This window comes from Bos indicus, chromosome 23 (genome assembly GCF_029378745.1).
Source record: "Bos indicus isolate NIAB-ARS_2022 breed Sahiwal x Tharparkar chromosome 23, NIAB-ARS_B.indTharparkar_mat_pri_1.0, whole genome shotgun sequence".
NCBI lineage: Eukaryota > Metazoa > Chordata > Mammalia > Artiodactyla > Bovidae > Bos > Bos indicus.
The window spans coordinates 8,069,350-8,357,707 of record NC_091782.1 but is presented as its reverse complement, the minus strand read 5'-3'; the positions used below and the strand labels follow the sequence as shown (position 1 = coordinate 8,357,707).

Below are 288,358 nucleotides of genomic sequence, written 5' to 3'. Positions count from 1 at the left end.
TAATTGGATCACTTTGCTGTACATCGGAAACTAACATAAGAAAACAAAAGAATCGATGCATAGTATTTCCTCTCTTAGACTACACAATGTGCTCTTCCCCCCAAAGCATCATGCATTAGGAACCTTCTTCTATGGCTGGAATGAGAGAAGTTTAGTCACAGAAAAGGACTGTATAGTCCACATTGTCTTAGAAGAAGTGTTTTAATAAAATCAAGAAGAGTTTAGAGCATTCTAGAAGTAGAAGGACAAGGAAACCTGAGTGGGGGAGAGGTAAGGGGGGCAATTCTGATATTAGACCAGTTTCCTTGAGTTCATTGGCACCAGCTTTATGCAAATACCCGAGGCTTACAGAACCCATTAAATGTATGCTGGAGACCCATAAGAGCCCCGAATTGAGAAAAGGCTGCAAGAGCTGTCTGCGCTTGTCTTCAGAAGGGAAGAAGCAAGATCTAAGGAGGGGGCTGAGTGCAAGACCTGTGAGCCTGGAAGCGGGTGGACGGAGCACATGCTGCCCCGTGAGCACAGAGAGAGGGGCACTGGGAAGCTCCTTGTTTCCTGGACAGCCGGGGTGGGAGATGAGAGCTATGGTTTCCAAAGGGTAATCCTTCATCGTGTAGAGACAACACTCTGGGAAAGCTTTTCTTTTTCCCTCCCAGGCTGCCTGAAGCCTCTTTCCCCAGCTCCTGAGCATCCAGGAGGGCCACGTGCCTACTTCTAGCCGAAGTGACATAGATGCAATTGACATAAACCACTTCCATCCCTAGCCCACCAAACATTCACCCTGCTCAGTGTGCCCCCTGATCTTGTTGAGGAGCAAAGATATCCCCAAGATGGAAAGGCTTTCCGAATGTGCAGCCTCTGATGATAACCTAAACGTGAACGCAAAGCAAAGATGGTCAGAAAGGCGGGGGTAAGTTCTCTATTCGTATCACTGGACTCTTCCCTCCTCTGGGTCCGTGTTGCTGGCCGGTATGGGGAGGCAGTGGGAGAAATGTTTGTTACTATGATCAGAGCCATGCTTCTTCCTTTTTGGCACATCATCCCTTCTGGGCTAAATGAATAATGGTAATTAACAAGGGTCTTCTTTTTGAAGACTGCGATCACTTCTGAATATCAAGGCAAAGTCCAGATGGAAGATCAGTTATGAGTCAGCCTGACTTACTTTATAAGGCTTTGCTCTGAAAGGGATAAGGAAAGAAATTGCATAGGATCTTTAGGCTAATCTGAGGGTACTGTTTCTGTCCAAAGGTTCAGGAAAAGTGCTTTCTCCTCTGTACCACTCCCTAAAGAGCAGATTTGGTCTGAAACTGGGTAGAAGGTTGGTGCCGGCATGAGGAATAATGCACGTTCCACCCAGGTTCATAAGCCGGCAAAAGGGCTGGGCAGGGTGTTCCCAGGGGCCACTGGTTGGATCCCTCTCTCCCTAAAGGCCCGTTTGTGAAATGGACCTCCTACTGCTCTTCTCTGTACCGCTTTGAAGGGAGGAAAGCAGAGGGGAAGGTCTGAGTATCTTTTCCCCCCTAGTCTTTCTACTTCGTTTGCCAAGCACACTGTGTGCTAAATGGTTATTTCTTTGACACACAAAGGCGTAATTTCATGAAATAACTTCCTGTGTATTATGATTTGGATAGATGGTATATGAACGTCAGGGGAGAGGAGGGCTAACCTGCAGAGAAACTTGGAGCTCTGGGGGCTCAAAGAAAACGCGAGGAAACTCTGGGGCCCTTGGCTGGGATGCTCACGATTGGGAATGCCACCTGTTTCTGTTTGGGGCCCAATCCCTGGTGGCTAGCTGGTAAAAAAAAAAAAAATCCACCTGCAATGTGGGAGACGAAGGTTCCATCCCTGGGTTGGGAAGATGCCCTGGAAGAGGGTATGACAACCCACTCCAGTATCCTTGTCTGGGAAATTCCATGGACAGAGGAGCCTGGCGGGTTACAGTCCATGGGCTGCAAGAGTAGGACATGACTTAGCGACAAAACCACCACCACTAACTAGTCTCTGTACCTGGTCATGAGACTTGGGGAAGCTTAAGAAAAAGTTATTTCTGCCATTTAGAATTTTCTAGAAATGACTAAGATGGCCTCAACTGAGTTTCAATATTTTACTACTAGGACATCCCCAGTGGTCCACTGGTTAAGTGCCTTCCAATGTAGGGGGTATGGATTCCATACTTGGTTGGGGAGCTGAGATCCCAAGGCCGGAGCCAAAAACCAAAACAAAAAACAGAAGCAATATTGTAAAAAAGAAAATCAAGAAGGACTTAAAAAAATGGTCCACGAGTAAAAGAAAAAAACCTTTACTGCTAACTCAGATCAAAGGTTGAACACCTCGTGTTGGTTACACGTCATTTGCTCGTTTGGATGGTGAGGTGGAAGGGACAGGCTGTGAGGCTGGTCTGACAGCAACATGATTTCATTTCCTAAGCGGTGGTTTCCTTGCAAATGATGATGAATCCGAGTCTGTTCCGGGCTGGCTGTGGTCAGGGCGGAACCAAGATGAGAAACCACACTTCATCTATGACTTATGCACGGTCAGGACTGACAGACAGACCTGGGCTCCTGTCTGAGTTACAAAGCAAGTCATTAGCAATGCTTTATCCCTTTTTGTTTTTCACTAGTCTTCAGGTTATTGGAACAGCTTTTTAAATGATTTGTGGCTTCCTTTTTTGTTGTGTTTCGTTGAGGTGAGTCATCATGAAAACAAAATAAAGAAGAAGAAGAAGTAAAAAAGAAACCAACACCCAACTATCACAGAAAGAACACTTCAAAGCTGCCCACATCTGATCACTGACAAAGTGCTTGTTGAATACAGCTTTATTGATAGTGAGGAGATTATAAACAGGATATACCTTTTAGTTTGTTGTTCCTTATACAGTACAAGAATGTTTTAAGCAAACAAAGAAATTTTGGGCCAAAATTTGATGAATAAACACAAAGATTTTTAAGGAGTATTCAAGACAAGTATTTTATTTCTGGTTCCCTGAGAGGGGCATTTAAATGATCTTTACTTTCTCAATGTGGTGAAGGGTAAAATTGTTAGTTTTAGAATCTTCTCATAATTATGATGGAGGAGTGTTTAGGAAACCAGTCTGCAGTTTTTAAAAAGCATGTATTGAAAAATAATTCCTTTGAATTATTTTTGTGCTGGAGAATATACTCATCAGTGGCTGGGCTGGGAATTCTAGTTTATTCAGAGAAGACTCATTCAGAGTAGATGGCATAAACTCATTTCTTTGTAACTCTGGAAGAAAAATAAGTGAAGTGATATTAGTTTCTTTTATCTAATAACTTGGATGAATTTGGAAGATATTTGGCCAGGGTAACCAGCAAAAGATGGACCTCTTAACACTTACATATTTCCAGGCAAACTTTAACTACACGCACATTTGTAAAATACACTTATTATAATGCTGCTCTGCCTTAAGTCATAGAGCCAGTCAGTACGTTCTCACATGCTTCTTACCTCAATTATACCTCCTCATTCATAACACTCCACTACCATCTAAGCCTGGTTTAGAATTATATTCATCTGCACCATCACTGACCTCCTATTCATAACCATTCGTACAACATAGGAAGCAAAAATAAAACCCATCCAACGCCGCTGAAAGCAACTGGTACATCAGGGATAACAATCTGGTACCAAAAGTCTAACTAAAAATGGACAGACTACAGTCTGGTATCCTGGAAACCTTCACATCAGATCTCTGGCCCATTCCAAAAAAGAGAGCTTGAATTTTATTATTTCAGCTGCTGGGTGGCCTGCTATTTCTCTGATACATTGAACTAATGCTTTTATTTCATCAGAGGACTCTGGTATTACAAAAATAATAAGTCCTTTGCTTTCAGAAAAATAAAAACAGGAACAGGGTTGGATCCTAAAGGCCTGAAAGTGTGATTGATTCTAAGTTTAAAACATAATGAAAATTAAGTAATTTTCCAGTTGGAAAACATGGAGAAATTGTCAAGTTTTCTAGGAACACCTGCTTCAGTAGTTGGCTTAAAGAGTGTGTTTCCCTTACACATGGAAGGTTACAGACATCATTTTGATGCTATACACTTTCATGGCTTTTGATTGTCCACGCAGGATGTTCTAAGATGTAAAACTTTCATTAACTCTTATGTTCCTTGCTCCCTACTAATTTGATATGTAAGAAATTCTGGAATTTCAAATTTCTATTAGTTTTTTGTTTATTGACCTAACTGTTGGAGCAGACGAAACAACAGCAATATACCCAGGAATCTGGTTAGCGCAGATATTTGTATTCTGAGTCTTCAAGCAACCAGTGTAGAAAATACATTAAACGGTCATCTCAAACAATCTGTCCATTCTAACCCAGGCTCTCTTCTAGAAAGTCACTACCGAATTTTTGCACATCATATTTTATCAAGCTCTGATGGATGAAAAATCTTCTAGTTTCAGCATCTTTTCTCATTCTTTCATGATAAAATACTTTAATTGATTGGTTGTATTCCATTCACATCTTAGGCCCCCCACTTCACGATGTTTCTAGGATCTCGGTGGGAGACACATCCAAGAAATTATGTCTGTTTGCCCACTTATGGCCGGTAACCCACAATACATCACTTTTCTCTCTCAAAATTAACGATGCGCTGTAGGTTTCTCAATTGTATGCGAATATATCACAGCAAACGAAACAATATTACAGTCACCCTCACATTGGCTTTGTAAGTTGTGGCCAAAATAATTTATTACAAATCAAAGTTAACTTTACCAGTAGTGCTGCAAGGACAAAAGTCTATCTATGCGTTGCACATTGGGACTTAAGAGCTCAGTGATGTAACCGCTCCATGCACTGGCTTCTCACACGCTTTATTTTTCAGACTGGGACAGTAAAGAATCAAGGAGCAGGTCTGCTCTGTACTGCCCTGCATGGGGAGAGGAAACAGCCCAGTGTTTTTATATTAATAATGTCTTATTCTCAACCTATGGTGTTTTAGCCTTTACCCAAGTATTACCATTAAACACTCAGAGACTGAACTTCCTCTCAGGGGCAATGATATAAAATTGTTCCACAAAATGTACTATATGAACCACTTTTCACAGTTCGAATAAAATATTTTAAATATAAATATTGTAACTCTAGCCATAACCTATCTACACAAGGTGGAAGAGGAGGGGGTTCATGGAAACCCAGTTATACCATCATAGATATTCATGTTTCACCATTTAGATACTTTATCTTATTTTTTCAAAATCCATTTGCACGTAACCCATAATTGATAAGCCCTTCCCCTCCAAAACGAACTATCAAAGAACAAAAGGATAAATTATAAGAAAGGAAAATATGTATCATTTACTACCATCATTCCTTTGCTCCCAAACTTGGCAAACATAATAAAAAAGTGATATGCAGTGGATATAGTTTCATTTGTAAAGCTAATTTGCAACAGATGAAATTTTAAACATATGTGATCAAATGGGCATATATTAACATTTCAATGGGAAATGAATGTGTTAGATTTTTAATTAAGAAATCAGGATTGATATGAAATGGTAAGCAATAGGATTTACCAACAGGAAAATCCATTCATCCCACTTGTGCCAAATCCAGGAATTCTAAACATTTCCTTCATTCTCACTCATCTAAGAGTGGAAGAAATCAAATTATTGTTACTGGCTCCATAACCTTTGGGCTGTGTATGCTTTAAGTTAATGATCCTTAAGGACAGACTTTTATTTGCTGTTCTTCTGGGGTCCTACATGAAGGTCAAGGTTGCCTTTAACCATCTTGGGGTGGTTTTTAGATTAGCAATTATATTAATAATATCAATATTTGCAATCCCTTTAACAGGGAAGCAAAGTAAAGTGCTAATACTTCCAGGAGAAACAGAAAAATGATCTAAATTTACGCTAGAAATGAAATGACTGATGTCAGTTTCTTCTCTGAGAGTAGGATTTTATGATAGGAAATACTCTGGAGGGCCTGAGGCATGGAGGAGGGAATCACTCTTAAGCCAAAGGCATCAACCTGGCAGCCCCTGGATGGAGTCCCTGTTACTTTCCAGTCGCGCTCTCATCTTAAGCTTTGTGATTTTTCTCCTGGGATGCCTTTAAAAATCTTTTACTCAGGCACGCATAGGAAAAGAAATTGCATTGACACATAGAATTAAATCTTGAGTTCTTATGGACGCAGACGGATTTCCATTTTAAAATAAAGTCTATAAAGAATATTTTTAATTTCCTAAAGAAAAAAAAAAAGAGGACAATCAACTTTTGTACGAGAGATCTTTTACTCACATAAGCTTCCTGTGTTACTAAAATGCGGAAGCACCATCTCCAAGGTGGGTGTAACCGCTCTAGTTTAAAAAGGATGCGGCGATGAAGTGCGCACCGCGAGTGCTGCCTGCCACCCAGTGGCCGCTGAAATCAACAGCTTCTTGTCTCTGTTGGCTCCGGCCCTGACTTTTGCTTAAGGAAAAAAAAAAAAAAAAAATCGACAGAGAGGTAGATGATGCCCCACCAGCAACTGCAAACCCCCGAGACGGGTACCTCGATGGATCTGAAAAGACTGCCCCGTAGTAAATGTTAGATATTTTCCTTTCCTCTCCCCCAGCTCACGCTTCGCCGCGCCGGCCGCTCTCTCTTCCCGCGGCGCCCCGGGCTCAGATGCTGACCGGCACCGAGGACACGGAGCTGGCGCGCGACTCCCGGGTCACGGGGTTGGGCATGGCCAGGGCGCAGCACGAGACGCCCACGGTGGCCTCGGGCAGCTCGTCGTCCTCCGTCCACTCGTTGAGCTCGGGGTTGAAGCACTGGATGCACTTCTTGTACTTCCTCTCGCCCTCGTTCCAGCCGCCCAGCAGGTAGGCGCGGCCGTGCAGCACCGAGGCGCCCGCCGTGCTCACGCCCACCGGCAGCGGCGCCGCGTAGCTCCACTGGCCAGAGGCCGGGCAGAAGCTCTCCACGGTCAGCACGTCCACGCGCTCGCCGCGCGGCCCCAGCTGGCTGCCGCCCATCACGAACACGCGCTCGCCCAGCGCCACCGCGCAGTGCCAGCCGCGCGGCGTGCCCAGCGCCGGCCGCTCCTGCCACGCGTCGCGCGCCGGGTCGTAGGCGCACACGGAGCGCGAGTAGGCGCCGCCGATGTAGCCGCCGGTCACCAGCACGCGGCCCTCGGCCACCGCACTGGCGTGGCAGCAGCGCGCCACCTCCAGGGGCGCTTTGGGCAGCCACTGGTTGGCCGAGGGCACGTAGCACTCGAGCGAGGCCAGGCTGCCCTCGGCGTTGCGGCCGCCCACTGCGTACAGGAGCCCGTTGAACACGCTCAGGCTGAAGTGCGTGCGCCTCTGGGTCATGTTGGCCAGGTGGATCCACGTGTTGAAGCGGGGGTCGTATCTGGAAGTGGCAGAGCAAGCGTGACAGCCTGGCGGGAAGTACCCGGGGCGGGGGCGGGGCTGGGGGTGGGTGAGGGGTAGACACCAGCCCGTCCGTGCGAGGAGCCGGGGGACCCAGAGCAACTCCTTGCCGGGATGGAGGCTGCTGATCCTCTCTGATCCAGTAACAAAGTGTGGCCCTTAGGAAAGGCAGGGCCGGCGAGGGTGACTCCCGCCCCTCCCGCGTGTAAAACCAGCCACAACCGCCCCGCTGAGATGACCTCCGGCCCCCTTTCCTCCGTATTCAAATATGGAGGGGGGGAGGTGAAGCCGGAATGTGTGGAATGAGAGAAGGGGAAAGGAAACGCGGCCGCATGAAAGCCAATTCCACGTATCCTCAGACACCAGCCCCTCCAGCTCATCCTCACAGCTTAATCAAGGTAGGGGTTGACTAACTGGGTTTGTTTCTTCTTTTCTCACAAATCCCTTCTTGTTCACACACCTCTCCTGGCCACTGGCACCGTAAAGCTAGTCACTGAGTCTTCTATCCTCTGTTTAGCATGAGAACAGTAGAACTCATGTCTCAGCGCATCAACAAAGCTAAACTGTGGATGCTTTTCTAATTTCTAGCACTCATTATTAATAATAGGTCCGATTTTTTTAGCGTAGGTATACACTTTTTTCAGTGTTCAACGTTACAATTACTATACCATCAGCATTGAAGTCAATACCGCAAAAGGTGGAGTACCAACAGTTATCAGCTGGAGGAAAAGAAGCACCCATAGGAAACTAATACTTTCCTATTTCCGTAGTTCCAAGCATTGTAAACACAGAACTGACTTTGTTTGATGTTCATTCATGTTTGTCTCATTTCACCTCCAAGTCAAGACTTAACCATGGCTATCAAGGCTAAAAATCATTAAGTGTTTAATTTAAATGACACGTGCATATAATAAAATAGTAAAGAATATTTTTTATGATTACTAGATGAAGTTTCAACTCTTGTTCATTAGGTATGTTTGGCTTTGAACCACTACCCCAATAGAAGCACTGCTTTCTGAACATTTCATGTGTATGTAGGTTTCATTTTTTATTATAAATATACAAAAATAACATGCATGTAAATTTCACTTTCTGCAGGATTCGTTATGCTTTTGCTCTCTACATGCATCAAAGATATTGATGGTATTTAGTCTTTAAAGAAATGTTTTAAATTAATTTAAATTAATTAGCTGTCACATTTTTAATAATCTCAACCTAGTTGCCAGTTATGAATCTGACAGTCATCAGTAACAAGCCAGTTATGAATCTGACAGTCATCGGTAACAATCCACTTAAAAGAAATTTTACATCCTTTTAATCTTCTTACTTTGCACCCAGTTCCTTTCAAAAAGGCACGGTATCATGAAGAGCACCCTGACCAGAAATGAGAACATGTGAATTCCACTTACTAGCAGCATCACTTCTCTGGGTGTCAGATTTCTCACATGTAAAATCAGAATCATCAGACTCTTCCTGGCTTGCTTCACTGGCATATTCAGAAATTTCTAGTGCAGAATCTATGTGAGTGCACTCTATAAAATGTGAAGTTTTATATATGTGTATTGTGGCGTTATTATTATTGATTTACTGAGCCAGTAACCTAAGCTAATAGACATGATTAGCTTCCTTTTATGTCAGGGCAATTCCCTCATGATATTGAACCATTTCTATTTCTAATAAAAGAGTCTGTACCTGCAGAAATTGCTGACTGCATGCTTGGCTTGATTTCTTGCATCGTTCTGGTCTTCCCCACCAGCCACATAAAGAAATCCATCCATCACAGCCACACACTGATTAAAACTCTTGGCTGGCATCTCTGTAAGTTTGCTCCATCCGATTTCAGGGTCTCTATACAAGACATCTCTACTAAGGGACTTCTCTGTAAGGCCTGGACGGCCGCCCACAGTGACAAGCACACGACAGCCCCCTCGGATTCTCGTGCGTCTAGACTGTAACGTGTTCTGATGATAGGGAAGGAGGTGGTAGTTCATAGCATCTACAAGAAGCTTGTGACAGTCAGCATCTTGCATCATTCTCGGTACTGACTGAACATAATTGACCAGGTCTTGTGCAGAGATGGTACCAAAGCGAATATTGCTCAAAAGATCGGCAGCGTATTTCACTCTCTTTTGGTCAAATTCTAACCATTTCATTGCAATCTGGAATGCTACTATTTCAGAAGGCAACTGTAAATCATCATCTATAAGAAGTTCATTAATTTGCTCAAAGGTAAGTTTCATAAAATGATCTGTCTCTGCAAATTCAAGGAAGTTATCCCGGATAAATTTCTGGGCGGCTGCCTTTGCGTTTCTCAGGGAGTATGTTTCGGCGATGTTAGCAATGTACATGCAATTCTCAACGCTCATCTCTTGTATCAGAAAATCACTGCACATCTTGACAAGGGTGTGGATCTGAAGATAAACAGCAGCAGAAATAATGCTTCCTATGGTATACAGGGAGAGAGTGAGCTTTCCGGTGTAGGCGTATGCAATGACTGTGGCCAGGCCCAGCGGTGCGATGTCATTGAGATCTACCCTTTGGGTTGAGGGGTCTTTTTTTAGGATGTTGTAAAAGTACTCACTGCACGAAGCCATCACTGACTTGTGAACATCAAAGGATTTGGTTTTTGTGCTGATGACTAAGTCACAAAGGAAGCCCTCCTGCCTCATTTTACTCAAACCTTCCAAGAGGTTGGGGCCATAAGAAGCATCTGTCAGTTCAGAAGAAATGCAGCTAAGGCCGTTGCCTCCTTCCAGGAGCCCATTCAGAGCGTTGAGCTTGTTGAGGGGACTGTCTTCCACAATGATGGTCATCTCATTGACGTCAGCTTTGTTCTTCCTGACCGTCTTCTTTTTGGGGGCCATGTTGGCAAACACACTGTCACAGGCAAGAACTTGCTAGGAAAAAAAAAAGACTTGGTTTTCATTGTGCTCTGGACTTCAAAATACTACCCAGAGAAACTTCTCTTTTCCTTTGTAAGATAGTAGTTTTTTAACGGCACAATGTACATTGTCTCAAAAAAAGATTTAAAGACATTGAACTAGATCCACATCTTATTGACAGTTGACTTAAGCATCAATCATTGCAGACAATGCTAGAAAGATTTATGTTATCAAATGAGACCTCTCAGTAGCTATATGGACAAATTTTATACAGCAGAAATGGCCAAATATTCTCTGATCTAGCTGCCCAATAATTATGGAATAAGCTAAACATCATTTCAAGGACTGAGCTTGCACTCAGGAAGAAGTAAATTAGAACTGTGCTCAGTTGCTCAGTCGTGTCTGACTCTGCGATCCCAGGACTGTAGCGTGCCGGGCTCCTCTGTCCGTGGCGATTCTCCAGGCAAGAATCCTGGAGTGGGTTGCCATGGCCTCCTCCAGGGGATCTTCCCAACCCAGGGGGCCACCAGGGAAGCCCAAATTATAACTACTCTGAAGTTTTTCTCAATGAAATACTATAATACTAAAACTCAGGAATTCATGTTAAATGTAGATGTCTGAATATATATTAGAATACACATGGCTAATAATCAGTGGATAAGAACTTGTAATGATGTTCAAGTACTTCCTACTCTGCATAGTCACTAAAATAATTTCCAGTTGAATTAAATATCTAAAGGATGCATATACACACACAAACTTACAAAAACAAGAACAAAATAGTTAAAAAAAAAAAAAACCTTAGCATCAGAAAGATACTTAAGCATAACATAAAATCCAGAAGCATACAGGGAAAGACTGAACTCTGAATATTAAAAAAAGTGAAAACTTATATCTATAAAACAACATCAGCTATTTAAAAGACAAGCAACAGACTGTGAAGACAAATGTTTGTAACATTTTTGACAGATAAAAGGTTGCTGCTGCTGCTAAGTCGCTTCAGTCATGTCCGACTCTGTGCAACCCCATAGATGGCAGCCCACCAGGCTCCCCTGTCCCTGGGATTCTCCAGGAAAGAACACTGGAGTGGGTTGCCATTGCCTTCTCCAGTGCAGGAAAGTGAAAAGTAAAGTGAAGTAGCTCAGTCGTGTCTGACTCTTAGAGACCCCATGGACTGCAGCCCACCAGGCTCGTCCATCCATAGGATTTTCCAGGCAAGAGTACTGGAGTGGGGTGCCAAAGTAAAGTTAATACGGTGTCTATTTTTATTTATTTTTATTTTTTGGCCACACCTCACAGCTTGTAGGATCTTAGTTCCCTAATCAGAGATCAAACCTAGGCCCCAGCAGTGAAAGCTCTGGGCTATCAGGGAATCCCCTAACATGGTAGTTAAAGAGCTCCTACAATTAATAGGTAAAAGGTTAACAAAGGAATCTTTGTAATAGAAAGTGGTTGCTAAGGAACATCAATAAAAATGTTATATAAACGACAACAAAAAAAGAAGTAAAAGGTAACCCAACTAGAAAATGGATGAAGACTATGACTGGGTAACTAGTTGTTCACAAAAAATAAAATACAGAGTTAATATTTTTTAAAAAAGCTAAACTAACAATAATCAGGGAACTGTCAACTGAAATACAGAGAGCATTTTTATTTTTTGTGGTCAAATTTTGCTTATCAAATGGTTAAAATATCTTAAAATACGAAGAATATCAGATGGTGTTGATGGGAGGATAATTGATACAGACTTTTGAATAATAATTAGCAGACTATCAAAAAAAAATTTATGCTTTGACACTAAAGTTCCAAATCTACCAATATGCATCTTAGAAATATATTTACATGGATGCTGATGTATGAAGGACAGTAACCATTTCATATTATCAATATCATAAATATTTGAACCAACTTCTAAACCTATAGGGAGTGTGGGTTTAGCTGTATATTTAGAGCTATGAACAGCTCTAGTATTAAATGTAGACCAAACTCCTAACTTATCCCTTCCCCACCCCATCCTGTTTCTCCTTTTGGTAACGGTAGTTTGTTTTCTGTCTGTGGGTCTATTTCTGTTTTATAAATTAGTTCATTTGCATTTTTTTAGATTCCACATATAAGCGATATCATATGATATTAGCTTTTTTCTTACTTAGTATCATACTCTGTAGGTCCATCCATTTGTTTTTCATTTTTAAAATGTCAAAATCATGTGAAGGGACCTAGAGAGTATTATACAGAGTGATGTAAGTCAGAAAGAGAAAAACGTTGTATATTAATGGATGTATGTGGAATCTAGAAAAATGGTATCGATGATCTTATTTGCAAAGCAGAGATAGAGACATAGATGTAGAGGATAAATACATGGACACCAAGGGGAAAAGGAGTGGTTGGGAGGGATTGGGAGATTGGAATTGACACACATATGCCATTGATACTACGTATAAGATAGATAACCAATGAGAACACAGTGTATAGCACAGGGAACTCTACTTAAAGCCCTGTGGTGGCTGGATGGGAAGGAAGTCTCAAAGGGATATATGCATGTGTGACTCACTTTGCTGTATGGTACACAACATTGTAAAGCAACTATACTCCGATAAAATTAATTTTAAAAGAAAAAAATCATGTTTCTCACCAAAAATAATAAAATCAGTATGTGTAATTCAACAGTTAGCAGTTTGCTGTATATCATTCCAGAACGTATATGCTCATGCATATAGATATCCATAGATCTTTCAGGGCTTCCCTGTGGCTCCGTGGTAAAGAATCCACGTGCCAATGCAGGAAATGCAGGAGATGTGGGCTCGATCTCTGGGTCAGAAAGATCCACTGGAGTAGGAAATGGCAACCCACTCCAGTGTTCTTGCACGGGAAATTTCAGGGACAGAGGAGCCTGGCAGGCTACAGTCCATGGGGTTGCAAACAGTCGGATACGACTGAGCAACTAAACGATTCCCTTGATATAAATACACTTGTGGTTGGTTTTAAGCTGTCAACAACCAGTTTGCTAAATTCCTGAAAATATACATTGGTTCTTATAAGCTCCAGCATACCACTGTGAGACAAGTTATCTCAACTCTGTGCAACTCTGTGGACTGTGGCCCGCCAGGCTCCTCTGTCCATGGGATTCTCCAGGCTAGAATCCTGGAGTGGGCGGCCATGCCCTCATTAGGGGATCTCCCTGACCCAGGAATCAAACCCGAGGCTCTTATGTCTCCTGCATTGGCAGGCGGGTTCTTTACCACCAGTACCACCCGGGGAAGCCCAAAACAAGTTTGTGCTCTATTATTCGGCAATTTGCTTTCTTCACTGGGATGTACTCATGTACTTCTTTCCGTAACAGCACATACATAAATTTATCTTATTCTCCCTAATAGCTGCAAAGACTCCCACAGCAAGGATATATAAAATTTGTTGAGTTATTCTTGTGTTGATGGGCATTTAGGTGTTTAGGTATTCTATCACTTTTGAAGGATGGTGTGTGTGTATTTTAAGTCTCACTGAGGGGTGACACTTAGCTTTGAGTCCCCCTTGAATGTTTTCAATTTAATTACTACTGGAATAGATGTTTGAAGAACTCTATAACCTTTCTATTGTGTTTGTTCTTGTTCTTTTCCATGTGGAAGGAGAGAAGCAAGTAGGGAAGAAACAGGGTGTCTGTCTCTTTGCCGGGCCTTTTGTCTTCCTCATTAAGCTCTGATTGTCATGTTCACATTTGTATTTGTTTACAAGACTGGAGCACGTGTGTCCTTCTTCATTCTTCCTTGTGAGCAAAGCCACATGCTTCCTTACCTGTGAAATAGATTTTCAACCCCCCATCATTTTAGTCTTCACATGCATTTGACTTATGTGGCGAGTGACCCGTTATTGGATTTTTCTGGGGAAAATTTAAAAAATTTTGTTCAGCAAGCAGTTATCAGGGTGTGGGCGGCACTGTGCTGGGAGTGAGGGAGCGATACAATGTGCAATTCATGTTAAACAGACAGACAAGGGCAAGTATGGGATGCCAGCAAGAGAGTAGGGAAGCGCAGCAGAGTACCTGCGGAATAACAAAAGCAGTTTCCACCACCGGGAGCACACATGTGTCTTCGCAAGAAGCCCTGTCTGTTTCTCCTGGAGGAATCCCTACGGGCAGTTTTTCACTCGTGTAGATGTAGGGCTTATAACTACTCATCAGTCTTTGTTTTGGAGGACATCAGGGAACTCAAATAATACGCTTCTAAATAATCCATGAGTCAAAGAAGAAATCACAAGGGAGATTGGATCGTATTTCAAACTGAATGATAATGACAATATGATGTAAATACCAGCTTGCCTACTTATCTGACGTGTGACTTTTCATAGATTACTGACCTCTCAGAGTCTGCACGGACTTACCTCTAAAGGAAAGATAACAATGGTGCTTGCCTGTAGCGTGGCCCATGAAAGCTTAGTGAGGAAGCATCTATACAGCATTTAATAGGGTATCTTGCAAAAAGTCAATGTTGAAAAAATTTCAATTGTTGTCATTAAAACAAACAGCCCCTGTTATTTGTGTTTAGAGGAATAAAGGAAGTGACCTGTTTAAGCTTTGAGGTGAAGCCCATCAGAGAGAGCAGCTGCACTATGGAGAGGTAATCAGGGGATTAGGAGAAGATTTCTGGAACAGTAGACATTTCTAAGGGATCTTTGAAAATGCCAGGGAGAGAACTGGAATTCATGCAATGATATAGGCTGAAGAACAGGTTATCTTTACGTTGCTATGAATAAGGGTAACCCTGGAAGTTTAGAAAACTAGGGACACAGATTATGTAAACAAAAGAACTAATATATGGGTGACTTCCCTGGAGGTCCCCTGGTTAAGACTACCCACTTCTGTGGCAGGGGGCACCACTTCCATCCCTGGTTGGGGAACTAAGATCTCATATGCCGCATGGTGTGGCAAAAAAAAAAAAAAAAAAAAGCAAAACAAAACAAAAAACCCCAAAACAAACAAACAAAAACACGGATTATATGGAACAGGTTGGATCTATGAGCCTGGACCTTAGAATTCAGATGAAAGGAATTGTTTTGTTGTGGTACAGTTAGGATGGGAAAGTTTATAGATAACAAGAATCTTGCTGGTTCTAGTACTGAAAGCTTTTTAAGAGGAGTAGGTATGCGGGTGGGTGGAGGGGAACAAGGGCTTTAAAGCAGAGGAAATGCCCCTGTGGAAGCAGAGAGGGTTGTGCAGACCGAGACGGCTGGAGTGATGGAGACAGGAGGGCAGGTAACACCAGACCAACACAGAAAGGATGCTGGGTGCCAGGAAGGGTTTGAACCTGAGAAGCTGGTACACGACTGGGAAGGACAAAGAAACCTCCAGGAAGGAGAGAACACACTGAGGCCCTAGTGCACTCCGTCACGTTTCCGCCGTGGCTTCCTGCTCTTGCTTCCTGTTACCACCTTCTCTTTCCTCCATAGTCTGGCCTTCCCGCTTCCTGTTGCCCTTGGCGTTCCCTTGGAGACCTCTCAACCCTCCATCTGAATCCTCTTGCCTTTGTCCCATTTTCCCAGGACCCTACTGGGTGAGACATCAGCTGGTCTGATAGATGATCCAGGATATGCATGGTTTCTCCCAGATATGCGTGGTTTTTGTTTTGTTTTTATCAGTGTCCTCCTATGACTCACATACAAATTTCTAACAGAGTTGCCACCGTGGGACATATATTTTTTAATGTATTATTATGATATATTAATATTCAAATAATATTTTAACACCATTAATTTATTTAATCTTAATGTTCTTAATTTGGCAATAAGGAGTTCATGATCTGAGCCACAGTCAGCTCCTGGTCTTGTTTTTGTTGACTGTATAGAGCTTCTCCATCTTTGGCTGCAAAGAATATAATCAATCTGATTTTGGTGTTGACCATCTGGTGATGTCCATGTGTAGAGTCTTCTCTTGTGTTGTTGGAAGAGGGTGTTTGCTATGACCAGTGCATTTTCTTCGCAAAACTCTATTAGTCTTTGCCCTGCTTCATTCCGTATTCCAAGGCCAAATTTGCCTGTTACTCCAGGTGTTTCTTGACTTCCTACTTTTGCATTCCAGTCCCCTATAATGAAAAGGATATCTTTTTTGGGTGTTAGTTCTAAAAGGTCTTTTAGAACAACAGACTGGTTCCAAATAGGAAAAGGAGTACGTCAAGGCTGTATATTGTCACCCTGCTTATTTAATTTCTATGCAGAGTACATCATGAGAAATGCTGGGCTGGAAGAAGCACAAGCTGGAATCAAGATTGCCGGGAGAAATATCAGTAACCTCAGATATGCAGATGACACCACCCTTATGGCAGAAAGTGAAGAGGAACTAAAAAGCCTCTTGATGAAGGTGAAAGAGGAGAGTGAAAAAGTTGGCTTAAAACTCAACATTTAGAAAACAAAGATCATGGCATCCAGTCCCATCACTTCATGGGAAATAGATGGAGAAACAGTGGAAACAGTGACAGACTTTATTTTTGGGGGGCTCCAAAATCACTGCAGATGGTGATTGCAGCCATGAAATTAAAAGACGCTTACTCCTTGGAAGAAAAGTTATGACCAACCTAGACAGCATATTGAAAAGCAGAGACATTACTTTGCCAACAAAGGTCCGTCTAGTCAAGGCTATGGTTTTTCCAGTGGTCATGTATGGATGTGAAAGTTGGACTGTGAAGAAAGCTGAGCACTGAAGAATTGATGCTTTTGAACTGTGGTGTTGGAGAAGGCTCTTGAGAGTCCCTTGGACTGCAAGGAGATCCAACCAGTCCATTCTGAAGGAGATCAGCCCTGGGATTTCTTTGGAAGGACTGATGCTAAAGCTGAAACTCCAGTACTTTGGCCACCTGATGCGAAGAGTTGACTCACTGGAAAAGACTCTGATGCTGGGAGGGATTGGGGGCAGGAGGAGAAGGGGACGACAGAGGATGAGATGGCTGGATGGCATCACTGACTTGATGGACGTGAGTCTGAGTGAACTCCAGGAGTTGGTGATGGACAGGGAGGCCTGGCGTGCTGTGATTCATGGGGTCGCAAAGAGTCGGACATGACTGAGCGACTGAACTGAACTGAATGTTCTTAATAAATATATTTTAAATACATATATATATCTTAAATAAGAGAGGCTTTTTAGAGTCCTCAAAAGCACTTTGTAAAGGCTTCTTTAGCAGGGGACCATCTAACAATTTTGAAATCAGAGCCTGCAGACCCCTTCCTGGTGGCTGTATTTCCCCAGATATGCTCATACATCCAGTCTTTCTTTACGAGAGCTGCCGTTGCATTCTGTTCCAAGGTCTGCACCTCAGAGATAAAGCTGTCCGGGCACCTGCCCAGGTGTACTTGGTTGGGGCTGAGTTCCTTCAGCAACACTGCAGATGCCTCCGAGGAGCCTGGGGTCCAGGCTCACTCCTTGGAAGCTGGGCTAGGTCCTGATGATGTCCTCTCGGCTGCGAAGATGGTCACCGCCTCCCACATCCTAGGCAATGCTTTTCCTCTGGTGTCTCCCAGGGAGACAGGGCCCTGCCACAGCCGTTCTCAGTTTAGGGTAAGAACAGTAGGGCGGCTGCAGGGTGCTCCGGTCCCTGCTGCAGGTTCGACCAGCTCCCTCCTGATGGGGAGGCAAGACTCAGAGGCTCTGTTCTCCGCAGGCGCCCTGGGAAGCCTTCAATGACCCTCCAGGCCCCTCACACCGAGGCCTCTCTGACATGGCACGCTAGGGACAAACACACACACACTCTCACCACGCCACGTGACTAACACACCCAGCATTGTTCTACAATCACACTTAAATGAAAAGCAAAGGCAGCCTTAAAGGAAAGAAGTTATAAGCAGGCAGCCTGGGTCATGAATGGAAGGAAAGGGGAACAGTTTAATTCACTGCTATTCACTCATCTGGTCGTGGTGCTGGGTTGCTGGGCTGATGGTGTGGGCTTATGGAGGGAGATTAGAAAAACACAGAATGTCCATAGACATGTACTACTCAGTCCCAAGGTTATATGTGAACATGTAGTCAAAACAATGCACCGGAACCCTCGGTGGATCTTTCAGTTATGTGTGAAAGTCTTAGTTGCTCAGTAGTGTCTACTCTTTGTGATCCCACGGACCAGAGCTTGCCAGGCCCCTCTGTCCATGGGATTCTCCAGTCAAGAGTACTGGAGTGGGTAGCCATTTCCTTTTCCAGAAGATCTTCCCAATCCAGGGATCAAACCCACGTCTACTGCATTGGCAGGCAGATTCTTTACCATCTGAGCCGCCAGGGAAGCTAATATGTGTGTGTATCTGTGTGTGTGTGTGTGTGTATGAGTTTTTACAATCATACAAATGTTCATTATGCACCCATAATGACCCAATATGGGTCATATTGTAAATGATCACAAATGATGGCCACAGATGATACCAAAATGTGGCTGCAAGGGAGACACAGAGGTTACGCCAGTGAGTTAGTTGCCTGTATACATCCTTATATGATCCAGACTATAACCCAGGCATTGAGTTACAGTTTGGAAAGCCTTCCATTCTTATTATATCAACTCAAAGTTGGATGAGCATTCTACTTGTTGTTTTCAAGGCGTTTTTCTTTTTTTGACGAGTGAGTGCTTTGTGGCTGGTGGTCAGGGAACCCCCCAGCTTGGTAGCTGTTGCCATGGGTCCCGGCGGGGGTGGGGGCTCTGATGGGGGTCACAGTCAGTCTGCATGGGGTCTGCATGGTCAGCCTAGCTGAGCAGCCTGCAGCTGGGACACTTTCAAGACTATTTCTCTGTTTTTCTCTGAAGCACAAAGGGCTGGGTTCTCCCTCCCCACTGTGGGGTTCTAATGAGTCATCCCCTTGGGATGGAAGCACTTTCCCAGCACCCTGGGACCGGGAGTGGCCCTGCCGTAGCAGGACACACTAGACGGAGCAGGTCCAGCCCTGGCAGCAAGCTTGTGTAACGGGATGAGCAGCTGTTAGGAGGCACTGCCGGTCCCCTTCTGTCCCTTCCCTTTTTGAGTAAAAGAGGTGCAGGGTGCGGAAGGCTGCAGAAGGCTCGCAACCGAGCCATGCTTTCATTCTGTGGAGGGAACCCGGAGAATTCTCCTCTGGTCTTGAAGCCCACAGCCTCCTTCCCCCTCTGCTACATCCACTGTCTCCCAGAGCAACCTCCCAGGTGCCCTAGAAGAGCTGCCCGTTAGAAAGTGGGCAAAAGGCAACATAAGGCCACGCTCTCCTCCCACTGCCCGCCACTGCTCTCAGCACTTCTATCATTTCTGACAATAGGATCACGTATTCAGCGTGTGATCAATGAGTGGGCAGTTACATGAGCTGTCAAATTTGCTATGCTCTTTTGTCTTTGAAAATTTTAAGTATGTGAATAATTAACTCCTAAATATAAATCATCAAGCATGAATCTAGACTCTGTATTCAATGGAAACCATTACCTTTATTTCTACCTAAAATATTGATAATATTTATAGAGCTAGCAAACGTTGAGGACCACTGTGTTCTGTGCCCAGGTAAATACATGATTCTATTTTTATAAATTTAAGCATCATGCAAATTCCAAAAAGGCAGGTGATATTATGTTCACTTTACAAATGAGGAAATTAATATTCTGAGAGAATTTAAAAGACATATCCAAGTTCACACACTGGGTACATAATTCGTAGTGGAGCAAAGATCCAAATCCAGATTGAACCCTGACCCCCTTATATTACCCTTACCTCCAGGGCAGCTTGTAATCTTTCATAGGTTAAAAGGTTAGCTCCTTCCAGCATGAGCAGATAGAGACTGAATGAGGTGGAACTCAAGTTTATAATTTCAAAGGGTAGATATGGAGATCATGAAATGGTTCTTTCTGGCTCCAGACTGAAGCCCTGAAGCTGCCCTTCTCAATGGGAGACAGATTTGTTTAGAGACGGTCAGAGCCTGTGAGTTTCTTTATCTTATTAGGGGCAGTGAAGCTATGAGATTCTAGTAGTTTGGGTGAGCCAAAAGCAAAAGTAGGTTCAAGGAGATCTTGCGTGGATTTGTTGACCAGAGAATCAAACACTTCCTTTTAAGTGTTAGGTTGAATAGAAAGTTATCAACTTTTGCTTAAAGACAAATATTGCCAATCTCTTATGGATCAACTTAGCTAGAGACCTGTCTATCTATAAAGTGTACAGACTCTATACCTAAAGCTACCTTCGGTTAAATCTGCATACACAATGTAAGGACTCTGTGCTAAGATTTTTGGCCTTGATTTTGTTGAAAATTTTAGTAAAATAGCTCTTTATTGTTTCTAGTCTTTGGTGTGTGTATGTTAAGGTTGTGAGAAGTGAGGTTGGAAATCTGGTTTGTAAGAATAATGATCTGGTCATCATAGAACTGAGAATTGGGTTTTGGTGTTAATGTTGCTGTAGCCATCTGAATGATCTGTGGCAAAACACTCAATTTTTTAAGATTTCAGTTTAATCATCTGTCAAATGAGGAGCTATATACCTTTCAGTTCTAAAATTTTACAGAGTTAAGAATAAACAGCTGGTCTTTGCTGTTAGAATTGTCAAAGTCTGATCTGTATCACTTCTTCTCCCTGACCCCCCTTCAGTATGGCCTTTTAGACTGGTAGTATCAACTCATGATTAACTATGGATAAACCAACAGAGATAAGGGATTCTTCACCCCGGGATCATGCATTTGGGTCTGAGTTGCCAACTTTAGCAAATAAAAATAGAAGATTTCTAGATAAATTTGAATTTCAGAGAAACCACTAATCATCTTTTAGAATTTAAGTATATCCCAGGCTATACTTGGGACAAACTTATACTAAAAACTGGTTTGTATCTGAAATTACCTGGCTGTACTGAATTATATCAGGCAACCCTTTATTGGGTTGGGTTTCAGGAGTCCAGGAATTGCATGAAAATTTCTGGAATATTATGAAAACATATTCTGCATATGTGTTCATGTGTATTTTTCTCTAAGTGGGCCCAGAGCTTTCATAGGTTCAGAAAAAGGTCCATAACCCCAAATATTGGGTTGACCAAAAAGTTCGTTCAGGTTTTTCCATAACATCTTTTTGGCCAATCTAATAGATCTGCAACCACTGGACTGAAGTAAGGCTGCCAAGAAATGCTAACGTAATTCTACCCTCTTTTACGAGGGGCAAGCCCACGTGGCAGGATCACACTCGTCCCTCATGGCCTGAAACAGATTTCAGATGAAAACTCCTAGAAACGATTGCAGAGTGGGACCGTCACTTCATAAGTAAGAACGTGTTCTTTCCTTCCGCCCTCCACCCCGCCTCCTGGGAGGCCTCTGCCCGGTGCGGCCTGGGCAGCCTTGTGTGTCCAAGTGTCCCTGTCACTCTCCTGCCAGACCGAGCTGGGATCCCAGAGGGCCTTCTTGCCAAGGGGGTGGCAGCTGCGCCTGCCCCGGCCCCAGCACATTCCAGCCACCGCGTGTGTCCGCCCGGCAGCTTGACTCCGGGAATAGAAACAGCAGCCCTCTGCCTCTTGCCATTTTAAGCGAAGTCCAGCTTTAGGGGAGGTTTCCATTTTACTGTTCCACTTCCAAAATGATTTCTAGCATAAAACACAGGTCAGTATTGCCACAGGTGCACATCCGGAACAAAAACTTGTTTTAAAGTTAAATTAAACGCTGTTCTTTTTTTGCAGAAGACATTTTGTCAATAGGCTCTGTTTCTGGGAATTCAAAGAGCTGTCTGATTTGTTGGTACTGATTTCAACACAACAGATTATATTTTATCTAAACTTATCAGATACTAAATGCTCCTGATGTTCCTGATAAAAATGAAGATGAACTTCTAAACTTTAAGAACAAAACCTCAGAGGTTTATTTCCCCTCCCTCCTCTCTAACACAGAAAAAGAAAAACCTACATTAGCATTAGAGACTTAAAATGAGTGTTAGTAATTGTCACTTTACTTTCACGCCTTTCTATAACTATACTTCCTCCTCACATTCCTTAGATTTCAAGAAAATGTTTTCTAGCTCACGGCTTCAGGACTGGAGGATATGACGGAGAGGAGATCGTTGTCTATAAAATCACTACCACCGCGAACACACAGACACCCCCCTCCCACCCTCTGTCATTCACCCCCCGGATTTGGAGACTGGGGCCCCAGCGCCTTACCCTCCTGTGTGAGGGGCGTCCCCGAGACTTGCGATGCTGAAGTTTCAGCTGCAAACTCCTTTTGAGAAGCAATCTGTGGCGAGAGGGCGGAGGAAGACCCGGTGCGGAGCCCCCAGCAGCCACCTGACGCGTCCAGCAGCAGCAGTGCTTAGAGTGACCCTTCACCGCCCCGCGGCTGCGGCGACGAGCCTGTGCTCTGCCCTCCGCTCCCTCTCTGGCTTCAATTTCAGGCCACCTCGGGGCAGAGGGCGGAGCCTCTGGCTGGTGGAGAGGGTTTGGGTTTCTTGATCTCCCCACTTATTGAAAAACAAAAAATAGTCAAGCCCCCATAACCTGAGAGTGAGGAGAGAAAATTAATTAGGTAGATATTTAATTGTCAGAAGCAGATTAGAGTGTGTGTGGACTTGGTCAGAGAAAGGGAATGTCGTGGATAAAATGAGCTTCTGGAAAGGTAAATAGCCTGGTCAGCTCAGGTCCTTTGAGAAGACTGGGCTTATAAATAGACTGTTCTTTAGAAGAGGAGCTTCTGGTAGCTCGCACATGGCACCATCATCATTGGAGTCACAGTTCCACGGGGTGAGATTCACAGTCCCGACTCTCCGGTGGTCCCCAGGGAAGCCTGAGATGAACACGCACCCCAGCACACCCAGAGCTTGGGGAAATACTTTGGCAGTGCTTCCTGTGGGGGGAGAAACAGAGAGGGTCATAACTGACCACAAGCTTTAAATAGGCTCTGGGAGTGTGAAATAGCTGCTAAAAAAGTTACCCTGATAGTAGGCTGCAATAATAGAAAAATAGATCATGGAAAATAAATGTTCTAATTATTCTTGATTAGTCAGATCGTGAGTTCAGCATTGCTTTGCTGCTGTGGCTCGCTGAGAAGTTCTGTATCCTGAAGGAGGGGGCTGGAAGGAAGCTGGGCGTGTTGGGACCATCTGCAGAAAAGAAGAACCAAGAGAGGACTCAGGAGGAGTGGGAATCCTGGGTGCAAGTGTCCTGGGCGCTGTTGGGCAGCAAGGGGCCTTAATTAAAAATTTTGTGGTTTTAAGATATCAAAAGTTAATATCAAATATCAAATATCAAAAGTTCTACCAGTGGGTAGAACTTCCAACAAAAGACCAAAGTACTCAACTCTATTCCTGCTGTGATAAAAAAAATGAGCCTTATATCAGTATTTATGATAATGATGTTATAATGGCAAGAGCCTCTATCATGGCATCTGGTCCCATCACTTCATGGGAAATAGATGGGGAAACAGTGTCAGACTTTATTTTTTGGGGCTCCAAAATCACTGCAGATGGTGACTGCAGCCATGAAATTAAAAGATGCTTACTCCTTGGAAGGAAAGTTATGACCAACCTAGATAGCATGTTGAAAAGCAGAGACATTACTTTGCCAACAAAGGTCCGTCTAGTCAAGGCTATGGTTTTTCCAGTGGTCATGTATGGATGTGAGAGTTGGACTGTGAAGAAAGCTGAGCACCGAAGAATTGATGCTTTTGAACTGTGGTGTTGGAGAAGGCTCTTGAGAGTCCCTTGGACTGCAAGGAGATCCAACCAGTCCATTCTAAAGGAGATCAGCCCTGGGATTTCTTTGGAAGGAATGATGCTAAAGCTGAAACTCCAGTACTTTGGCCACCTGATGCGAAGAGTTGACTCATTGGAAAAGACTCTGATGCTGGGAGGGATTGGGGGCAGGAGGAGAAGGGGACGACAGAGGATAAGATGGCTTGATGGCATCACTGACTTGATGGACGTGAGTCTGAGTGAACTCCGGGAGATGGTGATGGACAGGGAGGCCTGGTGTGCTGCGATTCATGGGGTCACAAAGAGTCAGACACGACTGAGCGACTGAACTGAACTGAACTGAATGGCAAGAGCCTCTAAGAGGTAGGTGTTGGAGCCAACACTGTTTTCGAGGGTTCAATACTGTTCATTTCAGTTCTACTGGAACAACACTGAGGTCATCCTTTCAATAGACTATTATTTTACATAGCGGTATGAACCCAAGTGGAAGAAATCAATGGCAGAAATGGGAAATCTAAGACACTTTGATTTAAAAACATTTACAGAGTAACTACATGTGCCAGGAATCAACTTCTGCTGTGGTTTGTATGCTAGAAATGCGGGGCATAGAATGTGGGTGAAAAAGGAGCCTGTATGTGGATGAAAAAGGAGTCCTTGTGTATATTAGGACATTTAATCTTTATTTTTAAAGCAATGGGAGCTTATGTATTGAAGTCTATTATGACAAAAAGATGTTCATGATGAGATTCGCATGGGAAAGAATGCTCTGGCATTTGGGGACTTTAACCTTTATAGACTTTAGAGGTTTAGAAAGAGATAGAAAATATTAGGTGAGTTATCAGCAAAGACTGGGGTAGAGTAGATGGTGCTGGTGATGGAACGTGGGTTGGGATTGCCTGGCAGGATAGAAGGCCCCACTGAGGTCAGTGGCGGTGACTGTGGGTCTGAGACCTGTCAGTCTGCATGTATGCTTTTCTTAACCCAACTTCAACTGCAGAAAAATCAGTGAGCTGGACTTAACCGGAGAAGGGGTATTGCAAGGTGGGTAGTTTACTTGTTTCCATTGCTGGTGCCCATCTCTCCTTCACCAACCTCTCCTCTGGACCCTGTACCACAGGCCGTCTCAAATGTGAGCACCAGGAGACCAAGGGTCTTCTTCTGATGAGTCCCAAGTGCCTGTAACAGTGCTTGGCACATATTGGCTGATGAGTAATTGTTTATTAATTGACTAGGTGAATAAATGAATGGATAATTAGACACTGAATGAGTGCAAAGAAGTTAGGGGACGAGAGTGGAGGGTGTATGCCAAGGAGTATTATAATGGCAGGCCACAAAACTGAGCTGAGTGAGGATGGATATGAAATCCTAAGGGCAGGGAATTTTTCTTGTTAATTACTGCCATCCCAGAACCAAGACGCTGCATATAGTAGATACTCAATAAACTAGAGTTTATTAAAAAAAAACAAAACCAAACACTGGACGTACATGGTGGCCCAGTAGTTAAGACTCTGCACTTCGACTGCAGCTGGCGCAGGTTCAATCTCTGGTCAGGAAGCTAAGATCTCTCAAAAAAAAAAAAATCCACTGTTATAAATAAATAAATGATTACCTTAAAAAATAGTACTGACAACACAGCAAAATACAAAGCTGGAAAGTGTTGTGATACTTTGCTTTTTCCTTATCCTATTTGTCTCTTTTAGAAATTCATAGGGATTCTGTAGCTAAAACAAGTGTGTCTTTTAAAAAAACTTGTATAGCTGAAAGAACCATTGGACAAAAAGGCATGGTCCTTAAAGTATATGTGTCTGCTGTAGATTACAGCTCTGACCCTTTAGTCAGTTCTCAACTCTTAGATTTAATAGGAAGTCATTTAGAATGCTGTTTCTCAAATTTTAGCGGATACGGGACTCCTGAGAACATTTTTAAACACTCATTCTGGTTAAGGGATGTCTGAAGTGAGGCCCAAGATTCTGCCTCTCTAACTAGCTCACAGGTAACGCTGATGCTGCTGGTCTCAGGGCCACGCTTTGAATAGCATGGATTTGGAATGCTTGGTTACTCAGCATCTGAAAGGAAAGGGTTTGTTAAAAGACAATAGAAGCCATTTCATCAGAACTCAGTATTTCAGTATCATATCTTCAGATCCTCTGGAAAAAGTTCCTGATGTTTCTTCATTAAGTTGTAACAGCCCGGACTTCCCTGAAGGCTTAGTAGTAAAGAATCTGCCTGCCAACGCAGGAGACACAGGTTTGATTTCTGATCCAGGAAGATACCACATGCCTCGAGGCAGTGAAGCCTGTGTCCCACAACTACTGTGCCCCCAAACTACTGAAGCCCACCCACCCTAGACCCTGTGCTCCGCAACAAGAGAAACCACCACAGTGAGAAGCCTGAACACCACAACTAGAGAGGAGCAAGTAGAGAAAACAAGCACAGCGATGGAGACCCAGCGCAGCCAAGAATAAATAAGCAAATGACGTGGAGCAGCCCTCCTCCTAAACCCAGCTTTGGACCACTGCCGCAACCACCTGTTTGGGAACCCCACCCTCCGTATCTGCAGCTAATTTCTACCACCATTGAATGGTACAGACGCTTTCTCTATTAAAAAACAACAACGGCAAACAAAACTTTCCATTTAGTCTGTTTTTCCCTGCAGTTAAAGCCACATTTCCTTCCACGTCCTCACAGGCACATTTCTCAGGCGCGCTGCCTGTCTCCTGTTGCTTTCCATTTCCCCTTAACTGTATCCAACCAAGCCTCCCTGTTTGCCCTCTACCAAGTGACTTGCCAAGGTTGTAAATAACCCTGGGTCACTGGGTTTTTTTTGGACATTTGCCAGTGTTTGACCTTTCAGAATGATTCCACACAGCTGACCAATTGCTCCTACTAAAAACGCCCTTTTCCCATTGGTTTTGGTTTTCCTCAAATTGCTCTGGCTGTTTCTTCTTATCCTCTTTTCCTCACGGAAGGTCTTCTGCTCAGCTCTTGAAGATTACAGTCCTTCTGGTCTGTCCTGGACTCTCTTTTCAGCCTCAAAACTGGAAGACAAGCTCATGCATTCTTAGATATCCACAGATATCTAAGAATATCTTTCCAAGACTGGAGTCATCCTTTCCCTCCAAATAGGTTCCTCTTACAATATTCTCTTTGGTAGTGAATAAGCCACCCCTCGTCCACTTCCTTAAATGGTAAATCTGGGCTCATACATGACCTCTTCCTCACCACCCCGTGCCCGCATCTCCACATCTGATTGATTGCCATGTCCTTGTGCTACGTATCTATAATTTCTTCTCACTGCTGCCATTCTGGTCCAAGCCATCAGCACCTCTCACCTGGACCATCGTGAAATCCCCCCAAAATGACTTTACTGTATCCACTCTTGCTTCCCTCCAATCCATCCTCTGCACAGTACAGTCAAAGTGATCTCTTCACATCTGATCATGTGACTGCCCTACAGAAAATCTCACAGCTTTCCATTTTCTTAGGAGAAAGTCTCAACTCCTTCTTGGTTTGTAGTGGTTTGCAAACCACTTTGCAAACCTTGGTTTGCCTCTCAGCCACCTGGTCCCACAGTGTCCACCTCTGTGATCCCTTCATTCAAAACCCTCTTCAAGGGCCCCCAATATTCCATACTCATCTTCTGCCTTGGCTTTCCATACTTGCTGTTCCAACTGCCCGAGTGATCTCTTCCTCACCTTTGCCTAACAATTCCTAACTCATCCTTTGCCTTGTGGCTTAAATATCACTTCCTCAAAAAATCCTCTCTTGAACCTTCAGCTCAACTTCTGTGTTCCCGCAGCAGCTTCAGTTTCCCTTCCAGAGCACGTGGCTGGTGATGGGTGGAGCCATGATGTGAACCACATGGTCAGGCTCCAGGGGCCATGCTGCTGACCTTGACTTCGATGGAGGTAGGTCTGTCTAATGTGTCCACAGCTCTAATACTAGTCACAACACGGTATTTAGCACATACATTATTTGGTTAATTAATTGATTACTTAATTCAGAAACTTACTAAATGAATAGATTGTTTATGTGCTGGGACTGTTACAAGTGTATTCTTAAGTGGTATAGTGTCTGTTTGGTCTCAAAGGCATCTTCTCATTTTGTAGATTGTCTAGGTGTGGGATGGGCCGTATACTAATTGACTGAAAGTTAGAGATGCATTTCAGTGTATAGAGCAGCATATATACACATTATGTGAGTTACATATGTAGCTTTAAATTTTCTGGAAGTTGCTTTAAAAAGCAAAATATTAAAATATTTTTTTATTAAAAAAGGATCCCGTGCAGCTCAGGAATCGTTTCAGTTGGACGACCAGAGAAACAGACCAGGGAAAGGAAAGGAGAAAACGGGTCTTCTGCAGATAGAACCACAGCCCAGACAAGCTCCAGACACCATAGCAGCCCGCACAGGGCCACGGAAGCCATAACTGAAACTGGCAGCTTGGATATTTCTCTCTCTTTTTTTAAGATTCTTTTTTATGTGGACCATTTTTAAAGTATTTACTGAATTTGTTACAATATTGCTTTCATTAAAGCAATCACTGCAGACGGTGACTGCAGCCGTAAAGTCAGAAGATGACTGCTTTGGCAGGAGATTGATGACAAACCTAGGCAGTGTGTTGAAAAGCAGAGACATCACTCTGCCGACAAAGGTCTGTATAGTCAAGGCTATGGTCTTCCCCGTTGTCTATGGTTGTGAGAGCTGGACTGTAAAGAAGGCAGAGCACCAAAGAATCAATGCCTTCCAACTGTGGTGATGGAGAAGACTCCTGAAAGCCCCTTGGACAGCAAGGAGACAGAACCAGTCAATCTGAAGGGAGATGAACCCTGAATTTTCATTGGAAGGACTGATGCTGAAGCTGCAGCTCCAGTATTTTGGTCATCTGATGCAAACAGCCGACTCATTGGAAAAGTCAATGATGCTGGGCAAGACTGAGGGCAGAAGCAGAAGAGGGTGGGTAAGGTTGGGTACAAGGATGAGACGGCATCACCAATGCAATGAACATGAACTTGGGCAAACTCTGGGAGATGAGGAGGGACAGGGAGGCCTGGCATGCTGCAGTCCATGGAGTCGCAAAGAGCTGGACACAACTGGGTGCCTGAACAACAGTGTAGTTGATTTACAATATTGTGTTAGTTTCAGGTGTCCCGCATGGTGATTCAGTTACATATTCATATGTATGTGTGTACATATATATGTCACATACATGTATGTGTAGGTATATGCACACATATATGTTAATATATATACACATATTCTTTTTCAGATTCTTTCCCCTTACAGATTATTGCATGATATTGAGCACAGTTCCCTGTGCTATACACTAGGTCCTTGTTGGTCATCTATTTTTTTTATAGCAACTATTAATCCCAAACTCCTATCCCTCCCGTCCTCGCTTCCAGTAGACCCCTTTTCTCCTTAGTTACACAGTTATCTAGCTCAGGAGCTCATGAAATGAGGGGCACTGAGGAGCTGGGAGCAGACCACCTTGGAGGCAGGAAGGCTGGGGCTGAGGCACACGACTTGAGCTGGAGTCTGTGGGGAAAAGGGGCCCGGGAGGACTTCCTGAGGCCCAGCGGCCGCAGGACCCACGTCAGCAAAGGTGCCTGACCATCTGTGTTCAGTGGCTTGCGTTCTGTGGAGTGAGGACCCTCCACGGCGCCGGGGTGTCAGGAAAGCCTGCTCTCCGTAAACGCTGGGTGGGTGTTTCGAGTGGAGATCACTGAAGAGAGCACTCGGTGGGCAGAGCTGATAGGAGAGCTAAGCAGAAGGACGTGATGGGGAGTGAGACGCGGGCCTGAGGCCCTGGGCCCGCCCCTGCAACGCATATGAGGGCAGGGAACTCCCCAAAGGCTGTGACTTTGAGAGGTCAAGCCAGTTCTATTTAAATACTAAAAAGGCTCAGAGACCTCAGTTGACATCCGGGTCACACCAGAGTTAATCCACTTGTCTTCGCTGAGGAGGACACGCGGTGACAGGTCATGGGGAACGACAAGGCTGTTTCCATCGTCGCTGCGGGAGGTGGAAACTGCCTGCAAGAGGAGCTGTCAGTGACTGCAAACAAATGCCACGCGCAGAGCCAGCAGAGGCCACGTGCCAAGAATTCCAGATAACAGACTCGAAACCTTGCCTTTTCAGGGGGACACAAAGTGGGATGCTTTATTATTCAGACAGGTAGGTCGGAAGCAGGAAGCCATAAGTTCAGCACAGATGTGTTGACTTCCCATCAAGCTCTAACTTCTGGAAAATAAACAGGAGGTTCATCAATGTAGTCAAAACGTTCATGGAGACTGCTGCTAACTCAGTGAATTCCCACTGCCTGTTCCAACAGCCTCGAGAAATGCCAGCTGTGCTGAGCTGCACTGAATATAGCTAAGAGCTTCTTGATGTAAGTGGACACTTGCGGTTCACATGCTCTGTTGTGACATTTTAAAGGTAGCAGCACTGTTTGGGATAAGACACACTCGGAAAGGAGAAAGCATATGCGTTGCAAGCACTTCTGAAAGTATGATGCAGTTTGCAAAACCCAGAGCAAGGTTTCTCTGACTGTAAGCGGGCAGCCACCGTGGGCTGCTTTTCAGTGTCAAATAATGAAAACAGTGTACATATGAGAGCTGAGCGCCAGCCCGCCTTTGCGGTGGCACTGTTGAAGAGTCTTTCTTCTAGAATGTAGATGCCTCTTAATCAGGCTACTTGCTGTCCTGGCAGCCTTTGGCTTAATCAAAAGTAGGTTGATTCCTGTGACATCACTTCACTGACAAAGGTCCATCTAGTCAAAGCTATGGTTTTTCCAGTAATCACGTACGGATGTGAGAGTTCGACCATAAAACAGGCTAAGCGTCAAAGGATTGACATTTTTGAATTTTGGTGCTGGAGAAGACTCTTGAGAGTCCCTTGGACTGCATGGAGATCAAACAAGTCAATTCTAAAGGAAATCAACCCTGAATACTCATTGGAAGGACTGCTGCTGAATTTGAAGCTCCAATACTTTGGCCCCCTGATGCAGAGCTGACCACTGGAAAAGACCCTGATGTTGGGAAAGATTGAAGGCAGGAGGAGAAGGGGACAGCAGAAGATGAGATGGTTAGATGGCATCACCAACTCAATGGACATGAGATTGGGTAAACTCCAGGAGTTGGTGATGGACAGGGAGGCCTGGTGTTCTGTGGTCCATGGGGTCGCAAAGAGTAGGACATGACTGAGCGACTGAACTGAACTCCGCTTCATATGAACAAGCTGCATGCAAAGAATGAGTTCGAAAAGACAATTTGTTCATAAGTCTGAAGAAGTTAGCCTAGGTACTAACACAATTGGCTGTATACTGCTGGACTATAATAGGCTTATAATACTTTTCACACAAATAATACATAGAAAACAAATACAAAAAAATAAAACATTTTTAATCTTGCAGTATAGTACCTTGAAAAGTATAGGAGTATAGTACAACAGCTGGCACACAGGGGCTGGCATCGAGTGAACAGTCAGGAGTTACTGACTGGAGATGGTAGCGCTGAAGGATCGTCAGCAATAGGAGATAAATGGCAAGCCGCAATGTCACTCACGCCTGACATTGATGACCCAGCTTGTAGTTCCTTGCTGGAACCAGATGCATGTTCTCGTCTTTGAAAGTTTGCAACTTGAAGGTTCGTATGTAGGGGGCTTACTGTATAGTTCTCTTGAAATATGTATTTTTCTGGGGTTGGTCTGCTGTGGGGCCTGAGATTCTGCATGGCTAACAAGCTGTCGGAGGCAAGGGATGCTATTGGTCTGCAGACCATGCTTTGAGATACCTCAGTTCTAATGCTGACATCCTGACTTCTTGCTCTGAGGTAGAACTCAGACATTACCATTTTCTAAAGCTTTCCAGGGCTCTTTTGTAAACAGGGTGGAAGTGATGAGTAGCTTGGGGCCCCTAGCGAGGGTAGGAACACTGAGAAGAGGACTGCATTAGACATGCTTAGTTCTGAATACTTCAGCTAAGAAAGTGTTCTAAAAGATGAGCGTAATATGACTTGAAATTATGAAAGTTTATAAAATAAGAGAATCCTTCATTCTTCACACAGTATAAAGAAAATAAAAAAAAAATTAAGCTATCTCTGCATATGCAACAGTTTTCTTTTTCTTTTTAAAATCTTTTCAGGCATGTGGGACCTTAGTTCCTGACCAGGGATCGAACCCGTGCCCCCTGCAGTGGAATTGCACAGTCATAACCACTGGACTACCAGGGAAGTTCTTACAACAGTGTTCTAACTCAGTGATGAGTCACGAGCCTCTTCCACCATCAGTACTCGGAAACGTACCGCGTCCTTACTGACACGGTGCTGTATTCCACAGCTTGGTTAAGCCATAATTCATCTCACCAACTCCTTATAGGGGGACATCCTGTTGACTCTGATTTTTCTGTTTTGCAGATGATGCTCTGTGCGCATATCCATGGGCACATGTACACGATGTTCCATAGGGACAGATTTCTAGATGTGGAAGTGCTGGGTTATTTAAATAATGCTCCTCAAATTGTCCTCCAAATCACATCTTCTTCAAACAGCTCACCAAATTACATTCCTACCATCTTATATAAAAATGCTTTTTTCCCAATCACTTTGCAACCACTGGGCCTTGGCCGTCTTTCGAGATTAACCAATATGCCATGTGAAAAGTGGCTCCATGGTGTTGTAGTTTGCCTGTCATGATGAAGGTGTGAGGCTGAATTAGATTTAAGTACCTCTTCTTGGGATGGCCTGTCTATAGCTTTTGTCCCTTTAGCTATTTGATTGTGTTTTTACAGTAATCTTTTGTCTACTATGCATTATAAGTATTTTCAGCCTGTTTGACAGTGGTACACAGACAAGTTCCCTTTCTATACAGTGAGATCTATTCATTTTCATGACTTCTGAGTTTTACTTCTTGTTTAAGAAAGACGTCCTTATCCCAAGATTATAAAATATATTCCTGGTTTCTCTATCTGCTACTTGCATAGATTTGTCATTTATTAATCTGTCTGATCATTAATCCTTGTGCAAAATGTACACTTCACTTACGACTTGAAGTTGAGCTATTACTTCGTTTCTTTTATTTTCAAATTTCATTCTCAGCACCAGACAGGTCTTCATTATTCCTGGATTTGAATCATCTCCTTTATCATATAGTCAACTCCACAGGTACATTCTGGTCCTTCCTTTTATCTCTTCCTCTTTTTACGTGACTATCCGAGCTGTCAAAACTTCTGCAGTTTTATAGAACTTCTAGAAAGTTTAGTTTTTGTTTTTCTTCTTCTCCCCTTCCTCTGCCTCTTTCTTCTTTTAACAAATTTCTTCTTGACTTTTTTCTAGATGGATTAGGAATTCCCATGTCAGGTTCTAAAGCAGTCTCATTGGAATTTTTACTGCAATTCCATTTTAATCCACGAATGTAAGAATAGACTTTTTTACAGTATTGAGTGTTCCAGACAGAAACAAGGTCTCTCCACTTATACGTGTATATTATTCATATATATTTAAAATATTTTTTACAAATATAGATCTTACACATTTCTTATTAAGCTTATTCCTGATATTGACAGATAGACTGATCTATTAATCATCATTTTAATTGATTACTAACAGTATACGACAGCTATTGATTTCAATATCTGCTGTTGCTGTTAAGTAGCTAAGTCATGTCCTACTCTTTGCAACCCCATGGACTGTTGCCCACCAGACTCCTCTATCCATGGGATTTTCCAAGCAAGAATACTGGAGTGGGTTGCCATTTCCTTCTCCAGGAGATTTAAATATATTTATCTCCTAATCATCAATCTCACTAGGCTCTTAAGGCCTCATGGTTTAATTCATTGTCTTTGGAGTTATTAAGCTTTGATTTTACAAAACCCATTTATTAGTTTCCTTTTTCAACTATGAAGCTAATAAATATGCAATTGGGAAAATTAGAAATATAGCAGAGAAACTACCCCAACAACCAAGAACAACTATTATTATTTTATTATTTTACTTGCATCGGTTTTCATTCCTTTTTTTAACATTTTTTTTAACATTGAAATGTTGTAGGCTTACAGGGCTTCCCTGGTGACCCAGTGGTAAAGAATCCACCTGCCACTGCAGGAGACACAGGAGATGCAAGTTTGATCCCTGGAAAATTCCATGTACAGAAGAGCCTGGCGGGCTGCAGTCCATGGGGTTGCAAAGAGTTGAGCATGCACACGCAATTGAGCATGCACATGTGCACAGTTGTAGAGTATAATATTAATTTCAGGTGTACCATACAGTGATTCAATATTCTTATATAGTACAAAGTACAGTTACCCTCTGTCATCATACAAAGCTATGACAAAAGGAACTACAGTCAATATCTTATAGGTTATTGTAATAATTTATAATGAAAAATAATATATATGTGTTACTGAATCATTTAGCTATACCCCTGAAACATTGTAAATCAGTTGTACTTCAATAAAAAATTTTTTTTTAATTTTAAAGGAGGAGGACAAGATATATTTGCATGGCTTCTTCCACAGAATTGTAATAACATGGCATACTTAACTGGGTGCCTTTCTTAAATGAATAATTGCCTTCTATTTGCCAAACCCTTTTGCTGGAGGCATATTTGTCTAATAAGGAGCCGTGTGCTTCTCACTTAGGGGCAGAAGCACTCATGTGACTTGTGCACTGAGTTGCTGAGTTAGGTCAGCCCCTCTGCTGCCAGCGTGGCCTGCTGGCATCTGAACCACCCGCTCCGGTTCAGCATAACCAGGCCTTCCGGCCCTCGCTCCATACATAGCTGCTAACCTCTCTACATACCTAGCTGCCCCTTTCCAGGCCTCTGAGCAATCACTTTCAGGGTTCAAGTGATGTGGAGGTGGCAGAGGCCTTATAATTCTACTTAAAAGGCTGACCAGGGACTTCCCTGGTGGTCCAGTGGCTAAGACTCCATGTTCCCAATGCAGGCGGGCAGGTTCAGCCACTGGTCAGGGAACTAAAGGCCCAGCACCGCCCTCCCCCCACAAAACAATTCCAAAAAGAAAAGACTGACTAGACTGTGACATGATAGAGATTTCCCAAGAACACTTTTAGAAACCATTTCCCACATGGCTCTTCCGTGGGGGTTGGGTAGCAGAGTTTCTGGTTCTTGAATGGGTGCTTCTCCATCAACTGACCCTGTGGGAGGTGGCTGACTCCCCTGCTGTGTGTGATGGTGTTTCTCCCCCTTCTCTGGGCCCTAGCAAAATTCCCTGCAACAGGAGAAACCCGTTTACCTGATACCCTATTACTCTGCTAGCCTAGCATCCTCTTCGGAGTATTGGAGGGTGACACCCGAGGTATTTGGGAGCCACTTGAGCCAAGACAAGGAGATGATCTTTCGCTGTAGCTGCATCGCCCACATGACCAACGTGAGGACTGAATTAGAGCGGTGGGCGTGGGCTTTGACCCCTGCTCACATGGAAATGAGCAGAAATGTCGGCACATGGCAGCTGAAGATATTCCACGTCTAGACGAGCCTTTTGTCGTTTGGAAGGGAGCCAAGCTCAATGAGTGACTGCACCTGTTCATCCAAAGAATCTTAAAAAGATCATCTCAAGGGAGCAGAAATAGTCCTACACTTGACTAAGTCCAGGTTTCTGGACTGAAGAAAACAATCACTTTTTTTTTTTTAAGGTTTTGAGCCAGTATTGGTCAGGTACTGGTGAAGATTTCATATTTTTTCCCCTACTTGTCAATTAACTGGTTTCATTTTTCTTTTGCTCTCAGGGATGAAGGTCTCACTTAAATCATTAGCATAACTCCACAGATTGGAGCTTTACTGAGTGGTGATCTCAGAGGTAGCTTTGAATATTTAAAAACCATGTGTAGAGCAGACCCAAACCGGTACCCACAAAAACAGTGATGAGGGTAGTCGGCTCAAAGGAGCTGATGGAGCACAGCCCCAGCTCACAGACACCACGGCAGATCTAACAAGCAGCCTTTCTCTTCAGCAAATGATACCTGTGATGCAGAGAGCTGAGACACGCCGCAGTACAGAGCTTGACAAGGGCAGGCGATCCCCAAGCCTTACCCTGGCTATCTCCTCTGAATTTCTAGATTATTACAGACTGAGAACTCAAACTACTTGCTCACAGCTGGCATGAAGCTGAGGCATCTTCATTTGTTGCAAACAGACTGCTGATGCTAAAAAAGGAACTCACTTCATCCGGGGTTAGGTTGCTGCTTAAGCCGGCTCCGACCAGAGCTGTTTAAAACAACTGCGCTGAAATTAACCAAATAGCCACATTACTTTAAGAGAAACACATTGTAGGCGTGAATAAATCTGTGCTGAAGAGAAGCGTGAAGCTGTCTGAACTGATGTTTACAGGTGAGCGGGGAGAAGTAAGGATGGCATTGGAAGGGCTGTTGGATTTCATGCATGTGATTGGAGGGTGTGCGTTACGACACCAGCACCCATTCCAGTCCTCAGTCCCCAAACCCAAGGGTGGTTCTGGATTCCTGCTCCCACCTCCCCCTTCGCAGTCTCTCAGCAAGTCCTGCCAGGTCCAAAATGCAACCAGACTCACCTGCTTTCTCCATCACTACTGCCCCTGTGCAGTCCAGGAGTCTGCCCTGGCTTCCTCTGCATCCCACTTACAGCCACACTAAGGGCCCACAACACTTCTCTACTTACCACCCCACAGGGCACCCCTTCTTAGAGCCCACAGCATCCTTCAGGATCTGAGCCCTGCTTCCCGCTCTTTCCCTCATCTTCTCACACCTTCTACCCTAAGCAAGTGCAGCACACTGCAGCCCAGGCAGATACACTAACGGCTTTAGGTTCTCTGATGGGACTTCCCTGGTGGCTCAGACAGTAAAGAAACTGCCTGCAACGCAGGAGATCCAGGTTTAATCCCTGCATCAGGAAGATCCCCTGGAGAAGGAAATGGCGACCCAGGGGACGACAGAGGATGAGATAGTTGGATGGCATCACCGACTCAATGGATGTGAGTTTGAGCAAACTCTGGGAGTTGGTGATGGACAGGGAAGCCTGGCGTGCTGCAGGCCATGGGGTTGCAAATAGTCAGACATGACTGAGTGACTGAACAACAACCACCAATATTCTTGCCTGGAGAATCCCATGAACAGAGGAGCCTGGTGGACTACATACAGTCCATGGGGTCACAAAGAGTCGGACATGACTGAGTGATTCACACTTTCACTGTTTTCAATGTACCTCGTGGTCTTTGCATTGCTATTCTCTCTGCACAGACTGTTCCTCGCATGGCTCACAGCCCAAATGTCATCTTCTTAGAGATGCCCCCCACCCCATGGCCTCAGTCACTGCTCAGTCCCTCTATGGAGCAACCAGGCTTTATCCTCTTTATAGCTTGATTACAACCTGACCTCTGCTTGTTTGCTAACCAACTCCTTAATAGAAGCAGTGACTGTATCTGTCTTATTCACTGCCGTGTGCCCAGCGCCTACTCATTCTCAGTTAATAATGGTTGAGTCAGTGAAGAGGATGCCACGTTTCCCGCCCATTTGCTTCGATTTGGACTGTGCCCCCTCTTCCCCCCAAATCACAGAAGAATAATGCGTTAACAGTTGACAGGAAACTGAGGCGAACAACTTCCCTTCTCCCCTGCTGGGCTGGGGAGCTGGAGGCTGCGGTTCCGAGGTGGTTTGCCCAGTAGCACACAGCTCACCAGGGGCAGAGTCCGGAATGAAGCCGGGTCTCAGGACTCTGTCTGGCACCCTCCCTACAAAACCTGTGGATGGGCTGGGCTCCAAAAGAACTGGATTTTGTGGCTGAGCAAACAGTAATAAGGAATATGCGATGAAAGGAGGAAGGCGAGCCTGGGAAGAGAATACCATAAGACCCCTTAAAACAGCAGGGATAGGGAACAAGGTCCTGAAATAAAAAATAAAGGGAAGTCTTGCCATCCATCTGCCAATGCAGGATACTCAGGTTTGATCCCTGGTCCAGGAAGAGCCCAGAGTCCTCGGGACGACTGAGCCTGAGAGCCGCAACTACTGAGCCCATGAGCTACAGCTACTGAAGCCCATGTGCCCTAGAGACCGTGCTCGGCAACAAGAGAAGCCTCTGCGATGATAAGCTGAGCACGGCAGATACAGGGCAGCCCCTGTTGGCCACAACTACAGAAAGCCTGCATGCAGCAATGAAGAACTGGCGTAGCCAAGATAAAAGTAAGGGGAAGTACACGTGCGGGAGGAGCAGTCATTGGCACGGGCCGTGGAGGTCGAGGTACAGTCTCCTGCTTTGTAGAAGGGCTTCCAGGGCAGCAATGTGTGAGAAGGCGTGGAGGCTGCCCCGTGAGACAGTGATGAGGACCCAAGCAGGTAGGAGGCAGACTCTCGAGCCCCGGCAGACACTCACAGGCACTACTCAAATGCTCTTGTGGACAAATGTAAACTTTTTATGTGGCTGGATGCAGCCCCGGGGAAGTCAGTTTGAATCCTTTGACACAAAACCTCTGAATCTGGTTGGGTCTTCTTGTTGTTCAGTCGCTCAGTCGTGTCCAACTCTTTGTGACCCCGTGGACTGCAGCACGCCAGGCTTCCCTGTCCTTTACCATCTCCTGGCACTTACTCAAACTCTTGTCTATTGAGTCAGTGATGCCATCCAACCATCTCATCCTCTGTCGTCCCCTTCTCCTGCCTTCAATCTTTCCCAGCGTCAGGGTCTTTTCCAAGGAGTCAGTTCTTCACATCAGATGGCTTCAGCTTCAGAATTAGTCTTTCCAATGAATATTCAGGACTGATTTTCTTTAGGATGGACTGGTTCGATCTCCTTGCTGTCCAAGGTACTCCAAAGAGTCTTCTCCAACACCACGGTTTGAAGGCATCCATTCTTCAACACTGTCTTTTTGATTGTCCAGCTCTCACATCCATACACGACTACTGGAAAAACCATAGCTTTGACTAGACGGACCTTTGTTGGCAAAGTAATGTCTCTGCTTTTTAATACGCTGTCTAGGTTGTTCACAGCTTTTCTTCCAAGGAGGAAGCGTCTTTTAATTTCATGGCTGCAGTCACCATCTGCAGTGATCTTGGAGCCCAAGAAAATAAAGTCTGTCACTGTTTCCATTGTTTCCCCAATTATCTGCCATGAAGTGATGGGACAGGATACCACGACCTTAGTTTTTTGAATGTTGAGTTTTAAGCCAGCTTTTTCACTCTCCTCTTTCACCTTCATCAAGAGGCTCCTTAATTCCTCTTCACTTTCTGCCGTAAGGGTGGTGTCATCTGCATATCTGAGGTTATTGATATTTCTCCCAGCAATCTTGATTCCAGCTTGCACTTCTTCCACCCCAGCATTTTGCATGATGTACTCTGCATATACGTTAAATAAGCAGGGTGACAATATGCAGCCTTGACGTACTCCTTTCTCAACTATGAACCGGTCTCTTGGGTCTTGTGTTGTTCCAAATATACAGTGAACTTGAATTGTGGTCAGTGCTGAGCAGAAGATTACCTCTGATGGGAGAAGTGGCAGAAAAAGCTATGGGGTTGCTTCTGAATCTTTGTCATCTTCTCTTCCTCCCAAATTCCTGCCCACGGTTTGACGGCTCAAGCAGGGAGTGACACAGGAGAAGATGGAGCTGGCCTGTGGCTGGCAGTGGGCATCTGTCCACATGCTTGTCCACACACATGTCCTTCTTCTTCTTTACATGGACTCCAGGCTATGACGGATTGTGTCTTGGAATTAAAGACAGTCATATACTCTGGTCCCTTGGTGGGATCCCAGAATTTGCTATTGAGTTAGGAAGGAAACCCAGGATTGGGTTAGAAAGCAAGGGTGATGGGAAAAGTCAGGGCATTAATATTAACGATGGATGTAGTCAGAGGAATTGGAAGGGGGGCAAGGAATTAAAGGGAGAACTCTTTAAATGAAAGGGGGGAAGCCCACTCAAGGTGGTATCAATCAGTCTATTTTGGTGACTATTCTTTAACTTATCCTTCATACATAATAGGCTGTGTGTGTGGTGGTGGGGAGTGTTCCAGATAAAAATAAATACCAACCACCAAAAAAAAACCTTTTCAAGGAACCTACCGAAGTAATACCCAATTTTTTTGCGGGTCCCTGACTCCAAAGAAACTTTCTGAAGAAACATCATACGAGATCCTAAGTCTTGGTTTATTTTGCGGGAAATTGTTCCAAATACAATAGTAGTTCCTCTAACGCACTGCACTGGCTGACAGTGATCACTGCTATTCATTACATTTCAGTTCACGGGAGATGAAAGTCTTCAATAACCTGAGCAGAAAGGAAGGAGGAGTAACAATAGCTTTAAGACAGGAGGGCTGCTCCCAAGAATTCTTCCTCTTCTTCCCCAGCCCCTTCAATAATGCGCTTGCTGGCTTGGTGGTCTTTCTTCCTGACTTTCGAGGCATGTTTGGCCGCATGGATGAGACTGCAGGCTCCGGAACCCGGTGAGGAGTGTGTCCACCTGAGGGGCCGCCTGTGCGGGTCAGGAGGTCTGTCCACACGGGGGCAGCGAGGTCTGGGGGTCAGGGCCCACGTGGAGGGAAGAGGGGATGTGATGTAGAAGAGCGTGTCTCGGGTATGAGCATCTAAGCAGAGCGAGGGCGGTGATGCAGGGCAGGATGTCAGGGCTCAGGTAGAGTGGGGGGGGCTCCGGGGGGCTCCCACCCTCCAGCAGGCCTGACCCTGAGGGAAACAGGATGGGGGGAAGGGCACACCTGTCTGGGAAGGGGGTGGCCGCAGCAATATGGACCTGATTATAAGGAGGGAATTGATTCGATAAGTGAACATATCAAGAATGATGGGTGCCAAGTCTCTCACCGTCAGCAAGAGAAACTATTAAAATGCAAAGGGGGAAAGCAGGAGGAACCCTGTGGGATGTGGTTAGAACTGGCATCGATGCTGTATATTGTGTGTGTGAGTGTGTTCTCTTTGCCGATAACCTGGGAGCAGGTTCCACTCTAAATTCTAAATACTGTTTCCTACTAGAAGGAACCGGAGATCGTTGCAGAATTTGGCTGATTTCAGAGCGAGGGCAAGGCAAACATACCCCAAAATGGCTGTGCTTTTGCATTCACATCGTTGGAGATCTTCCGCCACTGGAGTATTTTTATTCTACAACAGTCTGTGTTTTATGTGTTCTCTGCACCTCCAGCCTAGCACACAGTAGGTTCTCAGCATAAATCTTTTTGCTGAACGCATTTCACTTTCATCTTTTGAACACTTACTTTGAAAACACAGAAAGCTTCAGAAAAATTTTACCTTAAATTGTAAATGAACGCTCCTATTCTAAATGTTTTATTTATGTGCTTATTTATTGAAGTTCAGTTGATTTACAATGCTGTGTTAGCTTCTGGTGTACAGTAAAGTGATTCTTTGATGTATACACACACACATACACATGTGTATTCTTTTTCAGATTCTTTCCTCTTATAGGTTATCATGACATATTGCAGATATTTCCATGTGCTGCACAGTACAACCTTGTTGTTTAGTTTATATATACTAGTGTGTATCTGCTAATCCAAAACTCCTAATTTATCCCTTATCCCTTCCTTCTTTTCCCCTTTGGTAACCATATGTTTGTTTTCTATGTCTGTGAATCTATTTTTGTTTTCTAAATAAGTTCATTTGTATCATTTTTTTTAGATTCCACATATAAGTGATATCATGTGATATCTGTCTGATTTATTTCATTTAGTATGATCATCTCTAGGTCCATTCACTTTGCTGCAAATGGCATTATTTCATTCATTATTTCATATGGCCGAGTAATATTCCACTGTATGTTTATATACTACATCTTTTTGTCCATTGATCTGTTGATGGATATGTAGGTTGCTTCCATGTCTTGAGTATTGTAAATAGTAATGCTACATGGTTTAACAAGAATTTTATTTTCAACCAATTCATAACCTAGAGTATGACCCAGACATCGGATTAGAACACTTATTGAATATTTAGAGGGAAGGGGAAAATTACAGAAGTCAAGATTTTTGTTTCTTTATAAAAGTGATAAAATTCTCCAAATTTTAAATTTTAGCAGAAAGTTAAAGAAGCGTTTAATATGTCTTTTGCTCAATTATCAGTCTGGGCCAAGAGACTTCCATGGAATTTTTCACATGCTCAAGTCTTGCCTGCTAGAGGGGAAACTTGCTTTTGAAGGCAACTGTCACCGCAAGTCTACCGGGAGGACAGGTGAGTGGACAAGGCAGGATGGCGAAGGACTTTCAGGTGGAGACATGCCTGCTCTTTCCCACGGTCCCTTCCGGGGCTAATGGCGCCCCCGTATCTATCCCCCAGGACATAAACCTGTGGATTGAGATTGGTACCGCAGACTCCTTTATGCCTCCCACAAAGACACCCAATGAACCCATCATCAAATGGTTCTTAACCTCCCAAACATCTCCCCTCTCATTCTGGGCCAGCTTCGCAACCGTGCCGTGGCGCGAGGCCGGCTCTCAGCGGTGTCTTCTGGGGTTTAAGGCTCTGAGGCTGCTGTTTAACGCATCTTAACCAGGTTGGTTCTGGGGTTTTGCGAGGAAGTCGAAGGGGAGGAGGGAGCAGGCTCCAGGGGCTTCGGAGCACGCGTTGTCGGAGGTGCAGCCCTCCGGCCGGGAGCTTCTCCCCACCCGCACCCCGGCTCTGCAGCCCTTCCCCCGCTGCCCAGGTCTCGGGTCGCAGGGTCAGATCTGTGGGCCCTGGGCCATCGTGGCGGGGCAGGGGGTGGCTCTCAGGCCGCCAACCCCTGCGAGGCTGGGGGCCGTGGGGGCTGCGAGCTCCCACGCCTCCCGCAGGGACAGCGCCTCCGGCCGGCGCTGGACAGGGAGGCGCCGGCTCGGCGGGGGCGGCAGCGCCCCGAGACTCCGCGCAGCCCCACCGTCACCCCCACCCGCACTAGAGAGGACCCCTGCTCCTCCCTCCGACCTTCCCCCAGGCGCCCCCCAGGATGAGCCGCAAAATTCAAAAGGCTCGAAAACTCTGATATTTGTATTTAACACTGGCCTTGCACAATATAAGGATAAGGGGTAACATTCAATGCAGGAATGTAGAGTTAAATTTTTCTTTACTGGGAAAAGCACTAAATGGCAAGTAAAAAATATCCCAAGTTGAGAGGGATTTGGGCGGGGGCGGGGTGCCGTGGAAGGAGACACTTGTCCCTTTCAGGGTCTTTCCCCTTGGCACTGAGCCCTGCGGCCCCGGCCCTCTGCCCCCAGCTCAGCCTCTCCGTCTCCAGCCTCGAGTTAAGGCTAGGTTCTGGGCCTAACTCTCCTCAGGCACCATTTCAACAGCTTCTTCCGGCCTCTCAGAGTCCGGTCTGACGCCAGTCCACCCCAATACCTCCTCCAGTTTGCAAGAGCAACCTTTAAAACCCTCCAGAGTCTCAGCTCCGGTGACCTTGCCAATAATGCCTTCTGAGTTTGCTCCAAAGTTACACACTTGCCCCTTCTCTTTTCTGAACTGAACTTTGTATATTTCTATTGTAGCACGTTTAATACATCATATTATAAAAACTGTTTTGCATTTCTTCCTGAGTCAACAGCAGCTTGAAAGCGAGTTCTATTTATTTCTTAATATTCTTTATTTTCCAGTGGTCGTGTATGGATGCAAGAGTTGGACTGTGAAGAAAGCTGAGCACCGAAGAATTGATGCTTTTGAACTGTGGTGTTGGAGAAGACTCTTGAGAGTCCCATGGACTGCAGGGAGATCCAACCAGTCCATTCTGAAGGAGATCAGCCCTGGGATTTCTTTGAAGGGAATGATGCTGAAGCTGAAACTCCAGTACTTTGGCCACCTCATGAGAACAGTTGACTCACTGGAAAAGACTCTGAGGCTGGGAGGGATTGGGGGCAGGAGGAGAAGGGGACGACAGAGGATGAGATGGCTGGATGGCATCACTGACTCGATGGATGTGAGTTTGAGTGAACTCCAGGAGTTGGTGATGGACAGGGAGGCCTGGCGTGCTGTGATTCATGGGGTCGCAAAGAGTCGGACATGACTGAACAACTGAACCAAACTGATTCTTTATTTGGGGGCTTCCCTGGTGGCTCAGACGGTCGTGTATCTAGCATGTCCTAGGCACTCTTAAGCTAAGAATTCAATGGTTAACAACAAAAAATGCCTGCATTCAAGGAGTTGCTGTTTAGTCATTGAGATAGAGAATCGCATAGCAGATTACATTTCAACAGAGAAGGGGTGCTTTCAGGGGAGCTTTAGGGGATCTGATGTAGTTAAGGAAGCAGAGGTGTCATTCCTGAGAGCAGATTAAGCTGAAGCGTGGGTAGGAGTCCCCCAGGCAGAGCTGGGGAGAGAGGTTTCAGGAAGATGAAGCAGGGCCTGCAGAGACTGTACAGTGTAGCCTATGCCACTGGAGGTCAGGGCATGAGGGCCTAGAAGGTGAAATGAGCCCAGAGGGGTAGGTGGGGCAGAGTTTTGTGCAACACAAACCCAAGAAGTGAAGAAAACTAGATTAAGCAAAATCTGGACATACTTTGCAGTGGTAAAGTTCAAAAGCATCTATGTAATACCAGCCTCACGGAGAAGGCAATGGCACCCCACTCCAGTACTCTTGCCTGGAAAATCCCATGGATGGAGGACCCTGGTAGGCTGCAGTCCATGGGGTCACTAAGAGTCGGACACGACTGAGCGATTTCACTTTAACTTTTCACTTTCATGCATTGGGGAAGGAAATGGCAACCCACTCCAGTGTTGTTGCCTGGAGAATCCCAGGGACGGGGGAGCCTGGTGGGCTGCCGTCTATGGGGTCACACAGAGTTGGACACGACTGAAGCGACTTAGCAGCAGCAGTAGCAATACCAACCTCTGGTTTTGCCAGTAGGCATGTACAGATGTGAGAGATATAAAGAAGTCTGAGTGCCAGAGAATTGATGCTTTTAAATCATGGTGCTGTTAAATCATGATGACTATTGAGAGTCTCTTGACTGCAAGGAGCTCGAACTAGTCAATCGTAAAGGAAATCAGTCCTAAATATTCATTGGAAGGACTGATGCTGAAGCTGAAGCTCCGATACTTTGGCCACCTGATTCAAAGAGCCAACTCATTGGAAAAGACCCTGATGCTGGGAAAGATTGAAGGCAAAAGGAGGAGGGGTTGGCAGAGGATGAGATGCTTAGATAGCATCACTGACTTAATGGACATGAATTTGAGCAAACTCCAGGAGATAGTGGAGGACAGAGGAGCCTGGTGTGCTCCTGTCTATGGGATCAGAGAGTTGGACATGACTTAGTGACTGAACAGCACCAACAACAAATACCATCCTGGTTGAGAGTGTGGGAAACCATGGCCCTTGTATTAGGCTGGGGACAACTTTTTGGATCCCAATTTGGTCAAGTGTATTATAAGCCCCTTAATATCCTTTGACACAATAGTTCTACTTTCAGGAACTTACCATAAATAATTAAATGAGGGTATTAAGATAGTGTTAATTATTTAGACTTTGTAGAAAAGAGGATTTCACACTTGGGAGATTGTTACTTCTTTTGATATTCATGAAGGAATTCATGAAGTTTTCTTTTTGAGTATGCAAGTCTATTTATTTATCTGAATAGATGGGGTTTTTTTTCCTGCTTATGTCCCTAACAAAGTAAAAACTAAACATTATTAGTTTAGCCATTATCTTAGTTGATTCCACATATGATAAAGCCATTTGTTAAGAATGAAGAGATATTTTCTCTTTTAAAAACAATTCGAACCAAGTGTCTTCATGGTGGATCTTGCTATTTAAGGCGCTGTTTGGGAGTCACAAATCACTGCCTGTCCATGGCAACTGTTGTAAGTAATGTGATTTTGCAACATGGCAGCTTGGACACTGGGCTGCTGACTCCTGCAAGTGACATGGATCGGTTTTCTTGCCTCATATAGTACGGTGCTCCTGGCAGGTGGATTATACGCCTTCAGGTCTACAAACATGATTTTTTAGAGTGATTTAAATGTGGTTGCACATGTTTTAGAATGTCATCAAGAACTAGACCTACCAGTGATCACCCTAGAATTGATAGGACAATGTTAAGATTCAGCATCTTGGGTCTCATCAGGGCTTTAATAAACTGTGAATAAGCCCGAAATCAACTCTGGTATCAAAGAGCATGGATTATGCCGCTTCTAACTGCTACCTTGCCAGGAAACAAGAGATAAAGGAACTTCTCTGAACCACCCTCCTTGTCTACGATTAGAGCTAACAACAGTAGTATCACCCCATCAGGTGATGCAGGGGATTAAATGAGCTAATACAGATAAAGAACTAAGAGCCACACCTGGCTCAGGGTAGACCCCAAACAACGTCAACCATCTCGATCCACAATAGAGAGATGCTGTGAGAGATGCCATTTTCCAAGTTAAAAGAAGTTATGAATCCACTGGGAGAAAACTGCTGTTATGGGAAAAAAAAGGGAGACACGTCTTAGCATAGCCTTAAAATTCTTGCTTCAAGAAACCCAGTCTCTTCTTTGTTGCCAGCCAAAAAGTGACAGACATGGAACTGCTAGTCTCCAGGTGTCAGAGGTAAGGCAGATGTGGAAGCCCTGGGGAGGAGGAGAGATTAGGACTGCCCTGGTGGGGGAATGCGGTGAGCTGTAGGTAAATTTGTAGAGAGCCACCTTTGACCGGACATAGAGAATGAATGGTTACCTTGGAAGAAATCATCTCTAGATAGTCATGGGCTACATGACTTTGCAGTAAACATAAATCTCCAGAATCCCAAAAAGTCTTCTTTTCTATTCAAAGGTATGTGTCTTTTCCTTATGGTTACTTGACATCTTTCAAAGGGACAGTTTGTAGAGGTTCAGTGTACAGACCCTTAAGTCGGAAAAGACTGAATTTGTATCTTTTTTCTGCCACTTTCTTAGCTGTGTGACCATTGGCATGTTAATCACCCTCTCTGGGAGGGATTGGGGGCAGGAGGAGAAGGGGACGACAGAGGATGAGATGGCTGGATGGCATCACTGACTTGATGGATGTGAGCTTGAGTGAACTCTGGGAGATGGTGATGGACAGGGAGGCCTGGCGTGCTGCGATTTATGGGGTCGAAAAGAGTTGGACACGACTGAGCGACTGAACTGAACTGAACTGGGCTATGTGTGATATTAATTGCATCTACTACAGTGAGTTGCTGTGAAAACCACAATAATCTCTATACAGTGTTTCAGTACTCACTAGCACTTGCATGCGCCCTCAGTCGCTCAGTTGTGTCCGACTCTTTGCAACGCCATGGACAGCAGCCCTCTAGGCTCCTCTGTCCGTGGAATTTTCCAGGGAAGAATACTGGAGTGGGTTGCTATTTCCTACTCCAGGGGATCTTCTCGACCTACAGATTGAATCCGCATCTCTGGCATCTCCTGCATTGGCAGGTGGATTTTTTTTTTTTTTCCCACCACTGCGCCACCTGGGACTAGCACTTACCAAAATACTATTATTGTGTGTATTGTCATTTCTTTTTTCATCTTCTAGTCCCTGAAGTTCTGATTGTTTTTATAGACACTCAGCCCCTTTCTGGGTTCTCTTTTTTCCTTAGGAAACCTGGGCCTGAGCCCATTTTACAGGAACATCTCCACCACTTTGCATTCTCTGCCTTCTGGACACACAGTGGGTTGCTAAATGGAGTGGGTGCCAGGAGAGCTCAGCTGCAAGTCCAGGTTGTCAGTGGGGCATCGACATTAATACAGGATGTCGAGGCTGCTACTGATTGAGAACAGCAGCTTTGAAGTCAGATGACAGGTTCCAGGCCTGACTCTGATCTCTGACCATCTACAAGGCTTTAAACAACAGAAGCCCTAGTCTATGCCTCAGTCTGCTCACCTGCAGCCAGGCTGTAGCCTGGGCTGTGATGGCTCTCCGCTGGTGCCCCACCAGGTAGTGCTCTTCCCCACCTCTGCTCTGTGCCCCTGGGGGATCCCAAGCCCCCTTGGGAAGCATCCAGAGGTCGGTTGGCACATCCGTCTCCCAGGAGGGCACATGTCAGGTCAGACTTGTGCAAATTCGGCTCTCAGGAAGCTGCTGGGACTCTTGGGGCATGGAGTGAGTGTGCGATTGTTGCCTGTAATTCTTCCTGACCTGGCAAGAATCTCACTTTTACCTCCTCTTCTTCCTGTCAAAATCCCCTCAAGCTGAGCTGATGAGTGCAGATTACTCGCGCCCCCCACCCCCCGCCCCGTTTCCCAAGCATGTCCACGCAATTCCCTACCTTTGTGCCCCTGCCAGTCTCTGCCAGGGCCTGACTGTGCAGGACTCAATCCCTGTTCTGGCTCAAATGCCTTCAAGACACACCGTGCCTCACCCCCGCCAAACACAGGAACTGGTCTCCTTCAGGAGCGTCCACATTCCTGTGTGTGTATCTTTGGACACTTCCTCACTTCCCACCTGTATTATAACTGCGCGTTCTATTTCCCATGTTGTTTGGGAAGTTCCATGGGGAAATGTCCAGTGTTGGACTCATCCGATGCCCCCACAATTACCTGCCCACGGAGGCGGTTCAACAAAGACTTCATGAATGAGGCATGGTGTGTTGATAGACGGTTGATGTCCACGCGCTGGTTGAAAGGATGATACCAGTTTACGGATTTGCTTGTAACCAGCTCTTCTGGAGGTGTTTAGCCATCTGAGTAAGGATTGGGCCTTTTGTAAAGTGCTGCTCAGCTCGGGGGAGGGATGAGGAGTAAATTCACCTCTAATCTTGCTTTTGGACCACTGCTACTTATAGTTCATGATGACACCCTGTCAAAAAAGTTCCCTGGAGTGACCCTGTGTGGATGGTGGGTGCTAGGGTTAGGTGGGGTGTTAAGAAGGGAGATGGTGAAATTCTCACTCTCTGCCTGCCTGCCAGGAAAAAGAGGAAGCATCTTCCACCCTGGCGTCTTTGATTCCCCTCTCACATTAGGACACACAGGAGGAATTATGTTTATGACTTAGTGATAAACGCAGTGAACCTGCATTGGGTGCCCCGGCACTGCCCCATGCTTTGGGGGACCCCAAGGACTGGAGGCAGGGTCTCTGCCCGGAATATATTGTTCAAATTTCCATGGGAAACAAGATCAAAGCTATACCATCCACAGCAAGGAGGCACACAGGTTGGTTCATGATCTGACAACTTTCTGCCCCAAAACCATTCATGAGTTGAAAGTAGTTTGATGTAATTTGAGATCACATTACATGAGCCAGATTCGCCGGCCTGAGTTCCTCTCCGGGAAGAAGTAAGGTTCCTTTAAGGCAGCCCAGGAGTAAAAATAGCTTACTGTGGACTTTGAGTTACCCTCTTAGGAAGCAGACTTGGATGGCTCCCTGCCCTTTAGGACCCCAGGCCTGCCCTGTACTTGTCTGCCTCATCTCAGAAGCTTGAACAGGACCCTGCTGGTGGTGGCCACTGGAGGGAGGTGTGAGACTGCCCTTGGGTCCCGGGGAGTGGGCTGGGCTGCTGGCAGAGTGGCGAGCGGTTTGGGTGACCCCACACCCAGCAGGTGGGGCTGGGCCCTCCTTTCCCCTGAGTGTCCATTTAACCCGTGCTGTTTCAGATTTGTTTACAAAGCCTGTGACTCAGAAATGAAAGGAAAGGCAATTTCACATTTTTAACGTCCCTTAACCCACTGGTTATGGCTTGATTCTTGCCCTACTTGTCTGTTTTCCCAGCAGCTTGCTGCTTTAGGAGGTTGGGAAGATGAGCTCAAGTCATTTAGAGAACTCAGCACTTCTTCTTTGACCGTTTATCCCAGATTCCCAAGGATTAACAGAATCCTTAGGCAAGTTATTAGCACATCAGTGCCTTGGTTTCCTCATCCGTAAAATGAGAGGATTGTGTGAGATAATACCCATAAAATACTTAGAGTAGTGCCTGACGCATGGCAAGCACTCAGTGAATGTTGGGCTTCCCTGGTGACTCAGCTGGTAAAGAATCCGCCTGCATTGTGGGAGACCTGAGTTCGATGCCTGGGTTGGGACGATTCCCTGGAGAACGGAAAGGCTACCCACCCCAGTATTCTGGCCTGGAGAATTCCAGGGACTGTATAGTCCATGGGGTCACAGAGAGTCAGACACACGACTGAGCGACTTTCAATAAATGTTAGCTGTTACCAGCTGTCCTTCTTTGGCCTTCTGTAACACTTAGATTCTTTCACGGGGCAGTTATTACCTTATGCCATATCTGTTTGATTTCTCTCTATATCTTCTGGTGTATTGGTAGCATAAGCATACCTTGTGACCAATATCAGGCCTTATATGTAATATGCTTTACGTAAATACCGATTGAATAAAAATAAAGTACTTGGGTGAAAGTACTTTAATAATAAATAATAATAATAAATTATAAATAAAAATAAATAATATATTTATTTATTTAAATTATAAATAAAAGTAAATAAATAATAATAAAGTCCCGCAGGGTGAAAGTGCAGAGCATCATGCAAAAATATTGTGTTTTGTGGAAGATTCATCATTTAGTACTGTCTCAGCCTAGTGATGCCTTGAGAGCAGAAACCGCATTCTAATTTTTTCTGATTACAACCTAGCATGTGGCTTAAATGCATTCCTCACTTTGATTAAACCGTTAATACTATATGATGATGGATCCTAAGAAAGCAAGTTGTGATAGTAAGTGTTACAAATGAACCCTCTTCCTGATGTTACACCTGCGTGTTTACTGCGAGTGTCCCTCGATGTCACACCAACTGGTTTGGAAGAGAGGACCCTGCCCAGAGCTGTATTCAGAGTGGCTTGGGGACAGTCTTGGTGTTCTTGAACTTGTATAAGTTTTTTTGGTCACAGATGAACGGACATCAACTCTTGGAGCTGCTCCAGTGGCTCTGTCCAAAGGAAAGCCACTCTCAAAATAGAATCAATGGGAACAAATGGCCTGCCTGATAGACTATTTTGAGGAGGAGGTTGGAGAATCCAAGTTTGAAATACTGTTATTAAGGAGGATGAAAAGGATGTAGAATTTGGAGAAGTTTGGGGGTGTGACTTTTTAAAAAAAAATGTTCAGTTGGCCAAGTCCATGGATATGTGCCACCCTAAAAGACCAAACATATAGAGTTTCAATATTGGATACAACCCAATGTTTAAAGTTTTACATGTTTCCTACAAAAAGCAAAGTCCTCTGTATCTTAGGGACACAATTTCAAGTTTTCAGAGTAAAACTCTGGCCTTTAAAATGGTGTTGGGGCTGCAGACATCCATGTTAGAGAACATTTAACTCCCTCACTACTGGGACTCCTGGTAGCACAAAAGACAGACCCAGCTTCAGCCGGATTGCTGCTCTGGACTCTATCCACGAGCTCACAGCCCAAAGCCCGGCTCAGGCTTCCCCCTCCCCATGGGATCCTAAATTTTCCTTCCCTCTCAGTAAGTTGGGGATGATCCAAATGAGGGGTCAGCAAATCAAACAGCAGCACCAGATCCAGTTGTGTGGACTCATGTCCTATGTGGGCACCCAGAGTACTGTGCCCAGAACCATTGCTAAATTTCTCGTGCGTGTTCTTACGTGCTTTTAGTAATAATAAATAATTATAGATGTAATCATAATGTTTATACAGTTATGCCCTTTGCCCTTTCACATATAGGTATTTTCACCCATAATACGTTCATTAACTCTTTTTAAGAATAATTTTGTCTATTTATTTGCTTATGGCTGTCTGGGGTCCTCTGCGCTGCACAGGCTTCCTCTAGTTGCGGTGAGCGGGGGCCACTTTTCGTTCTGGTGCCGGCCTCTCACTGCAGTGGCTTCTCTTGTTGCGGAGCACGGGCTCTAGGTGCCTGGGCGTCAGGAGTTCAGCACACGGGCTCAGTACTCAAAGCTCGAATGTGGGGCTGAGACGCTGATGCTGAGTGACCCAAATGTTTGTACAGATAAGACCCTGGCAAAATAGATTTGTCCTTCCCCTGCTCCTGCCACCCCAGGGACAGTCCTGGAAAAACAAGGGAGAGGTTGGACAAAGGAGGGTGCCAAGTTGCCAAAGGGCCTGAGAGAGATCAAGAGACTTAGCTGGGGAAGATTTGAGAGAAAGTCCATTAACAATAATACGTAGTTAGTAATAGCTAGTACTCTCACAGGGTTGTTATCATGGCCTGGAGTCTAAGACCCCTACAAATACTAACTTGTTCTGTCCTCACAACAACCCTACGAGGTGGGGGCTATGAGTATCCCAATTCATAAGAGAGAGAGAAAAAAAAGAAAGAGAGAGAAAGGTTGGAGAATGGAGAGAGGGAAGAGAGAAAAGCGAAGGGAAGGGAAGGGAAAGTAGAGTGTATCTGTTAACCTCAAACTCTAATTTATCCCTGCCTTGCCCTTTCTGCTTTGGTAACAATAAGTTTTTTTTTTTCCCCCTTGTCTATGAGTCTGTTTCTGTTTTGTAAATAAGTTCCTTTTAGATTCCACATGTAAGTGATATCATATGATATTTGTCTTTCTCTTTCTGATTTACTTCATTTAGTATGATAATCTCTAGATCCATCCAAGTTTCTGCAAATGGCATCATTTCATTCTTTCTAGTAGAAAGAATGGCTGAGTAGTCTTCCATTGTATTTATGTACCACGTTTTCTTTATCCATTCATCTGTCGATGGACATTTAGGTTGTTTATGCCCTGGGTATTGTGAATAGTGCTGCTATGAACACATCTTTTGAATTATGGTTTTGTTTTATATATATATACATATATGCCCAGAACTGGGGTTGCAGGATTATATGTTATCCCTGTTTTTAGTTTTTTTTTTTTCCTTCCTTTTTATTGCTGAGTTGCATTCCATGGTACGAATATACCAGTTTGTTTAACTATTCACCTGTTGAAAGAAATCTGGTTTTTTTCCAATTTTGAGCTATTTCAAAGAAAGCTGCTGTAAACCTTCATTTACAGTTTTTTGTGTAAATGTAAGTTTTCATTTTTTTTTTTTTTTCTGTAACAGTTGCCCAGCAATTCAAGTGCTGGATCATTTAGTAGTTGATGTTGACTGTTCAAAAAAAAAAAAAAAAAAAGTCAAATATTTTCAGAGTGGCATAACCATTTTTTCCTTCCCATCAACCATTCACAGTAATCTAGTTTATCTCTCTCCTTACCAGCATTTGGTGTTGTCTTCATTTTTCATTTTAGGCATTTTGATGTGTGTTTAGTGATGTTTTGTGGTTTTGTTTTTTAATTGAAGGATAATTGCTTTACAGAGTTTTGTGGTCTTCTGTCATACATCACCAAGAACCAGCCATGGGTACCCCCATGTCCCCTCCCTCCTTAACCTCCCCCCCATCTCCCTCCCCACTCCACCCTTCTAGATTGTCACAGGACCCCTGTTTGAGTTCCCTGAGTCATAGAGCAGATTCCCACTGGCCGTGTATTTTACATATGCATTGTAAGTTTCCGTGTTACTTTCTCTATACACCTCACCCTCTCCCTCCTCCCATGTTTTTAGTTTTCTTAAGGAACTTCCATACTGTTCTCCCTAGTGGCTGTACCAGCTTACATTTGGAGTGGGCTTCGTCTTGATTCCAGTGGTGGTGTTGGAGCCTGGAGGCTTTACTGAAACCTTCTAGCACTTTCTGCTATTACATCAACTGATCCATGGAAGTGTTTCATTGGATTCTACTCTTAAGCTTCTGCTTGATTCAGTGAAAAATCCAGGATAAAGTGTCTTGTGTGAAGTTTCTTGATTTTGTGGGTAATGTGATGCTGTAATATATGTGTGATATATGAGATTATATTTGAAATGTTTCAAAGGTCTTGCCTTTCTCAGGGAAGGAGTGTGGGCCTTTTGTGCCAGGGATTTCTTGCCCATTTTTATCCCCTTGTTTTTCAGTTCTCCTTATCATCTTGGCTTTGGCTCTGTGGTTATTTTAAGGCCACTGTTGTGACTGAGCTTCTCAGTGAACTTGACCCAGCACCTTCCAGTCCCAGAGACCTCCCAAGGGACAGGGGAGTGAGAAAAGGGCTGGACGAGCTGGAAAGAGGGAATGAGAAGGCCAAGTGTTGGAAATGCCACCCCACTAAAACCATCCACTCGGTGGTAAATTCCAGCAAACAACTTTCCAGGTGTTGCTGAATTTCCAAGATATTAATGCAATCCCTAAGGGCAAAAATCTTAAAAAGAAACCAGAAACCAATATGGGAAAAGGGCAGACCTGGGAACCTACACAGAGAGGCTCTGCTGTGTGCACTTCTTACACACAAGTCATCACAGACCATGCCTATAAGCAGAGAAATGTCAGTAATTGGAAATGTGGAAGTCTCTTTGGCTCAGACAAGGCTTCTGCCCCTAGGATGTGAATGATTTGTGCCACAAATAACAGCAGCTTCCTCTGACACAGCGGTAGAGGAATTCCATGGAGAAGGGAAATGCATTCATTGCCACGTCTCACCTGGTTTGGTCATTTGTCCTGTCTCAGAAGGCCTAACTGCAAGTCCACCATATGAAACAAAGTACAAAGACAAAGAGCCAGAGCATCACCTCTGGCCCCACCTTATTTTGCACACACCCTCCCCTGCATCTGCACGAGCAGCCTGTGAAAACCCGGGGTCCTTGTTCTACACCCCTTCCTCATCCTCCTCCGTCAGGCTCCTTTCATCTTTTCTATGTAAGATGTAATACTCTATGTAATACTCTATTGACTGTAGTATTTATTTGTTTGGTATGTCATGTCATTCCAACTGTTGATATTTTTATGAGAAATAGTAATTTGTTCCCAGATTAGAGTTGCATTGATTGAGTTGCTGGCCACTTTTTGTCACTCCATAAACCATGTTGTTTTTAATGTACGATATCACAGAATGTGAGGTGTTTATTTTGGGGGTTACATCATGAATGGATGTAAGAGGTTGGGCCAGAAGGAAGGCTGAACACTGAAGAATCAATGCTTTTGAACTGTGATGTGGGGAAAGACTCCTGAGAGTCTCGAACAGCAAGGAGATCAAATCAGTCAAAAAGGAAATCAACCCTGAATATTCATTGGAAAGACTGATGCTGAAGCTGAAGCTCCAACACTTTGGCCACCTGATGCGAAGAGCAGACTGGTTGGAAAAGACCCTGATGCTGGGAAAGATTGAAGGCAGAAGGAGAAGGGGACGACAGAGGATGAGATGGTTGGATGGCATCACCAACTCGATGGACATGAGTTTGAGCAAGCTCCGGGAACTAGTAAAGGACAGGGAAGCCTGGCGTGCTGCAGTCCATGGGGTCGCAAAGAGTCTCACACGACTTACGGACTGAACAACAAAGAATTGGTGAATACCCTGGGCGGACAGCTCGGAAATACCCAGCTCCCTCTGGCGGGCTCTGGCGCCTGGCGCTTCGCCGCTTCTCTGCCCCGCCCTCTAGTGCCGCAGGGGTGTCGGCGCTGGGCTGCTCCGCTCTGCACCAGGCTGCCAGGGACGCATTTTCTACTGTTTCTCAACTTTTCCCTTCCAGTCCTGAGAGTTCTTGCTCAAGTTCTTGTTTCTTGCCAGAAGAGAGTCAGCTTTAATGGACAACATTGGTCTTGGGCCCTACTTGGAATAAAAGTGCTTAAAAAACGTAGAACATCCGGCTGGAAAGAACATGCCCATTTGCAGTAACCAGGATGGGATCCAGGCCCCTCGACGAGAGCCTCCGATTCAGCACCGTGGGGGCCGATGGCGGGCTGTCGGGGAGCCGTAGCCGGGCCGGGGTGCCCCTCTTCACCACCCGGATGTCATTCCCAGCTGTCAGGAGGGAGGTAGCGTTTCTGTTCTATTCAGGTTCTCAACAGGTTGCGAGGCTGGGCCCATCCGCGTGCAGAGGATGGTATGCATTACTCCGCCCACCGACTCCAATACTTCTCTCTCCCGGAAACACCCTCGCAGACACCCGGAGACGCCCTCACAGACACCCGGGAACACACAGACACCCGGGAACGCCCTCACGGACACCCAAAAGTAATGTTTAACCAGCTTATATGAGGAAACAGTAACCCACTCCAGTGTTCTTGCCTAGAGAATCCCAAGGACAGAGAAGCCTGGCGGGCTACAGTCCACGGGGTCGCGAGAGTCGGACACGACTGAGTTACTAAACCATGAACATCTCGGCGCGCAGTCAAGCTGCTAAGTTAATTAACCATCACAGGGAAAATTTTTTTCCGTGAAGAAGTAACAGGACAAAAGCAAGTACTGTGTTAGCGTGATAAAGAGAGGAAGTGAATGGTGGCTAAAGGAAAACTTCTCAGTCTTGAACATGGTCTACGATGAATTCTCAGTTGCTAACGATTACTACTGGTACTTTGTAAACCCAGTAGGGCGGCCAACCAAAGACCCCAAGAAGCCAAGAAGGCGCTTCGGAGATGCCGCGTCTCAGTCTGTGGCTCAGAGGTGAGACCCCAGGAAAGGGCAGGGAGGGGCTCAGAACAACCTGAAGGAGGCGCCAAAGAGGGGCCAAAGGGAGCAGTTGGCAGATGCCCATCTGAGGGGGATTCTGGAAATTAAAAGGTGACTCGTAAGAACGACAAAGTAAGTATTTTGTCACACTTTCTACCCTCCGTGTATTAGTTTTTATGTTTACACTACTTTCTATGTGAAAACAGATTTTACCTACAAACCATTTCAGGTGTTGAAGGTGCAAGTAAAGGTTATGTAGAAGCTTTAGTGCATCCCTGGTGCTTAGAGGAGCAAGGGGGATGGCCCGTGTCCTGAATTGGAATTTTGTGTTTTCCCTACGAAATCTCACCTGCGCATATAACTCGAGACCGCACTGACTTCACATTAGAATCACCTGGAGACTCTTCAGAAGGTTAAGTTGGAGTGGGGGAGGGGCAGCGGGTTTTTCAGACCCTCCCCAGGTGAGCTGAGGGTACTGGTGGCCGCGATAGGAACACTGTGTGGGCACTTAGCGCTGCTGCACCTGCGGGGGAAGCGTGGGGATGAGGTGGATATTTCGGAGACGTGGAGACATGTTCCCACATGGCTCCTCTGAGGAAACTTCCCCAGGTACCAGCCAGAAGCCCTGTCATCCCCTGGGGACGGCACACAGTCTAGAGATGATATTCAAGTGCCTTATCTCAGGCCAGTGGGATTATACTGTTGTTTTCTTCCTAGATTGTTTCCAAGCCCAAACCTGAAATCTAGAAAAGTTTATGGTCAAAAAAAAAAAACAAAAACAAAACAAAAAACCCGACGGGTTCGGTTTTGTTTTGTTTGTGCTCACTATTGGCTTTTTCTCATTGATATTTTGCACTTTGGTTTTGGTTTTCTGTCATGTATTGTTACACTGAAAGCATGTTGTCAAAGAGCCATCTCTGTTCCTGCCTGGGTTTTCTCCTTCACCGGGTGATTTCTGATCTGGTCTCTGAGTCTCAGCACACTGAGGCCTTGGGGACACACTGCCTGCTCGCCCCCACCCCTCATCTGACTTACACCCCTCTAGCCCCAGCTCACGTTGCCTTTAGGACGTTGCCTGATGAACTCATCTGTTGGCCTCGCTGCGGAGACCATAATACACCTGTGGCAGGAAGTGGCCAAGAGATGCTGGTCTGCGCAGTCTGCACATGCATGCAAAGGGCTGAAATATTTTAATGAATGAAATTTGTCAAAGGCAAGAACCTTATCTTCGTTATGCAATATTGAATTTCAAAGCGTTCAGCTAGTGCTTGCCCCGGCCGCCGCGCTGCCCCCCGCCTTTAGCGGTGACTCTCATAGTGCGGCGTTATTTAAGGGATGAAGAGTGAGTTCTGTGTATAAGGTCTGCCGGACGCTCAGCCCTTGGTCTCCGCTTGGGATTCCAAGAGGATGCTTAACACGAAGTGGTCTGCGTTGCCCTCTTGTGGTCGCTGCGTCGCAGGACACCTCCAAAGAATACCTTCATGAATTCTTACTCTGTAGTAGGAGAGGACGGAGAAGGCAATGGCACCCCACTCCAGTACTCTTGCCTGGAAAATCCCATGCGCGGAGGAGCCTGGTAGGCTGCAGTCCATGGGGTCGCTAAGAGTCGGAACGACTCAGCGACTTCACTTTCACTTTTCACTTTCATGCATTGGAGAAGGAAATGGCAACCCACTCCAGTGTTGTTGCCTGGAGAATCCCAGGGACGGGGAAGCCTGGTGGGCTGCCGTCTATGGGGTCGCACAGAGTGGGACACGACTGAAGCGATTTAGCAGCAGCAGCAGTAGTAGAGGATGGAGAAGGCAATGGCACCCCACTCCAGTACTCTTGCCTGGAAAATCCCATGGGTGGAGGAGCCTGGTAGGCTGCAGTCCATGGGGTCGCTAAGAGTCGGACAGGACTTGGCGGCTGAACAACAACAGAAGTCGTAGTAACGGTCATGATAGTAATGAGATGGTTAGATAACATCTCCATCTCAGTGGACATGAATTTGAGCAAACTCTGGGAGATAGTGGAGAACAGAGGAGCCTGGCCTGCTGCAGTCCATGGAGTTGCCGAGAGTCAGACACAACTTAGCGATGCTGATTGAACAAGCAGTTAGAGTCGTTATCATCACCACCATCATCTCTCCATGATGGTAGTGGAATGCCAGCCTGTGCAGCAGCCTGGTATGACATCCGATGGTTCTCCCTGCCTTCTTTTGCTGTTTTCTATGAGAGATGAGGGATCCTTGGTCAACAGTCTGTAGGCATACTCCGCCGGAGATTTCGTGTTTAAGAACACTCCTCCCCTCAACACTCTGCAGGTCCAAGCAGCATCCCACAGGCCACTTTAAATGTTTTCTGTCTTTCGAATCCCAGATATTTTCCCATACAGTTTAGGAGTGACTGCAGATTGGGTTTGGCAAGACTCCTTTAGGCTAAATATTCAAATGAAATTCTATCATAAAAATTCAACATAGCCCAATAGAGCTGAACCACTATGAACAATTTCATCGGGCTTCAGTAAGTTAAAGAAAATTATTTTTCAGACTTCGCTGGTGGTCCAGTGGTTATGAATCCACCTGCCAATGCAGAAGACACAGGTTCGATCCTTGGTCCAGGAAGATTCCAGGTGCCTCAGGGCAACTAAGCCTGAGCACCACAACAACTTAAGCCTGTGTGTCCTAGAATCCATCCTCTACAACAAATGAAGATACTGTAGAAAGAAGTCTGTGCACCACAGCTAGAGTGTAGCTCCCACTCGTGGCAACTAGAGAAAGCCCACGTGCTGCAATGAAGACCCAGTACAGCCAAAAATAAAATAAATAAAAGGACCACAATGTTACAATAAGAAAGAAAGCTACTTTTTATTAAATTATAGTTGATTTACAGTATTGTGTGTGTTAGTTTTGGGTGTACAAGGTGATTTGGTCATACATATGTATATATTGTTTTTCCTGATTCTTTCTCGTTACACTTTACTACAAGAAATTGAATGTAGTTCTCTGTTCTATACAGTAAAACTTTGTTGTTTATCTCGGAAAGTTACTTTAGTTTCTGAGTTGTGGTGGTGGTGGTGGTGGTGTGAGGACTTTTTGTTTGTTAAGTTTTTGTGTTTAATTGTGACAACAGAAAGTGGTTGTGAGGATTTGGGGAAGAAATACAGAATATTCCTGAGGCCAGTTGCTTTATAAAACCGACCACACAAAATCTGTTGATGAAGAAAAAAAGACATTCTGATTCCTATCTGACCGTTTTTAGATTGGGGCATGGGGACGATTAGGGACAGTGCAGGAAATAACACGGTGTCCACAGAGGAGTGTCCCCTGCCTGTGACCTACAGATTGCTGCAAACACTCTCTGCAAGTTGCAGGCACAGTTTTGAGTCCCCACAGTGTGGTTCATGATGCAATTTGTAGTCTCAGTTTCTTTTACAAAATTATGATGTTTAAAGCATCGTGTAATTAGGTCAGAGGAAAACAGTGTTTATTCTATGAGCTGAGCAGAGGCTGCACTTCTGAGTTCTCATTAACCCAGTGGTTGATTTGCTACTGCCAAGAGTCTGCTGACAATGAAGGCATGAGAGCAGGCCGACAGGTAATGATTGCAAAGGAGTTCTTCTTTTTATGTTTCACTCTTTTAATTTTAGTGTTGATTACTTAGAACTTTTACAGACTGTTCGAAGAAACCCAGTATTCCTGCATAGAATGGATAGATCACCTTATTTTTGTTGTTGTTAATATTTAATATTTTATTTATTTTTTGTTTTGGGGTTTTAAATTTTTAAGATTTTTTTTGATTGGAGGGAAATTGCTTTATAATGTTGTGTTGGTTTCTGCCATACAACAATGCAAATCAGCCATAATTATACATATATCACCTCCCTCTTGAACCTCTTCCCCCTCACCCCCATCCCACTCCTCTAGGTCATCCTAGAGCGCCAAGTGGGGCTCCCTGTGTTATATAGCAACTTCTGACCAGCTATCTGTTTTATGCATAATAGTGTACATATGTTGATGCTGCTTTCTCCCTTCGTCCCACTCTTTCCTTCCCCCACTGTGTCCACAATTCTGTTCTCTAGATGAATGGATAAAGAAGATGTGATACATAAATACAATGGAATATTACTCAGCCATTAAAAAAGAATAATTTGAGTCAGTTCTAGTGAGTTGGATGAACCTAGAATCTGTTATACAGAGTAAAGTAAGTCAGAGAGAGAAAAACAAATATTGTACATTAATGCATATATATGGAATCTAGAAAAACAGTACTGATGAACCTATTTGCAGAGAAGGAATGGAGATGCAGATGTAGAGAAGGGGCTTCCTTATAGCCGCAGCTCACGGGCAGATGCTGACGGCTTCAGACCCTGATCCTGTCTGAGAACGTGCGTAAGAATGAACTGGATTCACACCTCAAACCCCCTTGCAAGAAAATAGAGATTTTCTTCCGCCCAAATATGTACAATGTGGCACCTGGAAAAATGCAGGTATTCACAGATGGAAGTATTAAACCATGCATTTTGGACAAGACAGCGAGGCTTAAGAGAGACTGCTCTGATTTCAGTGCTAGATGACTACTGACCTCAGCACCCCAGGGAACCAGAGTCAGTGGTGTCTTGGGAAGCCTTTGATCACCTTCTGCTTTCTTTTTGTAGAATTGATCAAAATGCCAACTGTGAAGAAAATCTCCTTGGGAAGCTGTAGGGCTCAACTCAGTCCTAGGCCCAGGGAGATTAAAATGTTATGACTGTTACGAAGTTCCTTTCTGGCAAGGCTCTAGAATCCTGTGAAAAGTATCAGAGGAGAGTAATTAATGCAAAAAGAGGACTTCACCTTGTACCTCAAAGTCAAAGGATATGTTGTTGTTCAGTCACTCAGTCATGTTCGACTCTTTGTGACCCCATGGACTGCAGCACGCCAGGCCTCCCTGTCCTTCACTAGCTCCCGGAGTTTGCTCAAACTCATGTCCATGAGTCAGTGATGCCATCCAACCATCTCATCTTCTGTCGTCCCCTTCTCCTTCTGCCCTCAGTCTTTCCCAGCATCAGGGTCTTTTCCAATGAGTCAGGCTCTTCACATCAGGTGTCCAAAGTATTGGAGCTTCAGGTTCACCATCAGTCCTTCCAATGAATATTCAAGGTTGATTTCCTTTAGGACTGACTGATTTGATCTCCTTGCAGTCCCCCCTTAATATTAGCGGGGGGAACTAATATTAGTCCCCCAAGGGACTCTCAAGAGTCTTCTCCAGCACTACAGTAGAAGATGGAGTAGAACATTAACTGTAGTCACTCCAGTGTGACAGAAATGCTACATACTCCTGCCGCCTCAAGTCCCCAGTCTGTTCTTGCTAACACACACACACACCCTAACGTCCTTTAGTCTTTCTAGCAGAGTGTTTCCTTGCTGATGGTGCTCTATGTGGGAGGCAGATTAAAGAGAGGAAACCTTGTCTAAGTGGAGGCTGTTTTTCAGAACTTGAATCTTTCACCCCAGGAATACGTACCTGGGTAGAGCAGAGCATGACCCCCACCTTAATGGTAAATCAGTTTAGCTGTGAACCCAAACAAAAGCTCTCATCCTCAGCACCTCCGCCTCTTCCTGTCTGCAGGTTTCCCCTCTCCCCCTGCAACACCCTGACTCCTTCCTTCCCTTTGAGACAGGCTGGGACCTCAAGCACCCTTTTCTGCAGTGCTTGTACCTGGACACACCTGTCCTCGAGCAACAAAAAACAAAGAAACTGTATGGGACTGAAAATACTAGCATGCACATTTGGGGCAAATTCTAGATCCAAAAGATACAAAGAAACCAAAAACACCAACTACCACTTTTTTCCAACTACCACTTTTGAGGACAGGGGGTACGGAGCAAAAGCAGGGTACTGCGCATGCCCCCTGCATATTCCACCGCCTAAGGGGTGGGCAAACCACCTAAGCGAGCCCTCTGGCGAGACCCCTGGACACACCCCTACCCTCGGCCCATGTAAGGAACAAGCTTGTCCCCCCTCAGGAAGCCAGCACGGGAACATGTTGCTTGTTCTCCACCCCTGCTGCTGCAGTACCCCAGTAAAAGCCTTGCCTGACTTTCCTGTCTGCCCTCTAGTCAATTTCTATTGATGAATGAGGCTGAGAACCCTGGTCAGTAACACCTTGACTGCCAGTCCTGACCATCCTTCTGGTGAAGGGTGCTGACTTCGGGGGCATGTTCCTCCTCTGTCTCCTTCCTTATTGCTTGACTGATAAGAAACGGCCTGAGAAAACCCCACGTGGATAACAGAGCCATGAGACTCCTAATGCAGCTGTCTGCTGCCCTTCAGAGCGTCTCAAAAGACCCCTCCCTTTCTGCCCAGACTTTAATCTTGTTGTGAGACTGGAAGGCCAGGTGTGATGTTTTCCAGGTGGAGCTGTGGGTATCGAGGTTGAAGATCCGCACTGAGGCTGCCCCAGGTAGGACTGTGGAACAAGTACTTGGTGTCTTCCATCACCTTTTAGTTTCTTATCTGCTTTCCTCCCTTCCCTCCCTTCCTTTCTTTCCTGGTATATTTGGTGCAGAAACTTCCAGGAGCAAATTTGCTGCTGGCTCCCAGCCCTCCCACCTGCCCTTGCTTCAGATGATCACCAGTAGGCATGGAGGTGCACTGCATTTAACAAGGGGTCTCCATTCATGGTGCATATAGTCAAAGACCCGTATAGTCAAAGGTACGGTTTTTCCAGTGGTCATGTATGGATGTGAGAGTTGGATCAGAAAGAAGGCTAAGCACTGGAAAATTAATAATTTTGAACCGTGGTGTTGGAAAAGACTCGAGAAACCCTTGAACTGCAAGGAGATCAAAGCAGTCAATCCTAAATGAAATCAACCCTGAGTTTTCATCAGAAGGACTGATGCTAAAGCTGAAGCTCCAATACTTTGGCCACCTGATGCAAAGAGCCAGCTCATTGGAAAAGATCCTGATGCTGAGAAAGATAGAAGGCAGGAGGAGGAGGGGATGACAGAGGATGAGACGGTTGGATGGCATCACTGACTCGATGGACATGAGTTTGAGTAAACTCCAGGAGATACTCAAGGTCATGGAAGCCTGGTGTGCTGCAGTCCAAGGGCTCACAAAGAGTTGGACATGACTTAGCAACTGAACAATAACTTCATTCCTGGTGGTAACAAGTTGGTGGGCAGGGATGCTCTCTATTCCCTGGGATCATGTGTCTGTGGAGGCTGCCCTGGGTGGATACAGTCAAGTTCTTCCTGGAAGAGTCAAGTTGCTCTGAAAGCCTGTTCTAGAACTCTGCTCCATCACCAGCATCACCTGAAAAGTTACCAACAGAAGATGGACGATAGTCACCCACTTGAATTTCTCTGGTCAAATTTGATTTTTTATCTCAGAGGGATTTCTTCTTGCTTTAACACAGCAGCTACTGTATTCATGGGATACAACGTCTTTCAGATGTGACATTTTTTTCAAATCAAGCCTGAGCCTGCAAAGATCTCAGTTTTCATCCTTGGCGGCTGTGCGGCCTCAAGTAAGCTGCATTCATTCATTCTATGAACATGAATCCCAGGGCCTGCAGGCACCTGGGATGCAGTGGTGAGCACACAGAACACGGCCCCCAGTATAGGCCACGGCAATTTGCTCTACAGTTTCAGTACAGGACCAAGGGCAGACAGGAAGCAGCTCCTGGGTCTGCTGGAGGAGGAGCCCTTTCACAAGACACGTGGCCATCAGCTCTAGTGCTGTGACACACCTTGTTAGCTGCACCTGACCACAAGCTTCTTGAGAGCACCTGTTTGAAAACTGTACATTTCTCCTGATGGCGATAGTTACAGTCTGATCACTCATAGGTGACTTTCAAAGTCTGAAGTTAACAAATATCTCTGCCTCCCCCGATAGATTTTAGAACACTCTCAGCCAGCAGTCTTGTTGGAACTCCATCATATTTTTATAAGTACAAATCAATCATCGTAATTATGTCGGTTTATACAATCAAGACCTATTTAGAATTTTCTAAGTATTTAGTAACTTTGCTTACTACACCTTTATGCATCTTACTTCTTCCTTCTGAGTTCAAATTTTTTCTTCCTGAGGTAGTAGGGCCTGTTAGGAGTACATTATCATCATCATCATCATTATCATTATTTTAATGGTAGTTTAGTTGGGCACAGGGTTTCAGGTTGGTGGCTATATTATCTCAGCCCGTTGAAGATGGGAGTACACTGTCTTCTGACCTACAGTGTTGCTGTTGAGAATTATTACATGAATCTTTCTATTGTGCTCTTGTGTCATCTGACTTCCCTCTGCTTGGTACGGTCTTGGTCTTCACTATTCTGCTGCTCAGTACAGGCTGTTTTTGATTTACTTTTATTTGTCCTGATCAAGGCTTCTTTTTTGTTGTTGACGTATAGTTTATTTACCATGCTGTGCTAGCTTCAGGTGTACAGCAAAGTGATTCTAAGTTGTGTGTATATATAGCAAGAAAATCGGACAGCTGGAGGGGACCTTGGTGAGAAATGTATTCATTTGTTTGTCCAGCCAGCCAGCCAGTTACCTGATGTATGTTTACTAAAATGACACAGAAACTGCTGAGGATACAGTTGCTCCTCTTATAAAGCTTATCTTCAGATAGGAAGCGGCACACAATGAACAGAAAACAAGTGATTAAGGAAAATAGTTGCAGATGGTGATAAAGGCTGCAGAGAAATAGAGCTGGAGAGGCATCTTCTATAAAGAAGCGACAGCGAGGGACTTCCCTGGCCGTCCAATGAGCAAGACTCTGCCTTTCTAGTGCAGGGAACTCAGGTGCCATCCCATCTGGGAACTAAGATCCCAGCAGCTGCGTGCAGCCAAAACGGGGGGAGGGGAGGGGAGAAGCAGCAATGTGCTGACCCTAAACCGTGAAAAGCCACCAGTTATAAGAGCCAGGGCAGGAAGACAGTCTGCAGTCCAACCGGCGGAGGGAACCCTAGTGAGAAACCACAGCAGATGGATTCCAGAACCCAGATCCCAGCTGTGCCGGAGCTGATCCTACCGAGGCTCTGATCCTACAGCTTCTATTCTCCAATTCCCAGCCTCTCACATGCGGCTAATCCCCACGCCAGCTGTCCTGCTCAGCCCCGTCTTTAGACAAGCTGTCACCTGCCACGTCAAATAACGCTGAGCGCCCACACGAGCCACACCTGCAGCATCCCTCCTCCAGCTGTCTCGGGGGCTGGGGCCCCTGGCTCCAGATCCTCAGAGCTGCTGCCGTCAGTGCCTCTGTGAGCTCTTGCACCTGTTATTTGTATGTTTCAGTGTGTGTTCATTTGGATAACCACTAATTATGTCCTGGTGTAATAAATATAAAATTTGCTATTGTGGTTTTCGCAACAAAGAAAGTGCTTGATATGTTAATAGAAAAATCTCTAGCTTTCCTTGTAAAACTCCCAGCCACTTTTGTTACATACAGAGCTCTACAGCTCTGCTTCAAGTTAGCAACAAGAATATATACACATACAGAGGTATATGTGCATTTATATGACAGTCCTAAAAGAAGGAAAAGGACTGTTTGGAATTTTACTGTCTTCTCTTTCATATGCTATTACTGATTGATAACTACATATTCCTTATACTTTGAAGCTATTGTTTACTTGATTTCACCTTATTTTCATAATAATCACATAAGGTAAATAGTTTATTTCTCTTTTACAATAATTTGAAAACTTAGTCCAAAATGGGAACAGATATGTCGATGATGGTACAATACAAAATATTACTGAGAATAAAGTTAAAATATTTGATCGCTCTCTGTACTAAGTGAAGAGCATTCACAGTTATACCTTCATTTGCATTAATTAAATATCTTAAATAACTGTAATCTCCAACCATTAGTAGGAAGACTGAGGTGCATAAGAATGCTTTTAAAATAAACATTCATTGACCAAGATTCACTCATTATTGAATACAATATCAAAATGAAAATTTCAGTTTTTATATGTAATATGTGATTATATGTTCTTTACCTTGTTTTTTTGAAGGCCTTTTGATAGGAAGTCATGGTCTTCTATGAATTGTGGAATGAGATATATTTCTGAGACATTAATCAAGTTACATGGAGTTACGTTCATTAACCCTTTGTAGAGCAACTGAGAAGAGATGGTGGAAACATTCAGCTTAGACATAGAAACACCCCATGGGAGGAACATCCCAGCACGGGCCCGGGTCCCCAGTCTTAATTTCGTCTTAGCTTCGGTGCTGCAAACAGAACGTTAGGATTTGTTCGATCAGCACTTGTCACGTGACTTTTCTCAGCGACGATGTTGCCTCCGTGTCCCCCTCCTGCCCATCCAGTCCATCCAGTGATGCCCTTTGGGACGAGTTAGAACACAAACCAGGAATTGAACCGCTTTCTGACACTGCTGTGTTGCATCTCATGTTTTGTTTTACTTGGTCTGGTTAAGTGTCTTCACTTGGCAGCAAGGCTGTTCCTTCAGGCCTATAAAATGGATCAGGCAGGAAAATAATTGTGCAAATCACATGCATATGATTTCTAACCATGCCTTCAAAAGTTAAGCTTTGGGAGGGAAAAAAAGAGACTTATCTAGGGCCTTACTTGTGGATACTAGAGAAGTCTGTATAGTACTCTACAAGTTAATCTTCACTAAAGGATACAAATAGAATGAGCAGACAAAAATTAGTAAACGTGAGGATTTAAACAACATGATTAACAAATTTGACATAATTGATGTATACATATTAGAAAGTGAACTCAACTGCAGACTGCACATTTTTTTCAAGTGTGTGTAAAACATTATCAAAAATTAGACCATATACTTGGCGATAAAGGAAGTCTTAGCAAACATCAAAAGCAAATAGTGCAGAGATGGTTCTCAGGCCATAATGCAGTGAAGCTAGTAATAAATATACCAATACAAAAATATACCAACGTGAAAATCCCACAATTTTAGAAATTAGTACTATATTGCTAAATAATCCAGTGGATCAAATGAAAAATCACTGTAGGAATTTGAATATATTTTTAATTGAACATATTGAAAATTCGAGATACCAAAATTTGTAGGCTGCATTCAAAGTTATGCTTCAAGGGAAATTTATAGGTTTAAATGCATTTACTAGAGAAGTAGAAAAACTGAATGATCCAAGTATCCATTTCAAGAAGTAGAAATACCACAGAAAACTCAAAGGAAGTAGAAAAGGTAAATAATAAACCACAAAGTACAAAACAGACAACAAACTTACAATGAGGATTATTTGGTCTAAAAATTCTATCCAAAAAAAAAGGACAAATTGACAAACACTTGGCCAATCTGATCCTGGTAAAGAATCCATCCGCAATGCAGGAGACCTAGGTTCGATCCCTGGGTTGGGAAGATTCCCTGGAGAAGGAAAAAGCTACCCATTCCAGTATTCTGGCCTGGAGAATTCCGTGGACTGTATAGTCCATGGAATCGAAAAGAGTCGGACACAACTAGTGACTTTCGCTTCACTTGGCCAGTCTGATTAAGAAAAGAGGTGGAGGAAATGTGTACATAATGTCAGGGATGAACAGAGTTGTTGAAAAGGTCATAGGATGTCCATGTGAATAATTTTATGCCAATAATTTTGAAAATTTAGATACGGATAAAACCCTAGTGTACCTAAATGGACACAGTAAAAAATAGGATTAAAATCTAGATCTGGGGACTTCCCTGCTGGTCCAGTGGTTAAGAATCCTCCTCACAGTGCAGGGGACAACATCTGGCCGGGAAACTAAGATCCCACATGCCAAGGAGAAACTAAGCTTGAGAGCCTCAAATCCTGAGTCCACTCACCGCAGAGGCCGCCTGCCTCAATGGAAAGTTCCCGTGCCAAAAAGAAAGATCCCGTATGAGGCAACTAAGTTCTGTGTGCTGCAACTAAGACTCCACACGGCCAAAGAAATAGGTAAATAAAAATTAAAAAATCTGGATCAAAGGAATTGAGCCTCTGTCATCAAACTCTTTCCTACCCTAGATGCTTCTCTAGTGAGTTCTATCAAATATTTAAAAAGTAATAGCATCAGTCTTACACAAACTTTTCCAGAGAATAGCAAAAGAAGGACTTTTTATGAGACCCACATAAGCTTGATACCCAAACCTGACAAAGAGATAGAAAGAAAGAAGTTACAGGGTGCTCTTGTTACCAGAAGAGTGTCTAGGGTTCGGCTGCTTGCCGCTTAAAAGCCAATAGACCGGCCAGGTTGGTGGAAAGTTTGCTTTATTTCAGATGCTGGCAACTGAGGGCGGAGGGTGCAGGGGGCCGGTTGACGGACATCTGTCCAAAGGCCAACTGCTCTCCCCCGACAAGCAGTGGGTGAGAGCTTTTACAGACAGAGTGTGTGTGGGGGTGGGGGGCTACATGCAGACACAGTACAGTCGTCTCTAACAGTCATCTTCAACTTAGTCATCAGTGGTCTGACCACCATCATCTTGGTTGATTTAGGTAGAGTTAATCTGCAGTTCCAGAGTCCATTTTTTCCCCACTTCTTTGCAGTCAATTCTCGGAATTTTGGCAGCTCAAGTCCTGGGTACAGTCTGGCCATCATGTAGTTAACTTCTCCACCTGGTGTTTTGGTATCTATAAGACAGCTCACAGATATGGCTCAGAATATTATCTACAGCCCTTGAGAAAGAACTAAAGGTCCTTGACTATGCTTAGTGACTATATTATTATTATTTAGTTTCCTTTGACTGTTTTCCTTTGTTTCAGCATTTCTCACTTCTCTGATTAAACTTATTTTTTTGACTCAAGTTTTTCGCAGATAAAAGGCAGAGGGCATGGTGTGGGATGGGGGGTGGAGGGCAAGGACCTGCTCCTTCTCACTCTCTCTTGTCAAAGTAGTGAAAGTGAAAGTCACTCAGTCGTGTCTGACTCTTTGTGACCTTATAGATGGTGGCCCGCCAGGCTCCTCTGTCCATGGGATTCTACAGTCAGGAATACTGGAGTGGGTAGCCATTCCCTTCTCCAGGGGATCTTCCTGACCCAAGAATTGAACCTAGGTCTCTTGCATGGTGGGCAGTTTCTTTACTACTGAGCCACCAGGGAAGCCCTTTAGGATTAGAAAAAGAGAAATAAATCTGTAATTATTTATATTTAATATAATTTCATGTGCAGAAAAAGCAAAGATATCTGCAGATACACTATTAGAATTAATAGGAGAATTGAACAAGTTCACTGCGTAGATGGTCAATAAACAAAATCATGTAGTTTATTTCTGTGCATAACTAATACTATTGATATTTATCAACATAAACACAAAAAGCGTATGTCTAAGAACCAAACCAAAAATACTCTGCAAGATCTTGACACAGAAAATTACAAAACATGGTGGGGAGAAATGGAAGAACCTCTGATAAAGGAGCAACTGAGGATGTTCATGAAGTAAATTCATATTATAAAGTCGCTTTGTTACCACTCCAAAAAGTAATGGCTGAAATCGGCAACAATCAGTCGTTGCTGATGACTCCATAGATGGCCAGATTCAGTGGACAGCTCTGCTGGTCTCCTTGGGGTCCCTCCTGCGGCTGCAGTTGGATGGGGTTTGGGACAGCTTCATTCACTGACACCTTGAGGGACAGCTGGGCCACTGGGCTTCACACTTTCTTACTTGTGATCCAGGGCTTTTCCCTCCCCACCTGGCTTTTCCATGTGATCGCCCCAGTGGAGCATCTGAAATTCTTACACAGCAGCTCAGGGATCCCCAAAGTACAGAGAGGAGGCTGCTTGGCCTTGTTAAGGCTTGTGTGCAGAACTGCCATGATGTTACCTCTCCAGTGTTCTAATAGTGAAAACAAGTCACCAGATTTAGTGTAGGAGGACACTGGCCCCTGGGGGCCTGAAATCCAGGAGGTCAGGCTGACCGGGGTGTGTTTAGACACCAGTTATGAGTGCACTCTCAAGGGGAGCCCTCTCACGGGTTTCAAGGACTCACACCCCTCACAAGCAAAATGCATGTACACCCACTCCTCTCTTCACTTCCAGAGTCTCATCCCATGACACAGTTCTTAAAAAATCGTGTGGGTTCTGATGTATCAAACGACACACTTACTCCCTTGGGTTCCATTTGTATAAGCTACTAGTTAGCGGGGAAAGGGGCTTCCCTGGTGGCTCAGACGGTAAAGAATCTACCTGCAATGCAGGAGACCTGGGTTCGCTCCCTGGGTCGGGAAGTTCCCCTAAAGAAGGGAATGGCTACCCTCTCCTGTGTTCTGGACTGGAGAATCCCATGAACAGAGGAACCTGGTGAACTACAGTCCATGGGGTCGCAAAGAGTCAGACCTGACTGAGCGACTAACACTTTCACTTCACTTCACTGGGGGGAGAGAAACTGATGACATCCTATTTCTTGGCCCGGTGGCCCCCTCCTCCTGTATCTCCACCTCAGACCCTCTGAGTACCACCTGTGTCTTCATCTTATTAGCACCAGAAAAATCACAGGATGATCAGATCGGGATGTCAGATACAGAATTCTTAGTGAAAACGGCTCCACTGAAGTGTATTAGTGGTGATGACTGAATGATTGCCCCAAACCCAGAATACCAGGTAAGGAACATATACAAAAAAGTCTCCCTGAGCCCTGATTTGCTACAAGTAGCACTTCCTGTTTCGAATCAAGTCACAACCAGCTATTCTTAGGCTTTTCCTCATCCAAACCAGTTCTACCTGTTAGAATGCTTTACCTCCTAGAACTTGTTAAGGAAATATTTTTCCCACAATGGCCAACTGAGAAAATCTCCCTTGTTCAAGTCACACAAATGGCAACCTAATAGATTTCAAGTGTTAATTTGAAATTAATGTTACTGATATTATTTCACAGGTATCAATGCTATTAGGAAAGATTTTAAAGTTTGATAATGCAACTGTGGGCTTCCCCGATGGCTCAGTGGGTAAAGAATCTGCCTGCAATGCAGGAGACAGAGGAGACGTGGGTTCAATCCCTGGGTCAGGAAGATACCCTGGAGGAGGAAATGGCAACCCACTCCAGTATTCTTGCTTGGGAAATCCCATGGATGGAGGAGCCTGGCACTGTCCAAAGAATCACAGAGTCAGGCAGGACTGAGTGATGAAGCACACACAGTGCAGCTGTGGGGAAAAGGAGACCCTCATACATTGCATGTAATGTTGACCGTACTAGAGTGTAAATACCTAAAGAGCTAAAGATGCACCTATTCATCGCTCAGAAATACCTTTTCTGGGTGGAATGTGTGTGTGTGTGTGTGTACACTCAGTCGTGTACAACTCTGTGTGACCCCATGAACTATAGCCCACCAGGCTCCTCTGTTCATGGAATTTGCCAGGCAAGAACACTGGAGTGGGTTGCCTTTCCTCCTCCAGGGGATCTTTCTAACCCGGAGATCAAACCCACGTCTCCTGGATCTCCTGCATTGGCAGGTGGGTTTTTGTTTTTTTTTTTTCCACTGTGCCACCTGGGAAGCCCTCTGGATGGAAACTGCAGAAATTCTGAACTGCTATCGTGAGAATCCAGTGTTTCCCTTTTGAATTTCCAACCTATTGAGGATCAACATATTTATAAGGATAAAGCAAAAAAATTCATAAAATGTAGGAGAAGGCAAGGGTGGGATGCTTTGAGACAATAGCATTGAAACATGTATATTATCATATGTGAAATAGATCACCAGTCCAGGTTCGATGCATGAGACAGGGTGCTCAGGGCTGGTGCACTGGGATGACCCAGAGGGATGGGAAGGGGAGGGGGGTGGGAGGGGGGGTTCAGGATGGGGAACACATGTACACCCGTGGCATTCATATCAATGTGTGGCAAAAACCACTACAATATTGTAAAGTAATTAGCCTCCAATTAAAACAAATAAATTTTAAAATAAATAAAACTCATAAAACAAATGAAATATAACAATAGACCTACAAAATATAAGCCTGAATAATTTTTTATTATTAGATTCCATAGATGTAAAAGTCTCAGTTGAATAACTTTTGAAGTTTCTAAGTGCTTATTCTGCACTTCTGCAGTTCCTGGCCATGAAATGCTAACAGTCTGCAGTTCTCAGTTTGAGGAACTGTGCCATTAGTAACTGAACCCCACGGGCATGAGGAGATGCATTTAAAGAAGAAAATAAACATTAGGGGAAATGTTCATAGGGAAAAATAAACATTATAGTCATACAATGAAATACAATATAGCAGTTAAAATAAATGTTTCTATCCACATATTAACATGGATAAATCTTGAAATCAAAACATGCAGATAAAAAAACTGTCAACTGAATCTTTCTTGTATATTATCACTTATAGGCAGACCTCATTTTAATGCATTTTATTGTGCTTTACAGATACTGCATTTTTTACAGATTGAAGGTTTGTGGTAACCTGCCTTACACAAGTCAGTCGGAGCCAGTTTTGCTCAGTTCGTATTTCTGTCACATTTCAGTAATTTTCACAATATTCCAAACTTTCTTTGTTTTCTTTGTGTGTTAAAGTGATCTGTGATCAGTGGTCTTTTGTGTTGTTACTGTGATTGTTTTGGAGTTCTGTGAACCGTGCCCATGTAAGAAGGCAAACTTAAACAGTGAATGTCGTGTGTGTTCTGCCTGTTCCACCGACTAGCTGCTCCCCCTGCTCTCTCCTAGGGCCTCCTGTTCCCCGAGACACAACAGTATTGAAATTACATCAGTTAATAACTCTACAATGGCCTCCAAGTGTTTGAATAAAAGGAAGAGTTGCATGTCTCTCACTTTAAATCAAAAGCTAGGAATAATTAAGCTTAGTGAGGAAGGCATGTTGAAAGCCAAGTTAGGCTAAAAGCGAGGCCTCTTGCGCCAAACTGTTAGCTAAGTCATGAATGCAAAGGAAAAGTTCTTGAAGGAAATTAAAAATGCTGCTCCAGTGAACACATGAATGATAAGAAAGTGAGATAACCTTATTGCTGATATGGAGAAAATGTTAATCTCTGGGTAGAAAGTCAATCCAGGCACAATATGCCCTTAAGGCCTAACTCCCTTCAATTCTATGAAGGTTAAGAGAGGTGAGGCAGCTGCAGAAGAAAAATCTGAAGCTGGCAGAGTTTGGGTCATGACTTTTAGGGAAAGAAACCACCTCCCTAACAGAAGTGCAAGGGGAAGCAGCAAGTGTTAACGTAGAAGCTGCACCAGTTAATCCAGAAGATTTAGCTAAGATAACTCATGAAGATGGCCACACTAAACAGATTTTCCATATGGACAACACAGCCTTTTACTGGAAGAAGATGCCATGTGGAACTTTCACAGATGGAGAGGAGAAGTCAATGTCCGGCTTCAAAACTTCGAAGGGCAGGCTGATTCTCTTGTTAGGGGCTAAGGCAGCTAGCGACTTGAAGTTGAAGCCAGTGCTCGCTCACCATTCCCCAAATCCTAGAACCTTTATCCTAAATCAGGGCTTCCCTGGTGGCCCAGAGGTAAAGAATCCGCCTGCCAATCCAGGAGACATGGGTTTGGTTTCTGGTCTTGGAGGATCCCACACGCCTCGGAGCAACTAAGCCCAGGCACCGCAACTGTGGGGCCTGTGTTCCAGAGCAAGGGGGCAGCAACCACGGATGCCCTCACCCCGGAGGCCCTGCTCCGCAGCAAGAGAAGACACTGCGATGAGAAGCCTGCGCACCCAGCTAGAGAAAAGCCTGTGCAGCGATGAAGACCCAGCACTGCCGAAAATAAAACACATGGTTTTGAAAAATTGAAAGAATTATGTGACATCTACCCTGCCTGTGCTCTATAAATGGAACAACAAAACCTGGGTGATATTGCATCTTGTTTACAACGCGGTTTCAGAAAATAAAAAAAAAAGCTTTTTATTCAAAATGTTACTGCTCACTGAGAATGCACCTGGTCATCCGAGAGCTCTGATGGAGCTGTGCAAGGAGGCTCATGTTGTTTTCATGCTTGTTAACAGGACATCCACTCGGCAGCCCACGGATCAAAGGGTAATTTCAACTTTCCAGTCTTATAATTTAAGAAATATACTTCATAAGGCTATAGATGCTATACAAAGTGCTTCCTCTGATGGATCTGAGCAAGGTCAATTGCCCGGAAAGGATTCACCACCTCGGAGGCCATGAAGAACATTTGTGATTCATGGCAAGAGGTCAAAATATCAAGGTTACCAGGAGTTTGGAAGAAGCTGATTCCTCAGAAATGGAGCAGGACGCTGTGGTCGTTGCTCCCTCACCATATCCTCTGCATGCCTTTTGTCTGTGCAAAACTATAAAGAATAAGTTTTATCACAGAAGTGAGAAATGCTGAAACAAAGGAAAACAGCCAAAGGAGACTAAATAATAATAATGTAGTCATTAAGCATAGTCCATTCTGAAGGAGATCAGCCCTGGGTGTTCTTTGGAAGGAATGATGCTAAAGCTGAAACTCTAGTACTTTGGCCACCTGATGCGAAGAGTTGACTCATTGGAAAAGACTCTGATGCTGGGAGGGATTGGGGGCAGGAGGAGAAGGAAATGACAGAGGATGAGATGGCTGGATGGAATCACTGACTCGATGGACGTGAGTCTGAGTGAACTCTGGGAGTTGGTGATGGACAGGGAGGCCTGGCGTGCTGCGATTCATGGGGTCGCAAAGAGTCAGACACGACTGAGCGACTGAACTGAACTGACTGAAGCATAGTCAAGGACCTTTAGATCTTTCTCAAGGGCTGTGGATAGTATTCTGAGCCATATCCTGTGAGCTGTCTTGTAGATACTAAAACACTAGGTGGAGAAGTTAACTGCATGATGGCCAGACTGTACTTCAGCTGCCACAGTTCCGAGAATTGGCCGCAAAGAGATGGGAACAAGTGCACCCCGGAACTGAAGATTAACTGAACCTAAAACAACCAAGGTGATGCTGGTCAGACCACTGATGACCAATGTGAAGATGACTGTTAGAGATGACTGTGCTATTTCTGCATGTAACCCCCCGTCCCTGCCAATACTCTGTCTATAAAAGCTCCCACTGTCAGGGGCAGGGGCGAAGTTGGACTTTGGACAGGTGTCCGCCACCCTCCACCCCCAGTTGCCAACGTCTGAAATAAAGCAAACTTTCCTTTCCACCAACCTGGCCTCTTTGTTGGCTTTTGAGTGGTGAGCAGCCGGACCCCACACTCCCCTTTCGGTAGCACTCATGAATGACTGACGGTTCAAGACCTCAGTGGAGGAAGCAACTGAAAATGTGATGGAGAAAGTAGGGGAGCTAGAATTAGAAGTGGAGCCTGAAGATGGGACTGAATTGCTGCGGTCTCAGGATAAAACTGGAACAGATGAAAAGTTGTTTCTTATGAATCAGCACATAGAGTGAGTTTTTGACATAGGACCTACTGTTGGTAAAGACGCTGTGAAGATTGCTGAAATGACAATGTAGGATTTAGAATATTATACAAATATTCTAAATAATTATATATCACCCAAAGTTTACAGGTCACTCTTGGTTTTGTAGTTTGATGGGCTTGGGCAAATATATTCATCACGTAGTTTTCAAAGTTATATCTTAAAACTAGAATACTCCAGAAACTTAGTAGGGATGATAGGGAAAAAAAAGAAACAACTGATGCCTTTTGAAAACAAAATCTGTGTCCCAGCCCTTCCTTACCCATAGGAAGCAAAAAAAAAAAAAAAAAAGGCTTTGATGTCAGGCAGATCTTGGTGTGAGTTCAAGCCCTGTTCTGTGTGTTAGCTGTATGACCTTGGTCCCAGGGTGACTCTTCTTTAAGTACAGGTCACATATAGCCTCTCTGATGAATGTACGCAATGGGTGTCTAATGTGATTTGTGCTCACTCTTCTGCAGCCTCTGCACAGTTATTTTTAACTCCATGCCTGCTTAGAGCTGATGAGACAGACAAGTTAACAGATGATTGCAAGTCAGACAAGGGCCAACTGGACACATCAGAAGTACTCTGAGGTAGCTGCAGAAGCAGTAACGATTATACTAGACTGTGTTGCCATGTAACTATCTGCGTTTCAGTGTATTCCCTTATAAAGTAATTCTCTGCTTATTGTTCTCCTGATTCAGAAGTGAGAGCCTAAAGGAATGAAAGTCTTGGTCTGTCATACAACAGAACCACCAGTAGGAGGTGCGCTGGGCAGAAAAATGGCCTGTCAAAGATGTCCATGTCCCTGTGTTACCTAGTAAGGTGGGATGAAGGTTGCTAACCAACTGCTCTTATTTATTTTTTTGGAACATAATTATTTATTATTTGACTGCATCGGGTCTTAGTTGCGGCATGTGGGATCTTTCGGTGCGGCGTGTTGGAGCTACTTCCGTGATGAAGGATCGAACCCAAGCCCCCTGCATTAGGAGCTCAGAGTCTTAGTCACTGGATCACCAGGGAAGCCCCAGCTGTCCTTAAAATATGGAGCTTATCTTGGACTCTCTAGCTGGTTCAATATAATCACAAGGGAAAAGGGAAGCAGAAGTTCAGAGTCAGAGAAGGTTTTGAAGGTGCTGCTCTGCTGGCTTTGGAGACAGAGGAAGCACACCCCCTGGAAAACGGATGGCCTCCAGAAGCTGCAAAGGTGAGGAAACAGTCTCTCCTGGAGATTCCAGAAGGAATGCAGCCCTGACAGCAGCTCCGTGTTAGCTCATTAGCCCATTTTAGACTTCTCACCTCCAGTGTAAAATGTATAAATGTGTAAAATGTATAAATGTAAAATGATAAATGTGTGCTTTCTAAGGCTTTTAAAAAGTATTTATGTATGTACTTATTTGGGGCTGCACTGGGTCTTGGTTGCTGAGCGTGGGCTTTCTCCAGTTCGGTGGGCGGGCTTCTCACTGCAGTGGCTTCTCTTGTGGTACACAGGCTCAGTTGCCCTGTGGCATGTGGCATCTTCCTGGACCAGGGATCAAATCCTTGTCTCCTGCATTGGCAGGCGACTTCTTAACCACTGGACCACCAGGAAAGTCAGATGTGTGCTGATTTAAAGCAGATTTAAGTTTGTAGTAATTTGGTGACAGTGGTGTTGGGGCCCAAGGCAATCTGGCCCCAAATATGCCAAAGTGGCATATTGATTAGTTTGAATGAAAGTTACATAAGAAACAGCTGATACAAGGACACTCTGACCCTCCCCTCCATCTCCCTGAAAACAGGAAATAGGTCTCCCATGTGAAAGTTGCCAGGAAGGCTCTAGAAACAACCTTGTTTCTTCTTTACTAATTTATCACCCAAGCCCAATTCTGTTTAGATTCTTCACTAATAATCACCTAAGTCTCAGTTTCTTCATCCTCTCCATTCCTCACAAATGTGTTGTTTCTTTATCTAAAGAATCTAAAAGCTGACTGCCTTGGTTACTTCTTAGGTCTGTTCTATAAGAATTGTATGTTTTTGTTTTTTTCTCCTATTATTCTGTCTTGGGTCAATTTAGTGATTAGATTATACAACAGAATTCAAGAAGGATGGGAGGAAATTGTCCCTCTCAAAACATTAAAGAATCCCACTCTCTTTCATGCAAAGACAGGCACAATAAAGGACAGAAATGGTATGGACCTGACAGAAGCAGAAGATAAGAAGAAGTGGCAAGAATACACAGAAGAACTATACAAAAAAGATCATAATGACCCAGATAACCATGATGGTGTGATCACTCACCTAGAGCCAGACATCCTGGAATGTGAAGTCAAGTGGGCCTTAGGAAGTGTCACTATGAACAAAGCTAGTGGAGGTGATGGAATTCCAGTTGAGCTATTTCAAATCCTAAAAGATGATGCTGTGAAAGTGCTGCACTCAATATGCCAGCAAATCTGGAAAACTCAGCAGTGGCCACAGGACTGGAAAAGGTCAGTCTTCATTCCAATCCCAAAGAAAGGCAATGCCAAAGAATGTTCAAACTACCACACAATTGCATTCATTTCACATGCTGCTGCTAAGTCGCTTCAGTCGTGTTCAACTCTGTGCGACACCAGAGACGGCAGCCCACCATGCTCCCCCGTCCCTGAGATTCACATGCTAGAAAAGTAATACTCAAAATTCTCCAAGCTAGGCTTCAACAGTACATGAACTGAGAACTTCCAGATGTTCAAGCTAGATTTAGAAATGGCAGAGGAACCAGAGATCAAATTGCCAACATCCGTTGGATCATAGAAAAAACAAGAGAGTTCCAGAAAAACATCTACTTCTACTTCATTGACTATGCTAGCTATGTAGATCATAACAAACTGGAAACTTCTTCAAGAGATGGGAATACCAGACTACCTTACCTGCCTCCTGAGAAATCTGTATGCAGGTCACGGAGCAACAGTTAGAACCAGGTATGGGACAACAGACTGGTTCCAAATTGGGAAATGAATACATCAAGGTTGTAGATTGTCACCCTGCTTATTTAACTATATACAGAGTTCATCATGAGAAACACTGGGCTGGAAGAAGCACAAGCTGGAATCAAGATTGCCCGGAGAAATATCAATAACCTCAGATATGCAGATGATACTACCCTTATGGCAGAAAGTGAAGAACTAAAGAGCCTCTTGATGAAAATGAAAAAGAATGAAAAAGTTAGCTTAAAACTCAACATTCAAAAAAGCTAATGGCACCTGGTCCCATCACTTCGTGGCAACAATGGCAGACTTTATTTTCTTGGGCTCCAAAATCACTGCATATGGTGACTACAGCCATGAAATTAAATGACACTTGCTCCTTGGAAGAAAAGTTATGACAAACCTAGACAGCATATTAGAAAGCAGAGACATTAATTTGCCAACAAAGGTCCTTATAGTCAAAGCTATGGTTTTTCCAGTGGTCATGTATGGATGTGAGAGTTGGACCATAAAGAAGGCTGAGCACTGAAGAATTGATACTTTTTTTTTTTAATTGATACTTCTGAACTGTGGTGTTGGAGAAGACTCTTGAGAGTCCCTTAGACTGCAAGGAGATCAAACCAGTCAATCATAAAGGACCTCTGTCCTGAATATTCACTGGAAGGACTGATGCTGAAGCTGAAGGTCCAATACTTTGGCCACCTGATGCGAAGAACTGACTCATTAGAAAAGACCCTGATGCTGGGAAAGACTGACGGCAGGAGGAGAAGGGGACGACAGAGGATGAGATGGTTGGATGGCATCACTGACTCAATGGACATGAGTTTGAGTAAGCTCCAGGAGATATAGAAGGACAGGGAAGGCTGGTGTGCTGCAGTCCATGGGGCCGCAAAGAGCTGGACACGACTGAGTGACTGAACAACAACAGCAACAGTGGAAATAGGAAACTAATCCAATCCTTGAAGCATAAAGGATGGATTCTTTTGGAAAGCAGCACAGAACGTGAGTCTTACTTTTCCTCTTTTAAGAGTCACTGTCCATCAAACCGGAGACACTGGGTTCAAATGGCCCCTCGTGGTTGATCTGGGCTGAGATGCAGCCGTAGGAGGCCTTTCATTAAACCTCTTCTAGCTCGATGTAGCTCTGGCAGCCACAAGGCTGTGCTCATCTCTATGCGCTAGTGGCCCTGGTCTATTCCATGACAGATGCTGATCACGGGTCCCCCAGAACGTGCCTGACTTCTCCCCTCAGGACTCTTCTTGGAGGCCAGATACTGTGCATGAATGTTGCTTGATGTTTCTTGATCTTTGTTTTAGATGTTTAGGTTTACCTGGTAAACTTGAGCTCATCTCTCAGGATGTAGAGCCAAGGTCTTATGGTAAATTGAGTTTGGAGCCCCAGTTTCTTTACTCCCCTGTAGAGCATCCACACAGACACTGTGGAAAAGTGGAGTGTACTGCCCAGTCCCTTGACTTTGGACGTGGCCACCTTGCTCGCTTTGGCCACCGGAATTTTAGTGACCGCAGTGAGAGGCGAGACTTACTGTTTTTGCACTGTTGAGCTCTCTTGCTCTTTAGAGACCCACTCTGAGAACAAATTCAGATCTAAGGAAGAGAAGAGCCGTGTGGAGTGAATGCAAACGCAATCAGCAGCGTAGAGCCGGAACCCAGAGCTTGCAGTCAAGTTCAGCCCAGTGGGTTGGCCGTTGTCCCGTAGACTGTGAGCCTGAGGACTATTGTTTTAACTCACTGTGTCTTTGAGCCGTGAGCTGCAACACTACTGTGGCCATAGCTGGTTGCTACTCCTCCCACAGGAAAGCTTTGCCAACTCCTCTCCCTCGATGGAACTGACCACTCTGCTTGGTGCCCACCATACAGTCTTACTGTGGCAGATATTCACATCTGTCTCCCCAGCTGGACTTAAATTTCCCTGATGGCAGGTCCCAGGTATTGACTTTGCATCTGTGACCTCCGAGCTGCTCAGAATATACTCAGCCCCAATACATTTTTTTTTTTTTTTAACGAAAAGAAACGATTAACCAAATGAATGGATACAAGGAACACAATGGATTCCAAGTCTATGATCTTCAAGTAGCGACAGCGAGGAGAGGAAGAAGTCATAGGGGCCACTGCAAACATCATCTCGTTCCTCAGGGGCCCAGCATTGTTGGTCAACCGAAGAATTCATATTCTTTAATGAAATTTTCCAATAACATAAATGCTAATATAATCCATGAGGCAAAGATATTTGTTTCAAAGTCATGGCAAAGGTGCAGCTGCTAGCGATCATGTAGGCCTTTCTTCGAATGATGTACTCAAAAAGAACAACGCAACTCATAGAAGGAATGAAAAGTTTTGACAGGAAAAAGAGGCCCTCCTATTCCAAGATATTGGGAACTGTTGTTCTAAATGATTCCTTTTTAAGACGCCATCAAGAATTCAGCTCTTGCTTGTTGACTTGTGGTTCATGGAGCGGGGACTTTATGTGACTGTCTGACTTATTCTCCTCTGAATCTCTGGGTCACTGCCTGTTTACATGACCAGGGCAGGGCTACTGTGAGACTTCAAGATGCCTCAAAGGAAATTGTAAGCTTTCATTCTCTCTCCACCCTTCCTGTCACAAAAGCTGTCACATCGCGGCATCTTCTAGCTCAGTCTTGGGTTTGCAATTACAGTTGTTGCCATAAGAATGCTTCCAAAAGAGAGGCTTATTCAATAGGAAGAAACTCACATACACAAAAGAAAGACTGCCAGTACGGGAGTAATGATTGAACACGATCGTTTAAAACAATGATCGAACACGATCATTTAAACCAAGAGAACTATATACGCTGAATGTGGCTGGGAGTGCCTTAAGCCATGTTGCCTTCTTGTCTGAAAGATTCTTAGCAGCAGAGAGGTTTCTGTGCCACATTTCCCTTCTGTGTTAAAGCCCTTTCTTTCTCTTGAAATTTGTTTATTTTCTTTCACTCTATTCTTTTAAAGGTTGACATGTCTAATCTATGGGTGAAACATAAGACAGAAATACTGAGGGACTTCTCTTGTGGTCCAATGGTTAAGACTGTGCTTCCGCTGCAGGAGGCGTGTACTCCATCCCCGGACACGGAACTAAGATCACGCACGCCTCACAGTGCAGCCAAGAAAAGTACTGAAGGATCCAAAGGCATGTTCTGGGGCCTGAGAGTGGAGGTTGGGGAGGGGGAAGCAATAAACCAACGGTGACTTCACCTGGAATCTTTATCTGCTCACTGATGACTTTCAGCGTCTTAAGCCATGACACAACCATAGCTCTCTGGAGCTGGTGGAACTAATAGGAGACATGGGAAAGAATGTTAGATAAATATTTGTTGATGAACATGTGAATGACAGCCTCTGCCTAACCCCTCACTCCGGTGTTTCCTAATCATCCTCCTTGTAATCCTGCAGCAATGACCCGCTTGCTATTCTAAAAAGCATCACATGCTTCCTCTTGCTGTAATTTCTGGCTTCCTTATCATCCTAGGCAGCCCACCATTGCCCAGGCAGTCCCTCTCAACTTCCAAGTTATAACTCAGGCTCCGTGCTGGGGCAGTACTTCCTGTGTGTATCATGACACAGGACTCAGCTTGTTGCAGTTTTCCCAGCTCAAGTGCAGGAACCGTATATTTTAGATACTAATTTATTTGGCTGTGCTGGGTCTTAGTTGCAGCACACAGGGTCTTTAGTTGTGGCATGTGGGACCCAGTTCCCTGACCAGGGGTCGAACCTGGGCCCCCTGCACTGGGAGTGTGGAGTCTTAGCCACTGGACCAGCAGAGAAGTCCCAGGAACCATGTATTGTAATCATTGTCACTTAGCAACTGACTTGGTGCCAGACACATCACAGGTATTCAGTAAGTGATCACAAAACAACCTTTATGTTATTTGAGTCTTCCAGTGCCTTCCAAGCCAGACTATAAATTACCTCCATGTAGGATGATCTCCTCTACAACTCTCTTCTTATGCGTCTTCTATTCCTGGCTTGTGGCAGTCCCTCACTCTGTCCCAACAGTGATCAAGCTGGGAAAGGAGGAAGACACGGTTCTGGGTGCTGGGTTAGGAGTAAGAAGGTAAGACCATTGGGAAGCTTTTAGTTGGAGATGACGTCATCAGATTACCTGTGGGAAAGAAACCTTAGAGTTTAGAGAGAGCACCATTTAGAAGTAGACAAGAGAGTCATGGGGACAATCCAGAAAATGTGACTGCAGATTATTTCAGATTTTAACTAGGATCACAGCTCTGGGAATAGAGTTGGGGATCTATATTTTGTATTTCAGAGATGGCATTTGGATTTGGCAGATGATTAATAAATGGTGCAAAAGATGGAGGGAATCTAGGATGACTCCAGGGTTGTTTGCTTGGGCAGATAGTGTATCCTTCTATACAGTGGGGAATATAGTGGGAAGAGGTCCACCAGCAGAAGGGAGAAGGGCCCTGAATTCACTATTGCTTTGATTGCAAATGTGGGTCCTGTGGACCGACCGGAAGATAGGTACCCACTAGCAGACGGGGGTTTTGGAGCTCAGCAGTGTGATCTGGATTGAAGATGCAGAGTTCAGAGTCATTAGCAAGCAAGCAGAAGTTGAAGATGAGATAACTACTGACTGACTTTGCCCAAGAATATTGTATAGAGCAGAGGTTCTGGGGGTCTGAGTTTACACAGGAATTTCCCCACCTGAAAATGTTTAGTTTTAGGTGACCTACAGAATATGCCTTTGGGTACTTCCCTGGAGCTACAGTGGCTAAGAATCCACCTCCCAATGCAGGGGACATGGGTTCGGTCCCTGGTCCAGGAAGATCCCACATGCCATGGGGCTACTTAGCCTTTGGGCCACAACTGCTGAGCCTGAGCACCTAGAGCCCATGATCCACAACAACAGAAGCCGCGGCAATGAGAAGCCCTAAAACAGCAGCTAGAGAGTAGCCCCTGCTCGCCGCAACTGGAGAAAGCTCACACACAGCAGCTAAGACCCAGCACAGTCAAACGCCCCACAAAACAAACAACCCCCAAGACTCCACACCTTTCATTGCTAGGTACAGGCGGGAGCAGTTTTGAGGGAGTGAGACTTACTGAGAGCATAGAATCCCAGCCCCCCTGGAGGTGGCTGTGTGTGATCTGAAAAGCTCCCCGTGTGTGTCTGATATCACCTCCCATCTCGTGAGCCTCTGTGGAATCTGCTTCTAGGACCCTGGTTACATCCATTTATAGATTTGACTTTCCTGTAGATTCTGGAGAGCCGGAACTTTGTCTTGTTCAAAGTATATCCCTAGGACTCAGCACAGGGTCTGACACATAGGTGTTCAAGTGTTTTATGAGTCAAATGATCTCATTTACTGTTGACTTCATGAGACGTTGTTTGTCACTGACATTTTAGATGTGAGAAAAAGAAGTCCCACAAGATGAAGTATCTTGGTCACGTCACACAGTTATTAATAATAAGTGACTCCACAAATACTCTGCCGCAGCGTCAGTCCAGGCTCTTCCCCTGTGGACACGGCCCCTGCTCATTCCTGACCAGCCTTCAGCATCAAAAGGAAGGATGGGAGATTGGCGGCAAGATGGATGGACTAGAGGCGATCCTACTAAGTAAAGTCAGAAACGGAAAGACAAATGCATGATATATGTGTGGAATCTAAAACATTACACAAATGAACCTGTCTATGAAGCGGACTCACAGAAAAAGACCAGACTTGTGGCTGCCAAGAGAGGGGACGTGGGGGAGGGACAGAGTGGGGGTTTGGGATAAGCAGATACAAGCTACTACCCACAAGAGGGATAAACAACAGGGGCCTACTGTACGGCACAGGGAACCATATTCAACAGCCTGTGATAAATCAGAGTGAAAAGAAATGGAAAAGAATATATATATATATGTGGGGCTTCCTGGATGGCTCAGTGGTAAAGAATGTGCCTGCCGATGCAGGAGATGCAGGTTCGATCCCTGGGCCAGGAAGCTCCCCTGGAGAAGGAAATGGCAACACACTCTAGTAATCTTGCCTGGAAAATCTCATGGATAGAGGAGCCTGGTGGACTACAGTTCATGGTGTTGCAAAAGAGTCCGACATGACTTAGTGACTAGACAACAACAATGTGTGTGTGTGTTTGTGTATGTGTGTGTGTGTTTGTGTATGTGTGTGCTCGCGCATGCTCCGTTCTGTCCGACTCTTTGCGGCCCCATGGACTGCAGCCTGCCAGGCTCCTCTACCCATGGGATTGTTCCAGCAAGAACACTGGAGTGGGTTGCCATTTCCTCCTCCAGGGGATCTTCCTGACCTAGGGATCAAATCCATGTCTCTTGCATCTCCTGCTTTGGCAGGCAGACTCTTTCCCACTGTGCTGTTTGGGCAGCCAAATATATAAAATGGAGTCACTTTGGTGTACAGCAGAAATGGATACAACATGGTAAATCAGCTATACTTTAAAAAAAGTATTTATTTACTTGCTGTGGTGGGTCTTCTTTGTTGCGCGAGGGCTGTCTCTAATCGCGGTGCTCGGGCTTCTCCCTGTGGTGGCTTCTCTTGTCATGGAGCACAGGCTCTCCGGGGTGCGGGCTTCAGCAGCTATGGGCCTCAGGCTCTAGAGCAGAGGCTCAGTAGCTGTGGCTCATGAGTCCAGCTGCTCCTCAGCAGGTGGAACCTTCCCAGACCAGAGATTGAACCCAAGTCCCAGGTACTGGCAGGGGATTCTTAACCACTGGACCACCAGAGAAGTTCAACTATACTTTAATAAAATAATTTTTTTAAGAAGGTGGGATAGGTACTTCTCTGGCGGTCCAGTGGTTAGCACTCTGCGCTTTCACTGCAGAGGGCGTAGGTTTGATCCCTGGAGAAGTCAGTGGCACCCCACTCCAGTACTCTTGCCTGGAAAATCCCAGGGATGGAGGAGCCTGGTAGGCTGCAGTCCATGGGGTTGCTAGGAGTCGGGTACGACTGAGTGACTTCACTTTCACTTTTCACTTCCATGCATTGGAGAAGGAAATGGCAACCCACTCCAGTGTTCTTGCCTGGAAAATCCCAGGGACGGGGGAGCCTGGTGGACTGCCATCTATGGGGTCGCACAGAGTCGGACATGACTGAAGTGACTTAGCAGCAGCAGCAGCAGCAGGGAACTAAGATCCTGCAAACCATGCCTAAAACAAACAAAAACAAAAATTAAAAAAAATTAAAAAGTCTAAATAGGAGGCTAGTTTAGCAACTGACTGCAGCTCTCCTGGAAGATTTTGCTAAGGGAAATACAAGTTGCTCTCTAAGATTCATGCAATTTAGCTGTTCTCTATTAATAGATTTCTTAAAATATCAATGAAAAAATAGGAAGATGGGGTTATTTCATTTTGGACTCAGGGTTGGATGCAAAAATAGGAGAAATGAGTAACTGAAGAAGTACGTGTCATCATTCTTGATAAGCCTCACCCTTTTCATCTGATCAAATAGGGAGTTTGTTTTCACATGTTTCTTGTATGAATAATACGATTTTTCAAACAGGAAAGTAAAACTTGTGCTGTTCTTTAGGACTCTATTCAATATCTTGTAATAACCTATATTAGAAAAGACTCTGAAAAAGAATATATACACACACACATACCTGAATCATTGTATAAATAAATAAATATATATATTATATATAGGTGTACATCAAAGTGATGTACACCTGAATCATGGTAAATCAACTCTTCTTTCAGTTAAAAAAAAAATAAACTAAACTCTATTGAACAAAAAAAGAAAAAAAGAAAGTTGACAGATATACGGTTGTTTAAAAAAGGACTCTCATTAACCGAAACACTGATAGGTGAATGCTGGATCTGGGCAACCCGCTCCAGTGTTCTTGCCTGGAGAATCCCAGGGATGGGGGCCTGGCGGGCTGCACTCCATGGGGTCGCACAGAGTCGGACACGACTGAGCGACTTCACTTTCACTTTTCACTTTCATGCATTGGAGAAGGAAATGGCAACCCACTCCAGTGTTCTTGCCTGGAGAATCCCAGGGACAGGGGAGCCTGGTAGGCTACAGTCCATGGGGTCGTACAGAGTCGGACATGACTGAAGCAACTTAGCAGCAGCAGTAACTCCGCATGTAAAGGATCTGCTTGCAACGCAGGAGACAAAGCAGACTTGGGTTTGATCCCTGGGTTTCGAGGATCCCCTGGAGGAGAAAATGGCAACGCACTGCAGTATTCTTGCCTGAAACATCCCATGGGCTGAAGAGCATGGCAGGACGTCCAAAATGTTGCAGAGAGCTGGACAGTCCTGAGCATGAACCTGATGGAATGTTGGGTTTAGTACAGAAAATAGAGACAAAGGAAAAAGAGAAAAGCATTGAGAAGGGCGGTGGGGGCTAGAGAGGAATTTTGTGATTGAAAAATAGAGGGGGCTGTATTGTCACTTGGCTCCTCTGAGTGGAAACTCCTAGTACCTGCCAGAGACGGGGGGCAAAGTTGTTCTGAGGCTCAGACCTTCACTGAGTTATGCGTTTGAGATTCTTGGTGGTCCTTCATGAGTGAATAAGCATAAAATTTTACCATGTCAGAGCTTTCTCTTCTCTTTTATACTCAGTTGCTGTTAATTTGAATTCCTTCCTCCCTGAACAACTTGTTGTTTGGAATTTTCCAAGGACACATTTTATTAATTTTTTTTTCTCATTATAAAAGCAACACTTGTTCACTGTAGAAAACTCAGTAAATACAGAAAAGGAGAAAGAAGAAAATAAATTAATCATCCTTCTACTCATGGGGGCCACTTGTGCACCTTCCTTGAGCCCTGTGACACCTTCTGAAGCTCGCTGGCTGGACTGACGACCTCGGGCCTGGCCTCCACCTCCATCCTGTGTCCTTCCTGCCTCCTCCCCTCCCCCATCTCCTTTACTCCTGCCACTCACCCCTAAATCACAAACAGCTCCCCAAAATTAAAAGTGTAAATGTCATTATGAATATTGTACTAACTCGGAAAATTTAGGATGGGACAGACCCACAGGTAAGGGCATAAACTTGCCCGTTAGCTTTGATAGGACAGGAGGCTATGAGCACAACTCATCTGAAGAAGGAGCTGGGTAAGAACCAGGAAAGAGTTTGTTCTGGGGTTATGAAAAAGCTCACTTTCTCCACCTTTTCAGAGTTGGCAGTCCAGACCTTTCTAGAGCAAAGGCTATCTTATTTACTGTGTTCTGTGGCTCAGACAGAACCACAAGGAAATGGCAGCCCACTCCACTGTTCTTGCCTGGAGAATCCCAGGGATGGGGAGCCTGGTGGGCTGCCATCTGTGGGGTCACACAGAGTCAGACTTACCAGCAGCAGCAGTGGCTCAGACGGTAAAGCGTCTGTCTACAATGTGGGAGACCTGAGTTCGATCCCTGGGTCGGGAAGTTCCCTGGAGAAGGAAAAGGCAACCCACTCCAGTACTCTTGCCTAGAAAATCCCATGGACGGAGGAGCTTGGTGTCCATGGGGTTGCAAAGAGTCGGACATGACTGAGCGACTTCATTCAGTCACAGCACACAGCACTTGAAAGAATTGACAGTGAAAGTTGTTTACAGTCCGTGGAATCCTCCAGGCCAGAATACTAGAGTGGGTAGCTGTTCCCTTCTCCAGGGGATCTTGCCAGCCCAGGGGTTGGACTCAGGTCTCCCGCATTGCAGGCAGATTCTTTACCAGCTGAGCCACCAGCGAAACCCAAGAATACCGGAGTGGGTAGCCTGTCCCTTCTCCAGCAGATCTTCCCGACCCAGGACTTACTATGCACCAAACCCTGTTAGAAGTGCTGTATGTATACTGGGACTTCCCTGGCGGTCCAGTGGTTAGAACTCAGCATTTTCACTACCAGGGCTGTGGTTCAGTCCCTGGTAGAGGAACTAAGATCCTGCGAGCCAAGTGGTGCGGCTGGGGGAAAAAAAGCATCTTGTATACATTAAATTCATGGTGCTGTCAGCCCATTTTACAGATGAGCATGCTGAGACACAGAAAGACTAAGTGACCTGCTCAATGTTGAGCGTCACATCTGGGGTCTGGACCTTGGCAGTCTGTTCCTAGAACCCCTAGTTTCAAACCGCTATGCCACGCTGCCTCTAAAGTGCTTTCATAGGCTTTAAGTTGTGATTTCCGCAGTGTGGGGGGTGAGACAGTTTTAGGTGGTTTTTGGAGACAGTTTTAAAAATACCATGTCTTTCATGTGTGGTAGGGGAAAAAAAATCTCTTACAAGTGTAATGTTACAAATATTTTCATGTAAGATGAGCAAGATTTAAAAGTCAGCTCCAAGTCAGCTACTGTTAATAACAGTACAAATAGTATGAGAAGTTGCAGAAATAATAAAAGTGACACGCTTGTGAAACACTGTCGATGAAAAAATCAAAACAAAAAATCCCACTTCCAACTCGATGAGGCACCTGGGAGAGATTTCCCACCAGCAGAGATTGGTTCAAAGGTGGTGGACTGAGGCCCACTGTACAGCACAGGGAACTGTACTCAGCATTGTGGAGCAACCCACATGGGAAAGGGTCTGAAAGAGAGTGTGTGTGCGTGCTCAGCCACAGCCAACTCTTTGCGACTCCATGAACTGTAGGACTCCAGGCTCCTCTGTCCGTGGAATTTTCCAGGCAAGAATACTGGACTGGGTTGCCATTTCCTCCATATATATATATATATATATATATATATATATATATATATATATGACTGAATCACTTTGCTGTATGCCTGAAATTAATCAGATCAGATCAGCTCAGTCACTCAGTCGTGTCCGACTCTGCGACCCCATGAATCGCAGCACACCAGGCCTCCCTGTCCATTACCAACTCCCGGAGTCCACCCAAACTCATGTGCATCGAGTCACTGATGCCATCCAGCCATCTCATCCTCTGTCGTCCCCTTCTCCTCCTGCCCCCAATCCCTCCCAGCATCAGAGTCTTTTCCAATGAGTCAACTCTTCGCATGAGGTGGCCAAAGTACTGGAGTTTCAGCTTTAGCATCATTCCTTCCAAAGAAATCCCAGGGCTGATCTCCTTCACAATGGACTGGTTGGATCTCCTTGCAGTCCAAGGGACTCTCAAGAGTCTTCTCCAACACCACAGTTCAAAAGCATCAATTCTTCGGCGCTCAGCCTTCTTCACAGTCCACTTCTCACATCCATACATGACCACAGGGAAAAACCATAGCCTTGACTAGATGGACCTTTGTTGGCAAAGTAATGTCTCTGCTTTTGAATATGCTATCTAGGTTGGTCATAACTTTCCTTCCAAGGAGCAAGCGTCTTTTAATTTCATGGCTGCAATCACCATCTGTAGTGATTTTGGAGCCCAGAAAAATAAAGTCTGACACGGTTTCCACTGTTTCCCCATCTATTTCCCATGAAGTGGTGGGACCGGATGCCATGATCTTCGTTTTCTGAATGTTGAGCTTTAAGCCAACTTTTTCACTCTCCACTTTCACTTATTAATACAACATTCTAAATCAACTATACTTCATTAGAAAAAGTAATAAATTAATGATAGTGAGTGAGTGAGTGAGTGAAGTCGCTCAGTCGTGTCCGACTCTTTTCGACCCCATGAACTGTAGCCTACCAGGCTCCTCCGTCCATGGGATTTTTCCAGGCAAGAATACTGGAGTGGGTTGCCAATTCCTTCTCCAGGAGATCTTCCCGACCCAGGGATTGAACCCAGGTCTCCCACATTGTAGGTAGACGCCTTACCGTCTGAGCCACCAGGGAAGTCCAAATTAATGATAAACCACCCCCCCAAAGGTGGCAGGCTCAAATTCTTGCCCAGAATGGATTCTGTTGGTGCTTTGAGTGAGGCCTCTCTGGGTGAAATTTTTCTTAAAAAATTATAATCCTAGAAAAAGTTGGCCTAAAACTCAACATTCAGAAACTAAGATCATGGCATCTGGTCCCATCACTTCATGGCAAATAGATGGGGAAACAGTGCAAACAGTGACAGACATTATTTTCTTGGGCTCCAAAATCACTGCAGATGGTGACAGCATATTCAAAAGTAGAGACATTACTTTGCCAACAAAGGTCCCTATAGTCAAAGCTATGATTTTTCCAGTAGTCATGTATGGATGTGAGAGCTGGACTATAAAGAAAGCTGAGTGCCAAAGAACTGATGCTTTTGAACTGTGGTGTTGGAGAAGACTCTTGAGAGTCCTTGGACTGCAAGGAGATCAAACCAGTCAATCATAAAAGACCTCTGTCCTGAATATTCACTGGAAGGACTGATGCTGAAGCTGAAGGTCCAGTACTTTGGCCACCTGATGAGAAGAACTGACTCACTGGAAAAGACCTGATGCTGGGAAAGATTGAAGGCAGGAGGAGAAGGGGACGACAGAGGATGAGATGGTTGGATGGCATCACCAACTCAATGGACATGAGTTTGAGTAAACTCCAGGAGGTGGTGATGGACAGGGAAGCCTGGCGTGCTGCAGTTCATGGCGTCTCAAAGAGTTGGACACAACTGAGCGACTGATCTGAATTGATACTCCTAATAATTTTTAAGATATTATCTGCCTTGAAAAGTTGTCAGCCTGGGTATCACAGGCTGAAGTTCTACCTAAGGAGCGGGCAGAGAATGGATAGTTATTCCATTTCTAATCTTCACTATATTTTTATTGACTCGCTGAGAAATACGTTAGAAATATTACAAGATTGTGTACAGTTTTTATAACCAGTGCCTTGGCTGAGGGCTGGTTATGTAGAGGCATAGACCCTTGGTCACTGAGCTGTACCAGAATCTGGCCACAGAGGGGTCAAGGTCGGGACAGAGTCTTGGCAGCTCCAGTAATCATTTGCAGTGAATAAAATACACATGTATTTTTTAACAATGTGTTTTGTCTGCCCATCCTTGAAACTTGTGCTTCGATGACTTGAATGATGCTGTAATTCTACAAAACTCTGGATTGTACAGACGTTGAAAGAATTTTTTCAAGTTTTTACAAGGTCTTCTTTTTGACAATGCTGGAGGCATTTTCCCCTCTGGTCTCAGTTCCAGACATTTTCATTTAAGCAGACTGTGAATATACCACTTGTTTTCATACAATAAAAGGTAGAGCTGAGTGAGTAGCCACTGTCTCAGTGGCTCTCAAGTCTCAGATACCATGAACGTACAGCTTTTGACTTATATCTCATCGTTTTCCCACCTATTTTTCATTTGGCTTATGTCCTTCATTCTTTTATTCAAAATTGTGTTTTCTTCCATGGCCTGTATATCTGTATAATCCATTTTACATTTTGCATGGAATAAAACAGAATGTAAATAAGGAAAATTATTATGCCCCAAATACTAAGCGTAAAATAGATTATGACTCAAATTGCCAAAGGCAGGGAAACCATAGAAAGTGTTTTTGTAACTGCCAGTCACCATTAAATTGGCTTTGTGAGCCAGAGCTAATGCGTGCATCTTTTCCAGTTCCACACCCAGGCATGCATATTCATGGTGCCTTTGACGTCCTGCTTCTCCCCTGGTGCTTTATGGCTCAATAACAGAACTAGTTGTCTGGGTGTGGAGCCCATGAAAGCAAGATTTTTTTTTTTTAATTTCTTTTTTCCTAAAAAGATTTCCTGATCTATTTTAGACAGGGCCTGGGTATTTGTGGTAATAGGCATGATTCTCTTGTTCTGTTATAGTTCAAGGTCATTTTGATCATAGATCTATTTAAAGCTTTTTTAAAAAAGTTTAAGAAATTCACAACACCAGGAAAGAAGTAGGGAAACCAAAGTGCTAGTCAAAACACTTCTCCGAGACTCCTGTGTAAAGGCCTAAATAGACATCTTTGCTGTGTCCTTGTCAAACTATTTTTGGTTTAGCCTTTTAATTAAACTGCCACCAGGACCCTTTTAGAATCCCACTCTACTCTCCGATCCATTCTGAAAACGAGGTGAAGTTTCATACGCACTTTAAGATCTCAGTGACTGCTTTAGACTCAAGTTTTATCTACCAGGGATGCAGGGAGTTCAAGTGTGTGGGATTCTGGAGGTCTATAAACTGTTGTAAGCAGAGTTTTTAAAAAAAAATTATTTTATTGAAGTACAGTTGATTTACAATGTTGTGCTAATTTCTTCTGTAACAGCAAAGGGACTCAGATATATATTATATAGATATATGTATTCTTTTCCATTAAGGTTTATCACAGGATACTGAATATAGTTTCCTGTGCAATACAGTAGGAAAGTGAAGTTTTCTCAGTCATGTCCGACTCCTTGCGACTCCATGGACTATACAGTCCGTGGAATTCTCCAGGCCAGAATACTGGAGTGGGTAGCCTTTCCCTTCTCCAGGACATCTTCCCAACCCAGGGATCAAATCCAGGTCTGCCGCATTGTGGGCGGATTCTTTACCCGCTGAGCCACCAGGGAAGCCCAAGAATCCTGGAGTGGGTAGCCGATCCCTCCTCCAGCAGATCTTCCTGACCCAGGAGTCAAACCGGGATCTGCATTGCAGGTGGATTCTTTACCAACTGAGCTACCAGGGAAGCCCTTGTTTATGCACTCAGAGTTCGTATCTGCTAATCCCAAGCTCCCAGCCCATCCCTGCCCCTCACCTTGGCAACCACAGCAAGTCTGTTCTCCATGTTTGTGACTCTGTTTCTGTTTTATATGTGTTTACTTGTTTCATACATTAGATTCCACACATAAGTGGTGTCATATGAGGTTGATATGTCTTTCTCTTTCTGACTGACTTCACTTATCACAGTCATCTTTAGGTCCGTCCATGTTGCTGCAAGTGGCGAAATTTCATTCTTTTTTATGGCTGAATAATATTCCATTGTATATAAGTACCGTATCTTATTTATTCATTTATCTGTTGATCAGCCATCAGTTTGTTTTTGGCTGTGCTGGGTCTTCATCTGCAGTGTGCAGGCTTTCTCTAGTTGCAGGGATTTACAAAGCAGGTAACCAGGAGCCTGTCATTTGCTGTCCTAGGAATGCACCGCTCAGTACAACAGGGCCCCTGCTTTGCTCACTCTTTCAATCACCTGCAAATCTTTAACGTCTGCTCCTGCTTGGCCCCGCCCCCAGACAAACTGATTTAATTGGTCAGGGACAATGGGGATCGACAAGCTCCCCAGGAATTTCTGGGGACCATAGCTTAGGAAAGCTTAGGAAATTCAGCAAAGCTTAGGAACCACTGATCTGATAGCTACCATCATTGCCTCTGCATCTTGTAACTTCTGAAAGTGATTAGTGAAGTCAGAATAAAACCTTGGTCTGCCTGAGCCCTGAGCCTACCAGTAGGGAACTGCTGATCTTTCAACTCAAGCACTTTATACCTATTTTCTGTGAGTTTCTTAGAAATGTTTACTACGACCTTACTGTTATATTTTCATACAATAATAAAAGACAATCTTGAGAGTCAGACAAAGCCAGGAGAAATTAGTCATGTAGGGTGACATCAAGTCTATTTTGGTAAGCATTTAATATAATCCTAAATGGTGCAAAGAACAGTTCAAAGTAGTATTAACAACTGCTTTGTAAACAGATACTGAAAGTTCCCTGTTAAGGTAAGTAAGATCGTAATAGTGGGTTCTGGACCAAGTTTTTCAGCATGGGGCAAAAGTTACCCCTGCCCCCCACTAACAGGTAATTCTCTGGACACCAGCTGAGTGTCCTACAATTCAACACAATTCTGACCTAGTTACCTGGAGATGGTGTCCCTCCCCACTTCAGATGCCAATCAAACATCCAGCCTTTTGCCTGGCCCACTGGAGATCAAAGGTTCCAATGACCTCAGCTTGTGGGTTCTATTAATTTGCTCAGAGAACTCAGAGAAACACTTTACGGCCACCCGTTTATTACAAAAGACTGTAACTCAGGAACAGACAGAGGAAGGCAATGCAGAGGGTAAGGTATGTGGGAAAGGGTGTGGGACACCCATGCTCCCTGAGAAGTTTACCCTCCCCACATTGCCACATGTTTACCAACCAGAAGCTCCCTGGACCCGGTCCTTTGGGGTTTTCACGGAGGCTTCGTGGCACCGGCACAACTGATCAAATCATTGGTCACTGGTGACTGACTCAACCTCCAGCCCCTCTCCTCTTCCTGGAACCGAAAGGTCCAACCCTCTAACCGTGTGATTTGTTTTCTTGGCAACCGTATGTGTTTCTGGATAAATGGCTAGAAATAGAACATCACAGTGATCTAGCCAGACCAGACTGGCAGACTCCTGTTGGGGTTCCAGCTTTCCCTTTATAAACTTGTGACTTGGGAGCAAGATTCAGGGTACATGGAAGGTGGGCACCATCAGCCTCAGCAGGATGAAGGCTGCTCCGGGCTCATCGCAGCTGCGGCCTCGGGTCACCCGGGCCAGAACTGCTCACGTTCTAGCGCGTGAATCACTGAGGGATGTTTTCTGAATGCAGATTCCAACTCAGCAGGTTTGTTGGAGATTTGGCCTGAGGTTCTGCATTTCCAACAAATTCCTGGTGATGCCGCAGCCGGTGTACAGACCACACTCGGGATGGAGATAACTTAGCATGAGAGCTACTTCGTCCCCTGTTTCGGTGCTTGACTGACATCCTGGTTCTTTCTGTGTCTCTGTGTTTCTCCATGTACCTGTAGCTTCTGTCCCTCCTCCAGTTGTTTGTATCTTAAGTACAACTAATTACAAATTTCCACAAGAGAGAAGATTGAATTGATTGATCTCAGAATAGTGGAGATATGGGTTTCCTGGAGGCTCAGATGGTAAACAATTTGCCTGCAATGCGGGAGACCTGGGTTCGATATCTGGGTTGGGAAGATCCCTTGGAGGAGGGCATGGCAACCCACTTCAGTATTCTTACCTGGAGAATCCTCATGGACAGAGGACCCTGGCGGACTACAGTCCATGGTGTTGCAAAGAGTCAGACATGACTGAGCGACTAAGCACAGCACAGTGGAGATACAGGCACTTTAAAAACTATGCTTTCATCCTTTCTCAAAGTTATTTCATACCTTCTAAATATTCTTTCACACACTAGCATAACTTGTTTTACCAGAAAAAAATTTATCTCCTGCTATTGGAATGAACCACATTATCACTCTGCTGTCTTGCATGCCATGCTGACCAGATTTAAACCCTTCAGAATCCCACAGAGCTGGAGAGGAAAGTACAAACTCAAGAGGCAGGAAGTAGAACCCGTGGCACTAAAGAACACATCCTAAGGACACAGCCAGCATCTTTGGAAGGAACCGCAGAATTCCAGAGGGTCCGGCAAATGGCATCCAAACTTTACGAGCCCTGCTTTCCTGAAAATTTCTAATGTTCTGTGTGTCAGGGAGTCTGGCATCGCAGCTCCGTGGGCTCATTCTGGAAGAGGGCAGGAGAGCTTTGTCAGTGTGTGATGGTTTCCGTCTTTAGACAAGCTTGCAGCAATTTCATGTCAGCCATGCACGGTCCCTTGGCACGTGAATACAGTTAAAATGCAAGAGAGTCTTATCTGAGCGTGTCCACAGAAGCTCAAGTCGGCCTGTGGATAACTGAAAGGCTTAAGAAGATTTCTCTGCAGATTTGTGCTAATTGTTGGCTCAGAACTTCACTGGCTCAAGATGGTATGTTTTACCAGCTTTTTGTATTTTGCACTCAGTAACTCTGGCTCAGACGGTAAAGAATCTGCCTGCAATGCAGAAGACCTGGGTTTGATACCTGGGTCTGGAAGATCCCCTGGAGAAGGGCATGGCAACCCATTCCAGTATTCTTGCCTGGAGAGTCCCATGGACAGAGGAGCCTGCTGGGTTACAGAAGAGTGGGACATGACTGAGCAAATAACACACACACACACACAGTCAGAGAAACAAGTACCTAACATAACACAGGGGTGGGAGTGGCGGGGCAGGAATCAAAGCTCTTCCCTTCTGGGAAAGCTCTAGGATTTGACTGAAAACTGCTTCATAAAATGGTTTAAAGACTCCGATGCTTCTCAGCAGTTTCGAGCCGAAGGGTGGGCCTGCTCTGGTTGGCTTCTGCCCCTGTTTCTGTTAAAGAAAGGGCTTTCCTGAGCCTGCACTTGCCCTCCCCACTGGTCACTAGCCTTTAACCACAGCTGCATGAGAGCATTATTTTCTGGACTCAGAGGGGCAGGATATCAGCTGATCCTGCCTCCTGCAGACTCCCATCGCCCACCCACCAGATGGCGTCATGGAAAATTGTACATCGACCCTCAGGTTTTCTGCTCGTGGAAAGGACCACCCCGCAGGCTGCCCTTTGAAAGGTTCTGCCAGCCCCGCCGCAGTTTTCTTGCTGGGGGTACTCAGAGCACACGGAGCTGATAGTTGCATCTTATGAGCTGCTGAAGGTCTGAGACGGGCAATGACGAGCACCATACCATCTTCCCCAGTTAAGTGCAGGAACCATATACATGGCACACACGTTATCTCATGACGTAACTTGAGCCTGCTGATGTGTACAGATATTTTTAAATGAACCATAGACATTGTTTTCCATGTTGGTTTGTTTTGCAGACGTTCCCACTTCAATCTCCCAACCCGTCAAACACTGGTTGTTCCTCCTTGAAGTCATAAAGACTTTCTGGGGTGGCCTGGCTGTTTGCTTCCTTTTTCTGTGCTTTGTCACAGTGGTTTGGTGGAGCAAATTATGACAGGGAGGAAAGTCAGAGTGCTTCTAGAAAGACAGAGAAGACAATGCCCACACTAGTGGCAGAGCTGGAGAGTGCCTTCAGGAGGACAGAAAGGTCTAACGGGTAACTCTCGGAAAGTTCGCTGATGGTGTGGGACTCAAACCCCCTCTGCTGCTTCTTGCACAGAATCTTCATAAAGGATGTGGTTCTGACCAGTGGCTTTGTGTGAACAGAAGACACAAGAGTGTGTGGAGATTTGCTGTGTGTGAAGATTTCCAGGTTCTGGTGGGTGTGAAGAGAACACAGCTCCCAGGTGCAGGGGCTGGAAGATGGGGGCCCTGGGTGTGTTTGCCCAGGTCGCGCACTGCCTGGGAAAGCACTCCTCATGCTGGAGGTGAATGTCACCCCTTAAAACTGTTTCAACCTGCACAGCCATCTGTGGGGCCCCAAATCAAAGGTCAGCTCTGCAGTGGGTTTGCTTTTTCAACATCGGCACATTTACAGAGCACCTCCTGTGTATATGGGCTTCCTTGGTGGCTCAGCTCATAAAGAATCCACCTGGAAAGTGGGAAACCTGGGTTTGATCCCTGGGTTGGGGAGATCCCCTGGAGAAGGGTAAGACTACCCACTCCAGTATTCTGGCCTGGAGAATTCCATGGACTGTATAGTCCATGGGGTCGCAAACGGAAAGTTATGACCAACCTAGATAGCATATTCAAAAGCAGAGACATTACTTTGCCAACAAAGGTTCGTCTAGTCAAGGCTATGGTTTTTCCTGTGGTCATGTATGGATGTGAGAGTTGGACTGTGAAGAAAGCTGAGCGCAGAAGAATTGATGCTTTTGAACTGTGGTTTTGGAGAAGACTCTTGAGAGTCCCTTGGACTGCAAGGAGATCCAACCAGTTCATTGTGAAGGAGATCAGCCCTGGGATTTCTTTGGAAGGAATGATGCTAAAGCTGAAACTCCAGTACTTTGGCCACCTGATGCGAAGAGTTGACTCATTGGAAAAGACTCTGATGCTGGGAGGGATTGGGGGCAGGAGGAGAAGGGGACGACAGAGGATGAGACAGCTGAATGGCATCACTGACTTGATGGACGTGAGTCTGAGTGAACTCTGGGAGTTGGTGATGGACAGGGATGCCTGGCCTGCTGTGATTCATGGGGTTGAAAAGAGTCGGACATGACTGAGCGACTGATCTGATCTGATCTGATCTGAGTGACTTTCACTTTCCTGGGTATATGGCTAGAATTTTATTCTTGCCTTGGAATTTCCCATATGTTGTAGGGAAGGTGAAGTGAAACGCAGAGATAAAAATATAACATAGCATATGCTGAGTGTCACATGAGCTGTATAGAAACTCTTCTCAGAAATTCCAGTTCCGTCAGATATTCTGTGAAGTGTCGCAGAGTGGATTCAGTTGGGAAAACACTCGTGGAGCCCTTGTGTGAGTGTTTCCTTGGAGACTCCCCATGCAGGTGAAGACTCTCCTTAGCATATGAAGGCTGGGGGTCTTGCAGCAGTGTAATCTGCAGACCTTTTGTTAACACTGAATTCCCTATTTGTTTGAACCTGGAACCCATTTTTGTATAACACCCATGAAACATTCCAAGAAAATGGTGAGATGCTGTTGTAGGGGACACGCACTGAGGATTTAAGGGTGGAAGAAGTCACGGTGGGCTGGAATCCCTGTACTAGGGGAACATTTCAGGGAAGCAAAGGAAAAGCAGCTCAGCCTCCCGAGATCCACAACAGTCAGGTGAGCAGAGCCAGGCAGGGAAGAGAATGCTCGCGAAGCAGGAGAGCAAGGAACACACACACACACACACAATTCATGTAGACATAGTCACACATGCATGCACATACATACACGTAAATGCAGGCACACACATTCATATACAGACACACAGGAACACAACATACACACACACACAGACACATGCACACACACACACACACACACACACACACACACGCACACACCGCTGTACCACAAGGGGTTTCAGTGTCCCGCCTGCAGTAAAGGGATGTGTTGAGGTTGCTCAGAAGATCCCATCAGTCTCTGCCATTGTGTCATCTTAGGTCCTGGAATAATTACCTTAGAGGGAACCTTTGAAATAACTAGCCTTAATGGTGGTAGAACTGCTGTAAACTTAGGCTTCTAAAATGTCTTACTCTTAAACACAAATCAACAGGCGAATCATATGACGTAATGGCACGAGTTCTTTATTTTTTACACATTTCTTCGGGTAATTTTAAAGTTACCCACAGTGATGAACTGGCAGTGCTTAGTGTATTATACAGAATAAAAGCATTCCCCTCCCTATCCCCCCTTTAATTGGTTTAACTCATTAGGAACCACTTTTGATAACTCTTTAGAAGAATAAGCAAGATTAAGAACTTTATTTCTATCATACCTTTAGGGAAGGCAGAGATTTTGTGAGGCTTTTAAAGGTAAGACTAAAACAATGAAATGTACGTTACCAGAGGGTGTGGAGCAAAGAAAGCCTCTCTGCGCTGGTGGTGGGAACGTAAATTAGCGCAGCCACAGAGGAAAACAGAATGGAAGTTGCTAACAAAGATAAAAATAGAGTTGCCGTATGATCCAGCAATCCCATTCCTGGACATATATCAAGACAAGACTGTAAGTCGAAAAGATACATGCACCCTGATGTCCATAGCTGCACCGTTCATAATAACCAAGCATGGAGACAACCTAAATGTCCATGGACAGATGCGTGGATACACAGGGTGCGGTATCTTTTTGAGAAATATATATACGATGGAATACTACTCAACCATGGGACAGAATGAAACAATGCCACCTGCAGCAGCACAGACGGACCTAGAGACGATCACACTAAGCGAAGTAAGCCAGAAAGGGAAAGACAAGTACCATATGGTATCTCTTATATGTGGAGTCTAAAATATGACATGAGTGAATGTGAAACAGAAAACAGAAACAGACACAGAGAGAACAGACTTGTGGCTGCCAAGGGGCATGTGAGTCGGGGAGGGACGGAGGGGACTTTGGGATTAGCAGATGCAAACTACTCTATAGAGAACGGATAAGCAACAAGGCCCTAGTGTAGAGTGCAGGGAACTCTTCAATATCCTGCAATAAGCTATACTGGAAAAGAAAGAAATAAAATGTCACACACAGATGGCCAATGAACACAGACAAGGGTGCTCAACGCTGCTCATTGTTAGAGAAATGCAAGTCAAAACTACAACGAGTACACAAGTCAGAATGGCCATCATCAAACATCTACAAACAACAAATGCTGGAGAGGGTGTGGAGAAAAGGGAATTCTCTTGTATTGTTGGTGGGAGTGTAAATTGACTCAGCCACTATGGAGAACAGTATGGAGATGCCTTTTGAAAAAAAAAAAAAAAAGGAATAAAACTACTATATGACCCAACAATCCCACTACTGGGCATATACCCTGAGAAAACCATAATTCAAAAAGACGCATGTACCCTAAAGCTCACTGCAGCACTACTTACAATAGCCAGGACATGGGAACAACCTAGATGTCCATCGAGGGATGAATGGATTAAGAGGTTGTGGTACATATACACAAAGGAATATTACTCAGGCATACAAAGGAATGAATCTGAGTCAGTTCTAGTGGGGTGGATGAACCAAGAAGCCTGTCATACACAGTGAAGTAAGTCAGAAAGAGAAAAACAAATGCTGTTTATTAATGCATATATATGGTATCTAGAAAATGGTCCTGATAAACCTACTCGCAGGGCAGGAATAGAGACGCAGACGCAGCAGGGGAAGGAGAAGGTGGGACGAATTGAGAGAGCAGCATTGACACGTGTACATTTCCGTATGTGAAATAGACGGCTAGTGGGGAGTTGTGTATGACACAGGGAGCTCGGCCCAGCGCTCTGTGACAACCTAGAGGGGTGGGTGGCGGGGTGAGGGGAGGTTCAAGAGGCAGGGGATGTATATATATACTTATGGCTGATTCATGTTGCATGGCAGAAACCAACACATTGTAAAGCAATTATCCTCCAATTAAAAATAAATTAAAAAATAAAATGTCAAAAAAGAAACATATGCTATCAAACTGAAACACAGCCATATTAATACTCAATCATTTAGAACAATGATTCTCAACTGGAGACAGTTTTGTCCCCCAGGGGACATCTGGACATAACTGGAGACATTTTTGAACATCACTGCTTGGGAGCCGGGTGTCTTGGTATCTAGCGGGTGGGGTCAAGGATGCTGGTGAACAGCTTATAATGCACAGGACACCCTCTACTACAAAGAGTTGTCCAACTTAAAGTGGTAATGGTGCTAAGTTGGAAAAACTTGGATTTCAGGATACAGACAGGGTGGTTCAAACCTGTCTTCGAGTTTCTAAAGTGAAATGTTTCACGAGCGTATGAACTGAGTTCTTGTTAAAAGAGGGCAAAAAAATGAAAGTCACTGCACGAAATTTCTCTACATTCTGTAGGGACAGAGTTGGTGGCATTAAGCGAATGGTAATGTAATCACTGCTTCTGACTTTAGTTTGGAGCACACAGCTTAATTATACATGACAGCTCCCACGGTGAGAAAAGAAATTGTCGTGATGGAACAAGAAGAAATAACCGCCCCCAAAAGTCCTGGGAAAGTTTTAACAACAAAAGTGGTAGCCAGTGGAAATCGAAGCAATTGACTGTCACCTTGTTCCTAAAACAGCTGAACCCTCCTGGCGGCGGCTGCCAACAGCATGCTGGGTCAAAAGGACCTTGTCAGGGAAAGGCTTGTAATTGCCAACAGCTTCCCTGGGCAAGAGAGGGAGAGAAAGAGCTGAAAATTTCCATCGCTCTGTGAATTGCTAAAACACAGAGCACAAAGAAGTGGTCATAACAGCTTTTAAGCAAACAGCGGCTGTAGACCCCGCAGATGTTTAATGAGCCTGTGACAGGACACTTTGCTCTGTCCCAGTAGCCATAGCTAATTTTCACTAAATTTCACTGACTCGGTGCGCAAAGGTTTCTGAGTGAGACGTCCTATCATTTTTCTTGGTTACCTATAAATAAATTGTGGAAGGTACAGCTCTGGAGAATTCTAGTCAGTTAGAAGGGCTTCCCTGGAGAAGGTAATGGCACCCCACTCCAGTACTCTTGCCTGGAGAATCCCATGGACGGAGGAGCCTGGTGGGCTGCAGTTCATGGGGTTGCTAAGGGTCGGACACGACTGAGCAACTTCCCTTTCACCTTTCCCTTTCATGCATTGGAGAAGGAAATGGCAACCCACTCCAGTGTTCTTGCCTGGAGATTCCCAGGGACCGGGGAGCCTGGTGGGCTGCTGTCTATGGGGTCGCACAGAGTTGGACACGACTGAAGCAACTTACCAGCAGCAGCAGCAGCAGAAGGGCTTCCCAGGTAGCTCAGTGGTAAAGAAACTGCCTGTCAGAGCAGGAGATGCAGGAGACTCAGGTTCGATCCTTGGGTTAGGACAACTCCCCTGGAGGAGGAAGTGGCAAACCACTACAGTATTCTTACCTGGAAAATCTCATGGACAGAGGAGCCTGGTGGGCTACAGTTCCTGGGGTCGCAAAGAGTTGGACACGACTGGGCCATTGAGCACACACTGTCTGTTAGAAATAGAAGGAGGCACAGATGTGAACTGTGGGTACTGTTTACTCTTGCACAGGACAGAAGCAAGAAGATTCGGAACCGTGGAGACGGCATCTGGGATCTCTGGGTCACTGAATGGCAGGTACCTTCCCTTTCTTCCGCCACTCTAAAAACACCCCCAATTCAGTGTGGCTCCAGTGCTCTTCTGATAGATGATGACAGGTGTTAGGTAAGCTGAGAAAGGAAGAAACGTGTCTGCTGGGACAGAGTTGTGGGGAGAAGCACACAGCTGGGGGACACCCTGGAATGGTTTCCAGAGGCTGATTTCCAAGTTTTGAAGGTGAGTGGCCAGGGATCAGGGTACATAAGTCCCAGCCACCAGCCCAAGTGCAGCTTGGTCTAAATTATAAAAGAAGACCCTTCTGCAAGATGATTTTCTGCTGTCCTCCAGAAAACTGTCATAACAGTTATACAATCTACAGTGACTACTTCATCAGACCTCACCCCTCAAGTTGTGCGAAGCACAATCTATAAAATCATAACAAAGCAGGTCTGGTAAAAATAATAGTGGTCACTGAAGGCTGACATTTTAAAATTTCAGTGGTCTTAGTTCATCCCCAGTTAACAAGAGAAAGCTCTTTCTTCTTAGAGCCAAGCCAGCTAACAGATCTAGCAGAAAGTCTAGAACCAGAAAAAGCATCATTTTTGCAGCTCCCGTTTAAATAACCGATGCAGGCAAAGATCATCAGTGAATGCTAAAACCACTCGGGGAAAGGCCCCCGCGGAACAGCACTTCCATGGTGCCAAAGTATCACCCTATGGATTATTTGTTTTTCAAAAAGAACCAAACACGTCTTTTTCTTTTTTCCATTTAACTCTCCCACTATAACTTTACTTATTTATACACCGTATTCAGTTCCTTCTGTACGAATGTATTTCTAAAACACACACACACACACACACACAATACATCTAAAAGAGTGAGTTATAAATAGAAAAAAGTATGAGGCAGGATCAGGATGGCAGAGTAGGAAGCCCTGAACTCCCCTCCTCCTGTGGACACACTGAGGCTACATTCCACAGGGAGCAACTCTCTGAGAACGCACGACCTGAAGCCAAACAGCTCTTCCATAACTAAGGTTATAAGGGAAAAAAAGCACATAAAGATGGGTGGCAGGGCAGACACGCAGTCTAGTCAGGACCCACACCCCCAGCGAGGGAACCCACAAGCAGGAGGGGAAATCCCAGAGGCAAGGTTTTCCCTCAGGAGCTAGGGGTTCAAGCCCCATATTGAGCCCCTCTACCCTGGGGACCTGAGCCTGCATGATGCCTGGCTTTGAAAGTTGGGGTGTGTACATCTGGGAGAGCAGGGGAGCTGGGAATGGGGAACTCCTCTGTTTTCTTTAGAAATCTTTTTTAAAAATAATTGAAGTATAGTTGATTTATAATGTGTTAATTTCTGCTCTACAGCAAAGGGACTCAGTTATACATTTATTCTTTTTTATATCTTTTCCATTATGATTTATCCCAAGACACTGAATCCTGTGCTATGCACTACGATTTCATTGTTTTTCAATTCTGTATATAATAGTTTGCACCTACTAACCCCACACTCCCCCCACCCCTCCACATCCCCCTCCCCCTGGCAGCCACAAGTCTGTGCCCTGTGTTTGTGGAGACTCCACTCCGCAGGGCTCACACGCATACTCATCGGCTCCAGGTCCCAGTGCAGAGGCAGCGGTGTGAAAAGTACCTGTCCATGTGTGGAAAGGATCCATTGGCCGCTTCTGTTTTTATTAATTTTTATTGGAGTATAGTTGCTTTACAATGTTGTGTTCGTTTCTGCTGTACAGGAAAGTGAATCAGCTATGTGTATGCATACATCCCCTCTTTTTAGATTTCCTTCCCATTTAAATGATCACAGAGCACTGAGGAGAGTTCCTTGTGCTCTACAGTAGATTTTCATTAGTTTTCTATTTTATACATATCAGTAAATATGCCAGTCCCGATCTTCCAACTCACGGCCGCCCCCTTCCCCTCTTGGTATGCATAAATTTGTTCCCTACATTTGTGTCTCTATTTCTGCTTCACAAATAAATTCATCTGTATCACTTTTTCTAGATTCTAGGTATAATCACTGACTGCTTTCAGGGTGAGTGCCAAAGAGGCAAGAATCTTGTGGAACTGTCTCTAGGGAATGGATCACTGATGGTTCCCCTCTACCTAGCTACCTTGCTGTTTCTGACTCTAGCCAGCTGCCTTGCCAGCACTGGCTGCTCCAGCATCCCCTGTGGACTCCCCCTGGCTGCACCCCTCCACAGCGGCTCCCCCGCACCCCGCACACTCAGAAGGCAGCCTTGGAAGGGACCAGTGTCCTGACCACCCTTGTTCAGGCAGCAGGACCCCTTCCTTGGGGTCTTTCCAGCCCCTTTCCCTCCTTTAAAGTCTCCTGTTATCATTTTCAAAATATATTCATACTTTACGTATGTAGATTTCTTTGCATATTACACATTGATTGCCTCTCTTGCCTTATTGGAATGTAGGCACAGCCTTCCTACCCTCAATGAAGCATGATGGTGCTCAATAGGTTTGCGTAGCATTTACTGAATGAAAGAGCCCATTGTGCATTCATGGAAGGGCCCTGGGCCTGACTGCTGGCACAATAGAAAAATGGATAAAAGGCAGCCTCTGCTCCTTGCAGACAGAGTCCACCTGCCTCCCTGCTCTGCTCCCAGCGCTGTTCACATCATCATTATCTCGCAGATGTAGACCTTTTGTTTTTATTCCCCTTTCCCATTTCTCATATTCTTTTTTTTTTTCCTTCTTGTCTTTAACTCTCACCCAATTGTTCTAGGGAAATATCTTGTTCTCCCTTAAAAGAAATCACTGTGACTAATGAGCAGAGAAGGTAGTACTGGTAATTACATATTTATTAAGAGAAAGTCAAATTTGAAGAGAAAACAATAATAATAGTATTATCAGTTGGGAACATCTAGTAAGTGTTTGCCATATGCCTGATTCACTGCCAGGCAATTTCTATGCATGGCCTCGTTGAATCAGCACAGATAAGGACACCATGTCAGCAAGAAGTAACCTGTCCTGATCTCAGAGCCAGTGACTGGTCTGAACCAGTGTTGGCCTGATTCCAGAGCCTGAGCCGTCCCAGGGGCAGCAGAGGCTGAGCTGTTCGTGCCCGCTGTAACCCTCACGGGGGCTTCCCGCGACCCCGCCCTGCCACCGCCGTTCACGTTCCTGCAGCGATCAACCCACCCTGACTTCAGCTCTTATCACCTGAAAGGTGAGGCGTGCCTCTGGAAGATTTGCACTCACTCCCCGTGTCATTCAGTGCAATTAGCGTTGTAATGGAAGCAGGACCTCCATGTTTGCGCGTCTACTCACAGATCAGACTTCAAAAACAGAGTTCCAAGCCAGCGTCTGCTACCTGCTACTGCGATCGAGGTGGGCAAGTTATTTAACCCTTCTTTTTTAAAGTATTAAAAGAAAGTTTCATTGGAGTATAGTTGCTTTACGACGTTGTGTTAGTTCCACTGTATAGTAAGGCGAATCAGCTATATATACATATATAGCTTATATATATACATCTTCCCTCATTTTTCGATTTCCTTTCCCTATATGTCACCACAGAGCATTAAGTAGAGTTCCCTGTGCTATATTTTGTATGAAGTCGCTCAGTTGTGTCTGACTCTTTGCAACCCCACGGACAGTAGCCTGCACCAGGCTCCTCCATCCATGGGATTTTCTAGGCAAGAGTGCTGGAGTGGGTTGCCATTTCCTTCTCCAGGGAATCTTCCTGACCCAGTGATCGAACCCGGGTCTCCTGCATTGTAGACAGACGCTTTACCATCTGAGCCACCAGGGAAGTCTATGTAGTAGGTTTTTATTAGTCATCTATTGTATACCTGGTATCAATAGTATATATACATCAATCCCAATCTCCCGATTCATCCCCCTCCCCGTTTTTTAAAACAGTTCAGGAATTTTCAGTTTATTTTCTTTTCAATCCTCGTCTAGTGATTTTCAAACTTTTTTAGCTTGATCTTGATTTTTTCAAATCTAATATTACTTCATATATTTTGTTGTTTAGTTGCTAAGTCATGTCCCACTCTTTTGCAACCCCATGGACTGTAGCTTGCCAGGCTCCTCTGTTCATATGATTTTCCAGGCAAGAAAACTGGAGTGGGTTGCCATTTCGTTCTCCACTCTTCCATGTTTTTCAAAGTATTTATTGGAGAGGGTTTATTTTTTCATTTAAAATAGATTATATCAATTGTCAAAGGAAATAAACTTGCTGGATAATTTCTTAGCCTGTTTCAATCCTCCTTTGCATACAAAGCCATATGCTAAAAAACTTCCCCAAACATGTGAAGTTACCACCAATCTTTGATTAACAGAAGTAATGGAATTTGGAAAAGACTCTTTACTGAATGAGCCTAGAATAATTTGTAATCCGTATGAAAATATACTTCAACGCTATTTCACCTCACACACAGAAGCCAATTCTAAGTACATTAAGAGCTTAAGTAAAGAAGGAAAGGAAAGTGAAGTCACTCTGTCGTGTCTGACTCTTTTCGACCCCTGCTGGACTGTAGCCCACCAGGCTCCTATGTCCATGGGATTTCCCAGACAAGAGTACTGGACTGGGTTGCCGTTTCCTCCTCCAGGGGATCTTCCTGCAGGGATCAAACCCAGGTCTCCCACATTGCAGGCAGACACTTTACCCTCTAAGCCACCAGGGAGGCCCAAGTAAAGAAGGCAAAATTCAAATTATTCAATCCTTCTGAACCTTAGGTTATGCATGTGTGATATGGGCAGAATGACGCCAGGGCTCCAGAGTGTCGTGAATAACCTCAGGTGTGTCTGTAGGGACAACACGGCTGCTCCATGCGCTGGGTCACCGTTCACGTCTCTCCTGCCTCGACTCTGACTCTTCCACTCCACCTTGTATAGGATTTCAGCTATGCCACGTGTTACCTATTATGCTTTGAATTAGTCATCTGTTACTGTACAACAAATGACTCCAGATTTTGCAGCCTAAGGCAATACACATCTACTGTCTCAAAGTTTCTGCGGGTCAGGGATCTGGGCACAGCTTCCTGGGGGCATTCTGGCTCAGCCCCGTTGCGAGGCTACAGTGAAGATGTCAGCTGACCTGCAATCAACTCAAGGGGAAGACTCTGCCCCTGAGCTCACTCACGTGGCTGCTGCTGCACTTCAACAGGCCAGCTTCCAGGCTTATTTAAATGGGTGTCTCTGCAGGGCCGTCTCAGGCCGTAGCGGCTGGCTCCCCCCCAGAGCAAGTCACCCTAAGACAGAAGGAGACAGGACACCCAAGATGGGAGTCATGGCTTTTTACAACTGAATCACGTCTCATGAATTTTGCTGCCTTTTGATTCATTGGAAGCAACTCAATCAATCCAGCCAACTCTTGAGAGGAGGGAATAACGCCAGAACCTCCGCTGTGTACTGAGATGGGGAGATGGCTGGGGCCCTGTGAGAGTCTGCCTACCACGTGGTTTAGTCCTACAGACCTAGCCCAGGGATTGTGACGTGTCCAGTTGTATTTCATCACTTTCATAAGAAAGTTAGTCCTGTCTTTCTGTAAGAGACTTGCACACTATGAAGACAAAAACACAGCTAAGCAGTGTGACCGGCTGTACCAGAAGAGCTTCAACACACCCCACGAAGAAAACAATAATTACGACTTCTTTTGTGTAATCTTGGAACTTATCACACCATCTGTACCTTTCAATTCCCACTCGTCTAATTGTACTTTTCCTTTGAGCTGGTTTGTTTCTTAAAAACCATTTCCCCTTTGGCTGTCTCCTTGGTACATTTTCCACTTCCTCTTCTTTGGTTTACACACACACACACACACACACACACTCCAGCTTCCTTCCTCAGGGAGCCCCGAAGATCAGGTAGGTAGTCATGGTGACATGGAAACATCACTCCCAGCCCACACAGGGAAGGCAGCTTGTTTATTATTCCCAACTAAGGCACCGTGAGCTGCAGCCAGCTCCCCAGGGTGGAGTGTTCTGCCCCTGGATGATCTTGGCTCTTCTCCCCTCGTTGTCCTGCTGGCTTCCCCTTGGCTATGGCATTGCCTAGTTGCATGAGCCTCCCAAGAGGTATGACATAGATCACATCTGATAGCTGCATCCTTTCAGGTTTTAAAGATAGATTATACTATATAAATACTAAACTATGTATGATGTAACTAGATAAACATATCATAAATACTAAATCAGAATTATAAATATTAACAATTTACTGTATAAGTAGGAAAACGTACCTTTTATAAAAACACAACCTGCTTGGAGATTAAGAAGGTCAATACAACAGTCTGACATTTTGTGTTTTTCCATCTCTATGAATTACAGAGTCTATTGTATTAGGGACAGCATTTAATTCCTGGGTTGTTGGTGACAGTCAATCACTCTATTAAACTTAACAATTTCTGTTTTTGAAGTATGCTTTCTCAGTAAGGTAGAGAAAAATGAGGAGTCAGATGAACATAGAAGGGACTGTAAGGGGCTATGAACAGGTGATTATTCTGAGGCAAACAGATTTGATGATGACAGTTATACTGGGAAGAAGAAAAGTAATCATGGAAAACAGGAGATGCCCTGACTGTGACTCATGAAAGAGAAATGCTTGCAAACATGAAAACCTGCTAGCATGTTTCCTTATGATGGAGTTTGTGCCGTTAACTTTTGCTAAAAGGTATACTGAGTACAGGACTGGAAAAGGTCAGTTTTCATTCCAATCCTAAAGAAAGGCAATGCCAAAGAATGTTCACACTACCACACAATTGCACTTATCTCACACGCTAGCAAAGTAATGCTCAAAATTCTCCAAGCCAGGCTTCAACAGTATGTGAATCAAGAACTTCCAGATGTTCAAGCTGGACTTAGAAAAGGCAGAGGAACCAGAGAGCAAATTGCCAACATCTGTTGGGTCATTGAAAAAGCAACAGGGTTCCCAAAAAATGTCTATTTTTGCTTTATCGACTATGTCAAAACCTATGTGTGGATCACAACAAACTGTGGAAAATTCTTCAAGAGATGGGAATGCCAGACCACCTGACCTGCCTCCTGAGAAATCTGTATGCAGGTCAGGAAGCAACAGTTAGAACTGGACATGGAACAACAGACTGGTTCCAAATAGGAAAAGGAGTATGTCAAGGCTGTATATTGTCACCCTGCCTATTTAACTTATATGCAGAGTACATCATGAGAAACTCTGGGCTGGATGAAGCACAAGCTGGAATCAAGATTGCTGGGAGAAATATTAATAACCTCAGATATGCAGATGACATCACCCTTATGGCAGAAAGCAAAGAGGAACTAAAGAGCCTCTTGATGAAAGTGAAAGTGGAGAGTGAAAAAGCTGGCTTAAAACTCAGCATTCAAGAAACAAAGATCATGACATCCGGTCCCACCACTTCATGGCAAATAGATGGGGAGACAATAGAAACAGTGACAGACTATTTTCTTGGGCTCCAAAATCACTGCAGATGGTGACTGCCACCATGAAATTAAAAGAAACTTTCTCCTTGGAAGAAAAGCTATGACCAACCTAGACAGCATGTTAAATAGCAGAGACATTACTTTGCTGACAAAGGTCTGTCTAGTCAAAACTATGGTTTTTCCATTAGTCTTGTATGGATGTGAGAGTTGGACCATAAGGAAAGCTGAGCACTGATGCTTTTGAACTGTGGTGTTGGAAAAGACTTTTGAGAGTCCCTTGGACTCTCAAGAAGATCAAACCAGTTAATCCTAAAGGAATTCAATCCTTAATATTCATTGGAAAGACTGATGCTGAAGCTGAAACTCCAATACTCTGGCCACCTGACGTGAAGAACTGACTCACTGGAAAAGACCCTGATGCTGGGAAAGATTGAAGGCAGGAAGAGAAGGGACAACAGAGGATGAGATGGTTAGATGGCATCACTGACTCAATGGACATGAGTTTGAGCAAGGTCTGGGAGTTGGCGATGGACAGGGAGGCCTGGTGTGCTGCAGTCCATTTGGTCGCAAACAGTTGGACATGATGAGTGACTGAACTGAACTGATATCGAGCAGAACATTTTACAGAATAAAAAGAATCATTGTCCTTTTAATAGAAGTTGTCAGAGACCTTACACGCTTTGTCACCCCATCTGCTCTGGGTAGAGATGAGAGAATGAGACCCAGGAGAGGAGAATCTTCTGATGTCTAATGCTATTTTGTTGAAAAGCCAGGACCGACAGTCACTGAATTCCTGATTCAGTGGCTTTTGTTAATAATTTTATTTTATAGTCTAGAAGAGAATTGGTTTAAGTTTTTCTTATAAATGTAAGTTAGTTATTTTCTATATCACTTAAGATGTTAAAAATATGAAATAAGCCCATTATATAGCACAGGGAACCATATCCTTGATAAACCATAATGGAAAAGAATATGAAAAAGAATGTATATATAACAGAATCACCCTGTTGTATAGCAGAAATTAATACAACATTGTAAGTCCATTAGACTTCAGTAAAATAAATTTTAAAAATATGAAACAAACTTATCAAGTGAACTTTCCTTATATGTGTATGTGGATTTTAGCAAGTTGTGCTTTCAATGTGAATTTTCCTCAATTCTTGTTATACAGCAGGCCTAAGAGAGATTCAAACTCTCTGGTGCGGGTTATGTTCTGATGGGCTCAGGACTTGCACAGAGTAATGTCTTCACTGTTAAGCACAGGTGTTGAACAATATCGTATTCAAGACTAATGCATTAGATGTCTAGCTACAAAATTGTATGAAACAATTTTGGGGTAAGTAAAGTTCAATTTCAGTACATTAAAATAATGATCCATTTAAACCTTGCAGTAAATTGTTTTGGCAAAGCAATAGATTGAGAGAAGGCGTCTCCTCAAATTTGCTATAAGATTAGGTATTCTCATGCTTGATTTTCTTAGAGATAGTGTTGTCTTCTACAAATTGATTCAGGTTATACCAAGGGATAGATTTATAATAATATCAGTTACTGATATTTCTATCCAAATACTTAAATTTTTATCTCTTTTAAGGTGCTAGTAGAATGAATAAAAATAAACATACTTGCATACAAATTGTTCAACATATTAAGAAAATAAAATTCTTACAAGATAATGCTCTTTAAAAATATTTCCCCCTCATGTTTTGTGGGGGAAATGGAAAAAAAAGAATTTTTAGTTGATCCAGTAATGTAAAATACTAAGAATAAATTCCAGTCCATTCTGAAGGAGATCAGCCCTGGGATTTCTTTGGAAGGAGTGATGCTAAAGCTGAAACTCCAGTACTTTGGCCACCTCATGCGAAGAGTTGACTCATTGGAAAAGACTCTGATGCTGGGAGGGATTGGGGGCAGGAGAATGGAACGACAGAGGATGAGATGGCTGGATGGTATCACCGACTCGATGGACGTGAGTCTGAGTGAACTCCGGGAGTTGGTGATGGACAGGGAGGCCTGGCGTGCTGCGATTCATGGGGTCGCGAAGAGTCGGACACGACTGAGCGACTGAACTGAACTGAACTGAAGAATAAATTAGAATTGAGGAGACCTCTGAATGATTTATTAAGTAAAGAAATATGATTGAATAAAATCTAAGTGTTATACTTTTAAATATATAAATATTTATAACTTTATACATATATATGACTTATCTTTATTATTTGGTTAGTAATGTAACTGGAAGATGAAAAATAAGCTATCTGTTACTCTTAAACAGTTAATTTGTTTTTGTAGATAGCCTGGAAGTCCACAGTTATCTTTCTTTTCTTTAAGGAAGCTTCATTAGAGATGTCCACTCTCATCACTTTTATTCAACGTAGCTTTGGAAGTCCTACCTACAGCAATCAGAGAAGAAAAGGAAGTAAAGGGAATCCAAATTGGAAAAGAAGAAGTTAAACTGTCACTGTCTGCGGATGATGATACTGTACATGAGTGAGTGAGTGAATTCACTCAGTTGTGTCCGACTCTTTGCGACCCCATGGACTGTAGCCTACCAGGCTCCTCTATCCATGGGATTTTCCAGGCAAGAAAACTGGAGTGGGTTGCCATTTCCTCCTCCAGAAGATCTTCTCAACCCAGGGATCAAACCCAGGTCTCTCGCATTGTAGGCAGACGCTTTGCCGTCTGAGCCACCAGGGAAGCCCTGTACATAGAAGATCCTAAAGATGCTACCAGAAAACTACCAGCACTCATCAGTGGATCTGATGAGTGGATCAGTGGATCAGCTGATCAGTGGATCAGCACTCATCAGTGGATCTGGTAAGGGTGCAGGCTACAAAACCAATGCACAGAAGTCTGTTGCACTTCTACACACTAACAATGAAAGATTAGAAAGAGACATTGAAGAAACAATTTCATTTACCATCATATCAAAAAGAATAAAGTACCTAGGAACTAACCTACCTAAGGAGACAAAAGACCTTATTCTGAAAACGACAAGATGCTAATGAAAGAAATCAAAGAAGACATAAACAGATGAAAAGATGTATCATGTTTATGGATTAGAAGAATCAATATTGTCAAAATGACTGTACTACCCAAGGCAATCTACAGATTCAGTGCAATTCCTATCAAATTACCAGTGACATTTTTCACAGAACTGAAACAAACAAAAATCTCAAAATTTGTATGGAGACAAAAAAGAGCTCAAATAGCAAAAGAAATCTTGAGAAAGAAAAACTGAGCTGGAGGAATCAGGCTCCCTGACTTCAGATTATACTACGAAGCTACAGTCATCAAAACAATATAATACTGGTACAAAAATAGAAATATAGATCAATGGAAAAGGATAGCAAACCCAGAAATAAGCCCGTGCATCTATGGGCAATTAATCTATGACAAAGGAGGCAAGTCTAATGTTGGAAAGACAGTCTCTTCAACAAATGGTGCTGGGAAAACTGGACAGCCATGTGTAAAAAAATGAAATTAGATCATTCTCCAACTCCATACACAAAAATAAGCTCAAAATGGATTAAAGACCTAAATGTGAGACCAGACACTATAAAACTACAGGAAAACATAGGCAGAACACTCTCTGACATAACACAGCAATATCTTTTTTGATACATCTCCCAGAATAATGGAAATAAAAAAATTAAACAAATAGGACCTACTTAAACTCAAAGGTTTTTTGCATAGCAGAGAAAACAATAAACAAAAAGGCAACTCACAGATTGGGAGAAAATATTTGCAAATGATGTGACTGATAAGGGATTAGTCTCTAAAATTTACAAACAGCTCATGATGCTTAACAGCATCAAAACAAACAAGCCATTCAAAAGATAACCAGGAGACCTAAATGAACATTTCTGCAACAAAGATATACAGGTGGCCAACAGGCACATGAAAAGATGTTCAACATTACTAATTATTAGAGAAATGCAAATCAAAACTACAATAAGATCCATCTCACACAAGCCAGAATGGCTGTCATCAAAAAAATCCACAAACAGTAAATTCTGAAGAGGGTGTGAAGAGAAGGAAACACTCTTCCACTGTTTGTGGGGATGTAAATTGGCATAGCCACTATGGAGAACAATATGTGTGTGTGCTCACTTGCTAAACTGGGTCCAACTCTTTGAGACCTCTTGGACTGTAGCCCACCAGGTTCCTCTGTCCATGGAATTTTCTAGGCAAGAATACTTGCATGGGTTTCCATTTCTTTCTCCAGGTCAGGGATCAAACCCACATCTCTTGTGTCTCCTGCTTTGGCAGGCGAATTCTTTATCAATGTGCCACCTCCTTAAAAAACTAAAAATAGAGTTACTGTATGACCCTGGGTATGCCAGGGTATATATGCCCACTCCTATATATCCAGAGAAAAAGATGATCCAAAAAGATGCAGGCACCGCGATGTTCATTGCAGCACTATTTACAGTAGCCAAGACATGGAAGCAACTTTAATGTCCATCGACAGAGGAATGGATAAAGAAGATGTGGTACACATATACAATGGAATATTACTCAGCCAATTAAAAAGAAAGAAATAATGCCATCTGCAGCAACATAGACAGACCTAGAGCGTGTTATACAGAGTGAAGTAAGTCAGACAGAGAAGGAGAAATATTTTATGACATCCCTTGTATGTGGAATATAAAAAGAAATGATACAAAGAAACTTACAAGACTCATAGACTTCGAAAACAAGCTTATAGTTGCCAGGGGAAAGGATGGGAGAAGGGGTGGTTAAGGGAGTTTGGATGGGCATGTATACACTGCAATATTTAAAAGGGTAAACAGAAAGGACCTATTGTATAGCACAAGGAACTCTGTTGAATGTTTTGTGGCAGCCTGGATGGGAGGGGAGAATGGATACACACATATATATGCCTGAATCCCTTCACTGTTCACCTGAAACCCTCACAACATTGTTATTTGGCTACACTCCTATGCAAAATAAAAAGTTAAAAAAGGTTCATTAGCGTCCCAGTCTTAGATGGCAGCATAGGAATCACCTGAACTTACCTCTTTCCCTGGATGCACTAAATCTATTCCTCTACAAGAAATCCAGAAACCAGCTGCGTAAGGTCTCTACATTGGGCAGATGAGAAAATACCCATATTGAAATGGGCCTTGGCACACCCTCAGTTCCTGGGAGCCACTAAGAACAAAGAAGGCAGTTTGAATGAGCACAAAGACTTGAGAGGAACACACAGCTCAGGCCAGGCTGAGTGATAAGGATAATCTCTCACACAAGGCCACTCTGTCCAGACTGAAAAGTGACTATTTTACCTAAGGCACAGAATTCAGCACAGAGAGTCAAAGAAAAAGAAGAATATATTTCAAAAGAAGATAGGATAAAACTCCAGCAACAGACCTTAATGAAATATAGATAAGTGATATACCTTATAAGGAATTCAAAATAGCAGTCAGAAATATGCTTACTGAAGTCAAGAAAGCAATGCATGAACAAAGTGAAAATTTCAACAAAGAATACAATGAAGTACACAAAAGAAAGAATGGAGCTGAAGAGAACAACAATTGAACTGAAACATTCAATAGAAGTGTTTAACAGCAGATAAGATAGAGAAAGAAAAAAATCAGAGAAATCAAAGAACGGGCAGTGAAACTCATCCAATCAGAAGAGCAAAAAGAGAAGAAAAGAGTGAAAAGAAAAGATAGCTTAAGGGATTTATGGGGAAACACCAAGTGGACCAATGTTCACATGATAGGGGTGCAGGAGGAGAAGAGAGAGAGAAACGAGCAGAAAGCTTACTTGAAAAAGCAATGGCTGAAAGCTTCCCTAACGTGGGGATGGAAATAAACATCCATATTAACAAAATGAGGTATAAAAAAATCATGAAATCATTTTGACAGATACAGAAAAAGAATGTGACAAAATTCAACATTCATTTATAATAAAATGAACTCAATGAACTGGGTGCAGAGGGCACACAGTTCAGCATAATAAACTCTATATATGAGTCGCTCAGTTGTGTTCAACTCTTTGTGACCCCATGAACTGTAGCCCACCAGGCTCCTCTATCCGTGGAATTCTCCAGGTAAGAGTACTGGAGTGGGCTGCCATTCCCTCCTCCAGGCAGATTCTTTACCATCTGAGCACCAGGGAAGCCCCCTATATGTGATAAGCCCACAGTTAACATAGTATTCAATGGTGAAAAGCTGAAAGATTTCCTCTAAGATCTGGAACAAGACCAAATGCCCACTGTTACCACTTTTATTCAATACAGCATTAGGAGATCTGGCCAGAGCAAGTAGGTAAGAATAAAAAGGCCTCCAAATCAGAAAGAAAGGTGTAAAACTATCTCTATTTGCAGATGACATGATATTATATAGGTATAAAAACTCCACCAAAAACTGTTAGAACTAATAAAAAAAATCAGTAAATTTTCAGGATACAAAGTTAATAGACTACAATCAGTTGTATTTCTATTCATTAACAATAGACTATCAGAAAGAGGGCTTCCCTTGTGGTTCAGCTGGTGGAGAATCCGCCTGCAATGTGGGAGACCTGGGTTCAATCCCTGGGTTGGGAATATACCCTGGAGAAGGGAAAGGCTGCCCACTCCAGTATTTGGCCTGGAGAATTCCATGAACTATATAATCGATGGGGTCGCAAAGAGGCAGACACGACTGAGTGACTTTCACTTTCACATCAGAAAGAGTAATTAAGAAAACAATTCCATTTACAGTTGCATCAGAAAGAATGAAATACCTAGGAATAAATTTAACGAAGGTAGCGAAAGCTGTACACCAAAAAACATTGATTAAAAAAACTGAATGAGACACAAGTAAATGGAAAGATATTTCAAGTTCATGGATTGGAAAAATTATATTGTTAAAATGTCCATACTACCCAAAGCAATCTAGAAAGTCAATGCAATTCATATCAAAATTCCAATGAAAATTTTTCACAGAAATAGAACAAGCAATCCTAAAATTTGTATGCAACCACCAAAAACTCTGAAAAGTCAAAGCAACTTTGAGAAAGAAGAATGATGCTGAAGGTATCATGTGTCCTTGTTTCCAACTATATCACAAAGCTATAGTTATCAACACAGTATAGTACTGGTATAAAAACAGATACATCGATCAATATAAAAGAATAGAGAGCCCAGAAATAAATCCATAAATATCTGGTCAATTGATTTACAATGGAGCCTAGAATGTACAATGGGGAGAGGATAGTCTTTTCAGTAAATGGTGCTGGGAAAACTGAACAGCTATATCCCTTTCTTATATTGTATACAAAAATCAAACAGAGAAAGGCAAATACTGCATGGTATCATTTATGTGCTGAATCTTTTTTAAAAAATTCAAGCTCATAGAAACAGAAGAGAAAGGTGGTGGTTTGCCAGGAAGAACAGAGTGAGGTTGGTAAAAGGGCACATAATTTCAGTTATAAGATGAATAATGTTTTAGTATCTAATGTAAAATATGATGTCTATAGTTAATAACACTGTATTGTATAAACAGAATTTGCTAAGAAATTAGAACAGAAATCTTCTCATCAAAAAAAGGAGAAAAAGAAGAAAAAGACAAGTATGCTAATTAACTAGATGAAGGAATACTTTTGCATGTGTAATCAAATCACCATTACATACACATTAAGTATTTTATAATTTTATATGTTCATTATACCTCAATTAAACTAAATTTTTTAATAAAAAGCTTTATCAGTAACCTCACAAAGTTTTACTCTGTCAGGGCATAAAATATTATTTCTCCAATTAAGCTTACATGAATTATATGGATGGTGCAAACTTCACTGGAGAAACATGACCTTTTCTAGATTTATTTTAGTGAACTGATCAACATACTTTTATTAGCAGTGGTATTTGAATTGCTTGAATCATTAGAAGGGGCACAGTTCTGCTCATTGATATCTTTTTCTTTTTTTTATGCAGTGAGTCTTGGCTTTCAGTGAAGACTTAGTATCCATGCTACTTTAATTTATACAGTAGGCATTATAGCTATAGGAGTAATATAAGAAAAGGAGGATTTGTAGGACCTTCTTAAGTCCTTTCTGGATCAAGTTGGAAAATAAATGAAGCAAGAAATGAAGCCTCTGTGTTTATCTAAATGACTAAAAATTACATTTCAATCCAGTGAGATGATGTATGTTATGGTTCTTTAAACTAAAATGCATTGAGACGTCCCTGGCAGTCCAGTGGTTAAGACTGTGCTTCCGTTGCAGGGAACACAGGTTTAAAGGAAACTAAAAAGCCTTATACAAATGGACATCATTGCCCCAACCTGAGGAAGGGTGCTTGGGAGCCTCCTCTAGGCTTTGCCTGACATGTTCTGCTTTTTTGGAAGAAGGAGGTTGTGACACAGAGACAGAAAAAATAAAATGCACAGAGTGGTGGGTGCTATAGTTTTTACTGGGCTCCTCTGGTATATTCTCTTTCATGTCGAAAAATGTTGCTGTCTAACTTCTTCCAATCCAATGATTTACATACTGTTTACCCAAACAGAGTACACACTCCCCAGGCTTTATTTTGGCTGGTGACTGAGAAAAGAATACGGACAGTGACTAATGCCTAATGTGTCATTTTCTGTGGCACAGAAAGCTCTTTCCACTACATTAATCCGCAGTTTTCTTGACAGCTTTTTGAGGGTGGCATTTTTCATCTCTTTTGAAGATATAAAGAAAATGAACGCTGGAGTTAGTATGATTCACCCAAGATCTCGTCCCTAGTTAGCAGCAGATGCAAAAATTCAAGGCAAAATTATGAGTTCTTTACACCAGCCTACATGACAGACAGTGCTTGGCTCATCTCCACCAAGGCAAAATGTTGTTCAATATTTGTCTCATCATGAGCACATTTACAACACTGACAAAAACAGAAGAGCAGAGAAGCTGAACTGCTCATTTGTAACTTCTCCGAATGGAGGAGCAGATTAAAGTCTTCATCATGTGAAACTGTAGACTGCTTACATATATTACAACCTATAAAGCTGGGTAAACAAATGTTTATGATTAATAAAAAACAGAAAATAGTGACTGAGTGGTTACCATCGGACCGACCTTCGCACAGACAGCAATGATAATGTTGGACGAAACATTAAGAAAAAGCTATCTGGGGTTTCACTGGTGGTCCAGTGATGACGACTTTGAGCTCCCACTGTGAGGGGGCATGGGTTCAATCCCCATTCAGAGAACTAAGATCCCACGTGAATAAATAAATAAACATAAACTATAGGGGAAAAAAGCACAAGAAAAGACTATCTGAAGGTGCTGGAGGGTGACCAAAACCAAGCGGAAACTGAAGGGGAGTCTACACCAGGAAGGGGAAATAACACTCGGTGAGGTTCTGTTTCATGGTTTGACAAGTGTAGTCATTATTCTCTACTGCACAGAACAGATAATATTTCTTCTCTCTATTAAAACAGCCAAAGTTTAGAGCAGTTTGGTCAGGCTTGGGGTGACCAAAGCAGTTGGGAAGTGAGAGGAGGAGTCTCAGAAGGGATTGAGTGAAGGTCCATCCATCCATCCATTCATCCATCTGTCACCTGCTCAGTTGCATCTGACTCTTTGGGACCCTATGGACTGTAGCCTGCCAGGCTCCTCTGTCCATGGGATTGTCCAGGCAAGAACACTGGAGTGGGTTGCCATTTCCTCCTGCAGGGGACCTTCCTGACCCAGGGATTGAGCCTGCATCACCTGTGTCTCCTGTATTTCGGGTGGATTCTTCACTGTTTGAGCGGTAAAGGCAGCCCCTGAGTGAGAGTGGGTGCTCTCAATTCTGCATCAACTCCTTCCCTATCTTTGGCTGACCTTTCATTATGCATGTGGAGTTCAGTTTCCAAGAATCACAGTTAAGAATAAAATAACTCAAAATTTCAGCTACATCCAGCAGAGAAGATAAGATGCTATAGATAAGTAGGTATTCCCCTAAATTTATATCTTGAAATGTAATTCCCAATATGACAGTATATGGAAGTAGAGCAATTGGATGGTCATGAGGGTGGCACTCTCACGAATAGGATTAGGGCCCTTATAAAAGAGACCCCAGAGAGCTCCCCAGGTCTCCTTATACTGTATGAGAACACAGTGAAAAGATGATCATTTGTGAACCAGGAAGCAGGTCCTTACCTGACATCGTATCTACTAGTACCTTGATCTTGGACTTCCCCACCTCAAGAACTGTGAGAAATACATTTTTGTTGTTTATGAATCACTAAGTATATGGTAGTTTTTTTTATCCTGAATGGACTAAAACACAAGTTTGGAGTTTGATTTCATCCAAGCTGATGTATAATCTCTAGAAAAGATTCTTAAATTCAAGCTTGGGGGAGCTGAGGTATAGGTCTCCCAGAGGGCTGTGTGATTCTTATGCAAATTTCTTCCAGCATTGCATTGCCTGTAAGATTTAATTTCCCTGTTTGATATGCCTTTGCCATCAGTCTTTCTGTCCATATCTCTACTCCAATCTCTGACTGCAGGTAACCAGTGACCTAGGTTGTACTGCAATATATTAGTTTGTGTTGTCTAGAATTTATATGTTGGAGAAGGCAATGGCACCCCACTCCAGTACTCTTGCCTGGAAAATCCCATGGATGGAGGAGCCTGGTGGGCTGCAGTCCATGGGGTCACTGAGGGTCGGACACGACTGAACGACTTCCCTTTAACTTTTCACTTTCCTGCATTGGAGAAGGAAATGGCAACCCACTCCAGTGTTCTTGCCTGGAGAATCCCAGGGACGGGGGAGCCTGGTGGGCTGCCATCTGTGGGGTCACACAGTCGGACACCACTGAAGTGACTTAGCAGTAGCAGAATTTATATGTATATAAAAGGAATCAAACAGTATATAGCCTTTTGTGTATGGCTTTGCTTTTGCTAAACATGCTGTTTCTGAAATTCATCCACATTGTTGCAAGTATCAGTAACATTAGGAAAGTAGTAGAAAAGGAACAAAATTCCTTTTTATTGTTGTTTTTCTATTGTTTCAATGTAGTACACTTTGTGCATTCATTTATCTATTGATGACTCTTTGGATAGTTTCTAGTTTGGGCTATTTTTAACAAAATTGGTACCAACACTTGTAAACAAGGCTTTGTATGGAAATAAGCTTTCATTTTTTTCATTTCATTCTACCTGGTGGTAGAATGGCTGGATCATCAAGACAGGTATATGCTGATAAAAAACTTAAACATTGTTTTCCAAAAGTGGTTTTTATTATTTTATACCCCTACCAGCAAAGCCTGAGTTCCAGTTGCTCCTTACCTTCAGTAACACTTGAGACTGTCCATCTTTTACTTTTTAGTCGTTCTAGTGAACGGGTGGTGTCTCCCTTTAAAATTCACATGCTCAAAACTCTGAATTCTCATTTGACCCCATCTTATCAGCTATTGTTTTGGACTTTCACTGTCAATGACAACCATCATCGCCAAAGAAATAATAACAGGGCAACAATACCACCATTAATGGAGCATTTATTGTTCTTAACAAGGTCTGTCTGGAGTACCATCTGGGGAGCATAAGTAAATTTATAAGTTATCTGTCGCTGTGTAACAAATTACCCCAAATATTAGCAGCTGAAAATAAGAAACGTTTGTTTTATACGGTTTCTGAGAGGAGTCCAGGGGCCGCTTAAAGTGGTCCTGGGTCCAGGTCTGTCCTGCTGTTGCGGTTAGGGGATTGGCTGGTTCTGTCATCATTTGTAGGCGTGACTGAGACAGGAGGGTTGGCTTCCAAGTCTACTGACTCACTTAGCTATGGGCAAGATAGTCGTGTGGGTCTCTCTATGGGGCTGCACAACATAGCTGCTGGTTTCTCCAAAGTGAGTGATCCAAAACAGATGCTGATTACACAGACCAACTAGTACATAGTGAATATTTATTGCCTGAATAGACGTGTACCTGACACTCTGCTAAGCATTTTACTTACATCATCTTATTTAATCCTGATAACAACTTGTGGACCATTGTCCTCATTTGCACTGATAAAACTGAGGCTTATAAAAGTGAAACCTATCTAACTCAACAAAGCTGAAAGTTGGACTTCTCTAGCCCCAAAGGATGTGAAAAGTGGTCACACTGAAAATTAATTGCATTATTCCAAACAAAATTAGATTTCTATGGTTATTTACATTTTAACTTGAGTCAAAACGTTTACACAGAAGGAAAGAAATTAGAATTTTTGTCAGTAGGGAAACCCTCAAACTCTTCAGGAAGATACAGAATTGATTTTCTAATTCTCCACTTCACCAAGTGTTTTCATATTTTCTCTATTACCACACTAACGTTTCAGATTCTTGGCAGATCTTTGAAAATGAGGAAATTCAAGAATTCTACCACTGGCTTTCCAAAGATTCAAGGCAATTTGATCATTCAATGTGCCTATAGGGCTATGGTAGTTGTTGGGGTCTACAGAGCAAGTGAAATAGTACCTGTGGTCTAAGAAGTCACAATCTTTTGGAGATTAAGTAAAGATAATCTAATATATGGAAGTGTAAGTGCCATAGAGAGACACATGGAGAATGCTTCTTGAGGTTTTGGAGTCTTAAAAAGATCAGCCTCATTTTAAAAACATTTGGTGTTTATGATAATAATCTAGTGTGATAATTCTGGAAATCAACAGAAGATGAAGATGAGGGGGCCAGATCTCCTTTATTTTTATTATTATTTTTAAGCATTTGGAAAACTTACAAGGCCAGTGACTTGCTTACTTTTTTAGACCTAGGCTCTCAGGCAGGAACCAGTCTCCCCACCAAAGGTGTCACAAAGTGGGTTTCTGGAATTTGAGAATGAAGGAAGGGGGACTAAGGTTCAAAGTCCAGGTAACCTCCCTTGAGAATGCAGAAATCAAGCCAGGACAAACGAAAGTCAAGGTGGACAGGGTAGGGCAGTGGAGTTAAGGGACGGATTGGAATTAGAGTTACGGTGGTAATGCGGGGGTAGAAACAGACAAGGCCGTGGAACTTGGACCAGTCCTCACTGACTGGGAAGTGAAAAGCTCTCCTAGCAGAGTTGAAATGATGAACTGTTCTCCCCACTCACCCCACAAAGACTGTCCCATGCACAGCTGGAACCGAGACCACTTATACCTTGCAAAAACTAGTTTCAGATCCAAATTTGCTTTGACTACAGAGCACGCTCAGCGCTCAGTCTTCTGCAGAAATGTGGATTCCTTGACTTCAGACTCCTTGACTAGCTTCGCAGTTTGGGGGCGGGGTGGTAGAGCCTGGGGGGGAGAGCTTGAGTACTAGAGGTCATAGGTCAAGTTCACTTGAAGGGGGAAGGCGTGAGGACGAAGGGGCGCCCAGATGGGGAGTCAGAGTCGACCCCGAGAAAACAACCCATCAATGTGACTGGTTTTGACCTGGTCAGCAACCTTTTGCCAAGGAGCTGGTGTGGTTATTCGGAGACAGGAAGAGGGGAAGTTCAGGGTGCTGGCCCTAGTCCTCTGATACGAATCAGCGGCAAGGTCATGGTCACCCAGTAGTGAGCCTCCTGGGTCCTCCCAGCTACTCCTTCTGGGGCTGCAATCTACCCTTTGCAAGAGACTAGGTGTTGGTGGAGAAACGCAGGAGCCAGACGGAGGATGCTACCCGGCGGCCCCCTGCCCTCCTCCCCCGCTGTTCCCTCCAGTCCAGGCTGGTCTCCAGGGGCCAACGTCCAGCCGGGCTGCAATGGGCTCAGAAACCCGTATTTGCCTGCTCGTTTGTGTCTGTGGGCTGCCCACCGGGTGCCATCCCCTCTATGAGGGTCTCGCAGACTCCCTGACGCCTATGTCCTTGGCGGTGTGGTAAAAGGGGTCTCCTTTCACTGCGTAGAGAGACGAAGGATACCGAGGACGCTACGGCGGCCTGCAGGCGGTGCCCGCGGGCCGCAGGGCAGCCCGCTCACCTGTGGGGCCGCCGGAGCATCGCGGGCGGGGAGGGGGGGCGGCAGAAAAGTCGCGCGGCCGCGACACCTCAAACGCGCCCGGAACCCGGAGCTCAGGGGCGCCCAGGGCGCGCAAGGTACGCTCCAGGGCGGCGCCTCCCGACCCCGGAAGGGAAAGCGGTTTCGGGGCGAGGGGAGCCGGAGAGCGAGGTACGCGCAGCTACTTCAGAAGTTGTCCCACCGCCCGCCGCGCCCCCTCCCCGCTGCATCCCCTCAAAGGTGCTCCCCGGACACGCCCCGGGGCCCAGCCCGAGCGCGCACCGCCAGCGTCCGGCTGCCGCGGGGCCGACCCTCGGGTTCCGGGCCACCGGGAAAGCCCCGAGAGGAGTGGCCCCCAGACCCGAGCAGCCCCGCGCGCGCCCCCCACGCCGGCGCGCAGGCGCAGTGGCGAGGCGGCGGCGTGTCGGAAGCGGGGCCCGCGGTGGGCGGGGCCCGGGTGGGCGGTGCGTCGGAAGCGGCGGTGGCGCTGGGTGGGCGGGGCTCCCGCCGAGGTGCCTGCGCGCGGCTGCGAGTCCGGAGCCCGGCGCGAGGCGCCAGCGAGCGAGCCCTGGGGCCGACGGGCGCGCGGGTGCGCGGCGGGCGGAGCGCGGCCGCCGGGCGGGCGCGGAGCCCGGGTCTCGGCGGCGCGGGCCCCGGCGGCGGGCGGCGATGTTCCACTGCATCCCGCTGTGGCGGTGCAACCGTCATGTGGAGACCATCGACAGGCGCCACTGCTCGCTGCTCTACGTGCCCGACGAGGTCTACCGCTACGCCCGCAGCCTGGAGGAGCTGCTGCTGGACGCCAACCAGCTCCGCGAGCTGCCGGAGGTGAGTGCGGCCTCACCTACGCGCCCTGCCGCCCTGTCCCCTACTTTCCGCTCCCCCTTCCGTCTCCTTGGCCATCTGGGGGCCTGGCCGCCAGGTCCCGCGGGCACGAAGTCTACCTGCGCTCACCTGCTGCTTCCTCCTCAAAGTTCCTTTTCTTTCTCTACGGAGCGACCTGCTGTGGTCGCCGGAGCGTGTGCGCTTTGTGGAGACGTCCTGTGCAGACACGCCGTCTGGATACACATCTAGAGACCAGAGTCCGGCACCTGTGAGCGGGCGAGTGCGGGGCCAGGCGGCCCAGGACTGTGCCCGGCTGGGAGAGCCCGGCCCGGCGTCCGGCTCCCGGGGCCGGTCCCCTCGGCCCCGCCGTGCCGCGATCGCCGGCCGGGGCGCGGTTCCCCTCCGGCCCGGGCAGGGCCGGGAGGAGGAGGCGGGCAGCGCGCGGGCTGGCCGTGCTATCTCGGCATCTCCCGAGGAATGTGCTCCCGGCCTCGTCGGGGGCAAGAGCCGTGGCTGGCCGGCCCGCCCGCCCGGGCTCCAGGACCGGCCGCCCGGGGCGGGGCGGGGTTGGCGGGGGCTGCCCCGGCGGAGCTGTGGGCAGGTGCCCGGCTCTGCGTGGACCTGTTGCGTGAAAGGAACCGCGGCGAATGCCAGCAGAGCCTCCGCCGGGCGGGCTAGCCTTGCCGCCGGGCTCCCGGAGCGGCGGCGTTCAGCCTGCTGATTGCTGCCTTTGCAGGGGTTGCATTTACCTCTTCTGAGTTGTTTGTTGTGCATTAATCTTCCTATCCGGCCAGACCTGTCGAAGCGACACATGCTGATTGTGCTTTAATGGAGGGTCGCTCGGGGACTGCGAAACTTTTACGCTTCGAGCCTGCCTGGGGAAATTAGCTTGAGAGAGCCCGAAGGAGGAAGGTAGCCCAGCATCCAGGGCTCTGCAGGAAGTCGGGGCGCTTGATCCGAAGGTGTGCAGGAAGTGCGGAGGCTGCTGGCAGCGGGGCCAGACCTGAAGGCCCGAGCGTCCTCCTCCTGGACCCTTTGTTAACACAAAGCCGAGACGTGGTCACAAAAACACTCAACAGTCAAATGTTTTGGCCTGTTAGAATGACCCGATTCGTCCTCTGGCCCGGCAGAGGGTTTTAAACAGAACTGTGTTTTTCCTCAATATTTCAAGTGTTGTTATTATTCCTGGATTAACTTTCCTTGTTCCCTGGTTAGAAGTGATTGGATGGTTTGCTCTGTGCAGTTGAGGGGGGATTATCCTCACTAGGATCTTTGCAAAGCTCCCCCCACCCCCCAAGCTTTATTTAGCTTAGAAGCAGAAAAGCCATCCAGTTCCCTCCGGCATTTATTATTTTGCAGGCATTTTCAAACACATGGTTTTATCTGGCCTTTAGCTGCCTTAAATTTGACTTAAAAGTCATGAGCTCACTTACTGCCTTAACTTGTAATAAATTTTAGGCATTTCTACTGTCAGGAATATCAAATATGTAATTTAATACTTTTCAAGGGCTTCAGAATGAACTTATTAAAGCTTGAGGGAAAAGCTGTTCGACTAGAAATGTTTCAGGGCTCTTTGTGGTGTTTTTGTTTGTTTGTTTTCCTTTGTAGCACTGGAAGATTTCCTGTGACTGGATTGGCTTTTTACTGCCTTCCACAACGTTTGTGGGTTTTCTGTAATGTTTGGGGATCCAGCTTGGTATGGGAAATTATGGGGTTTGGATGTGCCAGGTATTCCTACTGATTCTAAATGGAAACTTCTCAGAAGCTCAAAATACAGTTGGATCGCCCTCAGTAAATATGGTAAAAAAAGGCTTTTCAAAGGTTATAAGAGGTCTTGCTTATGGATAATTGCTCTTACAGCTCTTAAAATAGTTTTATAGTTTTCAAGTTGTGTAAAATGTTTCTCCCTGCCTTCTTGTGTCCTGGGTGTGCGCAAGCCAGACTCCAGCAACAGCCGTGAAAACACCAGAGTTTTATTCACAGTCTTTGAGACCCGAGTGGCTCATTGGTGCTGCTCGCCGCTGGCCTGACCTCCCCCAGCCCGTCCCCTTACCCGCCACATCACCAGGGGGCCCCTTTTGCTGACACTCCTCCAGGGCCCTTGGGGTGGTGGCCATACCTGTGGTACCTTCTCGCCTCTGCAGTTTGTTTGCAGCCTTGGTCCCCCAGCCCCAACAGCGAAGGTGCGCACGCAGCTTAGCCTTCAGCATCATGAAAAGCATCTCCTCTCCCTGAAGGTCTGCAACCTCTGGTTTGCTCCAGTCCCCTCGTTTTCCAAAGCGAGACTCAGGACTGAAGTGACCTTCAGGGCTATTCAGCCAGTGAGATCTGATCGCTGTGGCCACCCCTGCCTGCCTCCCCCGCCATGCGTCTGCCAACTGAACAGGAAGCTGGCCTCGCCCGCTTCTCACCCCTATCAGACCCTCAGTTATTCAGCCCCTCTGGTTTATCCTTGTCATGAAAGCTTGGTCTCAGTCGAGCCTTTATTGACCCTCCAGGATTTTGCTAGTTGTGGGGGATACAGAGATTAAAGAAAATGTGAGTCCTATGAGCAGTTTGTGGGGAGACAGTGACTTTAGTACAAGTGTGGTGGGTGTGGGTGGAGCGGGCACCCCCGTCATCAGAGTCAGCAGTGGTTACTGACCTAATTGCCGACCTCTTGCTGAACCTGCATCGGTGCCCTCGGCAGGGGCCACACCCACAGATAGCCTCTCATGGCTGCAGGGGACTCAGTCCTCACCTTCAGCCTCCTCACCCTGTCCCCTCCTTTCGCTGGTCCCCTCGCCCAGCCCCATCCCTTCTGGATGTATGTTAACGAGACACCTTGAGGTGCGCCCTTGGGAGCATGAGTTATGTGTCCGGTGGGTCCTGCTCAGTAAACCCCTGTTCTTCTGTTGAATGAAGGTTGCCGAGTCTGATGCAGATCCTCCTCTGCTTCTTGTCCCTTGAAGCTCATCACTGCTGTGGCCTCTGGCCTTCTCTAATGTAGTCAGAGAACAGTCAGGTCTTCAGAAGCGAAGGTCGCCCACGTGGTGCAGTGGTTTTGTCTGCCTCTCCTGCCTTCCTCTCTGCGTTCCTGACACCATCGGTCTTCCCCTCGGTGTGCACGATTATCAGATGCCTTCAAACGTGTGTTTGCTGTGGTCTCTTTGGAGCATAGCAGGGCCTGGTCTACCAGGCATCAGACACTTGGAGCGAGCGCTCTCAAGCCTTTCTAGGTTAAAGACTTGAGTTTCATCTTGTCCCCTCTTCTTAGAGCTCAGTTAATGGTTCCACGGTTGCCAGATGCCATCTGCCCCCACCCTTCCTTCTCTCTGGCATCCTGCTTTATTCTTTTCCTAGCCCTTAGAGCACTTGTCACCCCCTGACTCCAGACTGGGTCCTCACTTACTCATTCTTTGTCTCCTCAACCAGAGCTTAAGCTCCACGTGGGCAGGGGAGTTTTAGTTTGTGGCTGAACTGAGGACAGTGTCTGGGACACCGTGGGCACGCCTGTTGCCTGGATGTGTCCTTACACGCCGTCGCAGGGACACTGTGCTGTTTCTTCACCATTGTGATCGCCCTTCCCACGCCTAGCTTCTCCCGTGCACTGGTCTGTTGGGATTGGAAAAGACGTTCAGAGTCCAGTGTCCTATCCTGCCTGCTTTTGTTCTCTGTCTCTTCTTGTGCCGGACAGTTTTTTTTTGTTTTTTTTTGTTTTTTCCGGGAGGCTTGCAGGATCTTATCCCTCCCCCTCTCCCCCCGGCCCCGCCCCAGGCATTGAACCTGAGCCCCCAACAGTGAAAACGCTGAGTCCTAACCACTGGACCGCCAGGGAGTTCCCCCATGCTGGACATTTTGACTACCTTGTCTTTCTGAAGTCATCTTCATGCATCATAAACATAATTTCTATGAATGTGACTGCAGGCTCTTCAGCTGTGATCTGTTGAGAATAAGTCCGCCTTGTCTTCAGCCCACTGTGTTTGAATGTGCAGTGGCTCCTCTCGCCAGCAGTTCCCGGCTGGAGGCCGGGCCCATGATTTTTTCGGGCTCACAGGTTCAGGGACTCAGCCTGCCTCCATCCCTCCTGTCCCTGGGTCCCACCGTTGCCAGGCGGGTCTGGAAGCAGCAGGGGCGGGGCTGCTGGCGTCAGTTCGGGGCTGCTCTTGCATCACCTGCATTCTCTCCTCAAGCCTTGGCTTCCTCCTGTGTCACAGTGACTTCTGCCTTATAGGGTGGTTTCTGGGATGAAAGAGAGGATGCATGCAGAGCACTTACAGTTAGCTCTGCGATGTTTAAGATTTCTGGATATTATGGTAAGGCACTTTTATTAGGAAACTTTTTTTTTCCATATAACAAATTTGTAATATCTATACAACTGTTCTCTTCTTTCACCAAAATATAATATTCTCTTAATTTTTGAGGAAACGATGTCTTTTAAACTGGAGTTTAAGGCAATTTCCTGGGAATTTGAAAAAAAATTAAAATTTTAATATCCTTTTAAGTAATAATTAAAGGAATCATAGATTCTGTAAAATGTAGGTGACCTCACAAGTGTGTTGTGCCATAAGGATTTCCTGCTGATGTCCAGTGTGCCCTCTTTCAGTTGTAGCCAAGGGGGAAAGGACAGATGTGGACTTAGTGCAGAAGTCATCTCTTGGGATCAAATGAGGGCTGGGAGTTGATGGATGGGGTTTCAGGGCAGTCCACTAGAGGAGAGCGACAGATGGACGGCTGAGGGGTCCCAGCCCCGTGGTGCGCGGCCGTGCAGGGCCCCTGGGAGCCCGCTCCGAGGCGGTGGTGTAGTTCATACATGTGCAGCCGTGCGTCGTACATAGTCGCATCGTACATGCTGAGTTCTCTTTTTGTTGCTTTTTTAAAAAATCTGATTTTTACATTGTCTCACCTTATAGTTTTATAAGGGCTAAAGCATATAAAACGTTATATTTGGACACACTTTAAGTAACATTATCCTGGAGGAGGGCATGGCAACCCACTCCAGTATTCTTTCCTGGAGAATCCCCATGAACAGAGGATCCTGGTGGGCTGCAGTCCATGGGGTCGCAAAGAGTTGGACAGGACTGAATGACTAAGCACAGCACAGCAAGTAACATTACAATGAAAATAATTTAAGGCAAGCCCAGGAGGAAGGGCGTCCAAGAGAGCGCTTGCCCCTTAGAGCTTGACTCGTTTCTCCTTAGCGAGCCGGTTCTCCTTCTGCAGAGAGCCTGTCCTGTTACCCAGCTGAGCACTTAGCTGTTTCCTGACTCTGTTCTGTGTTAGCCCAGCCCCCCACCTTTCCTCCCTACACCCCCCTCCCACCCCCCCGCTTTACAGGTGAGGAAACTGAGGCCTGGTGGCTGCTGCTGCTGCTAAGTTGCTTCAGTCGTGTCTGACTCTGCTCGACCCCATAGACAGCAGCCCACCAGGCTCCCCCATCCCTGGGATTCTCTAGGCAAGAACACTGGAGTGGGTTGCCATTTCCTTCTCCAATGCATGAAAGTGAAAAGTGAAAGTGAAGTCGCTCAGTTGTGTCCGACTCCTAGGGACCCCATGGTCTGCAGCCTACCAGGCTCCATGGGATTTTCCAGGCAAGAGTACTGGAGTCGGGTGCCATTGCCTTCTCCAGAGGCCTGGTGGGGGGGTTGTAATTTGCCCTAGGTTGGTGGACACTGGAGGGTCTTGATTAGAAACTACTTATTAATAATAATTACTGATATTTGAATGAGTGCCAAACACTGCATTAAGTGCTCTCTAGAAATTATTTGCCTTAGATGGAATCACCACTCACTTTAGCCCTTATAATTCCAGTTTTGCCCGTGCGGGCACCGAGACGATACGTATTTAAGGAGTGGTCTTGAGGCTCGTGCAGGGAACTTGGCCACGGTCAGCCGTGGAGCCAGGCCCCGCCTCCAGGCCCCTGTCACTTGCACCGGGGGCGGGGCCTGGCCCTGTTACAGTTAGGAGGCGGCTCCTTCTCTGGGGGGCAGAGGGGAGGCTTCAGGGGGTGATGCTCACCTTAGAAGGAAGGAGAAGACCCGTAGCGGTCCCCAGAGCCTGTCCTTCCCGGGTAGCCAGAGAGAGGGGTGCCTGGGTGGTCGAGCAGGACTGGAGCGAGGCCGGGCCGGGTCTGAGCAGGTGGACCTCAGTTCTGGAGAGGTGGTTCCGGAGCGGGGCAGAGGAGGCAGTGAGGCTCCGCGCGGAGGTCTGGCGCCCCGGGGTGGGCCGCGCCCTCAGGGACATTCGGGCGTCTGATCCAGTGCGCTTCCTCCCGCTCCCCTTGCCGTGTTGTGCTGACCGCCCAAGCCCCTCGTCAGTGCTGGGGGTCACAGCGCACAGGACATCCGCCTGCTTGTCGTGGATGTGTTTTCCTCCATCGTGGGGCATGTTGGCACTGAATTTGTCAAGTGCTCGCTAAACAGCATACTGGACATTAACTCAGGAGAAAGGTGGAAGGCCCGAGGTGCTGGCTTTCTTTTGGGTTTCAGTGAATGTGGTTATCAAGTTGATAATACTGTAGCCACAGTGACGCTGGAGACCCCGTGGGTTCTTTTTTCCCCAGTGACATGAGCTTTGCCATGCCTGTACCTCCCCAGGGAATTCAGTCTCGGCCTCCTCTGCTGATGCTTTGCAGCACTGATGCTTGCAGCATTTCGACTTCCAGAGTCACTTGAACTCTTGCTGAAATCTCTTTGTTTAAAAGCAGCTCAGTTCTTTGAGAAAAAGTAAAGCTGTTCCCTGAACAAACCTGTCCCAGCACTGACAGAGTTGAGTCATGCTGCTAACATGGCAAAATAAGCCAGTTCCACAGCCCCCCTTCCTTCTTCCCAGGGGCTTTTGGGGAGAAGGGGTCACCCTGGTCCCTCCTCATATCTTCCAGAGTGTTATCACCTCTGCAAGAAATTGCGGCTGCTGAAACTGTGTTACTTGGGTACTTGGTGGTATTCAGTCGGTCACTGATGTCCCACTCTTTGCAACCCTATGGACTGTAGCCCACCAGGCTTCTCTGTCCGTGGAATTCCCAGGCAAGAATATTGGAGTGGGTTGCCATTTTTTTTCTCCAGGGGATCTTCCCAACCCAAGGTACTTGAGATTTCCTCAAACATGAGCCTTTACACAGGCTTGAATTTTGGGGAGGTGTAAAGGGTAGCTTTTTTCGATAATCCAGCGGATGTTGGCAAATTGATCTCTGGTTCCTCTGCCTTTTCTAAAACCAGCTTGAACATCTGGAAGTTCATGGTTCATGAATTGCTGAAGCCTGGCTTGGAGAATTTTGAGCATTACTTTATTAGCGTGTGACATGAGTGCAATTGTGTGGTAGTTTGAGCATTCTTTGGCATTGCCTTTCTTTGGGATTGGAATGAAAACTGACCTTTTCCAGTCCTGTGGCCACTGCTAAGTTTTCCAAATTTGCTGGCATATTGAGTGCAGCACTTTCATAGCATCATCTTTCAGGATTTGAAATAGCTGCACTGGAATTCCATCACCTCCGCTAGCTTTGTTCATAGTGATGCTTTCTAAGGCCCACTTGACTTCACATTCCAGGATGTCTGGCTCTAGGTGAGTGATCACACCATTGTGATTATCTTGGTTGTGAAGATCTTTTTTGTACAGTTCTTCTGTGTATTCTTGCCATCTCTTCTTAATATCTTCTGCTTCTGTTAGGTCCATACCATTTCTGTCCTGTATCGAGCCCGTCTTTGCGTGAAATGTTCCCTTGGTATCTCTAATTTTCTTGAAGAGATCTCTAGTCTTTCCCATTCTGTTGTTTTCCTCTATTTTTTTGCATTGATTGCTGAAGAAGGCTTTCTTATCTCTTCTTGCTATTCTTTGGAACTCTGCATTCAGATGCTTGTATCTTTCCTTTTCTCCTTTGCTTTTAGCTTCTCTTCATAGCTATTTGTAAGGCCTCCCCAGACAGCCATTTTGCTTTTTTGCATTTCTTTTCCATGGGGATGCTCTTGATCCCTGTCTCCTGTACAATGTCATGAACCTCTGTCCGTAGTTCATCAGGCACTCTATCAGATCTAGCCCCTTAAATCTATTTCTCACTTCCACTATATAATCATAAGGGATTTGATTTAGGTCCTACCTGAATGGTCTAGTGGTTTTCCCTACTTTCTTCAATTTAAGTCTGAATTTGCCAATAAGGAGTTCATGATCTGAGCCACAGTCAGCTCCTGGTCTTGTTTTTGCTGACTGTATAGAGCTTCTCCATCTTTGGCTTCATGGGAAATAGATGGGGAAACAGTGTCAGACTTTACTTTTTTGGGCTCCAAAATCACTGCAGATGGTGACTGCAGCCATGAAATTAAAAGACGCTTACTCCTTGGAAGGAAAGTTATGACCAACCTAGATACCATATTAAAAAGCAGAGACATTACTTTGCCAAAAAAGGTCCATCTAGTCAAGGCTATAGTTTTTCCTGTGGTCATGTATGGATGTGAGAGTTGGACTGTGAAGAAAGCTGAGCACTGGAGAATTGATGCTTTTGAACTGTGGTGTTGGAGAAGATTCCTGAGAGTCCCATGGACTGCAAGGAGATCCAACCAGTCCATTCTGAAGGAGATCAGCCCTGGGTGTTCTTTGGAAGGAATGATGCTAAAGCTGAAACTCCAGTACTTTGGCCACCTGATGAGAAGAGTTGACTCATTGGAAAAGACTCTGATGCTGCGAGGGATTGGGGGCAGGAGGAGAAGGGGACGACAGAGGATGAGATGGTTGGATGGCATCACTGACTCGATGGAGTCTGAGTGAACTCCGGAAGTTGGTGATGGACAGGGAGGCCTGGTGTGCTGCGATTCATGGGGTTGCAAAGAGTTGGACATGACTGAGCGACTGAACTGAACTGAAAGGGTAGCTGATATTTACACAAGAGGGTCAGAAATAACAGTGTCAACAGTTCTCAGCAGTGATGACAAAAATCCTAACCATGGTCCCGCTGAGCCATGGCCAGAGACATTGGGCTTATGAGGGTGTGGATCCAGTGAGGCTGAGGGCTTCTCTGCTCACAGAAGTCTGAAGGAATTTTGCCCATTTCATGGTTTCTCCAGGAACACGGGGCTAGTCGTTTGTCTTTCACTTCGTGTGATAGTGATGGGGGCAGTGAGCTCGTGGGCCAGATCTCAGTTAACACGAGGAGACACTGCTGGATGTCCATTTACTTTCTCGGGTGTGATTTAGAGGACAGGGGTGGTAATTTACTGTTGCATGTGGTATTTCAGCAGATCTGATCGTGTGTGTGTGTTTGTGTGTGTGTGTGTTTGTATGTGTCTTAGTGTAAAATATTCTGAATTTCTAGAAGTCAGATGGGATATGAATTTTTTTCTTGCTTATCACAGTTTAGAAGAATTTCCTTATCTAGGCTGTAACTTCTGGATCCCAAAGAATTTGACTCAGTTGGGAGAGATTTGGTATTTCTGTTTCCAAGAACCACAGGGCATGGATTTGTCCTGTAGCAGGCGGAAGGTGTTACGCCTAGTTGCAGTACATTCCAGACTGATTCCTGCAAGTGTGGCTTCTACAGCCTGATGGCTCTCATCACCTGTCTTTCCACAATCTATACACATTTCTGGGAGACAGATAGTTGGAGGGGCTGTCAGCCAACTTGGGGTGGACGTGGGGAGCTTGAGTCAGACGAGCAACAGTGAAGGCTGGAAAGGAGCTGCTGAAACTCTGAGGATGTGACCTGGGCTCTTGACTGCCTGACCTGAAATGGAAGATAGGGAGGCCTCTGAGGCTCGTGCCTTTAGTGCAACCTGCCTGACTTTGACCACGACACGGCCTTGTTTTGTCTGTCTGTTATGTGTTGAATATGTAGAAGAACTCAAAGAATAAACAATGTGACTTTTCCTTAATTCCTTCCAGGTAATACCAGACATGAACAATTTTATTTATTTATTTTTTTAGCGTATTTATTTATTTAGCCACATCCATGCAATGAGTGAGATCTTAGTTCCCACACCAGGGGTTGAACCTGTGCCCCCTGAAGTGCAAGCTCAGAGTCCTAACCGCTGGACCCCCGGGGAAGCCCCCACATGAACAATTTTAGGTTGTTCTTACAATTTTAGGTTGTTCTTACTGACTTTTTCTCTTCCCATACCAGCATCTGTTTATCATTCTTGAAAAGAGGGCTCCTACATAAATTACTTCTATGTAAATTGCTGTATAAATTGCTTCACCCATTGCTTTTTCTGCAGTTAACACCCTGCCCTGGATGTCTGCTGTGTCAATATGTGTAGATGTATTTTAGCATCGGTACTGGTGCCCTGGGTTCCCTTGTACTCGATACACCGTGATTTATTTATTTCACCATTCTCCTTTCGCTGGACATTTCGATTGTTCCAGTGTTTTGAAGCACTGATTTGTGTTAGATTGAGTATCCTTGTCCATATTACTTTGTACACCTGTGTAGACATTTCTTTAAGATAAAGTTCAAGGTGCATAATTGTTAGATGAAAGGATGTATACTTTACGGAGTTCAATAGGTGTTGCTAGGTTGTCAGAGATTATTACTTTAAATTTTTATTTATTTTTAGTTGTGTTGGGTCTTCATTGCTGCTCGGCCTTCTTCTCTAGTCGTCACGAGTGGGCTCTAGGCGTGGGCTTTAGTACGGGTGGCGCACAGGCTTAGTTGCCTCTCAGCACCTGGAATCTTCCCCAACCACGGATTGATCACTTGTGCCCTGCACTGGCAGGTGGATTCTTATCCTGTGCACCACAAGGGAAGTCCAGGGATTGTTATTTTTGAATACAGGTTGGATAGGAGAAATCTACCCACTTTACAGCTAAAGAAATGCAAGACGAGAGAGGCGAATTGATGGGTCGTAGCAGAGTTAACGTGGGCTGTCTTCTCCCACTCCCGACTCCAGGTCTGGTGGTCCTTCTGGGCTGGAAAAATACACAGGGAGATGGATTCTGTCATCTCTGCCCCCTCTCTTCTTGGCTGGGCTCTTTCCCAGAGACTTGGGAGGACCCTTGGCTTTCCATCAGACAGTCAGATGTTTGCTCTGGGTCTTCGAAAGACTGAGGTCTGATGCTTGCTTTCAAGAGCCTACCTATTAGTTGGGCAGAGAGGTTGGCGTCATGGAATTCCAAATGTGAGCTGACTTGGTTTCTGGAGCAGGAGGGCAGGTGGTGAGCAGGGTGTGGGGCCCGGCAAGCCCACATGGGTCCGCACCTCCCTTCGACCCTCCTGTTGGTGTGTTCGTGCCGGCTTGGATCTTTTGCTTGATGGAAAAGTGTGTAGGGTGGTTAGGAGATACACCTCTTAGCTGTGACGCCTGGGACAAGTTCTTCAGCCTTACTGGACCTCAGTTTGCTCATCTGTACAAAGGGACTAACAGTCCCCACCTCATGTGTGTGAAGATGTAGTGGGTTACTGTGTATAAAGTGCTGGGAACAGTGTCTGTTCCATAGATGGCACCCAGGCAAACCTGCTGGGTGTTGTCATCATTCGTGGCTATTTTATGGGAGAGGCCCAAACAACCTCTGCCCCGTCTTTCTGCGAATCCTGTCTCAGTTCCTGGTGGGAGAGATCTGGTGTGATGGGTCGCTCGGTTCCTGGTGGGAGAGATCTGATGTAAGGGGTGGCTCCCCGCTGCAGTGGCTGCTCTCTAGCAGAGCGCAGCCTGGCTCTGTCTTCCACCTGATCTCCCGTCTCTTCCCAGCCTGAGCTGTGCATTTCGGCAGCCCTTCACTGCCCTGGGTTACCTGTCATTTCATGGCTTCATTTTTGTGCTCTGTCTCCTGGGAGTTCCTCTTTCTCAGCTTCTTTGTCTGCCTCCCGATCTTCCTCCCATGGGATGCAGTTCAGGAGCTCCTGTTCCCCTGGGCAGCCTTCCCTTCTCTCCTGCCTGGTTTCCAGGGACAGCTGTGTCATTACTTTGACCCCCTTGTAATGACCTCTGTCCGCCACCAAAGCTACACACCTTGTCTTCTTTACATTCCTGCTGCCCCACAAAGCAGGCTTTTAAGACATATCCGAGCAGGATTCTTGCGGATGTTTTCAGCCCTTTTGGGGAGTGGCTTTGGAAATAGGTTCGTAAATCGAACTTACCGATGGTTACTTCATGAAGAGCTGGGCGTTCTCACAGCCTTGCCTGTATGGGTGGTGTCTGGGTGGTGGCCCTGATCTCACAATTACACAGCCCTGGACTCGGGTGATCGCTCTCACGGACCCTAGCACTGACCTCGGGCAGTGTCATAATCTCAGTTTCCCTGTCTGAGTCATGAAGGGGTGCTGTCAGTGACGTTCAAGGTCTCTCTGTGCTCTGACCTCCCTGGATGCTAGTTTTACAGCATTTTATGACTCCATGCCTCAGCCTTAACCTGAGGGGAGTGGGCCCCGGTTGTGCACGTGACCTGTGAGGTTGCTCAATGAGGTTTAGTAGAACCACAAGTTGAGGCTTAATCATTATAATCAAGGATTCGATAATAAGGAGAAGCTGTTCCAAACGCTTACCCTCCTGTGGTCAGTTGTTGATTCCCAGAACCAATTAAGGGAAAAAGATCAGCAGATTTTCTTTGGTTAAAACACATACACACACACCCCCTCCAGCAACCTTTGAACACCGAATTTTTTCCCCCATGTCAGTTGCATTCTCCAGCTTTTAGAAGTGACGAAAGATAGGCCAGTTAGCTGAGGCAGTTTGTCTCCTTTTGAAATGAACTCGAGCGGTTCAGAGGAGGTTGCTTGAAACTTCACTCCGGGTTGGTTTGAGCATCCACCCGAGAGTGTACTTTGGGAAACTCACGTTGGGGACTGTTAAGGAATGTCTGTGGGTTGATATCAGACTGAGGTGGCTTTTCGAGGAGTATTTTAGGATCAGAAGCTGCAGCCTTCTGCTTTTCCGCTGTCGGTTGCTCTCCTGACTGGATGCTGGTGTCAGGCTTCCCAGGCAGTGTGGTTCAGGAGTGGGCTTTGGGGGCAGCTTATCTGCTGGGCCCCGGCAGACCCTTCCTCCCACTCCGCTACGCACTCGGCATCTTTATTCAGTGCTGCCTGCGTTCCAGGCTTCGTTCTGCCTGGCAAGGTGGGTGCCTTGCTTTGTCCTAACGGAGCTTCCATTCCAGGTAAGGGAGTCCGCCAGTAAATGGAAGAGCAGATAAGAATTTCAGATAGTGATCAGTGCTATAAAGCAAACCAAACAGGGAAATGGCATCAAGCGTGGTGGTGAGGTTTCTGTTTATTCCGAGAAGGCCTTTCCCAGGAGCTGACCTTTGCCCTGGAGTGTGAGGCAGCTGTGTGCGCAGTGAGGAGGTCTTTGCAAAGGTTCTGGTTGAGTTCGGGGTGTTTGTGGGTGGAAGGAAGGCCAGAGTAGCTTGTGTGTGGGTGGGAGAAATAAAGGTGAAGTTGCTGGTGGAGTTAATGTGTGTTGGGTCTCAGACACCCTGGTGATTTCGGACTTTTTTTTTTCCCCACACACTGAAAGTATGGCAGATGTAAGCCCATAGAGATCTGGTTTGTGTTTTACAAAGTTTACTCTGCCGGCTGGTGAGAGTTTAATCTCGAGGGAGGAAGGTTCACAGAAGCAGAGACCTGGAGAACCAGTGGGGGCTTGGAGCAGGGTGGTAGCAGTGAGTGACGAGATTTATATTGGGGGTAAAGTCAACAGGACCGCTGATGTGTGAATGCAGGTTTTTGGTTTTATCAGTTAGGGATCCGGCAGGGCCTTCCCTGGTTTGGGAGGACCAGAAAGGGCATATAGTGGCATCAGATCAGATGAGATCAGTCGCTCAGTCGTGTCCGACTCTTTGCGACCCCATGAATCGCAGCACGCCAGGCCTCCCTGTCCATCACCAACTCCCGGAGTTCACTCAGACTCACGTCCATCGAGTCAGTGATGCCATCCAGCCATCTCATCCTCTGTCGTCCCCTTCTCCTCCTGCCCCCAATCCCTCGCAGCATCAGAGTCTTTTCCAATGAGTCAACTCTTCGCATGAGGTGGCCAAAGTACTGGAGTTTCAGCTTTAGCATCATTCCTTCCAAAGAAATCCCAGGGCTGATCTCCTTCACAATGGACTGGTTGGATCTCCTTGCAGTCCAAGGGACTCTCAAGAATCTTCTCCAACACCACACTTCAAAAGCATAGTGGCATAGGAACTGGTAAATCCTTGAGTTAGGGTGTGGCAAAGTGTTTACGAGACCCGGGACTTAGGCGCGGAAGCCTGGACACCAATAATTATAATAAAGACAGCAGACATTTTTTGAGCAATGGGCCCTGGACTGCACTTTGCCTAAACAGTTCCCATGAGGAACTTGTTCAGTCCTCACAGAGACCTAACTTCCTTTTACATAAATGCACGCGTGCTCAGTCATGTCCGACTCTTTGGGACCCCATGAACTGCAGCCCACCAGGCTCCTCTGTCCATCGGATTATCGAGGCAAGAATACTGGAGTGGGTTGCCATTTCCTCTTCCAGGGGATCTTCCCAACCCAGGATTGAACACGTGTGTCCGCGTCTCCTACATTGGCAGGGAGATTCTTTGCCACTGGCCCCGTCTGGGAAGCTCTTTTATGTAAATAGCTTTATTATACTCCCGAGGACACCCGGGGCACAGACTTACCTTGCTCAAGGCACACAGCTAGTAGACAGCAGAGCTCGGGGGTCAGACCAAGACGGTCTAGCCGGTATCCCTAACCCCCGGACCAACCTTCCTCAGGGTCACACAGGCAGAGACCACTTCATGGGTGCCAAAAGCCCCCTGATGGGCCTCGAGTTATGTCTGCTCTGGGTTCTTTTTGCAGTTGTTTAGAAAAAGAGCGCTGAGCTGAAATACCGTTTTAAGAATTAGGTCACCAAATATTAATGTGCTTATTCACGCATAATCTTTCAGAGAAGATTAGTGGTGCCCATTTTGCGGGCCTGCGTTTTTTACCTTCAGGAGAGAAAGTGAATGCTGGTTTTATGCTAGGAGTGTGCCTGTTATAATTCTGCTCCCGATTACTCAGTTATTGTACTATTGATTTCTGTTCTGAAAGCGTGATGTCAAGTGATTAGCTTATGAGGCAGTTACGAGTCTTGACCGAAAGGTCAGAATCATGGAGAGGTTCTGATGAACTATACACATTCCAGTACTGCTGCCCATGGATGCCAGTACTATCAGGTCGATAGAAACTGTGCGTCTGATGGGAGATGTGCCTTACCCAGTACCTGTACGCGTGACTCACCTACCTTGATTTTTGACATCTTCATTCTAAAATGGCAAGAGATAGGAAAGTGTCACGTCATCTCTGTTAACAGTGATTCATGCAAGTTACACGGAGGGCCAGAGAAAGCGCCCCACCCCCCAGTCTTCAGCCCCACCCCCAGTCTTCAGCCCCACCCCTGCCCACCCCTCTTTACAGCTGACCTTCAAGATGCCTTTGTCAGGCAGATGGAGCAGAGGGTAATTGCTCGTGAGGCTTAGATCACGTGGTCTTTACAAAATTTCTGTATTCTAGAATGTCTGATTTTGATTTTTGGGCTTAGGTCTAATGCAAGTCTGGCCCAGGAGGTATGTCGGGTCACATCTGTGGTTTCAGCTCGCTGGTCGTTGCCTCGCATAGGGGCTTTCAGCCCCCCAGAAACAGGAGCGCCTTTGGAATACTCTCAGCTGCAAGGAACAAGCATCTCAGCCTAAGATGCCTTGAATGACAGGGGCCCTTAGGCCTCGTGTGTCAGGAGGCCGGGAGGAAGGTGGTGGCAGGGTGGGTCCAGCAGGTCAGCTCCTTGGCGGGTGGGGCCCGGGAACGGGCTGCTCCCAGTCACGGGCGGGCCCTGAGCTGGCCCGGGAACGGGCTCACAGTCACGGGCGGGCCCTGGGCTGGCCCGGGAACGGGCTGCTCACAGTCACGGGTGGGCCCTGAGCTGGCCTGGGAACGGTGCTCACAGTCACGGGCGGGCCCTGGGCTCTAAGGGCGGGGGGCAGGCGAGGAGCCGAGCGCTGGGCGCGGTGGGCGTGGGTGCTGTGCTCCGCCAGGTGGAGGGCAGAGACGGCGCCCGCCTGTTGGCGCTGGCAGGTGTGATCCTCTGGTGACCTCTCTCTGGTCTAACCCTCTTTTTTTTTTTAATATTTATTTATTTGCTGCTGCGGGTCTTAGTTGAGGCATGTAGGATCTCGTTCCCCGACCAGGGGTCGAACCCTGCATTGGGAGCTTGGAGTCTTAGCCGGTGGGGCACTGGGGAGGCCGCTAATCAATGCCTTCTGCCAGAAGCACAGAGACTGTCTGCTCAGAAAACGTCTCTGGCGGGAATGATTTCTGTTTAAAAAAAACGGAAAGCTTGGACATGTCAGTGTCTTCCCTAGGTTTTTTTCACACTGTGTGTGAGAGATTTGGGAGAGAGGAAAAAGACAAGTCAGTAGGATATTATAAAGATTTAATTGCCAAGTAGACCTATTTTCTAAGTTGTTAAATTCAAATGTGCTGGATACTTTCTAGTAGTTTCTGACTGTGGTCTTTCATTGCTAACTTTCTCTGACTTAGTGGTCTCACGTCTTCCAGACCTCCATGCGTCTGTAGGTGCTGTGCACTTGGCTTAGAAACCTCTTCTCCAGGACATATGCTGCCTCCTCCGAGAAGCCCTCCCAGCTCTGCAGCCACACCCATATCTCCATGCGGCCTCTGCCCCCCAGCCTCCTCCACCCCAGCACTGCTCCGCCCACCTCACTCCTGCTGTTCCTCAGGGTTAGACTTGGCCCTGCATCTGTTTGTTTCCCTTTGTTTGCCGTCAGGGACTTGTTCTCTGTCTCAGGCGCTGGGGAACTCAGTGTCTTATTCACAGGAAATGTTAGAAAACATCTGTTGCGTTGAAAAAAAAATTATTTTATTGGGGTAGCTGAGATATATAAATCCTTGGACGCTTCCTTTGATGCCCCAGTGTGTGAGTTGCTCCAGGGGACCAGCGGTGCTCCATCCGCCTCAGCCAAGTTCAGCCTGTGCCCGGTGTCTCTGGAGGGAGTGCAGGCTGCCGGCAGGCCGGGCATGCTGCCCCCGGACAGGAGGCTGGGGCTGAGTCAGCGCACCGTGGTGGTCCGGAGAGGACCCAGCGTGGGCCTGCTCAGGCCTGTCTCTTTGCAGAGGTGTGGATGAGGAGAGAGGTGACCAGGGTTGAGGGGGGAGGTCTGCCCACACACTGGACCGCCTGCCCTCACCTTGGAAGGAGGGAAGGAAGCCTCAGCGGCAGTTTTGAAAATGCTCAGAGCAGCCCTGTGCTGACCGCCTTTGCTGATCGCATGTTTCAGATGCACAGCTAGGCACGTACCTGGGATGTGCTTGGTCCTCAGGTCAGCCTTAGGTGGGAGGGCTTTTAAAAGCCCCATTTTACAGATGGGAACAGGAGGCTGAGCCCTTGGCTGAGGCCGCCTGCAGGGCAAACAACCTGGTGGGAAGTGCAGGCGCTTCAGAGGCCCTGCTTTTCTGCCTGCGCTCTCGTGTCGGAGCAGGCCGGGGGGCCTGGAGATCAACACGAGGCTCCGGGGCGTTGAAAACCCACCGTGTTGATGAATCAGGCACCAGGCAAGCAGAAGTGAGTGGCAGCAGCATCCGACGCCTGAGCCCATGGTGCCTTGGAGGCTGCGTAACTGGTGGCACAGGCTTCCTGGGGGCGGAGTGCAGAGGGCACAGCCCAGCCACAGGTTTCAGGAGAGGGGTCAGGACGCAGGAGCCCCATTGTGGGCGGCGGAGGGAGCCAGCTTTGGGAGGTTGGGCTTTATCTCGTCAGTGGAGGCTTGTCATGGGTGGAGTTGAAATAAACCTGGGCGGAGGGGGGCACGGGGTGGGGGCTGATCAGACTCGTGTGGAGACAGCTCATCCTGGGGGCAGCTTGTGCACGGACTTTCCGGGGAGCGGGACAGGTGACGGGGGGCATATATCAGAGGCAGATAGAGTCAGACTTTGGTGACTGACTGGCCTGGAGGGTCTCGGGGGACAGGGGTCAAGGATCACCGCTGAGTTTTCAGTTTGAGTCACTGGGTCTGGCCTTCAGAATTTGAAGAATGAGGGGGAGGGTGCATGAGGTTAATAAGAGATCAGGCCTGGGGGCTTCAGTTCTCTCATTCTATGGGGGGGGGGTGTGGGTTCCTGGGGTGGTGCTGGCCTTTCTGCTTCATTTTGTTGGAAGGCTCAGTTCTGTGGACTTGGGATAATGCAGGGTGCCTAGTCCACCTGCAGGGGGAGGCTGTAGGATGAGAAGGAGGGGCGAGGGGCCTGATGGGTTCAATCCCTGGGTCGGGAAGATCCCCTGGAGGAGGGCACAGCAACCCACTGCAGGATTCTTGCCTGAGAAATCCCGTGGACAGAGAACTGTAGCATTCACACCACTCAAAATTTTGGGCTTCCCAGGTGGTGCTAGTGGTAAGGACCTGGTCTGCCAGTGCAGGTAGATGAATTAGACAGGGTTCGATCCCTGGGTGGGGAAGATCCTCTAAAGAGGGCATGGCAGCCCACTGCAGCGTTCTTGCCTGGAGAATCCCATGGACGGAGAAGCCTGGTGGGCTGCCGTCCACGGGGTCGCAAGAGTCGGACACGACTGAAGTGACTTGGTACGCATTAGCTTGAGGCCCCTGAGGTTTCCCACGCCCGAGGTTTGCGTTGCTGTTTCCGCAGACAGAGGAGAGGGTTTCCGCCCGGGGAGGGGGAGAAAGTCCTGGAGAAGTGGTGGGTGGAGACCATGGGAGAGGTTGTGGCAGGTCTGGAACATCGGAGTCAGGGGAGTGACAGGAAGTAGCTCTGAGCAGGGTCAGCGGCCCAGGGTGTGACCAGGAGGTGACAGGGACGCCCAGGGCATGGCGATCACCGACCTTCTGTCCCCGCAGGATGGAGGGGGTCCAGCCAGAGACAGGCGTGGGGGCAGGAGGGGTGTGCCCCTGCGCCCCGGGGGAAGGAGCCTCCTGCTACTGCCTCACTGAGTGCTGTTTTTTTTTTTTTTTATTATTCTTTTGCTGGAAAACAAGAGTTCCCATGTGAAGTCTCTGATTTTTGAGTGCTGACATCTAACTCAACCATTTTGAAGCCACACTGTGGGTCAGGGGCGCAGGGTGGGTTTGGCTGGGCTCCTGTGGGCTCTGACGTTCCTAGGACTCTGCAGAGGGACTGACCGGGAGCTGGATCCCACTGTCTGGGTGGCGTCTCGCCTTGCTGGGCGTCTCCTTTGGTTTGGAGGATGGAGGCTCTAAAGATAAAGACTTAACTAGCTAATTAGTTTCTCAGGAGGAGCTACCAGGGGCGATAGTAATCTGAAGCCTTGGCCCGGGTGAACCGGGATCCTGATAACAGAGTGCCGCAGCTCCGCTCCTTTGCTCTGGGCAGAGCGGCCCTCTTCGCCAGCCCTCTCTCTCTTTTCTTGTTCCCAGGTCTTTTCTTGACTTGCCTTCGTCTTTGCTTCTTCACAGCCTTTCTTTCCTAACTGCTTTCCCCCATCTCTCTCTCTTTTTTTTTTTTTTCTGTATTTCCCTTCTTCCCAGTTCATTTTTCTCAGAGTTTGCCTCAAGGTAATTCGTTCAGGCTGAGTGTAGACCAATGTTTTTGCGTGTTGCTTCAGTAAACTTTTATATTCCCTCCTCCGAGTTTTCAGACTCCGGGAATGAGCTGTAACGTAGGCACATGTACAATCACAGGCAGCGTTTCCCCTTCAGATTGGTGGGGAGCCTGAACCCTGGGGGTTTTGCTCAAATTTCAGAAACGCTGTCTGCCCTCAGCCACCCTCTCATAGCTTTGACCACCCTTGAGCTGACAGGTCCTTGTCCCTTTGGAGGGACAGTTGACATTTGGGGCAGGCTGGGAAGCAAGTCTGCAGTGTAAGGCGTGGGTCTGTGTGGGAAAGCCCTGCAGCGCTGACCCAGGTCCTCTGCATTGCTGACGTGGGGTGTTCCCGAGGCGGTCCCCAGGCAGCCCCCGGGGGAGGCACCTAGACATCGGACCCTCGCTGCCTGCCTGGGGTCTGTGCCACTTCCGGCCTGCATTTTCAGTCTGGCTGTGAAGGCTTGGAGTCCAAACACACTGTATTTGTGAAGTAACTAACCGTTAAGTTTTTTCACTTCCAGAGACATTTTACTTAGACCTTGAGTTAGTCTTCTGGAGAGAAAGGTCCGATTTCTCTTGGCCCTTATGGTACTGCGGTACAGGGACTCTGAGCCTGTCTTCACGGGCCTTTCGGGCTCTGGAGGCGCTAGGTTGGGAGCCCCCCGGGGCCTGGGCTCCCTGGGGGCCTGTAAGGAATGCCGTGCACGAGGCCAGCACGGTGGGTTGCTGACCAGCACACGCATACAAAGCAGGCCCTCGGCTGCACCCCTCAGGGACCTGCTGGGGGCCGGGCTGCCTCCTCTGGCCCGTCCTGGGCAGACTCTGCCTGGTACGGACCTGCTTCTTTACCAGAAGCACCCACAGTTCTCTGAACACCGTGGATTCTGAAGCTGTGTTTCTCGGGATACTGACATGTGGCGTGGAGCAGGGGGCAGTGGGCGCCCAGGTGAGCGGTGCTGGGGTCTGGTGGCCCTGCCCTGAGGACCGCGGGCGCTGTGGGCTCCGGGGCAGGAGGGACGGGTTCCTGCCCCGTCTCCTCTCCCGGTCCCATGGTCTTACCGAGTGACCTCATGTCTCCCAGCCTCGCCTCTCTGGTCCTTTAAAGGGAGGCTGGCGCCGCCGTCGGGAGGGCGTGGTGAGGAGCACAGTCCCGTCCGCAGGGCGCCTGGCTCAGTCTGGCATGTGCTTCGGTGCTTATCACCTGGGCTTGCAAACCCAGGATCTCCATCCGTACTCTGAACTTCTTGTCAGAGAGAGCGGATGGCTGACCCCTGGGGCTCTCCTCTGTCCTGGAGCCCTTCCTCTGTGGGGACCCTGGATGTGGGACCCTCATCCTGTTGACCCTGGCGTTTGGGGCTCAGCCTGTAGGTCTGCATCTGCGTTGCCTTTCTCTCACTTCCTGCTTTGCTCTCCTGTAGGGCCTTTCTTCCTGCATCCTTACACGTATGTACACATGTGTATACACATGCACACGCGTGTATGCACATGTACATGCACGTACACACATGTGTGCACTGCTGAGCTGGTACCGAGGAGCTGTATCTGAAGCCTGGCTTAAGCCCAGCCGGCTTCTCCCAGGTCACTGGCACGAGGTGACAGTTGTCCGAGGCCCTGGCCTGCCGGGGGGCTCTGCAGCCTGCGAGGGCTGACCTCTGCCTGCTGGGCCTGCAGGAGCTCAGGGACAAACCCAGGCTCTGTTCTTCCTCTGCACCCACAGACACACGAAGCAGGCTTCACGTATCGGTCTCCACGAAACTTCATCTCAGCCACTGTGAGCTTGACTCTTCCTGGAGGACAGGCAAGCTGCCTTTTACAAAATGTTTTGTTTTTATTGGTTTTTAATGCTAGCCCTGAAAAAGAATGCCTTGGTTTTGGCCCAGGGTGCTGTCAAAACAAAAGCCTTCCCGTATCCAGGATAGAAGCAGGTTTCCGGAGGGCCCACGCGCGTTGCCACGGTTGAGTCTCCATCTACCCTTTGTGACTTTTCAGTAACTCTGTATCCTCCTCGCGCTGATCATTTAAAATTATAATTGAAAGTGTGGCTTTCATAACGTGAGCTCTTTTGGCAAACGCGTGAAGGTGTGTCTGATGTAATTCCAGTCTCAGAAGCAGTTTTTAAGTAAAAGAGGCTTTAATCTTCAATGCCTTTGATGCTGGGTTGTTCATTAGATATTTTGAGAATGTAAATTATGGTGAACACAGTACCAAAGGGCACTTTTTTTTTTTTCTTCCGTTTGGTGTATTTCCTCATTCTTGGGTTGGTAATTATATTTGGGATAATTTAGGCTTGGACTAGAAGGCAATGGCACCCCACTCCAGTACTCTTGCCTGGAAAATCCCATGGACGGAGGAGCCTGGTGGGCTGCAGTCCATGGGGTCGCAAAGAGTCGGACACGACTGAGCGACTTCCCTTTCACTTTTCACTTTCATGCATTGGAGAAGGCAATGGCAACCCATTCCAGTGTTCTTGCCTGGAGAATCCCAGGGACAGTGAAGCTTGGTGGGCTGCCGTCTATGGGGTCGCACAGAGTTGGACACGACTGAAGTGACTTAGGAGTAGCAGGAGCAGGAGGCTTGGACTGCAAAATCGATTTTGGGTCTGCGTTCTCTATTTGTTATGTAGTGGTGCTTCTTTGTTCACTACCTGACACGGTGTCTAGATGTGTTTTGGGACTGGAACCGCTACTTGTCTCTCTCAACAGGCTCTTGAATCTTAAGCAAAAGAAACACGTGGGGAGAGAGAACTCCCAGAGATGGAAACTCTAAGTGCCCAGCGCCTATAGAAATCAATCAAAAACCTTTTTGTGTTCATTTTGAATTACCAAAAATGAGTTCAGTTCAGTTCAGTCGCTCAGTTGTGTCTGACTATTTGTGACCCTGTGAATCACAGCACGCCAGGCCTCCCTGTCCATCACCAACTCCCAGAGTTCACCCAAACTCATGTGCATCGAGTCGGTGATGCCATCCAGCCATCTCATCCTCTGTTGTCCGCTTCTCCTCCTGCTCCCAATCCTTCCCAGCATCAGAGTCTTTTCCAATGAGTCAACTCTTTGCATGAGGTGGCCAAAGTATTGGAGTTTCAGCCTCAGCATCAGTCCTTCCAATGAACACCCAGGACTGATCTCCCTTTGGAATGACTGGTTGGATCTCCTTGCAGTCCAAGGGACTCGTGAGAGTCTTCTCCAACACCACAGTTCAAAAGCATCAATTCTTTGGCGCTCAGCTTTCTTCACAGTCCAACTTTCACATCCATACATGACCACTGGAAAAACCATAGCCTTGACTAGATGACCTTTGTTGGCAAAGTAATATCTCTGCTTTTGAATATGCTATCTAGATTGGTCATAACTTTCCTTCCAAGGAGTAAGCGTCTTTTAATTTCATGGCTGCAGTCACCATCTGCAGTGATTTTGGAGCCCCCAAAATAAAGTCTGACGCTGTTTCCACTGTTTCCCCATCTATTTCCCATGAAGTGATGGGACCGGATGCCATGATCTTAGTTTTCTGAATGTTGAGTTTTAAGTCAACGTTTTCACTCTCCTCTTTCACTTTCATCAGGAGGCTTTTTAGTTCCTCTTCACTTTCTGCCATAATGTTGGTATCATCTGCCTATCTGGGGTTATTGATATTTCTCCCGGCAGTCTTGATTCCAGCTTGTGCTTAAATCAAAGTAGAGCTAAATTTACAGTTAGTGCTTTTTGAATATGGCTTTATTTCAATAGAATATTTAAATAATATGTTAAAGTTCCTTATTCAAGTTTTTAATAATTTTCTGGGATTCTTTGTAAACTATATCTTTGAAAGTCAGGGGAGGCTTATGGACACGTACCCGCCCTTCCTTCCTGTTCTTTCTGATCCATACATCTTGGGAATGCTTTCCTAGGTGTCAGACCATCTGAAACAGTGTGTGAGCTCCCTAAAAACCCAGCTCTCTTCCCCTCTACAAACATTTTATCACATTAGTGTCATGGTAATAGATTAAGACAGAGAAGATAGCCAGAGTTTTAATTAGTGCTTCCAATTTTAAGCCAAAAAAATCCAGTTAGGATGATATTTTTGATTCTGGACGTTGATTTTGGGGGGTAGTATTTTTTTTTATTTTCTTCCTCTGATTACAAATATGACACTGATGCCCTTTTCGGGAACCTTGATAAATTCAAAATGTTTAACAAGGCAGAAGAAAGTCCCCTGTAATCACATGTAAGGTTCAAAAGATTCGAGTCCCTGACTCCAATAAGAGGTAGTGATTGTGCAGAATTCCACCTCAGGAACTCTGGGGTCATCGTCACCCTCCAGCATCTGGTTTCGCGTGCCCCCTGCCCTGCATTGTGAATGCCTGCCTTTCTCCTGGACTCAGAGCTCCTGGAGGGGAGGGGCTGCCCTCAGTTTTTGTATCACAAGGATCTAGAGTAATGGGGGTGCTCCAGAATGGTTAAGTTGAGGGACTTCCCTTGTGGCCCAGTGGTTAAGCATCTGCCTTGCAGTGCAGAGGACGTGGGTTCGATCCCTGGTCCGAGAACTAAGAGCTCACATGCCGTGAGACAGCTAAGCCCGCAAGCCACAACTCCTGAGCCCACGTGCTCCGGAACCCACGCTCTGCAACAGGAGTGGCTTTCTCTGCTGAACCCCAGTGCAACCAAGAAAAGATTAAGTTGAAATGAAATTCCGTGCGTTTTAAGTTCACACCACTGAATTGGATGTAGCCAGTGCTCCGTGGTCAGGACTGGATTTGTTTTGGTTTTTTTTTGAAATGTCTAGAAATATTTTAGAGAGCATTTTATATTTTGAATAAGTAATGCACGGATGTGATAAAACACTGAGGCAGCACCGGAGCGTGTGTACAGAGAAGAGCAGCTGCATCCCGTTCCCGGGTTCTAGGCCTGCACTTCCTTCCGCAGAGAAAGGGCTCTTATCACTTGTGTCTTTCCAGAGGTGGTCTGTGCACGTGCAGACACGAATGCCGGTTACCTTTTAAGCAGCTTTCCTTTGGGCGGCAGGGCAGGGGTGGATGTGTGATGATAGGGCCTTTCTGGAAGCCTCTCCGTACTCTCTGTGAAAACTGGAAGCCCAGCCCAGCAATTCCAGCTCTGGCATTCAGTTTTAAAAATAGAAATACCAGTCTGTCAAGATAGAGATTGAAGAATTTTGTTAACGCATTTTTGCAGTGGCCAAAAGGAGGGAGACGAAAAGGAACAGAAAAAAGAAAAAAAAGGGAAAAGGAAATACAGTGAAGGCTTGTCAGGGAAGTGATTGAATAGATTGCGATACACTTACAGAGAGGACGCGGTGCTTTATTAAGTAGTCTGGAGGAACTTTCTTGATGTATTTTTATCTAAGAAAAGAAAGATGCAGAGAAGATTGTCCAGTATCTCCTTTTTACAAAATAATGAGAAACTCCGTGTGTGGCTGTGCATTTGTCTGTTTATGTATGATGTTATGAGTGTGGAGAAAGACCGGGAAGGGGAGAGTCAAGTCAAAAATGCTTTCTAAATTGAGTTTACTTTTCTTGATTTTTAACAATATGCCTGGAATCTTCCCTGGAATAGGTGTCGCGGTCATTGAACTCATTTGTCAAATCTCCTTCCTTTCACTTCTAGGAAATGGGTACTCAAATCCTCACTTAATCTCATTGCGCAAGTGCGCTTGTGTTTTAGGGTCTGAGTCACCCAGGGCAGGAGCTCACTGCTCAGCACGCATGTGGTGGGTCCCGCTGTGGCCTGAGCGTCTGGAGGTGCTCAGCGTCCGTGTAATCGCTCTGTAGGACCAGAAGAAATGATTGCTGAGGCCGTGCAAGAGCTAGGGTAGTACAGGGTCTGATGGTCACCGGAGGGTCTTACCAGCAAGGTGAGTTAGGTGACAGAGTTACTCAGTGGTGATGGTGACAAATGGAACGGCATTGTGGAGAAACAGGCAGTTTGGGGGGGGTGGCGGGTGTCCGCTGGGTTTGCCTCTCAGCATACCTCTTGGTTGCCCTTCGCATTTATCTGGTTAGCCTTGCTGGGATTAGGCAAGTACACCAAGGCATCGTGTCCCCGCAGGTTCACAGAAGTGCCTACACGCTCCTGAGTGAATGTGCAGTAAGTCCCAGGGAAAGGTCTAAATTGCTGTTATCGGGACCCTAAATAATTAGTCTTGGCTTGAGGAGGTTCCATATCTGCTCAGACATCTGTAGAGGAGTCTAGAAGCTCCACTCTTGACCAGAGCAGCATAAATGCCAGATGAAAGGGATGCTGGTGGCAGGGCCTCAGCCCCCGAGGGTAGGGCAACCCACCAGCATCTCTCTGGCTTGCGTGTCCCCTCCCACTTCTGTAGAATCTGGGCTCCAATGAAAACTTTCTCGTTCCTAGATTTTCCCTGTTGTGCTTCTGTAGGAAATGTTACATTTCACCAGGGCTCTTTTAAAAAATGCTATGTCTGAAGTGAGATTTATCAGCCAGGGCAGAGAAGGGCTCCTCCCCTCGTTTTGGGCAGAACACGCTCATAGATGCAGTCTGAGAGCATAGAATGCATGCGTGATTATCGGATTCGTATTGTGCTTAGGGCTTAGTTAACATGTATAGTTCAGGGCATAAAACGCTTGGTTAACTCCATTTGCAGGTCTTGCTCACGCACGTTGCTTCGTTCAGACCACGTCTCCATTATTTTGTGCAGAATTTTAGTTTTTTTTAGAATCAAATGCAAGACTTCACATTTCTTGGGGCTAAATTTACTCTCATTAGATTAGCACATTAGCTCTACTGTGGCTGCCTTTCAGAAGATCTTTTTTCCACTGCTGCTGCTGCTGCTAAGTCACTTCAGTTGTGTCCGACCCTGTGCGACCCCATAGACCGTAGCCCACCAGGCTCCCCCGTTCCTGGGATTCTCCAGGCAACAACACTGGAGTGGGTTGCCATTTCCTTCTCCAATGCATGAAAGTGAAAAGTGAAAGGGAAGTCGCTCAGTCGTGTCCGACTCTTAGCGACCCCATGGACTGCAGCCCACAAGGCTCCTCCATCCATGGGATTTTCCAGGCAGGAGTACTAGAGTGGGGTGCCATTGCCTTCTCCGCTTTTTTCTACTAGATTTTCTTAAAAACTTACTGGCTAGTTTCTGGGGCCCTGAAAATGAAAGAAAAATGTGTCATCAAATGGAAAGGAAGTGGGAGCCAGGAGCTGAATTTAAGAGTTCTGACCTTCAGCAGGTTACTCAGCCCTTGTGAACTTCCGTCCCATATACCATCATTGGTGTGAAATGGAAACCTCTTGCTCCTAGTCCTGTTATAAATAAGGGCACTCTACGCAGGCATCTGGAGTGGAGCTGTGCACACTGTCAGTGCGGTGAGTCCGCGCAGGCATCTGGAGTGGAGCTGTGCACACTGTCGGTGCGTTGAGTCCGCGCAGGCATCTGGAGTGGAGCTGTGCACACTGTCGGTGCGTTGAGTCCGCGCAGGCATCTGGAGTGGAGCTGTGCACACTGTCGCTCCCTGGGATTAGCATCAGTGTCTGAAACGCACCCGCGGCAGTGCCGCACGGCCGGACACCTGCCTCGTGCCCCCGTTCACTCCTGCAGGTGGGTGACACACCCACGGCCAGCCTTCTCTGAGTTGACCTTGATCGTTCCACCAGTTTCCACTCCCTGTGTTTTCTCTTCATCCCGTCCCTCCTTTCGTTAAGGGCAGCGTAAGAAGTGTTCCCACATGCCTTGGTGAGCTCCAGATGCTCTGTTTAGGGACATGGGAAATGATTCAGGATGTAATATTACAGGAAAAAGGCAAGATATTGGAGTGTACAAATCACAGTTCAGTGAAACAAAACGTTGCAAGGTGAAGTAGATGTGACCTGAGGGGGCACGCCCAGCCTCAGCACTGACCTTGCGGGCACGCGTGGGTGCACTTCTGTATGCCGCTGCGGCGGCCACATGGAGCGGCTCCTTCAGGGCGGGTTGCCTTCTTTGCTTTTTTCCTAGGTGCCAGAGCTTGTTTCCTCTCTGCTGTTCAGAGAGCACTTACACCTCTGTCACTGGCACCAAGCTCTCTTTGAACAATTTAAAGCAAAAATGATTTTTTCCTTTTCCCCGTGCCTGTTGTAATCTGCAGAGTTGAGCCGTCAGGGCAGAAGGTCATCTGTGTCCCTGCTTTGCACCACTTGAATCCTGCACCACGCCCCACGCTCCCCTGACCCCTGCCCCGGGTCCCCAGGGGTCTCCCAGGGCCCTGGGTAAACAGCATCTCCAGCATGCTTTCCTCTGTGCACGGGGCTGACTGTCCTGGGCCCTGTAGGCACATTTCCTTCCTGGGTCCCTTCCTTTATGACTGTGATGGACAAATATAATCCAGTCTTATGTTATTCTTGTATCCATTTTTTTTCCTTTTGATCTTAAATAAAAGTACTTTTGAGGTCCTCAGAGTATCTTCAGCATTGGGGCCTCAGCATTGGTCCTCCTGGGTTGAAAAGCTCAGGGGAGCCCCTGGCACCCTGACCTTGTGCTGACCTTGATTGTTCTAGCAGTTTCCATTCCCCCCTGTTTTCCCTTCATTGGTCCAGGGCACCTTAAGAGGTGTTCCCCCATCCCTTGGTGAGTTCCATATGCTCTGTTTAGGGACACACCTGCTTAGGGACACAGCCCCCTGAGGACCACGTGATTTCTGTGGCTGTGCCTGTCCATTTGTATCCTCAGTTACTCTGAGTCTATTGGATGGTCCCGAAGACCATCTGAGAAGTCACCGCCTGCTTTTTCCATCTTCATGCCGCTCTCTGGTTTTTTCCAAGTTGTTGGGCCCTGGTGGCCTTTCTCAGATTCTGTGCAGACCCCTACTCTGTTTTTAAAAACAGTTAACTTATTTTTGGCTGTGCGGGGCCTGCATTGCTGCACAAGGGCTTTCTCTCGTTGCAGCGCGCGGGCTCCTCATTGCAGTGGCGTCTCGTTGTGGAGCGCGGCCTCTGGGCACGAGGGCATCCGTAGTTGCTGCCTGCAAGCATAACAGCTGCACAGCACGTGGGCTCTTCCTGGAGCAGGGATCAAGCCCCTGTCCCTGGAGTTGGCAGGCGGATTCTGGACTGCCAGGGAAGTCCAGCCCCTGCACTTAAATATAGTGATGGAGGGGAACTTTGTCAGTAACTGCTGTGGCCCATTTCAAGCTGACTTTGGAAAGACTCCAAGGTTAATGCTTTGCTTTCTAATACTAGGCTTTTAAAACATTAAGAAAAAAAAATTTTTCTTTTTTTCATGTTGTGAGAGCATTCTGTTCTTTTCCTTTTTGAAGGGAGCCCATCAAACGTATTTAGATTTTTGTCAGTAATTATTTTGAACTAAAACTTGTGAAAGAAATTATAATCACCACACTTGTCATGAGTTGAGAGACTGTTTACTCTCTGTTCTTCCCCTGGCTGCATATTTCTGGGTCCTGTTAGGAACAGCACATCCACTGTGCCAGTGTCAGGTGGCTGGTAAGGAATACGGCTCCTTGACAAGAAGAACATAGCAATTGAGAGAGGAAAATTGCAGAGGAGCCGGGAGGACGCAGGAGCCGCAAAGGCTCAGATGCCAGTGAGACACCAGGGAAAACGGTTTAAACTTGCTTCTGGAGTGTTTAAACCAATGGGTGACCCAAAAATAAAGCCCCACCCCCACCCCACAAAGCCAGAACAAGTACCATTGAGTGAATCCCACCCTTGGAATGGAGGAGGTCAGGGAGATACAGGACGAAGCTTAGTCTGGCAGTGCGGCTGTGGCCTCATCAGGAAGGTGGCTTTGGCATTCTGAGAGCCAGGAACACTGCTGGCGTCTCCAGTGTGCTGACAGGTGAGTGGCCTGGAGCAGTGACAGCATGTCTTCCTAGAGGTGGCTGGGGAGCAAGCAGCCAGCACGTGGGGCTTGCTGAGCTGCAGCCAGGTCCTGGAGGGTTGGCTCAGGTTTCCGAGGTTCCCCTGGGATTAGCTGACGGCCACTCGTCTGTCCCTGGCCACGTACTGAAATCTCACTGGTACTAAATGCCCTCTAACTTCACTTGTCCATCCTAGGGCCTTTCCGAATGTGCTTTTTCGTAATGGGTAGGAAGAATGGCCACACAAAGGATTCATCCTCTCCTCTTCTTGTTCTTGGCCTTGCAGACGTGAAATCCACACATGTATTCTTGGGAGATGTGAGTGTGTTCCCTGCAGTGGGGAAGATTGAGCCCCGTTTAGGTGGAAGCCTCCCAAGCACTAGAAAGGGCTTGAGCAGGTGCGGTGGTGAGAGGTACGCCAAAGCTCCTTCCAGCTCAGCCGTCCCCACATACAAAGAGATCGGATGCCTGGATGCATCACCTAAGGTCAGACTCCTAACTCTCCGTGTCCTTGGTCCTTGGGGAGGTCATGGCAGCCTGAAGGCCGTGGCCAGCCTGCTCCTGGCCTGAGGCCTCACAGTGCTTCACCCAGACCTGCATTCTGAAGATAGGGAACAGTTGTATTCTGTTACAAGTGTCCCACTAAAGGGATGTTGCCTGTAAGCTTAAATTCTACGTAATGGCCCGCCTCTGGCAAACCTGACTCCTGGGTAGTATGAAGCTAAAATATCTTTGTTCAGGTCATAGGCAGGAAGATCTTGACCAGCACATCTGTGAATGACTGCACGAAGGAAGAAATTAACATATGCCCTCTGGAGGCTGATGGGAATCAGGAAATGCTTGACTTGACTCCCTCCCCTTTTAGTACAAAGGAAGCCTAAGTTCTGACTCAGGCGAGATGGTCTTTGGAACATGAGGCCACCATCTTCTCAGTCTGCTGGCTTTCCTAACGCAGTCACGGTTCTTTGTCCCAGCAACTCATCTCTTAATCATTGGCCTGTCGTGTGGTCAGTAGTATGAGTTTGGACTCGGTAGCAATTCCCACTCATAGTGCCGTTCTCACCCGTGTGTGTGTGTGTGTGTGTGTGTGTGCGCGCGTGCACGCATGCCCACGTGCTCAGCCACGTCCCCCCATGGACTATAGCCCACCGGGCTCCTCTGTCCGTGGGATTTCCCAGGCAAGAATACTGGAGTGTGTTGGCATTTCCTTCTCCCGGAGATCTTCCCAACCCAGGGACTGAACCCTTGTTTCCCTGCGTCGGCACGCAGTTCTTTACCACCGAGCCACTTGGGAAGCCCCCACTGTTCTCATTTATGAGGTCTGATTTTTGGATTTAAAAACAGAACAGGAGCCTTCAATTAGCATGGAAAGTACTGATAGGAATCAATTAAGATTCCGTATCTTTTTAAAGTTCTTTGTAGCTCCTGAGGGAGGACATGGTCCTTTCGTGGAGAGCTTACTGTGTTGCTGCCTGCATCCTTGCGCAGAAGCCAGTGCTGATGCTGTCTGGCCAGACTCTTCCTTTATCTCCTTCCTTCCAACTCCGGTGAAAAGTCACGCTATGTTTTTGACATCCGTCTTGATCAGGCTTATTTTCCTCCTCAGTCGCCAGGGGATGTGACATCACGTTTGTTCTTTTTGGCAGCACTGGGTCTTTGTTGCAGCACGTGGGCTTCTCCTGTGCGTGGAGTGCAGATGCTAAAGCACGTGGGCTCAGGAGTTGCAGCACGAGGGCTTAGCTGCCCCGTGGCTCGTGGGATCTTAGTTTGCCAACCAGGAACTGAGCCCGTGTCTCCTGCATTGGAAGCCGATTTCTTAGTACTAGACCGCCAGGGAAGTTCCATGACATCATGGTAGACTTGATTTTGGGGTGCTAAATTCTGACCCCAGATAACCTGCTGATGGCTTTGCTGCTTCTTGCAGATGCTGTACTTTTCGCTCAGTCGTGTCTGACTTTTTGCGACCCCATGGACTATACAGTCCATGGAATTCTCCAGGCCAGAATACTGGAGTGGGTAGCCTTTCCCTTCTCCAGGGGATCTTCCCAACCCAAGGACTCAACCCAGGTCTCCCTCATTGCAGGTGGATTCTTCACCAGCTGAGTCACAAGGGAAGCCCCAGGGCTAGTTAATTATAGGCCAAAGAGCAGATCACACGTTGTTATCTAAGAACCTTGGGAAGTTTTGACTGGAAGGAAGAACATGCCCAAGGGAAGTTGAACTTGCAGAATCTCAGGGTCAGAAAGGTACTTTGTAGATCAATTTCCCATTTAGTCCATCTGATTCCATCCTGAAGCCACACGGAGCAGTCATCTAGCCTGTTTGAGCAGGGAATTCACTGGGTCCCCAGAGGACTCTGCCATGTTCAGTTCAATTGTAGAGGGATGTTTTTCTTTCTTTGGTTGGGCCTTACTGAGCAAGTCTGATTCTTCCACCATGTGACAGGTCTTCAGATACTCATAAGCCATTTGACAATCCCTGCAAATCTTAACTCCCTTTTGGCTCATCACCATTCTTGCTGTGCTGGTTGCTCTGTCCTGAGCTTTTTGCCGCATCCTGTGAGGTTCCTGTTGTTGCCTGGTAACCATGCATGGGGAAAGAGCGTGACATTGTCCTTAGACCTTTGATCTGTATGGCTCTGATGTGTACTTCATAATGGCAGTAAGTTTCAAATCTTGCATATGTGGTGGGAGAAGATGCACTTAATTTTTTTAAACATTGAAGTATCGTCGATTTACAACGTTGTATTAATTTCTGGTGTACAGCAAAGTGGTTCAGTTATACACGCATGCATGCATGCTGAGTCGCTCACTCATGTATGACTCTCTGCAACCCCATGGACTGTAGCACACAAGGCTCCTCTGTCCATGGGATTCTCCTGGCAAGAATACTAGAGTGGGTAGTCATTTCCTTCTCCAGGGGATCTTCTTGACCCAGGGATTGAACCTGGGTCTCCTGCATTGAAGGTAGATTCTTTACCATATACGTGTATATGTATAAATGCATGTTGTTTTTCATATTCCTTTCCATTCAGGTAAATCACAGGATAGTGATTGGGCATAAAGACTTCTGAGAGGTTGTGGCATTTGGGATGAGCGGCATGTTTCTAGCTGGAGAAAGGTGTTGGAGACAGTGAGGGGGGACCTGGTGCATAGCAGATGGTTCCCTGGGGCTGCAGATGTGGGGACCGAGGTCAGAAAGGCCACTGGGCAGTTGTGGGCAGAGGGTAACTGGATGTCAGACTTGCAGCCCAGGGAGCCTGGGTGTGAGGGGTGGTTTGGATGCTTTACGTACCATGTAGTCTTCCTCGAGTTCAGTGGCACCCCACTCCAGTACTCTTGCCTGGAGAATCCCATGGACAGAGGAGCCTGGTAGGCTGCAGTCCATGGGGTCGCTAAGAGTCGGACACGACTGAGCGACTTCACTTTTCACTTTGCTGCATTGGAGAAGGAAATGGCAACCCACTCCAGTGTTCTTGCCTGGAGAATCCCAGGGATGGGGGAGCCTGAAGCGACTGAAGTGACTTAGCAGGAGCAGCAGCAGCAGTACTGGAGTGGGGTGCCATTGCCTTCTCCCCACCAGGTCCCCAGGCTTCCCCAAAATACTCCCAGCCCTTTCATGTTGGTTTTCATTCACTCTTTTGCTTTATTGTGTTTTGGATTATTTGATGAGTTGGGAATAACTGCTTTTGAATTTACTTGTCTTATTTGGATAGTAGCTCGAGTACTAAGTATACTGGGGGTGACTGGACTTGTTAGCGAATATCTGAAGTCCCTTCTCCAGGTCCTGTAAGCATTTGGTCTCAGCAGTCTATTGATTTATGTGTAATAATGTCTTTTTGTTTGTGGTCTTTCTCTGATTTTGAAAATAACAGAAGTCTTGAAATGTATGGATGTGGTCCTCATTTAGCACCTAGCTGCATCCTAACAGGATAATCCAAGGGCAGTAATGCTGTAGTTGGATCTATATATCTTACATTTGAGAAGTTTTAGTAGCTTAGGTACATAGGATTTTTTTTTTTTTTTTTTTAGTGTATGATTCAATTTATATGAAATGTCCAGTGTCAGACTTTATTTTTCTGGGCTCCAAAATCACTACAGATGGTGACTGCAGCCATGAAATTAAAAGACACTTACTCCTGGTAGGAAAGTTATGACCAACCTAGATAGCATATTCAAAAGCAGAGACATTACTTTGCCAACAAAGGTCTGTCTAGTCAAGGCTATGGTTTTTCCTGTGGTCAAGTATGGATGTGAGAGTTGGACTGTGAAGAAGGCTGAGCGCAGAAGAATTGATGCTTTTGAACTGTGGTGTTGGAGAAGACTCTTGAGAGTCCCTTGGACTGCAAGGAGATCCAACCAGTCCATTCTGAAGGAGATCAGCCCTGGGATTTCTTTGGAAGGAATGATGCTAAAGCTGAAACTCCAGTACTTTGGCCACCTGATTCGAAGAGTTGACTCATTGGAAAAGACTCTGATGCTGGGAGGGATTGGGGGCAAGAGGAGAAGGGGACGACAGAGGATGAGATGGCTGGATGGCATCACTGACTCAATGGACGTGAGTCTGAGTGAACTCTGGGAGTTGGTGATGGACGGGGAGGCCTGGCGTGCTGCGATTCATGGGGTCGCAGAGTCGGACACGACTGAGCAACTGATGTGATCTGATCTGATGATTCAATTTATATGAAATGTCCATAAAAGGCAAATCCATAGAAACAGGAAGCAGATCAGTGGTTTCCAAGGGCTGGAGAAAGGGAGGTTTGGGGAGTTATTGTTTACTGGGTGCAGAGTCCGGTTGGGATAATGAGAAAGTTCTGGAAATAGAAGTGGTTGCACAGCACTGTGAGTACAACCAACACCACATAACTGTATAGTTTAAAACAGTTAAATGGATACATTTATGTTTATATATTACTGCAGTTTTTTTAAAAAAGACCAGAAGGTCACAAAACAAAGTTTAGTTATTGACTTTTGAGTGGTAGATTTACAAAGGTCATGCCTTCTTTACTCTTTAAAACATGCTGCTCCTTTACGGGGGACCTTGCTTATGACTGGCTTCAGTTTATAAAGTACTGCAGCAGTATGTAGTCCATCTGAATTTATTGCACTGCAAAGCCTTCTGATGCGAGAGCCCCTCGACCTCTGGGTGGGGACCCTGCTTGGACGACAACCCGTCCCTGTCAGTGTGCGGCTACCATGCTGGCCGGAGGAAACGATCTGCCTCTGAGCTTCACCCCGGTCAGGAGGGGGTGTTTTATGGAGGGACAGTAGCGATAATCACAGCTAACATTGTCAAACGTCTCTCCTAGGCCCGCACTGTTCTGTGTACTTGACCTGGAGGAGGGACAGTAGTGATAATCACAGCTAACATTGTCAAACGTCTCTCTTAGGCCGGCACTGTTCTATGTACTTGACCTGGACTTGCTCATATGATTGTCACTGCGCCTCAGTGAGGGATGGGTGCTGTTATGACCCTTTACAGGTGGAGATACCGGGGTACAGGGAGGCTAAGCAGCTTGCCTGAGGTCACACAGACAGCCAGTAGCTTGGGGAGCCAGCTCTACAGACTTGGGGCCCCACAGTGCTTCTTGACCCTCTGTTTATCATAGCAGACAGGTGGGGACTTTGGACCTGCGTTTGGGCCCTGCCGCTGACGCCTGTGTAAAGGTGTGCTGCCGCCCTGTGCTGCACTTTCATGATTTGTGAACTCCTGGTAGCTGCTGGGCTTAGGGTGGTTTTTAAGATCCAATGAGGCAATGTTTATAGAGCCCCCAGCCTGCTACCTGGCAACTTAGGGGCATTTCTTACTTAGTTTAGAGTTACTTTTGTGAAAAGTAGTTTTGAAGTTTTTGAAATTAGACTTTCAAAATCCACTCTGATCATGTACCATTTTAATTTTAAATCACTTGGACCTATGCATACGAGAGGATTGACCTTAAAAGAAATGATCAGTGAGTAGCCAGCCAGTAGTCAGTAGTGCTGCGGAAGGTGCTTTCCAGAAAGACGGTGATGCCGGGTCGGGCTCAGATTCCATTGGTGCAGATAGAATGGATGGATGGTGCTGAGGGGACCCCATGGCAGGCGTGAAGGGATGACCTGGTGTCCTTTTATTAGACACACCTGGGTGAAAAGCTGGACTCTGGGCTGGGAGTTGGAGTCTGGGGAAGTGATAGCACAGAACCTACTGGAACCCCGAAACTACCACAGAAAATGGCCCCAGGAACTTACGGGGGCTAGTCCTCACCGTTACAGCAGGCCACCTGGGAGCTCTTGCTTGTTTCCAGGGGTCCAGGAGCTGAAGGAAGGCAGCTGCCTCTCCTGCTTCACTCTGGGATACATTCATGAGTTCCCTGTTTCTTGAATGTTCTTTTTGGTCACAGGCTGCAATGGAAGGTTTTCGACTCTGCCAACTCGTGAGGTGATGGCACTGAGTAAACTCTTATCCTGCAGAGATGACTGGTTGGCAGCGCGAGAAGTTTGCTAGGACCTCTCTGCAGAGCTTGGTGGCAACAGAAGAACCAAGTCCTTAACTGTTGGGCTGAGTGAATGGAGTGGGTGGTGGTGGTGGGGGGCCTGGGTACCCCTAGCCCCGCTGTATGTCCCGAGGTTGGGCCAGTGCCAGGCACATCGCGTGGCCTCTGACCAAGTTTGCTGGCAAACAGTAGAAATGAAATCTAAAGCATGTTGTAAAGCACAGCCTGAAGAAGTGGCTGGGAGAGAGCTCTGTCTGCCCTCTCCCCACACAAAGCGTTTACTTAGATGGAGACCGTGGGCCGAGTGTTTTCTGGGGTAGGGCGATTCAGAAAGTTTTCAAAATTAGGTCTTGTGTTTGTGGTTCTTCATCTGGATTAACACTGGAATTTAGTATCTGTTCAGTTTGTGGTGCTGAAACGCGGGGACGGGCAGGAGCTCCATCGTGTTTTTTCGTAACTGTTTGGGAGTTGCTAGGGAATCTGCTCTTGGTTTTTTCCATCTTGCTTCTCACTTAGCTGTTGGGGCAGCCAGTAGGAAGCAGAGTGCATTTAATGTGTGTGAGAAGTTTGAACACAAGAGAGGATCTCCTTTGAAGACACCAGGCCGCTCTCACAGGAGCTAGACGCACTTGGGAACCTGAACCTATCTAGGCAGAGCGAGACGCTTATACTGAAGTTCTGAATTATGAAATTTTAGTCTTGAATTGTGATTACAGATTGCTAAAGTACATGTTAATAGCTCCTGTGTATTTAGAATATATTAGAAAATGTTTGCAGGGGTGAGCCCTGCAGCAGCTTGTAAAACATGGATTCTGGGCATCTGTCAAATTCACTGGTTCCCCCCACCACCCAGAAATCTCTCGATAGTGGCTTACAACAGTGTGATCATCTCCAGTGTTTTTGAGGATAAGAGACAAAGTCCTTTTCTTACCTCTTTACTTATAATTAGTGTACTCTTGCCTGGAAAATCCCATGGATGGAGGAGCCTGGTGGGCTGTAGTCCATGGGGTCGCGAAGAGTCGTGCACTACTGAGCGACTTCACTTTCATTTTTCACTTTCATGCATTGGAGAAGGAAATGGGAGAAGGAAATGGCAACCCACTCCAGTGTTCTTGCCTGGAGAATCCCGGGGATGGGGAAGCCTGGTGGGCTGCCGTCTATGGGGTTTCACAGAGTCGGACACAACTGCAGCAGCAGCAGCAGCAGCAGTGTGCACTGAAACTGCCGTTACGTGTCACCTTAGAAGGTTAGGGACCATTCTTCTGTTTTGATTTATTTCCAGTCACATTGATGGACATTTAAAAATTCCTCCTGTGTAATCAAATTTTCTATGCACTTTTTCAGTGCATCTCCTCCTTTGGGTATCCCAACAGCCCCCTCAACCCCTTGTCAACATCGGATCAAACACAGGCTTTCCTGCTAACCAGAGACCAAACCAAGGACTCCCTTTCTCAGTTGAAGGTCAGCATGGCATGAAGGACACTCAGCAAGTAGTTCCCAGTAGCCCAGGATGTGCTGTGCTGACCCTCACACGTCTCAAATCCAAGACATGGTTTTATACTGACATTCATGTGAACAATTATATTTTGCACCTGTTGTAACAAAAAGTCACACAATGACTGATTTCACAGTGAAGTATCTCCAAATAAAAGTTCCCATGTGGAAGGGCTTGGAGTCTTTGTGAGGTTTCTCAAATGGACACTTCCTCCGCCTCGGGACCCAGGCTGGTTTGGGACACCGTGGAGTTGGTGGTATGATTTCACTGGGACCGCTGCTGGATATTCAGGGGAAATGATGCAATACAGTCTGATTCGTTCAGATTATATAGAAGAAGGCTCACAAATTAGGCCTGTCATTATTCTAAAGATATCAAGCCACAGAGGTATTGATGAGCTTTGTGGTTAGCAAAAGAGACTCTTCCCCAGAGTTTTGAGTGACTGTGAACTGGTAACTCAGAGTTAATACTGTGTTATTAATTCATCAGTGACCGGATTCCTCCAGTTCTTGCTTGCTATTCGGAAAGATGAACCCTTGGCTGGAGTGCTCTCAGTTTATTACTTCAGGAGGTGGAAAACATCAGCGAGTTGGCAGTTGGCAGAATTCTGTTCATCCAGGATGGGCGTTCATTAGCGTTGCCTGTAACTTTTCTTAATTGAGCCTGGAAGAACGCAGAGCATTGATCCAAATGTTGATGTATTTCTTGAGAAAATTTAGGAAGTTTTCCTAATCGTTTTTCTGAATAACCCATTCTTAAGTGGTGTCTCATTGGAAACTGATCTTACTGGTATGGCGTGATTGACCATGAAATAGCCTGATTTTTTTGTTTAACCTAAAGAAGCGAATCAGGTGTAGCTAAAGATAAGACATTTATTATCCTTTCACAGTATTTTGAGCCTCACTTATTCCACTTTCCCCCTTGTGTTTTAACTACTATTTGTGTCAACTCCTGGGCGTGTCCTGAGAGTAAGGACTGCGTCTGTTGACGTCTTTTCCTCCACTTGAGAACCCTGTGCGTGGGTTCCGTGTAGTGCCTGCTCCTGTTGTTAGCTTGGAAGAGTTGTATTGAATCCAAGACAAAACGTCCCCCAAACAGGATTTTATTCCACTTGAGTCACGTAATGCCTTCCTGAGTACAATGTGTGAAAAATTCAACCTCATTCAAAATCCTGTGTCAAAATATGAGACCACTTTAATAATCTGAATTGCTTATCTTGTTGTTGGAAGAGCTGTTTTTTGGTGCGTAAGCTGGTCTTAGCGCCTTCCCTTCAAGTTTTGCTTGAAGTCAGTTCAAGTTTAAAGGAAAATCAACTCTTCCTTCAGATAAATAGGCTTTGGATTTTTATGGTACAAAACATCGGTACCCCACAGCCAAGTGATCCTTATTCATTGAATTAAAATTATTTTTTCTCAGATTTAACTTTTTAAAGTAGTTTTTTTCCCCTGAAATTAGTATTGCATTAAAAAAATTGGTCGTTTATTTTTGGCTGCGTTGGGTCCTTGTGGTTCCGTGTGTGCTGTCTCTAATTGGGGCGAGCAGAGGCTGCTCCTCATTGTGGAGCCTTTCACGGCGGTGACTTCTCTTGCTGTGGAGCACGCTCCGGGTGCGCCAGCTTCGGCGGTTGCAGCGCTTGAGCTCAGTAGCTGCGGCTTGCCGGCCCCAGCTCTCGAGCTCGGCAGTGACGGTCCACAGGCTTCGCTGCTCCTTGGTGTGTGGAGTCTTCCCCGACCAGGGATCGAACCCACGTCCCCTGCGTTGGCAGGCAGATTCTCATCCCGCTGTGCCGCCAAGTAAGTCCCAGCATTACTCTTCTGGCATAACAGGCATTATACTCTTTATATACTTTTGCATTTTTTTCATAATCCTAGAACACACGGATTTACCATATTATTAAAGATTCTCTAGAAACATTTTTAGTGGTCATGCAGTAACTTATTACTGGACCAGCCTGTATTTAATCCTTCCCCTTTGCTAGGTTTCAGGTTGACATCTCTTTCTTGCTGTGATATCCGATCCTCCCACTCTGGGCCTCTCCTGCTCAGTCCACATCTGTCTCTCTTCTCTCTGTGCCACCAGCCTGCCCACCAGTGCCCACGGCTTTCCCCTCACTCAGGTTCTCGGCACAGGAGAACCTCGTACTTTCAATGAATGTTTCTTGTCTCCAAACCGTTGCCAGTACCTCTCCCATCCTCATCCACAGACTTCTGATCATAGCACCATAAATGAAGCATTCCCGGTTTTATGATTCTCACAGTGATTCACACCTGAGCTATTTTAATTACTGAGGGTGCACCCTTGAGTGGAGAAGGCAATGGCACCCCACTCCAGTACTCTTGCCTGGAAAATCCCATGGACAGAGGAGCCTGGTGGGCTGCAGTCCATTGGGTCGCTAAGAGTCGGACATGACTGAGCGACTTCACTTTCACTTTTCACTTTCATGCATTGGAGAAGGAAATGGCAACCCACTCCAGTGTTCTTGCCTGGAGAATCCCAGGGACGGGGGAGCCTGGTGGGCTGCCGTTTATGGGGTCGCACAGAGTCAGACATGACTGAAGCGACTTAGCAGCAGCAGCACCCTTGAAGCATTCGTATCCTCCTTATTGTTCATTCATGACGCCAGCTTGATAATGTAATGAAAGCACCATGAAACTGTGAAAATTTGTTATCAAATAAGAGAGGATAAAATGGTTAGTAGAGACCAGAGACAGAAAAATTGGAAAGAGAAATATTCCAAGCAGAGTAAACACCTTTGTTGTAAGCACTCACTTACACATGCCGGCTCTTAGTGGGAAGCTCGTTTGCTTGTCTGAACTTTGATTTGCCTGTGACCTTCTGGGGCCACTCAAGGAGAAGAACATGCATTCTTTTCTTTGTTGCCTGAAGAACGTGGACCTGTGCTGCTCAGTCAGGAACTGATTAAAACTTTGTGTTTTAGAACAGGAGACTTTTTTCTGTGGTCTGTTCCACTTATTTGTCTTATGGACGAATCAGTGAGCAGGGAAATAGGTTTCTCCCGCTTCCCATTATAGAGAGGGCAGCTAGTGTTATTGGAGGGACTGAACCTTTTATGTCATTTCATGTTTATCATCTGTGCACTGTCCAGACAGTGGGATGTGGACATCAGCTTCCCATTTTGTGAATCAGTGTTCTAAATTCTTGACTCTCTTTTGAATTTCATCGTATGTCTATCTGAAAATCATTCAGAGAGTTCGAATTGCCAGTTGAACAGTGTGGGAAGTCTTTTTTGAAATCTGCCAGGGCTGCCTTGCTGCGGGGGATGTTTCCTCCTTTGCCTCCAAAAGTAGACCAAGCTTTTTCTTTATGGACATGTCCCTTTTGCTCTGACGTATTGTAGACTTGTACGAAGGCGGGAGGAGAAGGGGACGATGGGACGAGATGGTTGGATGGCATCACCGGCTCGATGGACATGAGTTTGAACAAGCACTGGGAATTGGTGATGGACAGGGAGGCCTGGCGTGCTGCAGTCCATGGGGTTGCAAAGAGTCAGACAGGACCAAGTGACTGAACTGAACTGGTCCCAGTTCTGTGTACTGGTTTCCTGTCTTTCAGCCTTTCCCCTGGCCTTAGGCTTTATCTGGAGTTAGCCTTCCAGGACCAAGTGCCTCCAGAAGATACTCTCTTATCTGCCTGGACTTCTTCCCCTTCACACGTGGTCTCTGCGCCTGGACTGCCATGCGGGCCCCTCAGCGTGTTGTTTTCTTTCCCCACAGCACTGGCAGCATTGTAGTGCGACCTAGCCCTGGTTCCCACTTCCCGGGACTTTGTTTCACTTTGCTTGTTAAAATATAGCTTCACAGATGTTTTTTGTTTGCCGGTTACCTGAGAATTTATTATCCTGTGATTCTCTAACGTGGGTGTGCCTTGGAATTTTCCTGAAAGAATGTTATTAAGTGGTAGTGGCATCTGGGAGCTGTGCAGTGTTGCCAAAATGTTTCCTCATCAGTGAACTGGAGATGAAAAGCCTTCCCTCGCTGGCACGTGTAGCAATGCAGTTAAACCAAGTGCGCAGCTGCTCAGCCCTCTGCGACCCCATGCACTGCAGGCCTCCAGGCTCCTCTGTCCATGGGATTCTCTTGGCAGGAATACTGGAGTAGGTTACCCTTTCCTTCTCCATGGGATCTTCCTGACCCAGGGATTGAGCCTGCATCTGCTGTGGGTCCTGCATTGGCAGGCAAATTCTTTACCACTGAGCTACCTGGGAAGCCCAGTGAAATAAAAATGTCCAGGAAAACTCTAATTTGAAAAGATACACGCACCCCCATGGTCACAGCAGCACTTCTTACAATAGCCAAGACATGGAACAACCTAAATGCCCATCTACAGATGACTGGATAAAGGAGGTGTGGTGCGTGTATAAAGGGGCATAGTACGCAGCCATAAAAATGGAAATAATGCCACTATAACAGCATGGACTGACCTAGAGATCACAGAAGTGAAGTCAGACAGAGAAAGAGACATGGTGTCTCTTATATGTGAAATCTAAGAGGACGAGACAGTTGAACTTGATTTATATAACAAAAACAGACTCACATACACAACACAAATGTACAGTTACTAACAGAGAAAGTAGGGTGGTGAGGAGGCACAGATTAGGAGTTTGGGATTAGCAGATACAAACTACAGAAACTAGATAAACAACAGAGACCTCCTGTTTAGCGCTGGGAACTATATTCAGAATCTTTTAATAAATAACTAGAATGGAAACTAATCCGAAAAAGAACATGAATGTGTGTGTGTAACTGAGTCATTTTGCCGTACATGAGGAATTGACACAACATTGTAAATCAACCACACTTCACTTAAATAAAAAAGTGTGTATATCTAGCCTCAGTTCAGTTCAGTTCAGTTCAGTCGCTCAGTCATGTCTGACTCTTTGTGACCCCATGAACCGCAGCACGCCGGGCCTCCCTGTCCATCACCAACTCCTGGAGTCCACCCAAACTCATGTCCATTATGTCGGTGATGCCATCCAGCCATCTCATCCTCTGTCGTCCCCTTCTCCTGCCCCCAATCCCTCCCAGCATCAGAGTCTTTTTCAATGAGTCAACTCTTTACATGAGGTGGCCAAAGTACTGGAGTTTCAGCTTTAGCATCATTCCTTCCAAAGAACACCCAGGGCTGATCTCCTTCAGAATGGACTGGTTGGATCTCTCGTTTCCTAGGCAACCGCTAATCTACTTTCTGTAATTTTATTCATTTTTAAGTGCATGCTTGTTATATTGTGGGCTAATAGGATTGTTATGTTTTTATGGTACATTGAAGGTATTTTGAAATGCAGTTCTAACGTTTTTAGAACTAAAAAGAGCCCTTCGATCATTTAATGCTTATTTTTTACAGAAACAGAGGACCAGGGAAGTCATGTGATTCCCCTGGGGACATTCCCATTCCACACCTCTTAACCAAAACACAGTAGAAAAAGTATCTTGTTAACACTTGTTTCATCAGCAGTTCTTATTTTTGAGTGTTTGCTGAAACCCTTTCAAATTCAAATTCTGGATGTGAGATATGATCCTTTGAATTCTCTGCTTTAGCTAATGGATCTTTTTATTCTTCTGTGAATATTTCTTGAGTCTTTTCCCTTTAACTTTCTTGTGTGTTAAAAGTCATGTCTTAACCAAAGTTTATCCAGTATATTATTACATTTTCTGTTTAGGTTTCCTTTGGAAAAATCGTTACTCTGTGGTGAATCATAGAGTTTTATAGAATAGTCTGTCTGGTTTTTATACGTGGTCTTCTGTGGTACCTCTGAGGCCCCTACCTCATTTTATAGTAGACCATTTAATCTACCAGATTTTACCCCTTCCAAGCCTCTTTTCAGTGTGATTTTTGCTGCTCTTTCCATCTACCAGTGGAGACTTATTTCCCCATTCCCCTCACTATGGCAGAAGTGACATGGTGCAGATTTCAAGGTTTTGGCTCTGAGAGTCCTCCCGGACTCTTTGCCCCTTTTGAAGGCTGGTCTGAGAACCGCTGGATCATATGGCAAAGGAACGAGGCCTGTGGAGAGCAGAGGAGCTCCCGCTGGGTGTTGGCACAAGTAGCAAACCATGAGCTGAGGCTGGGGTGGTCTTCCTGCGCCTCTGACCCGCTCGCTGAGTGAAGCTGCATGAGTGAGCTCAAGCGAAAACAGCAGGCCCACAGAAATGTGAGAAATTTCAAGAAATCGTGTTGCTTTTGAGTCACTGAGTTTGAGATGGTTTGTTGTGCAGCAGTGACCGTTCTACATAGATGTTAGCTCTGTAGCGATGTTGAGATGACTACAGAGTATGACCTGAGTGGAGTCCTTGGCTCACTGCTGAGCACAGAGAATCCCACAGTAAATAAAGGGTGACGGTTAATGGCTGCAGCGTGGTCATTCTAACGCTGTTGTTTTGGTTGCTGCTGGCCTTTTTGTTTCTCCTCCTGCAGACGTGATGCCATTGCTTTTCATTACCATCACCTCTGTCAGGGTGAGGGATTTGATGTCATTGGTCCTAATTGGCATTTTTCTTTCTGATTAGTCAGTAGTTTAAAACTTTTAAAACTTCTCTTATTGTGAAATAAAACACACATATTAATAGTGCACAAAAGCATAAATATACAGCTCACAACAAATTATAAAATGAAAACCTATGACTAGCAGTCAGGTTAGAAGGTTTAGAATTGGCAGGACTCCTGAAGCCCATCTCATGCCCTTCCTGATCATGTTTCCTTCACGACTGGAAGAAGCCGCTAACTTGATTTAATACGGATCACCTCTTTGCCTTTTTCAAAAATACTTTTTACCACCTCTGTATGCATCTCTAAACAAAGAAGTTTAGTTTTGGTGATTTTTCTACATTATATAAATGGGGTAATATAGTGTGCCTTCTTTGGTGTCTGATTTTATTTGCTGAATATTATTTCTAGATTTCTCTGTACTCCAAGAGCAAGTGTTCATTTTCATTGCCATGAAAAATTTCATTGTAAGAATACATTTCTGTCAGATGTCCTATTGATGGGTATTTGGGTTATTTACAGTTTTGGGCAATTATGAATAATTTCTGTCAAGCACATTCAAATATATAAAATATACTAGAATAATATGTGAATTTTTTTTTTAAACAAGTATGCAAAGTACATACCTAGAAGAATTTATCTGGGTAACAAAGTCATGATCACTTTTTATAAGTCTCATAGTGAAGAACATGGCCAGGTGATGAAAATGATAGATACTGTAACATAATTATTCTCACCTGGAGATTAGAACCACTGGTTTACAATATCTTTGCCAAGCTGGTTGACCACAAAGGCAGTTCAGGTCTTTGGGGACAGGGATGTGATGAGACTTAGGTAGGGTGGGAAGGGGTCAGCGTTTAGTTGAGGGGTTGAAAAGTGAAAGCAGTCACTCAGTCGTGCTCAGCTCTTCGCAACCGCATGGACTGTAGACCAACAGGCTCCTCTGTCCATGGGATTCTCCAGGCAAGAATACTGGAGTGGGTTGCCATTTCCTTCTCCAGGGGATCTTCCCGATCCAGGGATCGAACCCAGGTCTCCCACATTGCAGGCAGATTGTTTACCACCTGAGCCACCAGGGAATCACAGCTGAAGGGCTAGAAGCTGCCCAGAAGGAAGTCTGTGAGTTCATCTGGTGTCCTGACAGCTCAGAGTCAGACAGCTTTTCAGGAGGTTAATCCCATTCTTTATGCTGTCCTCCCCAGGTGAGTCTGCAACAATGGTTCATCTTTTCCCCACCTTATGGGGAAGTTTGGGGAGACCGTTGATCCTTGGCCATATGGTGATAGCAAAGGACGCAGCTCTCTTAAGACTCAGATTTCCTAAGAAGGGAGAGGAACTAACACTTTATCAAGAGAAGGGAAAAGAATCTCGTTAGAAATGGAGAATGGGAAAAAGAAACATTCTGTTCAACCAAATTAAAGACTCTGTATCTACTAAAAACAATGGTGGCTATAAGAAGACTGTGGCGCGGCAACGCAGGCCAAGGCAATTTGGGTTTCTTTGCATGTAACTGTACAGAATGTGCTCGGTGTGGGCCAGGGCGCTGTAATCAACATGGTGCGGTTGAAGAATGGTGTCTGTGTGCCCCGTCACGCGATCGCCCTGCCCAGGCGCCCTGCCAAGACTGCCGTGGGAATTGTTCCTGTGGGCCCTGGCTCATCCCAGAGAAGGCAGAAGGGTTTATACAGTTTTGGAGTTTTCCTCCGTGACTGTCTGCAAGTGCAACACTTGAAGATTTAAGCAGTCTTAGTGATATTGTGTCTCTCTTACAGATTGTAGTTGATTTAAAGCATTTGAATGCCAAATTAGGGTCCCCTCAGGATAATGAGGGAAGGATTGAGGAATCGCTGTTTTCATTGTGGGATGCTGTTGGATAGGGCTGTTTCTCTATCTGGTCTGTGTGTCCCCAGTTGAATAAAGTAGTATTTGTGACAGGTCCTTTTTGAGGATGTTTTTAACATGCAGAACAACTTAAATTTGCTTGCTTGAAATTAGGATTTAAAGTTAGGATTAGGAATTTCTGTTGAACATTGGGATTCGGAGCTTGTCATTTCCACAGGCATAAAACTAGCTTATTATCCACTGATGATTTAAGTCCCTGGTTGACTTGGTTTCTTGTATTATTTCTGAACGGTCCTCGAATGTATGGATTAGGTGATGGCCTTTGAGCTGTAGCTTTCCTGGAAAACAAAGTGAGCTTTTCATGCCTGAGTAAGCACATCGATGCATTATGAAACTGTCAGACTCTTTGAACAACTGGCATAAGCTCTGTTATTCAAATGTGACTCTTTTGAATGGCTTTTGTGTCAGCTAATGCTTTAGTATAACCCACATAAAGAAATTTCCGAATCTTTCCTTAAGAAATTAAATTTCAGCCCTATGATTGAAGAACTCAAAAGGATTAGTCCTTTTGTTGAGCATGCTCATTATTATATATAGCTGATTGGTAGCATTCATTTGATGAGATTCGTAGTTCATATTAAAGTATCTTTTTTGTTAAAAAATAAAATTGTTCATGCATTTCCCTTGTCTCTTGGCGTAACTTTCCCCGCTGTGTTCTCTTCTCAACAGGTACATGTGCTTTTCCATAGTGTACCTGCTATTTTGTCTTCTTTTAAAATTATATTTGTATTGTCAATCTCTTTGAAGTTCTCTGGTGTTTATAGTAATCTTTGGTTGCTTAATATTGAGTTCTTAATAACATGCTAGTCATTTCTCTTATTTGATATGCTTTTCATTTCTAGTGATAAGAATGCAGAAACATACTGTGTACCATAGCTGCTTTTTCTTATTTTCAATTATGTTACTAGAACAGATGCCCAAAAGTGTTGTTACGATGTCAGTGGACTTGAAAACTTTTTATGTTTTGTATTGCCCCATTGATTTCCAAAAGATGATGCCTTCTTTTTGATTATGTAAGTTACAATCCCTTTTACTAAAGGAAAAAACCGACGAAGCTTATTAAATGTTGGCAGCCTTCACAACTATCATTTGGAGTACCCTGTTGTCTTGGTGGAGATGTTTTCTTTTGTAAATTCAATTTCTATTTTTAGCAAGGTAATATATGCAAATAATTTTTTAAAAATCCCATAAATCTCTTGTCCTCCCCTCTGCCACTCCAGTGTCTTGCTTTTGAGAACCCCCAGCTCTGGGATTTCTGTTAACATTTGCTTCCACATTGCTAAATGGCTTGCTTTTACAGTTTGATTTTTACCCAATACTATTTAGTTGTTTACTGATTTCCTTCTGTGGAAGATGAGTCTTTAGCACTTATGGTTTCTTTCCTATCATCTTAATATTGACATAATGTAAAATTTGTTTTTAACAACTTATAAATATTAAAATATTATGACTGCATAAATATTGTTCATAATCAAATCTTGTATTTTGACTATATATCTTCTTTTACACTGTATTTTTTTTTCTGGAATTAATAACTCCTTCCTTTTTTTGCTTGCTTTGTTTTCTCTATTTCATTTTCTAATTTGTCACCAAGTAAATTTCCTGATAGTTCCAGACATGTCAGATAATCCCTCACATGTGTCTTTTTTTTTTTTTTCCAAGCTCTCCTCTGAGAGCCCTGGTATTTTCTTCAGTGTAAACTGGCTGCTCTCGGGACCTGCTGCTTGGCTGCCGTCTTGGAATGCCTTCACTGTTTTAGCCTCTGTCTCCTTCTGTTTGGCTGATTCTCTGGTTTCTGAATCTCAGATCTTCCTCCTTTTAGATTTGCTTCCACATTTTGATGGATTCTTGGGAAAGGTGCAAGGAAGATAACTCTTTTGAGACCATGTATGTCTGAGAATGTCTTTTATTCATTCATCATACCTGATGGATAGTCTGGCTGGGTATGTGAGTGGGTTGGAAATGTTTTCTTGGAATTTTGAAGGCACTGCTCTGTTGCCTTCTTACTTTCAAGGTTGCTGTTGAGTCCAGTGCCACTTCTGAGTCCCAATCCTTTGTTATTGCCCTCTTCCCCTTCTCTCCACCCTTCAGCCTCTGGAAGCTTTTAGAATCATCTTATTTCTGGAGTTACGAACTTTTATAATATTCTTTGGTATTCCTATATGTTTTGTTTCATTTGTGTAACTGGCCACATGGTGGGCCTTTTTAACCTGGAAACTTATACTCTGCGGTCTGTAAGTTTCTATCTTTGGAATATCTGTTCATTGGATCTAGTACCTTGCAACCTTATCCTCTAATTTTCCTTTTTTTTTTTTTTTTTTCTATTCTGTCTCTCCATCTCTTTGTCTTTCTATTGTCCCTTCTGGGAGATTTCTAGCTTTATTTTTCATCTCTTTTGTTGGATTCTTACCTTGATGCTGCACTAGTTTTTAATTTCTTAGGGTTTATTTCTTCTTATTTTATGGCTGTTTCACCTCGTCTTATTTATCCGTGTCTGAAGAACCTTGGCTTTGTTTAAATGAGATTCAGGCACCTGAATTAAAAAAGAGAACTGAAGCTCTGAGTGCCTGAATGGGGCTTATAACCTGGGGCTTCCCTCTTGTATAATCTGTGTCTGTTAGTCTGTTTTCTTGCTGAGAAGCCCGGCTGCAGGGAGAAGGGAGTAGATCTCATGGAGCAGGCTCTGACCCCCTTCCCTGTTTCTGGTTGTGTGCCTCATCCCTGATTTTAGCTGGTCTTAGAGTCAGCTCTTCTGGAGGAAATTTCCAGTCCCCTGCTTAGTTGTGCAAGCCAGAGGAGGGGCTGTGGGGACTTAATGGTCTTTATATCCAAAGTGAAAGTTGCTCAGTCGTGTCTGACTCTTTATGACTCTGTGGACTATACAGTCCATGGAATTCTCCAGGCCAGAATACTGGGGTGGGTAGCTGTTCCTGTCTCTAGGGGATCATCCCAACACAGGGATTTAACCAAGGTCTCCCACGTTGCATGCGGATTCTTTACCAGCTGAGCCACAAAGGAAGCCTGAAAATACTGGAGTAGGTAGCCTGTCCCTTCTCTGGTGGATCTTCCCAACCCAGGAATCGAACCCGGGGTCTCCTACAGTACAGGCAGATACTTTACCAACTGAGCTCTCAGGGAAGCCCCTTCCTTCAGAGATACCTGTACCTAATCTCCACAGGCTACTCACTCCACAGGCTTAAAGTTCAGCTTTGTTTTGACTCTTTTATTCACTGCCATTTATTCATCTGTTTCCTTGCTTCAAGGATTTTGTCACATGTCTAGTTTGCTTTTCATCTCCTCTCATCTTGAATTGTCTTCATCCCTTTATTTTGTATTTTTATGTCTATGTCCATCTCCCTATAAATTCCTTTAATGCTATTTTAGTACAGTTTTTAAAGGGTGTGGGGCAGAAGGCATTTGCCTTATGTGCCATGTTTAAGGCAAGGATCCAGTGCAGGCTCTTTTTTAGATTGACCAAAAATATTTCCTTTTCTCCTACACACACTTGTGGGATATTTATATATTTTCTGATGCACAGGAATTTCTTTTGAAATGTTTAAGAAATATTTTATTCTAATTTTCACATATCTTTACTTAACATAGAAGGTTTCATACCAGTTTCTGTAAGTAGAAAATGTGACCACCTACTGGATACTGTAAAGGAGGCATTACTATTCTCACTGAGTTACTTGTTCATTGTGAAAATTTTTTAATTTTGAAATAAGTGTTGCTTGTGCACAGAAATGTCTTGTGTACCTCGTTTACCCCAGCGGTTACGTCGTCGCATGACTGTGGTACAATATTAAGATCAGGAAAGTGACATTGGTGCAGTCCTTGATAATTTTTAAAAGACATTTAAAAACATTTTATTATTTTATCTTTGGTTGTGCTGGGTCTTTATTTGCTGCGCAGGCTTTTCTCTAGTTGCGGCAAGTGGGGGCTGTTTTCTGGCTGTGGTGTGTGGGCTTCTCATTGTGGCAGCTTCTCTTGTTGCAGAGTGTGGGCTCTAGGGTGCCCAGGCTTCAGTAGCTGCGGCGCGTGGGCTCAGTACTTGTGGCTCCCGGGCTCTCAAGCACAGGCTCAGTAGTTGTGGAGCACGGGCTTTGTTGCTCCACGGCATGTGGGATCTTCCTGGATCAGGGCTCAAACCCGCATCTCCTGCAATGGCAGGCAGATTCTTTACCACTGAGCCCCCAGGGAAGACCCTAGAAGACATACTGTTTTAGATTTCATATTGGGCAAAAAGTTTGCATTGCAAATATCTGTGAGACCTACATAAACCTGTTTTGTCTTTCAGCAATTTTTCCAGCTAGTCAAGTTACGAAAGCTTGGACTGAGTGATAACGAGATCCAGCGACTCCCTCCAGAAATAGCCAACTTCATGCAGCTGGTGGAGCTCGACGTGTCCCGGAATGGTAAGAAGAAAATGGTTCCACGTGAACCGTCCGTTTGTTTCTTCCAATGCTGATGTTCGCAATTTTGAGTAAATGTGGCTGGATGAATGTTCAGGAAGAAAGCTATGTATATGTTTGGGATGAAATTACTTCCATTATCGAATAGTTTGCCACAAAACAAATTTTAGGTGCTGATTTTCTTCCAGTCAGTTCACCCTGATTCACAGCGGTGGAGAGGGGCCTGAGAACTCGGCAGCTGTCCCCTCATTTGACGGGAGGAGACACTGAGGGCTGGGAGCGTGGTCACTTGTCCAGACCTCTGGGGGCTGCTGTGGTGGGAGCCTTGCTTGGGGAAGGGCTGGTCTCTCCTGGCGGTGGCCCGGCCCCTCAGCTGCTCCCCTGAGAACCTGCCTTTCTGCTGCAGTGAATGGACCTGCCTGCCATTTCAGGCATTTCTGTCAGTCTTATTTATTTCTGACTGCGCCCTAGGTAGGCCTGCCCACTTGAATTTGTGTGGCGTGTTTGTGAGTTTATTTTGATTTTCAGATTCCATTGTGATGTTGCCTCCTTTTAATGGAACGGCCTGACAGGGTGTTTACATCGTGTTTAACCTTTCGCTTTTAAATGGGTACCTGGTTTCACCTTGCGTCTTGTAGCCTTGGAGCATTCCCGGGGTAGACTGGTCCCGTGGCTTGCTGGAACATGTTTGATTAATTACCTCAAGGTAAAGTGGCAGCTCCCAGGGACCCTGTCTTTAGCGGTGGCATTCTGTTCTTGCGAGGACTCTGGTCTAATGTCCTGAGGATAAGCCCACATGTGCTCTGTTTATAACAGCGATAGTCTGTTCTGCCTCACCTATTGCACGCCTGCTTTGTGTTTTGTTTTGCTTTCGTACAAGACTCTGTAGGTTCCTTCTCAATGACCCTCAGGTCTGGCTCTTTCAGTGTGGTGTCCTCTGCAGAAGCCCCCAGCTCTGGATATAGTATTTTCCTGTGGGTCCTTGTTATAAGGCAGCAGTGATAATCAGTACTTCATTGAAAATGTGAAGAAAACAATGCTTTCCCCTCTCCCCCCCACCCCCCACCTTTTAAATTGCCGCTCCCTCTCAGATCCCGTAATTGGAAACTGTCTTTAGGCCAAGTCATATGCTCTTGTCATAGTGTCTGCTTTTGTTTGTCATGAGAATTATTTCTTCCCTTGAAAGTACTACAGAAAGTGAAAAAATTACTTGGGGGGCTTGTTTGTCTTCTTTGGTTGCAGGGGAGTCGGCTCTCCTCAGGTAAAAGGGATTTGGTGGTGAGAATGGGGGTGGAGCTGGCGTTCTGAGCCTTGCAATGGGGCCCACACCCGACACTACGCTAGGGCTTTCGCGGCCTCTCTTCTGTCTGTGGGTGGTCTGTTCCTCCCTCCACGCTGACCTGCTGTCTCACCACCAGCCTCTTCAGTCTGTCTGTTGTGGTCTTCTGCCCTTGTGGCCGCATCTGACGGCCATTACTGAGTGAGGCCTGGTTGACCCAGTGCATCTTTCTAAGGCAGCCGTTAGCCCCAGCTCCAGGTCACTGGCTGCCCTAGACACTGGCTGTCCTGCAGCAGGGGTGGGCGGCAGTGCAGAGCACAGTCAGCCTCCCCTTACACTGCTGTGCAACGGGGGGACCTCCGGCATCTCCCTGGTCTGAGTTCCGATATCGCCCAGGTCTGAGGTCGGGCATCCCCCGGTCTGAGGTCCGGCATCCCCCCGTCTGAGGTCCGGCATCCCCCGGTCTGAGATCTAGCATTCCCTACTGTCTGAGGTCCGGCATCCCCCCTGTCTGAGGTCCGGCATCCCCCGGTCTGAGATCTAGCATTCCCTACTGTCTGAGGTCCGGCATCCCCCCTGTCTGAGGTCCGGCATCCCCCGGTCTGAGATCTAGCATTCCCTACTGTCTGAGGTCCGGCATCCCCCCTGTCTGAGGTCCGGCATCCCCCCCAGTCTGAGGTATGGCATCCCCCGGTCTGAGGTCTGGCATCCCGCCTGTCTGAGGTCCGGCATCCCCCTGTCTGAGGCCCGGCATCCCCCACCGTCTGAGGTCTGGCATCCCCCGCGTCTGAGGTCCGGCATCTCCCCCGTCTGAGGTCCGGCATCCCCCCCAGTCTGAGGTCCGGCATCTCCCCCGTCTGAGGTCTGGCATCACCTCCGTCTGAGGTCCGGCATCCCCCCCGTCTGAGGTCCGGCATCGCCCCGTCTGAGGTCCGGCATCCCCCGCGTCTGAGGTCCGGCATCCCCCGCGTCTGAGGTCCGGCATCTCCCCAGTCTGAGGTCCGGCATCTCCCCCGTCTGAGGTCTGGCATCACCCCCGTCTGAGGTCCGGCATCCCCCCCGTCTGAGGTCCGGCATCGCTCCGTCTGAGGTCCGGCATCCCCCACGTCTGAGGTCCGGCATCCGCCCCGTCTGAAGTCCGGCATCCCCCCCGTCTGAGGTCCGGCATCTCCCCGGTCTGAGGTCCGATATCACCCCGGTCTGAGGTCCGGCATCCCCTGGTCTGAGATCCGGCATTCCCCACTGTCTGAGGTCCGGCATCCCCCCTGTCTGAGGTCCGGCATCCCCCGGTCTGAGGTCTGGCATCCCGCCTGTCTGAGGTCCGGCATCCCCCGTCTGAGGCCCGGCATCCCCCACCATTCTGAGGTCTGGCATCCCCCGCGTCTGAGGTCCGGCATCCCCGGGTCTGAGGTCCGGCATCCCCCCGTCTGAGGCCGGGCATCCGCCACCGTCTGAGATCCGGCATCCCCCTACGTCTGAGGTTTGGCGCCCGCCCCATCTGAGGTCCTGCATCTCGCCTGCCTAAGGTCCGGCACCCGCCTGTCTGAAGTCCGGCATCCTGCCCATCTGAGGTCTGGTTCTCCCCTGCCTGAGGTGCATGTATAGAAACTGCTCTCTCTCGTCTCAGCTGTGCTCTCAGCGGTAAAGACTGGATGGCTGTGAACTCTGCAGCGACTTTGAAAAATGACCGCTGAAATCACACAACCCAAAGAAATCAGATAGCCTTTTTGAAATTGGCGTTAAGAAGAAAAAGAAGCAGGGGTCCAGAAATCCTGGAGAAAGAGGAGACCTATTGGCTTCAATTACTTGGGAGCTGAGGAAAAAACCGAGCTGGAAGGTTGCAGTCCCGTTACTGACTCTTGTGGGAAGACGTGCTCCGTATGAATTCAGTGTTGTCAGGGGCCAGTTGTACTGGTTCCCACATCAGCTGTGTCTTTTGAAACATTCAGAGGAAGAAAGAAGGGCTACGTGCCTCTCCTCATGCACCCATTTATACCTTCCAGCGTGGATAGGAGGACGTGAGCTGTCACTGAAGCCCAGTCAGGTCCCAGTGTTTGCTTTCCCAGGGAGAACCTTCCCTCCTGCAGGTCTGGACTTTGGTGATGGATCCTGCAGGTCTGCCCCCTTTTTATCAGGCTCTTGTGGAAATGCTGGGGGACTTAACCGCCTGCTTCTCCTAACGGCAGAGGCTTGCTCTGGTGTGTGCACATGTACGTGTGTGCGCATGCGCGCACAGTGGGAGGTCGTGGAGGAGGCTTTTTTGTGGTGGTGAAAAAGCTGCACAGATGACAGAGCGGAGAAGGGTCACGGTTTTACCATCACCAACGGGATCTTGGGTCTTGAGCTGTTTCCAGACCAGGCAAATCTGCCCGTGTCTCCTCTCATTTTTTCTTGCTGATCAAATCCCATGAGTGTGAATTTCCTAGGCAGGTCAATCAAAGTGGTAGAGTCTGCAGCCTGAGAGGCCACGTGGGGACCCCCACTTTTTGCAGATGCGGGCTTTTTTAAGGGTTTGGGGCTTGTATCTGGGGGCCCATGTGAAACTAGGCTCCTGTAGCCCCCGCAGAGGTGGCCCGCCCAGTGATCAGGGTCCTGTGTGTCCCTGAGCTGTTGCATGGCTGTGGCTGGTGCTGACCACTGTCAGGGTAGAACCTTTCCTGGCATCCTCAGTCTCTGACTGTCCAGAGAGCATCACTGACCGTGGACAGAGGCACCAGAGAGGGTGGTGTCAGACCCCTGAGGCCCTTTGGATCAGTGCTCGTCAGGCTTGAATGTGCCATGGATTAACCGCAGGGTTTTGTTAAAATGTGGATTCTGATGCAGGCGGTCTGGGGTGGGTCTGGGGATGCTGCATTGTTCAGAAGCCCCAAAGGGATGCCAGACACACCGAGGGTGGGGTTTTGGCTGTCCCCACTCCCCGGCTTTCTCCTAACATCCCCTCAGCAGCTTCCTGTGGCTTTCAGCACAAATTCACTTAGCTTCTGTCGACCCCACACCTTCCCCGTGTGGAAGGTGGGAAACCTTCAGGGTTTAACCTCCTGGCTAAAGGGTGAGATGCTAGAGCTGACTGAACAAGTTGGCTTTGATTCCAGGAGCAAAACGAGCCCTTTCCTGATGTTCCCTTGCTCCAGGGAGGGGACCAGTGCTATAGGTTTCAAGTTAAGGTCTGGTGCGGTTTCCTGTGGTGAAGAGCACACTACACTTTCATGCCTGGACTTTATATGTGTTTTCTCTGTTCACCAATTCTTAGTGGTTGGAGGCAAATGCTTTCTGGATACGTGAGAAAAGGTACTATTCCGTCTCACTGTCCACGAATCGGGGACAGACTTTCTTAATGCATCATGAATCTTGCCCAGAGGGTTAGCAATTCACATTTTATAGTCCGTGCTGTAATTTGACTTACATCACAGTACTGTATCATTACCTATTTAGTTCAGTTTTTCCCCCACAAATGTAAGGCCTGTGCCACCAGCACTGCTAGAGACGATTTTAAGTGGCAAAAAGAGCAGCTTTTAATGTTGGATCAGAGTGAGGAGTTAAACTTTTTCCTTTTCATTAAACTTTTTTTTTTTTTTACTCTCTTTAGGTTGCTTCCTGTAAAACTTAATAGCTATATTGTATTGATTGTTATATTTATCTTTTATGTCTGTTGATGATAATAGCTTTCTTCCCTGGTGGTTCAGCTGATAAAGAATCTGCCTGCAATGTGGGATACCTGGGTTTGATCCGTGGGTTGGAAAGATCCCCTGGAGAAGGGATCGGCTACCCACTTCTGTATTCTGACTGGGAGAATTCCAGGGTCTGTATAGTCCATGGGGTCACAAAAAGTTGGACACGACTGAGTGACTTTCACTTTCATTCATGTTAGTGATTTTAAAAGTAAGTCTTACTCAAAAAAGTTAACTTAAAAGAATGAAGTAAATAATAAAGAACACAGGTGCCCCACCAGGATGGCACAGATCATAAAGGTAGAACAGGGGTAGATGGAGTTGAGGGAATGCTGTTATTATGCACACAGCCAGTGAGGGTTTGAGTTTCTTTCATTTATGGGGCAAATAATGCTGTGTGTGGAACAAACATGGCCAGAGACCCCACATCCTGGAGAATTACTTTGCAAACTTGAGTGAACAGGAAACTAAAATGTAGGTTTAATACAAACCCTCACTGGCACCAGGATGGCACTTCACACTTGGCAGAGGGACAGCTGATCCAATGGAGAAGGCAGTGGCAGCCCACTCCGGCGCTCTTGCCTGGAGAATCCCATGGACGGAGGAGCCTGGTGGGCTGCAGTCCATGGGGTCGCACAGAGTTGGACACGACTGACGTGACTTAACAGCAGCAGTTGATCCAATCCACCAGCAGGATCCTCGTCCCACAAAGTCAAGAGCTGGATGTGTGCTAAGTGCTGGGGTTAGTTGCCCTCTGTCCGGCTGCAGGACGGGGGTCACAGCCCGTGGTCGGCGGCTGCGGGCTTGTTTAATGACATCTGAGGCCAGTTTTGAAGCCTGCTGGAATGACCTGGTGACATCAAGTCTTGGTGTTTCTCAGTGAGCCCTGCAAAAAGCTCTTTCTGGCAAGCAAGGCATCCCATGTGCCTAGAAGTCCCTTCTCAGTGATGAACAGTTGGCCCTTTGGGGGTAATGACTACATACGTCCACAGCCCAAGTTCGGCAGAGGCCACTGCCCATGAAGACTTTAGACTTGCCACAGCCAGGCCATTTCCCCCGTCTGCCTCTGCCTGGTTCGGGACCGGGCTTGGAGCCCTGCTCCACTGCTAGACTTCAGCCACGCTATTGGTCAGAGCGTTTCTTCGTCCCAGTCACTGTGAAAACCGACCAGGAGACTCCCCTGGGGGAGACGCCCGTGGAGCCCCTGTGCCGCAGGGCAGAGCGACAGGCCTGCCGTTGCCGTCTGTGCGGGTGCTGCCACGTTCCTGCCGCAAGCCCTTCCTCTGTCTTTTTACCTTTTGTTAGGAAGAGGGGTTCACAAAAAAATATATATATTATTGTCTTCTACTCACATTTTAAATCCTGATAATAGTACTTATTTTCAAAGTGAATATGGAAAGAAAATTTGGCATCTGTTTTCTAATCACCCTTCCATGCCACAAAGACTCTTTTTGGGGAAACTTGTATATTTTTTAAATTAAAACGGACAGTCTATCTATTGATTTGGCTGTGTCGGGTCTCAGTTACCGCACGTGGGGTGTTTGTTGCAGAGTCTTCGTTGTGTCATACCAATCTTTCTTTGTTGCGTGTGGCTCAGTAGTTGTGGAATCGGGCTTAGTTGTTCTGCATGTTGTGGGATCTTAATTCCCGAACGACGGATTGAACCCCTGTCCCCTGTTTTGGAAGGTGGATTCTTAACTCCTGGACTATCAAGGAAGCCCTGGGAAGCCTTGTTTAGATGTGAGTGTGTATGGGAATCATTGTAAACACTGAAAGTTGGAATAAACCTTGCAAACGTTGCAAAAGATCCTTTGTCCCTTTTCTTTTGTGCCATAGAGAAACATCAGTGGTATTTTATCAAATTATTGAATTTGAAGGGAAGTTTGGAAGTAGTGCTTCTGCTCAAAATGATTTTGCAGCTCTTTAAGAATTTGTTGGTTTGTGATCCACAGACCAGTGGTTTCACGTCCTCAAGTGGATTAGTTTTCAAAAACAGCCACCTTAGGTAAATAAACCAGGACAGTTTTATAGGAATCAAAATCTGCCTCAGGTTGCAATTTCAAAAAACCATAGAAGAGTTGTTAAGTAAGTAAGTAAGTGAAAGTCACTCAGTCACGTCTGACTCTTTGCGACCACATGGGCTATACAGTCCGTGGACTTCTCTAGGCCAGAATACTGGAGTGGGTTGCCTTTCCCTTCTCCAAGGGATCTTCCCAACCCAGGGATTGAACTGGGGTCTCTCGATTCTTTACCAGCTGAGCTACAAGGGAAGCCCAAAAGAGTTGTTACTCTTTATTAACTCATATGGTTGTTTTCTTCTTTTCAGAAGAATTGTGATTGTTCTCAGTAAGTTGTAGGTTTATATAACTTCCTCTCTCTCTCTCTCTTTAATTATTAGGTTCGTAATAGAGAAGGTGCCCCCTGAGTTTGAAGTCAACACCTTTGAATGTATCTTTTAGGTTAATATGATCTTCAGTCTATCCTGGGTTCTCGAAATGCTTAGAGACTCTCATCCTCATTCCCTCTCCACATCTCCCCCATTCAGTTTATTCACTCAGTCCTGTGCTGCTCTGTGCTGGGGGATGAATTTTCCAGAACAGTGCTAGATTTACACAGAGTGGGCTAAATTGAAGATATACAATTGTAGTGGTTTCTCCTGAAATAAAACGAAACCCTGGGCATATATCCGAAGAAAACTCTAATTGGAGAAGATACATGCACCCCAGTGTTGATAGCAGCACTATTCACAATGGCAAGAAGCAGCCTAAACTGCCCATCGATAAATGAATGGATAAAGATGCGCGTATGTAAAATGGTGTATTACTCAGCCATGAAAAAAATGAAATAATGCCATTTGTAGCAACATGGATGGACCTAGAGATGATGGTACTAAAAGAAGTAGGCCAGAAAAGACAAGTAGCATATGCTATCACTTACATGTGGAATCTAAAATATGACACAAAGGAACTTACCTATGAAATGGAAGCAGACTCGCGGACGTAGGGAACAGACGGGTGGTTGCTAAGGGGAGGACGGAGGGAAGGGGATGGGCTGGGAGTGTGGGATGCGGAGATGCAACTGTTGCACGTAGAATGGATGAACAACAAGGTCCTACTTGCCGCACGGGGACCTCTGCTCAGCATCCTGTGACAGGGAATCTGTTGGTCACCTCCACTGTATAAGGGGTTTGATTTAGGTCTTACCTGAATGGCTTAGTGGTTTTCCCTACTTCCTTCAATATAAGTGTGAATTTTGCAGTAAGGAGCTCATGACCTGAGCCACCGTCAGCTCCAGGTCTTGTTTTTGCTGACTGTATAGAGCTTCTCCATCTTTGGCTGCAAAGAATATAATCAGTCTGATTTCAGTATTGGCCATCTGGTGATGTCCATGTGTAGAGTCTTCTCTTGTGTTGTTGGAAGAGGGTGTTTGCCATGACCAGTGCCTTCTCTTGATAAAGCTCTGTTAGCCTTCACCCTGCTTCATTTTGTACTCAAAGGCCAAACTTGTGGGTTATCCAGGTCTCTCTTGACTTCCTACTTTTGCATTCCAATCCCCATGATAAAAAGGGCATCTTTTTTTTTTTTTTTGGTGTTAGTTCTAGAAGGTGTTGTAGGTCTTCATAGAACCATTCAACTTCAGCTTCTTAGGCATTGGTGGTTGGGGCATAGACTTGGATTACTGTGATATTGAATGGTTTGCCTTGGAAACAAATCAAGACCATTCCATTGTTTTTTGAGATTGCAACCAAGTACTGCATTTAGACTCTTTTGTTGATTATGAGGGCTATTATGAAGAATTCTTGCCCTCACAGTAGTAGATACAATGGTCACCTGAATTAAATTTGCTCATTCCTGTCCATTTAGTTCACTGATTACTAAGATGTTGACATTCACTCTCGCCATCTCCTTCTTGACTACATCCAGTTTGCCTTGATTCATGGACCTAACGTTCCAGGTTCTTATGCAATATTGTTCTTTAAAGATCAGGCTTTACTTTTACCACCAGACACATCCACAGCTGGGCATTGTTTCTGCTTTGGCCCAGCCTGTTCATTCTTTCTGGAGCTATTTCTTTACTGTTCCTCAGTAGCATATGGGACACCTAATGACCTGGGGGTTTCATCTTCTGATGTCATATCTTTTTGCCTTTACATATTGTTCATGGGGTTCTCGTGGCAAGAATACTGGAGTGGTTTGCTATTCCGTCCTCTCCTGGACCATGTTTTTTCAGAACTCTTCACTATGACCTATCTGTCTTGGGTGGCCCTGCATGGGATGGCTCGTAGCTTCACTGGGTTACGCAAGCCCCTTCACCATGACAAGGGCTGTGTTCATGAAGGAGAGGCTATTATATATAGAATGGATAAATAACAAGGTCCTGCTGTATGCAGAGGGAACTCTATTCAATATCCTGTGATAAACCATAATGGAAAAGATATGACAAAGAATGTGTAGATATGTATAACTGAGTCACTTTGCTGTATGGCAGAAATGATCACAAATGATCACAAATCAACTATACTTCAAAAAAAAAAAAAGTGGGATGCTAGCCTCTGCTCCCTTTCTAATCAGACAGTTTATGTTGGTGCTGGGTTGACAGTTTCCAGCTCTAAAAGTGGTTGAGGGTGAGTGGCCACAGGCCCTCATTTTTGATTTTGAGGTCACCTGTTTTGTCGTGTGAATGAGGCTTGAGCCAGGAGATGCTGAGCCTTCAGGCAGCTGAGGGCTGGATGGCCTCTCTCCATCAGGATGACGACAACCATGTGTTGCCATGACCACAAACAGTGCTCTGAGCTTATTAAGCTAGAAAAGATGCATCTTAGAAAGGGATGAGGAGTCCTAGGAGGAAAGAGGGAATGAGGAACAGGACTGAGAACTGAAACTAGATTGCATATAGAAATGGTGTGGATTTTAAATTGGCTTTGTATGCATTGAATATGTACCTGCTCAAAGCTAATAATAAATTGTGATTCTTAAATCTTTTTAGTTTGGAAAACCCATGGACCCACGCCTTTTTTTTTTTAATGCTTATGATTATCAACTATAGCCCATAATTATTATTTTTTATTCAAGCAACATTTTTGAGTACTTACTGTGTTTGTGTAAGGCTCTTTGCTGAATTCTTCTGTCCCTTAAGGAGGTAATTCTACAGACACAACAGACATATGTAAGGAATTCAACATTAATGACTTACATTGTTATATAAATACAGTGCTCACTGCATGCAGAGAGGTGTCAGTTGCTGCTGCTGCTGCTGCTGCTGCTAAGTCGCTTCAGTCATGTCCAACTCTGTGCGACCCCATAGACGGCAGCCCACCAGGCTCCCCCGTCCCTGGGATTCTCCAGGCAAGACACTGGAGTGGGTTTCCATTTCCTTCTCTGATGCATGAAAGTGAAAAGTGAAAGTGAAGTTGCTCAGTCATGTCTGACTCTTAGCGACCTGATGGACTGCAGCCTACCAGGCTCCTCTGTCCATGGGATTTTCCAGGCAAGAGTATTGGAGTGGGGTGCCATTGCCTTCTCTGAGGTGTCAGTTACAGTATAACTGATTCGAAAGAGACTTGAGAGAACAATGGAGATTTTTGGTTTGAAGTTGAAATCATGCAGTCTTTAACAGTTCTAATGCTTTAGTTGCAAATTTGGAGGGAGTTAATAAGTGGATAACCTCAGCTGAGTTGTTGGTTGGAAAAAAATTTTCAAATGTTTGTTATCTATTCACAGAGTCAATGGTATCATTAAAATTGCAAATATCTCAGTGCTTGCCTAGTGGATATTCACTGAAAATTTTTAAATTCATCAAAGATCAGAGAAGAGGGAATTCCCTGGTGGTCCATTGGTTAGGACTTGGAGCTTTCACTGCTGTGGGCCTGGGTTCAGTCCCTGGGCAGGGAACTAAGACCCACAAACTGTGCGGCCAAATAAATCAGAGACATTCTCAAGATCAGAGACATGCCTGGTGCATATAGTAAGAACTACAGCTACCTGAATTGTCCCGAGATTCAGTGTATGGCTGACCACTGCTGTGTTGTAAAGGGTTTGCTCTGACTATGCTCAGCTCTGTGCATTAGTCAAGAGAGACTATTGCTACAAAATGCAGAAATCTCGAGGGCTCAACAGAATGAGAGACTTGCCGGTCAGTCTGTCAGCTACAGTTCTGTGTGTGTGTGTGTGTGTGCGTGTGTGCGTGCGCGTGCGCATGTGCTGGGGGGTCATGGAATGGGGAGGTGGGGGGTAAGAGGCTTTGCTCTATATATTTAGGGATCTGGCTTTTCCTTCTTGGATGCACATTTTCCTTCTAGTGGCCCCCAATGGGAGGGGGAGATGGGGTTTGTGCCTGGGTTAATTTTGTGGGCTGTGTTGAGAAATGGCCTACTTCATCCCCATCCATGTTCTGTTGGCCAGTTTTATGTCCACAACTTAACTGAATGGAGCTTGGAAGTGCAGTTAGCTGTTTACACAAGAAGAAGGGAAACCAGCTGTTGGTAAGGCAGGAGCAGTAGCTGCCGCAACTTGCATTTAATTGAATCCTGGAATGGTATGGTTTTATATGGTGGCTCAGTGGTAAACAGTCTGCCTGCCAGTGCAGGAGATGTGGGTTCAGTCTCTGGGTTGGGAAGAGCCCCTGGAGAAGAAAATGGCTACCCACTCCGGTGCTCTTGTCTGGGAGATCCCATGGACAGAGGAACCTGGGGGGCTATAGTCCATGGGGTTGCAAAAGAGTCAGACATGACTTAATGACTAAACAACATGTCACTGATCACACGGAAGCCTAGTAAACACACACACTCAATTCTGTTGCACTGTCACAGTCTTCCAGTGAGTGACCCATTTGTAGAAAATTCAGGTGTATGCCCCCAAAGAAGAAGGGTAGACTCCTCCCCACATCTGCACAAAAATGTGTAAACTCAGAGACAGATCAACCTGGTGGGTGCCCACCCATTTGCTACAAGTTAGCATAAAACCTACGGAAGTACACATGATTATTTTAAAATTTGAATTTTTAGAAACTGGTTTAAAGTGTATTTTGAAAATACACTTTACATTTGAGGGATGTTTGAAGTACTTGCTTTAGGCAACATGGAATCCTGAAAGGTTTTCAGGACAGGAATCACCATCTTGGACGAGTTGCTTCAGCTCTATCTTTCTCGGTTTCTTCGTCTGTGAGATGGTATGATGACTCTTAAAAGAGGCTATACAAGCAGAGGACTTAAAACAGTGCCTTGTGTGCAGTGAACACGGTCGGCTGCTGGCATTAGCCCTATCGTAGTCCTTCGCTTCACACCGTGAGGGTCTGCACTGGCGTCGTGAGACTAAGAATGCAGGGCAAGAGCGAGGACCCCGGCAGGTCTGAAGGCTGCCGTGATGCAGGTAGGGGAGGCTTCTTCCTGAAGTGACGTCTAGATACTGTGTGCTTTATGCTAGGCAAGTGCTGTCTCATCACACCTGCGATTTATCTACTCAACACACCAGTCTTGTGAGCTGGATCAGCAGCATCTCAGGATGACTCATGAGGAAGCTGGGGACTGAAGAAGCTGTGATGTGCCTCCAAGTCATATTTCTAGTAAGGGATGGAGCTTCAGTAAGAAGCCCAGAGGGGTGGCACTTTTAATTATTCTGGGGAACATTGAGCATGATAAAGGTAAGGCTGATAGTTTTAGTCTGTTTTGAGAGAAAGAATAGAGACAATATTAGGACTAAGTACTCTTCGCATTTGGAGATGAAAAGAGGAAGAAGTTATCCTAAGAGATTTAAACTCATGAAATTCTGCCCGGTGAATGAATTCAGCCACCAGCAGACGTGGTCCACTGTGAGAGGTGGCTTGTGTGTCTTTAGTGTCCAGAAAGGGAACATCAGCTACTAAGGGGGAGCAGGCCTTTCTTGGGAAGCGCTGAAGCCATCCTTCTGAGGTCATTGTTGTGCTGTTTTGGCAAAAGATTGGTGTGTTGCCTGAAGTGTAGAACAAGGAAAGCCCAAAACAAAGACCTTATGGGGTTTTACTTTTGAAAACAAAGTAAAAAGATTAGACAATGTGAATGTCCCAGGTCCTTTGGAAGTAGGTATGGATGGCCCTCTCCTATGGAGAGGACTGTGTCTCTGGATGGCCAGTGGCCAAGGTCAGCCCATATTCTTTTCTCAGAGTGTGAATATTCTGCAAGCACTGTAATGGGGTGTTTAATTCTTGATATGGATCGTGAAGGTGTAGAGAATACCTTCAGCTGATACGCTGACATGTTGGTATCAGCATCTGGCTCCATCAGATTGATCACTGGTCCCACCTGAATTTTCTTAGTGTGGCACCTATTATCATAGCCTTCTCTCCTTTGTGCAAACTGTCATTGACCTGGCACCTGGGTGACTCACCTGGTTAACTCACTGATGTTTGGCTCACTCCTGGTGTACACGGGAGGCTCCTGGTCTCTGGGAAATTCTTCTTTGAGTACCCCCAACTTAGCTGCTGTTTTTTTGTTTTTATCTTGCTTTCAGTTCAGTTCAGTTCAGTCGCTCAGTTGTGTCCAACTCTTGCGACCTCATGAATCGCAGCATGCCAGGCCTCCCTGTCCATCACCAACTCCCGGAGTGAACTCAGACTCACGTCCATCGAGTCAGTGATGCCATCCAGCCATCTCATCCTCTGTCGTCCCCTTCTCCTCCTGCCCCCAATCCCTCCCAGCATCAGGATCTTTTCCAATGAGTCAACTCTTCGCATGAGGTGGCCAAAGTACTGGAGTTTCAGCTTTAGCATCATTCCTGCCAAAGAAATCCCAGGGCTGATCTCCTTCAGAATGGACTGGTTGGATCTCCTTGCAGTCCAAGGGACTCTCAAGAGTCTTCTCCAACACCACAGTTCAGATGCATCAATTCTTCGGCACTCAGCTTTCTTCACAGTCCAACTCTCACATCCATACATGACCACTGGAAAAACCATAGCCTTGACTAGACGAACCTTTGTTGGCAAAGTAATGTCTCTGCTTTTGAATATGCTATCTAGGTTGGTCATAACTTTCCTTCTAAGGAGTAAGCGTCTTCTAATTTCATGGCTGCAGTCACCATCTGCAGTGATTTTGGAGCCCAAAAAAATAAAGTCTGACACTGTTTACCCATCTATTTCCCCTGAAGTGATGTCTTGCTCTAGATAATGTGAATTACACTTGACCCATCCCTGAGATGACTGGGAAGGGTAGAACCGGGAAATACAAGGATCGTTTCTTTAGCACCTTATGTTTTTCAAAACACAGGTTGCTTGTTAACCATAATAATAAGGCAGCGTAAAGAAACACGGTTGATTAACCAAGAGAACCCAGTAGATCTTTATCCTCAGAATACTTCCTGAAGGCTTACTGGGCATAAGCTGTGAGGCCAAGCACGCACGGCCTGTGTGTTTTCACCTTTAATCCTAAACCAGCTCCAAGAAGGAAGCTTGTACCCCCTTTTTGACAGTTGAGAAAATCATCTCTCAGGTTTAAAAACTTGGTTGCTCATCACAGGGCAATTGAGTAGTGGATCCAGGTTTTGTTAGATTCCAAATCACAGTTCTGTCTCCCCAGTATGCAAATTTTGTGTCTTCCCAGAAATAGTCATCATTAATGTTTTTATGTATTCTGTTAATTCTTTTCATTACCTGCTTCACAAAGTTGGGGTTATGCAGCATGTAGATATTTCTGTCTTGCTTTCACTCACTTCATTTAAGTTTGCGAACATTTCCCGAACCATTATTGGTAAATATTTAACTGTTTTACCAAGGTAAATTAATCAATAACGTTTGCCTTTTTGACTTTCTGGAGGAAACATGAACACCAAGAGGAAGCTATAGGCTTGAAAGGTAGAAGTGGACAGGTAACCATCAGGACGGGGATTTCCAGAGAATGTGATAAGGTACAGGCAACTGGACAGTGCGGAGGGAGGCGAGGAAGCAGTTTGGAAGTCTCTGCCTGCCTTAGAGTCTCGTGTTGAGAGCAGTGAGGGAGGCACCGCCACCCCGGGCCGCGGCTCAGGGTGGGCGCGCGGTGGTGGATGTGGACCGAAGCAGGCGGAGCGCAGGCGCCAGCCCTCTTCCGGCTCTGTGAAGCATCAGCCCGTGTGTACCCGACGTGTGTCTTGTTGGTGAAGGTGCTCGGGGAAGGTGCCACTGCGCGTTAAGAGGTGTTGTCCTGAAGTGTTTAACCCCGCTGTTCACCTTTGCTGCCGGTGCTGCAGGCTGTGGAGGAACAGGCCTTCCTGTGTTCAGCGGGGTGGGTGAGTGCTGGGTGGAGAGGAACACGGGGTCTGAGCCAGGCAGACGCACGTGGCGGGGGGGGCTGCTGAGCTAGGCAGACGCACGTGGTGGGGCCTGAGCGAGGCAGACGCACGTGGGAGGGCCACGTGCCGGTAACTCACACGCATCCCCCGCCACAGGCGGCCCCGAGCCGGGGGCCATGGGGTCCCTAGGGAAACCGGAAAGGCGAGCAGAGGCCAGGTCTCTCATCAGCGGCCCCCGCTCAGTGCAGGGGGCAGCCGGCAGCTGGGAACTGAGTGGGTCACAGGGTTTCCTCCCTCCCCACGTCTAACTCAGACCTTCCTAACTTTTTAAATTCCATTTTTAAAATGTTGTATTGGTGTATAGTTGATATACAGTGTTGTGCCTAGAGGAGGGCATGGGAACCCACTCCAGTGTTCTTGCCTGGAGAATCCCAGGACTGAGGTGCCTGGCAGGCTACAGTCCAGGGGGTTGCAGTCAGACACGACTGAAGCGACTTAGCACACGAGCACACAGTTGATTTATAATATGTTAGTTTCAGGTGTACAGCTAAATGAATCAGTTACACATACACATGAATCCATTCTTTTTCAGATTCTTTTCCCTTGTAGGTTATTACAGAATATAAAGCAGAGTTCCCTGTGCTATACAGGAGTCCTTGTTTCTTATCTATTTTGTATATAGTAGTGTGTGTATGTTAATTCCAAACTCCTAATTTATCTCTCCCTACCACATTTCCCCTTTGGTACGGAGTCTGTGAGTCTGTTTCTTGTAAATGAGTTCATTTGCATCATTTTTTTTTAATTTCACATGTAAGTGATATCATATGGTATTTGTCTTTCTCTGTCTGACTGAGTACGATAATCTCTTAAGTCCATTCATGTCGCTGCAAATGGCCTTCTTTCATTCTTGTTTTGTGGCTAATGTTTCATTGTGTATATGTACCACATGTTATTTATCCATAACTCAGACCTTGTCATCAAGGTCCCTGCCTTGAGCTCTTATCTTGGACTAGTCAGCTTTTAGGTGTGGCCCGTTGAACCGTGGTGAGGAGGTCTCCCTGTAGGTCACTGGCATTTCCTGAGCAGATGCTCTGGCTTCTGGAGCCCTTACTGTGCTGCCAGCCAAAGTTATTCTTATTTCTAAGATGCCACTTGGCCATGTTGGCAACTGTTAATGACCTTCCTCAGTGGTCCAGACGGGAAGAATAAAATTCAAGTCAGTGATCAAAATTAAGGCAGCATGTTTCCTTGTGAAAGGCCCATCAGAGCCCGGGTGAAGTTTCTTGGCCAGAATGCATGCTTCACTGCGACAAGGGACAGTGGGGCAGGAACAGTTTTGGAATGAGTTGTACTGACTTCTTGAATTTTTCACCAAAACCACGTATTCGAGTTCTGTGCTGGGGGCCAGCAGTAACAAGTCAGAAGGGTGATGGCTCTCAGGGGATTTAGGGACAGGGGTGAAAGGACAGGTCCATCTGTGATGACTGGACGAGGTTAGAGGTGTGCCTGAAGGAGCACAGGGTGGGGTGGGGCCTCCGTCCTTCCCCGGGATGGAGGAATATTAAGAAGACTTCCTGGGAAAGGTGACATTTACTCAGGCTCTGAGGAACAAGTCACAGGTAGAGACAAAGCAACGCAGGAAGGATGTTCCTAGGCAGATGATATAGCACGTGTGCTTGTCTGAAGGTGTGAAACTTGGAAAATGCAGTTTGTTACTGCAGCACATGGCGAGAGATGAGACTGCAGAGAGGTGGACGGCAGGGGCATTGGGAGGGCCCGGGGACCTGGTGAGGAGCATTTTCTGGAAACCCGGGGCAGTGGGGGTGTTGGGTCTGTGAAAGGGTGATGCTGAGGTCACCCAGAGGGAGCTTGGGCTTGGTGGGGGCAGCCTGGGGGCAGGAGGCAGGCGTCCACGTTGGGGATGGAGAGACTGTGTGGGGAGCAGGGGAAGGGGAGATGCTGGACCAGGCCCGAGGGTGACAGGTGGGGAGGTGACTGGATGTGGGGGGAAGGGCGAGTGAGAGGTCTGGGTCTGGGATGAACCCCCGCTTCCTGCCACGGGGAGACGGGAGATCCTGAAGGCAGGAGCAGGACTGAGTGCAGAGATGCGGGGAGGCGCCTTTGGAAGATCCCAGTGGGGGTGTTCGGCGGGCAGCGGAGCATCAGGTCTCAGGCTCGGGGGAGCTGAAGGTTTGGGAGGCATCCCCGAGAAAAATGCGAGGAGGAGTGGCGAGGGGGCCGGTCGGCAGAGTGCTGGCTGGCATCAAGGACAAGCTGCCGCCTGACTGCGTCAGACACCCCACAGGATGGACCTTACAGGTGGAGTTAGAGCTGTCACCACAGATGACGTGGTCCAGGGGCTGTGAGAGGGCAGGACCCTGGGGAGCACCACTGTGACAGGACTGATAGAAAGGAACCTGAGACCAGGGACTGGGAGGGAGCAGGGAGGGAGATGGGGGTCTCCTGAAAGCTTGCCCAGGAGCCAGATGCAGGACGTGCATCCGGGAAGGCTGCCTGGAAGAGGAGGCGGGATGGTCAGTAAACGTGGGCTGATTTGGCGTCAGGACGTCCTCTGTAACCTTAGAAGCGGCACCAGGAGGTTATAACCCTCATTGCTTTGTTCTGTGTGTGTGCCCAGACTCTCTTTATGAGATCAGAGGAGTGCTGCAAAGGCACCCCAGCCCCACTTCCTAAAGGAAACAGCAGCTTCCTGGCTTCCTGAGGGGTCTGCCAGTTCTAAGGGATGGGAACAGTCCTGATGCAAAGTGTGCCTTGGATGGCTGACTGGGATTTCGTTAACGGAGGACTTCAGTCACTCGGGTCATATGTGTATGGTTTGACGGCTGCCTGGCACGGGGATGAGCCATCCAGGCAGACCCTTCAGAAGGCAGAAGGGTGGTGGGGGGAACCAGTCATCGGTATTCTTCTTCTGAAGTCTGGTTGTCAGTGATGATGGGACCAAAGTGGATTCTGGGCATGTTAAGCCTGGTTATTCCATGTTAAGTCTTGAGGACCACAGACAGTGTTCCTTCTTTCTAAGACCCTTGAATGATTGCATTTACTCATTGTGTTTCCAAGTTTATTTCATTTTGGGATTTTTTTTTAATTATAAAAGCAGCATATGGTTCATTATAAAAATCAGTGGAGGTAAATAAGGTTTAAGTCATCAACCTGCCCTTCCCACTTGAAGACTCTCCCCATGCTGGTAAGGTCTCTGGTGTGGGGCGTCACACTATACTGCTCTCTTGCCCCCTGGATTTTGAAGTCTTCGTGGGCCAAGGCTGTACTGCTTACTCACCTTTGCCTCCTTACCTCTGCCACACAGCTTGACCTAAGTCTCCAGGGTCCACTAAATATTAGTGGCATAAGTAATCTGATACGTGAACGGGTGAAGGAATAGGGTGATCTCTTAGGCTTTGCCCTTGGGGCTGTTGCTTCCATTTTCACTTCAGAGAGAAACTGGACGCAAGAGGAGAGTCCCCATGTTGGTCACTTGTTGATTTGCAGGAGTGCCTATTCTGTGGAAGGCGCTTTGCAACAAAGTGCAGGGTCTGCAGCCCCTCTGTCCAGCCTTAGGTGTAGATTTCTTGAATTATGTGAATTAATCTGTTTAGAAAGCAGTAGATGGCTGGCAGAGAATCAATGAGATGAGAGGTTTAGCACGTTCATGGCATTATAAGATGTGATCTTTATAATGCATTTTAAATTCTTCAAAAGCACGCCAAAACTTCTGAAATTAAGTGCAAATAGTCAGGAGACGTTTACTCTGCTTTCTCTGAACCTCAGGCACTGGGATGTTATCACAGATAAAGCAGAAGGAAGAATCCTGTCCAAGAGGTGGCAAGTCACAGTCTGTCCCCAGAGGCCTGCAGACCGTGTGGGCAAAACCATATTTGTAGGTATGAAAGGGAGGATGGAGAAAAAGATGAAAAGTCCAGCAAATCAGAATGTCCTGCTGACCACAGACCACAGAGAAAGGGGATTTCAGGTATGATGGGAGCAAGACTTCTTTCTGCCTGGAAATTTAGACTTTGGGTTTTGTTCTTCCTTCGTTCACTTGGAGCAGTGTTTCTCCGGGTGGGCTCTGGGACCACCTATGTCAGAATCCTTGTAAAAATTGCTTATTGCCTACCTTCTCCAAGGACTATACAATCAGAATTCCCAGGGCAGGATCCCAGAGTCTGCATTTTAATCTCTAGGGCAACTACTGTAAGTTAAACTGGAGCCAGAAGACACATGTACCACACTGTTCATAGCAGCTCTGATCACAGTCAGGACACGGGGGCAGCCTGTTGTCTACTGACGGATGACTGGAGATTACAGACAGTCAGGACACGGGGCAACCTGATGTCTACTGACGGATGACTGGAGATTACAGACAGTCAGGACATGGGGGTAGCCTGATGTCTACTGACAGATGACTGGAGATTACAGATAGTCAGGACACTGGGGCAGCCTGATGTCTACTGACGGATGACTGGAGATTACAGATAGTCAGGACACGGGGCAACCTGATGTCTACTGACGGATGACTGGAGATTACAGACAGTCAGGACATGGGGGTAGCCTGATGTCTACTGACAGATGACTGAAGATTACAGATAGTCAGGACACGGGGCAACCTGATGTCTACTGACGGATGACTGGATAAGGAAGATGTGAGAGAGACACACACACACACACACACTGGAATACTACTTAGCCATAAAAAGAATGAAATAACGCCATTTGCAGTGATATGGAGTTAGAGATTATCATACTAAGTGAAGTAAGTCTTACAGAGAAACATGAATACATGATATTGCTTGTAGGTGGAATCTTAAAAAATAAGATACACGTGAACTTATATACAGAATGGAAATAGACCCATGGACATAGAAAACAAACTTACAGTTACCAAAGGGAAAGGGGTGGGGGATAAATTAGGTGTTTGGGATTAATAGATACATACTACTTCATACAGAATAGATAACCAACAAGGACCTACTGTATAGCACAGGTAACAATACTTAATAAATAATCTATAAGGAAAAAGAATCTGAAAAAGAATACATATACATATATGTATAACTGAATCACTTTGCTGTACAGCTAAAATAGAACGTTGTAAACTAACTATATTTTAATTTAAAAGAGGCATCACCATTTAAAACAAGAAAAAAAAAAAAAAAAAGAACCTAACAGAACCTAGACAGTTCCTGATGGTTTCAAGATCCTAGACGGCATTTAGGCCAAAAGTTTTCTTGCCATGGACTAAATCCATGGACTAACGGCTTAAGTTCAGAAAATGATTTTTTGCACAGTCCGGAATTCAAGAGTGTGCTGTACTAACCCAGATGACTCCTCAGCAGAAGCAAACATTCCATCTTCTCTCTGCCTTAAACTTGGGTGGAGGGCCTGGGAGGATTGGTTTAGGACGTGGACATAGATGCAAACTTAACATATCATCTTCAGAGTGAAATTCAGCGGAAACAACAGAGTATATTTTATACTAGCTCCCGGTGTTGAATTTTCTGTAATTGATAGAGACTGCATTGGTTCTGCAAGATTTTCTCAAAACCGTGGGTTGCGAGAAATACTCACTGCAGTTCTGAGAAGGAACACTAAAACATTCATCTGGTGACAACACCAGAATATGTATGCATGCCTCCTGTGCTGCCTGCTTCAGGGGCACTACCAATTTCAGTGTGTAAGTTCTGAAATGTTTCTTTTTAAGAAGTTAAACATGTTCCTAATAGCATACCTTTTCTTCTGTCAGTTGGCAGCTTATATATTTAAGCCCTTAAGCTGTTTTCTACAGTATTGTTTGAAATTGTGTAAACGTGTGTTTGAGCCCTTTATAAAATACTTTTGCACTCTGTTTTCTGGTTTAAACTTTTTTTTTTTTTTTAGGGTTTCTTTTGAAAAAGTATGTTTGTATCACAGGTAGAGAAATTTCTTAAAAATGGATTGTATTTAAAAATGGGAAGTAGACTGTTGAATTAGATTCAAACAGACCCCTTTTACATCTTTTCCCACCTCTTTTTCCCCACTCTTTCCCCCATCTTCCAAACATCAGAGCAGCCCTATTTTCCCTCCCGTCACTGTTCTGCCTCCCTTTGAAGCACTCTGATCCAGGCCTAGGTGTGTGCAGCCGTCCGTGTAGGCTGGGCTTCCCTCTAACAACAGAAAGAGCTTTCCCTGGAGATGGATGGTGGGCAGGAGCCACGAGTAATTGTCAGGTGGGTCGGGTACCGCACCAGCATGGCTAGAGCCACCTCATCAGTGACCCCTGACCTGACTGCATCTTAGATTCCGCTGAAGTAGGGTTCTTTTTTAATGACATATAGTTGATTTGCAATATTGTGTTAGTTTCTGGTGTACAGCAAAGTGGTTCAGTTATATAAGTATATATTCAGTTATAAAATGCATGTTTAAATACATACATGTAAGTGTATGTATTCTTTTTCAGATTCTTTTCCATTATAGGTTATTTCAAGGTGTTGAATGTAGTCCCCTGTGCTATGCAGTAGGTCGTTGTTAATTTGTTTTGTATTTAGTAGTCTGTATCTGTTCATCCCAAGCTCCTGGTTTATCCCAGCTGCCTCCCCCTCCCTTTTGGTAACAGTAAGTTTGTTTCCTATGTCTGTGAATCTGTTTCTATTTTGTAATAAGTTCACTTGTATCTTTTTTTTTAATTCCGCATAGAAGGGATATCCTATGATGTTTGTCTTGCTGCCCAGACTCCACCCAGGAGTGACGTCACTGGACTCTCAGGCCCCAGGCGGTTCTGAAGTGCATTCAGGGCTAGGAACCAGTGAGGTCAGATGCCTCAGTGTTTCTCTGGGGCTTCAAGGCACTTTCTGTCTGCGTCTCCAGGAGAGCTGGGTTAAAACACAGAGTCCTTCTCCAGACCCCAGACCCTGCGAATCTGTTGCTCGGAGTGGGCCTGGCCTCATCAGCGTGTAAATGTGTCTGTGTTGGGAGCCCCCAGCCTTGGGATCCTCAGGGTGTTTTTGGACCCGGGTTAGCGAGGTGCCCGGGGAAGGCTGGTGGGAACTGCGGAGCGTCAGGGCTCTGGCCGGTTTGTCTGGGGGTGGGAGGCTTCTCCCCGCTTTGGGGAGGACGGTGTGCTGTCCCCCTCTGTTCTCTGTGCTCCCTAGAGCGTGGCTCCGGGCTCTGAATGACTCACCCCAGCCTGTGGCCCGTCAGCTGGCAAACACCGTGCCCAGTGTGGGGGTGTGAGGATGTTTATCCCAGCTGACAGGCGCAGATGCTAATTGGAAAGATGAAGGGAATACATTTATAAGGGTGCCACAAACAGCTCGGGGCCAGGCCTGGAATCCACGAGAAGGGGCCCTGACCCCAGGGACTCATGTGCAGTTCAGGGGACGGAGGAAAGGGCTTGTGGTCTCAGAAGATGGAGAGGACTTGGGGTGAGGGGAGCTGAAGCCTTCATTTCTGGGCCGGGGCATCCCGGATCCATTGAGAGACCTCATTTCCCTGAGAAGTTTAGTGCCTAAATACCCAAGTTGTGATTTTGTCTGTATTAAATGGAGGTAATTAAAATGAGCGGTAATTTAGAATGACAAAGTAACTGATGAATACGAATATTGTTTTTTAATTTTGGGCATTTAGTTGCTGTTGTCTTGAGGTTTAAGTAGACATTATTCAGAATCTATATATTTTATTTCGGGAAGAGGATGAGCAGAAAGAAGCCCGAACTGTGTGCGTCTCCCTGCCCCGCCCCCTCTCCCTCCCCTGGCCAGTATGTCTGAAACCCTACATTTAATATTCTGTAATGCTTTACCTTCTGCTGATTTTTTTCCAGCCCCCCCAACAAGAGGTCGTGTATCTTAGGACATATTTGTGTTTATTGAGCCAACACTGCTGGGGAGGAAAAGCTGAGGCATAAAGGTTATTTTTGTAATTGTGGCTGGAATTAGGTGAAAATCCTCTTGGCTGGGAAAGCTTTTTCTTTTTCTTTTTTTGAGTGCTGAGTTACCAAGACTCAAAATAAAACTTTGACAAAGGGGCCTGTGTCCCCTCTGACCCCCTCACCATGTAGAGACCGCGCCAGCTTTTCTGCCCCACACTGTCTGTTCCCATCGGCCCTTCCAGAGGATGGACACGCTTCCCTGGGCAGGAGTCCTGTCTCTGTCTCTCCAAGGCTCACTGCCTCCTGGGCAAGTCCCTGGGGTTTTGGAAAATGTGATAAGTGGGGGGATGGTGCCTTTGAAAAAAAGATCTCTGCTTCTCTTTGTTATTTTCCCTGTACGCCGAGAGGAACAGCTGTGGCAGCAAGTGCGGGCCAGGATTATACGTTCATCCCGAGTCTTATTTGACAATCCCAGATATGTTTAAGCAGGATGGAGCCAGGAGCCCAGCAGTCAGCCAGCCGGATTGGCATACAAGGCCCTGTGTTACGCGAGGGGTGAACAGCCCTCAGTGAAGCAGTTTGATGTACGGAGCGAGCCCGAAGTCAGCCCTCAGGGTTCCACCGCGGCCCGAAGCGTCTCTTTTTATGCACTCATCCTGTCCACGGCTGGTGTTTAGTCCTTGTATTCCAGTCCAGTCTTCAGTGAGGCCTCGTCTCATGGTGTTGATAGGTGACATGACCCCCAGAGTGAGCTTCCCGCCTCCCCTGGGCCTGCGTGCAGCCTTGCAGCCAGATGCGGGGTTCGTCGTTTGCGGAGGATGTTTCATGTTTGGGGTCTTGTCACTTGCTTCTGCTGTGGGGAGGGCTGTCTCCTGGTCTGTGGGCCCCTTCCTCGTCTGCACAGGGCCCCCCCAACCTTCCCTGTGGGCGTGGATGGTGTCCTCAGGCCTCCGCTTGGCCCCTGTGCCCCTGTGTGCTGCCTTCTGAGTGAAGGTGGGCATGAGTGTCCACGCCGCTTCACCCCACTTCTGTCTGCCTCTCTGCCTGCCCCATAGATACCGCAACAAAAAGGTCAACCCAAACATGCTCCTCAAGCCACAGACCCTTCCTCTCTCCCCTGAATTGCCAGGCTTTCTGAAGGCTTTCCCCCATCCCTAGGCTCGCAGATGTCCAGATTTAATGGAGCAGCAGGATTTATTTTAGATGGGATCGTGACACGGGATTGCCAAGTCTTTTTGATAAGAAAAACTCATTGTCATTTAGTGAAAAGCCAGGAGATTCAGCCCCCCAGCAAGGCTGTAATCTCTGATTAAACAGAGCCCAGGGCACAGCAGCCCTTGTGAACACATCTGTCCGGCTTCACGATGGCAGAGTCACGTCACTGTCCCCCCATTTCCCGGTTTTGCCGGCCAGAAGCCCCACATCCAAGACCAGAAGCAGCAGCTTCTGTGTGCCTACCCCTCCTCTCTGTATATAGGAGCTGGTGGGGGACCTGGCTTCCCCACCTTTGCGGTCTGATTCTTCACACCATCTCCATGTTGGTGGCCCCTGGACAATGCCCGCGGATCCCTGTGGGCAGCACGTGCTCCCCTGACCTGCTGGCCACCCCGCTGACCCGCCCTCTTGGGGACCCTTTGCTCTTTGACCTTTCAATCTTGCCCCCACAGCTGCCTGCTGGGGCCCCTGGCCGCCTCAGCATGACCTCACCCCCTCTGATTGTGGGTGAAATGACTGCCTGGGGGCTCTCGGAACCCTGCTGGGATGAGGCCAGGACCCGGGTTTCTAGGCTCTGCTCGTGGGCGCAGGACCTCAGCTGTTTACCTTGGGCCTCCAGGGCCTCTCCTGCATCTGCTCGCGCTGACAGCCATCCATCTTGGTGTTTGTTCTGGGTTCAGACCACGCATGGAGGCCCTCGAAGTGGCAGCTCTTCTTGCCTGGGCGAGTGGTGAGGGAGGACCTGGAGGAGCTCCTCTTTCGACCCGGACCTGTCGCTTCCTGCTCCCAGCCCGCCTGTCCCCTGCTGCTCTCTCGGCGCCTGAGCCAGCCGCTCGTGTCCCGGGGGGTGGTGACAGCCGCCTGCCCGGTGACCGATCTTAAACGGGCTGCTCTGAGCACTGGAGAGTGGAGAGCAGCTTCACATCTTCCTCTAAGAAGTATAGGTGTGTGTGTGGTTGAAGTGTGTGTGTGTGTGTGTGTGTGTGTGTGTGTTGGGGGTCACATTGGCCAGTGGGCCCTGGTGCGCCTTTCCTCCCAGGACAAGTCTCGGGTGTTCTGTTGAGTGTCGCTGCAGGTTCAGGGGCGGTTAGAGTCTGGTACCCGTGTGCTTCTGAAGCGGCTGGGCTGCCGCTGGGTCATCCCCGCCCCTGGACCTCTGAGGGCGGTTCCGGGGTGCCTCCTGTTGCCCCGGCACCGTTTGCTTGTGCTGTCTTCTTTTTTGTTTGCCTCTGACATGGTTAAGCATCAGGTTCTGCCCTCAACTCCTGCCCTCAACTCAGCGGCACGCTTCTCTCTGGTGGGATACTGATGACGATGCTCAGGTGTACCCCATGCCAACGGAGGTGTTGATGAGGGCTTCCCCTCTGACCTGAGTCTGTCAGGGTGAGAGGAGGTGCGGCACGTGCCCGCTGATAGAAAAGGTGATGAAACCTGTGCGCCTCGGGGGGCGCCCCTCCCCAGTCCTTTACATTCGTCTGCTTGACCGTGTTGCCCGTCCACCAGCCCATCGAACCCCTCAGTCTCCGCACTGCTGGATGAGGCAGGGGATGCCCTTGGGAGGAGCCGAGGTCCCGGGCAGTGCAGAAGTCCCCCGACCCCAGGCCCAGTCAGGGGGCAGTCAGTAGCATTGCACACCGGCTTTGGGCCCGCGTGGTCATGCTACGGAGACGCTGGTGACAAGATAGGCCTGGTCCTGGGGACTTCCCTGGCGGTCCAGTGGTTAGGGCCTTGTACTATCACTCCCGGGAGCCCGGGTTCAATCCCTGGTCGAGGATCTAAGACCCCCGAAGTCACATGGCATGGCCAGAAGGAACACATGTGGTCCCTGAGCCAGCAGAGTACCCCTGGTGGGGAAGGCAGGGGCTGGGAACATTTTGGTGTTAACAGATACTCACTTTAGAGCACAGGGCATGGTGGGAGGCCTCATCTATTTGACGGGGTTTGGGGACAATATACCTGGAATTTGATGACGCTCTGGCGCCTTTTTGTCAATAGTGCTAACTATATTCCCTATCTTCCCTCATAGGAGCTTCCTTAAGCAAGAAACAAGGACGAAATAGCTTAATATTCTGTACTTAGGCAAATACCATACTTAATTTCAAAGCTCCATCAGAGTCAAAAGTTGGTAAAGATTAGCCAAAGCAGAGAATTGAGTTTTGAACTTTTTCCTTTGCTACTTTGATATTTTTGTGATGTTCTCTTGAAAATGAATTATTAGCTTGGTTTCATTTAATCAGAGGAATTGGGTGGGAAAAAAAGAACGTTTAAAGCTGCCCTCAGAGGTCCGTGGGCTAGAGTCCCCCCACAGGCTCCCTCGTGTGCACCTGCTGGAGACGGGGGACGGGGGTCCCCCTGCAGTGGTGGCCTCGCCTCCCTGAGGGGCACACGCTGGGGGCTGGCAGGTCGGGCCTTCGGGTGGAGGTGGATGGTTTGTCTTGACATCACAGGTTTCTTTCAGAGTCGGGATGACTTTATGGTCCAGAGCGTAGGCTCAGGGGGAAGTGGGGTGAGACGGCCCGGGTTCTTCTCCCTGCTGTCCTGCGGATGAGCTTCCTTCTACAGGGAGCGGGGGTGGGCGTCACTTCCCTGGAGCTGTTGTGAGGATTTAAACCGGTTCATTTATGCAGAGTGCTTGGAATCGTGCCTGACCCTCAGTAAGCCTGCCTCCCTTGTGGCTCAGCGGGAAGGAGGCTGGGCTGCCTGCCCTAGGTTTCAGGTGAGGGGTCCCGGGCCGCGGGGCTGGGGCCGGGAGAGGAGCCGTCTGCACTGGACGCAGCCTGCCTGCGGGACAGCGGAGCCATTGCCCTCCGTGCAGACAGCGACTGACACGGCTCTTGCTCCATGTCCAGTAATAAATCGTCAACTTACCAGCCTTCCATGGAGTGTGTCTTGAGTTTTAAAATGTTATTCCTTTCAGTTTTACCAAATTATGTGATGTTGATCATAATTTGCTTTCTTTAAGCCTTTCAGTTCTCCTTTAAATGCTCTCCTCCCAATTTTTAATCAATTAACACAGATTAGATACTCTTAGAGAAAAGTGTGAAAGTGTTAGTCGCTCAGTTGTGTCCAGCTCTTTGTGACCCGATGGACTGTAGCCTGCCAGGCTCCGCTGTCCCTGGAATTCTCCAGGCAAGAATGCTGGAGTGGGTAATCATTCCCTTCTCTGGGGGATCTTCCTGACCCAGGGATCTAACCTGGGTCTCTGGCATTGCAGGCAGATTCCTTACTAGCTGAGCCACCAGGAACAGCTACCACATATGTAAGGCTTTCTTTTTGCTTTGAATGTCACAGTCTTCTCAGTGGAGAGAGCCTAGTACTATAACTGCAGACATCATACAGGTCTTGAGCCCAGGAGAAGAGATGCTCTTTATATAGAACCAGTGAGAAATGCCATTTATTCAAAAAGAACTTGGGCGTCTGTGCACAGGGACTGTGGTCACAGACTGGGCAGGCTGTCTGCACGCAGTTCTCCATGAAAGGAAAGGCCCTGGAAGGTTCTGAACTCACACAGACGTTGAAGGAACCATGAGGTCACACAGTCCAGCCTGTGTCCATCACACGACGGGCCCTGCGATGGTGATAGCTTTTCAGGAGAGGTGCTGGTCTGCCTTCAGGCTTCTGGGTGTCCGATCCCTTGTCGAGGGATGTAGACTAAGCCTCTGTATTCCTCTTGTAGGTTAGGGGGCTGCGGAAGGTGGAACCGCATCCTGATGTGTTAAAAGTGGTTGCTGAGAAAAGGAGTACCAGGAAGGGCAGCCCTGTCCTTCTGGATCACTTTCTAAATGACAGAATCTGCGGGAGAAGCGTGTTCTCTCTCAGAAGCCCTTGGGCTCTTGGTGCCAGGGTGGTTGTCCGCTTGGTGGTGGTGAAGATGAAGATTTTTGGCACTGCAGAGTTTAGGGCTGATTATAAGTCTCCTGGATACAGGTGATAGTAATGGTTATATTGGTAAACAGCAGATTAGGTATTTTTACTTTTTAAGTAAACTCAAAGCAGTTCTGATTCAGAAATGAGGAAAGCTTAGAGTGTGTCCAGATTGAAGATTATCTTAAGAAACTTGTAGGGAAGAGATTACTTAATTTTACTATCATTCTCAGACATTTTATAAATATCAAATTTTATGCTTTTATTCTTGGACATACATGAGATAAAGCCCATTTGAATTCATGAAAAATGTGATTAAATTTGCTTTTTTTTTTTTTTTAACCTTTTTAAAAATCTGTATAGAAGCTTGAAGTAAGCTGAATGTTGGCAGTTAGGAGTTTGGGGGCACCTTCTTTAATGAGCTGAAAACCTCATGAGTTATTTCTCATATTTGTATGTTAATAAATCTTCATTCAGGGTTTAATCACTATTGCTTCTCAGTTAAAACAGCAGCAGAAGCTCTCAATCCTCTCGTCTCTGTTAATCACACTGCTCTTCTTCAAATTATCCAGCCGTCATTCACAACAATATGAATGGACTTAGAGATGATCATACTGAGTCAGAAAGGGAAAGACAGGTGCCACAGGCTGTCACTTACACGCGGAATCCAGAGAACGACACGAGTGAGCCCGTCTACGAAACAGACACCGGCTCACGGACGTGAAGAGCAGACGTGTGGTTGCTGCGGGGGCTGGGGAGGGTGGAGCTGGGCGTTGGGGTTAGCAGGTGTAAACGTTTATGTATAGAATAAGCAACGGGTCCCACTGTAGGGCACAGGGAAGTGTATTCAACATCCTGTGAGAAAACATCATGGGAAGGAAGGCTTAAAAAAAAGAATGTATAGGGGACTTCCCTGGCCGTCCAGTGGTTAAGAGTCCAGGCCTCCACTTCAGGGATTGACGGTTCACTCCCTGGTCGGGGAACTAGGATCTGTATCCCAGGCAGCTTGACCGAGAAGGAAAAAGGGTGGGTGGGTGTGGGAGTGTGTGTGTACATATCTGTATCAGATATGTATATATCTGAATGTCTTTGCTGTATAGCAGGAATTAACACAACACTATAAATCTAACTACGTTTAAATTAAAAAAAATGCTCAGCCTTGAATGGCAAACAGTGGTCCTTTCCACTGACCGCCATCCAGTATAAAACAAGAGGTCAGGAGATGCGCCCTGTTGTTGGTGTGCCTCTCCTTTATCCTTTGACAGCCCTACGCTGGAGCTGTGGTTATCGCTTTTTTAGAGGAGTAAACTCCGTGTCTGGCCAATTAACTGCACACACTCAGCCTGGTCTCAGGAATCTTCTGTCAAGAGGTCTCTCTGGCCTTCTCCGCAGATATTCCTGCACTGATGCTCCGAGTTCAGGAAGCTGTGCCCCAGGCCGACCCTGTCCCCGCTCAGCATTCAGGATCACGTTTCTGCTTGTGCTCCTCTCCTCTTATTTATTTATTTCAAAGCATGTGTCCTTTGTCTCATTGTATCCTTTCTCTGAACTTCTGCAACACTTAAGGTATGATATGCTGATATTATTTTAAAATATCTGTTGCTGAGCCATTTTACAGATGAGGAAATCAAGGCCCAGGCAGGTTAAGTAGTTTGTCAGACGCCACAGACCTGGTAAGTGTGGAAAATGTGCAAATCGGTCTTGTGACTCTTTGGATTTGATGGATGACTAATGGGATTCAGAGAGAGACCGTTTAGCAGGATAGTGTATTATATAGAATAGGTAATCCCTGTGTAGCACAGGGAACTCTGCTCAATATTCTGTGATAACCTATATGCAAGAAAGAATGGATACACATATATGTAAAACCGAACTACTTTACTGGACACCTGGAACGAACACAGCATTGTTAACTGTACTCCAGTGCAAAATAAAAACTAAAAGAGAATAGTGTAGTCTTCTAGAGCATTGAAGCCTGAACTGGACTGATAATGTGAGTGGATAGGAAAGATGGGCGGGGAAAATGATAGAGAATGACAGAAGATTTGGAGACTGAGTGTGCGTGGCAGGGAGAGAGGGTGTGGGGGAAGAGATTGAAATTACAGTTTTTTAATGAGGTTCGTGCTCAGCCTCGACCTCACTGAGAAGTGGCTTTTTATCTGTAGTTTTTTCATATGTTTAGTCTTAAAACTAACATTTATCCAGAGCAAAACACTGGGAAGACAGTTAAAGGGGATTTCAGCTGGGAATAACCTGCAAGCTTTATACTATCTCTTATGAGGGGCCTGGGACCAAACAGTTTTCTTACTGGTAAAAACAGACTGGGGGATATTTCCTGACTCAGGTGAGAGAGCAACTGTCTTTGCAGAGGCTTAGCAATGTGAGTTTCTCATTTACTCCTTCATTCATTCAGCACTATGGGCTGCTTGAACTTAATGCAGGCATCCCTCAGCATCTGGGATGCTGGAGCCCCTTATATAAGACAGCACAGTGTTGGCATGGAATCTTGTGTATCCTCCTGTACACTTTAATCTCCAGATCACTTCTAATACCTAGTACAATGTAAACAGTTGTTGCTGCTGCTGCTAAGTCACTTCAGTCGTGTCCGACTCTGTGCGACCCCATAGACGGCAGCCCACCAGGCTCCGCCGTCCCTGGGATTCTCCAGGCAAGAACACTGGAGTGGGTTGCCATTTCCTTCTCCAATGCATGAAAGGGAAAAGTGAAAGTGAAGTCGCTCAGTCGTGTCCGACCCTCAGCGAACCCATGGACTGCAACCCACCAGGCTCCTCCGTCCATGGGACCTTCCAGGCAAGAGTACTGGAGTGGGGTGCCATTGCCTTCTCCGAAACAGTTGTTAATACTATGTAAATGGTTGTCACATGAGTAAATAGTTTTGCTTTTGGACCATTCTGGAATTTTCTTTCTCTAATATTTTGATCCACAGTTGGTAGAGTCTCCAGGTATGGAACCTGGGAGCCAACTGTACTATGTCAGCCTTGGGGACGCAGACAAGGCCCACAGGGTCTTTCTTGCCAGTGAGCTTAGAGTTAGTAAGGGAGATCGATCATCACCAAACAATTATTTAATTACCACTGTAACAGATTTCAGGAAGCTGAAGCCCAAGGAAGCTGAGAGTAGGGGAATGCAACCTAATCTTGGGGCCAAAGGAGGTGTCCTGGAGGGCGTGGCATTTTAGCTGGCATTTAAGGAGGAGTGGCTGTACCTCGTCTTCAGCTTTCTTCTGTTCTGATATTTTTAGTAACTTAAAGCAAACCAGTAATCAGGACTCTTCAAACCACTCTCTTGCTTGCCTTGTCTAAAGCTCTTATTTTTACAGGCAAATGCCTGCTTTCCTTTCAAGTTAGGACACACATAAGGCAGAAAGAAACAGTCTTTGGAGTTGAGACCTGTGTTCCATTTGCTGGTTTTGTGTGCGAGCAGGTTTGCCCAGGGAGGGAGTGTCTTCCTGCGAGGCGGACCTCGCCCACCTCCGTCTGGACTGGGTCCATCTGTTTTCTCCAGCAGTTGCTGTTTCTACCTTCAGAGTCCTGACTCCAGACCAGCCCTGACCAGAGTTCTGGCAGCCACTGCTTATGTGTTCCTTGGTAAACCCATCATCCTGAGCTTCAGGGATGCTTCTGATGCTCTTTGAAGTGTTAAAGATTTCCACCCAATTAACAAGCCTTCACTCTTTCTCTGTTTCCTTGATCTTTTCCTCGGAAAGCTGCCACATGACGTACACGTGGGTGTCAGCTTGACCTCCTTCCCGAGCGCTTGTGAGGTGGCAGGTGCATCCCTTGCACCTCTTTTCTCAGCCTTAGAAAAACCTGCTCAGCAGGGCCCGGCGTGGTGGCTGAGGGGTGCAGTCAGGAGTGCAGACCAGCTGGCACTGCCCCCCGGGCGGCCTCACCTGGCACTGCCCCCCGGGCGGCCTCACCTGGCACTGCCCCCTGGGCGGCCTCACCGGCCTGAGTAGCCCTGCTGCTCCTGTAACGGACGAGGTTCCTGCCTGCGCTCTGTCTTTTGTTTCTGTTTTTTGGTCTTTTCCTTTTTTTAAAAATTGAAGTATAGCTGATGTACCGTATTATGTAAGTTATAGGTATGCACTACAGTGATTCACAGTTTTTAAGGCTTATACTCCATTTGTAGTTACTATAAAACATTACCTGTGTTCCCCATATTGTCCAACAGATCCTTGTAGCTTTTTATACCCAGTAGTTTGCACCTCTTGCTCCTCTCCCCCATCACCCCTCCCTAGTGGTGACCTCTAGCTTGACCTCTATATCCCTGAGTCCGCCTCTTTTCTGTTACACTCACTAGTTTGTTCATTCTTATGCCCAACAGTGCCATGATCTCAGCCCTCAGTAAAGTGACTGCTAACATTGGGGGGGTGGTTCTTCATCTCTGAGCCTTAGTGTCCACTTTGGGCAATGGAAGTTACAGTAATTTATGTTGCAGTTACACAAGGTAAGGGCTTCCCTGGTGGCTTAGATGGTGAAGAATCTACTTGCAGTGCAGGAAAACCAGGTTCGATCCCTGGGTCTGGAAGAATCCCTGGAGAAGGAAATGGCAATCCACTCCAGTATGTTTGCCTGGAGAATCCCATGGACAGAGGAGCCTGGCGAGCTACAGTCCATGGCGTTGCAAAGAGTTGGACACGACTGAGCAACTTCCACTTTAGTTTACATAAGGTAATGTGTATAAAGGGTCTTGCCACTGTATATGTGCCTCAGGGCCTACAAATGTTGGTGTGTTTTAAAAATTCATTCCAGATTCAACTGTGGACAAATCATATATACACATATATATGTCTTGTATATGTGTGTATGTACATGCTCATATGTGTATTAATATATATCTGTATATGTTTGTGTGTGTGTGTGTATGTATGTGCATGTCCGTGTGTGTGTATACTGGTATCGTATTTATGAACTAGGACCATAAATAATGTGTGTTCTTTACTACCTTATACAACCAATTTTTTAAATTGAAATGTGTGTTCTTTACTAACTTATACGACAAGGCAGAGACTTGTGTGAGGCAAATGTTACCACAGATTTAAATATTTGCAGCTTTAAAATTTGTACTGAGAGGTTGTATGTAGCTTCTGATGACTGTGCAGCTTCATCTTCCCCTGACTTCTTCTGTCTCTCTTTACCCCCAGTTTAGAAAAATCAGGTATGTTTAGGTCTGCTTGCCTTTGTCGAGCTGCTGGAAGAAACAGCATGGGACCAGGAGAAGCTCTTCTATTTCAGCCCTTCTTAATGTTGTGGGCTCAGTCATGTCTGCCTTTGTGACCCCACAGGCTGTAGCTTGCTGGGCTTCTCTGCTCATGGAATTTTCCTGGCAGGAATATTGGAGTGGGTTGCCATTTCCTCCTCAGGGGATCTTTCCGACCCAGGGATTGAACCTGCGTTTCCTGTGTCTCCTGCGTTGGCAGGTAGATTCTTTACCACTGAGCCACCTGGGAATCACTTCTTAGTGTTAGTATGTCCAAAATAATGTATTCTTGAAATTAAATACTATGAACTAACCTTTTCTAGCCCGGAAAGCTGTTATCTCAGGGTTTAAACAAGAGGAACTTAAAATAGCAATTTTGGTTTATTTCAAGAATTACAGCACTTAGTGGCAGGTAAACATGGGGGGAAATATTCAGCCTCATTAGTAATCAAAGGAACAGAAAACAAAATGTTACCAGACTGTTTTACCAATAACACAGGCAGTTTTTAAAATGTGAGAGACAGGAAAGAGGGGAAGACGTTGCGGGGGTGGCGGAAGCGTGAGGGTGTGCCTCGCCCCCGCCTGCCGGTGTGGCAGCGTTGGTGTCTTGAGGGGGTGGCGGAAGCGTGAGGGTGTGCCTCGCCCCCGCCTGCCGGTGTGGCAGCGTTGGTGTCTTTGGCACAGCGGTTACCCTGAGGGAGCTTAGCCTAAGGAGGTAACCAGGAGCGAGCATAAACATAATGATCACCTCAGGACCTTGGAAACAACCTAAATGTCCAGCCACTGGGGATTGGTTACATGGAGTATGAAGAGATAGGCAGCGGCCTTTTCTGCCACTAGAATGGAGGACTATTTGGAAAAATAATGATGGGGGAAAGTTTGTAAAATAACATCAAGGGAAGCACGAACCTAGTCACTGTGTCTGTGTGACAAATAAAAACTACATTGGAACAAAACGTCATCCCTGTGTGATGGGAACGCTGGTGGTTCCTCCCCCCGCCTTTGGACTTTTCTGTATTTTCCAGATTATGCTCATAATCAGAAGAAAATCTGTAATTTAAAAATGCATACTTTATGGCTGAGTAATGTCCCATTGTGTATATATGTACCAGAGCTTCTTTATCCACTCATCTGTCGGTGCACATACTTTATGGCTGAGTAATGTTCCATTGTGTATATATGTACCAGAGCTTCTTTATCCATTCATCTGTCGGTGCACATGTAGGTTGCTTCCACATCCTAGCAGTTGTAAATGGTGCTGCAGTGAACATTGAGATACATGTGTCTTTTTCAATCATGTTTCTCAGGGTGTATGCCCAGTAGTGGGATTGTTGGGCATTTGGGTCGGTTCTAATGAAGCGGATGAGCCTAGAACCTAGAAAAACAAATGTCACGTGTTAATTCATATATATGGCATCTAGACAGATGGTACTGATGAACCCATTTGCAGGTCAGTGACGGAGACACAGACAGAGAGAGCAGAATTGTGAACACAGACAGAGAATTGTGAACACAGACAGAGAGAGCAGAATTGTGAACACAGACAGAGAGAGCAGAATTGTGAACACAGAGAGAGAGCAGAATTGTGAACACAGAGAGCAGAATTGTGAACACAGACAGAGAGAGCAGAATTGTGAACACAGACAGAGAGAGCACAATTGTGAACACAGGGGGAGCAAGAGCGGGTGGGGTGAATGGAGAGAGTGGCATGGGAACATTACGTTATATGTAAAATAGACAGCTAGTGGAGACTTGCAGTATGGCTCAGGGAGCTCAGAGTGGTGCCCTGTGACAACCTAGACGGGTGGGAGGTGGGGGGAGATTCAAGAGGGAGGGGACATGTGTATACTACAGCTGATTCATGTTGATGTGTGGCAGAAACCAACACAATATTGTAAAACAGTTGTCCTTCAATTAAAAATAAACAAATGTAAAAAATGCATACTTTAGCATACTTTGTACTGATGAAACCGTATGAACACTTAGTGGGGTTTGAAAAGCCTCGTGGGAATGACAACAGTGACTTTTGATGAGGTGATGGGACTTGGTGGAGGGGATTGTTTTTAATGTTTTGCTTGAATATGCTTTTGTTCAGACTATATCTTGTATCGGGAAAGCGAATATAAACGTAGAAAAAGTGTTTTGGAAATCCACGCCACATTTGAGCAGAGGTAGTAGTGTGCAGATACCTCCTGGTCCACGTTGAGGATGATGGAAACAGCTAACAACGGTGGTCAATGATAGACGTTTTCTTTCCTTCTGCAGATATTCCTGAAATTCCAGAGAGCATCTCATTCTGTAAAGCACTACAGATCGCTGACTTCAGCGGAAACCCATTGACTAGGTAACCTTTCTGCTTGCTTTTCTGACCATAGTACTAAAGGCACCTTTTCCCTCCTGGCTCAGTTGTGAGCCCACTGACCGGTGGATTCCAGGCACCTGTGATGCCAGGGTGACTGAATTGCTGCCCACACAGCAGTGCGGGGACAGCTCTCTGGAGTCTGTCCCAGGGGTGTCTCTGGGCCACGTGGGCCCATTTCTAAGATTTCTCGAGACTCTAAGCAACCTCGGAAGACAGAAAGGTATTTTTCCTTTCCATTCCTTTTGTTTGTTTTTAAAGTGTCTAGAAAAATTGGGATTAAGTTAAAACTTGGGAGTCATCTATCTCAAAATTGCTTGGGTCTTCTTGGGTATGGAGAATGCCCTATTTCACTTTGTTTTTCCTGTACCTGCTTATTTTTAAGAAGTAAGTATGTCTTTAATTCTGTTTTTTCTCCTTTGAATTTCAGTTTTATGTTACTAATAATGCTTATTTTATGGAAAATAGTGTTCTAGTAAGCTCCAGCCCGATTGCTTTCTGACTCACCACTGTCGTCACGTCTCATCCTCTTTCCTGACCATCCTTGTCCGTGTGGTTGTCCCTCTTCCTCAAACATTTCCGCAGCTCCCACCACGATGAGGTCAGGTGGGAGCCCCTACCGTGCTGTGAGTCTCCTCCACCCTCTGTCTGACCTCGGCCTGCCTTCCGGCCTTCACTTCCCTCAGTTGCCTTCTCTGGCCTGGTCCTCGATTTCCCTCCCCCTCTGTTTTGGCTGTGCCAGTCCCTTCACTCACCTTTCAGATGCAGCCCACGCATCACACTTCTGCAGGACCCTTTCCTGGTGACTCCCACGGCCCCTCCTCTGGGCTCTGTAATGCTCTCTGGGTACTTTTCTCATAACGCTGGAAATCTGCATGTGAGTGATCACTCCGACCCAGGCCCCTGGACTGGACTGTGTTCCTCTGTCACTTAGCTTGTATCTGCTGCCCTGCTGTCCTTTCTGGAAATGAGAGAACCCTCAACTAGTGTTTGTGGAACCAAACTGAGCTGCTTGTGCTAAAGGCAGCTTCTGGGTTAGGCAGCTGAGAAACACTCACTATACTGGCTGGAAGCTTTTTGTTAACTCTTCAGTTGCTTAATCCCCTTTTCTGTTTCTTATGTTTTTTTCCCCTCATGTCTGCCGACATGTGACTTTACCATCATCTCAAAACTCTGGATCAGAACACATTGCATCATAAGAGGCCTTACTCAGTTTTCACCCTGGCCTCTTGTTTACCAGGTTTCTTGAAGGAGAGCCATTTTAATGTGGCGGGTGTGTTCTTTTAAGAATTATGAGTTAAGAATCTGTGAGTTGAAGGGACTTCACTTTCACTTTTCACTTTCATGCATTGGAGAAGGAAATGGCAACCCACTACAGTGGTCTTGCCTGGAGAATCCCAGGGACGGGGGAGCCTGGTGGGCTGCCGTCTATGGGGTCACACAGAGTGGGACACGACTGAAGCGACTTAGCAGCAGCAGCAGCAGCAACAATTATTCAGCATGGCCTACAGATTTTATTACCGAAGCAGCTGAGGCTCCAAGAGATGGAACGACCATTTAGGATTGGCCTACGGATTTAATTACTGAAGCAGCTGAGGCTCCAAGAGATGGAACGACCATTTAGGATCATGTAGCCACTGAGTGACAGCTCAGACTAGCTTTCCTCCCTCCCCACCGTAAGTCTGGCCTTCCTCAGCATAGCCCATCACATCACTAGCTTGACTCTTAATGTTAACAGCCAGTAAAAAAGCAAACCAGCCACTTAAAAATATATTTTCCTTACATTTAAGATCATTTTAGCTAGTTTTAAAATTATATATATATATATATAGTTTCTGGAAAAAATTCAGAACAGATAAGTTGCATCTTTTGAACTATAGATAAAAAAAAAACTTACCTCTATTACATTATGGAAGAGGTTATTGTTGTTGTTCAGTCACTCAGTCGTGTCCGACTCTTTGTGACCCCATGGACTACAGTATGCCAGGCTTCCCTGTCCATCACCAGCTCCCAGAGCTTGCTCAAACTCATGTCCATTGAGTCGGTGATACCATCCAACCACGTCTTCCTCTGTCATCCCCTTCCCCTGCCTTTAATCTTTCCCAGCATGAAGGTCTTTTCTAACGAGTCAGTTCTTCACATCAGGTGGCCAGAGTATTGAAGTTTCAGCTTCAGCATCCATCCTTCCAATGAATATTCAGGACTGATTTCCTTTAGGATGGACTGGTTTGATCTCCTTGCAGTCCAAGGAACTCAGCTCTCAGCTTTCCTTATGGTCCAACTCTCACATCCATACATGACTACTGGAAAAACGATAGCTTTGACTAAATGAACCTTTGTGGGCAAAGTAATATTTCTGCTTTTTCATACACCATCTAGGTTTGTCATAGCGTTTCTTCCAAGGAGCAAGCATCTTTTAATTGTATGGCTGCAGTCCCCATCTGCAGTGATTTTGGAGCCCACGAAAATAAAGTCTGTCACTGTTTACATTGTCTCCTCATCTATTTGCCATGAAGTGATGGGACCAGATGCCATGATCTTTGTTATTTGAATGTTGAGTTTTAAACCAGCTTTTTCAGTCTTCTCTTTCACTTTCATCAAGAGGCTCTTTAGTTCTTCTTCACTTTCTGACATAAGGGTGATGTCATCTGCATATCTGAGGTTACTGATATTTCTCCTGGCAATCTTGATTCCAGCTTGTGCTTCATCCAGCCCAGCATTTCTCATGATGTACTCTGCATGTAAGTTAAATAAGCAGGGTGACAGTATACAGCCTTGATGTACTCCTTTTCCTATTTGGAACCAGTCTGTTTTTCTATGTCTGGTTCTGACTGTTGCTTCTTGACCTGCACACAGATTTCTCAGGAGGCAGGTCAGGTGGTCTGGTATTCCCATCTCTTTTCAGAATTTTCCACAGTGGAAGAGTTTGCAACTTTGTAAAAACCATTCCTGAGAATGTATTTCATCGATTATGAAAGCCCTCATTAATACTCTCATACTATTCTCTATATTAAACGTCATACAGCATAGGATTTGTTTTTTAAAAAAGGAATCTAGAAAGAGGAGAGAAACGAAAGACTCTAATCTAGAGGCTATCACTAAGGCAAGAAGCCCTCACTACCCCCTGCAAAAAAATGAGTTATGTGTTCTCTTCTCCATCTTAGCAGGTTTATGTATAAGGACCTTCAGCATTTTAGATGCAATGAGATCTTTTTGCCTTCAGTTGGTGTTTTTTTAAACCTCAAATACTGGTAACCATAGGAATATTGAAAGTAAATTTTCTTTATAAGTATTTAAATAATTTTATTTTGAATCTTCTCTGTTCAGTAGAGTCTAAGAGAAGTATACAGAATTTCTTTTTTGTGTAGAATGTTGTGAAACATATAATCATCTCACATGATTGGCATCTTAGATCAAATCAAAAGAAAAATATTAAGAAAGTAGCAATTGGCTGTCAGCTGATTAATTGTAAGTAATCTGTAGCTTTGCTCTGGGTATTATAAGCTACAGGAAAAAAATCTGAAGCAGCTGTCTTATGTTTTATGATAATCTTGTGGGCTAAGATTTCTCTCTGTTTTCTGTTAATCCATAAAGTGTTTTCACTCTTAGGCACCTCCAGCTGCAGCAAGTCTTTACCGTTTTCTTTCATAGAGTGCTCAGTAGGCTCACGACACTTTTTCTCCTTTATTCTTACAATTTGTATTTCTTCCTTCTTTATTTCTGGATCACTTTATCAACAAGTATTTATCATGTCCCTGTACTGCCAGGTAAACCAAGTCCTTACTTTTTTTTTCATTATAGTTAGAAAGACAAGAAACATGCCACATGTAATATAATTTTATGAGGTTAGTTCAATCAGCAAATAGAAGAAGAAATCATTATAATTATGTTCACTATACACCATATATGCAATTCTCTTTATCAATTATAACATTTTTTGTTGTTTTTTTAGATTGCCAGAAAGCTTTCCTGAATTACAGAATTTGACATGTCTTTCCGTAAATGACATCTCACTGCAGTCTCTGCCTGAAAATATTGGCAAGTAAGTTAAGTTTTTATGTGCAGTTTGCTTATATCAGGGTGAATGGGCATTTATATCAGCTCCACCTCCTTCCCTTTTTTGGCTCTTGTTTTACGTCTACTCAGAAAGCTGCTTACCCAGTCTTCAGTTTCCCCTCAGGAAAGACCACAAGCAGCTTCTGTGTGTTTTGCATCCGGTTGCCCCTGAATTTTAATAATTAAAAAGGATGCTGCCTCTTGTTACTGGTGGAGAACCTAATTTATTTGGAGTGTTTCTCTATAAACGGATGGATTCTAGAGTAGTTAATTGAAGCGAAGCAGCGTGTGTCATATAGGTGGTTATTAAATCCTGTTAGGAATGACTGCTCCTAGTAATTTCATTGAAAACTTACGGCCTGTGCCTTATACAGCAGCTGTGTCTGACAGGCTGTGCACCGTGGATCTGGGGACAGGGAGCGAGGGTGGTGGTCTGGAGAGCAGGCTTGGAACGGGGAGGGGCGAGGCGTGGCGAGGCTGTGTCAGGAGGGGATGGAGCAGGGCGGGCGGGGGACTGGCCCAGCTCAGTCCCCATACTGGTTCCTGAGGTCGGGGAGCATGGCCATGGCAAGAAGTGTAGGATCCTTTGAAGGAACTGTATGCTGGTGAATCTGTTCTCTTGCACATTCCCACGGATGAACTGATGGAGGGAATTATCTTAGCAGGTCTTCTCCATCCCTTCAGGATGGATGGTGGCTTGAAGCAGGCCGGTGGCTCATGCTTGACCACTTGAAAGCCCACCTTGCCGGCCAGCACTCGTGGACCAGTGTGTGGCTGTTATAAACGATTTCTCTCATGCTTACCTGTCCTGCTTAAGTTCTGAGATGAAACAGAAGCTCGCTTTTTGGGAACTGCAGTGTATCTGGGTTTCTTCTGCAAAGGCTTTTCTTCCCAGGTGTCTGCAGTCCACCGTGTCCCCTCCTCGCTAGAGGGAGACGGCTGGCTGCCCCGTTTCTACCTGCAGGCCTGTGTTTCTCTGCGGTTCATGCAGATGTTTGGACCCTGAGCCAGCATATGTGATGATTAAGAACTCCACCCTTTTAGCTCTGGGACAGGATAGACACAGGAAGGTCCCAGCACCCCGAGTTCATGGCACCCTTCGTGGAGGAAATCGAAGTGTTTTGTGCTGGAGAAAGCAGTCATTATGATGTTTTTATGGAAACTTTTTGTTGTTGTATTTTTGTTAATATGCATATTTGAAAAGTGTTCCAGCAATCATTGGATTTAGTACATGCTAAGTTGGGCTTCTCTGATAGCTCAGTTGATAAAGAATCTGCCTGCAATGCAGGAGACCCTGGTTCGATCCCTGGGTCAGGAAGATCCCCTGGAGAAGGGAACGGCTGCTCACACCAGTATTCTGGCCTGGAGAATTCCATGGACTGTATAGTCCATGGGGTCGCAAAGAGTCGGACACGACTGAGCGACTTTCAGTCAATAATCATGCCCTGCACTTGTGCTGTGTCAGGTTTCATGGATTTCTAATTAATACACTAGCCATGTAAATATTGACCTTGCCCGCCTCCTGCCCTCAGGGTCTCTGGAATCTAATTCTCTGAGCCCCTCCTCCCCTCTTCTCCTGCTCTGGCTGGCCAGCTGGCTGCTCCGTCCATCCCTCATTTGTGTGTTTTTAAACAGGTTGCATGGACCCGACTGAGTGACTTCACTTTCACTTTTCACTTTCACTTTTCACTTTCCTGCATTGGAGAAGGAAATGGCAACCCACTCCAGTGTTCTTGCCTGGAGAATCCCATGGACAGAGGAGCCTGGCGGCTGCAGTCCATAGGATCTCAAACAGTCAGACATGACTGAAGCCACTTAGCGCTTCCTCATTGGGAGGGACTCTGCAGTTTCCCAAAGGATTCCCACATGGTTGCTTTGGAGCATTTAACTAAATATTTAGTAACCAGAAAACTTCTTAGTGACAGGATGGTATTGTGAACAGGGCACAAATAGCAGGTGCTGCAGAAAGCACGAAAAGGATGTTGAATGGCCACTTACCTGATGGATACTCCCCGCTGTCCCTGTGGATGCTGGAGTGGAGGGCCGGGCGTGAGTTACCCTGCTGGTTTGGTCAGATGAGGCAGACACCTCATTGTCGGTCCTTTCAGGCTCTGTTGACAATGGGAACCCTGTTTCTCCTTTCGGCGCCTGGCTTGAACAGGTGGCCTTAACTGAGAAAGCTGTGGAATTCTCCAGGGCTGGGTGGGGGTGTCCTGCCTGGGGGAGAGAGCCCAGCCTTTAGGACAAGAAGCCTTGCAGGACCTTGGAACCGAGGGCACCCTGTTCCCTCCTGTGTGATTTGCCAAGAGGCAGTTTGGAGGGCGTTTGGGCATTGAGGGCAGAGCTGGAGCTGGAGTCTGGCTCTTCTGGTCCCAGGCCTGCTTTTCCCCAACTCCCCGCTGCATCACCGTGGGACAGCTGCCCCCTCCACGGCCCTGAGAGCCTCAGTGACTATGTCCTGGTTCCCCTTGTGGCACCTGACAGTCCACTCGTTAAGGAGGCAGTTCCAAACAGCTTGGTAAAAATTTTTCTGCTAACAAGCTAGTGGCTGTTCGAAAAAGTAGTCATATACTTTGAAAGACTGAATATTTGTATTGCATTCTGAAACATCCCCAGATCCATGCCATGGGAGGGGGGTACCTGATGGGCACCAGGCCAGCTTCTCAGATCACCGTGGCCTCTCCTCTTCCCCGTCCTCACCGTTTGTCACTGCTTTGCAAAGATGCTGTGTCATCCACACACGCTCAGAGCTGTCCAGTGTGGAAGCTGAGCTGCTGGTTTACCTGGTAGCGTTTCGCTGCGTGTCTTTCTCATATAGAACTTTCTGTGGGGCTCCCGTGAGTTCCCCCCCAGTGCACAGGAGCTTGAGCTGCTGCCGTGGGAATTGCTGAGTGCGCTGTTTGGGTTCTTGCGAGTCTGCAGCATCAGCTGTTGGTGATGAGCAGCAGCCAGCGTGGCACAGGTGGTTCATTCCTGCAGGGCGTGGCTCTGAGCCAGGCAACCATTGTCTGCTCACTGGGATGAAGCAAGGCTCTCCAGCAATAGAATCTTTGCAATACTTTGTAACAAGATGAGGAATGATCATGAAAATCTTTTAAGCCCCCAAGAGGTGTACCAGCTACTTCATGCAAAAGTATACATTTTTCTGTCACTAGAATAAAAGTGTCCCAGATTTGCTGGCCCTTTTCTGGGATGGCCCGTCCATAATTACTTGGCCCTTCAAAGGAAAGGGCATTTAACAAGAAAGCAGGAAACTGACTGACTTTCGATGGGTGTTTAAAAACCTCTTTGTTAATAAAAAAAAAAACCTCTTTGTTAAAAATACACTTTCTGATTAGTCTTCTTGAACACACGTGTTTGATGTCAGGGATGATGGAACTTTATCAGCTGAATTTCAGCAAAGACCTTTCCATAATCAGAAGAAATTTTTTAAAATTACTAATGAATGATTTAATAAGTGCAGTTGATGACACAGTTCTTGGATCAGTGTAACTTAAAAAGAAAATATCTTGGCTGGGCTGAAGTATGTAGAATCTTTGTTCCCTGACCAAGGATCAAACCTGAGCCTCCTGCAGTGGAAGTGCTGAGTCCTAACCACTGGACTGCCAGCAAAGTCCCTGGATCAGTGTGACTTTGCGAGGTGTCTTTTTCCCTTGTTACACCATTAAACAAATATCAAAGTGAATCATTTAGGGTCAGTTTTGTTCCTAAACGTAAAACAGAGTATTTACTACATAATATAGTATTTTCAGTCTCATTGCTTTCACTAATGAGAGCCCAAAAGATTTTTGTATCTCTCATAAAATATTTAAGAATATTTTTCTTTTGTTTTTATTTTCTACTTATTTTTTTTTCTTTTTATATTTTATATATGGGTACATAGTGTATCTATATATCTATCTTACAATAAATATAAGTGTAAGGATTTACTCTTAAATGTGTGGGACCACCCTTTAGAACAGAATAGTTGGGAGTCACTTAAGCTAGAGACCAGTGATTCTCAAACTCTGCCATGTTGGGTCCCCAGGGGTTTCTAGAAGTCTTTCCCGGCTCTTGTGGAGAGTATGGACCAGGCTCTGGCGGGTGGTCCCTGCTAGCCCCTCCCTGCTTGTACCAGCACAGTTCTGCTATTAGCTTCTGATGTTTTTGTATCTGTGTTGCATGTAATGTTTGCATTTAAAAACCTGCTGCATGTGTGTTTAACATGGTTCAGTGACCTGTTGCAGACGCTTGGCAGTGCTTGCTCACTGTAGCATCAGGAGTTTTCACTGGGCTGTAGATCACTTCAAACCCTCTCACGAAAGTGAATTAAAAAATTTTTACCTGTCTGCTTACTATCCAGACTGGCTGAGGTTTCCCCCCACTTAGTGGTTGAAGTTCTAGCTCTTTTGTGAAAACTTCCCTAGTGACTAGGAGAGATGAAAGAGATCCCAGACTCACAGATACCTGATCCCTGGGTCACCCGCACGCTCAGCACTGGACTCCTTTGTCTACACACAGAAGGCTAGTGCAGTGTGTGTGTGTGTGTGTGGTTGGCATGTACACTGGGTCCACCTTGTCTCCTGGAGCTGTGGAGCTCTGGGTCTGAGTCCCTCTTTGTGTCTGGACCGACCCTGCTGTGGCTCTGACGCGCTGGGCAAATTCATGGATGAGACGCATGGGGTTCCCTCCTCCATGCTGCTGGTCTCCAAACGGACATCGCAGATGGTCCAGGTGGGCTCTGGAAGCTTTGTGCTGGGACCACGTTAGCCTGCCCCTGCAGAGTCATCTTCTGGGCTGAATGCTGTACCGTTCCTATAAAAAGCTGACTGAAGAAGCAACTGTGAAAAGAACCTGTTTCTCTGAAACCGTCTCCTGAAAAATGTGTGTGTGTGAGTCGCTCAGTTGTGTCCAACCCTTTGCGACCCCACAGACTGTAGCCCGCCAGGCTCGTCTGTCCAGGCAGGAACACTGGAGTGGGTTCCCATGCCCTCCTCCTACTGAAGAATACTTGTTACCAAATAATGTTGCTTATTTTCCCCCAGGTAAGGAGGTATTACAGAGAGATTTAAAAAATACGTATTTTTAGGGGAAAAAATGCCTCACTGGGAGAACCGTAAGCTTCTTCCTTTTAATAACAGTTCTGACATTTATCACATTTCCCTTTCTGCTTTTGTTGCCAGAAAGCTCAGAGCTGGTTCCCACGATCAGCAGGAGCAGCTGTGTTGGTTTCCATGTGGTGGAGGGACCCGGGGACCGGGGGCAGGGGTGCTGCCGGCGTGCAGGGGGGCGGGGGCGGGGTGGGGGCCTCGGCACACCTGTCCCGTTACAGCTGCCACTCGCTGAGCACCGGGCGCCAACCCACGCTGTGTTAGCTTTGTCTGTAAAGTGGGGTAAGTCATCTGCCCGTGTGTGTCTCACTGGTGGGGTTTGAACTTGGTCTCCTCCTGTAGGAAGCTGCATTTCCTCTGCTGTCGGATGCCCCGCTGAGCACATGAATCTCCTCCTCCCTTCCCCAGCCCTCGTTCTCTAATTCATGAAACTTTTGGCCTGGTTGTGCTTTATGAAGACCTCTTTAAGTCCCTCCTAGAAAGAGTTGGGGTAAAATTAAGTAAAGGGCTTTGTCACTGAAGGTGCCAGTGAGGCAGAAGGGTGGCAGGGGAGGAGGGGGGCCTTCGTAGACCTTTGAGAGGAGAATTCTAGGTCTCGGATGGGCTTTATGAAAACTCTGTCAGTAAAACGGAGTTTTCAGATATGCTCTTGAAAACAGTGCCAAGTGACGGTGACTTTTTACTATCACTAAAAACACCTGGAAGATTCCACTGCTCAAGCCAGGAAAGATGAATTTACTTTAAGAAGTTTTGAAACATTGGTACAACGTGTAAATGAACTTTCCTCTCAAAAGCGCCTTTTGAGCTTGTGAAAACATTTTTCTTGAGATTAGTGGTAGCAACGTGGATGGACCTAGAGATTATCAAACTAAGTAAAGCAGGTCAGACAGAAAGACAAATGTATCAGTTTTATGTGGAAGCTGAACAATAGTACAAATGGAGTTATTTATAAAACAAAAACAGTCTTGTAGACAGAGAAGACAAGCTTTTGGTTACCAAAGGGGAAAGGCAGCGAGGGATAAATCAGGGGATTGGGCTGAATAGATACTCACTACTGGGACTTCTGTGCTGGCCCAGGGGTTAAGAACTTGCCTTCCAAAGCAGGGGACGTGGGTTCGATCCCTGGTCGGGGAACCAAGATCAAACATGCCATGGGGCAGCTGAGCCCGCACGCTGCAACTACCGAAGCCCACACACTTTAGGCCTATGGTCTGCCACAGCAGAGGCCCCCTGCACAGCAACGAACAGCCTGTGCAGCCATAATGATACTTTTTAAAAATCAGACACACACTACTCCCCAGGTGGTGCTAGTGGTAAAGAACCCACCTGCCAGTGCAAGATACAAAAGAGACATGGGTTCCATCCCTGGAGGAGGGCATGGCAACCCACTCTGGTACTCTTGTCTGGAGAATCCCATGGCACCTGGTGGGCTACAGTCCATGGGGTCGCCAAGAGTAGGACATGACTGAAGTGACTTGCGCATGTGTGCGTATATATATATGTGTGTATATATATATATGTATATGTAACACTGAATCACTTGCTGTATACTTGAACTTAGCACAGTATTATAAATCAAGTATACTTCAATAAAAAGGATGCAGCCCTCATTTAAGGGAGTGGGTCCTTCCTCAAAAAGTTGAACATGATTACTGTATGACCCAGAAGTTCCACTGCTAGTCATGTTTACCCGAGAAAACTGAAAACATATGTCTATAGAAAATGGGTGTACAAATGTTCATAGAAGCATCATAATAGCCAATTTGAAACAATTCAGATTTTCATCAGTGGAGGAACCAATAGACAAAATCTGCTGTTCCCATGTGATGGAGTATTACTCAGCCATAAAAAGGTAATGAGGTAGTTACACATGCTCCAGTGTGGATGGACCTAGGAAACGTGTTCAGTAGGGAAGCCGGACAGCAAGGTCACATATCGTACCATTTCATTCAGATGAGATGTTCAGCAGAAGCAAGCTCATAGAGACAGAAATTAGTGGGTTGCCTGTGACTGGGGTAAGAATAGGGTGGGATGGTGGGAGCAGGGTGTGTGTGGGTGTGTGTGTGTGTGTGTATCTCACTGGTGGGGTTTGAACTTGGTCTCGTCCTGTAGGAAGCTGCATTTCCTCTGGTGTCAGATGCCCCGCTGAGCACATGAATTTTTTCCTCCCTTCCCCAGCCCTCATTTTCTAATTCATGAAACTTTTGGCATATTTGGGCTTTATGAAGACCTCTTTAAACCCCTCCTAGAAAGAATTGACTTGTGATGGATGTGAAGTTTCTTTTTGGATGATAGAAATTTTCTAGAATTAGGTCATGGTGATGTTTGTACAACCTTGTGAATATACTGAAAACCACTGAATGGTACCCATTATAAAAGTGGATATTATAGTATGTGAAATGTATCAAAATAATAAAAAAGAAGGGACGTTAGGCAAACTTGAAGAAGCCTGGTGCTGTTGAGGGATGATGCCATACCTAGGAAATGGATCTATGCTATTCTTACAGGAAATCTTCTGTAATGTAGCCTCACCAGCAATGTGCTAAGATCATTTCGTCTCAGTTACTGGCACCTGGTGATAAGCAGGTACACAGAGCCAGAGCCTCCAAGACGTCCAGGTGTTGTGGAGTCGGGGTGGTGGGGAGCTCAGGGAGAACTGTGAGAATCTGGGAAGCCTCTCCCTTCGTTGTGAGCAAGCTGCTCTGTTTGACTTTGTGTATCTAGCTTCATGAGATTCCATATCCTTGGCTGTTAAAGAAACTGGTACCATCAGAAAAAAGGTGAGTTAGCCTAAATATATCTAGACATCTCTATTTAATTAAATTTCCTCCTCAAAGAATAACGTTCTTTAAGAAGAAGAAATATGTGTAATAGATTGGAATGGTGCCCAAAACCCAGTGGTCAGTCACTAAATGGTTATCATCAATAAAGAGTTGGTTGTGACCATTTGCTAATAGAAGTAGAACAAGCAGATAAACCCTGGGTTCTCTGGCAGATTGAAGTCGAGCGTGTGGGTGTGATTTTGTGTCTGCCGCCCTTGGGAATGGTGACCTGTTAGTACATGCTGCCTGAAAAGAATCAGTCTTTTTGAAAACTGTTACTGTATTTAATACTTTTTTTTTTTTTTTTGAGGCCTGGGAATTTCTGTAAATATTTATTGCTCCAAAAATAAAATGAAAGATTTTTAGAAAATTTTCTAGAGCAACACCGCCATAAGGAAGTTTGTAACCAGAGTTTTCTTATTAAATACTAATCTGGTACTAAAAAAGTGGAAATACCGTGGATATGTAAATACTTCCCTCATCCTAGTTGAAAAGTATTGCCATAAATGTTTCCAGATTTTATATTTTAATGGTTTAATAGTATACTGTCATTTGTTTGTTTGGGGGCACCTAAATTTATTTTATTCTTTCTTTTCTTAATGATATTTGCCACCAAAATGGGAAAAAAAAAAAATCCCAGTGGTTTAGAAAGGAATTTTTAAAATACAGTGGAGGACAGATGTAAATTTTTTTTTTTTAAGTAACCCCTCATCCAGTCCCTGAAATAGAATCCTAAAAATACAGTTGGCCTGCGTGTTGGCTCACAGCAGGGTGAACTCTTGCACGTGCTCTCAGGGACCTTCAGCTGCTGGCACCAAAGACTTCTGCAGACTCTTCCTGCAGAAGCTTGTTAGGATTTTATCTTTCTTTTTTTAAACCCTGTTTGGGGGACTTCGTGGTAGTTCAGTGGTTAAGGGTTCTCCTTCCAGTGCAGAGGACACAGGTTCAGTCCCCGGGGTGGGGAGCTAAGACCTTACGTGCCACAGGACAGCGAAGCCTGTGCACTGAGCTACTGAGCCTGGGGCGCTCCGGGGCCAGACGCCAGCTCAAGGAAGCCCAAGTGGGCAGTGAGGACCTGATGTGGCCAAATAAATGGTATTTTTTAAAAAAAGAAAAGAAAAAGTTAAACCCCATTTGATGGTAAAAACGGTGGGAGTGAAGGAAAGATAGAAAATAGTGGTTTGTGTAGGAGGTCATCCTGATGATATTACACAGAAATTTAATTTGTCAGGAATTAAAATTGAAGGGTAAAATATCTGTTACTAGGGGAGTGGTTTCGGAGAAGGCAATGGCACCCCACTCCAGCACTCTTGCCTGGGAAATCCCATGGACGGAGGAGCCTGGTAGGCTGCAGTCCACGGGGTCGAGAAGAGTCGGACACGACTGAGCGACTTCACTTTCACTTTTCACTTTCATGCATTGGAGAAGAAAATGGCAACCCACTCCAGTGTTCTTGCCTGGAGAATCCCAGGGACGGGGGAGCCTGGTGGGCTGCCGTTTATGGGGTCGCACAGAGTCGGACACGCCTGACGTGACTTAGCAGCAGCAGCAGGGGAGTGGTTTAAAAAAAGTAAGGTTTGTATGGATTCTGAATTACCATGCAATTAAAAAAACAATACCTGTGTGTATTATCTGTTGATAAGAAAGTTAAAAATCTCCTTTGTATAGGATGCTGCCTTTTGTATGAAAAAAGGAAGCTAAGGCTATATATTCATACCCCTTTTTCTTTGCATAAAAGGCAACTCTGGGTAAATGCACAAATAACCAACAGAAAGAGGTTATTTCCCGTGAGAAGGGTCTAGGTGGTAGGAGACTGGATAGACGCAGGACAGAGATGGGAGCCAACTCATTCCTGAATATTTGTTCTGCGTGTTTATTCATGTATTATATTGCTGCTGCTGTTTAGTCATTCAGTCGTGTCTGACTGTGACCCCATGGACTTAGCCCGCCAGGCTCCTGTGTCCATGGAGTTCTCCAGGCAAGAATCCTGGAGTGGGGTGCCTTCCTTCAGGGGATCTGCATGACTCAGGGATTGAACCGGTGTCTCCTTCATTGACAGATTCCTTACCACTGAGCCACCTGGGAAGCCCCAGTGTATTAGTACTATATTACACATATTCACAAATATTGTATTCCCTGTTCACAAAGTGAACCTCACAGACTCGAGGGTGAGAGCAGAAAGTGGTGACTGAAAATACAGATTCCATGATGAGTCCTGGCTCTGCCCCTTCCCAATCGTGGGAGACCTCATTCAGGTGCCCTCTTGTGCCTTCATTTTCTCATCCATAAAGTTAATTCTTGGCAAGAACTGGCAACAGTCTCTGTCATACAGTTCCTGTTGATGTTGTTACAGTAGTCATCAATGGCCAGTCATGTTGCCTGTTGAGTGTCTAAGCTTTTGGTCACATATCACGTGTTGACTGCATCAGCTGATCAATGCATGTGGAGTTTCTCTTGGCCTGTGGCTAACAGCCTGGCCTCTGAAGTAGACAGAGTTCAAGTCTCCGGACTGCGTCAGTTCTTAGCAGTGTGTCCTTTGCTCGCAAATATGCTGGAGTGGCATTGACCAGGTTGCCTGCATAGGGAAGTCACCTTCCTGAAGTCTATAATGGAAGATGCTGTATTCAGAAAAGCCAGGAGAGGAGGTCATTCATCCTTGAATTTTGATCTTACTGTCTCTGGTCCAAATCTGCATTCAGGCCAGCCCTGTTTATGTCAGCTCTTCCTAGAACGGCCTAGAGAACTTTCTTCTGGAGAGACTGGTAGGATTGTGCATTGGCCTGGGGCTGTCCAGGGCAGGGTACTGATGAGAACCAAACCTGTGGTTTCATTTGAGAATCAGTTAATAATCAAAATGAGAACAGCCAGGCCAGGTTACACTCTGAGGTTTGGGCTTATATAGGAGGTGGGCATCTGTAGTCAAACCAGTGTCCTTACTTTTTATTCGTCATTGTCCCTCAAGTCACCAGTTACGTATGATGTATCCTTAAAAGTTGTCCCGTACCAGCGGCTCCCCATCTGCAGGCCTGTCCTTGGAGGCGGTTTTGGGCAGAGGGGATGGCTCCCGTGGTTGATAGAATTGTGGAGCAGTCTTTCTGGGGACCCTGCCTTGGGGCTCATACATTTGTGTGGCCCCCGACTATACTTCCCTGGAGTAGGAAATGTCAACCCACTCCAGTATTCTTGCCTGGAAAATTCCAGGGACAGAGGAGCCTAGCGGGCTACAGTCCATGGGGTCAGAAAGGGCTGGGCACGACTGAGTGACCGAGCATGCAGGCAGGCATGACTGCTTGGGCACAGGGCCGTCTCAAGGAAATAACACATCAGACTAGCTCTGTCAACTTGAAGGAACATGTATCCTGCCCTAACTGCTGCAGCAGGTATGACTGTCTTCATTTTAGGGGACTCGAGGCACCGTGGCGAAGCACTTCAGCCAAGCAGATCCAGGTAGTTGTGAGGATGTAAATTATAGAGAGAGAGTTCCAAAGAATGGCAGTCCCCAGAGTGAGGGCAGAGAAAGACGTGGCATCCTGCTCCAGTATTCCTGCCTGGAGAATTCCATGGACACGGGAGCCTGGTGGGCTGCAGTCCACAGGGTCGCAAAGACTCGGACATGACCGAGTGCCTAACGCACGCAGGGTGAGGGCAGGGTCTTGGCTGTCACTGGGTTTGAGCTGTGGCTTTGCCACTGTCTGATGGACCTCACACCAGTGGACCTCGGTTTCTTGATGGGGTCATCCTGGTGATACCAGCGACATGCTGGGTGGTTCCCGGTCAGGAGATGACAGTAAGGACCCAGGGGGTGCCCCGGGTGGCGGGCCCAGCTCTGTACTGCTTCAGGCAGGAGGTGTCGGGCCAGGAGGTGTCGGTAGCTGGGCCTGGTGACACTGCTTTGCAAGGTACACTTGATGGTGCCCAAGGAGGGAGCTTTGGAAGCAAGAGGAACGTTTTCCCTCATCTCATTAGTGGACCTCTCTAGTGGGTCAAAGAGATGTGAAAGTGATGAGCGTTCAACCTGGCAGGTCTGTCAGTGGTTTTAAAATAGAGATGTGAAAACAGCCAAATGCTTATCACCTTTCCCATAAGACTGGTTCTGGGAACAGCTAAAACTGAAAACCAGGCCCTTGATTTTACTTTCACAGTGGCCTGTAATGTCCCGTCTCCGCCTTATCTATGGGTTGCTTTTAGGGGCACATAATGGGTGGTCCCCCATCCCTCCCACGTTATTTCTTCTACGTGAGGGTTTGGCCCAGAGGCAGTGGGACTGGGAAGTTGCGATTCCACCTGGCTGCACTTTAGAGAAAGAGTCTTGGTATTAAATTCATAATTACTTATTAGCAGGGTTACTGACTTTTAAAAATATGTATATTCTGAAGGGTTTTATTTTTTTCCTCTGGTTTAATTGTGAGACTGTTAACTGTTTCTAAATTTCTAAAATTATTTTTAGAAAATTGAAGGGGATATCAATTTTGTGCATTTCAAATGTATAGTTCAGATACATTTTTCAAGCCACTGGGTTTTATGTGTGTATATGATTGTTCCTGAAAATCAAATTTACATTTTCTAATGTTATGAAAAGCGCTGTCAGTGCCTGCAATTCTGGCTTTGATGTTGGAAGGAGAACAGAGGATTAAGGCAGATTAGGGTGTTGGTCTGACACCCTGTGTTCTGTGGGATCACAAGTAAAAGTCCTCCAAATCTGGGCGTTACTCTGGTGACATTAGCAGAAGCTGGAGTTCTCGCTTTTCAGAGCTTAGCACACGCCTGCTGGAGTAACCAGCCGATTCTGTCCTGAATCAGCGTGTCGTGCCAGCGCTAACATACTGGGAGGTGTGTGGCGTCTGCTGATTCAGAATCGCCACCGTGACCCAGATCACCAGCATCTGGGGAGAACCTCTGTATGCTCGCACGGTGTTTCTGCTAGACGTGGATTACGGCTGAGAGGCAGGAGAATCTGCTGAAAAGAGTGCCACCCGGGGTTTATTAAGAATAAAAGCAACATTATCACAGCCACTGCTTACCGAATCAGGCTGGTGTCCCGGGCACCGCGTGGAGTGTGTCGTTACTTGACCTCCTGCATCTCAGGGGCCCCTTGCTCTGTGAGTGTGGGAACTTAAGTGGAGCACGTGGACTCTCTGAACTGAGATGCCCACTGCGATCAGACAGACAGACTTCTCAGTGATGTTCAAACAGACTTCTCAGTGATGTTTGCAAGAAGAGCAGCTTGAGATTAAAGGCGTTCGGGTGGTCCTGTTTTTAAGGCAGTGGTGCATTTTTTACATTCTCAAGCCTGGAAGTGCATATTCGGCCCCCGTCTTGGTCCTGGGAGTGGCTGTCTCCCAGGGACTGGAGAGCTCTTCCCGTGTATCAGCGCACAGAGTTCATGTGCGCGAGGCCCTGCGGTGACGGTGCCACTCTCTTTACTTTAATGTTAAAATTTGCAAAGTAGAGACGATACTATTTTTACTGGGGATGGGGTGGTCATAGATATTTTTCCTCAGGGCAGTGAGTTACATGTCTTATTACTAAGAATTGCTCCTTCTGGAGTGCATACGTTGGGGAGTGGGGATTGCTGGGGAGGGGAGGGAATAGGAAGAATCTTAGGTATTTTCCTTAAACCCTTTTTTTCTTCTGTTCATTTCTAGTCTTTATAACCTGGCTTCACTGGAACTGAGAGAGAATCTACTTACTTATCTCCCTGAGTGAGTCTCTGGGGAAAAGCGGGGGGGGTTTCATACTGAATGAATTTCCTGAAGCATTAAAAAAAAAAAAAAAAAAAAAAACTACAAAAAAAACTACAGTAGCTTGTCAAAAAGAAGTTCTGTGTCTTTTGGAAAATTTGAGAGATGCCAGCCTTAATAGACTTCCTGTGTAGTATTTATGGCCATAAAATCCAGATGAATCTTATTTTGGGAAACTAGTCCAAGTGAGGAATCTCATGTTGCTCAGCATTTCTAAATCCCAAGAGCTCCTTCCCTTTGTGTGTGTGTGTGTTTTTTTTTTTTTTTAAATAGCTCCCTTACCCAGCTACGGAGACTAGAAGAACTTGATTTAGGAAACAATGAAATATATAATTTGGTAAGTCTGTACTGAAGAGAGATTTGAATTTCACTTGTTCTTAGTTATGATCACAAAATATTTGGGGGGCATCTCTAGGGATACTCTTAAGCCATTGTTTCCACAGAGACAGCTTGGCAACATTAGAGCACGTGCTTCGGTTCACACGGGTTACGGATAATGATTGGGGGTGGAGGGTCGGGGGTGGAGGTGATGGCGTGAGTGGAAGCAGCTGGGAGTCTTGGGGGTGCTTTTAGGAGAGGGGTGCTGATTTTAGAGAAGTACCCACAAACCTTTGCTGTGATACTCCATTCCTAACTGTTGAGTGAAGGTCCTTTCCTTCTTAATGGGGGGCTAAATACTGGAGCTTTGTTTCGGTAACATTGCTTTTTGTTTTAGCCAGAATCAATAGGAGCTCTTTTACATCTAAAGGATCTCTGGTTGGATGGAAATCAGCTGTCAGAATTACCTCAGGTGAGTGGTAATTTCACACTGTTTCCCTCCAAAATGCAAAGAGACCACCGTCACCCTCATGCATCCCCTGCTTCTCCATGAGACTTCTAGAAAAGGGAGCTTGAAAACTAAAACGTTGGTTGCCAAAGCAGATTTGGAAAAATTTGTTGAGCATTCATCGCGCCACATGGCCACAAAAAATTGAAAGCCTCAACCCATCGTTTCTAAAGATAGTAAATATATCTTTTGGTGTGTGAAGTCTGCATTTTATTTCATCCTGGCTTGAGGCCTGGGTTGCCTGCTTGAAGCCCAGCTCATTTGGAAATTACCAGGATGCCGGATTCTGATGGCAGAAGTTTCTGCCACTGTTGGTGATATGCCAAGTGTTTTGAGATGATTTGAGCACATTTTGCTGTGTAATAGTTGATGTAAAATCAGTGCAAAAAGTTTCTACTTCATATTTTCTCCCAAATGTTGCTTATGGTGTAGCTGGGCCGTCACAAGCTCTTTATGTTTCTCCTGCTGGTACCAAGCATGAGGAGCCGTGTTCCAAATGAAACGGGCTCTCGTGTGGGCTTCTGTGTCAGCCTGTGGGTTCTAGCGCATAGACCCACCTTCCCATCAGTTGAGAGAGAGTTAAACAACAACAACACACAGGCATTTCCCCCAACTTTGTTTTTCTCCAACTGTTAACGAATTCTACTCTTCGGGGTCTCTTAGAGCCAGGGTTTAAAGTCCATATATTTCCTGATGGTTGAGGTATGTGTATTGTATAGTAATTCAGGGGCTGTCTCTGCTAGGCTCTCTGGACCAGCTATGATGGACCGTGCCCTTCGGGTGGAGAAGGTGTATCTGTGCAAGGAAGCCTGGTGCTATAAAAAAGCACTTGAGTAAAATTCTAGTTGTAGTTATGTGCTAGAATTGCCAGGACATCACCGACGACTCACGCGACTACGGAGCTAATGCGAGTCTGTTCCTGAGGTCTTGGCTGCATTTGGGAAAAGGAAAGGGCAGATCAGCAGCTGATATGAGTGAGGGTTTGATTAACAGATTTCTCTAGGAAATTATGAAACGTCCTGATTAAGAGAAGTCTAGTTACTTAAAAGAGTCAAAGGATGGGGCAGAAATGCCAGGAAGATATTAAGAAAGTATAAAATACCATCTGTAAAGGCTGGATAAACAACAAGGCCCTGTGGAGCACAGGGAACTATATTCAATATCCTGTAATAAAACAGAATGGAAGAAGAATATGAAGAAGTGTGTATGTATAACTGAGTCACTTTGCAGTATAGGAGAAGTTAACACAGCATACTTGAATAAAGTAAAAATCAGCTCTTAGACATGCGGAGGAGAGTATATGTGTGGACGGATGTATGTAAACAATTGTGTGCAAAATGTCACGTCCTAAACACAAAGAAATTAACATGCCACTGATCATGTTATTAATTTTTTTTATGCATCTCATTGGCCCACTTGTATAACCTTTTGTTAAGTCAGGACTAAACTCATCAGACAGTCTCAGATAATCAGTTATTTTCCTGTCTTCACTGATGACAGAAAGAAAAGGAGACAAAGACGTTGTTTAAAGGAATACATTTAAAAAGTAGACTATCCTCAGGGAGCCTGGCCTGAAATTAGTAGAAAGGTAGTCTGCTTTCCTCCAGGCAGGAAATGCAGGGTTGGAGTCCCAGGGTGAGTACTGGATTGGGTAGGGATAATCTGGGTAGTTGTTCAGGCCAAATTCAGTGCTAATTTAGGAGTCTGTACCTATGTAGACTTCAGGGGGCCACTGGAGTTCGAGGTGGGGTTTCATTCTGGGCCTGGAGTGATGTTTCCCAGCGGGAAGGTTGGAGGCACAGTTGTGAACAGACTTGGGCAGAGGGTGTCCAGACCTGTCCAGGCGAGAGGGTGCTGAGCGCGGGGGCGGGGGTGGGGGGGCGCGGACAGGCTGGCAGCAGATCGGGGCAGTGGGGGCACCGGTAAGAGGGAGCGTGTGTCAGGAGAGTGGAGGGTCAGATGCCTCTGGATTGGAGCTTGGGCCCCAAGGAGGTACCTCCCCTCCAGGTCGGCTCTTCCCTTTCAGAGCAGTCTGGCTCTCTTGTCTCGGGTATTAACAGAGTGTGTGTGTGTGTTAATAGTGTGTGTGGTATGTGTGTGCATCTGTGTCTGTCTGTATCTGTGTGTGTGTCTGTGTGTGTATGTCTGTGTGTAAGTTTGTGTGTGTGTGTGGCTCTCGTATCTCGGGTATTAACTATGTGTCTGTGCGCGCGTGTGTGTGCATGCGTGTGCCGTGTGTGTGTGTATATTGTGTGTGTGGTGTATGTGTCTGTGTCCATGTGTATCTGTGTGTGTGTGACCATGCACATGTGTGTGTGCGCTCTCCAGTTTCCCCGGGGAGCAGCTGAGCCCCTGTTGTGTGTGTGTGTGTCTGTGGGTGTATGTGTCCGTGTGTGTCTGTGTGTGTGTGTGTGTGTGTGTGTGAGTGCGCACATGTGTGTGTGCTCTCCAGTTTCCCCAGGGAGCAGCTGAGCCCCTGTTGTGTGTGTGTGTGTCTGTGGGTGTATGTTTGTCTGTGTGCGTGTGTGCGTGTGCCTGTGTGTGTGTGTCTGTGTCCGTGTGTATCTGTGTGTGTGAGCGTGCACATGTGTGTGCGTTCATTTCCCCGGGGAGCAGCTGAGCCCCTGGTGTGTGTGTGTGTGTGTGTGTGTGTGTGTGTGCTCCAGTTTCCCCGGGGAGCAGCTGAGCCCCTGGTGTGTGTGTGTGTGTGTGTGTGTGTGTGTGCGTTCCAGTTTCCCCGGGGAGCAGCTGAGCCCCTGTTGTGTGTGTGTGTGTGTGTGTGCGCTCCAGTTTCCCCAGGGAGCAGCTGAGCCCCTGTTGTGTGTGTGTGTGTGTATCTGAGTGTGTGTGTGTGTGTGTGTGTGTGTGTGTGTATCTGTGTGTGTGTGTGTGCTCCAGTTTCCCCGGGGAGCAGCTGAGCCCCTGTTGTGTGTGTATCTGAGTGTGTGTGTGTGTGTGTGTGTGTGTGTGTATCTGTGTGTGTGTGTGCTCCAGTTTCCCCGGGGAGCAGCTGAGCCCCTGTTGTGTGTGTGTGTGTGTATCTGAGTGTGTGTGTGTGTGTGTGTGTGTGTGTGTGTGTGTGTGTGCTCCAGTTTCCCCAGGGAGCAGCTGAGCCCCTGTTGTGTGTGTATCTGAGTGTGTGTGTGCTCCAGTTTCCCCGGGGAGCAGCTGAGCCCCTGTTGTGTGTGTGTGTGTGTGTATCTGAGTGTGTGTGTGTGTGTGTGTGTGTGTGTGTGTGTGTGTGTGTGCTCCAGTTTCCCCAGGGAGCAGCTGAGCCCCTGTTGTGTGTGTATCTGAGTGTGTGTGTGCTCCAGTTTCCCCGGGGAGCAGCTGAGCCTGTGTTGTCCCACGAGATGCCTGTCACAGGCATAGAAAGGAGTTGGCTTCCCACAGGACTTCACAGGCTGTTCTGAGTATTGAGTCCAAATGTGGAGAACTGGCGTCTGGCCTCTTTTTTTTCTTCTTTATCCCGAACTGTGGGGCCTTCAAGCGGCTGGTTTTCCCCTGGTGCCCATGTCCTCATCTTACTGAGGGAATGACTCCTCGCCTGCCTGCAGGTGGAGGGCCTGGCCTCCCTTCCCAGTACCCATGTGTGATTCACACAGCTTCCCGTTTTCATCGGAAGGGGTCTGGAAACTCACCCCCGCTGTCGCCTTTGACCAGCACTTATGGAAGAATCCTTAGGGCCACTCTGCGGTGATCTTGAAAAATCAATATAAGAAATTCCTCCAAACGGTGACTGGTTCTGGCGTGACTTTCTTTTCCTGTGTCATTGGTACAGGAAATAGGAAATCTGAAGAACCTGCTCTGCTTAGACGTCTCTGAAAACAGGTTGGAAAGGCTTCCGGAAGAAATCAGCGGCCTGACTTCACTGACGGATTTGGTCATTTCGCAGAACTTGTTAGAAATGCTCCCGGACGGCATTGGTGAGTGTAGACGCCAGCTGCCCCCGTGCTGGCTGTTCTCGTGCTGGGGCGTGGTTCCTTCAGTCGTTACAGGTTGAATCTCTCTGTGTGCAGGCATGTCTGTGTTCCTGGTCTGGGAGCGGGCCTGTTAAATATACGTTACTACTTTTAAATGTAGGCCCGTCTACCTCCTCTGCAGCTTGTGTCCATGATTTTGGTGGGGATGAGCCCAAATTGTAGAATGTGTTTTGGGCATATGAACAGTTATCAAGACTTTTCTAATTGAGCATTGCAAATAGTTTATGTGGAATGACCTTTGACCTCATAGTGTGACCCCCAGAAAGGGCTGTTACTGGGGGGAAACACATTGAGCCTTTTCTGTTGAGCCTTTTCTGATTCCATCGGGAATCATCTTTTCCTTGAACCATTCTGTGCCGTTTCCTTTAAAAAACAGTCCAGACGTTTCCTTTACCGAACAGGAGCTCAGCTCAGGGTGAGAAAATAAACACAGAGAAGATAAACAGACGTGGGCTGTCAGCTCTGCCATAGCCAGGCCTTCCTAGAAACTGTAGGAAGCTGTATTAAACCGTGTGGCTGTCGTAGGGCAGCTTCTTTGACCTTCACTTAACCTGCATTCAGAACATCAAAGGGAGTTTGGGAGAGGTTTTCAGTAGTCGGAGAAGCCGTGTGACAGGGGCCCGGCTTCCTTTCTGGCATCTGGTCCAGATGAAAGGGTTGTTGATAAGAGCAGCTTGGCAGAAGGACCGACAGACGCTGCCTTTCAGGTGAGTCTGGTTGGGGACCTGAGTGGGACTGTGACTCTAGGTGGGAATGTCCAGTAGGAATCACGTATAGCATCAGAACAGCTGTGGGGACTCAGGATGTTTGGCTGCTGGGAAAAGGGAGAAGTAGGCACGAGATGGCTGACATCAGGCCTTTGAAGGGCTGTCGGGTGGAAGGAGGTGTCGCCTCCTTCTGTCTTCTCGGTTCAAGAGGGTGAAAGGAAAAGGTTGTGAATCTCAGTTTGATTTAAGGAAGAGCTTAACATGCATCTCTTAGGAATCAGTGTGGGCTGCTTAGTGAAGAAATGAACCTCCTGGCACTAGAAGTATTCAAGGAGAGTCTGCAGGCCCGCTTGTGAGTGGTGTTGAGGAGCTCTTGGGGTGAGCTCTGCCAGCTGTATGTTCCATGCCCCAAAGACAGTGCTGACGAGTCTCCTGGCCTGAGGACTGGGGGCCCTTCTGGGGACAGGGTTAGTAGGTACTGACTGTGCTGAATAAGCAGCCCCCCTGCCCTGCCCCGTGACCGCACTCAGCATGAGTTCACCCTTTTGGCATCTCTCCGTCTCCGGCTTTATCACTTCTGTGATAGAGGCTGTCCTCTGACTGCCCTGAGGACAGTGACACCACGCTGGCCACCCTCTGTGGATACCAAGGACACCTGCTTGGGAGGCGCGCCCTCGAGGCAGGAGCAGGTGACAGCGAGACTCTGACGGCTCAGGGTCTCCTCCAGCCCTTGGCGGCTGCAGAGGCTGCGGTAAACTGGCTCTTCCTCTGTGGCCTGAGGGCACCTCTCATGAGTCCATTCTGCGTTCTGAGTGAGACAGATCTGTCTTAATGTGGCCTTCTAGAGATTACCATCTGACCCCGCAGGCTCAGAGATTTCCCTTGTAGGGCTCCTCACTGACTCATCGTTACCCCCAGGTGATGGAATGGACTGCCGTGTGCTGTCTTTTGTTTTTAGCGAGGGTGATTCTCGTGTGTGTTAGCTGCTCAGTTGTGTCTGACTCTTTGTGACCCATGGACCGTAGACCATCAGGATCCCCTGATCCTGGAATTCTCCAGGCAAGAGTCCTGGAGAGGGTTGCCATTTCCTTCCCCAGGGGATCTTCCTGACCCAGGGATTGAACCCAGGTCTCCTGCATTGCAGGCAGATTCTTTGCCATCTGAGCCAGGATGATTCTTAGGGTAACGTAAAAGTCTCTCCTCTGTATACAAGACGTTTCCTGTTCTTGAAGCTCCATCAAGAGCCAGCTCTTTGTTTTTTCGTGAAAATCTATGGGCTTTGACATGATTTTTTTAGGTAGCAACTTTTTAAATGATTTGCCATTAATTGCCAACTGTTTCTGACAAACAGAACACATGATTTTAACTCTCAACCTTTTGTACTCTAAATGCAAATAGCACAATTTCTTGAAGCTGGGTGAGGAAACCAAATGAGAATGGAAATTCCAAACAGCAAGCAGAGGGGAGATGCCAAGTGGTGACCAGAAAAACAGTGATAACTAATGAGCCTAAATGACCCTTTTACAGGAAAACTAAAGAAACTGTCCATCTTGAAGGTGGATCAGAATCGACTCACCCAGTTGCCCGAGGCGGTCGGAGACTGTGAGAGCCTCACGGAATTGGTTCTTACAGAAAATCGGCTCCTGGTGAGTGTGGCCCCAGGGTCAGGTGGAGATTGATGGTGTGGGTTCTGCGTCAGCAACGCTTTGCAGGGTCGCTTCTGCATATTTGTAATTTGGGTGGACCAGATGGAGGTCCCCTTATGTTGTAACTAACCAAGGGGCCTGAGAAGCAGGCTCGGGACATGCAGATGATCCCGGTCCCCCCGTCAGAGACTGCGCCCCATCGTGACGCTCAGGGTACGGGCACTGGCCTGGACACCTGGGGAAGGGAGGCGGGGGGACCGGCCCTGCTGGTGGAAGTGCCTCTGCTCGTGTCTGAGGGTGGGCCAGTGGGAATGGTGTCCTTCTGGTTCTTGGAGCAGATGTGAGTGCAGGGGAGGGGAGGGGATGGGGGCTGGACCCAGAAAGCCTTGGGGGCACTGAGGGTGGGGGATGCTCTTTTGGGGAGCCAGAGCACAGCTCTGACCTTGATCTCACCCCGTCCAAGAAGCTGGGTGAGGCAGAGCAGGTGCCCGGGCTTGGACCGGCCCTCCCCGTCCTCTGGGTGACGCCTGCAGAGCGGGTTTCTGGGGCGGCTGCTCTCTGCCCGCTGCTGCTCCTGCTGCCCGCCCCATCTGCTCACCCTGCTCCCCCTGTCCTGGCCTTGTAGCCTCTTTGTTTTTGGTTTACTTTTCTGCCTTTCCCTCCACTTCTCTGTCTTCATTTTGTCACTTTAGTTTTTACCCGACTTTTCCTTTTACCTCTTTCTCCCCTTTTCTCCTCTCTTTATAAAAGGAGTAAGTAATGCTCTTCTGGGGAGCAGAGCAGAAGAAGACAGCAAGAGTGGGTTAAGGAGGCGGAGCTGGTGTGGGCCTGGGAACATCCCCCTGTAGTCAGGACACTGGGCTCCTTCCTTGTTTCTGGAAGGAATCCGTTAGAATTACAGATGGTAGTCGTGACAGTTAGAAAAGTGACGTTCACCCCTGGATTGCATCAGGGTTGAAGATCCTCCTCTCCCCATGGACCCAGGGCCGGTTCCTGCAGGGTCGGAGGGCTCACACCAGCCAGGGTGGTCCCCGCCCCCGCCCCGGCGCCCGCCCCCCCCCCCCCCCCCCCCCCCCCCCCGCCCACACACACACACACCTGCCCAGTTCCAGCTCCCACCGCCTGCACTCCGGCCCCCACAGGCATCTGCAAACTAGTGGTTCTCAGAGGTGCGGGCAGGGATGGGTGGATCTCAGGGGTGCAGATTTCACTTCCTTGACTTGAAGGGCCTTCACTACCTCTTTTACTGTGTGTTTCCCTGTTCCCAGGCCTGTGTCTTTAACCTCATTTCATTGAAACATACTCTCATTTCTACAAAAATGCAAAATATTAGATGCCACATCCCCAAGTGAGCATTACAAACACCTGCTGTTGAGGAAGGACTTGTCTTGCTGGATGAGATTAGACCCTCTCAGTTCTTGAAAAGATCCATTTTATCTGTTTAACTCTGAGCCATGTCCAAAGTATGTGTTAATAACAAAAATGTTATTTTAACAGACTTTACCTAAGAGCATTGGAAAACTTAAGAAGTTGAGCAACTTGAATGCAGACAGAAATAAATTAGTGTCTTTACCAAAAGAGGTATGTGCTTTTAAGAAAATAATATAATAATTCATAAAGAAATAATGATAAACAAGGGATCACAGATGTCAAATACTTATATGCTGCTTTTTAAAGGTGTGAACTCTCATCAGTGGGTCCAGAGATGGTCGGAGGAATTGTATCAAAGAATGACCCATCAGTAACGTTGGGGAGAGTTGGGAAAGGTGAATTCGGAGGGGGACAGAGAGAGTGGCGTTTGGGGGCTGGCCTAGGAGAAGAGCAAGACCATTGACAGGAAGGGGTGATTATGGACTTTGGCTTTGGGGGTGATTGGGTCTAGTGAGCAGGTAAGCCCTCCCATGAGCCATTGGAGTTGTGAAGATGGGTCTCAGTGAACAGTCTTCCTGGGCAGAAGCTCATGTCTGGGAGAACGAGAGGGAGCCCTTCATGTAGAGGCGGATGCCCGGGAACGTAGAGCCCGGTTCTTAAGATTTTTTGGTGGATGCTCCCAGCGGGAGAAGAGAGCCTCCACCCCTTGTGGGCATGGCTGTGTGATTTAGAGGCATTTATCCGAGGAGGTGCCGGAACTGAGAATGGGAGGAAGCCCTAAGGGGTCGCACGAGGTGGCCTCCGGGGTGCTGTTTAAAAGGAAGGCTGTCTTTCTCTTTGGAACCAGGAGAACCTGCCTGAAGATGGGTCCCACCGAGCTTGGTCTCTGTTAAAGAGTAAAACGCTGTTTTTCTGACGCACAGCAAGCTGCTGAGCCGCTCCGCCTGGCCGCACAGGAGGAGGTGTGGCCTCCTGCGCTGTGGTCCCCAGGGAGCAGCTTCCCGCTTCCTTCTCTGCTCCACCCTTGTCAACGCCCATCTTGCAGTCATTTCAGAGCTGTTCTCCAGGCAGCGAGCGCTTGAGGGGCTCTGACGCTCCCGGGCCGCTCTTGCAGGCATCTCACCTGGCCTGGTCTTTTCTCCCCCGTCCCTGTCTGGGGGTTCAGCGGCCCCGCTTCTCCCTGGGTGCGTTAGCCGGTGCTCCTGAGCGGAAGGATAGGGATGTTTGTTACAGATGTGACCGCATTCTCACACAGCCACGATGGGAACCCTAACATTTAAGTAAAGCTGTTTCCAGCGCAAAGGCTTAAGTCTCCATCTTCGCAGAACTGGGACTCAAGGAAGAGATTCTGCTCATTAAATCCTCATTTTGGTTCCAGTCTAAAAGCAATAAACTGAAGGACAGAGCTGGTGTTGATTGTACTCTGGTGGGAGAGCACGTGTGGGTGGGTGTAGGTCAGACGCACAGGCAGAGGGAAGGACAAAAGATCCAGGCCCTCCCTCCGCAGCGGCTGCCCCGGACCAGGCGCTGTCCTGCCTATTCAGTGAATGTCACGGCCCTGGACCAGGTGCTGTCCTGCTTGTTCAGTGAATGTCACGGCCGCTTTTGAGGCCATGAAGATCTGGATCTCCCTGCTTTATAGACGGGGAAGCTGAGGCAGGGAGAGCTTTCCGGCCGGGGCTCCCGCAGCTGGAGTCTGGAGAAGAGACTGCAGATGTGTCCCCCACGGCCAAGCCCGTAAAAGCCTGGCCGCTCAGCTGGTAGAGATGGAACCCCACCTTTTCACCTCTTGACCTTGACGTGAGGCAGCCCCCTTGGTTGCGTAAAGGAAGTGCAGTTTGGACACCTTAGAAGATTAATGCATTTGAGGAAAGTTTTCAGTAGACCCTGAAGAGAGCACTTTCGAGTGTGACGTTAATCCCCAGCAAGGTCCCCGCATCCCTGCCCCTCTCTGCATCCGGTCTTTCAAAGGGACACGTTGTAGACAAGAACGTGAGGAATTGCTTCCTGTAAACTGTCCCCGTCATATTAGCATCAGCCCTTTTTTCACTCTGAGAGGATGAAATTATGATGCTTCCCTGGCATCTGGAATTTCATCAGGGGATGGAGTCTGCGCCTTTTCTTTCCGCTGCCCAAAAAGGCAGTTGTTTAGGGCCCTGGGGACTGGCTCCTTTCTTGCCCATTTCACCCCCGCTCACACTCAGCTCCCAGACTGGGATGTGTCCCAGTTCTGCTTGTGAATCCCAGCTCGGTGACCCTGCAGAAATTGGCAGTGCTGCCCCGTGGACTGGGCCGACAAACCACGGAGGGGCCCTCACCTTGTGCTGGGTCTCCTTTGTTGGTCTGGGCTGTGCGTGTGTGCGTGCGTGCGCATGTTCTCTGCCTCCAAGCTTGATACCATCCCATCAAATCCTGCACTCTCCTGATTGGATTCTCCTCTCTTCTTCTTCCTGATGTGATTGCTTCCTCTTGAACAGTTGTCTCACGCATGACGCATTTAGACTGACGGTGCCAACCAGTCCCGTGTACGTGTCCCCAGCCGTAGCTGTATTAGTGGCCGTTGGTCTGGGGCGCTGTGAGCTCTTTCTCTTTGTCTTTTCTTTCCCATTTGGTAACGTAACGTACTGTCAGTTTTACAGCACAGTCCCTTCGTCTATAGCAGCATTTCTTTGCATTTTTTCCCCACATGGTTGAGGGGAAGATGTTTGTACTGTGTGGGTCACAATGATAGATTCTGTTTGTGTTCTGTGGTGTCACGTGTAGTAAACATTTGCAAATCAATGAATGTCTTTTGTTTTCTTAATTGTTAGCTGCTTGGATATTTAGAAAAGTCGGGTAAACTTGCCATCTTGTAAGTATTGTTCAGACCACAGTTGCATCTCCAGCTTCCATTCTGCTGCTCATATGCATGAAGATTCAGATTGGCTGAGCACTTTATGCGCTTTTCATTGTAAAATGTTGGACATTTTCCTCCAAACTCAGTTTTTCTTTTCGTGAATGACTGCATGGCCTGGAACCTAATTTTGTTATGTGTTTGTCAGATTTGTTCCAATTGTTCTCTCTCAAAAGAATGCTTTTCTGTGAATTACATCTTAAGTTATTCAGATATTTTGAAAGGCATAACTTGGCAGCTCACCTGCCTTCACCCGATTCTAGTTTATTGGCATGATTCTGTCTCCGATGCGAAGGCTAGATTCGCTGTATTTGCTACATGTGGCATGCTTCTAATTTTTCAGGTCACTTATTTGCATCTTTTACCCCTCATCGTATTGCTCAAGTATGTATGTTTCTGCAATAAGGAAGTTCCCTTAAAAAAATCCTGGTTTTGGTGGACGGAAGACTTAAGGGGAAGAGGCTGTTGTAGCGTGATTTGCGGACAGACAGGACGTTGGTGAATGTGTGATCACGCATATGAAGATACGTTTCCGGCCACCTCTTACCTTTAAGTAACCTTGACCACAAAGGTTTCTGTCTGGAAGATGTTGTGCATGTGCCTAAGTTTAGGACTTGGTCTTTTTTCTCTATTAAGTCAAAATGGAGGTGACTCTCATGCCATCATACCTGTCCAGTGAAATAAGACAAGGGAGGATTTACAGATCAGTCATCACAACTTTTCCTCTAACAGGCAATCTGTAAACATCAATTACCCACAGATTTTGTTGTGATATTCAGAAAGGTTCATGGTGATAGAGTATTCATTTTGTGGATAACTTCCTTCCTAATTCTTCAGTTCAGTTGCTCAGTCATGTCTGACTCTTTGCAACCCCATGGACTACAGCATGGACTCCCTGTCCGTCACCAGCTCTGGAGCTTGCTCAAACCATCGGGTCAGTGATGCCATCCAACCGTCTCATCCTCTCTCGTCCCCTTCTCCTCCTGCCTTCAGTCTTGCCCAGCATCAGGGTCTTTTCCAATGAGTCAGTTCTTTGCATCAGTGATGCCATCCAACCATCTCATCCTCTCTCGTCCCCTTCTCCTCCTGCCTTCAGTCTTGCCCAGCATCAGGGTCTTTTCCAATGAGTCAGTTCTTTGCATCAGGTGGCTAAAGTATTATTCTTAGTACAATTTAAAATTCTTCTAGATTAAGTTCCCATGATATAAAGTGAACTATTGATAAATAAAAGAGATAAGACAAAACCTAAAAATTAAAAAAAGAAGAAAGCTGACCATTGGATTTCAAAGTATCAAAGATGGAGAAGGCATTGTATATTTGGAAGAGGAAGTAAGTCATAAAGAAACAGTTGATGGATTTATCTACATGAAGATGAGATTTCTGATCTTTGTGAAAATAAAGACAGCTAGCTGGAAGTCAGGGAGACTTTTACAACATTGCATGTGAAGGCTGCCTTTCCTTACTCTGTTAGAAGTTATTTCACATCCGAGAAGAGTCGTGCCTACTCTAGAACAGTGGACAGAAAGAAAAGCAGAGAAACCCCACAGAAGCCAGTAAGTGATTCACAGGAGAAAAAAATTGAAATGGGTTTCTAATGTGAAATCATTATTCACAGCTAGAATTGAGATTTCCGGGAGAAATATCAATAACCTCAGATATGCAGATGACACCACCCTTATGGCAGGAAGTGAAGAGAAACTAAAGAGCCTCTAGATGAAGTAAAAGAGGAGAGTGAAAAAGTTGGCTTAAAACTCAACATTCAGAAAACTAAGATCATGGCATCTGGTCCCATCACTTCATGGCAAATAGATGGGGAAACAGTGGAAACAGTGACAGACTTTATTTTCTTGGGCTCCGAAATCACTGCAGATGGTGACTGCAGCCATGAAATTAAAAGACGTTTGCTCCTTGGATGAAAAGCTAGTGACAAACCTAGACAGCGTATTAAAAAGCAGAGACATTATTTTGCCAACAAAGGTCTGTCTAGTCAAAGCTATGGTTTTTCCAGTAGCCATGTATGGATGTGAGAGTTGGACCATAAAGAAGGCTGAGTATCAAAGAATTGATGCTTTTGAACTGTGGTATTGGAGAAGACTCTTGAGAGTCCCTTGGACTGCAAGGAGATCAAACCAGTCAAGCCTAAAGGAAATCAATCCTGAATATTCATTGGCAGGACTAATGCAAAGCTAAAGCTCCAGTGTTTTGGCCACCTGATATGAAGAACCGACTCATTAGAAAAGATCAGTTCAGTTCAGTTCAGTCGCTCAGTCTTGTCCGACTCTTTGTGACCCCACGAATCACAGCACGCCAGGCCTCCCTGTCCATCACCAACTCCCGGAGTTCACTCAGACTCATGTCCATCGAGTCAGTGATGCCATCCAGCCATCTCATCCTCTGTCATCCCCTTCTCCTCCTGCCCCCAGTCCCTCCCAGCATGCTGGAAAAGACTGAAGGCAGGAGGAGAAGGGAATGACAGAGGATGAGATGGTGGGATGGCATCACTGACTCGATGGACATGAGTTTGAGCAGGCTCCAGGAGTTGGTGATGGACAGGGAAGCCTGGGGTACTACAGTCCATGGGGTCACAAAGAGTCAGATAGGACTGAGCGACAGAACAACAGCAACCAGTGTGCATGCTAAGTCGCTTCAGTCCTTTCTGACTCTTTGTGACCCTATTCACTGGAGTCCGCCAGGCTCCTCTGTCCATTGGATTCTCCAGGCAAGAGTACTGGAGTGGGTTGCAATGCCCCCCTCTAGGGGATCTTCCCAACCCATGGGTTGAGCCTGTGACTGAGCAACTGAACAATAACAGTTATTTACAACAATATGTTAATCAAAGCATTTATATCTATCAGATGTTTAAGATTTTAAAAATAGAATAACATACCAAATATTGATGAGAGTACAGGAAGTGCCTGTTATCATGGAAGTATAAATTATTATGGCATCTCTGGAAGGGAATTTGGTAGCATTATTAAAAACGTAAAGAAAGTGCGTACTCTTTGATTCTGTTGTTAGACTTGTAAGAATTTATCCTAAGACAGCAATCAGGAGTGTACGCTAAGAGGCATGCACAAGATTTTTTTCTCCCGATGTACACAGAGGTGTCTAACATGTTCCAAGCACCATGCCAAGCATGTATAGGGGCAGCTGGCATGTGCCAGGTGGCTTCAGGCTAATTCTTGTCTGATTTCCACAACGGTTCTATTAGGTAGAGGCAAATAATCTTCTGCATCCAACAGAGGTCTAAGCTGAGATTCAGCGAGGTTAAGTAACTTGCCCAGGGTCACACAGCAAAGAAATGGCAGAACTAATAAGCAATGTCTGAAAGGGTGATGTGCTAAGTAATCTGTGATCCTTCTGTAGAAAGAAATAACTGAGTGGTCAGTAAAAATCCTGTTAGAATCCTAATGACGTGGGAAAGCATTCTTGGTGCCGTTTTGGGTGGGAAGGCATTCCGGCATGCAGACAAAGGTGCTGAAGATCATAGCTGGTCCTAATTCTGTTGCTGTGCATGTTTATAACCACAGATGCCTGGCACTGGCACCTCCGAATGTTAAGGTTGATTATCCCTCTGTGGCAGGATTTGGTTTGAGTTGTTTTCTCATCACGCCGTCGTGTGTGTGTATGTGGTTTTTATTTTTCCAGTCACCTAAGTTACTTTGTATAATTGGGAGAATACTGTCGCTGTCAGTGGGTATTTTGATGTCAGTGGCCCAGCAACTCAGGGAGTCCCCAAACTACACGGTCTCCAAGATATTTCTGGAGTGGGGAGCATTTCAATAATAAGCTACAGATGATGGTGGGAGAGGCAAAAATAGCCTTTGGTTTCTAAAATCACACATCATGTTATTTCTTTTCCAATGGGATTTTGACCCGATTTTGCTTATTGTACATTTTCCCTCTTGGCCGGTGAAGTATGGGTTCAGTTCTGCTACAACAGTATATTGAAAGGAAGATACTGAAGGAAAATGGAAGTTCCTTTCCACTCGGGGCAGGATATGGGCAAAGGTGACTCATACCGCCTTTCTCCTTGAGTCCTGCAATCTGTCTGATGGTCTCCGCCAGCTGTCACCTGCAGGCAGTTGATACTCAGGGAAAGCTGATCTGGGCAAAGGCTTGCTCCGTGATCTGCAGGGGCCGTCTCCTTGAGATGGGTCAGAGCAGCGCCAGAGGGTCAAGGGTAGTATTGTTTTGAATAGGAGAGCACAGTGAGTGTCCTCGGCTGCGTTCTGTGATTCTCAGGGAGCCCAGGTCCAGACCCTCGTATTCTTTTCTGTGGGGCTGTTATCTTTGTGTGCTATTATGAGGTTAAAGGGGTTTTAAAATGTCAGCCTCCTATGTCACTGGTGATAAGTTCCTTAAACAGCATCTCTGCTTCCCAGAAATCCTAAGTGATGAGACATTTTTCCTGTTGACCCCTAAGGAGCATGTAAACTCTACCTCCTGAACCCGAAAGAGAAAGCAAAACTGCATGAGTGTTGCAAAGCACAGTCTTGAACTCAGGGCAGTTCTTCAGTCCTGTGAACACAAGAAATGTCACCCCAAGGCACGGTCATGGGGCCTGACACCCAAGGGGCTCTGTGGCATCCAGGGCCAAGCGGGGCGGCCTCCGTAAAGTTCCAGTGATGTGGCAGGGGCTCAGGCGTGGACTGCCTCCTGACTCGGACCTGGGACTTGACGTTCTCGGAAAAACACCAGCTCTGTTTACTTGGCAGAGGCGACAGGCCAGGTCCTAGGATAGGGGCTGTGGCAGGTGGTTCCTTTCAACCTAATGCTTATTACTTTCGCTAAAGGAACACGTGAGAACCCACAGGACCCAGGAGGGAGCCTGAATCCCACTGCGGGTCTGTGTGACCCCAAAGACCACCCCCCGCCCCGGTGTCCTCATCCCACCCTGACGTCTGTACAGAGCCCCGTCTTGTGTGTCATGGTTTTAACTGTCCAGTTGTCTTTTCTAAAAGCCAAAGTTTCGCATCCCCCCTTCCCAGGGGCTTGGACAGAGGCCCTGTGGGGTGCTCGCATCTTTTCCCGGATCAGGCAGCCCTTGCGCGTTGGCCCAGATGGGCTCTTTGTTGTCATCCTTCCCCTAGTATGTCGCCAGTGGGGCTCAGAGGCCACTGTCCTGCCTTGGGGACCCAGGGCGCCTGAGGCTCTGGGATACACCGCCTTCCTTCCCTCGACCTCTCCAGTGGTGTGACATTAGAGTGGGGAAATAAAAATAAACCACAAACCATGAACACGTAGGTAGCACACACCCTCCGGGTTTCCCATCTTTTACCCCAAAGTCCTTAAGGGTGTGAACTTGGGCAGAGCTTTTATTGCATGGACAGCGTTCACAGCCCTCTCTGACTCACGTTCATTAGTTAATGATTGTTGAGGAGTAGATGGTATATGCATGTGGTACAAATCGGACATGCTGTGGTGGTGTATCCAACCGTGGACACCCCCCACCGATACAGAGACCCTGCTGGTGCAGGCAGCAGGTGGCTTCAGCACCAGCGAAGCACCAGATCTCCACGCAGTCTCAGCTCTGTGCACCCCCAGTACCTCATCCCTCAGCAGGCAGGTCCTGCGTGTGAATCACCGTCCCTGGCGTCCGAGGGAGCCCTGCCTCAGAGCGGGGCGGGATGCGGTGTGTCTGCCCCTCCTTGCAGACCCAGGGGGGTCCCCGGTGACCGTGGGCGTTCCTCCCTGTGGGTCAGTCTTTGTTGGGGTCGCCTAGATTCATCAGGGGGGCTCTGTCTTGTCGCTCCTCGCCTGCTCCAGGGCATCCCTGGTTTTGATCCACCTCCTTTCCCAAGGTGCCTGGGCACCTGAGGAAAACTGATCCCTTCCTCAAGGGAGGGAAGAACACCTGCCCCCTGGGAGATGCTGACGCCTCTCGTAGGACAGAAAATCTGCACTACATCAGACATAGAGATTCTTGCCAGAGAAAAGAGTTCTGTGGTCTCCAGTTACTGCACATGGAAGCAGATGACAGCTTCATGCCACAGCCTCTCAGCAGTAGGTGAACAAATAAATGCGAGCATGTAAGCGTACCTTCATGAGGAACGTTGGCTGGTGGCTGGGCTTCCGCTGAGGGTAGATGGGAGGCCAGGCGCCCTGATTACATGTAAACACGCAAATTAAACAGCCTGTCAAACGCTCTTTCAGAGGATTGTGTGGACTAGGAAGGCAATGGATTGATGTGGACCAGGGGTTCTGGGACGGCGGTGTTGGGTTAGAGAATGTTTTTGCTAATTAGGGGTGATTGGTAAGATTCGAAAATGACAGAAGGGTGTTTCTGTAAGAAACAGTGTGATGAGAAATATCAGTCCATGCTGGCTTGTAGAGGACAGTGGGCAAACCAGTTTTTCTGGGATGGGAAATGCAGATACTGAGAATCAAGCATACCTGGGTGTTTCCAGGTAATCAGAGAGGAATGTTAGTCCTGTTTCCTCTGTGTTTTCTTATACATTCATTACGGTTACGTGCTGTGGTTAAATATAGTATTTCAAAATCTTTATATTAACTCCTGAGGGAAGATATAATAAGTTGTCCATGAAAGGAATTATGCAGCAGTTTCATAAATGTGCCTTCTGTTAAGGTCCAAATGTACATTTAACACAGAGATAAATATAGAAAAGGGCAGAAGGTATATTCAGACACTGATGAAGACCCAGGTGTCTTGCTCCTCTTGTGGCAGGAGGCCCTGGAGTACTTTTCCATGGGCTGGAATCAATAGGTCCCTTCAGGAGCCCTTCCACAGCAGCCGCTCTGAGTCAGGACAGCGCCTGGTTGGAGAGTGGAGTGTGGCCCCAGGCCTGCGGGCTGTTGTGTCTAGGACGAGCTGGTTTTGCACCCCCTTGGCTCAGCTTTCCTGTCTGTAGAAGCCACAGCCAGCTTATTCAAGAGAGGCAGTGAATTCTTTTGTGAAGACCAGACTCATACTAAGCTCAATTACCTTAGAATTGGTTACTTTAAATAATAGGGAATTGGATTTGGTGGGTGCAGATATTGACATATGCTTTTAGCAGTAGGTTATGTTGCTGTTGTTTAGTCGCTAGGTCGTGTCTGACTCCTTGTGACCCCGTGGCCTGCAGCACGCCAGTCTTCCCTGTCCTTCCCTGTCTTCCAGAGTTTGCTTATTAGGTCATAGCCGACCGAATTTACTTTTTGCTAAAAAATGGTTGATTTTGCATTTGTCAAAGGCAAATGAATTTATCAAATTAAGTTGTGAATGACCAAAAGCTATTCAGAGACTTGTGGTAGTAATCCGTGAATCATCTCTCAGATGTCTCTCTTTTTTCTCTTTTTAAAATAAACTGGAACACTGAAGTTAATATAGTGGGCAGGTCTTGAAAACTGTGTGTGTGTGTGTGTGTGTATGTATCATCTTTCGCCTAACTTTTAAAACCTAGTATTCTTTTTCTTTTAAGCTTTTTATTGAAGTATAGTTGATTTACAATGTGTTAGTTTCTGGGGTACAACAAAGTGATTCGGTTATACAAACATATATATATAATTACGCTTTTTCATATTCTTTTCCAACCTAGAATCTTAAACTCCCACATTGCCAAATTGTATATGTGTCTGGACTATGTCATCTGGTTAACATATTTGAAAGATAAAATGGCTTTCTGTTCAGAATGCAGTTTTTGAACTGTATTGTTTATTTTCTTGGCTTCATTGAGAACATGAATGTTTAATGTTCTGCAGAGATTTTTGTCAGGTTACTCAATGTTTCGTGTGATTTAAGTTGAGCACAGTTTGTCATCAGCGAGACTGAATCGTCACGGGATAGAATTCTGTGCATCCGTTTCATGCCATTTGATGAACAAGACCCTCCAGCCCCACCCCCGTGTCCCAGAACAGCCTGGAAAACTGTCGTGTTTCTTTCCTGTCATAGATCGGCGGCTGCTGCAGCCTCACGGTGTTCTGCGTGCGTGACAACAGGCTGACTCGGATCCCCGCGGAGGTGTCTCGGGCGGCCGAGCTGCACGTCCTGGACGTGGCAGGGAACAGGTAAGCCGAGACAAGCAGACGGCCCTCCAGCCCAGCCTCGGCCATCTCGCTTTACTCCCCCTGGTAGAGCGTGTACTGATGGGTCGCCTGAGCCAGGCCCGGAAGCTCTCAGTCTGGGAGCCGGAGTGATGGAGCCCGTGGAGGGGACAAGGTCAGGGCCGCCGGCGCCTGGAGTCCTTTCAGGGTACTGTGGGTGCAGCTGGAGACGTGGGTCTTGGTTGGCGGTACCCTAGTGGGAGGTGGGGGGAGACCTAGGTCTTGGCTTTTATAGCTGGCTTCCATGAGTCACCACGGGCCTCAGTTTCCTCATCTGAAAAATGAGCTCCAGTGAGTCTGAGCTAGAGTTTAGCTGGGAGTCTTGGTCTGCTCTATCTGTGACTCTGAACCCCCTGAATTTGTGGACAATATTGTACTCAGAGACGCTTTGCTGGTGAGAAGATCCATAGCTGATGTCAGAATTACCAAGTGCTTCATAGTCTAAAAAACCTAAAGAGCCGCCAGTCTGTCGGGTTCTGGGTCAGAGGCCTGCCGGCATGCTCACCAGCCTGCAATGTGCAGTAGTTTCAAGCATTCTGAGCTTATTTCATCACTGCAGACATCGCTGCACTTTCCTACCCAGGCTCTGCTTCCCACCTCCGACCCTTTCTCTGGCTCTGTACCTTTATCTTTTCTCCCTCATGCCCCTCTCTGGGAAGACTTCTCTCTGGGTCTGCGTTTCTGGATTATCCCAGTGATCATTGCCTGTTTACCTGCTCGCGGTCCTCCGAAAGCTCAAGTTACCTAAAGTGCATGTGATGGTTTGCGTCTCATTGTGATTTGTGCCTTTAGGAGATGCCTGGCGAATATTTGTTAACTGAATGAAAACATGAGAAATGTTAGTTTTGCAGAATAGCTGGCAGGCCACTGCAAAGTGCCTGATGTCACAGGCTTCATTGCCAAGAGGAATTTAAACAATGCTTTTGCGTGTCAGAGGGTGGGGGACGGGGTGTTAGAGTGTTAGATGGGCCGGGGCCGGGGCTGGGGCCGGGGCCGGGGGGAGGATGATCAGTGGTCCTAAGTGGTAAATGCCGGTGACTTGAAGAGTGTCTGGGGAACTGTGTCCTCACTGATTCGCTGCTCGCAGGTTGGGCGCGGGCCGCAATTTTTCACTCCTGCTAATGGATCGTGGGCAGCAGAGCTAAACAAATAGCAGGACGCGGGGGAATCTGGTGATGAGTTATGGCCTCAAGAAACGCTCGCCGTATTAAAGTTGATGCTTTCAGGACATCATGATAGGTTCTTAAGGCCACTCACTGGTGACTGGGATCTCGGGATTAGTTAGAGCTGGATGTTGACTTTCTGCTTGGACTGAGCCCCCAGGAGACATGCAGCATGAGAAGGTCCCCCTTCCCTCCCTCCTGTGCTCTTCCTGCAGCAGGAGAAGCCCAGGGACTCCAGACCCGTCCTGGTTCTCGCTGCTCTAGAGAGCATGCATTTTCATGACTAATTCTTAAGCAGAAAGATGACTCTGGTGTCTAAAAACTGCTTTTTACACCAGTGAAGTCCCCGTTCTCCAGTTCTCAGAAGAAGGGAAAGTTCTGTTTTTATTACGCCTGGGCCAGGGTGGAGAAAACCCAGTTAAAAAGCTGAGTGCCACAGCTGTCATCTGAGCGGGTTAAGTGTGCCATTTAGGCCATGGTATATGCAGATTCATAACCAGATTTCAAGCTTATTAAATATATTTAATGACTACTTATTTAAAGTATTGGTATAGAAGCTCATAAAAAAGAGGCTGCCATGTCAGCTTTTCAGCTTGCAGAGATGTGACACCATGGGAAGTCCTACCAAACACCACAGAAGTGTCTGTCTGTCCTCCCAAGCGTATAAAAGTAGCAAATGGCACAGGGGCCCTGCACGTTCGTTCCTAGAAACCTTTGACACGTTTGATAGGAAAAATTGCAGCAAGGATAATGCTAAAGTGCCACTTGGAAACGAAAGCACGAAGCCTCCGGGTCCAGGAACAGAGGAGGTGCCTTGTATCAGCCATGTGGGCCCAGGACGCAGAGGCACCTGACTCTCAGCTTCTTCCCCAGGGGACTGTCCACCAAGCACACACAATCGGGTATCTGAGCATCTTCCTCAAAGAACTACTAACGCGAAATACCGCAAGCCACGGCTGTCAGTGGAAAGATAGTTTGTACCTTTGACTTTCATGATCCAAAAAAATTAAGTTAAAAAGACTAAATAAGGTGTCACCACATACCTATTAGGATGGCTTTTATTAAAAAGACAAGAGGTAAGACGTGTGGGCAGAGAAAAGAGCACCCCTGTGCAGTACTGGGGAAATGTAAGTTGGGGCGTCCACTGTGGGAAACAGCATGGAGTTTTTCCTCAGTAAATGTTTATAAACAGAACTACTGTATGACCCGGCAGTTCCACTTCTGGACAAGAAAGCAGGATGTCAAAGAGGCATCTCCTGTTCCGTGTTCACTGCAGCTTTATTCACAGTAGCCAAGATGTGCAAACAGCGCCAGCAGCGCCGGACGGATGGGTGAAGGCGATGCGGTGTGTGCCTGTGTGTTCATATTCATACATACGAAGTGGAATATTACTCAGCTGTGAGAAGGTCGGAAATCCTGCCATTTACAGCATGTGCCCAGTCGTGTCTGACTCTTTGTGATCTCATGGACTGGAGCCCACCTGGCTCCTCTGTCCATGGAATTTTCCAGGCAAGAATACCAGAGTGGGTTGCCATTTCCTTCTCCAGTTTACAACATGGACAGGCCTTGAAAGTATTTTGCTAAGTGAGATGAGTTAGAGAAAGGCAGATACTGTGAGATCTCACTGATTTGTGGAATCTAAACAAGCTGAGACAGAATAGAGTGGTGGTTGCTAGGGGCCAGTAGGTGGGGAAATGAAATGCGGGAGGGCGCACATTTCCAGTTAGCAGGTGAAGCGGCTCTGGGAGTCTAACATGCAGCAGATGACTGCGGTTAGCAACACTGTACTATATCCTTCAGAGGTACCAAGAGAGTCCATCTTAAATGTCTCCAGCATACACACTCACTGGTGACTATATGAGGAGATGGAGACCCTAAGCCTACTAGGCAATCATTTCCCAATGTCGTTGTCCTCTGTATCCTTGGGGAGGTTGGTTTCAGGACCCAACCAGGGTACCAACAGGGGCAGACGCCTGCAAGGGCAGCTCCTTAGGTTAGATGCCACAGTACAGTGGACCCCCGTATCTGTGAGTCCTGCATCCTCAGACACGGAGAACTGACTGTATATGTAAGTGCATCAAATCATCACACTGTCCACCTCAGGTTTACAAAGTGTTACCTGTCGATAGAGCTGGAAAAAATATTAAAAGAGAAAATGCAACACAACAGTGTAGCCAGAACCCTGAACCGCTAGAGAATGAACTGCGTCTCCGCCCTGCGACCTGCGACGCCCGGGGCTGAGAGCTTGTGTGGCCGGCACCCAGTGATCCCGCTCTTGTTTTTAGAACGTCTTGCCTGCGGAGAACTCCAGAAAGTGAAGTGGTGCCCCGAAGGACGACTGGAAACCCGAGGTTATGGAGGCTTTCTTTCACTTTAGATATTTAGGCACTGTTGACATTTTTTTCACTGATTATGTTCGCTCACTATATGTACCTTTAAACATTTTGAAAACTTTACTTAAAACTAACAATTCTAGTAGGAAGAAACAGATGGAATGCTCAGTTGTAAGTACCATTCAGCTGTCAGTTAAGTTAGTATTACATTAATCAGTCAGCCACATTTGGTTGTTAAATAAATTGGATAAAGTAACTGCTGTCCTAATCTGCTCATAGCTTCCTCATAGCTATGAGGGGCTTCCCTCACAGCTCAGCTGGTAAAGAATCTGCCTGCAATGTAGGAGACCCTGGTTCGATTCCTGGGTCAGGAAGATCCACTGGAGAAGGGGTAGGCTACCCACTCTAGTATTCTTGGGCTTCCCTGTGGCTCAGCTGGTAAAGAATCCACCTACCATGAGGGAGACCTGGGTTCGATCCCTAGGTTGGGAAGATCCCCTGAAGAAGGGAAAGGCTTCCCACTCCAGTATTCTGGCCTGGAGAATTCCATGGACTGTATAGGTCATGGGGTTGCAAAGAGCTGGACACGACTGAATGACTTTAAAAAAAAAAAAGTCCTAATCAGAGGTAGGGAAGGTTACTTCAGGCTGGACTGGTCACTGAGGTACCTAAAAAGAAGAAGCTCACTATACGGTTGTTCATTTCTTCTAGTCCTTGTACTGTTGCTGTAAATAGTAGCTGTAGGCTTTTTATTTATTTATTTAGGGGATGTGGTCCTAAATGGAACATGGTGATGTGTACAAATGGGGCTGTGGCTTCTCATGTTGATCTTGTAGTGAGTGGAAAGTACCAGAATAAACCAAAAATATATTATTAACTCTGCTGGAAAGTGGGAATATATACATATATATACTTTAAAAAATAGAAAAGATATGTATATAATATTATATATATTTAATACAGTACAGCTTTTGTATATTTAAACTCTGCCTCTGGCCTGTGTCTGACTTGGTTCACCCAGAGAAGCAGGGCAGCGTGCGTCTTCCCCCTCAGGCTGCAGTGCGCCAGTGCAGGGCCGCCCAGCCCGCAGAGTCTGTTTGCAGACTGGGCAGGGAGCGGAGGCTTTTTTTTTCCCCCTTTTGCACTGGGAACACCTCTGTCCGCAAGACACGTGTGAACGGGCTCGTGTGTGTGGCGTGTGCTTGGCCGGTCGCAGCCGTATCCAAGCTGGTACACTGGTGCTTTGTAGGAAAACCTGTGTGCTAGACCCCGTGTCCGTCTTCCCTGGCTTGGTGGCATGTGACTTTCAGACCTGTTGCTGTGGAGTCTAGTGATTTACTGTAGCTCTTATGACATGATTTGTCATCCTTAGCAGCTGCTACTGATGCTTTGCCTTTCGTTTGTACCTTTGCTTTAGCATTTCGCTGGGAAGCCAGTTATTAGCTCGAGAAGGCACGATGACTGTGTTTTCAGTACCTGCGTGTCATGCCAGCTTTCGAGCCTTGATTTATTCTTTTCTTTCCGCTCCTAAAAGTAGAGATGCTGACTATAGATTTCTTGCCCAAGGCCTTGAAATATTCCAGAGGATATTAGCTTAACTCCTTTTTAAAAGAGAAATAGGGACAAATTTTGAAAAGAAATAATCCTTGGGTTCCATGACATGAAAGAGGGTTTGATGTCCTTTAAGCGCCTGCAGTGAAATAGGGTATTCTTTTTAAAAAGCCCCATCATAGCGTCCGGCAGATACTTGCTTTGTGTCTTCAGCTTCCTTGCGTTTAACATGTGTGTGACGGCATTTAGGCAGATGAGAGATCGTTTGAAGCTTATACAAATAAGCACAGAGATTTCACTTCCAAGCCACCTCAGGAACCCAACCACTGCCTCAGAAAAAGGGGAGCTGGGGCTGTAAGCGGCTGTGCCCCCGAGTTCCCCACCCCTCCCCCAGGCATCCTTATGGTATATGCACGTCACTGCACTGGGTGGATTCTGGGGTTTAAAAACACATATCTCCCACCCAGTTTGACTGTCATTAGTAAAATACTGGCAGGTACACCACGTGGAGTCTTTTCGGGGTCCTTTAACATAGGTAGGTTTCATGGCATTGACTCGAGAACCTCACTCCCCTGTGGGCATGGTTCCCTACATTTATCCAGCACCACACCCCTTGCATGTGTGGGGGTGGATCAGCCTTTCCTGGACGATTAGGAAAAGAAAATATTTTCTCACCTCCATAAATAGGACAAGGGAAGGTGTTTGCGAAAATGTATTCATTCTTCTTACAGAAAATTTGTTAATACTCTCGCTGCTTTCTTTGGTCATTTTTAACTTCATCCGCTAAAATAACTTAGCTGGTCTGTGCTTACGTTTTACTTGGATTCGTCTTATACTACTGGAGTCCAACTGCTCTTCCTAGAGTTCTAGTTTATTTCCCATAAGTCTGTCAATTCAGAATGCATCTGATAAGGCAGTATCAATCTGTTGGTGAGACGTTAGGCGGCTCTTCTATGTATGTTAAGTGGAGATAGAGGTACTTTTTCCTGGAAGAAAGAACCCCAGGATACACACTGTCATGTAATGTCTTTCAGAACTAATGGGCCAGAAATTTCTCTGAAGAAAATATGTGTCATATTGTAGATAACATACTGTGATCAGCTTATTTTTTATCTAACTTAAGAAATCACTTCTCAGGTGGAACCACCATTTAATCCACGGAGCCATCCTTAGAGTAAAAATACTTGATCAGGTATAACCTTCGGTTCTTTAAACCTTAAATTCGTGGCATCTGCAGAGGTTCGGGTGTTTTCAGAGTGAATTAGTGACGTGTGTAAAGCGTTGACTTCTACCACAGCCCCACACTCGGCACCCTTCTGTTTGGGGCCGGAAGGCTCCTTGTTGCGGGACTGTCCTGTGCACTGAGGATGTTTGGCAGCATCCGAGCGTGACCTCTAGATGACAGCAACGTCCCCAGGGGCTTTCCTGGCAACCCCGGGGTTAGAACTCTGCTTCCAGGTTCAGTCCCTGGTTAGGGAACTAAGCTCCTGCAAGCCGCATGGCGAGGCCACAAAAATTAAAAAAAAAAAAGCCTCCCCCACAGTGTCTCTAGCAGTTACCAGGTGTTTGCTGGGGGCAAAATCACCCCTAGTTGAGATGTTCTCTGCAAGTTGCCTTTGCCAGGTACCAAGTACATTTGATTTCTGGTAACAGTCTCCACTAAATAGATTTCACTGGTCAAGTATTTGTACAGACATAAATATAAAACTAATCTTGAGGAATCGCTTTACAGTTTTTAAAGTGCTTTAATAGATACCTTCCCCTTTGAAACTGAAGCAATCTGAGGTGGAAATTAATGATCATGTAGGTGTCTGAGAAGTGGGAGCTTTCAGAAACTTTAAAGTCTAAAATGGAATGCCTAAAATAATCTCCCCGGAGAGAGCAAGTGGAGTCCATGAAAAAAACGCTTGTAATCTTTACCTGTGATTTAAACTCTTCAGCATCCCAGCCTCCCTCACATCCAGGTTTACAGGTGCGCCTGGGACCAGGCAATCCTGCGGCTTCATTGCAGCCCCGCTGACTGTGACTCAGGAAGGACTTGGCTTATGGGTCCTTCCACAAGTGCACTGGCTTCTCCACCTCCCCACCCCCCCCTTTACATGGAAACTGGCTTCCCTGATCGTTCAGCTGGTATAGAATCCGCCTGCAATGCAGGAGACCCCGATTCGATTCCTGGGTCAGGAAGATCCCCTGGAGAAGGGAAAGGCTACCCACTGCAGTATTCTGGCCTGGAGAATTCCATGGACTGTATAGTCCGTGGGGTCGCAAAGAGTCGGACACAACTGAGCAACTTTCACTTTCCTAGCCTGAGAATAAACAGTGTGTGCTGTAACTTTTTTGCCCTGTGGCCTGAAGGTGCCAGAGAGATGATGGCAGGAAAGGTGACACAGTCACCCCCGAAGCATCTCCTGGCAAAGGGGGCACAGTGCATCTCAGTATAAGCAGAACGCCGTCTCACACACCGCGCCCAGTCTCGGGGAGCAGTTGCTGAATTTTTGTCCGTGTGGACAAGGTTTGATTTAATCACAGACGGTAAGCGCCCGGCCTCTCCCTGTGTTTTCACCAAGGCTGTCGCACCTGCCTTTATCGCTGACCGCTTTGAACTTGAAGGCTCTCTGGTTATCGGACAACCAGGCCCAGCCACTGCTCACGTTCCAGACGGACACCGACCACACCACCGGGGAGAAGATCCTCACCTGTGTCTTACTTCCTCAGCTGCCTTCTGAACCCGCCTGCCAAGGTGAATTGAAGGGCCAGGTTCACTTGACCCCGAGAGTTAGCAGCGGCTCCTGCCCATCCGTAAGGCCTCTCCCCGACCACGGGGCTGCAGGCCAGCCCAGCTGTGAGGTTCCTGTGGGTCTCCCCTGGGGATCTTCTGCCGTATCTTTACAGAACACATGCTCATACCTGTGTATCACGCCTGGCATTCCTTAAATAGCCTTCTGGTTTTGAATTCCAGCTAAGGCTGAAAATGCACATTTGTCTTCCTAAAAGAGATTAGAGTCCCTAAGGAAATGGCAGCCCACTCCAATACTGTTGCCTGGAAAATCCCATGGACAGAGGAGCCTGGTAGGCTACAATCCATGGGGTCACAAAGCGTCGGACACGACTGAGCGACTCCACTTTAAAATTCATGCAGACAGTTCGGAGGATTAGTACTGATGGTCTCCAGCAAAGCGTTTTTAAGCCAGGGAGTTGTTTTGAGTAACTATACCTTTGTTTTGTAAATCATACGTGCTTTAAAAAAAGCATTCATAGTCACATGGCATGGCTGTCAGAAACCCTTTGCTGAGAGCTGGTTTTGATAGAAGAAGTCTAGAAGGCTCTGGACAAATGGAGTCACCTTGCTGACCCCAGCCTGGTTAGAGGAACGTTAAGACCCCAAGAGGACAGTGTAGGTTTGAGCGGCCAAGAAAAGGACCAGATCCCACACGTGCAGCCACCTCACTGTCAAGAGGAAGTTTTTGAAGTGAGTGTGTAAGAAAGAATCTTGAATAAGTGGTCTGGGAATCGTGATGACATTCTGAAATGAAATAGTAAACACTTATTTAGCAGATGTGATCTCAGAAAGAATTAGGTATCCTCGGAAAGACAGGGTCAGGGTCGCCTTGCCACAGCAGCCCTGCTCACGTGGTCTTTGTCCGGCAGAGAACCTGCCCCGCTGCGGCGCCCTCGAGAGCCTGGTGCACGACGTGTCAGAAGAGGCCTGGAACGAGCGGGCGGTGAACCGGGTCAGCGCCATCCGGTTTCTGGACGATGAGAAGGATGACGACGACAACGAAACGGTATGGGATTCGGGCTGCTTGGCGTTTACGGATGCTCAAAATGGAAACGCGTTCTGAGATTGAGAGTGGCGCCTGATAAAGAGCCCTCTTATTTTCAAATAGTCTTTACTCCTTTCTGCCTTCAGCATTTAAGAATTTTTTTTAGAAGGCAAAAGCTAGATATTTCTAAGCCCTGGTTCACCAAATGTGTGTAAAGCAAGTGGGACTTACAGATTTGTTTGTTTGAACAGGGTGTGGGTGCTTCTTTTTCTTTCTTTGTGATGGTTTCCCCTCAGGCCCCCACTGATTTCTTAAAGTCAGCTGGGAAGTGTTTCTTTTCCGCTGTTCTCAGTGAACTAGGTCGCTCCCCTCCCTCCGCCGCCATGCACAGCTCTGCCGTGTGGACTCATCCACGTTTCACCGAGTGGCTTAGCTTGCCTGCTGTCCTCTTGGACTTGGTGCTCCCCTTCATGTGACCCAGGAGCCTTCACCTTCTTGAAGACAGCGTGTGACCTCCGTAGGATTCCCTTACATGCTATCATTGAGAATCAGGCATAGGTTTGAAAGGACCACTCAGCCCAACTTGCCTCCATCCTCGACACGTGTCTCTGCCATTCGGCTGAGTCAAGGACAACTTGTGAGCCTTGCTGCAAGTTGACTTTGGCCTCTGAACTTTCTGACACTAATTGAGATTTTCATAAGCAGAGCTCACAGGGAATACTTGCTGCCCCCAAGACAAAGGGAGGTTTTAAAATTACTGCCAGGCAGCAGTCTGTTATTCCAGCTGTCTGCAGGGGGACTTTTTACTTATTCTATGAGGGCAGAGTAGGAGTTAAGCATGACAGAATGACTCCAGCCAAAAGGGCTCTTTAATTTTATCTCATAGCTGCTTAGAGCAGGACTGTTTCACCAGCTGCTCGCTGTCTGAGTTCTGCCCTGCCTTTGTTAGCCTACGATGCCCTTCCTCAGACTCACTGACGAGAGGTAGGTGCTGTTTAGGAGCAGAAGAGCACATAGCATCTTTAATAATATAATTTTTAAAACATTGTCCATACCCCGTTACTTCACTTCCAGCCCTGTGGTCTTTTAGGAAAAGAATGTGAATTTTCTTCAGTAGGTCATATAAATATTAATAAAACAGACGAATTAGAAAAGAAGTCCTTTCTCACCTCCCTTTTCCTTCACCTCCTGTGCCTCATGGGTTGAAGAAGACCTTCAGATAATAGTAGAACATTCTAGTGGTTCCAATTTTAAAATTTTTGACTCCTCTTTCTTTTGCCTTCCTCCACCCCCCTCATTATATCTTGTAAGTCTTTTATTATTTTTCTTACTGTTCGTGGAACCTTGTTTTTATCTTAACACATCTCGTATTTTCCTAAGTATTCTTTTATCCTGAAAGGAACTCTTCCATCTTGACGAGATAAGTTGTAGACAGCATGTTTGTCCTTCCTTCCACTTGGGAGCAGTTGATAAATGCTTGTAGCTCCAAGGCAAGCTTTCCACCCGCTCTGCCTGTGACCTCTGGGCAGGGGGACCTGGGTGGGACAGCTTTTGCGGGAGTGATGGAGTGAAGCCCAAACACTCACCCCGATGCTTGCTTCTCAGAGAACACTCCTGAGACGAGCCACGCCCCACCCAGGGGAGCTCAAGAGCATGAAGAAGACAGTGGAGAATTTACGGAATGACAGGAATGCTGCTAAAGGACTGGATTCCAACAAAAATGAGGTCAACCATGCCGTCGACCGTGTGACCACGTCGGTGTAGGTGGCGCGTCCGTCTTACCTCCCGAGTCGTCCTGCTGCGGAGCCGGCCTGCCCCCTGGAGCCCCCCACGGGGATGCTGCGCCCGGGAAGTGCCTTACTCTCACCCGACAGCCAGTCACTGCACCCTCCCGGTCTCCAGCTTGATTGTTTTTTCCTCCTAAATTTCAGTCATTTGTAATAAGTAGAATACACTACTGACAACACCTGACCTTTGTTTTTGTCTTGTGTTGGGGTCAGGGAGAGCAGGAAGGGGAATGCTGGCCCCCCTCCCTCCCATCAAGTGCTGGGACATTGCGAACTCACCTTCTCTTGGACCTACTGATGAGACAGTTTTATGTGTGGAAAAAAACAATTGGTAATTTTTTAAACCCTTTTTGGCAGCTCAGATGGTGTACATTTAAACATTTTGTATAGGTATTTCGTAACAAAAAATATGTATTTCCTTTTGTTATTTTATCTTGGAAACGGTACACATTTTAGTATTTGTGCAGGAAAAAAAATACAGTCCTAAAGTATTTGTTTTTATCTGTACTATCCACTTGTGCCTTATTGTCGCCTGAGTCCTGTCAAACCAGTTGTCACAGTGACATCTTTGAGCAGAGATGAGGCTGGAAAGGTGATACTTTGAAAGCAGTGTTGGATTTTAATCAGTAATCAGGATTTATTTTTAAGCAAAAAGAAGAATTACCACCAATTTGCAAATTTTATCAATTGATTATTTTTTTAAGATGAACCAAAGGATTAGACTGCTAATATTTCATATCTTTTCCACTTTGACATTTTCATGAATGGGTCTCTTAGGATGAGTGTCCTGTCTGATTGTACCTACTCAGAAGGTACATGCCATTTGTAAAATAAAACAGAGCACAAAAAGAGCAAACCAGTTCAGAAATTCAGTGGGGAAATAAATTATGTACTGCAAAGAGAAAGTATGATTTTTTTTATTAAAGAAAGCTTTAAAAGTTTTATACTGAGATATAAAAACCACAATAAAGCAGAATAACCTACGACCCTGTTAGAAATGTTGCTATCTTTATAAGTGCAATTTAATTTGTAAATAGAGTTTGGATCAAAGTGTAACAAAATATTGCTTCAAGTTTTAATTTTAAGTCTGCTAATTTAAGAGGTGCAGGGTATGTTTTGGTGTGTTTCTGTTGATTTTTTTTTAATTTTATTTTGTATGATGTGATAAAAGAGGAATGAAAAACGCCTGTCCCTGTCTGGTGTTTAGGAAAATCATGCTGTTGGTGTTGCCTTTTTATTCTTTCCATGAAATAAAGTCAGCCTGGACATTAGCGATACAGCTTTTTAAAGTTGATTATGTCCTCGTATGTTCAGATGATAACAGGCAGCCAAGTTCTTTAAGAACGAGCGCCCTCTCGGATTCCTGAAGCCTGAAGCGTTGCTCAGCTTTGTGTGAGCCTCCTGTGGGACCGAACTCCGCATCTCCCCCACCAGGGGGAGCGGAACCCAGCACCCTTCTCAGTCTGCCTCCCCACCTTGGATTGGGGCCGACTGGCCAGTCGAACTCCTTAGAAACCTGCTTTCAACCAGCCAGATACGATGCCTTCTTTTACTACCGGGCATTTACTTACTGAGTTCGTTCTGCCTTTATGGTGGTGTGTACGTGTGTATCGAGTCGTAAGGCTGCTGAGTTGAGAGCGCGTGGCACGCAGTGGTTTTAACCTGGTCAGTCTCTGTCTCATTCCCGCATCAGTGGGCACCCTTCTCCTTCTTGCCATTTTAAGATTCTGGCATACTCTGTTTTGTAAAGATGATGCCACAGAGTCTCGGGCTGACAGAGCCGCAGACTGACTTTATTTAAGGAGAGTTACCTTGACCCTGATGGCATCACTGACTTGATGGACGTGAGTCTGAGTGAACTCCGGGAGTTGGTGATGGACAGGGAGGCCTGGCGTGCTACGATTCATGGGGTCGCAAAGAGTCGGACACGACTGAGCGACTGATCTGATCTGACCTTGACCCTGAAGAGCAGAACAGACTTCCTGGTATTCTGTTGGTTTATCTCCATATGAAGCCCAGACTCAGCTCACCATGGCTTGGGTGGAATAGAGACGGACAGGAAGAGTATGTGTGTTTGAATTTTTCTAGAAAATTCTGCATACCTAATTGTTTCCTTTGGTCTGTCTCCTCTACTTCACATACTCCTGGGCTTTTTTTTTTTTTTCCCTGGTTTGTTTGATAATGTTTTTTGTTTTCATAAGGAAAACTCACTGTTCACCTTGGTCATTTATTCTGGGTGACACGATGCTGCTCTTATCCTCCAGATGCTGGGACAGAGGTAGCTTTCACAGCGGAAATGGCACCAACCAGTCAGACCCAACCCAAGAACATGCAGCCTCTTCCAAGGAAAAGAAATAATTAGGTATGTAGAATCTCCTAGAGGAATTTAAATGTGCACAGTGCTCTGTCCACCTCTTTCCCCCAAAGCTGTGGTGAACTGAACAGTGAAGGATGAGCTTTATATGAAAACAAAATCCACCGTGGACGTTCTCTCTGTTCTTCAGGGTCAAGATTTCACCTTAGATAAAGTCGGTCTGCTTCTCATTCAGCCCATGGGTCTAAGTATCATCTTTATAAAAACAAAACCGAGAATGCCAGAATCTTAAAATGGGAAATGAAGCAAGCTTTCTTATCCTTATGACTCCCTGGGGGCTCAGTGGTAAAGACTCTGCCTGCAGTGCAGGAGACTCGGGTTCAATCTTACCATTTTAAGGGAAACTTGACCATGTGAAAGGAGGCCTTGTGAGGCCAGAGGCAGAAGTTCCTGACCTCTCTCTGAGGAGTCCTGCTCCCCAGCCCTGTCAGCCCTGCCCCTGTCTGTCTTTTCCTCTAGGAAAGGGAGGAGTACCCTGTCTGGCCTGACTGTTTGTCTTGGGGGAGTGGCAGGTAAAAGCAGGAAAGACTTGTATGACCTGTTCGTCCACTTGTTTGTAGCCCCCAGTTCCTCTTCTTTAGCAAGGAAATTGTGCCTAAGTGCGTAAAATTCTCAAAATGGAGAGGGCATGAAATCATGAAATCACTGATGATGAGGAGGGAAAAAGGAAAAGGGTTAGTTGCTCAGTCATGTCCGACTCTTTGCAACCCCATGGACTGTAGCCCCTGTCTGTGGAGTTCTCCAGGCAAGGATACTGGAGTGGGTAGACCTTCTCTTCTCCAGGATGATGAAGAGGGGCATTTAAGAAATCTAGAGTAGGTTGCCTGTGTCTTCTTTTTTCTGGAAAGTTTGGAGGAATGGGCCTGACCAACCCAATCTTTCTACCTAGAAGCTTCCCAGTGAGGTTTCGCAGGGTAAGGAAACCCAGGTGAGTCAGGCCCAATTCCTTGTCTGTTGGAAAGTTACTCTGAGCAGCCCGTTCTAATCTTGTAAGGTGGCCGACGCCCCTGCTCTGGGCACGCTGGCTGGCAGGTGGCAGGGCTGCACAAACACGGTCTAATCGGGGCGGCCCTGGAGCTGCTTGTTAACGGGAGCCCAGTGAGAGCTGAAATCTCACAGTAGCCTTCAGAGTTGACTTTACTCAAGTTTCCAAAGAACTAATTAAAAGAACTTCAAAATCAAAATCAAAAGTAGAGGTATCAGTTCAGTTCAGTTCAGTTCAGTCGCTCAGTCGTATCCAACTCTGCAACCCCATGAATCGTAGCACGCTAGGCCTCCCTGTCCATCACAAACTCCCGGAGTTCACTCACACTCACGTCCATCGAGTCAGTGATGCCATCCAGCCATCTCTTCCTCTGTCGTCCCCTTCTTCTCTTGCCCCCAGTCCCTCCCAGCATCAGAGTCTGTGGACCCTCATATACTTACCTCCCGGAGTCAACAATTCCCAGTATGAGAACAGTGCTGAGCCATTTGACAAGATAGTGAGTAGGGTTCCCTGTGCTACACGGTAGGTCCTTGTTGATCATCTGTTTTATATGTAGTGTATCTTTTAATCCCAAACTCCTAATTTATCTCTTCCCTGCCTTTCCCCTTGGTAACCGTAAGTTTGTTTTCTATGTCTGTGAGTCTGTTTCTGTATTGTAAATACGTTCATTTCTATCATTTTTGTTTAGATCCCACATATAAGTGATGTCATATGGTATTTGCCTTTCTGACATCACTTAGTATGATAATCGCAAGATCCATCCATGTTGCTGCAAATGGTAGGCCGTTGTGTAGAAACCAAATGATGTTTTATTTTGAAAGTTTTTTTTTTTTTTTTTTTCAGATGTGGACCCTTTCTACCGTCTTTATTGAATTTGTTACAATATTGCTTCTGTTTTTTGGCCACCCCGACCAGGGATCAAAACACACCCCCTGCTTTGGAAGACAAAGTTTTAACCACTGGACAACCAGCGTGCCAGACCTTCTAGAACTAACACCAAAAAAGGTGTCCTTTTCATCATAGCGGACTGGAATACAAAAGTAGGAAGTCAAGAGGTACCTGGAGTAATAGGCGAGTTTGGCCTTGGAGTACAAAATGAAGCAGGGCAAAGGCTAACAGAGTTCTGCGAAGAGAACACACTGGTCATAGCAAACACCCTCTTCCAACAACACAAGAGAAGACTCTACACATGGACATCACCAGATGGTTAACACCGAAATCAGATTGATTATATTGTTTGCAGCCAAAGACGGAGAAGCTGTATATAGTCCAAAAAAAAAAAAAAAAAGACCAGGAGCTGACTGTGACTCGAATCATGAGCTTATTACAAAAAAGTGAAAAGTGAAAGTCATTCAGTTGTGTCCAACTCTTTATGACCCCATGAACTATACAGTCCTTGGAATTCTCCAGGCCAGAATACTAGAGTGGGTAGCCTTTCCCTTCTCCAGGGGATCTCCCCAACCCAGGGATCAAACCCAAATCTCCCACACTGCAGGTGGATTCTTTACAAGCTGAGCCACCAGGGAAGCCCAGGAATACTGGAGTGGGTAGCCTGTCCCTTCTCCAGCGGATCTTTCCGACCTAGGAATTGAACCCAGGAATCAAACCAGGGTCTCCTGCATTGCAGGCTGATTCTCTACCAACTGAGCTACTAGGGAAGCCCTCCTTATTACAAAATTCAGACTTAAATTGAAGAATAAGCAGGGAAAACCACTAGACCATTCAGGTATGACCTAAATCAACTCCCTTACAATTACAGAGTGGAAGTGACAAATAGTTCCACCAGATTAAATCTGATAGACAGAGTGCGTGAAGAACTATGGGCAGAAGTTTGTGACATTGTACAGGAGGCAGTGATCAAAACCATCCCTAAGAAAAAGAAATGCAAAAAGGCAAAATGATTGTCCGAGGAGGCCTTACAAATAGCTGAGCAAAGAAGAGAAGTGAAAGGCAGAGGAGAAAAGAGAAGATATACCCATCTGAATACACAGTTCCAAAGAACAGCAAGGAGAGGTAGGAAAGCCTTCCTCAGTGATCAGTGCAAAGAAATAGAGGAAAACAATAGAATGGGAAAGACTAGAGATCCCTTCAAGAAAATTAGAGATACCAAGGGAACACTTCATAGATGGGCACAACAAAGGACAGGAATGGTGTGGACCTGACAGAAGCAGAAGATAGTGAGAAGAGGTGGCAAGGATACACAGAAGAACTGTACAAGAAGAGCCAAATGACCCAGATAACCACGATGGTGTGGTCACTCACCTAAGCCAGCCGTCCTGGAGTGTGAAGTCAAGTGGGCCTTAGGAAGCATCACTACAAACAAAGCTAGTGGAGGTGATGGAATTCCAGCTGAGCCATTTCAAATCCTAAAAGACGATGCTGTGACAATGCTGCATTCAGTATGCCGGCAAATTTGGAAAACTCGGCAGTACCACAGGACTGGAAAAGATCAGTTTTCATTCCAATCCCAAAGAAAGGCAATGCCGAGGAATGCTCAAACTACCAAACAATTGCACTCATCTCACACTCTAGGAAAATAACACTAAAAATCCTTCAAGCTAGGCTTCAACAGTATGTGAACTGAGAACTTCCAGATGTACAAGTTGGATTTAGAAAAGGCAGAGGAACCAGAGATCAAATTGCCAACATTTGTTGGATCATAGAAAAAGCAAGAGAATTCCAGAAAAACATCTGCTTCGTTGACTACACTAAAGCCTGTGTGGATCACAACAAACTGGAAAATTCTTAAAGAGAGGGTAATACGAGACCATCTTACCTGCCTCCTGAGAAATCTGTATGCACGTCAAGAAGCAACAGTTAGAACCGGACATGAAAGAATGGACTGGTTCAAAATTGGGAAAGGAGTACATCAAGGCTGTATGTTGTCATCCTGCTTGTTTAACGTATGCAGAGTACATCATGCAAACTGATGACAAGCTGGAATCAAGATTGCCAGAAGAAATATCAACAATCTCAGATATGCAGATGACACCACCCTTATGGCAGGGTGAAGGGGATCTAAAGAGCCTCTTGATGAAAGTGAAAAAAGAGAGTGAAAAAGCTGGCTTAAAACTGAACATTAAAAAAACTAAGATCATGGAATCCAGTCCCCTCACTTCATGGCAAATAGATGGGGAAACAATGGAGACAGTGACACATTTTATTTTCTTGGGCTCCAGAATCACTGCAGATGGTGAGTGCAGCCGTGAATTAAAAGACACTCCTTGGAAGAAAAGCTTGACAAACCTAGACTGATACTAAAAAGCAGAGACGTTACTTTGCTGACAAAGGTCTGTTTAGTCAAAGCTATGGTTTTAACCGTAGTCATGTATGGATATGAGAGTTGGACCATAAAGAAGGCTGAGCAGTGAAGAATTGATGCTTTTGAACTGTGGTGTTGGAGAGGACTCTTGAGAGTCCCTTGGACTGCAAGGAGATCCAGCCTGTCCATCTTAAAGGAGATCAGTCCTGAATACTCACTGGAAGGACTGATGCTGGAGCTGAAGCTCCAATACTTTGGCCACCTGATGCGAAGAGCTGATTCATTGGAAAAGACCCTGATGCTGGGAAGGAAGGAAGGCAGGAGGAGAAGGGGATGACAGAGGATGAGATGGTTGGATGGTATCACTGACTCCATGGACATGAGTTTGAGCAAGCTCTGGGGGTTAGTGAAGGACAGGAAGCCTGGCGTGCTGCGGTCCATGGGGTTGCAAAGAGTCAGACATGACTGAGCGACAGAACAACAGCAACCAGCGTGCATGCTAAGTCGCTTCAGTCCTTTCTGACTCTTTGTGACCCTGTGGACTGCAGCACGCCAGGCTCGTCTGTCCATTGGATTCTCCAGGCAAGAGTACTGGAGTGGGTTGCAATGCCCTCCTCTAGGGGATCTTCCCAACCCACGGGTTGAGCCTGTGTCTCCTGCATTAGCATGTGGGTTCTGTACCACTCTTACCACCTGGGAAGCTGTGGCCCACCAGGGGAGACCTCAAATTATGTTCTAAAAGACATCCATGAGGAAAAGACTGTACAATGAAATAATTTAAAAACCCCAGGAGAAGCAGAGTGCAAGTGTACCCTTTGCAGCAGCATTTGGAGTCTAAAATTTTGAATCAGCACAGCACAGCCACTGGAATCATGTGCTTGGGTTTGAATCCCAGAGCTGCAATGTGGCTTCGGAGACGCGACTTAACCTCACCCATTCTTCACTTCTAAAATGGGGCAGTGAAGCCTCTTACAGGCTCAGCCTGAGGATGAAATAGGGTGCGTAGGACACACGCTCTCAGGAAGCCTGCGTCTGTGATTATTACAGGTCTTGCTGCTGTTGTTATTCTAATGGTGTTATTAGCAGCTCTGCACTTCCTCCCACGGGCTCAGCAATGTGTGCTCACCGGGGTCATATTCACCGGAAATGAGGACACACGCTTATTCTCTGTTGGAGAAAACTTCATCTGAAAACTCTCCTGTGATGTTCTCTAGAGACCCATGGGTTATGTAATGGACCAGGGAATTTGCAGTTCGCTTAATGGTTAGGTTAGCAACCATCCCCTTGTAACTGGTAACTGATGGCTCAGACTGTAAAGAATCTCCTGCCTGCAGTGCAGGAGACCTGGGTTTGATCCCTGGGTCAGGACAATCCCCTGGAGAAGAGAATGGCTACCCACTCCAGTATTCCTGCCTAGAGAATTCCATGGATAGAGGAGGCTGGTGGGCTACAGTCCCTGGGGTTGCAAAGAGTCATACACGACTGAGTGACTAACACTTTGACCTGGTAACTGCTCATTGTAACTCGAGTTACCAGCTAGGTGTTCTCAAGGGAAAGCTCGTTCCTACTGAGAAACCGTTAAATGCCTGATTGAGAAAAGGTCTCTGGGTTTCCACACCGCGCCACCACCCACCCCCCCACCCCTGCCAAGTCCTCGGCGCCCTGAGCTGTGGTCTCGTGCCCATTTACTGTCTTATTTCCCTTTGGTTCACCCTTGACTTTTGTGAATCCCTCCTTTCCCTCTCTTGCTGGGTTCTGTCCCTTCTCTCTCCGAGGGAGATCTCTGAGGCTTCTCTGTCCCAGGAGGGGCAAGTAGATTGAACATGTGGAACATTTTTGGGAAGAAACCTACTGGATAAAAGAAATCAACGCAGCCTGCGTTGGCAAGCATGCAGTCCACTCCCATCTTCCTGGAGTGTTTGCTTTTTGAAAAGCTGACAGCTGGTAGGATGGATGGGGAGACTGACCGGAAGAACTTGATCTGGTTGCCTTCGTTCAGCAGGCTGTGGGGAAGATTCAAGGTGAGCTTTTGTGTCTCACAGTTGGCAGACGGACAGTGTAAACTGTGGTGGTGGACAGTCCCTCTCTTCAACGGGCCCAGGCCCTTGAGAGAATCTGATTGGGTTGATCCTCCAAGGACTTGAGAGGCACCAGCATTTAATTTCTAAGGCTACCCCGGTGCAGCGAAACAGTGGTTCCAAAGGCTGCTGTTTACTAAGCACTTGGCACACGCCACATCCCGGGCGGACTAAGCACAGTTCCAGTTTTCCAGAACAACCTCTGAGGTAAGGTTGTTTCCATTTTGCAAGCATGCATTTTGCAAAAGACACAATTAGGGTTCAGCTAGTTTTGATGTGTTTGAGGGAAGAGGCAAGCTCCACATCCTGTTTCACCATCTTGAGCTCTCCCCACCAAGGTTCAGATAATTTTCATGACTTTCACAACATCAAAAGTAAATGACAAAGTTGAAATTCAATTCATATCTCCATTGACTAGGATCTGATCTCCATAACTCATTTGTTTTCCTTAGCCCCCCAGACAAAACACTGTGAAGCTGCAGTTATATTTAGAGCTGTATTTATTGTAGAGATGATGGTTCTGTCTTAATTTATCAAGATCCTTTAGATCTAGGTTGTAGACAAAGCCTGGGCTTCCTAGGTGGTGCTAGTAGTAAAGACCCTGCCTTCCAAAGCAGGAGATGCAAGAGACATGAGTTTGGCCTCTGGGAAGGGACAATTCCTCGGAAGAGGGCATGGCAACCCACTCCAGTATTCTTGCCTAGAAAACTCCGTGGACAGAGAAGCCTGGTGGGCTGCAGTCAATAGGGTCACAAAGAGATATGACTAAAGAGACTTAGCACGCACATATGCATAAACAAAGATTGGTGTAGAACTCTGTGACATTGAGCAACATCTATGCAAACTCGGATCTTCCTCTGTGCCCAATTAGGGTGGCAAATGTTATGCCTTTCATCCCCTCCCCTCCCTACTCTACCTGGTGTCCTATGGCAAGAGGTGCAAACATTTTCATGGGCTCTCTGTTCTACCATCTCAGAATGCCTGCAATACTCAAGAAACTTGGGAGAAGAAGGGCTTGGTGGGTGACCAGAAAAGAAATCAGTATGTTTTTTAACATTGACTGAAGTGACAGTTGGGGAACCGACTCTTGAGAGAGCGCCAACATGTTGCAAAAATTGGCAGTTAGCCCTAGAGTGAGTGAATTAATTAATTAGGAACGATCCTCAACCTCGCTGCCTTTCACAGCCTCCCGTGGGAGAAAAGACAGCTCAAGAAGGCTTGGAGATCAAGAGTGCTGAAACCTGACCTTGGCGCAGTCTGGGGGGAGGTAAGAAAGGTGAGTCGTGGTTTATTTCAGATCCTCCCTGTAAAAAGTGGTGTGAAAGATTTGACAAATAACGATCACTCCCCTTTAGGAACTATTGTTTAACCATAGAAGCAGAAAAGTAGGGGGGAAAAAAGCTCATTTGATTTAGCAGGATTTAATTTTGTTGGAAACTGGCTCAACATCCCTGGTTGTACGAAGAGATGGCTTTGTGCGGTCAGTCTTCGTGTGGCAGGAAACCCGAGCCCTTTGGGGTTGGGTGGGGTGACACCTATATCTGATGAGTGTGCAGAGGCTTTTCAGAGGGGCTTTCTCAAGCGCAGGCTCGCTCTTTGCACCAGGCTTGCTCCTGTCTGAACCCCAGCATCCCGTGTTCATGCACCTGGCAGCTGCTTCTCGCCCTTCCCAGTTGTAGGTGTGAGGGCTTGTTTGTTTAAACCTCGAGCAACAGTTCTTGGAAAAACAAAACAACATGCTCACTTGTCTGGGCATTGCATGTTCTTCCTGACTGTCGTCCTGCCCATTGGCCCAGAGGCATCCTGGGTGGGGTGAGTTTCGGGGATGGTTTGGGGAGTTTCGGCAACGGGCTCTGGGCTGGGTCTGTCGGGTGGGGGTTGTTCTTGGTTTTCATCATTCTGGAACAGCTGGGGGTCAGAGGGCATCGCTGTAGATGTAGGTTCTTAGGTTCTGGCTTCACGCTTCTCAGCCTGAGGGCAGATGTACCTGGGGAGGCATTTACCCTAAACCTAACCCTGGTCCTAACACGTGCCTTAACCCTGACAGGTGGGAGGGAACCCTCGTCTGGCTTGTGTTCTCATCAGGACTCTTGAAAAACCGCTGGTTGGATAGGGTCCCTGCGGGATGTTACCCCCTCCCACTGCTGGCTGCCAGCTTCATGCCCCATCCCTCCCTAGCCCCCGCACTGGGTTGGTGTCACCAGCAGATGAAGGTGAAGGCAGTGTGCTCGGGCCTGAACAGAAGCAGACCTTTGGATACCCAGGGCTGGGCGTCTGTGAGGACTGGCCTAAGCCAGTGACCCAACCTCCTCTTTCCCGTCTCTGTGTACAGTTCCAGGTAGCACACAGGTTGTTAGAAGAAAAACATCAACAGAGTACGGACGCTCTGGACTGGTTCTTTCCCCCTAGTCATAGCTACTGGGGATAGGATCACATTGCTCTTCAAGGAACTGGCATGGGGTGGCCAGAAAAATCAGTGCACAGCTGCCCTGCCTCCTGCCTGGAGGAGGCCGCCAAGCCCGTTTCTGCTCACCGTCCTGTGGTCCAGGACCACTACAGGATCCTCTTTCTTGGTGACGACAAGCACCAGAGTCCCTTGGTGGCCATGTTAAAGCAGATTGCTGGCTCCCACCCCCAGAGTCTGACTCAGGAGGGCTGGATTGGGGCCCGAAAATCTGCATTTCTAACATTGCCAGGTGCAGCTGTTGCTGGCTCAGCGTCCACACGTAGAGAACCACTGCCCCCGGCATTGGAAGGAGCAGAAGCCTTAGAGTTAAGCAAAGCTGGGTTTAAAATCCAGCTACAGCACTTGGGTGGGCTTCCGTGGTGGTTCAGATGGTAAAGAATCCGCCTGCCAAGGCAGAAGACCTGAGTTCTATCCCTGGGTCAGGAAGATCCCCTGGAGAAGGGAATGGCTACCCACCCCAGTATTCTTGCCTAGAGAATCCCATGGATAGGGGAGCCTGGCAAGCTCCATGGGTTTGCAAAGAGTCAGACATGACTGAGCAAGTAACACAGCATTTACTTAATTTTGAGACCTTGAGAGGTTTTTCTTAATTTCTCCAAGTCTCAGTGGACTCATTTTTAAATGGGAATACCATCTCTTTTTCTAGAGGATTAGGGGACAGAGGTGACACAGAGCAGGCGTTCAGGAATCACCCGCTCCTCTGCTGTCCTGAAGTGTGCACACAGTGGCATGGGGCACCTGGTCTCTGTAGCTGAGTGCTGGGTTGGAGGCTTCTGTTAACACATCTAAGCTAATGCGAGTTGAAGCGGTGCCACCAGGATCAGAAACTCTGATCGGGAGTGCCCCAGGGGAAGCCCGGAAGTGCTCGTGGCCAGCGGGGTTACAGCAGATCAACACTTCCTGACTTGCCCGATGGCAGAGACGGCATTATACTCATTTGTGTGTCTGTGCCTGACATTCCACCCCCAAAATTCCAAACCTACGATCTGCTGTTACACCTCGGCTGTTGGAGGAAATCTCCCAACCGTGCTATCTCAAAACATTTCAGGATGCTAAACCTCACTTGTGATTCTAAACCTTCACATGAGCCAGCACTCACTTTAGTGTCTCAAGAAGCTAAAGTCAAGTTGATTTAGTCAACTGGGCCCAAGTTTTCATTTTTCTCCATAAATCCATTATTCCATGCAAAGACGATCCTTAAAACAGGTTAACTAGTATGGAAAAAATATATCTTCATAAATATTAAGTGGTATCATCCTTTGTTATTATCTAAAGCAAAATTATATATAATTTTAATTACAACGGTTTCATAGACATCTGACTAGTGGTACTAATCATTTATCATAGAATTTCCAATAAGTTGTGCATTTTTAAGCCTTGTGTAATGTTTACAACATCACTATCTAAATGATGGAGTTTCTCTGAGCCAAGATTTCCTCTGAGAACAATGGCAAAGTTTTTTGGACAATATTTCTATTAAAATATTTAAGTGCAGGAGTCCTTAAACTGTGGCTCACTGAAAGATTTTGTAAATAAAATTTTGTTGGCGCATGTCTGTGCTTATTTGCTTATGTACAGAAACTGGCCCTCAAAACCTAAAATACTCTCCGGCCCCTTACAGATAAAAGTTTACAAGGGGTTTCTGCTTCTATCGGGCCGATGTGGCTCTCTTGCCACCAGAGGGCGCTGTGTCCTGTCTGCTTACACAGCCAGATCCTGTGTGGAAACCCTGGCTTCCTGCAGAGGCTGACTTCAGAGAACTGAATACACCCTGGGCCCTGCAGCTCCACCACCGACAGTACAGCCTCCTGGCTGCTTGCTCTGTCAACATGGGGTGCTCTGGGACCACCTCCTCTCAGGATGCTGAGAGGTCTGGGGTGAACCCTTGGTGCCCTTTCTGGGCCCCAGGACCATCTTAGGCCTGGCTAAGCAATGTGACCTGTCATCTCCATAACTGAAATAATATCTCATCTCTTCCCAGGTGGTACAACTGGTAAAGACTCTACCTGCCCATGCGGGAGACAAAGAGATGCGATCCTTGAGTCTCGAAGATCCCCTGGAGAAGGAAGTGGCAACCCACTCCAGTTTCTCACCTGGAAGATTCCACGGACAGAGGAACCTGGTGGGCTGCAGTCTGTGGGGTTGCAGAGAGTCAGACACTGCTGAGCACACACGCACACACACGCAGCATGCTGTGGAGAAGAGGCAGTGTTTTAAAGGCTGTGCAGGTGGCACGTGAGGATGCCTGAATGCCCGCTTTATTTTATGGAGGAAAGGCAGGCTTTCCTATATGTCCGTCTTCCTCTAGGGATGTCCCCTGGGCATCTGTGCTGAACTGGCCTTTCTCCAAACCCCCGTCCCTGGCCACAACCTGCTCTCCTGGCCTCTCTCCTGACTTTGCTGCATCAATGACTCACTTTACCCTTTAACTTCAACTGCTTCTTATAAACTATAATAGCCTAAGTTAGCGATAACCTTGATCTTAAGTCCTCCCCCCGTAACTACCTGTTCCCCTGTTCTCTGCCAAGCTTCTTGAGAAAGAGGTCTGGTCTTGCTCTCTCCCCTTATAAACCTCCCACCCCAACCCCCTCCACCCAGTTCTGTGGGCATTCCTCCAGCACACCGTGGAAACTATTCTGACCCAGCCACTGGGCCTCTGTTGCCATATTTGACAAACATTTCCCCCAGCTTTATTGAAATATAACTGATGTATTATTTAAGGTGTAGCAAGAGTTGGTGTGATACATTTACATTTGCAAAATAATGACCATACCCAGTGTGCACATTTTGACTCAGCTCTTGCTTTCCTAGACCCATCTGTTGGATTTGGCTCTGTGGAGAACCCTCTCCTTGAAACTTCAGTGTTTTTCCAACTTTTAAAAACTGCGACTCAATTTAAGAAGGAATCTTCTACATGGTAACCCAGTAAACAGGTATATCTACTCAGCAGAAACTAATGTTTCCCAATGTATCCTTAACTGTATACGAGAACCCTAGTCGAGTTTCGTTCTTCGTCAGTGTGAATTACTTCACAGTCGAGTAATTGATTTTATTACCCGGTGATGGACCTGATTCCATAGCTTGAAGCCCACACCTTCGCCTCCCCTGACATTCTTTTTCTCTGCTTCTCCTCACATCTCTCTCACCATCCTCTTTGGCCCTTGCACTTCCTGATATCCCCGCTGTCTTACCTTCAGCTTTCTGTTCCTTGCATATTTATCTTTCTTGGGTGGTCCTGTTTTTTCTCTTTATGCTGCAGACACCAAAATCCATCTTCACTCCAGAGTCCTGCACTGTGCTTCTGCAGAAAATGATATTGACCCCAGGTTCTGTTCCCAGAGCCCTGTCCCGGGTCAAAGTCAGAGGGGACTGGTTACCCGGTTGAAACTCACGGACTTGAGGCTGATCTGGGACACGGCTGCAAGCAAAACCAAAATAAAAGCCAACAGCGTTTTTCTACTTGAATCTAAGACAGAAAGACGGGACCAGTGTTTTCCATTCTAAAGTTCACATGTGTTTCTTTCCAATATTTGTCATTTCCTGCTCTTTGTTAGAAGTGAGTCGCTGGGCCCAGCCTGTACTCAAGGGGACGCCTTTGGCTTTATCATCAGTAGAAGAAGAAGAGATAATAGCTCTCCTTTTCCAAGTGACCGCTGTTACGTCAGGCACCATCCAGACTGCAGAATACACACTAGTTCAGTTAGGTTTTAAATCCCACGACACTCTGAGCTTGGTGGTCGTAGCCACATCTAAAAGACTAGGACACTGAGGCGCAAATCGGATTAATGATTTGCTCACAGTGGCAGCTCTTGAACAGGCTTGAACCAGGCCTGTTCAACTCCTCCAATGGTCACTTCTCAGGGCAGGCCCAGCCCCGGGGTTTGCAAAACTCTTCCAATCAAAAGGCAGTTCGGGGGTGGTGATGACAGAAAATAACAGAGAGGCACAGAAGTTATTCCAGCCCAGCCTCTGGATTGGCCCCCTCTAGCCAAGTTTTCAGCTGATCAACTGCAGTGATGACCTTTGGTGGGTGGGTGGGTGGTGGTGGGGAAGTCCAATTGAATTAAAACGGCAGAGGGTAATGACGCCCCAGGAAGCTTCTTACACTTGACTGGCATCCATAGTTGAACTGGTAGGAAATTGTGTGTTGTTGGGGGAAGGAGCGGAGGAGGGGAGAAGAAAGAAGGGGAAAGGGAGGTGTAGTGGGTGTTTGTGACGTGGGTGGGGTGTGTAAGGGGCAGGAGAGGAGACTGGGCTTGGAAACAGGACTTGTCAGGAGGTAAAGAAGGTGATTCCAGAAGAGAAAAGGCTTTTGCCTGCTTGACAGGCCTGTTGGGAAAACTTAAAATGGAAATGTAGTTTCATGGTATCTAGCGCACTTTTGGAAAGGTACGATGTTCTCATAGAATAAGAATCACAGGCAGGCTTTCTCCCCCTATGAAAGGTGCCAGAGACAAGTCTCCCTGCGCTGGGCACTTGCAGTGGCGGCCCCGTTTCCCACCACTGGCCTCTCTGTTGCACTAGGCTTTATGTTCAAGCATTGTATCAAATCAGCCTCTGCCTGCCTCTCTGATAGCATTTTAGCCTAAGAAATTGACGGTTTTCTACAACTATGGCTGAGATAAACTTCGCTGTTCGCTTTCTAAACACGGCCCATCTTTTGAGAATTGCACAGCATGTAGGCACCGTTTCAATTCCTGTGGCTCCCTGCTACTCTGACTTCTACTGTCTGAAGTAGTTTCTTTACAATCCTCGAATGGCAAATAGGGAAACTGTAGAAGACCATATGAAGACTTACACGGTAAGTCCCCTGCGTACGAATGAGTCTGGTTCCAAGAGTGCATTCTTAAGTCCGATTTGTTTGTAAGTCCACCATACTTAGCCTGCTGCTGCTAAGTCACTTCAGTCGTGTCCGACTCTGTGCGACCCCAGAGACGGCAGCCCACCAGGCTCCCCAGGCCCTGGGATTCTCCAGGCAAGAACACCGGAGTGGGTTGCCATTTCCTTCTCCAATGCATGAAAGTGAAAAGTGAAAGTGAAGTCGCTCAGTCGTGCCAACTCTTCGCGACCCCATGGACTGCAGCCTACCAGGCTCCCCTGTCCCTGGGATTTTCCAGGCAAGAGTCCTGGTGATACCCGATTAACACAATTGGCTATGTCGTACTGTACCGTAATAGGTTTATAACACTTTTCACACAAATAATACACCAAAAACAAACAAAAATAAAACATTTGTAATCTTACAGTCAGTTCAGTTGCTCAGTCATGTTCAACTCTTTGTGAACCCGAGGACTGCAGCACTCCAGGCTTCCTTGTCTTGTCACCAGTGCCTGGAATTTGCTCAAACTCATGTCCGTTGAGTCAGGTTGGTGATGCCATCCAACCAGCTCATCCTCTGTCGTCCCCTTCTCCTCCTGCCTTCAATCTTTCTCAGCATCAGGGTCTTTTCTAATGACTCAGTTCTTCACATAAGGTGGCCAAAGTATTGGAGTTTCAGCTTCAGCATCAGTCCTTCCAATGAATATTCAGCACTGATTTCCTTTAAGATGGACTGGTTGGATCCCCTTGGAGTCCAAGGGACTCTCAAGAGTCCTCTCCAACACCACAGTTCAAAAGCATCAATTCTTAGGCACTCAGCTTTCTTTATAGTCCAACTCTCACATCCATACACGACTACTGGAAAAACCATGGCTTTGACTAGATGGATCTTTGTTGGCAAAGTAATGTCTCTGCTTTTTAATACACTAAGTTTAATACACTGTCGTAGCTTTTATTTCAAGGAGCAAGCATCTTTTAATTCACGGCTGCAGTCACCATCTGCAGTGATTTTGGAGCCCAAGAAAATAGAGTCTGTTACTGTTTCCATTGTTTCTCCATCTATTTGCCATGAAGTGATGGGACTGGATTCCATGATTTTGGTTTTTTGAATGTTGAGTTTTAAGCCAGCTTTTCCACTCTCCTCTTTCACATTCATCAGGAAGTTCTTTAGTTCTTCTTCACTTTCTGCCATAAGGGTGGTGTCATCTGCATATCTGAGGTTATTGATATTTCTCCTGGCAATCTTGATTCCAGCTGGTGTGTCATCCAGTCCGACATTTCGCATGATGTAATCTGCATATAAGTTAAATAAGCAGGGTGAGAGTATACAGCCTTGATGTATTCCTTTCCCAATTTTGAACCTGTCCATTGTTCCATGTCCAGTTGTAGCTGTTGCTTCTTGACCTGCATACAGGTTTCTCAGGAGGCAAGTAAGGTGATCTGGTATTCCCATCTCTTTAAAACTTTCCACAGTTTGTTGTGATCCACATAGTCGAAGATTTTAGCGTAGTTAATAAAGCAGAAGTAGATGTTTTCCTTGGATTCTCTTGCTTTTTCTGTGATCCAGTGGATGTTGGCAATTTGATCTCTGTTCCTCTGCCTTTTCTAAATTCAGCTTGCACATCTGGAAGTTCTTGGTTCATGTACTGTTGAAGCCTAGCTTGGAGAATTTTTAGTATTACTTTGATAGTGTGTGAGATGAGTGCAACTGTGTGGTAGTTTGAACATTCTTTGTCATTGCCTTTCTTGGGATTGGGATGAAAACTGACCTTTTCCATGGCTGGATTTTCCAAATTTGCTGTCACATTGAGGGCAGCACTTTAACAGCATCATCTTTTGAGATTTGAAATAGATCATCTGGAATTCCATCATCTCCAGCAGCTTTGTTCGTAGTGATGCTTCCTAAGGCCTGCTTGACTTTGCACTCCAGGATGTCTGGCTCTAGGTGAATGATGATACCATTGTGGTTATCTAGGTCATAAAGATCTTTTTTTTTTTTTGTATAGTTTTCTTGCTACCTCTTCTTAATGTCTTCTGCTTCTGTTAGGTCCATACCATTTCTGTCCTTTATTGTGCCAATCTTTGCGTTTAATGTTCCCTTGGTATCTCTAATTTTCTTGAAGAGATCTGAGTGGGTAACAGGTGGGAAGGCTAGGAGTCCCCAAGTGGAGGAAATAGACTGCAGGTGGCAGAGGTTTTTTTTCTCTTAAGCAGCAAGAGGAAACAAACTGCAAATGACAGACATTTTTCCCCTTCTCTATACAAAATTTAAAGGTTTCTTTTAAATTCTCTGTTGTCATGATGAGACCTGGTTCCACCTGAGCTTAACTTTTCTCAAACCTTGAGCTAACCAATGGGCTTTTCTTATGGAAATGTTTTTCTTAAGCTATGTTAATGAACTGTGTATTTGCCTTGGAATCTACCTTTCTTTAAGATTCGTATCAATTGTTTTACGACTGGGGATGACTCACCTTGGGCCAATGCTGTCCCAAGATGCATGTTGTGGGAGAGGTGCCTGATGCAACTCTCCCAGTTTTGAGGTTGTATCAGATAAGTAACTCCTTGCTAAAAAATAGCAAGGGGGGGCACTCTTTCTGCCCCCTTCTGATGCCTATGTCGGAAGCTTCGTCTACCCTTTATTCTCTAATAAAACATTATTACACAAAAGCTTCAAGTGATCAAGCCTTGTCTTTGACCCCAGATTGAAATCCTCTCCCTGGGAGGTCACAAAACCTGGCCTAGCTCCTAGCTCGCAGGCATTCAGATATGTTTATCTTTCCTTTTCTCATTTGCCTTTCACTTCTTTTCTTTTCTCATCTGTTTGTAAAGCCTCCTCAGATAACCATTTTGCCTTTTTGCATTTCTTTTTCTTGGGGATGGTTTTGATCACTGCCTCCTGTACAATGTTATGAACCTCCGTCCGTGGTTCTTCAGGCACTCTGTCTATCAGATCTGATCCCTCGAATCTATGTGTCACTCGAGTGTATGTTCCTTGGTTCTTTGTCTCGTCACAACAAAGATTTGGAGCAATGGACATTAAAGCCCTCGGCGCGTCACAGCTCTCAGGTCTTGGACAAACCGTGCTCTTAGGCAAATCAGTGTTACAGCTCCATTTTTATTTATAAGATAGCAGGAGAATCCAAGACTCGAAGAGAAGAGAGTGGAAGAGTGCGTGGGGAGGGAGAAAGAGAGAGAGAGAGAGCGTGCACGCATGCACGCGGGAGAGAGAGTCCGAGAGAAAGCGCTTTGGCTCTTCCTTTTATATGCTTTTTCCTGCACCTGAGCCTGCCCTATGCAAATTGGGCTTAGCCAGGAGTGCTGTTTGTTCTGCCTGAAGTCTTCACTCTGGTCCTCGGACCTTCCTTGTCTTTTAGCCACCACCATTTTGGACTCCTTTTCCCTATTCTACCTACCTAACATTCCCCCCTCAAGAGAAGGGAGGCCCAATTCTTTGGGAATAGGGGTGTCGAGGTCTTTCTGGCTACTTCCTGCTGAACTGGGGCGGTGAGGGGTATTGGGCCTCCCCCTCTTGCTAGTCTCAATCCTCAGAGTCCTTATAGCGGTGTCCAAGGGTGTGTGATATTTTCTGTGGTCAGCTGTAGTTTTATATTTTTGTTGAACTGGCACCGCATGTTGTAGCTGGTTGACCTGGGCAGAGACAAAACAGGTTAGACAATTGACAGTACATGGAATAATCATAGGCATCATCAATATAGCATAACGAGGACTAGTAGGGGCATTGGTCAATTTTAAATTCACATCGCCAGGATAGCTCAAGTCCCTCCTTGTTCAGGGATCAGAAGATCTATCTCCTGTCTGTTTTGGAGTATAGTCTCTGTCAAGCTCTGTTGGCTCTTTAGAGCTATCCTGAGAAATCTTATCCCCAGAAGCCAGATTTTGGGGGTGTTCATTAGAATGGCACTCATTGGTAGTTCTGAATAGGTATCTGAGATCTCCCAGGGGCTCACAGGTGTATTGAGTGTCCTCTTCTGTTTTCTTCTACAGCTTGACTCGTGAGTAGTGAATCCAGGAGTCATGTCCTGGTACCTTGACTGCTGTGGGGGTAGAAAGTATTACAGGGTAGGGGCCCTTCCATGTGGGCTGGAGTTGAGGCTTTGGGGACCCATCTTTCCAGACTTTAATTAGGACTTGTGTTCCTGGAGCATATAGAGGTGACTCTTTGGAATCTTTTGGGTCCTGGTTCATACCCCACAAGCGTATATCCTGTTGGAATTGCCCAATGGCCATGGTACAAGACTGGAGGGTCTGAACCTCTGGATCTAGGAAGAGGTCATTGACATAAACAAAAGGTCTCCCATATAGCATCTCATAAGGACTAAGACCAACCTGTTCCTTAGGGGCAGTGCGGGTGCGGAGGAGAGCTATTGGTAAAGCCTCCTTCCATCCCAGGGAGGCCTCCTGGGTTATCTTTTTTATTGCTGATTTTAAGAATTGATTGGCTCTTTCTACTTTTCCTGAAGATTGAGGCCTCCAGGCACAATGGAGGTAATAAGTAATGCCCAATGCTTTCGAGACCCCTTGGGTGACCTTAGAAGTAAATGATGTCCCATTGTCACTTTGTAATGACCTGGGCAGACCGAATCTTGGAATGATTTCATGGAGCAGTTTTTTTTACCACCTCCTTAGCCTTCTCAGTCCGGGTGGGGAAGCCTTCAATCCATCCTGTGAATGTATCTATCATAACTAATAGGTATTTATACCCTTGAGAAACTGGCATCTGGGTGAAGTCCATCTGCCAGTCCTCTCCTGGCTAGGCCCCATGTCATTGGAGATGCTGGGCCAGCTGGGGTCTTCGAGCTCCTTGGGGGTTGTTTAATTGGCAAGTGGGACAAGAGGAGACAACCTGTCTTATAGTTGTTTGGAGGCCTGTTCCTCTGAAGGACCTTTCTAGTAATCTTTGAAGGGCCTTTTCTCCTAAATGAGTAGTGGCAGGTAAGGAGTTAACCAACTTCCATTGGAGGTTTCCAGGCAGAAAAAGGAGTCCCTCCTTTTGGAACTACCCCATATGATCTTCTTGAAAGCCCTCGCTCTTAGCTTTAAGAGTCTCACCTTCAGTATATGAAGGAGTTTCTGGCAAATTAGTCTGTGGAACTAAGGTGGCAAGCCCTATTAGGTCATGGTTCTGTAATGCTGCTCTCCTAGCTGCCTGATCAGCTGCTTGGTTCCCTAGTGCCACTTCTGTGTTCCCTTTTTGGTGTCCTTTACAGTGGAGACTGAAACCTCAGTGGCAGATGGACTGCCTCCAAGAGTCGAATCTGATCACCATATTTGATTGGGGACCCTCGGGTGGTCAAGTGGCCCCTTTCTTTCCAAACAGCCGCATGTGCATGTAGCACCAGAAAGGCATACTTGGAGTCAGTGTAAATGGCTATTTATCCTTTTCCCAGCTCTAAAGCTCGAGTCAGGGCTATGAGCTCAGCTAACTGGGCTGAAGTACCTGGTGGCAGAGGCTTAGCCTCTATGGTCTCAAAATTGGAGACTACTGCATACCCGGCTCTTCTTTTTCCATCCAAGACAAAGCTGCTTCCATCAGTGTACCAGATTTCCTCAGGATTGGTCAGAGGATCTTCTGACAATCCCTCTCGGGGTTTTGTCCAGTGGTCCAAGGTTTCTAGAAAGGGGAGAGAGCCCTCGGGGGTAGGTAGGAGGGTGGCTGGGTTAAGAACCTCACAAGGGGATATAGTGAGGTCTGGATTTTCCATCAGCATTACTTGATATCTGAGGATTCTTTGATCAGACATCCATAAGTGGCCTCTCCCATTTTTGGTGGCTGGTAAAAATAGTTTGCCCCCAAAGGAGAGTTTTAAAGCATCTTCTATCATGATTGCAATAGCTGCAAGATTTCAAAGGCAGGGGGGCCAACCTCGGGTAGTTGGATCGAGCCTCTTGGATAAGTAAGCTACAGGCTGGGGCTCAGATCCCTACCTTTGAGTTAACAATCCCAAGGCTATTCCCTCTCTTTCATGGACATAAAGTTGGAATGCTTTTTCTGGGTCTGGCAACCTCAAGGCAGGTGCCTGAGTTAAGGCCTGTTTTAGTGTAGCCTCTGCCTCCTTTTGAGGAGTTCCCCACATAAGTGGGATTGAATCATCTCGTCCCTTTAAGCTTTCATATAAAGGCTGGGCAATTAGACCATAGTTGGGTATCCAGATTCTACAATAACCAGTTAGCCCAAGGAAAGCTCGCAATTGTTTTTGAGTCATGGGAGAGGGCAACTGGAGAATTCCTTGTACCCAGTCAGAGGACAGCCTCCTGGACCCGTGTGTAATCTGAACTCCCAGGTAAGTGACCTTTGTCTCGACCATCTGTGCCTTAGCACAGGAGACTTTATATCCCATTTGTGCCAAGAAGTTTAGAACCTGAATTGCATGTTGTTGGGCACTTTTCTCATCTGGAGAGCAGATTAGTAGGTCATCTACATATTGTAATATTTTCCCATTAGGTCCCAGGTCCAGATCTAGGAGATCCCAGCCAAGGGCCTGTCCAAACAGGTGGGGGCTATCTCTGAACCCCTGAGGTAATACTGTCCAAGTCGTCTGTTGGTGTTTTTCTCATGAGGCTTCCCACTCAAAGGCAAAAAGGTATTGGGATTCTTTAGCCAGTGGTATGCAAAAAAAAAAAAAAAAATGCATCTTTGAGATCCAGGACTGTAAACCACTTGGCACTGGGTGGGATTTCTCCCAAGATTACATAGGGATTGGGTACTGTGGGATGGAGGGGGACTACAGCTTCATTTATAATCCGGAGATCTTGAACCATTTGCCAGGTTCCGTCTTTTTTCTTTACTGAGAGGATTGGGGTGTTCCATGGCGAACAGGTGGGGGCCAATAGCCCACAAGCAAGGAATTTATTTATTAAAGGCTGTAGTCCCTCCCGAGCCCCTCTTTTGAGAGGATATTGTTTCCGGTTAGGAAACAGAGTGGGATCTCGGAGGACAATGATGACCGGTTCAGCTTGGTGGGCTTGTCCAGGAATCCCTGGTCCCACACCTGGGGGTTAATTTTGTCTTCCCATAGTTTTTGGTCCCTCTCTATTGAAGGTGTAATGGGTTCTTCAGTAGTAACCAGGAGCTGTAGAGCTCTAGGGGCTGAAAAACTTCCCATCACAAGGGTGGTCCCCAGTTCAGTGAGTATGTCTCTTCCCAATAAGGGGGTAGGACACTCAGGGACCACCAGAAACTGGTGGGAAAATATTTGTCCATCCCAGCAACAAAGAAGTGCTCGGGTGAATCTTTTAGTAGCTGCTTTTCCTGTAGCACCCAAAATGGTACAGGTTTGGGAGGAGAAGGCTCCGGAGTAGGAGATCAAGACAGAGTAGGTAGCCCCTGTGTCAACCAAGAAATTCTCGGACCTACCTGCCACATCCAGTTGCACCCTCGGCTCCAGCCCCATGATGGTTATCTGTGACAGGCGGGCTGGCTGGAGCGGGCCGTTTTAGTCCTCTTGAACCATCGTGAGGGTAGGCTTGGCGCTTGACCTTGAGACTCTTGGGTCCCAAGGGCAGAGTGCCGCCCAATGTTCCAGTTGATGGCATTTGTGGCAAGCCGTTCTAGGAGACTTGTCACGGTTTGGACACTCTTTGGCCCAATGCCCTGCCTGTCTACAGATCAGGCATCTGTCTCGTGCCTTGTCCCTCAAGGACTCGGGGTTTGCCATAGGGCTTCTCTGGAGGGCGGCCAGCATCTGGGCATGCCTTGTCTCTTTCTTTCTCTCCTTCTCCTGGGCCTTGGCCTCCTTCTCCTGTTCTCTGTTATAAAAGGTATTGGTGGCTGTCTGGACCATCTCATCTAAAGAGGCAGCAGGGTCCTGCTGTTATAGCTGCTGTAACTTAATTCTGATATCTGATGCACACTGGGACAGGAATTTGTCCTTTAAAATCACCCGTCCCTCGTAAGAGTCTAAGTCCAGGTTGGTAAACTTTTGGAGGGCCTCTTTTAGCCTTTCCAGAAAGGCAATGGGGTTCTCACTGGGCTTCTGAGTTATTGCTGAGACCTGGGCATAGCTAATTACTTTTTGTTGGGCTGCTCTCAGTCCTGCCTTCACACAGATTAGAAAATGATCTCTTTCCCAGATGTGCTCAGGGTCATTATAATTCCAATTAGGATCAGAGGAGGGGACTGCAGTTTGCCCTACTGGGTATCTATCACTGGACATGTGGAGCCCTGTTGCATACCTCCGGGCTTCCTTTAAGACCCTGGTATGTTCAGGATCAGATAAAGTTTGACTAAATATGACCATGATGTCTTTCCACGTCAAGTCAAAGGCCAAGGTAATATGTTGGAATGTATCTATATATTTGCCTGGGTCATCTGTATAACTTCCCAGGTCTTGTTTGATCTGCCTTAGTTCTAAGAGGGAGAAGGGCTTATGGACCCGGGTTGGTCCGAATTCTCCTCCAGTTTCAACTAAGGGACATACTCGAGCTGGCTTTTGTGGAGGAGGTGCTCCCGGGTATGGGGGCACATTTGGGTACGAGGAAGGAGCACCAGGCAACTCGGGAGCTGTGGGAGGTGAGCCTTCACGAGGGGGTTCCTTTTCATGGTTGCCTGTGCCTAACACCATTTGCCCAGTGGGCTCACTTTTAGGGCGTACTACAATCCCATACTTAAGACAGAGTTCTTTCATATCTCTTAGTCAGAAGAAAATTTGGACATAGGGGATCTCTGTCCATTTCCCTTGTCTTTTGCAAAATAATTCTAATTGCAGGATGGTATTGTAATTTAAAGTTCCATCCTCAGGCCAGTGTTCCTCGTCCCCCAGTGGATACTGGGGCCACGCAATAGCACAAAAGAATTTCAAACGACTTCTCCTTAGAGCTAGAGGGTCGAACAGCTTCCAGTTATCAAGGATACATTTCAAGGGCGTCTGCCGGAAAGTGGATTTGTTATTTCCCATCTGAAAGACAGTCATGACAGGGAGAAAAGAAAAAGACCTCTTTCGATTTAAGCTTGTCCTACCCAGAACTGTTGCAACCTGAGAGCCAGGCGTCCCCGGGTCAGGGTGCAGATCCCCAGGCAGACTGAGGCGTGACAGCCTCCTAGAGATTGAATCCCCGGGCAGGTCGAGGCATGATGACCTCCCGAGAATTGGGTCCCTGGGCAGGTCAAGGCGTGACGACCTCCTGGGACCCCTGGGACTAGAGGATCCCCGAGTAGGTTGAGGCGTGACAACCTCTCGAAGACCGATGCCTAGGCAGGTCAAGGCGTGATGACCTCCTGGGACCCCCCGGACTGGAGTTTGGGCGTTCCCAAGATCTCCAGTGTGACCAGTATTGGGTAGGATTAGGGGTTGGATATTATAGAGTATTTCCCTCCCAAGGCATGAAACAAGAGGGAATGGGGCAGAGCACAACCTTTGAAAGAATGACATAGCACAAGGGTATAAAGTAAACCAGTTAAAATCAGTTGGGTCCAAGATGACAAGTCAACTTCAAGTAAACCTTAATCCCCAATCTATAAGCCAACAGACACACCCAGAGGTGGCAAGACAGCTCCAAGGCACAAGGTCAGAAGAGGGAGGAGTGGGTCGTTCCCCAATGGCTGGGATGATCCTCTCACTCATTAGCATATGAATTCCATCCCCTCACAAAACCTAGCCAGGCCTAATTCCATGGCCGAAGCCCTTGCCCTTGGCAATGGTTCACACCCTGAAGAGGTTCACACCCTGAAGATCCAGCTTCTCTCTGGATCCTAACAAATCGCCCTCTTATCGCTTTGTCTCTCAATGAATTTTTGCAATGGGACATCAGAGCCTGAGTTTCATTAGTTTTGGCCGGGCTTGAGTCCTGGGAGAGAGCTGGACAGGAGGAAAAAACAGTGGGAAAAACATGCCAAGGAATCCCCTTCATAGCCCGCTGGAAAATTTGCTAAATATCTGACCGGTGCTCACAGTTTCATTAGTCTAATCTTTGGCACAGAGAAGAGAAAGGACAGAAGAACCCCCACCGGCTTGTGTAACAGCTACTGGGGCTCAGAAGATAGTGCCTTTGGGACATGCTGAGGAGTAGCCTCTCCAGAGTCCCTCAGTTGTGCCCCTGTGGCCCGCCTGTTAGCGGGAGGTTCGAGGAAACAAGAAATAAGAGATTGTAAAGGTCCCTTCAGTCATAGGAGCGAGGATCTCTTACCTTAACCGGAGGTCTTCTGGAATCTGAGACTGGGCCGCGTGAGCTTTCTGCTGAGTTCGTTTTTCGCTGTCCCGGTTTCCAGCACGATGGGCCTTCCCCTGCGCTGGGTTTCTTCACCTTCTGCTTCTAGCACGGGAGCTTCGCTGAGTTGGGCTCCTGTTGTGCTTGGCCTCTTCCACGTAGACGTTGTTTCAGCCAGGTTAAATCCGAGTCACAGCACCATAGATGTCACTCGAGTGTATGTTCCTCAGTTCTTTGTCTCGTCACAACAAAGATTTGGAGCGATGGACATTAAAGCCCTTGGCGCGTCACAGCTCTCAGGTCTTGGACAAACCGTGCTACAGCTCTTAGGCAAATCAGTGTTACAGCTCCATTTTTATTTATAAGATAGCAGGAGAATCCAAGACTCGAAGAGAAGAGAGTGGAAGAGTGCGTGGGGAGGGAGAAAAAGAGAGAGAGAAAGAGAGAGAGCGCGCACGCATGCACGCGGGAGAGAGAGTCCGAGAGAAAGCGCTTTGGCTCCTCCTTTTATATGCTTTTTCCTGCACCTGGGCCTGCCCTATGCAAATTGGGCTTAGCCAGGAGTGCTGTTTGTTCTGTTTGTTCTGCCTGAAGTCTTCACTCTGGTCCTCGGACCTTCCTTGTCTTTTAGCCACCACCATTTTGGACTCCTTTTTCCTATTCTACCTACCTAACATATGTGTCACTTCTACTGTATAATCATCAGGGATTTGATTTAGGTCATACCTGAATGGTCTAGTGGTTTTCTCTACTTTCTTCAATTTAAGTCTGAATTTGGCAATAAGGAGTTCATGATCTGAGCCACAGTCAGCTCCCAGTCTTGTTTTTGCTGACTGTATAGAGCTTCTCCATCCTCGGCACAAAGAATATAATGAATCTGATTTTGGTGTTGACCATCTGGTGATGTCCATGTGTAGAGTCTTCTCTTGTGTTGTTAGAAGAGGGTGTTTGCTATGACCAGTGGGTTCTCTTGACAAAACTCTGTTGGCCTTTGCCCTGCTTCATTTTGTACTCCAAGGGCAGATTTGCCTGTTACTCCAGGTATCTCTTGACCTCCAACTTTTGCATTCCGGTCCTCAATGATGAAAAGTACAGTACCTTGAAAAGTACAGTAGTGCAGTACAATAGCTGGCATCCAGGGGTTGGCATCAGGTAAGAAGAGTTACTGACAGAAGAGGGGGGAAGAGGTGGGAGATGGTGGAGCAGAAGGATCACCAGCAACAGGAGATGGAGGGAAGCTGAACTGTCACTCATACCTGACGCTGCTGGCACAGGTTCTGCTTCCTTGCTGGAACCAGATGCGTGTTCCCATCTTTGAAAGTTCACACTAGAAACCACTTTACTTCTGATTAGCTTTGCCATTGCTGTGAGTCCCCAGATCACTGGCGCTGAGATGGAGATTTGCTGGGAAATGTTCTTTGTGGTGACCCTTGAAGGAGGGTGTGAGAAGCAGGACTGGGCGTTGGGGAAGCTGAACAGCAAGGCTACTGGGGCAGCGGCTTCAGCCCATCTGGGGGGCGCCTGGGAGCCCAAATGAAGCAGAGAGGGGACCTTTGCACCCCTGAGCAGTGGTTGATGTGGCTGTACAGCCAAGGCGGGTCAACTTAGACCAGGCAGCTACCTCCCTGGAGGTCAGCTCCTTGGCTGGAGGGGGGCCCAGGGATGAAGAGCAGTGGCCAACTCACTGGACAGCTGGGCAGGGAGCACCTCACTTCTGGACGAGCATCTATGCTGCCCTCACTGCAGGCGAGGCATCCATTCTAATGATCCTAAACATCTGGTCATTTTCTGAGTATTTGTTAAATTTCAAATTCTCTTCTGGGACTCATTTTTAAAAAATTAGTATTTGTTGTGTCTCCTGAAAGAGATTAGGAAATTATTGACTTCTTAAATGAAACTGTCTCCTGAGTCCAAATGCCCTAAATTGTCTTCTAGGCTGATGTACAGAGTGAGTTTGTTTATTTATCTTGAAGTATAGTCAATTTATAGTGTTGTGTTAATTGCTGCTGTACAGCAAAGTCATTCAGTGACACACAGACATGCACTTTAAAAAAAACAACAATATTCTTTTCTGCTGTGGTTCATCCATAGTTTTCATGTATTTTTCTCCACCTTCTGGTTATTACAGTCTGACTGCTAATGCCAGGAAAGACTTCACTGTCTTCCACATCTCGAATCAGGACTAAACCACAGAGGATACATTTTGTCAGTAATAGTTTTAGTTCATCAAGAGGCAGGAGAGGTTGGATTCTTTTACACTTATTGGGAATATTTAAGTAATAATATTACAAAATGACAAATGCCCGGTCTTCTATTTCCTTAATTTGCTGCAGTCTCTGTTTCTCCCTTATCAACCTAAAAAATTCAAAGTAAATGTCAGTGTTCAGCATCCAGTGAGACAAACAGGAGAAATAAAGGATCCTTCTTACTCCACTAGAAGTTTCAAAAGGGCACATGGCCCCTTTCATTCTTATGAAATACGTGGTTATTTTATGCGCTATTCCAAAAAGCACATAAAAAGTTCTGATTTTATGCAAAAGCATAAAAATTGGCTCAGGGAACCCAGATTTGAGGGGAAACACAGCCCCGCCCTCAGGGAGCCCCAGTGGCTGAGGGACTGAGCTCTGCCCAGAGCCCCAGCCTGAGAGGAGACGCAGCCCAGTGCCAGGGAGCCCCAGTCTGAGGGGAGACACAGCCCTGTCCTGAGTGAGCCCCAGTCTGAGGGGAGACCAGCCCAGTCCTGAGGGAGCCCTGGTCTGAGGAGGGAGACAGCCCTGTCTCAGGGAGCCCAGTGATCTTTCTCCCAATACTCCCCAGTTATGTGTCTTATCCCCTCCTGGTGGCCTCAGGGAAGGGCTTCAACAGGACCCCCCACATATCTAGTTCTGAGCCTTTCACAGTTACAAAGCCCCAGCAGGCTGAAGCTCAGTCTGGAGTTTGAAAGCTCAGTCTGGAGCCCAGATCGGCAGCCAGGAGATGGGCTCCAGGGTCGGGCTGGAGCAGACCACCCAGAGCCGTCGTGAGGGCGCTCCTGCTAAGAGCGGGTGCAGGCCTAAGGTGCGGGCTGGGGTCCCTTGAAGGGGTCCGAGGGGCCGCCTGAAAGTGCAGAGAAGCTGAGAGCGGCAGAGGCTGCTTGGAGCTGAAAGCAGCCGGTCGGGGAGACCTGTGGGAGGAGGTTCGCCTGGAGGAGCGAGGTTGCCACAGCAAGGACCCAGGACTGGGGAGGGGGACGGTCCGTGTTGCCACGGCCCGGCCCAGAGGGCATGAGGCCAGATACCGGGGGCACCGCGGGGGCTCCCCTCCCCGACCTCGTCCCCTTCCCTCACACGTCTTTCCTCCTCATGGTAGGCCTGGCCAACGACCAGGCGCAGGCAGTGTGGGCACCTCTGTGGGGCTGGCGTCTTGCCAGAGGCATGACCTCCCGGGGGAAAGTTCATCTCTCGCCTGTGAGCTTGTGATGGAGGTCTGGGTCACATTTCTGGGTCGAGAATGTTTGCCTCAGTTATAAGTAACTGGAAAAGTCAGAGGAACAGCCTAGATTTTCGGGCTGGAGACAAAAATGGTTTTCTCCTATTTCCCCACATCAGGCTTGTTTAATAATTCAACACTTCTTATTTTTAACTTGTAAATGTGGGAAGTATTTATTATTCCTAGCAATTTCTGCTGTTACTGAAAAAATTGAGAAGCAAAACAATGTGCAAAAGAAACTTCCTAAATGATGGCCTCTGAAAAATGGCAGGATGATGGTGACGACGATGATATGTGTGTGTGATCAGTGAGTTCTTTTCCTTTCTCCCCTCGTCGGAGTCAGGGGCGTGGAGACCTGCACTTCTGTTTTAACAGGCACTTCTTTGCAAGCATCTTAAACACTTCTGGCCCCGACCTACCTGGGCTGCTGCCTATACCCTCCAAGTAGGATGAAATTAGTGGAAAAGTCCATTA

General features: G+C 46.4%; 2 protein-coding genes and 2 long non-coding RNA genes across 6 annotated transcripts; 3 read left to right on the top strand and 1 right to left on the bottom strand.

Annotated features, from left to right (window-relative positions):
• Window positions 1-2,801: 2,801 nt before the first annotated feature.
• On the bottom strand, window positions 2,802-22,572 carry KLHL31 (kelch like family member 31). Of its 2 annotated transcripts, none has more exons than XM_019985767.2 (3): window positions 22,367-22,572; window positions 9,075-10,275; window positions 2,802-7,362 (listed from the first exon to the last, which is right to left on the bottom strand). In XM_019985767.2, the coding sequence occupies exons 2-3, from the start codon at window positions 10,244-10,246 to the stop codon at window positions 6,630-6,632; spliced, it is 1,905 nt and encodes a 634-aa protein (XP_019841326.2). In that variant the 5' UTR covers window positions 10,247-10,275; window positions 22,367-22,572; the 3' UTR covers window positions 2,802-6,629. The 2 variants fall into 2 exon arrangements, with proteins under 2 accessions (XP_019841326.2, XP_019841325.2); XM_019985766.2 differs by having other exon boundaries at window positions 9,075-10,279; window positions 22,367-22,570.
• Window positions 22,573-40,033: 17,461 nt separating this feature from the next.
• LOC139178925 (uncharacterized) lies at window positions 40,034-45,305 on the top strand. Its single transcript, XR_011563332.1, has 4 exons — window positions 40,034-40,307; window positions 40,849-41,025; window positions 41,949-42,057; window positions 43,452-45,305. It is a non-coding gene; the product is annotated as an uncharacterized lncRNA (long non-coding RNA).
• A 79,128-nt stretch (window positions 45,306-124,433) lies between these two features.
• On the top strand, window positions 124,434-259,545 carry LRRC1 (leucine rich repeat containing 1). Its single transcript, XM_019986203.2, has 14 exons — window positions 124,434-124,727; window positions 174,677-174,794; window positions 210,399-210,477; window positions 214,445-214,534; window positions 228,106-228,162; window positions 228,475-228,538; window positions 228,917-228,991; window positions 232,809-232,953; window positions 235,245-235,363; window positions 236,861-236,944; window positions 247,519-247,634; window positions 255,285-255,457; window positions 256,366-256,502; window positions 258,087-259,545. The coding sequence occupies exons 1-14, from the start codon at window positions 124,569-124,571 to the stop codon at window positions 258,243-258,245; spliced, it is 1,575 nt and encodes a 524-aa protein (XP_019841762.2). The 5' UTR covers window positions 124,434-124,568; the 3' UTR covers window positions 258,246-259,545.
• A 7,638-nt stretch (window positions 259,546-267,183) lies between these two features.
• LOC109576520 (uncharacterized) lies at window positions 267,184-272,961 on the top strand. 2 transcript variants are annotated; one of them, XR_002183400.2, is made up of 2 exons: window positions 267,184-268,243; window positions 271,416-272,961. It is a non-coding gene; the product is annotated as an uncharacterized lncRNA (long non-coding RNA). The 2 variants fall into 2 exon arrangements; XR_011563331.1 differs by lacking the exon at window positions 267,184-268,243 and adding an exon at window positions 268,250-268,779.
• The last annotated feature ends 15,397 nt before the right edge of the window (window positions 272,962-288,358 follow it).

Bases quoted from the DNA above. Each gene is read 5' to 3' on its own strand.
- KLHL31 (XM_019985767.2), bottom strand. From the start codon at position 10,246: ATGGCCCCCAAAAAGAAGACGGTCAGGAAGAACAAAGCTGACGTCAAT. The intron at 7,363-9,074 runs GTACAGACTCTT...TGCCACTTCCAG, and splicing joins GCAGTCAGCAATTTCTGCAG to ATACGACCCCCGCTTCAACA.
- LRRC1 (XM_019986203.2), top strand. From the start codon at position 124,569: ATGTTCCACTGCATCCCGCTGTGGCGGTGCAACCGTCATGTGGAGACC. The intron at 124,728-174,676 runs GTGAGTGCGGCC...TTTGTCTTTCAG, and splicing joins AGCTCCGCGAGCTGCCGGAG to CAATTTTTCCAGCTAGTCAA. The intron at 228,539-228,916 runs GTAAGTCTGTAC...TTTTTGTTTTAG, and splicing joins ACAATGAAATATATAATTTG to CCAGAATCAATAGGAGCTCT.